The sequence below is a fragment of the Symphalangus syndactylus genome, chromosome 10 (genome assembly GCF_028878055.3).
Source record: "Symphalangus syndactylus isolate Jambi chromosome 10, NHGRI_mSymSyn1-v2.1_pri, whole genome shotgun sequence".
Lineage (NCBI taxonomy): Eukaryota > Metazoa > Chordata > Mammalia > Primates > Hylobatidae > Symphalangus > Symphalangus syndactylus.
The window spans coordinates 104,008,085-104,296,442 of NC_072432.2; the positions used below are offsets into that span (position 1 = coordinate 104,008,085).

The following is a 288,358-nucleotide window of genomic DNA, read 5'->3' on the forward strand; positions in this document are numbered from 1 at the left end:
TCAGAAGCAGAAGCAAGCTAAGCCAGGCCAGTCAAGAGGCCATGGGAAGCCTACACTGGCTGTGGAAAGGTTTCTGGGAAAGGTATCCAGTATCCCGTATAAGGATTCACTCATCTCAGGGGAGGCTGAGGGACTTAGGAGACTGGAACTTGGTCTGTTACTCTTCACCAACCCACACCACTCTCTGTGTGCCTCTTCTCCACATCATCAGTGGAGAAAATTCCCTGCCAAAAGCCTTTCTTGCATTGGCTTACTTACTCTGTCTCTACAGGAAAGAGAGATACTTGCCTCTTGGAATCCCAAGAGTGGTAAAAACAGCTATGACTGATGGTCCCTGCAAAACTACTACTTCTGAGAGAAAACAGTGAGGGTCCAAGCACACTCCTGTCTGGTGACAGCTTCAACTGCCAGGAGCAAGCCCTGCCTCTGGTGAACACTCCTCATCTCCAAGACAGCAGAACCAACTCAGGGCCCAGAACCATTCAGACAACTGACAAATCTCACCTTCTAGCAAAGGAGTGGATGCAGGGCTGCTGACAGCTAGATGTGTCTAAGTGTTGAATTTGACAAAGGTGACAATACAACTATTTTGACTGTTCTTTGTCTTTTTGTATCCTGGAATTTCCCACTCATTTTGATTAAAATAAAGTTTTGCTCAAGAATGGAGAAAGCCCCTGGTTTGTCAGATACTAAGACAAGGATGCAGATTAATTATTTAGGTCAGAATACAGAGGGCCTTGCATCTTTTTTATTCGAGATGGTGGCAGGATGGAGGGGCTAGTATGGTGTGTTTGGGGTATAGAGGACATGGTTTTTGCTGAAGCATGTGTGGGTTTGGTGGGGAAAAAGGAAGAGGTGGGTCTGGAGATTTGCAGGCTGAGGGTTCCCTCATTTGTCCCATTGATTGTGTGAGCAGCTGGAGGGAGGATTTGAGCAGAAGGGATAGAGCCTCTACTTGAATGATATCCCAGCCACCTCAGTCTTCTCTTGTCTCTCCTTCCCCTTTCCTGATACATCCAAATGCCTTCAGCCACATTACCTTCCCCATGGTGTCTCCCCCTCAGACCAAGAATGGATAGTGGGGAAGAGGGGAAGCAGCTAGGTCAACCCAGGCCAAGGATGGGAATAGAGTTGGCATTAAGAAGAGCATCTCATCTATGCTCCTGGCAGGCCCCAGAAGCTAGGCTGTTGGACTGATGGCCATGGGTAAACCTCTGGGAAGAGGGTCTAGGTGTCAGGCAGCATCAGGATCCAGAGGCAGCAGCATCTCCCAGAGCAGTCGAGGTGACTCCAATTTCAGGAGTTTGCACCAAAGTGGTGTTCACACTGCAATTCTTTCCAAAGGAAACATTGGTCAATGTCTGAAGACATTCTAAGTTGTCACAATAGGGAAGTGAATGTGATGGCATCTAATGGGTAGAAGCCAGGGATGCTGCTAAACATCCCACAGTGTACAGGAAAGCCCCACAACAGAGAATTATCTGGCTCAAAATGTCAGTAGCGCCAAGGATGAGAGGCCCTGCTCTGAAGCTGCCTTCAGACATAGCAGAGAGACAGGGGGCCTCTACACCATCTCCCCAGACCCCTGGCAGCACATTCCCAGGTCAGAATATCCTTCTCCAGAGGCAGTTCTGGGAAGGGGAACAGAGTTTGCAAGTTCCTAGCAATGACACTTTCCAGCAGGAGAGCAAGGCTTGGGAGGTGGGAATGCAAGTGTAAGGAAAGGGGACTTTACCTCCCCCCACCATCACCACCACTCAGATCCATCCAGCAACCAGAGGTGCTGCACATGGGTTTCTAGTTGATTTCAGCACTTCAGACAACCTGACACTTGAAGGAGTTAGGCAACACTGACTGGCCCAGGGTAGTTGGGGGGACTCTGGGACCTGAGATCTGCCTCAGCAATCTCCAACACCCCAAGAGCTTTGTGTAATGCACAGTTCTTACTTCCCCAGCCACATAGAGAGTGTTAGCCAGCCTCCCAGGTGTGCATGTGTGTGTGTGTGTGTGTGTGTGTGTGTGTGTGTACCTGCACATATACAGACAGGATAAGACTCACTTTAGCAGAAGGAAACCTGCCTTGGGAGTCAGCCATCTCCACTTGTCTGTCTATGGCTTCAGCTCTCTAGGGACTCCAGTTCAACATTACTGGAAGCCAACAACCTCTCCTTCCATCAGATGTCCAGTGGGTGAGTCAGGGGGAGGGTGGTGGGGGGAGCGCTGGTAATGCAATGAGACAACAGCCTTTACACGGGACCAAACTCTGAGCCACTGTTATTGGAGGAAGACCTTCAGAATCTCAGGGTGTGGCTGTGACATCTCTCCTGCTTCTCTGCTCCATCAGTCACTTGTCACTCCATCTGTCCCTTTCCTCGCCCTTAAAATGAAGTAAGACTGACAGCTACCATATGATGACCACTTTCTATACACCAGGCGCCTTACATTCATGCCATTCTCACAACAGCCATGTGAGAAATTTTTATCAACCCAGTGATAAGGGTAAGAAGGTGGAGGGAAAATGGCTGGTCCAAGGTCACACAGCCAGGAAGTGATGGAGCTGGTACTGGAATGCAGTCTGTGTGACACAGGCTGCTCCAAGGAGGATCTGGGAACTCTCAGGACCATGCTACAAGGTGGGGTCCATACACTCCAATGCGGGGAGGGCTCCCAGAGCAAAGGCCTCCATGTGGGGGGCATTTATTAACAGTAGAAACTCGAATTAGAGGAACGACCCCAGGAGGGTGGGCCCGTAGTGCCCAGGGGTACCAGGCAGAAGCCTCTGTAAACACTCCTGAGACCTACAGCTAAACCCCTGCTGCTGTTGGCTGGGCAGGCCAGGCCGGGCTAAAAATAGAAGGCTTCTCAGGTCCAGCTCCCTGTGCCCCAGCCTCCTCCTCTCCCCCTCCCTCCTTCCCCACAGGGCAGGAGCCAGACTTCTAGAAGGAACAGAGACTTTAAGACTTTCGTTTCAGATCAAAGAGGATCGTTAGCTTGATACTCAATGGGCATGTTCCAAGTTCTACAGGGGCCATAACTGGGGGGAGCTCCTGACTCCAACACCCCACCCAACTCCCTCCTAGGGAGAGAGAGCTGTCAACCTCCAAAACCAACCCAGGGAACGAGTGAGGTCCAGGCCAAAACTTGGCCAATTTCTGCACATCTTGCATTTCAATCTGGAGCCCCTTTGCTGTCTTTCCTTTTCCTGAACCTACTCTCAGCGTTCACAGCACTGTGCGATTTCTGTATTTGCCAGGGGCTTCTCGTGGGAGGTCGGCTCTGGCCCTCTCGAGAACCATCCGGAGACCGTGGGGATGAGGCAGCGCTCAGCCAGAGAAGTCCTGGAGCCCAGGACCAGCGCTTCAAGTGCACCGGGCGGGAAGCAGGGGCGCAGGGAGGGAGGCTCTGGACCGGCCGCCTCTGCTGACCATGGCCCCGGTGCAGGTCAAGGCTTGGGCCCGGGGATTTCCTTTCAAAGGTGACTTAGAGCCGCTTCATTAGGGTAGCGCCCTCCCAGGCGGGCCCTAATGGCGTGTTTGGCAGAGTCAGCGAAACGCAGCGCCCTGCGGCTCCAGCGGCGGGGGAGCGCCCTCTCCCGCGCCCTCGCCCTCTCCCGTGTGGGGCAGCTGCGCGCACGGGGCCATTTGCAGCGCAAGCAGCCTAGCGTGCGGCCGCGGAGCCCAGGTCGGAAAGGAGGCGGCATCATGGAGCTGAAGAAGGACATCAACGCCGTATCTATCGACATGCTGCTGATCGTGCACTCGGAGAAGCGGCGCGCCGCACAGGGTACGCACTCAGACCAGCAGGCGAACCCGAGCGCGCTGCTGCAGCGCCGAGGAGGTAACGCTCGCCCGACCAGGGTCCCCGGGTCCCCCGGCACCTCGGCCTCCTTGCCACAAGGGCCCGCCCGCCGGAGGGCGCCCATTGCTCCCCCGAACGAGGTCAGCGAGCCCGACCCTCTCCCCCATGGCTGCCGTCGTTTCCCCGCACTGGCGCCGGCGTCCCGTGGCAACGCGCAGTCCCGTGGCAACGCGCAGCCCCGTGATTGCCCCAGTTTGACTCCCTGTGCAGGCCTCTGGGTGCTTCCGTCACCCCTGGGAGTCTTTTTCCTCCCAGCCACTCCCTGACGGGTGTAGAGCAAGATTGGAAGATACCCTGGAGGAAGGCTGCCAGAGCCTCAGGGCTGACTCACGGGTAGCAGAGGCCTGCTGCCCCCCCGCCGCCCCCCGCCCCGCCACAGCACACTGCAGGGCACAGGGGACGCTGGGAAACCTTTGTGCTAAGTCAGACTTTTAGATGGGGAGCTCCCTGTGTGGCCTTGCACAATTTACAGCCTCAGTTTCTCCTTTCTTGAGACTTTCTCCCAGCCTCCTATAGATGGAAGGCATGAAAGGCGTAAAAGGAACGCAGGTTTGGATAGGGTAAGATTTGAAACCTGCTGTCTCCACTTGAACTTATCCATCAATTTTACTTGTCCTCCACACTTTCTGGGTAAATTTGTAAATTGTAGATTGGTAAAATAAAGTGACAGTTCATAGAGTCATTGTGGAAAGCAGGATCCGGGCCTCTCTGTTCTCCAGACGACAGAACACAATGTGAATGGAGTACAGATGGATGATAATGGAGGTTAAATAAGCCCCTGAAAAGCCAGAGAACCTCAGGGTCCTGGATGGCAAGCTGTCTCCAAGGCTGGTGTGAGGATGCACTAGGCGGACTGCGGGCCAGTTCTTTAGGAGTTAGGCCCGACAGCCCATGCAGGAGAATGACTTCTGCCTCACTCCTCCCCTCCAGCTCTGGAGCTCCTTGGGATTCCTGCTGCTGCTCTGCCCTTGGTTCTTCTGTCCCCAGAGCCTCTGTGCTCATTGAACATCCACCTTCCACCTGCCTTGCTAAAGTAATGCTGCTGTGGATGGCCTTGCCACTACCAGCCACACAGGCTGGAGCTGCCTCCAGAGCCCCGGGAACCTCTTGGGAAGGCAGGCAGACGAAAGAAACAGAATCTAGAGGGCTGAGTATGTTGACAGGCACTCTAGTCTCAGGGCTGATTCTTGACTGAAGCAGGAGTCGTTTGGATTTGTTGGCTCTTTAGTTCTCAGATCTGCTCTTGGGAGAAGGCGAAATGGCCAGGGTATTTGTAGTTAGAAAGTCAACAGAGGGCATCAACTTCTTGATAGAAATGAGACTGCTCTGAATACATGTACCACAGTCCAGAATGCCCTCTCCAGTGTGTGGTGAGGCCTAGTTCCAGGTCAGCCCACGAGTCCCCTGCTCCCAATCCTCTCTGATCACATCACTTCTAAAGGCTCTGACACTAGAAAGGGCAAAGAACACAGAGAAGCCCAGGAAATACCAGGCATCAGGACTGCCCTGAGAGGTGCCCAACACCTAGCACAAACTCGTCATGACTCCAGACTAATGTATGCACACTAGTGACTACGATAGAGAAAAAAAGACCCCTAATGGCTGGGCCCTTTCTGCTGATCTCTTTCTCCAAATATTTTTCTGATGGCCGTTTCTCACCGATGCTATGAATGACAGTGTAGAGATCTGTGTCACTTATTCATAATCAGAGCAGAGAAGAGGGAAAGTGCATGGCTTTTGATGCCTGGTGGGCAGCGATGATATTCAGAGACCCCAGGCTAAGCCAGCCTGCAGATCCTCTCCTCGAAAAACAGCCTAAGGGAGGAAAATGCCCAACAAGACCAGCTTGTTCTGAAGCCTCCCATGGGTGCAAAGATCTAAAACAAACTCTTGCTCACTTCCAGGTATCTCCTCCTTTCTCCTCCGCACTCCAGGTCCTCCACTGGAGAGTGGATCTTCCTTAGCTATGTAAAAGAGGGACTAGGCTCCATGTCAGAAAAGATCAAAGCTCAATTATTGTTGCAATGCAGAGGATGGAGTAATCCGTAACAAGTGGCCCTTCTGCTGGGGGCCTTGTGGAAGAAAAGAGTCAGGGGGACAAGAAGGCAAGGAGAGTGTGGACAGGCTAGGTCACTAGCAATTTGGGCTGCAGAGCCAGCAGATGTTCTCTCCCATTTCTGTAAGGCCCTAGCATCCTCCCAGTCATTTCCTTAGAGCAGTGCTTCTCCAAAACGTGCCTGAGAGCCCTCAGCTCCTATCAGAAAGTAGAGTGCATATACTCCTGAGGCAGTAGAAGATATAGCCTATAGCTGCCTGCGGCAAGACCCAATGAGCTTTGAAGTCTTAGGTCTTATCCCAAAAGTCTATGTGGTTTGTGTATTCTACTCCATAGGTGTGTCATGAGGGTTCCAAGTGGTAAGTCACTGGCACTGGCTATGGGGGACTCTGCAGAAAAGAAGAGTGTTAAGAAGGGAGTGGTGGCCCCTGAGTGGTTGAGAGGGCTGGAGAATAAGACTCAAGGCTGAGCTTCCAGGAACAGTGCCATAAGCCGCACCACAGAGCTGGTCTAGTGAGGAAACCTCCTCAGCCACCAAGGAGCATGAATACTCCTTCCGCGCCAGGATCTCAATTTTATTGCAGCAGCTCCCGCTGCCAGAACATATCGCCATGCTGTGCCAGGAACTCGACCTTGCGGCTACCACTTGCAGCCGCAGCCAGAGTGAGAGCTTTCCTTCCCTTCCCTGTTGCATCACCAGGTCCCAAGGCAGAGTGAAACACAGGTACATCAGATTGGCCATGGCTAGGCCATACGTGTTTACCCTCTAGCTGCAAGGGAGGCCAAGAGAACTGGCAACTGTCATTTTCCGTTCCCATTGGGATTGACGGTCTTAGCCCACTCCCCCCACTCTGAATCAAGACTCTAAAAGTGGGTGATTCACCACATACAGAAATAGGCAGGCAACGTGGATAGCAAATGACTTCTAAAATAATGCTTTCATATGTATGCCGTGGAGAGGTGGAAGTGGAAAATGGGCATCTGTACTACAAAAATTCTCCCTGAATGATCCTGATAACCAACCCCGCTGCCCTTGAAAACTGTTTTAACAGTTTTTAAATGTTTTTAATTTTGAGAGTTGCATTCATTCCCTCAAGGGCAACTTATTCATGGGCAGCCTCTCTCAGATTCCAAGAGAGCCAAGATCCACCTGCTCTACCATAACCCAGATGAGTCTGCAACTGGTACATCACTCTTTTGCCCTGTGTCTCCCACCTCAGAGAAACTTGTTATTTTGCAGGATTCCAAGGCGTTGGAAATGGAGTCCGAAGATGGCAGAAATTAGAAGGAAATGACTTTCACGGTAAATTCTCTTTTTCCTTTCAACCTATAGGATTTAATACATTGAACAATAACTGGAAGAACTGGGTTTCACTCATTTGAAGACTGGCCCTAGACATCTAACCACTGAACAGAAAGTGGCTGCTCCTGACCCAGCCAGGCCTCTAGGGCCACTGTGACTGTGGGAAGTGTTCCCTGGAGTCAGGTCCCCTGCTCTCCTGGAGGCTGTGGCTGAAGAGCAGCACCAGGAACTTGAGCACCCATTTGTTTGCTGGCTGAGCTGTAGGTGAGGATTTAACATCCCTTGGGAAGGTGAGGTTTGAGTGTGCTCCTATGAGAGGCAGCCATCTATCTTTTGAAAATGTTTCCCAACAGAGAGGATAGTGGTCTGCCTTGGGACAGTATGACTTGAAGCCTGAGAAGATGCCACTCAAGGGTTCTATAGCTCCCTGCTGGCCTGGGACCCAAAATACAAGAAGATGTCAGCTTCCAAAGCCTCTTTTTTCCAGTGCCAGGCATCTGCCGCCCCAGGCCCAGAATCTCTCTGGTAACACTAAGGGGCCAACTATGATGAGCTTTATTCTATTCCCTTTAGAGTTCATTAGCCCAGCCTCCAGGGACAAACATCAGGGACATTGCACAGTGGGCACGTGAAGGTTCTAATAGAGACCAAACCTCTACTCCCAGAGCCCTAGTAGAGAACTCCATCAGCCCGCAGCTATGTGAGCCCTGGGATCAGATGACTGGCTTATCAAATGCCAGTCTAAAGGAACCACCCTCCATGACACAAATGAGGAAATAGGATTGCAGATGAATAGGACTAAACTGCTATGTTCTACCATCCTTCTGACAATAATGAAAGGGAAAGATGAAGTTCTAAAAGTGAATTCATTCACTCATTCTGTTCACAAATGCCTATAGTGCTTACTTTGTGCCAGGCATGATTCTAAATATTGGAAATGAAACAGTGAAAAAGACAGCCAAGAACACTGCCCTCAGGGGAGCTACGTTAAAATGATTGGAATTATAATGCACTGCAGGTGAGTCTCAACACCCTGGAGGTGAAGAGTCTTCCTGTGTTCCCTGCCTTTGGTAGGAGTCCTCAAGAGACACTCCCCATCCCCACCCCACCACTGCCAGGGAGCCACCCTGACAGGCATGCATGGGTGCAATGGCTTCCCTGTAATCTTGCTACAGGGGCCATCAGCTGGTAGACATGCCAGCTTTAGCTCTACTGAAGTAGACGCCAAAGCTAACAAAACTCTGCTACGGGTTATTGAGAATTTTACTAAGAATCAGACCCCCAGAGACCTGTTAGCCACAGAAATGGCCATGCAGGGCATGGAAGGTATGCATGTTAGGCCCATGTGTGAGTGGGTGAGTGGGCAAGCAAGCCGCAGGTGGAAACAAAGAAGCACAGCATCCTTGTTGGTTGCAGCTGTCTCATACCTTGCCTGAGTTGTCTGACACTCATCTCAGGGCTTCTCAGGCATGTTATTACATCAGGAGAGGATTGAAATATACTGAATTCATTCTATTTTTACCATCTTCCGGGTTTCTGATTTGGGAGAAGTTTAGTAGAAAAATATCACAAAACACAAAGTGACACATTGACGATTGCAAGACCATTACAAGACTCTTGTAAAAGACATGAAGTGGGTCTTAGCGCCATGTGTCAGCTGATAGAAGATGATTAAAATAGTTCTTGCAAAACCGCCACGAGAACTGGGAGTTTCAGGTAAATGCAGGGCTGGAGAGAGGCTCTACAGAGGCCCTGAGCCCAGAAAAAATGATGCTTCTACCACTCCACCAACATGTGTAAAGCAAAATTTCATTTATTTTTCAAACGGTACATTTGCATGCATGCAGAAATTAAAATTAGTTTCTTTCTGTGTTTTCTGATGTCGAGATTCTGAGTGCAGGTATTGAAGCTGACCTTTTCTCACACCTGCCTTACTGGTGCCCAAGGCACCCAGCTCTGGTAACCAGCAGGCCTCCCAGCCCTGGTAACTGGATGGCTTCCATCTTAGAAGGAAGTGGCTGATGGCATGTGCTGGTGGAGTGCACACAGACGCTGCTGAGCATGGGGTGGATCCAGAAGGGCACATTTTCCCCCTCTTGCTACCCCGTGCACTGCTTGGGCTGGAGCATTGGCAGGGTGTTGAGACTAGAGAGCTCCAAACTTTTCGAAGCAGCAGGTGTTTGGGCCCAGCCTCCTCCTCACCCCCCTACCCCACCCCAATAGCTTGCCCAGCAACGGGCTTCCCCTGCTGTGATTGGCTACTTTCCTTGGTCCTGGACGAAGTCTGCCTAGTAGCACAGGGACAGACGCCCCACAGCTAAAGGGAAACCAATTGTGCAGCCTTGACTATAAATACCCCACAGCAGCTATGCCAGCCAATCACCCTCCTTGAGGATTCCCTTCCCGGATCTTGTTTCCTCCCTCAGCCAGCCGAGGCACTGCCAGCTGTGCCTGCAGGAGGCGGCCCTGGCCTCCCTGCCCTCGCCTGGTCTGGGGCTCCAGCCCCGCATGCCACATCACCCTGTATTGGAATACACAGTGGACCTGGCCCTTGGCTGACTAGTGTGGGGCTCAGGGACCTAGCTGGGCCTGTTCATAGGAGAAGGCTGGAGCAGGCAGGCTTTCCAGGGCAGGACCCTGTCAGGTGGATCACAAATCCAGCCTGGCTCAGTACCTCACCCCCCAACTTGATTGGCTTCTGCATGGGCCCAGGCATGGGAACCACTGAGTGGCTGATCTGCACAAGAAGAATCATCTAAACGGACCTGTTCAGGCCAATGCCCAAGAGGCATACTTGTTTCCAGACTGAGGCACTGGTCCTAGTGGTCACTTCCAGTGACAAGCCCACCGCAAGCCAGCAGGAAGCTATAGAGAGAAGATGGCAGGCCAGGGTGGTAGTGTGGGGGAACCTCCAGCTGCCACCATCCTCCACTTGCCCAGCCTTCCCCCTACCCCTCTGAAGCAGAGGTTCAAGGGCAGCTTCAGTAAGAGCAGGCCACAGCAGCAGCTGTAAAGAAGGGAGGAAAGGTCATGCTTCCCGTAGAAGGGCAAGTAAGCCTGTGAGCTCCCGCTTCTTGGCCTATGGCAGGAACTAGGCATCACTCCACGGCAGCCTCACCCCACTAGGCTCTGAGGACAACTCTGTGTCCCAGGGACAGAAATATCCCCCCGTGTGGAGAGAATGTGCATAGAGTCCGTGTCCTGCAAATGTTTGTGAAACAGAACCAAACTACACATCATCCAGTCTCCTAGGCTGGGGTAGGAGGCAGGCTGGCCCCCTGTTCTTCTCATCAAGAAGCAGGAGGCTCGGCCGGGCGCAGTGGCTCACGCCTGTAATCCCAGCACTTTGGGAGGCTGAGGTGGGTGAATCACAAGGTCAGGAGATTGAGACCATCCTGGCTGACATGGTGAAACCCCAACTCTACTAAAAATACAAAAAATTAGCCGGGCGTGGTGGCGGATGCCTGTAGTCCCAGCTACTCGGGAGGCTGAGGCAAGAGAATGGCCTGAACCCAGGAGGCGGAGCTTGCAGTGAGTGGAGATCAAGCCACTGCACTCCACCCTGGGTGACAGAGCAAGACTTCATCTCAAAAAAAAAAAAAAAAAAGAAGCAGGAGACTCAACTAGGAGTCAGAAGACCTGAGGTTCAAGTACCAGGTCAGAACCTCCCAGCATGCTCCACAGAAATGTGTGAAGATCAATGAGGCATCTGTGTATGCAGTGCTTTTGAAACTGTGCCTGGTGACACCAAAGTTGGGAGTTATGGCTACAAAGACCATGGAAGACTGGTAGCCTGTTCTAGAAGAAACGCAGCTTGTGCTGGCACCTGCTAAGAGGCACAAGGGGTGTGTGCACAGGGGCTTCCAGGCATTTGTCTCCATGCACAGTGTCGTTGTGCTGGTTTGCACATGTGCACACTGTGAGGGTGTACACACATTTAGGCCTGGGGACGTGCTTGGCCCCCGCCAGCCCACCTTTCCCGCAAACACATACAGCTCTTTGCTCTGCCTGGGGAAAATTCCCCAGTGGTCACTGCAGGCCTCTCTGTCTTCCTTAAATAGAAAACTTGGTGGAGAAGCAGCACCCTCAGCAGCCCCAGGTCATCACTTCCTACGACAGCCAAGGTAAGTGATTCGCCGCTAGCCGTGACCTCCCCTGCAGACGTGTGCCCAGACCTGATGCTCTGGCCAGGGACAGCCCAGGATATGGAGCTCAGACTATGGGGAGCAGGGTCCTTTCTGCTCCCATGGGTGTTGGAAACCCTTTTCCTCTCCCTGCGTCTCAAGGGAAGCAGCAAGAGGCTGCACAGTCTGAGTCTTCCCCTCACCATGAGATCAAGAAATAAAGCCCATGGGCCTCAGAGCGCGCTGCTGTCATCATCATCACTATTACTGTCATCTCTATTCAACATTTAACGTTTGTTGAATGCTAACCATGTGCCAGACACCCTGCCAAGCCACTTATGCACTTATTCTCATGTAAATTAAGCTTCACAGCAATCCTGTTTGACAGGTACTCCTCTGTACCATCCTCAAATTACAGATGAGTAAACTGAGGCTTGGAAAGGCTGTCATGTGTTCAAGATCACATGGCCAGCAAGAGTCAGAGCTGGGCAGTCTGAGCCCCAGCAAGGCCTCAGCTGTTAACCTTCACACATCTCTGCTTCCTCATCTCCCCTGGAAACCAGCCTCCCTCCTGCTGGCTCGTGGCATCCAAGCCCTCCCTTGTCCTGACCCATAGCAGTTCTTCAGCCTCTCCTGCTGAGACTGAGTCTTCCCAGGGCATCCCACCCAGTGAGTTTGCCACAGCAAGGCAGAGTGAGAGGCACCTTCCTTGGGGGGCCTCACTTTTTTGGGACAGGCTCTGGGAACTCAGGGAAGGCAGGCAAGGGCATCACTGACTCTACAGTTGACTGGATCTGAGCACATGACAACACAGAGACAGGAGGGCCCCACAGCAATGGTGATGGGATGCCAGGTTAGAGACTCTCACGCCCACCTTGGTTAACTGCTGTGCATTAAATACTGGGCCCTGGTGTCTGAGTGTTCTCACAGGCTCAGCCATAAGAGTTCATCACGCTTGCTCTGAGAGTTGATGTCCTAACCTATAAGGAAATTATCTGATCAAATTCAGAGGCAGTGACTTCCCCCATGCCCCACATGAAACAGGAGGACTCTGGAGGCCCTGGAGGATTGGAGCCTCTCAGGGAATTGCTCTCTGAAATACAGGTGGACCAGCTTCTCTATAGAAAGGCACTGGCAGGCAGTGATGAAAGGCCAGCCAACTGGGGTTACCAGCATGGGGGAGCTGGCTCTCCTCACAGTACAGGCCAGTGTCCCTTTAAGCCAGAATTCCTGAGAATGCAGCTCTAGGACAGCCTTAGAGACCTCTGTGGGCCCAGCAGGACCTGCCACCAGCCCTGAGAACCACAAGGACAAGCCCATGCCCTGTTGCTTCTCTAAAATGAACTCAACTGCACATGGCTCAACACAAAAAAAAGGACTCAGCGATATCTGGCTATAATGAGAGTGGATTAGCACCACTCACCTCACTTAGTGAAGAAGACAGACAAAGGCCCCTGTCCTTGTGGAGCTGACATCCTAGTGAGGAGACACAGACAATCCTGACAAGTCAAACACCCTGAGCCAGATAAGGCGTGAGGGGGAAGTAAAGCAGGAAGGATGATAAGGGGTGTGTGCGGGTATGGGGTCTGGGGCTGTGCAGGGTTGTATATTCATTTCCTATAGCAGCTATAGGAAATTTCCACAAATGAGGTGGCTTAAAATACCGCAGATTTATTCTCTTACGCTTCTGGAGCCCAGAAGTCCAAAATCTGTTTCACGGGGCTAAAGTCAAAGTGTCAGCAGGGCCAGCTTTTTTTAGAGGCTCTAGGGGTGCATTCATTCCTTGCCTCTTCCTGCTGCTAGAGGCTGCAGGCCCACCATGGCTTGTGGCTGCCTCACTCCAACCTCTGCTTCCATTGTCACATTGCCTTCCCTGCTTATAAATAGTTGAATCTCTCTGTGCTCCCTTGTATAAGGATATGTGTGGTTGCATTCATGGCCCAGCCAGATAATCAAGATGGTCTCCCTATCTCAAGATCCTTAATTTAATCACATCCACATAGTCCTCTTTACTATATAAGGTAACATTCACAGATTCCAGGGATTCTGTCATGGATATCTCTAAAGGCCATTCTTCAGCCTATCCCAGGGGACAATTTAAAGTGCAGTAGGTGAGAAAGGCCTCACTGAGAAAGTGACACCTAAGCAAGGAAAGAGGTAAGAGCTAACGATGTGGGTATCTGGGGAAGAGCTTCCAGCAGAGGGAGCAGTGAGCGTGAAGGCCCCCAGGCGGGAGCGTGTCTGCGTGTTCAAGGAGCAGGCAATTGTGCTGTGGAGAGGAAGGGAGGGGCATGGGCAAGGTGGGGGTAGCAGGAGAAGAGCCAGAGAGGACACAGGGCAGAGTTGGCAGGGTCTGGGAGGCTTCTAATCTGAGTGTGATTGGAAACCATTAGATGGTTGTAGACATGACAGCCTCCAATGCATAGAGAATAAACAGAGGGGGCAAGGTTGGAAGCAAGACAACCCTTAAGAGGCATCATGATAGTCCAGCAAGAGAGGTTCCCCCATGGTGTGGATCTGGGGTATACAAGAGAGGAGTCAATGCTTGGGACCTGAGCAATGGGGAGGATGAAGGTGAGGGAGATGCAGGAGGAGCAGATTGGGGAAGAAACATGAATTCAAATTTGGCTTTGTTGAGGTTGGTGCCAGCACCTGCCGTTTTGGAAAGCAGTGGCCAGGGAATCATTACTCCACGTGCCACTTTCTTATTTATCCCATGAGCCTTGACAACCTTTGGGCTCTGTTCTGCAAACCACACCGGCCCCCAGAGAAGCCTTCTTGGAAGCTCTATCACAGTAATAGCGGTGACCAGAGGTGAGACACTTGGTGTGTGCCAGATATTAAGCTAAGCCCCTCTCATGGCTCACCTCATTTAATCTCCACAACCACCTTCTGGGGAAGGTTATCATCCTCATTTTACAGATAGGGAAGCTCAGAGATATTTAAATAACTTGCCTGAAGTCGCACAGTTAGCACATACCAGACCCAGAAGTTGAATCCATGTCTATGGGCTCTCGAAACCGGTGGGCTTAACTACTCCACCATACTATCTCTTCCATACAGGACAGGGACCAATCTGGTGGTGTTGATTTGGGTGCAGTACCCCCACCCAATCCCCACCCTCAATGTGCAGTCTAAGATTTCAGTCTGAACTCATTGCTTGGAATGATTCAACATTTTCCCTCCTCCTCAGCCTGTCTTTCAATGGTAGACTTTATGCAACAGGTGGCAAAGGAACATTGGAATCTTGGGTCATGGCAAGGGGCTTTGGAGAGGGATCTGTAGTGGGTGTGTGGGTTGAATGAATGTAAGGAGAGTAATCATAAGGAGCCCCTGCGAAGGACATTCTTTCTTTCTTTTTTTTTTTTTTTTGAGACAGGGTGTCACTCTGTGGCCCAGGTTGGAGTGCAGAGGTGCAATCACAGCTCACTCCAGCCTCAAACTCCTGGGCTCGAGCAATCCTCCTTCCTCAGCCTCCTGAGTAGCTGGGACCACAGGTGAGTGCCACCACATGGCTGGTTTTTTTTTCGTTTTTTGTAGAGATGGGGTCTCACTATGTTGCTCAGAATGGTCTGAAACCCCTGGGCTCGAGTGATGCCCCTGTCTCAGCTTCCCAAAGTGCTGGGATTACAGGCATAAGCCACCATGCCTGACCCCAAAGGACATTCTTGAGGAGTCAGTTTTCTGTTGAGGCTTCTGTCCTCAAGGTCATCAGCCCTTAACCCCATGCAAACGCTTTGTAGAGTAGTCTTCTTTGATGTGTGCACTAGGGTCAAAGTGCCATGTTTCCAGACCTCGGACCTCCCTGTGGAGCTCCAACCCATAGACGGAATCATGAATGGTCCTTTGTTTTCCGTTCCTAATGGAAGCCAGGGGCAGGGCTGCCAGCGATGCCCTTCATCATGCACACCATCAGATGCCCGGTCACAGCCCTGAGCTCTGGAACACTGGGTTGTCATCTCATAATGAGAGTGGCTGAGTGGGGTTTTCATGCTGCGTTTGGCAATACCCCCTAAGGATGGTGTTCCATCATGTTCTGCAGAGCTGGACGGTCCCTGTCACCATCTAGCAGGCTCATTCCTGGGCTGTCACTGCTTTCCACTTCCTGACTACTGCATCCTGGGGAGAATCACAGCATGTCTCTGTTGAATATCTAACCAGGGACTATTTAAGGGTATTTTTTTTAAACTACCAATGCTTTAGCTGTTTTCCTGACTCTAAGCTACTGCAGGAAAAAAAAAAAAAAAACTCCAAGGCAGAGAAAAACAAAAGGCTGTAAATGTGCCAACCTGTTATAGAAAAAGTTAACAAACACCTTAAACCAATGACGGCAAGTATTTCATATGAATCCCATGACCCCTACACACACATATACACCCGTGTGCATGTGCACAGGCACACACACACACACCTGACAGTCTTTGTTAATTGATCCCTTCAGACAGCCACTTCCAACCAGTCAGAGTTAATGAAAAACATGAAACCTGTTTGCCATACTGCGTTAGGTGTCCTGAGCCAATTAGGCCTTTAGATAAATCCTGATTGAAACCTGAAGAGATCTGGAGAGCAGCTGTCAGGTGGAAGAAACCTGACTGGGTGAAAGGCAGGGCAGTAAGCATGTGGACATTCTTGTGCTTGTCTGTATGCTCTGTTTCTGAGAAGGCAGGGAAAAGCAAGGAGAGCTAGCAGAGCCCCTTCTCAGGATTAGCAGAAAATAATCTCTAACATGCTCTTAACTAACATGGTCAAAGCTGCAGCTTCAGAAATGTGATTTTGTTGACAACTGGTGGAGCTGGGGAGGGATGCATGAGAGAGGCCAGCCAGGCAGCCTGGAATCCCAGGAAGGGCCTCCTGTAGGTTTGGTTGTGATGGTTAATAGTCAAGATTAGAATAATGTACTGTACTTAGGCTGTACTTAGGGTTTAGATCTGACTGCGAGTTTTGCTCCACATGATCTACCCTCTGTTAGAGATTGGCCACATTAATATTTTTTCTTAAATTAAGAGTTTTATTTGATCCAGGGGCGTCATAGCCAGCAAACTCTCTCCACTCCATGCCTTAAGGAAGCATAAAGCTATATTGTGAATGCTTTTCCCCTTGAAACAGCATGTCCAGCCCAGGCCCAGTTCCTGGAGCCAGCAAAGCCTCCCAGTGGTGCTCTCACACAACAGTTAGTGAGAGCAGGAATCACACTCCCACACAGATCACGGAGGACGAGAAAGTGGCTGTTTTCCTTGAGGGAATGCTAAGCAGCAGCACAGCTTTTGGGGAGAACCGGGAAGTGGGATTCAGGAAAATATTGGACATCGACCCCTGTCCAAGATGGAAGAGGAATCGCAGAAAGGAGAGAAGGGATTAGGAATAGTGATGGCTGGAGCGTCTGGGCCAGGGCCGTGCTCCGCCCATCTCAACACCCTGCCCTGGAGGGGCTTTAACAGCAGTTTGTTTTTCAGCTTGATCGCTCTTTTACAAAGAGACATGGCTGAAGTGGGACATGGCTAATACCCCTAGAGACATGGCTCAGGACACGTAACGCAGGATGACAAACAAGTTTCATGTTTTTCATTAACTCTGACTGATGGGAAGTGGCTGCCTGAAGCGATTAACAAAGACTGTCAGTTGTGTGTGTGAAAGTACCTGGGCATTATGAGAAGTTTGGGGAAGAGATTTGTTGTTGAACCCTATGCCAATAAGTTGTTCACTTTTGCTGTTTCTCTAAGCTTATGGAGATTGTTCCAGTCCAGCATTTTCCAAATTGTGTTTGAGAAAATAGTACTGGGTCAAATAGAGTTCTTTACTACAGGACTACTCAGATCATTGTGTATTGTGACCTATGAGAGGGGAGAGAGTGAACATGTTTCTCAATTCATTTTTCACAAGGCATCTTGAAGTCAAGTACCACTTAGCACTCACTTTAAAAGACACCTCAGAGGGTTTGAGGTGGAGAAAGTGAAAAGGAGAAGAACAGGCCCATGCCTCACTCATGATGGGAAGACACACAGGAAGTATTTGCTGCTGATGGTCATAGCACCCAATCCTATGACCAATGCTTAATGTTTTAATTATAAAGTCACAAGGCTGATTTTCTCTCAACATTGAATATGCTAGAAACTACACTTCAAAATGAATGTTAACCCCTTCAAAGCTATGCTTTGCAGAGGCCACATTGTACCTTTTCAAATTGTTTGAGAATGACCCTCTTTGGCATGCACAACAAGTTTATGAGCTACACGAAAAAGACAGTATTGTTATTCTATGAAAAATAATTGCAACACATTTAGCAGGCAAAGGGTTAGTAAAAGAAGGTTTTACAAAATCAATGAGGAAAAAATAATACTTCAATAGGAAAACAGCCAATTCACAAAATAAGAATTTAAACTGGTAAATAAGTATATGCAAAGACTACTACAATAAAACTAAAGAAATATACAAAGCAACCAGTATTATTATTCACTGATAAAAATTTAAAGGGTTGATAAAACCAACCATCAGTGAGTGTATATGTGATCTGTTTTTGCACTGCAAACCACCAGACAACTTAGCAGCTTTAGACAATAAGCATTTACGAGCTCACCAATCTGCAGGTTGGCTAGAAATTCTCATTAGAGCCATACCCAGCTGATCTTGGGTCTTGGGTGGGCTTGCTCATGTCCTTGTTGTCAGCTGGTGGGTTGGCTGGAGACCAGCTGGTCTGGGATAGCCTCACCTGAGAGGCTATGCTCTGCTCCATGTGGGCTCTCATCTACAGCCTGCTCATTCACATGGCAGTTACGGCTGGGATCCCAAGAATGAGAATGGAAGCCTCAAAGTTTCTAGAAGCCTAGGCTCAGAATTTGTGCAGCATCACTTCTGCCATGTGCTAATTGGCAAAACCAAGTCAAAAGCCCAGCCCAAATTCAAGGGGTGGAACAAAAGACCTCTCATTGGGAGGAAGTGCGAAGTATTGCACTTTGTAACCAGTTTAGCAATCAAGCACAGCAAGAATGTGCACAATGGGCATTCTCTTGCATTACTGATAAGATCATAGATTGATAAAATCATTCATAAGAAAATTTTGCCAATATCTAACAAAAGCCTTTAAAATATCCATATTATTTTATTCATACTTAAGAATTTATTCAAAGGAACTGATTTGCAAAGTGTGCAAATCACTTTACATACATACAAAGATGTATTATCTGAGTGTTCATCGCATCATTTCTAATAGCAAAACTGTGAAAAGCTAAATATTCAACAAAAAGGGATTGCTTATATGGATTATAAACCATCTACAAAATAGAATACTATGTAGCCATTTGAAATGATAACATATGGCTATGCTCACTGACATGTAAAGATTTAAATGAAGAAAGCAGGTTATGAGAAATATGTTTACTATAATCTGCTTTGGATTTTTAAATGTAGAAATGAAGTCTTAAAGGAGTTTCACTTTCTACTTTATATCTTTCCATATCATCCAAGTTTTTGTTTTAATTCTGCTTGGGTTTTTTTGTGTGTGGTTGGTATTTTTGCTTTTACTTTTATTTTAAATTAACCTACAGTAAAATTGAATGTTTGTAGTGTGTAGTTCTGATTGCTAACACATGCATAGATTTGTGGACCCACCACTATGGTGGTTACCATCATCAGAATATACAGAATACACCACCATCGGAATATACAGCACTTCTATTTCCCTCTTTAAAATTATCTTGTGTGGACTCTAATCCTCCCATCACTCTTAAGAGTTCCTTTGTATTGTTGAGAAGTACTTTTTTTTTTTTTGACAGAGTCTCGCTCTGTTGTCCAGGCTGGAGTGCAATGGCATGATCTCGGCTCACTGCAACCTCTGCCTCCCAGGTCCAAGCGATTCTCCTGCCTCAGCCTCCTGAGTAGCTGGGGTTACAGGTGCCTGCCACCATGCCCAGCTAATCTTTGTATTCTTAGTAGAGATGGGGTTTCACCATATTGGCCAGGCTTGTCTCAAACTCCTGACCTCAAGTGATCCACCCACCTCAGCCTCCCAAAGTGCTGGGATTGCAGGCATGAGCCATCATGCCCAGCTGAGAACTATTTCTTGATATGGATGTACCACAGGTTGTTTATCCATTCACTCATTGAAGGACATTTAAGTTGTTTCCAGTTTGGGGTGATTATGAATAGAGCTGCTATATAAACATTTGTGTACAGGTTTTTATGTGAACATACGTTTTCATTTCTCTGGGATAAATGCCCAACAGGGCAATTTTTAGGTTGTATGGTAAGTACATGTTTTGTTTTATAAGAAACTGCCAAACTATTTTCCAGAGTGACTGTTCTATTTTACAATCCCACTAGCAATATATGAGATCCAATTTCTCTGCGTCCTTGTCAGCATATGATATTATCACTATTTTTAAATTACAGTCACCCCTCAGTATACATGGGAGATTGGTTCCAGGACCACCCACATATAACCAAATGTGGGCATACTCAAGTCCCACAGTCGTCCCTGCAGAAACCCCATATAGGAAGAGTTGGCCCTCTGTATGTGAGTTTTGCATTCCATGAACAGTACTCTCCATCCTCATTTGGTAGGAAAAAAGGACCAATGTGAGTGGACTCATGCAGTTCAAACCCATGTTGTTCAAGGGCCAGTTGTATATTATTGCTCTTCTAATAGATGTGATGTCTCATTTTGGTTTTAACTTGCCTTTTCCTAATGGCTGATGATGCTGAACATCTTTTCATGTGCTTATTTTCCATCCATAATCTCTTTTATAGTAAAATATCTGTTCTTTTGCCCTTTTTCCAATTGAATTGCCTTTGCACTTTTGTAAAAATTTATTTTGCTATGTTTGTGTGAATCTATTTTTTATTATTCTGTTTATTGATCTGTTTATCCTCTTACCAACATCACACTGTTGTGATTACAGCAGCTTCATTAATGCATCTTAAAATCAAAGAGTGGGAGTCCTCCCATCTTTTTTTTCAAAATTAGTTTAGTTATTCCAGTTCCTGTGCCTTGATGTCTGTATTTTATAATTATGTATTTGCACAATTCCCCCAAAGTGTTTGGTTGAACTTGCATTAAATCTATAAATCAATTTCGAGAGAATTGCCCACTTGACAATTTTAAGTCTTCCAATCCATAAACATGGTATGTCTCCCCATCTAGTCAAGTCATCTTTAATGTATTTAATCATATTTTGGAGTTTTCAGTATGTGATTATTGCACGTTTGGGATTTTTGTTTGTTTTAGATTTATAACTAATATTTTAATTTTGGAAATATGGGAAATGGTTATTTTTAAATTCCATCTCCAATTGCTTATGGCCAATATACAGAAATACAATTGATGTTTGTATGTTAACCTTGTATACTGTGACCATGCTAAACTAACTTGTTAGTTCTAGGAGCTTTTTCTTGTAGATTACTTGGGATTTTCTATGTAGACAGACATATCAACTGTGAATAAGGACAGTTTTATTTCTTTCTTGCCAATCTGTATGACTTTTATTTCTCTTTCTTGTCTTATTACACAGGGTGGGACTTCCAGTACAATATTATTAGGATCAGTGAGAGTGGACATCTATGACTTGTTCCCAATATTAGGAAGAAAGCATAACCGTGTTTCACCATTAAATATGCTGTTAGCTGTATGCCTTTCGTAGGTTTCCTTTTTCAGAGTAAGAAAGTTCCCTTTTATTCCTATGTTGAGAGGTTTTATCATGAACGGATGTTAAATTTTATCAAATGCGTTTTTCTACACAAATAGGTGTGATCCTGTAGTTTGTCTTCTTTAGCCTGTTAATATGGTGAATTACATTCATTGATTTCCAAATATTTAACCAGCTTTGCATTCCCAAAATAAACCATCCATGGTTGTAGTATATTTTTCTTTTACTATATTGTTGGATTTAATGTTGTAATATTTTGTTGAAGATTTTTGTGTTTACATTTATAAGGGGTATTTGTCTGTAGTGTTCTTTTCTTTTGCTGTCTTTGTGTTGATATCAGATTAATGCTAGCCTCATAAAATGAGTTACGAAGCATTCACTTCTCTTCTGTTTTGCAAAAGATCCTATGAAGAATTGATGTTATTTACTTTAAATGTTTGTTAGAATTTACCACTGAAGCTATCTGGGCCTGGCTTTTGGGGGGAAGGTTTTAAACTACAAGTTTGATTTAACAAATAGATATCGGGAATATTTAGGTTATCTGCTTCCTATATGAGTTTTGTGGTAGTTTGTGACTTTCAAGGAATTGGCCCATTTCATCTAAGTTGTAGAATTTATGTGCACAGAAGTTTTGTAAAATTCCTTTATTATTATTTTAATACATATGAGGGTCTGTAGCGATAGCCCTCATTTCATTCCTGATATTGGTGTATTTACCCCTGATTTGTGTCTTACCTCTTTTTTTTCTTGGTCATTCTAGCTAGAAGTTCGTCAATTTTACTGATCTTTAAAAAGAACCAGCATTTAGTTTCATTGATTATTCTCTGTTGTTGTTTTTAACTTCAGTGATTTATTCTCTTATTTTTATGATTTTCTTCCTTCTGCTTGCCTTGGATTTAGTCTTCATTTCTCTACTTTCTTAAAATGGAAGCTTAGATTGTTGATTTGAAACCTTCTTTTTTCTGTAATAAGAATTTAATGCTACAAATTTCCCCTTGAAGCACTGCTTTGGCTTCATCTCACACATTTTGATATGTTTTATTTTCATTTTCAATGAGTTCAAAATATTTTCTAATTTTCTTTGAGACTTCTTTGATCTATGTGTGATTTGAAAGTATGTTAATTTTTAATATTTGGACATTTTCCAGTTGCTGTGTTTTTTTACTTCTAGTTTAGTTCATTTTGGTCAGAGAAGAGTTTTGTATGATTTCAGTTCTCTTCGACTTTTTAAGCTTTGTTCTATGACAAAGGATATGGTCCATCTTGGTGATTATTCAATGGGCATTTGACATGAATGTGCGTTGTGCCATTATTAGATGGAATCTTTTATAAACATCAAATAAATTTTATTCATTGTGTAGTTCATTTCTTCTATATATTTGCTGATTTTCTTTCAATTAATTCTCTCAATGACTGAAAGATTAGTGCTAAAATCTCCAACTATAATTGTAGATTTGTCTATTCCTCCTTTTAGTCCTATTAGTTCTTGTTTCATGTATTTTAAAACTTTGTTGTTTGACATATGCATATTGAAGGTTGTTATGTCTTCTTGCTAATATTCCTCTATCCCTGATATTTTCCTTTCTCTGAAGTCTGCTTTGTCCAATATTAACATAGCAACTCCAGCTTTCTATTATCTTTTCACTTAACCAACCTGTATCATACTAGTTAAAGTTGGATCCTTGGAAACTGAATATAGTTTAATCTTATGCATTCACCCTTTCTGAAAATCTCTATTTTTTAATTAGTGTGTTTAGACCATTTACACTTAATGTAATTTTTGATACATTTGTATTTAGGTTTTCTACTTTATTATTTGTTTTCTGTTTGTGCCTCTGTTTCCCCTTTCCTGCTTTCCTTGCCTTTCAGAATTACATTTAAATTTGCCTATTAAGTTTTTTACTATATCTCCATATATAGCTATTTTTGTATGTATTATATGTACTTAACTTTTCATAATCTAATTATAATTAATATTAACATTTCAAGTAGAATAAGGAAGTCTTGCCTCCATATAGGTACATTCACTCTCCTACTCTACATTGTAGTTGTCATATATTTTACATCTAATGTATCAGAAACCTATCAGATGTTATAATTATTTCTTTCAATTATTATTCATATTGTCAACAACTTGAGAGGAGGGCAGACTAATATATTTATCTAGATATATACCATTTCTATCCCTCTTCCAAGTTTTCCTCTGGTATAATTTCTCTTCCATCTGAAGAACTTCATTAGCATTTCTTTTGGAGCAAGCCTGTTGATACCAAATTCTCTTGGCTTTACATGGCTTTTCACTGGCTACTTTCCATATTTTTTTCTTTAATAGTTTGGTTATGTGTCTGGACTTGGATTTTCTTACATTTATCCTATTTAGAATTCACTGAGTTTCTTGAATCAGTAAGGTTTTATGTCTTTTGCCAGATTTCAGAAGTTTTCATTATTTCCTCAAATATTTTTTCTGCATCATATTATTTCTCTTTGCCTTCTGAGACTTCAATGATGTGAATGTTAGACTTTTGGGTATTGACCTACAGATCTCTGAGGCACTACTCACATTTTCTGTTGTTCAAACTGGACAATATCTGTTGATCTATCATCAAGTTCTCTGACTGTGTTCTCTGTCATTTTCATTCTGCTATTGAGTATATCCAGAGAATTTTTAACTATATTTTTCAGTCTAAAATCTTCACTTACTTCTCCTTTATATCTTCTTTTTTATCGCTGATACTTTATATCTTTCCATTTATCTCAAAACTGTTTGCTATTACTTGTTAGAGCATGTTATTGTGGCTGGTTTTTTGTGTGTGGAGTTGGCATCTGTTGATTATCTTTTTCTTTTCAAATTAAGATTTTCCTGAGTCTTCCGAGCTGAGTAATTTTGAATTGTAGCCTTTGCAATGCTATACAGATCTGCCCTGCATGTGCACCACCCAGTGGCCAGTCTGGGACCTGGGCATTAATCTACCCCATAGTTTACTTCCTGAAGACTGTGGTATGATGTTTGGGATGAGATCTATGCATGCACAGTTCAGAGGTGACCACAGGAGTCCATCTACAACTTTATGGAATTGCCTTCTTGAGCTCCCTCCTATTCATGACCCATTTCTCATTCCTCTACCTAAAAAGCTGGAGCTTCAGTTTCCTCACTCTGCCATATAGGCCCCACAACTGTGTCTGCCTCTGGGGCAAATCAGCAGAAAACAGAGAGAAAAAAACAATAAATATTTGCCCTCATAATCTTGGGATTATAACTTCTCTGGTAGAAGAAAATAGTTATCCTTGCCCCAGAGTTGTAGGTGCCTGCATGGCCACCAACATCACTGCTGCCATTGCTACCAACAGAATTGCCTGGGGGCTGAGTTGGGAAATAACAGAATAAAGCGGGGGAAAAACAACAACAAAAGATTTCTTTCACTCTCTCTGACTCTTAGGGGTTCCCTTTCTCACTCTGCAGGCCAGAAAGAGAGGATTTCTCTTGTGTGCTCTTTTTCTGCATCCACTGTACCCTTCTGGGTTTGGGAATGCCTTTAAGTCCAGTCTAGATGATACCAGAGGGGAAAGAAGAATGGTAAATTCACTGCCAATTTGCTAATGTTTTAAAAATTCTTCCCACTCTTCCCCAGTTATTCTATTATTTACTTTGCAGAATCCTCTAATAGTTGTCCCTTGCATTCGGTACATTGTTTATAATTGCATTCAGTGGGAGAGACAGGGCTGAGTGTGCTTTACTCCATCTTGCCCAAATCTGGAAACTATCTGCTTGGCTTGTTGTTGTTTTGATTTAAAGAAAAAAAAAAAGGATGATTTGTACACACAAAAGAAAGCTCTAAAACTAATTGTTTTGTTATTCAATCATCAGACATGAGGCATTCACCCTTTCCTGGCAGCATCTGGTTGAAAATGTCATCTCCTTTTCCTTTGTAGGGACACAACTGACTGTGGAAGTCCACCCTCGAGATGCCATGCCCCAGCTGCTCAAGAAGTTCTCCTTGGCTAAACGTATGTATGACAGAGGTACTCATGGTGGAGGGCTGGCAGAGAGGATTGAAGGCAGCTGGTTGGGCCAGATCCCAGCCCAAGCATCTTCTGAGGGAAAGAGAAGAGTGTCATGGGCCTGCAAACTGGGAAAAGGCAGAAGCATGACAGCTTTATCCTGGGAGACTCTTTTCTCCACACCCAGCTACCACTGATTTTGCATCTCTGGAATTAGTCATAGGTAACACAGACATTTAGCTGAAGACACATTGCATCACAAGAGTGTTGTTGCTGTTGCTTTTAGATACCATTTGTTTACTGCCCAAAAAGTGGCATGCAAAATGCTAAGTACTTTAACATTTATTAACTTTTTGACCTTTTGATGTATACTAATATCATCCCCACTTTTTAGATCAGCAAAGTGAGGCTTAGATAGGTGAAGTAACTACCCAAGTCACCCAGCTAGGAAGTGGGTCAGAACCCAGGTATGACTCTGAAGCCTGTGGTCTTAACCACCATACTTTGCTGCCCTCAGTGCAGTGCACATAGGCCCAGGCCCAGGACCATGATGTCTCCCCAACTCCCTTCTCAGTCCTCTCCCTGTATCTGTCCACCTTATGGCTAAACAGGGACCTCAGGAAGAATGCAAGTTAAGTAACAGAGGCTGCAGAACAACTGAGGCTCAACTCCTCTTTAGGTCCATGCAGTGAGCCAAAGTCCTCCAAAACTGTCTGGTCCTGTAGTAATCAGCAGTCAGGATCTCAAGAGAGTAGTCTACTGTTAAGAGGGCAGGCTCTAGGGTCGACTGACTGGGTTCATGTTTCAGCTGTGGGACCTTGGGCCAGTGGCCTAACCCCTCTTTTGAACTCAGTTTTGTCAACTATAAAAGAAGGAAAATAAGCGAATCTGCCTCATAAGATTATTATGAGATTAAATGAGAGAGTAAATATAAAGCCCAAGCCAGGCATAGTAAGTGTGTAACAAATGCTAGCTATCATTTTGAACCTTTATCATTCTATCAAAAATGTAGGTGGGAAAAAAATGTAGGTGTGAAATACAAAATGCAGGTGTGAGAAATAAATGGAGCACTGTTTCTCCGAATGAGAAACTCCTTTTGCCCAGGGAGTCTAATAACTATTGACTACAATTCTGCCTTTACAGTCTTAGATTTATGGGATTCAGTTGGCCTTTAATTCTCCCAAAGAATAATTTAATTATGACCTGACCTTTCTAGGTTTTGACCTTCACATGAACTGCTTTCCCCTTCCTGCATCTTTGTTTCCATCCATGGTCAGTTCTTATCCCAGTGTTATCTGGCAGTGGATTCAAAAAAGCAGGAAAATCCAAAAGAGGGCAGGAACACCAGGTTCCAGGAGGACCCACTGAATCATCCAAAGTGTTAGGTCAGAGCAAATACTAACTCCAGTTGCAGAATGCAGCTGCCTTTCTTGTCAGCCACTTCTTGGTTCTTAGTCTTCCTTCTGCCACACCAGGAAGTTCCTGGCAATTCCAGCAGCAATTCAGTGGTCAGTGGGGTGGAAACAAGGAGACTATGAAAAGGAGAATAAAGAGGAGGGGTCAAAAGCAAGGACCACCAGAAGGTGAGTCATCAGTGCTTGCATTTCTGTTTCTTCTGAAGTATCTATACTTCTGATCTTTGGAATATTGTAGGTTTACAAGGTGATAAAAATGGAAACACAAGACCCCGACAACCTGGAGGAAAAGATGCCCATGGTAAGTTCCAGAGTCTTCCAGGACAATTCTCAAGAGAGCACATGGGTTTAGCCTCACAGACTAATCTCCAATTGACAGTTGCTTCCTGGGTCGCTATGCTGAGAGGCTGGGGCCACCTTTAGGTTCAGGAGGGGAACAGTGTCATGATTGATTAGCAATGTCTGCCATGGACACAGGTGATTGATTAGCAATGTCTGCCATGGACACAGGTGGAGAAGGAAAAAGCTCATGCACCAGATGTCATCCTAAAGCTAAAGTATAAACCCCACCAATAACAAGGCAGACCATTATAGGAAACATATTAAAATCATAATTCAGGATTATGTTAACTTTAAATGGAATGCCAAATGTCTGTAAGGTAGGAGGCAGGTGAATAAGCAGAGTGAGGCAGAGGAAGAAACACTGAGAGGGATGATAGACAGCCTGGGTTGGAATCCTGCTTTTGCCCCTCATTTGCCTTCCCTGTGCTTCAGTTTCCCCCTCAGTAGACCAGATGTTACCTAAGGCGGGGTGCAGCTCCATACTTCTTCCTATTGTTCTGCTTTAAAATCAGAATAATTTAGTTAATGACACTGATATTTTAAATGTATTTATGTAGAATCATATTTAGATCTTATATAATCTCCTCACAGGTAGATTTAATGAGGCATAAATCATGGACATTTTTAATGCTCAGATATTGGAAAATGGAACGAAGAAAGGGGAAAACTAGTAATAGGGTTTTCAATACCATTTTAGAAATGCCACCTTTATTCTAAATAGGAGTGCGGGGAGACCTCATTTGCAGAGCTATACTGAATGGAAATCTGTTCGATGTGTGAGTCCACTTTGAATGCACTTAGGTCACCCTGATGGCTCTTGTGAGAGAATGATAGGAACAGATTCTGCAGAGGGAGAGGGCACTGAGAAGAGGCAAGGCTCAGCAGCGGCCTGCCTGAGTATCCCCAGTCTTCTCTGGTTGCATTTGGACCACCCAGGGCAGGGGTTGATGACATAAGTCATGGTGGCCAGGCAAGAAACCCCTGGGCCCAAATATTGGTGAGCTCCCCAATAAGTGGGCATTGCCTCTCAAACCATGCCGGCCCAGAAGAGGGTCATGAAGGGGCTGGGGCCAGGCCTAGAGGTGACACACACCCCTCCCCACCTTCTCCCCACATCTCTCAGGTCTAATAGCACCAGATTAAGGGACTCTGACTGATGGTGGCAGCCCTGAGGATGTGTGGGCAAATGCACCTGCAGTGTCCCCCACCAGGCAGGGAGGCCACATGTCCCTCCCTGCAGAGGAGTCCCACACGCTGCACCCTCCCAGAGAGCAGTGTGACACTAACATCACAACATGATTTGCTCCCGGGAATCCCACAGATGTGTACCTGAGGCCAGGGGGCTGGGTCCAGTCCCTCCCAGCAAGGTGGAAGTCAGAACCAGACTGGAACCAAGGTAGAAGTGCAGGTCCATCAGGTGCTGTCTCACATGGCCCTACTCTTCCCAGACTTCCTACCATACCCTGGGGCCTCTCCAGCACACCTCACTTGCCCAGCACCCAGAGGCTCCCGACATGGAGGCTGAAGGTGGGTGGGTCCACCTGGGTCAGGGGATCAGTTCCTCTTTGGTCCCAACTCTTCCCACCCCCATCCTGTCTTCCCACCCAGCTTCCCTGATTTTGATCTGCCTGACTCAGGGACCCTTGGTTAAGAAAGACTCTGCCAGAGCCAAGGCTCTCTTCTGGGCTGGGAGAGGGATCTGCTGTCCATGCATCTGTTGGTCTAACCACTGGCCAGGCTGCCTCACAGCAACCTCCAGCAACAGCTGATTATGGCTGTCCTATGTCCAGTGGGAAGCTTGCATGATTGCTGGACCTGCATCAGCACTGGTCTTGAGTTTTCTCTCCTTCCTGTATCTCTGTCTCAGAGACCTGACTCGTGGCTTGGTCTCTGGTCAGCAGGCTCCCTGTGAGTAAGGCTAAGCATAGGTGAGTGATTTGGAAGCCCAGCCTTTCTCAGGGCCCTGTTACCAGAACGCCATCCCACATGGTTGAGATGCTCAAGTCTCCAGTTGACCAAGGGCAAAGGAGGAAGCCTGTCTGGGTGCCAAACGCAGTTCACCCTGCAGAACCCAGATGGCCCGGCCTTTCCATGTCCTCCTCCTCCACCCAGGTGTCCTTTGGCACCTCCACCCCTGGGCCATGGCTGGGGCACAGACCTCCCTCCTTGAGCTTGTGAGCATGAGCAGCACTGCCTGGACACTCCGCAAAGAGCATTCATTCCTGGGAAAAATAACAGGGAATCCATGGAAAACCAAATGGTGGGAAAAAGAAGATTCCATCATCAATACGTCTGGGAACTACTGGGTTAACTAAGGTTAAGCCCGTTTCCTACTTCTGACTTCTCAGAGTCTGCAACAGGAGTATTTTCCCTGTAGGCCTCTAAGAGGACTATGGGAGTTGCCATAGTTCCCAAACTAACTTGATCAGGGGACCCTTCTAGAAAAGTTCCCACATAGCTCTTAGGCTCAATGTTTCAGGCTTTGAGAATTGTGTTAAAGGTTGGACAGTCACAGCTCCTCAAAGAGACAGCAAGGCCTAGGCCAGGCAGCCCTCCTCAGTGGGTCTCAGCTGCTGACCAAGCTGCCCTGTGTTTCCAGCCTACCCCTGGGATCGATCCAGCCTGAAATCCATGTCCCTGGACCTGCAGCAGTTTGAGAAATTGGATATCTACGCCTCACAGGTAGGAGAGTTGGCCACTCCGACCATGGGCCCCTTCAAGGTGGCTTAGAATTCTAAGGTAGCAAAGCCTCTCCCCAGACACCTCCTGAACGTTTCCTGAGTGGCTTGGTTGGATGGCCCTGGAATGCCTTTTCATAGCATATGGGTGGGGACAGAAGGCACAAGGCAGCAGCCCCTGCCCAGGGCCAGAGGCCATTCCTTCCCCCACCCCACCCACAATCCTGTTGCTCCCACCCCATACCACACACACTGGAGCTCTTCATTGGCAGGCCCCTCTGGCCAGCCCTGACCTGCCTTCTCCATGCCCCTTTTGGCATTTCTGCTCCTAAGCTATGCCCGCCTCCAGTCCATGGAAGAAGAGAGGAGAGGATGGGAGGACCGTGGAGGATGCAGATGGCCAGGACCACTATAATCACAGCTGTGCTCACCTCTGAAGTGCATGAGCTGCCACGCTCTCGTGTCTCTAGCCCTGAGCATGTCTCAGGTGCAGGTGGGAGGGGCAGATGAAGAGCTGAAACACTAGGGACATATGGGAGGCATTGGAGCCAGGCAGGAGCTTCAGCACAGAGAGTCTGATAGGAGGAACAAGGTGCTGAACCCTTTTGTGAAGTCAGGACATTAAATGGCCTTAAAAAGGCCACCTTGTAGGTACTCAGGAACCTTGTTTGTTGAAATAATGAGTGGATGGTGGGTGCAAGGATCAAGAAAGCCAGATGAGAAGCAAGGACATGAGTTGAGGACATCCTCCTGTCCTGGCAGAAGACATGACCTGGATTAAGTGGAGACATTGAGGAAACAGAGGAGTGGAAAGGCCAATCCTGAGCAAGGGGCAGAACTCTATCACCAGTGGGTGTGGAGTGGGTAGGAGGTGGGGGAGAGGGGCTCCCAGATGGCTGGATTGACTCCTGGAGGGTGGATCAGTGCCTCCTCATGAGGAGCAAGGGAGAAGGAGCAAGTTTTAGGGGATGAGTGTGCTTGGGATATGAGGGGTTCTAGTGACTATGGCACATCCAGGGGAAATGCCCCCTGGGCAGCTGAATATACAAGCTTGGAAAGGTCTGGGCTGGAGACACTGATTGGTAGTCATCAGATTTCGTTAAGAGCTGAAGCCATAGGATGGGCATCTTATTGCGGGGGCAGAGGAAGCCCATAGGGCCTGGAGCCATCAGAGAGGCTGGGGCGAAGCCAGGAAGGGTCAGAGTTCTGGAAGGTCCAGGGAGGGGCTCCCTGGGGCAGACGTGGTCAACAGTGTGAGCTGTGCTATCTGCTCAAGTGAGATCAGGACAGACTCGTGTCGGCTACTGCAGCATCAAAGTGCACCTTACCTCCAGAGGGGCAGTGCACAGGGGCTGGAGGCCTCAGGCCTCAGGTCGGTGGAAGAGCAAGCAGGAGGTGAGTAGTGGGGAGTGAGGAGAAGATCCCACAGGAGCCTGCAGAGACGGGGAGGCTAGACATCAGCAGAACTGAGGAGAGTGGGAGGGTGTCCTAAGGTAGGGGAACAAGGGGGCATGGAGCAGCCAGGAAAGGAAGGGAGGAGGTGAGGACATAGGAGAAGGAGGCCATTGATTGAAGAGGGGAAGTCCCTGCAAAGGCAGAAGACCTGAGACATAGAGATGGCTGAAGCAGGAGGGGAGGATGAGACTCTTGGTGAGGAAGTGCCACCTGGCCTGCTGTGAACTGGAGGCCAGGCCATTACCTGTGAGTGAGGAAAGTGGGTGGGGTCGGGAGTCTGCAAAGGGCCCGGATTTTTGTAATGGCCATCAGAAGGGATGGGTCAGGCTGCTGGCCATACTCAGAAAACAGTGCCAGGAAGCCAGCGAAGGCCAGAGACGCAGCCACAGAGCAGGGAGTGGCCAGAGCAAGCCAGGCCCAGGTGGGGCCGGGAGGTGGGGACCAAAGGACCGGAAGCCATGGCGCTGAAGTAGAAGGCTAAGTCAGGACTCCAGGCTGCAGTGCAGGCCTGCAATGCTGAGTACCATTTGGGGCCCCGGGAGAGTGACAAGGGCAAAGTCTGTGGTGTTGGAGCTGGACGTAGAAGAAAATGAAACAGAACGCAGCTGAGAGAGTAGAACAGGGGCCCAGAGGTCTCCAGAGGTCAGAGTGCCAGTGTCCTGGGCCAGTGGTCAGCAGGTGAGTCCTGGAATCCCTTGTGAGCAGTGAGATGTTTCCAGCTAAAAACAAAGTCCTGGAGTACCCTCAAGCTGGGAGCTGAGGGGAGTGTGGGCACCATTGCAGGATCCAGTGCCCCAGCTTCTCTACAGAGATTAAACAGGGCCACCTTTCCAGCAACCTCAGCCCTGTTTCCCTGAGGGCCCCTAGGAAGAAAGCTAATTTGTTCTTTTTTTAATCATAAAATAACCTAAAATTTGCCATTTTAATAATTTGTAATTGTACAATTCACTAGCATTAATTATATTCACAATGTTGTATACTTATCACCCAAAACAGAAACTCTGTACCCATTAAGCAATGAAATTCCCATTTCTCCTCCCCCAGCCCCTGGTAATGTCTACTTACTGTCTATGAACTTTCCTATTCTAGATATTTCATGTAAGTGGAATCATATAATATTTGTCCTTTTATGTCTGGCTTATGTCACTTAGCATCTCAAGGTTCATCCATGTCGTAGCGTATACAGAACTTAATTCCTTCTTTTTATAGTTGAATAATATTCCCTTGTATATATTGTATATACTCTATTTTACTTATCCTTTCATTCATGGATGGATGTTTTTTAAACTTTTGGCTATTGCGGATAGTGCTGCAATGAATATTGGGGAAACAAATGTATGTTTGAGTCTCTGCCTTCAGTTTTTTTGGGTGTATACCTTGGACTGCAATTCCCAGATCATATGATAATTCTGCATTTAACTTTCTGAGAAACTGTCAAAATGTTGTCCACAGCAGCCGCACCATTTTGCATTCCCACCAGTATCGTACAAGGGTTGCAATTCCTCCATATTCTTGCCAACACATTATTTTCTGGTTTCATTTTTCAATAGCCATTTTAGTAGGTCTGAAGTGCTATCTCATTGTGGTTTTGATTTACATTCCTCTCATGACTAAAGATGTTGAGCATTTTTTTATGATGTGCTTTTTGGCCATTTGTATATCTTCTTTAGAGAAATATCTGTTCAAGTCCTTTGCCCCTTTGTGAATTGGGTTGGTTTTGTTTTTGTGGAGTTGTAGGAGTTCTTTTTTTACTGTGGATATTTGACATTGGATATATGATTTGCAATGTTTTCTCTCATTTTGTAAGTTATCTTTCTGCCTTCTAAATGATATCCTTTAATGCACAGAAATTTTTTATTTTCACGAATGCCCTTTTATCTGTTTTTTCCTTTGTTGCTTGTGCTTTTGGTGCCATATCTAAGAATTCGTTGCCAAATCCAAGGTCATGAAGATTAACCCCAGTGTTTTCTTCTGAGAGTTTTATGGTTTAAGCTCTTATATTTGAGTCACTGATCCATTTTGAGTTGTTTTTGTTTACGGCATGAGGTAGAGATCCAAGTTTATTCTTTCGTATGTGGAAGCCCAACTGTCCCAGCACCATTTATAAAAGAGACTATTCCTTCCCCACTGAATGGACTTGACACCCTTGTCAAAGATCCACTAACCGTAGATATGTGGGTCCATTTCTGGACTCTCAGTTATATTCCATTTGTCTATGTAATCTTTATGACAGTATCAAACTGTTTTGATTACTGTAGTTCCACCATAAGTTTTGAAAATGGGGAACTTGTGTCCTTCAAATGTGTTCTTTTTTCAAAATTGTTTTGGCTACTTGGAGACCCTTGGAATTTATAGAAATTTGAGAACTGACTTTTCCATTTCAGCACAAAAAGGTATTGGAATTTTGATAAGGATTTTGTTAAATCCTTAGTATTGACCATGACCAGGGGCTGCTATAGCTGTCCAGATGCCTGCCTGGCTAGCCCCCAGATCTGCAGAGAAAAGCTTTGGTGGCTCTAGGGCCTGTGATTGAGCTGGTCAGCACCACCTTCCCGGTCCAACTTCCTCCACCTCCTCCCAATTTGTCCTCAGCCAGCTTTTGCTTCTCAGGACCTCTCTTCCAGCTTCTCTACCTGGAGAAAGAGCAGCACTGGCTGTAGGTGCAAGATGCTGGGCCCCCAACAGCCCCTCCTCAAGGCCCTAATACAGCATACCCTTCCTGCTCCCCAGGTGACAGCCAAGAGTGGCCTAGACGAACTGATGAGTGACCTGCTCCAGGAGGCCCACACTGACCTGGAAAGGGTCCGCGCCATCTGGATCTGGATCTGCCATCACATAGGTAGGCCCACCTGTGGCACGGCTGGCTCTAGAATCCCTTGCTTTCATTCCCTGCAGGCCTCTACTCCTATCAGCTTATTCATATGTGCAGAATGACATGAAAGGTGGGGGAGAGGGACCCGGAAGACTGGACTGATGAACCAGAGAGTAACCAAGGAGGATAAAATTCACCATGTGCTATGAGTCTCCATGAAAGTTAGTTGGAGGAGAATCCCTTGCAGCCTTCTGCCCATAGCCAGTGCCCAGAGCTGGAAACTTCATCCAGCAGCAGCCTTCCCTCTGTCCCAGCCTTCCCTCTGTCTCATCTCCACAGAGATGAGAGCCCAGAGCAGCAGGTCATCTCCAAGAAGGATGACCATTGGTGGGGAGAAGTTGCAGCTGTTTGAAAAGTGATTGCAACACCAAAGGGTTCATTAAATACCAGGACCAGGAAAAGCGAGTTCTCCACTTCCTGCTCCCACACTAGCAACATTGGCCACTGGTCCCAGCCCAGTCTCCAAGGTTCTTGGAGCCACCTGGGGACCTGGGCCTATGCAGCTGCCCACAGCTCTCCACAGGATGGCCTTGGGAAGCTCCGGGGTCAAGCAGAGCTGCAGAGGTGGTGGCTAAGGGATGCTGCCCCTTGCTGCCTTGCAAACACAAATGAGAGTGGGCAGGGCCAGATCACGAGGTGGACTCCTAGTCCTTTGACATAAAGACCAGCCAGGTCTTTCTTGACCTGCTGCCACTGGGCTTTTCTTTTATTCTTCTGGAACAACAGTTTGGAATGCAGCTTAGAGAACGAGCTCACCTGGCACAGGTAGAAGGTCCAAAGTGAAGGCTTGAGAGACCCCCAGCTCCCATCCCAATTCCACCAGCTGTGCCTGTGCCTTAAAGGGGCAGGGTCAGAAATAGGGCATTTATAGGACTTCATTACTGCTCCTATCCCCATGCCAACACACACATACACAGTCTCAATGGGTCCTCAATAGCTACAGAGACTTCTGCCTTAGGGCCTCACCACAGGCCTCAGGCTTCTTCGCAATGTCTTCATCCCCTCCTTAGTGAAGTGACAGGCTGTGGGAGAGCAGCCTTCTCCACTTGGGGACGAGCTCTGTGTGCCCCATGGGTCAGCATGAGGCCTTCGGGCTGCAGGAAGACGGGATGAGTGATTTCACTGGAACTGTGTGCAGAGCTGTGTGGTGGGGATTAGCAGAGAAAGCCCCATGCCCCTGCACTGTCCTGGTCCCTTCTCCTCCTAGCCCCTCCTCAGAGGCTTGGGGAGTCAAGTGGCCCCCTCTGCCAAGGCCTGCTCCTCCTCTCACCACTTGCACAAAGAGGTGACAGTTCCCAGATCCCATTTGTGCTGGGGCTCTAGTTCCATTCAGCCCACTGTAGTTTCCTGGGGCTGGTGACGGCCAGAGCACAGCTGGGGGTTGGGGTGGAGTCTTCTCGCCTCCCAGGCTCAGGCTCCTCATGATCCCCTCACCTGCCCTGTAGAGTACGACATTGCAGCTGCTCAAGAGAAGGATCGCCAAGCCTTCAAACCCACTGACATCCTGCGGACCCAGAAGACCAACTGTGACGGCTATGCTGGCCTCTTTGAGAGAATGTGCAGGTACGAGAGACAGGAGTCCCCGTGCTGACCACCAGACCCATCCCTCTCCCTCTTCCACAGTGCCATGTGCCTTTGCCCACATGCCAGGCCTGAAACCTGAGTTTGCAAACTCTGCTCTGGAACCCAAGTAAGTCCTGAAAAGGTCAATTTCTCCCTTTTTAACACCAGCATAATTGACTTTGTACCATCTGCCGGGCTTCACGATGCATTAACATAATGGCAGATGAATGCACAGAGATAATTTGGTTATAAAAAGCCCTTTTTCTGCCTTCTCCCATCTCTATGCAGCTGAAGGTTAAAAGAATGGCAGGCCTGGGGGCGGGAGGACAGTGGCTGCAGATGCCAAGGGGACTGTGAAAGGCTGTCCTCAGGGCTGACACAGGGGGCCTCTTTTGGGGGAAACAAAAGATCTCCCACCTGAAAAGATTTGTCAGTTGGACAGCTGAATCACTAGGAAGCGGCTACTCTTGGAGTCGCTGGGCTCCATTTTCAGCACTCTGGGAGTGGGCATATGGCCAGGTTGCTGGGGTGGGTGACAGCTCTGGCCTGAGCAGGAGAACGGGCCATTGCCAGTTCCCAGTGACTCAAAACAGGCTCAAGATGTGGGGTGGGGGGAGGGGATGGCCACTGACCCCCACAGCTTCCTGAGCCTACCCTCTGAGGTCTGCTGGGTTCCTCCAGAAAACAGTCAGCTAGCCCTGGGGCCATCAAAGAACCCCTCCCCGGGGGGGGGATGAACAGCTGCCCACTGTCTTTCTAGGCTTCTGGGAGTGAGTCTTCTTAGGCATCCAGATGTCAGCCCACCAGAACTGCAGGTGGCAATTCATCAAACCAAGCGTAACATTAGTCCACAGGCCGCCAGTTGTGATGGCCCCAGTGTTGCAGAGGTGGCAGCTGCTGAGCACTGGGTGCATGCAACCTATTCCTGGCCCAAACCCCCTGTTGTGCTGCCTCCTGCTCCCCATCACCACTGCCAAGCACAGGTACCTACCCAGCTGCTGAGTTACTCTAAGCCTCCTGCTCTGCTTCCTGTTCTTCCCTTTTCTCACTTTCAAGGCCAATCCCTGAGACCACAGCCCCAGAGGCAGCCACGGCAGGTCAGGGTACAGAAGATGCCACCCTGGCTGCTTCCCACCCCCTACCCCAGACCCAAGCATACCTCCTGCTGCCTGTGGGCCTCTCCAGGAATCTGGATCTTCACTGGCCTCTCTGTCCAGGCTCCCCTGGTCCTGGGTTCCTAACACCACTAAAGGCTCACACTGTCTGGCAAAGTCCTCCAAAATCTGACCTCAGCCAAGTTCCCAGCCCTGCACTGTGTGACACCACCTTCCTGACCACCTCTGCATGCACACCTGCTCCCTCTCCCCAGTGCTCCTTCCAGGCCCCGCTCCAGGACAGCCCACAACCTTCCCCTTCCTTGGTACCCCCAGCCCAGCTGCACACCAAACTCATGTGTTGCCTTATGCTTTCAATTAATAACATTTTTAAATTTAAAAAATACCACTCATTGTAGATGGTTTACAAAATGCACTAAAGCAAAAAAGAAATTATTACTCTGAATCTTACCACTTAGAGCTAGCGCTGGTGACATTTGGTCATATTCCTTTCCAGACTGTGTTCTGTGCATACAGAATTACCCGTGCTCAGTTGTTGTCATACATCCTGTCGATTGTATACGTCTATATTTGCCTTTATCTCCTCTCTGCTTCTACCTCCCCTGCGAATACCCATCTCAGAATCCTACACCCAGTAGGCCCTCAATAGACACATATAGAAATGACAGGATATTCCTAGCAGACTTATGTGGAATGGAATGTGGAGTTCTCTAGTAACTGATGAAATAGCCACGAGTCTCTTAGCTCCATTTGTGCCTAGCATCTTTCAGAACATGATTATTTTCCTCTGATTTTACAAATTTGAAAATGCTTAGTATTTTTCCAGTTCCGGGATATATTCCTCTTTATCCAGTATAAGCTCTCTAGCATACTGTAGAAGGAATGCCAGATTCGAAGCTAGAAAGACCTGGGTCTACCACTTAGAGTGGTATCGCCTCCTTGATCCAGTATAAGCATCCTAGCATCCTTTAGAAGGAGTGCCAAAGTTAAAGCCAGAAAGACCTGGCTCCCAGTTTTTAATTTACCACCTATTAGTTTTGTTCCTTTTGGTAAGGCCCTTAACCTCTTGCAGCCTCAGTGCTCTCATCTATATGTTGGAGACTAGATTGCCTCCCTGGCAGGGCTATAGGACTCAATGAGACTGCAGTTCGGGGGTTACCAACCCGATTTTGGGGTGGCTGTTTTTTGACCTATCTTGTCTTTCTTGAGTATTGATTGGAGTCCTTTTGCTCTGTGGAACTTTCCTACAGATTCTGCCAGCCTACATAGATTCAGAAAATTGACACTTGCCTTGAGTGAAACTGTCAGCTTTTTGCCCTGGTCCAGATACTTAACAATGGCCCTATTCTGGCCTGCAGCTTATCATTAAAACTCTCCCTAACATTTTGCATCATTTAAAGTTAGTTCCAACATGGCGATTACCATGTGCAAAACTCCTCACACTGCCTGAGATGTGTAAAAATAGCTCACAGTCCCCTGAATTCCTTTAACTGTTTCTTTAAAGATCAGTAACCTATCTATGCATCCCTCTACTAACTCTCTTTACCTTTAAAATAACTGCCAAAAGTTTGGTAAATTAATTAGCTAATTCCTTAATAGCTGAGGACATGTAATCTGCACTTGCTGATTTATCCCTGCTTGGTTGTCAGGGCGGATATCATTACTTTTTGCCAGTCCATTCCACCTCCCTGAAATTGCCTCATTAAAGACTGATTTAATAAAGTAATTTGGGGAGGAATTCAGATATTTTCACAACATCATTCATTTCCTTCTGTCTTTCCCAAGTTACTGATGTGGGGTTTTTTGGTTAGTGCTATAGCTTGTAACTGCTGGTCCAGTTTCCTTCTGACGTTCTAACATCCAACATTAATGTCTCTCTTTTTGCCTCAATTGCCCGCATCCTTAATTGATTCTGCCTAATTTCCTCGCAGGAGCCAAGCTTAATTCCCCAGACTGCTGCCCTTGAGTCAGCCTCCAGTAAATTCTCTTCCCGTTAGCATGGCTTTAGCATCACCAGATAGCAGGTTTCAGAGACTTTGGATAAAGCCAGGCACTTATTACAAGTTTGAGCTCTGACACTGAGGGAGCTGGTTGTCACCAATCAGATGTCAGCTGGCTTTCCACTCATTCTCTAGCTGTCACCGAGAGTAGGAGCAGGAGTGTGTACAGATGGCTGCTTCTGGTTAGCAGTATGTCCCTTATAATCCTAAAACATCACTTGGTTCCAAAGGCCCCAAAAGATAGGCAGTGGCCATCTAAGCCTTCTGGGAGATGCAGATTCATTGGATAACCTTAAATTATCACCAAATCTGATGCTGGTGTATAAGGCCTCTGAAAGGGACATCTTAGCTCCCCCACCCTTATAGCTACACCAAAGGATGGCACTCACTAGGATGAGTTATGTCACTGGTGCAAACCATCTTTTCATTTCACTCTCTATACCACCTACAAGTGTATAGATCAAAACAAAATCTTGATTTACAAAAGAGCTGGTGCAACGTTGTGCACATGTATCCTAAAACTTAAAGTATAATAATAATAATAAAAAATAAAAGAAAAAGAAAAAGAAAAAAGAAAAAAAAATTAACTTACCATGTCAGGTATGAGGAATATGAGGTCAAATGTTTTTTCCGTTTGCCCAATAGATGTTTTCACATGTAAAAAAAAAACAAAAAACAAAAAAAAAAAGGTTCTTGAACTATGCATCAGGATCAGGACAACTGCATCCACTGCTGCTTCGGCCACTGGCTAGCTGTGTGTCCCCAGGCAAGGCAGCCTCTCTCTCTGAAAATCTGACGCCTCCCTCACCTGTCAGAGAGGAGGTCTCTGAAGTCACGTCTGATGAGGTTCTGCATGGGGCCCTGGAGAGAGAATTATTATCAAGATTACTAGTTATTGACCTAGCTGTAAGGGTAGTGTGTAAGAAAAGGGAAAAGAGAGAACATGGGAGAAATAGAAACACATTGTCAGATTATAAGAAATCAAGTGCATAAATTGTGAAAGATAAGTCATGGTTTGTTTGTCCTGCTGCAGTATAGAAACCACAGTATTTTCAACAAAATACCAAAAGAAAAGCATACTTCATGGTCTCTCCTACAGGCACACTCCCTCCCTTTTTCCCTCACTTGGCTCACACATCCTAGGAGAGGTGATCAGATTTCGGAAAGTCTACTGTGGTCAGAGCCCATTGGTGTAGGGTGCACCTGCCCACCCAGATATTTCAGCCACACTGCTGCTGGGGCCTGGCATTGGTGCTGACTGTAGGAGCATCACACAGTTCCTATGGCAGGGCCTGGACCATCTCAGTATAAAATAATACCAAATTAATACACTAGGATACACTGCACCAAACTGGAACACACAGATCTTTTTAAATAATAAGGATAATGCATTCACAGAAGACTCAGCAGCTTCAGGGTTCATCAAGGGTAACCCAGGTAATGACATTGCCTTCTGCTTGGCTGCCCCTCTGTTCAGTCTCTTCCCATCAGGCCACATTTGGTGGCCATGTTGTCCTTTGCAGCCCTTGGGGCTTCTCTGATTGAGTCCCTGAGCCCTGATATTGCTGGAGAAGGGGGGCTGCAGCTTTCTCCAAATCCTCCAGGGTGCTCGTTGGCAGCTTGTTCAGGGCATCTTACATCCATGTTTTCATTGTGGCTTGGGATACATATCAGCCATGAGCTATGGAGGCGGAATTGAGGTTGTCAATTCTGTAAAGTAGAAGCGAAGATTCTGCAGTCTGAGGTCATTAAATAAACCTCCTTGGGTGATATTTTAGGCTCTAGGATGGCTGATCGGAGCTCTTCAGGAGGTGGAAATGTTTCCGGTGCTCTGCCCCTCCTTCAGTGCCCTCTCAGCTCCTGCCTGCAAAGTGAATTCCTCCACCTTTGGGCTCTCCAGGGCTTTGCTTAGAGACTGGCATTTTATAAGCAAAGTTCTGGAGACAGTTCCAGTGACAGTTCCCATATCCACCCTTCTTCCACCTATCAGCACATCTAGGGCAGCCACTGAGCCTCATTTTTGGGATATTATGTTTTATTATGTTGTTACATTGTGTTGCATTGTATGGTGCCATGTCATGTTATAGTATTCCCTGCTACAGTGCTTTATACACAGTGTGTGTGGCCAGTGATCTTTTGGTGACATGAAAGAGCTGTGGTTCATCCTGGCTAGCAAGAGTTGCTGGAGACAAAACTCCTGTGAGTTCCACAATCATCGTCTTATACATACAGAGGATTTTGCAGGAGAATTATGGCGTATTAACAATAATGCTTTACATTATGACCTTCTTTGTCCAATTCATCTGGCACATTGCTGCCAGGTAATAAAATATCCTCATATCAGAGTCAAGTATGGCATAAGCTTTTAGCTGAGTTTATATTTTCATCTTTTTTCTGCCCCAGGCATTCCCCACAGCCTTCCCAGCTTCTCCTCAGCCTGTCAGAGAAGAATCAACCCCTGGAGATCATTTAATGCCAACCTTTCTCTCTGCCCATGATAAGCATGGCAAGGTCACCCTAGAGGTGACTATTAGACCTGGGAGATGACCTTATTTCCTGGCTCAGGGGCCACCACCCCCACTCAGAGCAGTACAGGTGGACATCCCTGCCCCTTGCTTCTTCCTCCTGCTTTCCTTTCCAGGGCTGGGGCAGGCTCTCACTGCTGCTCCCTGACTTGGTTTTTCCAATCTTGCCTCCACTTCACCCCCTTGAGGGCAGGATGTCCCCCTGGGCACATGGCCTAGGACATGGCTTCTCCCAGGAGGACATTCCATACCCATTCTGATTTACCCCACCACCTGGAGGCTGCACAAATGCTAAATTCCTCTCCGTCCTTCCTTGACTCCAGCTGGCTCTGAGCAGAGGACAAGCATCAGTGGGCAGCATGTCCAGAGGTCCACAGCTCCACTAAATCAGTTCACCTTAATGCAAAACGAGCCATTCTCCAAGCCCCATTGTTCCCAGGACTCCTCTTATCCCTCCACATCATCCTAGAAAGTGATATGCACAGACGTTGTAGGCAGCAATGGAAAGTAATTTCCTGAAGAATATAATTTTAAGTAGTATTTATGGCTTTTTTTCCAATTCTCAAAGTAACACATAATCATTATTAAAAATTTAGAAAATATAGAGAAGTTTCAAGAAAAACATTAAAATCACCTATAATCCCATTGCCAAGAGATCAGGTGCCTTTTGTGCCATCTCTCCCCCTCTCACTCCCTGCCCCTCCTTCTCTGTGCATGCAGGCAACACACACACACACACACACACACACACACACAGCATCGGCGTGACATCGTGCTGACTGGAGAGATTGACATGCTGTCGTCAGTTCACATTGTGTCAGGGGCACTGCTTAGCTCCTAAATATTTTTCACAACATTTCTTCTCCTCACCCAGTCTCTGAGTAGATGGGGCCCCACCTCCTATGGAATGTGTATCCCACCCCTACACCTCCACCTACTCCTCTGGCCTTGCTTTCCTCTGGTCCCTGTCTGCTAGCTGTTTCCTCTCAGACTATAAACACATCCAGACTTCCTCATCCCGAGAACAACCCCCTCAGCCCTGCATCCCCTCAGCACTCCCCACCACCCTCCGCTCTCTGCACTGCAGATAAATGAGGAGAGGGCACTCCAGGTATGCAGGCTGCCCCTTCTCCCCTTCCTTCCATGGTTTCCTCAGCTACTGCCTCCTTCTGCCCTGGAGTGGCTTATGGCCCTTGCCAGCAGAAAATCACAACACCAGGATCTAGTTTCTCTTGCAGTCTCTCCCCATGCCCCCAAGTGCTCCCAGAAGCCTTCCCACAGAGCCCAGCTGGTATGTTCTCATGGGATTCCTTAGAGGGCTTAGGAGGCCTGAACCTCCTTTTGTGAAGCAACAGGCAAAAGGTCCGGGGCTGGAAAACTTCCAAGCCCCTAAGGAACCTCAGCACTAGTGGCCCGGACTTTCCCAGGAGAGCAGAGGTTAAGGCAGACATGGTAACACGTCATCATTGCATGCATGTGAAGAAACACTGATGGCAGGGAAAGTAGAATCTGTTAACCCTCAGGACATCACATTTGATCCCAATGACTCTCTCAGCAAGTGATATATATTAGTAATATTTAATCCAATATTTTGCTAATTTTAAATTACATGTTCATTTTTACAGGGAAGATTCCCCCGATTCCTATAGTAGTTGCACGGCCATTTCACCCCATTACCCTGGGAGGCTCCGTGGCCCTCTTGTTTAGAGCAACTGAGGCTGCAGCCCTGGTCTGTGGAAGGGCCCAGCCCCATGGGCCCATCTCACTGAAACAGGCCCCACCAACACCCTGGACTGCAGACTCAGCTCAGCTGAGTAGAGCACAGGGTCAGCACTGAGTTGGGGACTGAGCAGCTTGTGTGGTGCTCAAAGGAGCCCCATCAAAGGGGCATCAAGCACATCCTCAGCTTCACAGGTTGTGTATCTATTACACCAATTTTCCATGAGTGCAAGGAAAATGTCTTGAGGAAGGGGCACCTTTTCTAATTTACACCAAGGCCCTAGGAGGGCTAGCATGGGATGTCCCTAGGTCAGACTAGCAGTGAAATTGTCTGCACAGTCCATCCCCTTGGCTGTCCTCAGGGGAGCAGGGGTGCTGAGGAGCAAGACCAGCTGGCCATGAAAGGACACCCAGGGGTCTTGCTTTGGCCTTGGGCTGGTGCCCACAGCCCAGGCTTGGACCTCAGGGTTTTAGCTCCAAATGTCTAGTTTTATGTCTTCCCCAGAGGTGACCCATGCCCATCTTCCCATCCAGGTTCCCAGAAAGCAGTGCCAGCTCTACTATGAGCAGTGGGGGAGCACAATGTCAAAAGGACCCCAAAGCTCAGGTTGACTGGTCAGCATTTCCATTCCCCTCAGGACAGCCACAGGAGACTCCAGAATTGTGGCCAGGGCAGGCAGTCAGCAAATGACCTTAATGCACCATGATGGCTCTTGCACCATGTTCACAAAGGACAGACCCGCCAGTCAGACCTGAGCAAACTGGCAGCTGGCCAGTCTTCCCTGGCCCACGGCTGGAGACACCCACTGCCTGCCCTGGGGTTCCCGTGCAGGCATCCTTGGGAGGAGTAGCAGGGGAGTAGGGCTTGGCTTCTGTACCCTCACAACCAGCAACCCCCCAACACCTCACCCATGTCACGAGACCCATCTCTTCAGTCGCATGTCCAGAAGCGCCCTGGTTCTCCCAGCAGCTGTTCTCACCCTTTACATGTAGGTTTCATGGCAGGAACATTGTCATTTCCCCGGCTCCTATTTTCTTGAAGCCAGCCTCACGCTTGCCTCCACTTTTTCCTCCTGAAGAGCTGCTTGAGGAGCGCATCAAGCAGGCTCTAGGGATGAACATTTCAGAAGTGATCTGAATGATGTTGGTCTCAGGGGAGGAGCAGACAGCAGAGACTGCAGCCAGTCTGTACTGACAGGACCAGCCAGCACTGTATCTCCCTGTCCCAGATGCCCAGAGATAAAAGCCCTCAAGACTGTTTATATGTGAGTACAAGAAGCAAGAAAAGGAATAGACAGGGAGGACTGATGGGCAGCAAATATGCCTGAAACCTGAGACCATGGACAGACTTGGAGGCAAGCCGCAGCGGGATCCCCTCTCAGACCCCCTGTCCTGCCCCCAGGCTCGCCGGAGTGCAGTGTATGACCGTGCCTGGCTACTCCAAGGGTTTCGGCTACCAGACAGGGCAGAGCTTCTCGGGGGAGTTTGACCATGCCTGGAATGCTGTGTACCTGGAGGGAAGATGGCACCTGGTGGACAGCACCTGGGGCAGCGGCCTAGTGGACACCACCACCTCCAAATTCACCTTCCTGTAAGTACTTGTCTCAGTTCTGCTGGGCGTCGGGCAGGTGGAAGTGGAGGAGGTGCCAGGTTGCATGAAGCAGCAGGGGGAGAAGGCCAAGCGGGAGGGGAAGGAGAGCCAGGAGGTCCCACTCCCACTCCTCCCCGGCTCTGAAGTGGGCTGGCTGCAGGCCAGTTGTGAGGGCTCAGACCCTTTTGTCACCTCACCCTCCACTGACAAACTCCCCCCTCTGGCTCCCTATAACTCCCTCCACCAAAGCACTGAAAGCCTGCAGTGTTTGCCCCCAGACCGCATGTGAGGAAAGGCGGGGCTAATAGCCTTCTTTAGTTGTTGGCAGGTTCCCTTCCAGACTTTGGCCATTAACCACACCACCAGGCACAAATGCCAGAATGTTCTCTTACTGCTTTGCCCAGACACCAACCTCCTTCTCCTCTCTGGTCTGAGTGAGACCATATCACGTTTCTGAGGAAAGGGCTGTGGTTTTGGGGGAAGGGGTGCTATTGGCAGTGCAGGGTCACTGTGAGGCACAGTGGGGCAGGGTGGCCGGGGTGCAGGGGACTGGAGCATTTCTGTCCTCTGGGGCTCTGGCCAATCCTGGCCTTAACCTGAGGCTACATACAATATTCTTCATGGATCATGATGTTATCAGCAGCTCAGATCCCTTTTTATTCAGAAACATGAGTGTGCTCTCTCTGATTTTTGCAGCTTAAATCTTGACACTCCCACACATGGGACAAATACAAGCCATGTGCACACACATCCTACACACAGGGCTCGTGTACTCACAGATACCCTCTTTACCTCTGTTATTCTCAACACTGCTCCTCTTAGGCAGAGCAAAGCCTCCCCCATCTCAGGAAGGGCCTCTCTGTTCTTCTCTTGATCCCCATTACTGACGTCCAGAGAGGCAGCACTCCAGTCGGCCCTGGAGAGCCACAAAAGGTCCCCACCAGCACAGCTGCACAGCACAGAAACAGGCGGGGGTAGATGGAGGCAGTGAATTCAAGCGCTGTCTCCCTGCCTTCCCATGACCCCACTGCGTGGTCCACAGGCTATGCCTTTCCCCCTTTGAACTTCTGATTGTCTTTGAGCATGAGGGAGTCAGTTTTCCCCTCGACAGCCTAGGGCACTGAGTGCAGACCACAGTTGCAGGCTGTGGCCTTCCCTTAGAAGGGACCTCAGACCCTGCCTTGACTACAATTTCTGGAAGCATCCACTGAGGGTGCCCACGGTAGGGTTGGAGATGGTGCCTCTTCCCATCCAGGGTGTCCACAGGACCACTCCGGTGGGTGTGTTGGGCCCTCGCCTCCCCTGCATGGAGCTGGCTGCTAACCAGCTTGTCTCTGCTCCAGCTACAATGAGTTCTACTTCCTCACCCACCCTGCACTGTTCATCGAGGACCACTTCCCAGACAACAAGAACTGGCAGCTGCTAAAACCTCCTCAATCTCTGAGGCAGTTTGAGAACAACATGTATCACAAGAGTGAATTCTACAACAAAGGGATGCTGAGTGCCCACCCGGAGACTTCCATGATCAGAACAGGTGAGCCCGGAGCAGGTGCCAGTGTGCTAGCAGCAGGAAAGGAGCGTTTCGCACTGTCCTCCAGGAGCCCGCCTGAGACTGCGCTTTCAGGGCATGCCCTTCCAGGGGCATGGCCTGTGAGCTTGGCACAAAGCTTGTGTGTGCATGTGGATGTGTGGAGGCTGCTGAGGCAGCCCCGGCCATCAGGGCAGGGAAGGGCCATAGGCCACATCAGCAGGGACAGAAGCTCGCTCACACTAGCATAAACCCAGAAAGGGATGTGTCTGAAGGCTGTAGGTTTCCTAGAACTTGAAGGCTGAACACACAGCCTGGCCTGTCACAGAAGCCAGGGCTGGGCAGTTCCTAGCTGGGTGAGTCTCTCTCAGTTCACATAGCAGGGAAAAGGACTGCGTCACCCTGGCTACACATAGCCTCTGGGCTCAGGTCCCCAACAGGAGCTACTGGCCTGCTGTGTTCTCTTCCCCAACTCCTGCTGGAGAGAATACATGGCCTCAGCAGAGCTGGAATCTGGGTGTTGGTGGTCCAACCAGCAAGGATGGGGAGCAGCATGGGTCTCCCAGGACAGGTTGGGGCAGTCTCACCCAAGACAGAGAGTTGGGGCAGACTTCCCTAGGAAAGTGGCCACTGAGCTGAGTCTTGGGAGAGGAGAACAGGCATAATAGCTAGACAGAGATGGACATGTTCTAGGCAGCAGAGGAGAGGCGGGGACACAGTAAGCCCCCAGCCTCCAAACTCAGGCACCCCTGGATGAGGGCCAGGCTCCAGCACCTCTGCCTGGCTGGCTCAGTACCCCTCCCTTCTGGAGGCGGGACCCAGCCGTTTCCAGCCCACTCCCCTGGGGCGGTATAGGATACCCAGCTTAGCCATCTCCCATGGCTGGCCTGGGCTGCCAAGTGCTCTCCCAACCCTCACCACGGAGCCATGGCAGCTGAGTATGTTTGCACACTTTGAGGCATACCGGGGCTACCCTGGAGGGCCAGAACTGGTCACAAAAAAGCACGGCCTTCTCTGGAAGATTGTCTCTTATGCCTCTCCAAGGCCTTGGCACCTGATCCAGTGCTGGGCACACAAGCCTGGGCACGCTGCAGAGCCCTGTAAGTCGGGTCAGCCCTGCCTCCCACACCTCAGCAAAGGACTGCCTGGTGGCACCGTCTCTGCCACTGGGGCCTCCATCTGCCCAGGACAGGAGGTGTGAGCTCACAATGACTATTAGCACAGGGTGCCTGTGGGTGGGCCCAGAGCCCCTGGGGAGCTCCAACCCACACTGCAGGGCAATGGGGCAGCGGGGAGCACAGGTGTCCCCAAGTTGGTTCCAACTGACTTGTCCCTTCCACCACACAATGGCTTCCTTTGCCAGCTTGCTGAGCTCTTGCATACCCTTCCAACTCCAAATACCTGGCAGCTTCTGCGGCTAAAATAACAGCGTGAAGTTGCTCAATTTGAGAATCCATTTCCTGCGCTTAAAACAGATGCAGGCCTTGTTCAATGTATCATAGGCCATTGAAATATCAGAAAGAACTGACCAGGTCAAAGCAACACCAAACTGATGTCATTGAGTGGAGTTTGCCTTTTTAAGAGACATAAAAATATAAACACCAGATTCCTTAATTTATAGAAATCTAAACCTAAATATGATTCCATATATCTGATACATATTTACAGAGTATTTCTTTGTGGTAGCTAGTTCTGTTAAGAGTGGGGAGGGGAAAGAAGCAAAATAAGGAAACTGAGGTGAGCAGAAAGGAAGGGAAGGAAGAGGGCACCTAGATAGGGGGGTGGAAAGCTGCCAGGCTCTAGGAGAGCACCGTGAAGGGGAAAGGGGAGGAGGAGGAGGCAGGGGGCACTGGAAGAGCCATGGACTCCCACAGAGGTCTGCGGGGGTGGCCAGTCCTTTATTTCAAGTCTTCCCAGTCATTCAACACACCTTTGGCAAGAACTCTCTGGGTGGGGCACCACAACCAGGCACTAAGACATGGCAGGAAATGAAACAGGCTAGCACCTTCACCACAGAGCCCACAGGCCAGCAAGGAGTTCGGACACTACACAAAAATGCTCACATGATGAATTACAGCAGTGGAACATTCCCTGAAGGACAGCCAGGGCTAGGAGAGAAGCTGCCAGGGAACTCAGCCTCAGCTGAGGGGTCCGGGTGGGCTGCTTTGCCATGGGGACATTACCATGAAGCCTTATCCAGGTTTGGGGGAAGTGGTGGGGATGGAGGAGAGGGTAGGAGGACCCTGAGGCATGAAGGGGTGTGGCCTTGGAGGATCTGAAAGAGTGCTTGATACTGGCTAGGCAGGAAGAGACAGGCTTCTCCATGGGTCTCCAGCTTGAGGGCTCTGCCGTGAGCCCAGGAGTAACCAGGTGGACGTTTTCAAAGGAGCCCTGGGGCTGCTGTGTGGGGTGCTGGGTGGTGCTCCAGAATCAAAGGTGAATCGCAGGGGGATCTGGGCCTCACTGTGCAGAAAAGATTCATGGCCATCTGTGAGATGGAACAGGACCAGGGGCCGTGAGCAGTGAGGAGCTGAGGTAGCTTCTGCCCACTGAGCTGGTTCAGAAGTGAGGGGAGAGGAGGGTTTTCACCAAGAGGGGATAGCAAGTCTATTGATCTTGGTCACTTTCCTTTGGAGGTTACCATGGGACAGATGTGGCATGCAGTGGCTGAAGGCAGTAGAGAAAGCATGTAGACAAATAAAATAGCACGAAAGCTCCAAGAGTCACACAATTTCAGTGTAACAGAAGGGGAAGCAATGGCATTGGAGTTAAGCAGTGCTCAGAGAGTGGGATGAGGGCCAGGCCTCATAGAGTGGTGGTCACAAAGAGGGGAGAGGACTCAGAGGAAGGCGTGGAGGTCAGCAGCCTAGGTCCTCCAAGGTCTGAGAGGCCTCATTATTAGGAAGTCACCGGAGGGTGGGGGCAGAGGGAAGTCACTGGAGTGCTAGAGAGCTGACGGGCAGAGGGGAAATGGAGGCAGTGGGGGGATGTGTGGGAGTGTCGGGCAGGTGCAGAGTGGGCAGTATCTGAGAGCGCTGGGACAGCTTTTAAGGTGGGACGGCCGTGAAGAAGGTAGAGGGGCTGTCTAAGCAGCCTCCCCGTCATGCTGGCCCATGTGGGCTTCTCCCATTCCTGAGGTGAGAATTGGCATGGAATGCAGATTCAATGAGAAGTCTATTCAGGCCTTTGTCCTAGAGCCCAGGCACAGTGTTCTGCCTCCCCCACCAAGAGTCCAAGCTAGGGGAAAGTTCCTAGGGACATGGATCAGACAGCCTCTCTCCTTCCTTTGCACTCAACTGTGAACAGGGCTGGTGAGGTTGCTGGGGCTGGGAGCAGATGACCAGCTTCTGAGAGAATTAAGGCCAGGCTCTGAGAGAAGCCACTGTCCCTCCCTGTGGCCCTGGGAGCCAGGAGGGACCAGGCAGGTGGGTCCTTATGGGCTACAAAGACTGGAGAACTGACCACCTGTCCCTGAAAATCAATGGCCAGGACAGATGAAGATGAAACTGCAGAGCAAGGGGGCAGATGGGGGGTGGCAGTGTGGGGGTTGCAAAAGACCCTCCTGTGCACACACTGACTCTTCAGGACCCAGTCCTGAAACATGGCTAAGATACACCTATGTGAGAAGCATGGGGTGGGGAAGGTGGGGATCAGGGAACTGCCCCACCCCAACCTCCTGTGCACAGTGTCGGGGAGTGAAGCCATTCTCACTAGTTTTAAGGACAATGTGTTGACATGACAGCATTGACACTTAGACAGATGCTGGAGGGAGCAAGGTGCAAGCTAGACCTGAGACTCGGGGGAGATGGTGCCCCTCCTGACCCATGACCCTCTCTGGACACAGGCAACCTTCCTCTAATGTGAATCAATTGGGCAGGATGCACACACACAGCTGGGGACAAATTTTTCTAGAGGCCCCTTAGCTTTCATTTGTCTCAAAGAAAACCACCCGAAGGGAGTAGGGAACCCTTCCAGCGGTGTGCTGCTGCTGGCTGATGCCATGCTCAGTGAAGTCATATTGGTTGCTTGAAATGGACTGTGGTGAAAGCATTGACACCGTGGAAACAGGCAAGCACTATAAGTCAGGACGTTTTTCTCCCAGGGAGACAGTTGTTAAACATTTACCAGCACATCAGCACATGCTGGACCCATCTCTGCTGACCCTGACTTTCTCTCCCCAGTGAACGGGAAGGCCACGGTCACCATTGAGAGCTGTGCCCCGACACTGTTCATGTTCATGCTCAACGGCAAGCAAGAGCATGGGCTGCTGAGCCTAAGGAAGAATGGGATGAAGTTGGAGGTGTACCCTCCAACCATGGGCACTCACAAGCTGCAGATCTTCGCCAAGGGCAACTCCGACATCTACAGCTCAGTGCTGGAGTACACGCTCAAGTGCAATTATGTGGACATGGGTGTCCAGCTGCCTGCTGAGCTTCACCAGCCCGTGGGCCCCAGCTGGTTCTCGGAGCAGATGGGCATCATGAAGCCCTCCCACCCTGACCCTATCATCCATACCAGCGACGGGCGCTGCTCCATCAGCTTCAGCGTGGAGGAGGGCATTAACGTCCTGGCTTCCCTCCATGGGGATGATGGCCCCATCACTGAGGAGACACAGCGGCGCTACATCTTCCAGCTGCACCGGGAGAAGCAGACAGAGCTGAAAGTCCAGCTTCCCCATGCAGGCAAGTTTGCCCTCAAGATCTTTGTCAAGAAGAGGCAGGAACCAGGAAACTACATCTTTGTCTTTAATTACCTCCTATGCTGTGCCAACACCAAGGTGAACTGGCCCATGTTCCCTGAGAGCTTTGGCAACTGGGGGGAGGACAATGAGCTGCTGGAGCCTCTGTCAGGTGTGCTTCCTGCCAACCGGAACGTCCCATTCAAATTGAAGCTGCATGGTATTGCCAAAGTCCTGGTAAAGGGGCAGGACACATGGCCCCTGACCCTGAACCACGAGGGCTACTGGGAGGGAAGCTGCAGCACTGCTGGCTGCCAGGAAGTCTATGTCATGGTGCTGGAGAATGCCAACCACAATTTCTACTCCTACATCCTGAAATACAAAGTGAATGCCCAGTGAGGGCTGTGGCCCGGTCTTACCCTCCCAAAGGGCCAAGGCCAGACCTCCCAGGGAGGGCTCAAGGGAAGTGCAGGGAGCCCTGGACACCACTGAGTCTGCATGAAATCCCTTCTAGGCCTCTGCCTCAGTGTCCCACCTCTGCCACAGGAGCTGTGATCTTTGTGTTCCGAAGGCCTCACTCAGGTGTGGCTGTGACTGAGGGGGCAGAGGCAGTGGCTCTTTAGAAGGAAAAGGTGCTATGTAAATCTAAAGTATTGTAAACTGTACACCTGCATCCAGATGCCCCTTCTTGTATTAGTGCTGCTGCTGTTGTTGTTGTTGTAGGGTTGATGTGGGAAAGCAGGGATATTGCCCAGGTTCACAGCTTTTCACATGATGCTTAGAGAATTCTCTTCCGTGCCCAAGGGGACATAATTTGCAAGGCTGGGTTGTCCTTGAATCACAGAGCCCCTTTCAAGCAATATCACCGCGCTTCTCAACAGATCCGGGCCCCCAGGGAATCTTGGACTATCTTCTCCTCCCAGACCTGAACTTCTTCCGCATCCTGCTGCCTCTTCATTAGCTACTTCTTGTTCTTTAAGAGCCCAAGAAAAAGAGTGTGGTGAGGAAGCTAGCTGACCCACAACTGGCTGGAAGCTGATCATCTCCAACGTCCCTAAGTATAGTCAGGAATGTGACAACCAGAAAGTTGTGAGGAGACTGCAAAGCAAAGAGCAGCCCATGCCCGCTGTGGCTGTCCAGGTGGGAGGGACACTGTCGGCAGAGCTGCAGCCTGGGTCTGAGGGTGTAAGACCTCCAGCTCTGCTCTGAGAGGAGTACGCAGGGCAGATAGTTCAGTCTAAGGCCTGGAGTGCCCTCCAGGCCCTCGCAGAGCCTGGGCCTCAGGCCCCTGCCCCGCCTCCACAGGGAGCCTCCAGAGGCTGGCCAGGCCCTTGGGGAGTCTTGCGGATAGCCCTGAATAAGGACCTGGGCACAGATCAGGTGAGTAGTGCAATGCAGCAATGCCGAGGGGACTCACACTTTAACAGGGCTCTGCCCGCCCCCAGTGTCTCTACCAGCAAAGCCAAGGCTGGGAAGACTTCTAGCTGCACGGGAGCAGCTTTTGTGCCTGTCTCAGAGAAAACATCCTATCCCGTCTCCTTTCCTCCCTTCTCTGAGAAGACACCCCCCTCCAGTCTCACCTTGCATGGGGACAGCTCAGGGTCCCTTGCTTGCTCAGTCAGGCCCAGACTGAGAGGCCTCGGCTGCCCAGCTGGCCCTCAGCAGCGCCTCAGGCTGCCGTTGCCATGGCAACGGAGGAAAGGCTGGCTTCAGCGAGGGCAGATGAGAGGGAAAGGCGAGAGAGGCCCCACATGGCCACTGCAGAACCATCCTGGCACACAGACATGCTCCCTGCTGAACTCCCGGCTTCTCCAGCTCCGTGGCCCCTGGCTGTCTCAGTGCCCCCCACCCCTGAGAGCCAGCACTGCCTGGCACCTCTCCCCACAACCCCTCCACAGGCCTCCAGGCTCAGCCACAGCCAGGGCCAGCTGGGACCCTCATAGCTTCCTCCGTGGCACTCACCCTCACATCCCTGTATCCAACAAATGCTCACAGAGTGCCTTGGTAAGTGCCAGATGCTTGGGCTACAGAGGCTAAACAAGGGGGCCTGGCCTCTGCCATTCAGAGCACAGGGTGAGGAAACTGCCAGGCAGCAGCAGCCTCCCTGCCCAGGCCTGACTGAAGATCCAGGCTCCAGACACTTCTGCTCATTATCCCCCGGGATCCCTCCCCTAAATGTCTCCACTGCCACCCAGCAGGGTGGCCTAGCCCAGAACCAGTTCACAAGGGTGCCCATCATCCAACAGGCTGGGGGCCTCGAGCACAAGGGGTGTCTCCCCTGGGGGGCTGAACTGTCCTGGGCAGGTCCTGCGCGCTCCGCAGTCTCTGCCACCGAGGCCACCCAGCCAGCCTCGTGTCACTCACACCTGAAAAATGCACAAAGGCCCCGGAGGCATAACAGCTATGCACCACCACAGGTAAACAAAGGGAGTTTTACACCCTGAAAACAGCCTTCTTGCACACTTCTGATTTTATGGGCTGAAAGAAATGTGTTTGTTTCATCAAAACAATAAGTGCCTTCGATGACGCATGTCACTCACTGGATCCCGCGCTGGCTGCCTCGCTTAGTCCTGCTGGAGACCCCCATACCTTTTCGATATGCAATATAATTAATCAGTACATCCTGGAGCATGCAGAGAATGCCACCCAGCAAAATAGGAGCTGTCCGCAGCACCAGAGAGGGAGGCCCCGCCCCTCAAAGCACCGCAGGGCATCGGCAAGCCCCACCCTCTCATTTAACCAGGCACCCCCTTTCTAAAGACAGCTGTAGGCGCAGTCAGAAAATCTCCTGCATTTCTTTCCACTGAAGTAAAAATACATGAAATGAAATCTAATCTTCATGAATTTTTACACGCATGCTGCTCAGGGTAGACATTCGGAGTTGCATTTTGAAGGCTTTTCTTTAAATCCCCATCTTTGTTTCCCGGGGGAGGAGTCCCAGTCGCCGGCGGAATGGCACGGGCGCCCCCAGGTGTCCGAAGTGCGGAGCTGCCGGCGCTGCACATCGCGAGGCTGATGTATCACCGGGCTTTTTACGCAGAACTTGAAAATGCTGTGGAAATATTTATGTTAAAATCACTGGGTGCTTTCTCGTGGCTTCTCAGCGCTTCCTTATGTGTACACGGAGGACATCTTTGTCACGCACAAGCTGTGAGGGCATCCTGGGGGACAGCCTGGTGTGTTGAAAAGACAAGGGATGCGATGGGACTGATTTGCCTGGAAATCATTACTTGAAACAGAAGCACTGGACATAGGACTGGATGGAACAGCTGTGACTACATTCATTACTATACCATTGAAGGATTGGAACCGATCAAACTCAGAGAGTATCTGCCTGCAATTCTCAGGATGGCAGCCCCCAGGCCACAGGGCGGAAGGGAACCAAGGGTGGAGGAGTGGTGGGCAGAGGCACTACAACCACAACTGCAGTTCACTTCTTTCCAGCTTGTTTCAGAAGTGCCACCAGCTCAGCTGGACTCCATTTTCAATCTGATTATGATCATTGTGAGTTCCCCATATGTTACATTGTCCTACCAGGACAGCCTCCTCACTGCCTGCTGAGATTAAAAGGAAATAAATAGACTAACTGAAGCATGAAGGATTTCAGCTAGACATAAAGAACTATTTCCTGTTGTTAAGCAGGAGGGACAAGTTGCCAAGAAAGTTTGTGAAATCCTCTTCTCAAAGGACTTGAAAAGGAGAAAAGTTTTCCCAGTGGTCTGAGGTTTTAGATGCCATGTTCACTAGAAGGAGTGGGTTTTCTCCTCTCCAAATCAATTAATTCCTGAGATATCCTGGTCTGCCTGCAGCAAACAGAGGGTTAACAGCATCACTACATCATTTGCTATTGGCAAAATTTTCAGAGATGGTGTGCCTCTATAGCCCACCTCGGTTTATCTTAGGTCTATAATTTCTTTTCATTTGGAGAAAGTAGTCGACAATTGAAAGAGGTGATTACTTCTCATAATGTGTGCATTGAGTTGTGTGGGCCGGTGGCTGTTGAGTATGCTTTCCCCACGTTGTTGCTGGTGTTGTTTTTCAATAAAATTTATATTCATTTTTATCCAACAGTGTAATTATCGATTCATTCTTATCATGTATCTCACAAGGTGGGGAATGGAAACAGGAAAAACGCTTTCATGTTCAAAGGAAGCCCTAGAAAAAAATCAATGTCCCAGCCAGTTGAATGCGACGGTGAGACGCAAATGGAACGTCAGGCAAATAGCTATTTCACATTAAAGAAAACATAATTAGGTTAGCTGCAGCCACTCTATGGCTCACATGCCTTTGAAGAACATGAAGGCACTGTTTCTTTCATTGAATCTTGTTTAACTTGAAAATTTTAAAGTCAATCCTAATTTATTTTTATAGTGGGAGAAAAAGAATTTACCAAAAATGCCTATCAGCTTACTTTTTCTTTATTTTGAATGTATATAAATATGTACTTCTTGATATTCATATACATGCAGAAACTTTCCAGCGGGTCACCTAAGCAGATTATTCATAAACTAGACATTTAGAGAAATACAGAAAATGAAAAATCCAGACATTTCTGAGAAGCTGCTGTAACCATGGAGACCATTCTCGTAGCTGTAGTGTGAAGGACAAAAAGAACTTGTGTTCCCAAGTCTGGCTTCGTCATGTCTCTCGCTGCTAGATCCACGAAAACGAGGCCCAGCATGCTTCTCCTTAGGAAGGAGACCCGGCAGCATATTAAGAGGAAGTCAGAAGAAACAGGCTTCCACACAAAAGAAGGAGTAACTCTTGAGTTATTAGAACAGTCTGAAAATGCCATCCCCAAAGCTGGAGTGGATGACCTCCAACGTCCCTTCCAGTCCGGAGAGTTTGTGATGCCGTGTCTCTGTGAACAGATGCTGGCAGGCAGTGGGCCTGGGGTTGTCAGTTACAGAACATCTGAAGGGCCCTGCTGTGGAACATCTGAAGGGCCCCGCTGTGTTAAGAGCCTGCCCCTGGAGCCCCTGGCAGACTGCACTGCTGGCTCCTCTCTTGCCCGAGGGCAAGGGGCCAGAGAAAGCCCAGCAGAGGGACCAAAGGGGAAGAAGAGCCTCTGACAAGATGCTGGTTCTGTCTAATTTTGCAAGCAGAACTAAAGGAAACTGAAAGTTAACTGGGATGTCCTCTTTGGGGTGTCCCACAGGCATCTCCGAGTCAAAAGATGCTAAACTGGAGTTACTTCTCTCCCTCAAATTACTCCCAACTCCTCCTGGGTCCCCAGTTCAGTAAATGCATCCCTATCCAACCAGATAACTAAGTTAGACTCATGGCAGTCACTGATGATGAAACCCAGTCCCTTCTGGATGTGTCTCACCTCCCACCTGCTCTCCCAACTCCACCTTCTCTCCTTTCCCATGACCCGCTACAAACCAGGTCTTCATGATCTCAGCTATACTGTTTGTGTCTTATACTTTTTATGGGGAGATGAAGCCTCCTGGCCCTATTACTGTCCACACTGGCCTCCCATTCATATATTCTTATTGCACCAGGATGATCGGGTTGTTAAGACAAGGTTTCCAAGGAATCCTTTCAGAAGAAGCTCACCATCTCTGGAAAGACATAATTGGTATTAGGCACTAGCAGGAAAGGCAAGTCTTCAAACAAAAATTGGTTTTTATAGGGAATCGGGAAGAAGCCCTGTCCCCTTTTTCTCTAAAGAGACAAGGTACCAAGGCCACCCAGTCAGCCTCGTGTCACTCACACCTGAAAAACGCACAAAGGCCCCAGAGGCATAATAGCTATGCACCACCACAGGGAAACGAGGGGTGTTTTCCACCCTGAACACAGCCTTTTTGCACACCTTTGATTTTACAGGCTGAAAGAAATGTGTTGTGTTTCATCAAAATAATAAGCACCTTTGATGATGTATGTCACTCGCTGGGCCCCACACTGGCTGTGTCGGCCTACTCCACTACCGGGTGAGGGTATGCAGGCTGGTTCTTCGTACCACAGCCAGGCAGGGGACTCAACAGGGTGCAGGGGTGGAGTTCTACCTGCAGGTAAACAAGCTCCATCTTGAAGCCAGACTCTCCACATCCATGGCTTCCAGCTTATTTCCCTCCTGTCCTCTTGCACCAACAGCAGCACAGATCATATGTTCAGGTGGGCCAGTTGTATTCCCAGGAAAACAGACGCGGAGACACAGTAGGAATGTAAACAGTGTGCTGGAGGCAATACCTGTGGAAGGTAAAAGGGAGGGGGGAGGCAGGATGAGGCAGAGAGAAGCTCAGACAATGGTGCAAGTCTGACCAAGTCCCAGCCAACCCAACAGGAAGTTCCAAAACAAAGATTTGTATTAGAAGAGTCTGGAGCTGTACGGAAATGGCCAGGCCCCAGAGAAACCATCATGCTCAGCCACTTGCTGGGGCTGCCTGGCAAGAGCTTGGCCTCAGTTCAAAAGCTCAGGCAGACCCTGAAGGTGCTAACACCTGGAGTCTCTCCGCGACCTACACTCCTTGCAGAGAATCAGCAACTTCTTCCAGAAGGGAGACCTGTGCAGCACACACAAGTTAGCTTGCCTATGCTATGGAGGGTTCAGGAAAGACTGGGTGAACCTTCTGTGTGTGGAGTCAGCATACTCAAAGCTATCTGGGATCCAGAAATCACTGAAAAGGCTTCACAAGATGGTTTGTGGAAGGGACAGGGGCCTCTACATAGGAGAAATATGTACTCCAAGGGCCCACCTTCAAGGTGTCGTGGACTAATTTGATGAAAGGCAGCTTCTTTCTTATTTCTGCTTCTCTCCCTCTTGCCCCTGCCATCCAGTGAAGCCTCAACACAACGGCCAAGAGGATCGCCCCATGCTCCACTCTTACTTAAAACCGACCAATGGTTCCCCATTGCTCAGGGATGAGACTAGACCCCCACTCTGGCCTCACACTGCTTTCTTCACTTTGTCTCCCATCACTCTCCCTGAGAGCCCCTTAGAATCATCAACCATGTGACACCAGGCAGTCCATGTACCTCCAGCAGAGTGCTTTATACGTGCTGTCCCTTCTAGCCAGGACACCTTTTCCTGCCTGAGGAAGCCCTGCCTGGCCTTCGTGGATCAGGCCAGCCCACCACTCTGTCAGACCTTCCTAGTCCTCCCACTGCCTAAGCCATGGGGAATTATCTGCCCATCTTCCATGTTCATGTCACACTTTATTGCTCATCTGTTAACCCAGAACCTTCTACAAGATTCTGGGATTGAGGAAGTACTTGGAGGTTCTGCCCCTAGGATGTGAATTCCTTGAATATACATGCTTTGGTTCTGCTTCTTGGCACACAGTAGGTGTTTGGTAAATGCTTGGCAAGTGTTTCACTGGGAAAACTAAGAGAGACTAGGAAGACAGGGCCAGGGAAGTACTATTGCCCAGCAGTCCACAACCATCCACTGAGCATTTGTCAAAGCGTGTTCCCATTTCACCAGGGCTGGCCCTTGTGCTTTTTGCCCAACTCTGGATGCCACATCCTGGACATTGAGGAGGGGAACCCAAGATTGTCTCAGAGGAGGGCCACATCCTGGGGAGGGTTGGGAATGTGGGGTGAAGTAACCACCCTAGAGGAGGCTGAGGATGCAGCTAACGGTGGTCTTCAAAGGAAGAGGCCCTTTACCAAGTCCAATATCTATAAGAGGACACATACTGACTACTTGGAAGATAGAACAAGTCCTGAAGGTAGGACTTGGTCTTGACTAGAGAAGGATGGCCACCCTGCCTGTAAAGGTGGGTAGCAGAGGGTTGTCAGGGATTCTTTGGCTGTGAACAGTTTTAATGGAATTTTCTTTCCTTTATCTAGATTTGTTCCTGCTCCAAATTTTCCCCATGGCCCTGTTTGAAGATTATATAACCTAAGCTTGATGCTTCTGTTTAACCCAGGGTGACATAAAAATTTAGCTGAGGGCACCTGCTGATCCCATTCCCACCCACCCAAACAGAGACCAACAAACAAACATTTCCACGGGAAAGCTTCTAAAGCCCCAGAAGAACCTGTTCTCTCGGGAAAGAGCTGCAAAATGACAAATACAGCTATTTAGGATCTAAAGGCATAAACATTTTCTACAGCAAAGCCTGAGTATGTGGGGCTGTCTTGAAGACCATTGATATATTGGAAAGTAATGCTCCAGGGAACACTCAAACTCGTGGTTTCTTTGAGCACAGTTGTCCTCAAGGCTGATCCTTTGAAGAGGAGCCCCTGCAGGATGAAGTATAAAAAAGACAAAGCACCACGAAGTGGTATCCAGTGGTATCCAGTGTATCCAGTGGTAAAGCCAAGCCATGAAGGTTTGAGAATGAGAAGGCCACCTAGACAGGGCCCACCAAGAGATTCCCTCTCTCCAATTAAACCAGCACTCTAGATGTTTAGTCATCATTGCCTGGGGTACAGGGTTTAGACAGATTCCGAGGCCACATCTGGGTTCAGTAGGAAACAGAGTCATGACTAGCTAGTGGTCCGTAGACAACGGATTGAAGGGTGAGGTGTGCCATGTATTTGCCAATCCCAGCTTAAAGGTAGCCAAATCAGGGCTCAGACCAAAATAATGAAGGAGACTGTTTAGTCTGTTCTCGCACTGCTAATAAAGACATACCTGAGACTGGGTAATTTATAAAGGAAAAAGGTTTAATTGACTCACAGTTCAGCATGGCTGGGGAGGCCTCAGGAAACTTACAATCATGGCAGAAGGGGAAGCAAACACATACTTCTTCTCATGGCGGCAGCAAGGAAAAGTGCTGAGCAAAAGGGGGAAACGCCCCTTATAAAATCATCAGATCTGTGAGAACTCACTCACTATCACGAGAACAGCAAGAGGGTAACCACCCCCATGACTAAATTACCTCCCACTGGGTCCCTCCCATGACACGTGGAGATTATGGAAACTACAATTCAAGATCACATTTGGTTGGGGACACAGCCAAACCATATCAGAGGCTATTCAGACCGGTGGGGAGCACTGGCTTCCCATAAGCTGGCCTATGGACTGACAACCAGTCAGCTTTCAAACCAAAGGTCCCAGGATGTGCTGGGGGCCTCCTAACCTCCCCTGAGCTCCAGGAGGATTCCACCCAACATGCATACCACCCAGCTCAGAGGACACAAATGCACACAGGCATATCAACTCCAGGGAGAAGGAGCCCAGGCTGAGTGTGTTTGCACTTTTATCTCCATGATTAAACAGTGCCTTGCATTTAGAATAAGTGATCGGTAAATTTTTGAAGTGAACATTGCCTTGTCATTTCAAAAACAAAATGATAGATCTCTGGGTTGTTTACATGGCTGTTGACCAAAACAGCTGTTGAGTTACAACATCCTAAATAGTCATTTCCTTCTTTTGCTCAACTAGGAAAGCATATGCACAGCAGTGCACTCCTTTGCCCCTGTGGGAAATGTATATTTACAGGAAGAGAAAAATTGCCACCTGGCTGGGAGTGCTCATGGTGTTTGCCTCTGGGAAACAATCAGGGCATGGGCAACCAATCGATGGGAGGAGTGCCATTCTTCTCGGGGGAATCCACCAGCCCTGAGCATGTGCCGAGATTGCTTTGTTTCTATCAGGGGGAATGGCTGACTGCCTCTGTGACACACAGAATCAGCAATCATTTCGCCTTGGCTGTGCAGGGACCAAGGCAGTGACGTCCCCCTTTATGGTGGCAGGGGCAGCTATGGAGAGGCTGGTGGCATGAGGGCAGAGGGGCAGCCACGACCGTGAGTACACAAGAACAGCTGGGCTTCATGACTGATGAAGTGCAGATATTAGGAGTGGGGAGCCCCTGGCAGCTGCCATCTGGGTAAAGGATGGTAGTGAGGAAAAATGAGGAAGCGTTTATTTAAAACAAAATGATGGTGGGAATACAGATTGCCTAGTGAACATTTTGCTCATATTTATATTTGTATTTGAATGTATGTGAACACCAAGGAGATCTGGAAATTAACATCCACCATTTTATTATATTTAAAAAGTTAAATGAAGCCAAGATACTGGCAGCACTTGAAGGCTGTCCTCTCCTCCTATGCCCTTTGGGATAGCCCCACCCTAGGGACTGGGCAAGCGTGGGCACCATGAACCTTTTGGCACTCATTTCATGAGTATCAGATCCCCTTCTCCATCTCCCAGGGGCAACACAGTGGAGAGAACACGTTAACCTGATTGTGGGAGGGCATCCACTCTGGCAGTAAAAACTTCACTTGACATTTTTAAAGCTCAACAAGAGTGTTAAAGTCTATCTTTAAAAGAAGTGAATAGGCTTCTTTCTGGAAAGATGGACTCTTAGCCACTGGTCCCCTGTTAGACTGAAATCTGTCTTGTGTGGTCAGGAGCCATTAATGTATGATTGAAGCCTCGAGTTTTCCTCTATACACATTGATTTCACTTGGAGAAGCCCTGTGGACCCCTCCTCCTCCTCAGCGTTGGCGGTCGTGAGGCTGGGGGGGCCTGTGGCTCAGCCCCTGTTTGACAGCATGTAGGAGAGTGTGCCAGCTAAGAGCACACACCTGGAGCTGACCGCCTGATTCCTAACCCCAGTTCTGCCAGCTCCCAACTGATTTGTGCAAGTTACTGAACCTCCCTGTTTCTGTTTCCTCATCAGTAAAATAGGGATACTCATAGCACCTACTGTGTACACTTCTTATGGGGATTAAATGAGCTAACATATGGTGCAATGACTAGAAAAGTCCCTGGCACATAGTAAGTACTCAGTAACTATTGGCTACCGTCACGATACATCAGTTATCGTCAGCATGATGAGGATGACACTGATGTATTGTTCCCTAAGGAATCCAAAAGTCTCAAGCCCCTCATAAAATTGTGGCAATCACTGATTTCAACGCAGAAATCCCATATCCAAGATGCAATCACCCAGTCTTTCCTAGAATCCTTCCAGGGACCAGGAGCTCTCCACTCCATGAGGCAGCTGTCCATTACTGGACACCTATGTTAAGGCCTTACCTATACAAAACTGCCTTAAATTAGGGCAGCTGAGCCAATCCACCCACTGGGCTCAGTGAGTTGTCTATTATATGATGGGACAACCATGTAGTGGGAGCCCCGAGTCACCAGTACAAAGCCTGGCTCTAGTCTGAGGGTTCCAGGGACTAAGTAGGAGCAACTGCAATATACTCAGACACAGAAGGGAGCCCAAAGAGCAGACGAAAAGAAAAAGAAAACCTCCCACTCGAGATAGCTGTTAATCAACATATGAAACCACATGAAGAAAATTAATAGTTAAAAAAATTAATGAATGGTTTTCAAAAATACAATCTGCATACTGAATGGTGAGACCACCTCAAACCCTGATGTTACTTAACTCCCCAAACCTGGCTGTCTGACTTTTGTCCTCAAAGCAAAAACTGGAGGGTATCACTGAGAAAATGGATCAACCCAAGAAAAAAGGCCTACAGGTACCATCTGTAACCACCACCCCAGTGAAAAGACCAGCACCCCATTTGCCCATCTTTGGGAAGCCAGTCAGTCAATTCCTCCATACACACACACACACACACACACACACACACACCACAGTTTGCAGATGGCATTTGTGGTTGTTTGAAAAAATGTCCATGAATTCTTTGGTGCTCCTACATTCAAAAGGAAGAGCCTAATTCCCATCCTCTTATGTGGAGACCATACTTAGTGACTCTCTTCTGACAAATAGAATGTGGCATAAATAATGGTGTGTGACACTCAAGACTAGGATATAAAAGGCATTATAGCCTCCTCCTTATTCTCTCCAGATCACTTGCTCTCAGCAAAGCCAGCTGCTAGTTGTAAAGATGCTCAAGCAGCCTCTGGAGAGGCCCACATTTTGAGGAACTGAGTCCTCCTGCCAACAGCCATGTGAGTGAGCTATCTCGGAAGCAGCTCCTGTGAGGATTTTGCAGCCCTGGCCAGCTTCTTGACTGGAACCTCATGAAAGACCCAGAGCCAGAACCACCCACTTTAGCCATTCCTAAATTCCTGACCCCGAAAAATCGTAAGGTCATAGAAAACTTATTATTCGAAGCTGCTAAGTCTGGGGGTAATTTGTTACACAGCCATAGATAGCTAATAGAGCATTTTAGTATCTCAGTCTGGTTTTATTTTTTTGAGACAGGGTCTGGCTCTGGCTCTGTTGCCCAGGCTAGAGTGTAGTGGCACGATCTCAGCTCACTGCAACCTCTGCCTCCCAGGCTTAAGCCACCTTCCCACCTCAGTCTCACAAGTAGCTGGAACTATAAGCATGTACCACCACACCCGACTAATGTTTTTTCGGTTTTTTTGTTTGTTTTGTAGAGGTGGTGTCTCACTTTGTTGCCCAGGCTGGTCTTGAACTCCTGAGCTCAAGCACTCCGCCCACCTCAGCCTCCCAAAGTGCTGAGATTACAGGCATGAGCCATTGTGCCTGTCCTGTATCTCAATATTAAAAAGGACTTTGAGAGGACTTCCAAAGATCCCCAGACCTGAGGAAAATGTCTGACCTACAGGAGCTCCACAAAGAGAATGATAATACCAGCAAACACTGTCACCATGCCTAGCTTGTACCAGAATCTGCTGAGGATTAAATTATTAAAGACGTAATTCAATGAGTTTCCCAGGATTGTGGGACACTCACAGAGCAGTGAATGAAAACAGACCCACTCTAAGGCTTGTGATTATGAATTTCAGATCACTAGAGACAAACAGGTCCTCCAGAGAAGAAATAAAGCAAGTCACTTGCAACAGATCAGGAATCAGAATGGCTTCACACTAGCAATGCTGGAAGTGAGGAAACAGTGGTGCCATACCTTCAACATTCTGCAGAATAATTTCCAACCTAGAGTTCTATCCTCCGTTAAAATCTCAATCAAGGGTGAGAGTAGAATAAGAACATTTAGAAACATTCAAGGTCTCAGAGAAAATCTGCCTCTCATGAGCCATTTCTCTGGTGGAGTGCTCCACCCAGTGAGGGAGAAAGACCAAGAAAGAGGTCTGCTTGGAACCAGGAAGCTCCTTCACAAAGAAGAGACAAAGGGAATTCCTAAGAGGATAGTAATGGGATGTGTCTGGAGAACAGCTGTGCAGTGAGCAGGATGAACACAGTCCAGACAGGAGGAGGGCAGACCCGTCCAGGAGGCATGTCATAAGGAAAAATAAAATGGGACTGATAAAGTGGTTACCTGATGTAGTTGACATTATTGAGGGAATCGTATACTGCCATTAAGTACTTCAGAGGACCATTTGGTGAAAGGTATGCAGAAAACTAAGCAAATGCTAGCTCCATAAGGAAAAGTTGTACAAAGAAAGTAAATGTAATTGTAGTGTACTGTATGTTGACATTTACATGGCCATAATAATGTAAATGCCAAGTATTGATGTGTTAGGCACTGTGTTTCGACATCTGAGAGCCATTCCAGCCCCATTCTCCCTTTCCCATCTTCCACTCTAGAGTGAGCAAATTCCTGCTTTCTCTTAGTAATGCTTGGTAGATTTTTGTGGAGTCTTGAACATCTTTTATTAGATATGTTTCTGGGTATTTGCAAGTATATTTTTGATAACGTGGTAAACGGTATAAATTTTTAAGTTCATTTTCTAATTGCTTATTTCTAATGAGTAGAAATAGAACTATTGTCATGCATTGACCTAGTATCCAATTATCTTACTAAATTTACTATTAATTCTAATCATTTATAGGGAGGTCCTTTTGGATTTTCTACATACAGAATCATGTTGCCTGTGAATAATTATTTTTTTCAACTTTTGTTTTAGGTTAAGGGGTATATGTACAGGTTTTTTATATAGGTAAATTGAGTGTCATGGTGGTTTGGTGTACAGATTATTTTGTCACCCGGGTAATAAGCATAGTATCCAATAGGTATTTCGATCCTCACCCTCCTCCCACCCTCCATCGTCAAGTAGGCCCCAGTGTCTGTTCCCTTCTTTGTGCTCAGTCTTTAGCTCCCACATATAAGTGATAACATGTGATATTTGGTTTTCTGTTCCTATGTTAGTTCACTTAGGATAATAACCTCCAGCTCCATCCATGTTTCTGAAAAGACATGATTTGATGCTTTTTTATGGCTTCATAGTATTCCATGGTGTATATGTACCACATTTTCTTTATTCAGTCTACCATTGATGAGTATTTAAGTTGATTCCATGCCTTTGCTATTGTGAATAGTGCTATGATGAACATATGCATGCATGTGTCTTTATGGTAGAAAAGTTAATATCCCTTTGGGGATATACCCAACAATGAGATTGCTGGGTCAAATGGTATTTCTGTTTTAAGTTCTTTGAGAAATCATCAAATTGCTTTCCATAATAGCTGAAATAATTTACATTCCCACCAGCAGTGCATAAGCATTCCCTTTCCTCCACACCCTTGCCAATATCTGTTATTTTTTTGACATTTTAATAATAGCCATTCTGACTGGTATGAGGTGATGAATAAGTATTTTTTTTCTTCTCTGTCATTCTACCTTGTATTTCTTTTCCTGATCTGATTGTGCTGGGTAGAAGTAATGATGGTAGTAGGTATTATTTTCTTGTTCCCAATCTCAGGGAGAAAGTGCTCAATATTTCACTATTCCAGATGATGTTAAACAAAACTTGCATGCTTGCAATAAACTCAGCTTGGTCATAATAGATTATTCTTTTTATATATCACTTCTTATATATCATTTGATTTGGTCATAATTTGTTTAGGGCTTTAACATCTATATTCATAAGAGAGTCTGTACTTTTCTTTTTTTGAAATGTCCTTGTCAGATTTTGTTTCAAGGTTATGCTGGTCTTATAAAATGAGAAGAGAATTATTTCCCCTTTTGTCATTCTCTGAAAGAGTTTGTTGTGTAGGCTTATTTCTTCCTTAAATATTTGGAAACATTCACTGATGAAGCCATCTGAGCCTGATATTTTCGTTGTAGGAAGTTTTTCAATTGAGATCAGTTTTAAAATTATATATGACTCTTCAGATTTTCTAATTCTTCTTGTGTCCATTTTGGTATGATGAGTTTTTAAAAGAATGTATCCATTGTGTTTAAATGTTTACAGTTGTTGGCAAAGAGTTGCTGATGCCTTTTTGTTAGTGTCTGTAAGATCTGCACTTGTTTGCTTTTTATTATTTTATTCCTGATATTTGTAATTTGTGTCTTTACATTTTTTTCTTGATAAGTCTAGTCAGAGGTTCAATCAATCTTATTAGTCTTTTTAAAGAACTAACTTTTGATTTTGTTGTTTTCTCTATTGTACATTCATTTTCTAATTCACTAATTGCTACTCTTTATGTCTCCCTTCCTTCTATTTTCTTGAGGTTTAGTTTGCTCTTTCTTACCTTTTTAAAATAAGTATTTAGATCATTTACTTTCTCAATGCTGTTCTTTTTTAAAACATAAATTTAAGGCTACCAGTTTCCCTGCAAGCACAACTTCAATTGCACACCAAGAGTGTAGTCATTTCATGATCATTCAGTTCAAAATATTCTCTACTTTCAGTTGTGATTTATTTCTTTAACCCAAGTGTATTTACAACTGTATTGCCTAATTTCCAAACACTTAGATATTTTTTAAAATACCACCTAAAATTTATTTCTAGTTTAATTCTACCCAGTCAAGGATTATATTATTTTAATCATTTGAATTTGTTGAGCATTTCTTTGTGTCTCAACATATGTTTAATATTAGTTTTATTTTCATTTATTTATTTATTTTTGAGATAGAGTCTTGTTCTGTCACCTAGCCTGAAGTGCAGCCGTGCTGTCTCAGCTCACTGCAACCTCTACCTCCCTCAAGCGATTCTCCTGCCTCAGCCTCCCGAGTAGCTGGGATTACAGGTGTGCACCACCACATCCAGCTGATTTCTGTATTTTTAGTAGAGACGGGGTTTTGCCATGTTGGCCAGGCTGGTCTCGAACTCCTGGCCTCAAGTGATCACCCACATCGGCCTCCCAAAGTGCTGGAATTACAGACGTGATCACCACGCTCAGCCAATATTAGTTTTAATTTTGTTTGAAGAGGGACATATTCTGACATTTTGGGATGGAATCTTATTCATATGTCCATTAATTCAAGTTTGTTAATCTTGTTTCTCAAATCTCTTACATCTTTACTTAGGTTTACTGAGAGAGATGTATTAAAAACATCCATTTCCTTTTTTTTTATAGGGGATCTGTTCCAAGATGGCCGAATAGGAACAGTTCCGGTCTGTAGCTCCCAGTGTGATTGACGGAGAAGACAGGTGATTTCTGCATTTCCAACTGAGCTCTGAAGAGAGCAGTGGTTCTCCTAGCATGGTGTTTGAGCTCTGAGAATGGACAGACTGTCTTCTCAAGTGGGTCCCTGACCCCTGTGTAGCTTAACAGAGAGACACCTCCCAGTAGGGGCCAACAGACACCTCATACAGGCAGGTGCCCCTCTGGGATGAAGCTTCCGGAGGAAGGATCAGGCAGCAATATTTGCTGTTCTGCAGCCTCTGCTGGTGATACCCAGGAAAACAGGGTCTGGAGTGGACCTCCAGCAAACTCCAACAGACCTGCAGCTGAGAGACCTGACTGTTAGAAGGAAAACTAATAAACAGGAAGGAATAGCATCAACATCAACAAAAAGGACATCCACACCAAAACCCCGTCTGTAGGTCACCAACATCAAAGACCAAAGGTAGATAAAACCACAAAGTTGGGGAGAAACCAGAGCAGAAAAGCTGAAAATTCTAAAAACTAGAGCACCTCTTCTCCTCTAAAGGATCGCAGCTCCTCACCAGCGATGGAACAAAGCTGGATGGAGAATGACTTTGACGAGTTGACAGAAGTAAGCTTCAGAAGGTCAGTAATAAGAGACTTCTCTGAGCTAAAGGAGCATGTTCTAACCCATCACAAGGAAGCTAAAAACCTTGAGAAAAAGGTTAGACGAATGGCTAACTAGAATAAACAGCATAGAGAAGACCTTAAATGACCTGATGGAGCTGAAAACCATGGCACGAGAACTTCGTGACACGTGCACAGCCTTCAATAGCCAATTTGATCAAGTGGAAGAAAGGATATCAGTGATTGAAGATCGAATTAATGAAATAAAGCAAGAAGACAAGATTAGAGAAAAAAGAGTAAAAAGAAACAAACAAAGCCTCCAAGAAATATGGGACTATTTGAAAAGACCAAATCTATGTTTGATTGGTGTATCTGAAAGTGACGAGGAGAATGGAACCAAGTTGGAAAACACTCTTCAGGATATTATACAGGAGAACTTCCCCAACCTAGCAAGGCAGGTTGACATTCAAATTCAGGAAATACAGAGAACACCACAAAGATACTCCTCGAGGAGAGCAACCCCAAGACCAATAATTGTCAGATTCACCAAGGTTGAAATGAAGGAAAAAATGTTAAAGACAGCCAGAGAGAAAAGTTGGGTTACCCACAAAGGAAGCCCATCAGACTAACAGCAGATCTCTCGGCAAAAACCCTACAAGCCAGAAGAGAGTGGGGGCCAATATCCAACATTCTTAAAGAAAAGAATTTTCAACCCAGAATTTCATATCCAGCCAAACTAAGCTTCATAAATGAAGGAGAAATAAAATCCTTTACAGACAAGCAAATGCTGAGAGATTTTGTCACCACCAGGCCTGCCTTATAAGAGCTCCTGAAGGAGCTCTTCTAATTTTATAAGACCAGCATAACCTTGAAACAAAAATACAGTTGTCAAGTTAACACCATCACCAGGATAGCAGTTGTTTCGGCTAAAGAAATGGTGTGGGGGCCAGGTGCAGTGGCTCACGCCTGTAATCCAGCACTTTGGGAGGCCAAGGCAGGTGGATCACTTGAGGTCAGGAGTTCGAGACCTAGCCAACATGGTGAAACCATGTCTCTACTAAAAATACAAAAATTAGCCAGGTGTTAAACTAAAGGGCTTCTCCACAGCAAAAGAAACTATCATCAGAGTGAACAGGCAACCTGCAGAATGTGAGAAAATTTTTGCAATCTACCTATCTAACAAAGGTCTAATATCCAGAATCTACAAGGAACTTAAACAAATTTACAAGAAAAAAACAACCCCATCAAAAAGTGGGGAAAGAATATGAACAGACACTTCTCAAAAGAAGACATTTATGCAGCCAGCAAACATGAAAAAAAGCTCAACATCACTGATCATTAAAGAAATGCAAATCAATCACAATGAGGGCAGGGCACAGTGGCTCATGCCTGTAACCCCAGTACGTTGGGAGGCCAAGGTGGGCAGATCACTTGAGGTCAGGAATTCAAGACCAACCTGGTCAACACGGTGAAACTCCATCTCTACAAAAATACAAAAATTAGCCAGGCATGGTGGTGCGTGCCTGTAGGTCCAGCTACTCAAGAGGCTGAGGCAGGAGAATCATTTGAACCCTGGAGGCAGAGGTTGCAGTGAGCTGAGATTGCACCCCTGCACTCCAGCCTGGGTGACAGAGCAAGACTCCATCTCAAAAAACAAAAAAAAAAAAAAAGAAAAAAGAAAAACAACAACAACGACAAAAAAACACAGTCAGAGTCAGAATGACAATTATTAAAAAGTCAAGAAACATAGATGCTAGTGAGGCTGTGGAGAAATGGGAAACGGTGGTAATGTAAATTAGTTCAACCATTGTGGAAGACAGCATGGTGATTCCTCAAGGATCTAGAACCAGAAATACCATTTGACCTAGCAATCCCATTACTAGTATATGCTCAAAGGAATTTAAATCATTCTACTATAAAGACACATGCACACATGTTTATTGCAGCACTATTTACAATAGCAAACACATGGAACCAACCCAAATGCCCATCAATGATAGACTGGATAAAGAAAATGTGGCACATATACACCATGGAATACTATGCAGCCATAAAAAAGAATGAGATCACGTTCTTTGCAGGGACATAGATGAAGCCGGAAGCCATCATCCTCAGCAAACTAACACAGGAACAGAAACCAAACACTGCATGTTCTCACTCATATGTGGGAGTTGAACAATGAGAACACATGGACACAGGGAGGGGAACAACATACACTGAGGCCTGTCGCAGGGGTGGACGGAAAGACGAGGGAGAGCATTAGGACAAACAGCTAATGCATTTGGGGCTTAAAACCTAGATGATGGGTTGATAGGTGCGGCAAACCACCATGGCACATGTATACCTGTGTAACAAACCTGCACATTCTGCACATGTATTCCAGAACTCAAAGTAAGAAAAAAAAAGTTAAAAATACAAAATTAGCCAGGCATGGTGGCACACACCTGTAGTCTGAACTACTCAGGGAGGCTGAGGCATGAGAATTGCTTGAACCCGAGAGGTAGAGCTTGCAGTGAGCCAAGATTGCACCAGCCTGGGTGACAGAGCCAGACTCCATCTCAAAAAAAAAAGTGGATTAGAAAAGGTCACGGCTGGGCGCGGTGGCTCACGCCTGTAATCCCAGCACTTTGGGAGGCCGAGGCAGGCGGATCACGAGGTCAGGAGATCAAGAACATCCTGGTTAACACCGTGAAACCCCGTCTCTACTAAAAATACAAAAACAAAATTAGCCGGGCGAGGTGGCGGGCGCCTGTAGTCCCAGCTACTCGGGAGGCTGAGGCAGGAGAATGGCGTGAACCCAGGGGGCGGAGCCTGCAATGAGCCGAGATCGCGCCACTGCACTCCAGCCTGGGCGATAGCGAGACTCTGTCTCAAAAAAAAAAAAAGAAAAGGTCACAAAAAAGTTTTTGGTAAGCTTTTCTTCCATACAAGTGTGAAGCATATATGATGAAATGTTGACATTTGTTAAATCCAAGAGAAAAAATCATCCATGCTACTATTTTTTAAAAAGAAGCTTTGCCTAACCCAGGGTCAAAATTTTCTCCTGTTTTTTTTTTCCTAGAAGTTTTTTGGCTTTGGTTCTTTATAGATGGCACTCAATTGCAAAAACAGCCCCATTCCGGTTGAAGGGACATATGGGTGGCCAGTTTCTGTGGCTCCAGTCTTGTCTGGAGCCCTGCAGACAAGGAAGATGGCTCTCCTGCTGGGCCCCCACTCCCTTCCCTGGGAATCTTAACTGCAGTAATGCGTCATGGTCCCAGGTCATCTTTATTACCCCAACACTAGTGTGAGCAGAGGTTACAAACTTTACTGTTTGGCCTGCGCAGTGTTGTTTTTTGTTTTTGTTTGTTTCAAGTTAATTGGTGCTAACATTTGAAAACCAGGAAAAGGGCATTAAAAAATTGAGCAGCCAGCTTTTCCTGAGAAGCCTGTGAACACAGAGAGCCAAGTTTTAGTTCCTCCCTTTGGATAGGCTGACTCTCCAAGTCACCCCACATGTGCCCCTCTATTGTCTCCCAGACCCCGAGGCCAGGGTCAACTTTCTGCCCTGATGCCTTCCTACAGCTGCCCTCTTGGGTGGCTGATGTTACATGCGGAGTCCCATCTACAGCACTTTTATTGTCTTCCCTTTTCAGTATCTCACCTGGCCTTGTGACAGCCTTGATGAATTAGGATCATAGTCCACATTCTGCATATGAAGAAACTGCCCAAGGGTATACAGCTGCTAAGTGGCAAGCTGGCTTTGAGGCCCTACCTCTCCGCTCTCAGTCTCATTTCACTGGGCCTCATTGCCCTGGGCACGGGGGCTTCAAGCATTGATGATGCAAATCGCTAAGGGCACAGGTGTGTTACTAGTCCTGCCATGCGCACTTGTCAGAGGTTCTTGGAGCAGGAAGGGAGCTGGCATCTGTGTCTTCTGTGCTGGCATCTTCAGGGAATAGCAGGAACTCAGTCTTCTAAGATAAGGGGTTTGCTTGATTAATGTTTGATGAATGAATTAATAAATGGATAAACTGTCATTCTGAGTAGCCCATGTATGTTTAAGCATTAATCGAAATAAATTTTAACTGCAGAAATATTTCAGTGGAAGCATAAAAGAAGAGGAGAAAGGGCTGGCCTGCAATGTCCCAGAAACCATACCAGGGCTTCACCACCAAGGCTCTTTCATCCAAAGGCCCAACATTCAAGAGAAGACCTCTCGTGAAAAGCATAAACAATTATATTTACACCTGTGGGGTAAACTGGAGGGAATTTAAGGGGGTCTACATGTAAAAGTCATTGAATTTCTCTGCAATATGTAATTATGATGATGAAAATAAAATGCAAGTATTAAGAAATATTGAATTTATATGAAACTTCTAATACAATCTTTGCAAAAATATTTGATGAAAATCCTATGGCTCAGCACAGTGGCTGAAGCCTGTAATCCTAGCACTTTGGGAGGCCTAGGGTGGATTGCTTGAGCCCAGGAGTTCGAGACCAGCCTGGGCAACATAGGGAAACCCCATCTCTACAGAAAACTTAAAAAATTAGCCAGATATGGTGGCAGACGGCTGTAATCACAGCTACTTAGCAGGCTAAGGTGAGAGGATCACCTGTGGCCAGGATGCCTAAGCTGCAGTGAGCCGTGATTATGCCAATGCACTCCAACCTGGGCCACAGAGTGAGACCCTGTCTCCAAAGAAAGAAAGAAACAAGGAAAGAAAGGAAGGAAGAAAGGGAGGGAGGGAGGGAGAAAGAGGGCCACAGAGTGAGCCCATGTCTCCAAAGAAAGAAAGAAAAAAGCAAAGAAAGAAAGAAAGGGAGGGAGGGAGGGAGGGAGGGAGAAAGACAGCCACAGAGTGAGCCCATGTCTCCAAAGAAAGAAAAAAGGAAAGAAAGGAAGAAAGGGAGGGAGGGAGGGAGGGAGGGAGAAAGAGGGCCACAGAGTGAGACCCTGTCTCCAAAGAAAGAAAGAAAAAAGGAAAGAAAGGAAGAAAGGAAAGAAAGGAAGAAAGGGAGGAAAGGAGGGAGTGGGAAAGAGGGAAGCAAGGAAGGAAGGGAGGAAGGAAGGAAGGAAGGATAGAAGGGAGGGAGGGAGGGAAAGAGGGAAGAGAGAGAGGGAGGGAGGGGAAGGCGGAGGGAGGAAGGAAGGAAGGAAGGAAGGAAGGAAGGAAGGAAGGAAAGAAAGAATATCTTAAGCTTTCTAGCATGAAAATTCCTGATGTTTTTAGTGACAGTCTTTAAATTCTTCATAGTCCGTACTGATGAGAAGCTTTGGCAAAATAGTGTTAATTTTCTTTACAATATTTATTTGAAAATTACAACAGTACAGATTGTATATAAAGACTCGAATTGAGATTCTTCTTTCATTGACAAATTGTTAAAATTCTTAACTGCCAATGGTGGTAGCTCACACCTGTAATCCCAGCACTTTGGGAGGCTGAGGCTGGCGTATTGCTTGAAGCCCGAAGTTCAAAACCAGACTGAGCAACATGGTAAAACCCCACCTCTGAAAAAAAAGTACAAAAAATTAGCCAGGTGTGGTGGCATGTGCCTGAAGTCCCAGCTACTCAGGAGGCTGAGGTGGATCACTTGAGCCCAGGAGGTGGAGGTTGCAGTGAGCCATGACTGCGTCACTGAACTCCAGCCTGGGGGACAGAGTGGGGCTCTATAACCAAAAAAAAAAAAAAATCTTAGCAATATTTTGGATAAATTTTGAATCTAATAAAATATTTTTAGATCCAGTGTTAAAAAATGATGAGAAACCCTAATTTGAAGAATTATATTTCTTGTTGGAGCAGGCACCCTGTAGCTTGGCATGACAGGCAGCAGAGCATGCCAGCAGCAGACAGACATAATTGTCTGACACATCACTAGATAATACTTTTGGCCTTGTTTGTAGTGTTTAAGTTTAGGCCAAGGATCCAAAATGCATCTTGAGATTTCAGAAAGATTACGAAACTGTTGGATTGTTTTGTAAAAACAGATTTGGGACTGTTGTCTAGAGTTATGCCCACCTAAGCTCTGTCTGGTCTCCCTGCAGAAGCCCCTCCTCCATCTCTCTTCTCACCCCAGTTCTAAGGAGCTGCACTTTGGCAGTGAGCAATTATCTTGGAGCACACAGAGCACCAGCTCCTCCAATAGTGCTATAGGCCCCTTGTCCAGAGAGGACAGTAGCATACTCTGCAACTCTGCAGACGAAATGGCTGAGTGGTCCAGCTTCTCCCTGATCATATGCAGCCAAACCACGAGGTTGCATGTCAAGCACTGGGATTGTGACCTACAGAGACTGTAGTGTGCTTGTTCAAACCTGGTCTTCTTCCAAGAAGCCCCAGGAGAAGAGCACTCACCACCCCAGGCTTGCCCTAAATGCTGCCCTAAATGCTGAGGGCTTCCAAAACCTCAGGGCCTAACTCTAACACAGGTAGAATGCTCTGATCTGTCAGATGCAGAACAATAGTTCTTCAAAATTCCAAAAAGTATGTCATGAATAAAAAAATTAATATTACTTTGCTTGGGTAAGTTGATTTATTATCTTAGCCCATTTAAAGGCTAAGCTCTTACTTAGCCAGAATACCCAAAGCAATCCTAAGCAAAAAGAACAAAGCCAGAGGCATCACACTATCCAACTTCAAACTATACTACAAGGCTACAGTAACCAAAACAGCATGGTACAGGTGCAAAAACAGATACACAGACCAATGGAATAGAATAGAAAACTCAGAAATAAAGCTACATGCCTACAGCCATCTGATCTTCAACAAAGTCAACAAAAATAAACCATGGGGAAAGGACTTCCTATTCAACAAACGGTGCTGGGATAGCTGGCTAACCACATGCAGAAGACTGAAACTGGACCCTTACCTTTCACCATATACAAAAATTAACTCAAGAGTGAAATAAAATTTCAAATTATAAGAATCCTAGAAGAAAGCCTAGGAAACACCATTGTGGACATCAGCCTAGGCAAAAAATTTGTCTAAGTCCCCAAAAGCAACAGCAAGAAAAACAAAAATTGACAAGTGGGACCTAATTAAACTAAAGAGCTTCTGCACAGCAAAAGAAACTATCAACAGAGTAAACAAAATGGGAGAACATATCCTCAAACTAAACAATCTGACAAAGATTTAATATCCAGAATCTATAAGGAACTTAAGCAACTCAACAAGCAAAAAACAAACAACCCCATTAAAAAGTGAGCAAAAGCGATGAACAGACACTTCTCAAAAGAAGATATACAAGCAGTCAACAAACACATGAAAAAATGCTCAACATCAGTAATTATCAGAGAAATGCAAATCAAAACCATACTGAGATACCATCTCACATCAGTCAGAATGGCTATTATCAAAAAGTCAAAAAAATAACAGAGGCTGGCGAGGTTGCAGAGAAAAGGGAATGCTTTATACACTGTTGGTGAGAATGTAAATTAGTACAGCCACTGTGGAAAACAGTTTGGAGATTTCTCAATGAACTTAAAATAGAACTACCATTTGACCCAGCAATTCCATTACTGGGTATATATACAAAAGAAAATAAATCATTCCACCAAAAAGACACATACACCCATAAGTTCAGCATTACACCATTCACAATAACAAAGATATAGAATCAACCCAGGTGCCCATCAATAGTGGATTAGATAAAGAAACTGTGGTACATATACACCATGGAATACTACACAGCCATAGAAAAGGACGAAATCATGTCCTTTGCAGCAACATGGATGTAGCTAGAGGCCGTTATCCTAAGCAAGATAAGGCAGGAACAGAAAACCAAATACTGTATGTTCTCTCTTACAAGTGAGAGCTAGACATTAGGTAGTAATGGACATAAATATGGCAACAATAGACACTGGGGATAGAAAGAGGAAGAAGGGAAGGGAGCAAGGGTTGAAAAACTATCTATTGGATACTATGCTCACTTCCTGGGTATTGGGATCATTCATATCCCAAACCTGAGCATCATGCAGTACACCCATGTAACAAACCTGCACGTGCACCCCCTGAATTTAAAATAAAAGTTGAAATTATTTTTTAAAAAAAGTATAAGTTCTTAGAGTCATGATTGACATTAAGCACAAATACTGCCTCCTGTAAACAAGTGAATGTTCACAGAGAACCAACATGACCAGGCATGAGACAAAACATAAGTAAGCCTCTAAATTCTTAACCTGGAGTCCACAGACACTTCCCAAGGGATCCAAGGATACAATTTAGGGTTCCACGAACTTGGGTGGGAAAAACTGACATCCTTATTTTCAATAACCTCTGACTGAAATGTACTTTTCTTCCATTATGAGTATAGACCACACTGGTAGCAGTACCTGTAGCTTTATTCCAATAGAAATCACAGATATTTTCATAGCTATTACAATTGTGATGGACATCTTAAAACATTACTTTCATGTGTCCCCACTTCAAAAGCATGGTGGGTGATAGACCTTCCACTCAGTCTTGTTATTTAATGAGTTAACAAAGAAGTGCATATAATACGACATCACAAATTTGTTTTTTCTTAGGTTTTCATAACTGAATGATGATATAATTTATTTTCCTTTTAGTGCTGTGTATCCTATTTTTTTTTTTTTTGAGACAGAGTCTCGCTCTGTCACCCAGGCTGGAGTACAGTGGCACGATCTCAGCTCACTGCAAGCTCCGCCTCCCAGGTCCATGCCATTCTCCTGCCTCAGCCTCCCAAGTAGCTGGGACTACAGGTGCCCACCACCACACCCAGCTAATTTTTTGTATTTTTAGTAAAGATGGGGTTTCACCATGTTAGCCAGGATGGTCTCGATCTCCTGACCTTGTGACCCACCCGCCTCAGCCTCCCAAAGTGCTAGGATTACAGGCGTGAGCCACCACACCCGGCCTTTGTATCTTATTTTATGCACTTAGTCATTATTCTAAGGGGTCCATAGGCTCCTCAACTATGCCAGAGGCATCCCTGACACACAGAAGGTAAAGAACCTCTAAGTACCTAAGCCACCAGCTCCCATTCTATTTGGGAAGCAACAGAGGAGGCTGAGGCAAGATGCTTACCAGTGGGAGGGAGAGAGGGCACTCCTAATCCCATTCAGAGGCTGACCTGGCTCTGGGGAATTTGACTTGCTGTGTTTTCCATTGTTTTGGCATATTCCTAAAAAAATACTTGATGTGATTTTGTTGTGTCTCTGTCCAAATCTCATCTTAAATTCCCATATGTTGTGGGAGGGACCCAGTGGGAGGTGGTTGAATCATGGGGGCAGGTCTTTCTCGTGCTGTTCTCATGATGGTGAATAAGTCTGATGAGATCTGATGATTTTAACAACGGGAGTTTCTCTGCACAGGCTCTCTTTTTGCCTGCTGCCCTCCATGTAAGATGTGACTTGCTCCTTCTTGCCTTCTGCCATGATTGTGAGGCTTCCCCAGCCACATGGAACTGTAAGTCCATACACCTCTTCTGTAAATCGCCCAGTCTCAGGCATGTCTTTATCAGCAGCAGGAAAACAGACGAATACAGTAAATTGGTACCAGTAGAGTTGGGTGTTGCTGAAAAGATACCTGAAAATGTGGAAGCGACTTTGGAACTGGGTAGCAGGCAGAGGTTGGAACAGCTTGGAGGGCTCAGAAGAAGACAGGAAAATGTGGGAAAGTTTGGAACTTCCTAGAGACTTGTTGAAAGGCTTTGACCAAAATGCTGATAACTATATGGACAATGAAATCCAGGCTGATCTGGTTTCAGATGGAGGTGAGGAACTTGTTGGGAACTGGAGCAAGGGTGACTCTTGCTATGTTTTAGCAGAGACTGGCAGCATTTTGCCCCTACTCCAGAGATTTGTGGAACTTTCAACTTGAGGGAGATGATTTAGGGTATCTGGCAGAAGAAATTTCTAAGCAGCAAAGCATTCAACAGGTGACTTGGGTGCTGTTAAAAGCATTCAGTTTTAAATGAGAAACAGAGCATAAAAGTTTGGAAAATCTGCAGCCTGACAATGCAATAGAACAGCAAATCCCACTTTCTGAGAAATTCAAGCCAGCTGCAGAAATTTGCATAAGTAATGAGGAGCTGAATGTTAATCCCCAAGACAATGGGGAAAATATCTCCAGGGCATATCAGAGGTCTTTACAGCAGCCTCTCCCATCACGAGGCCTAGGAAGAAAAAATGGTTTCATGGGCTGGGCCCAGGGTCCCCATGCTGTGTGCAGCCTAGGAACTTGGTGCCCTGTGGCCCAGCCACTCCAGCTGTGGCTGAAAGTGGGCAATGTAGAGCTCAGGCCATAGCTTCAGAGGGTGCAAGTCCCAAACCTTGGCAGATTCCAAGTGGTATTGCTCCTGCAGGTGTGCAGAAGACAAGAATTGAGGTTTGGGAACCTCCACCTAGATTTCAGAGGCTGTATAGAAACGCTTGGATGCCCAGGCAGAAGTTTGCTGCAGAGGTGGGGTCTTCATGCAGAACCTCTGCTAGGGCAGTATGAAAGGGAAATGTGGAGTCAGAGCCCCCACACAGAGTCCCCACTAGGGTACTGCCTGGTGGAACTGTGAGAAGAGGGCCATTGTCCTCCAGACCCCAGAATGGTAGATCCACTGACAGCTTGCACTGTGCACCTGGAAAAGCCACAGACTCTCAATGCCAGCTCAGGAAAGCAGCTGAGAGAGAGGCTGTACTGTGCAAAGCCACAGGAGTGGAGCTGTGCAAGACCATGGGAAGCCACCTTTTGCATCAGTGTGACCTGGATATGAGACAAGGGGTCAAAAGAGATCATTTTGGAGCTTTAAGATTTGACTGCCCAATGGATTTTGGACTTGCATGGGGCCTGTAGCCCCTCTGTTTTGGCCAATTTCTCCCATTTGGAATGGGTGTATTTACCCAATGCCTGTATCCCTATTGTATCTGAGAAGTAATTAACTCACTTTCGATTTTACAGGCTCATAGGCTCAGATTTGCCTTGTCTCAGATGAGACTTTAGACTATGGACTTTTGAGTTAATGCTGAAATAAGTTAAGACTTTGGGAGACTGTTGGGAAGGCATGATTGGTTTTGAAATGTGAGGACACAAGATATGTGAGAGTCCAGGGGTGGAATGATGTGGTTTGGCTGGGTCTCCACCCAAATTTCACCTGAATTCCCATGTGTTGTGGGAGGAATCTGGTGGCAGGTGGTTGAATCATGGGGGCAGGTCTTTTTCATGCTGTTCTCGTGATGGTGAATAAGTCTCACAAGATCTGATGGTTTAAAAAGGGGAGTTTCTCTGCACAGGATCTCTTTATGCCTGCTGCCCTCCATGTAAGATGTGACTTGCTCCTCCTTGCCTTCCACCATGATTGTGAGGTTTCAGCCACATGGAACTGTAAGTCTATTATACCTCTTTCTTTTGTAAATCACCCAGTCTCAGGTATGTCTTTATCAGCAGCATGAAAATGGACTAATAAAACACTTAATACTTCAAATATTTTGGATCTCTGGAAAATAGCTTGAGACATGTGGATTTAAAGAATGACTTTGCATGGGGAAGAGTCTGGAATTGCTTGGTGTTGTTAAACAATGGGTTAATGTTAAACCTTTTTGGAGCAAAATAAACAGATCAGGTGATGCCTTCTTAGTCTACAAGTCATAGCTCATGCAGGAGCCTTTCCTGTCCTTTGCTCATGGTCCAGAATTTATTAATATGAACAGGCTACTGCTGGGGTTCCATGCTGGGCTGAGGCACCTGTCTTCCAGAAAAGGGGATCCTTGGGGAAGCACTGAGCTCCTGCCCCAGCCACTGCCCTGTTGGGTTACACAGGGACCTGCAGGGTTGCAGTGCATGCTCCTGTTGGGACCAAGGGCTATGCTTGCCTGTGGCTGAAGAAACTAACTGGGAGGTAACACTTCCGGTCTTGTTCGTTGTATTTCATTTAAGTTGGGGATCTGAAACACATGTCCTAGATCACAGAAAAGTCAGGGACTGGTGGGCTGTTTGGGTTTATGCTATACATCAATGGCAAGACAAATCCAAGAGCTGGCCCACTGAGAGGCCCCCATTACCTCCCAAAGCCGGTGCCACAGAAATCAGGACAGCTCTGGGAACTGGTGATTAGCCCATCCACACTGGATGCCTGTCAAAGGGATAGCCACTCCAGAAAAGGACTGGGAAGACTAGTTTCAAAGAGTCTCTTAGCTGATCTGTTTCTCATAGCCAAAGAAATAAAGCAGGTTTAGGTAAGGTACTTGGCTTTTCTTTCTCTACTTTGCCCAGTCATGCTTGTAGAGATACTGAGGGACTTGCTAAGCAGTTTTAGGGCAGAACTTCAATATGCTCATATTTCCACATCAGTGGTCTGCAACCCTCTCTAAAGTGTTCTGTCAACAGTCCTCCTCTAAGCACTGAGGTTAGTGCCAAGCATTCCTGCAGTTTCTCCTTAGAATACACTTAGCCAAGACACTGCCTGGCTGATGAGTGGCCTTTGCTGCCTGCACCCTCACCTAGCAGGCAGCAGCACCAAGACTGAACTCCCATCCGGAAGTGCAGGAACCCCTGCGGTGTGCAGGCCCCCGGCCCTCCGCCCCACAACATCGCACAGTGCAGAGCCGCCCCACACCACAAGCAATGATTGACAGAGCTTGATCATCCACTCTCTCCAAGAAAGGTACCACTGTTACCCCTGAATGTGAACTGAGAGTTGAAAATAGAAAACTTTAGAATAGCTTGTGCTATATGTGTTGTGATATTTCCTTAATATAAACTTGATATTTTTAAGGAGCTGCCATGCATCAGAGGCTTTTTTTTTTTTTTTTGGTAAGAGTGATTAAGATATAATTTACATACTATATACTTCACCCACTTAAAGTACACAATTCAGTTGTTTTTAGTTGTTATATTCAGAGTTGTGCAACCATCACAATCAATTTTAGAACATTTTCATCTCAAAAAGAAACCCCATACCCTTTAGTCTTCACCTCCCAATCCTATCCCCATTCCCCACCCCAACCTTCCGCCAATCCCTAGCAACTACCAATCTACTTTCTATCTCTATAGATTTGTCTATTCTGGGCAATTCACATAAATGGAGTCATACAATATGTGATTTTTTTTTTTTGGCTTTCTTCCTGTTTTCAAGGTTCATCCATGCTGTGGCATCAGTAGTATAATACTTCATTCCTTTTTATTCCCAAATAACATTCCATTACATGGATATACATTTTGTTTATCCATTCATCAATGATGGACATTTAGGTTGCTTCCACTTTGGTGCTATTGGGAATAATGTTGCTAAGATCGTTTGTGTACAAATTTTTGTGTGGATATGTTTTCATTTTTCTTGGGTATATATTTAGGATTGGTATTGCTGGGTAATATAGTAACTCTTTTTGAGGAACTGCCAAACTGTCTTCCAGAGTGACTGCACTATTTTACATTCCCATCAGCAACATGAGTATTCCAATTTCTCCACATCATCTTCAACACTTGTGATTGTCGATTTTTTTTATTATAGTGGATGTGTAACGGTATCTCATTTTGATTTTGATTTGCATTTCTCTGATGACTAATGATGTTGAACATCTTTTCATTTGCTTATTAGCCATCTGTACATCTTTGGAGAAATGTCTATTCCAATCTTTTGTCCATTTTTGAACTGAATTGTCTTTTTATTATTTAAAACCTTAAATTTTGAATGACTATTCAACTGCACTTAAAATTCAGCCCCAGAAGGGAGAGGTTGGACTCCTCCAATTTTATGTCTCTCCCCAGGAAACGGGATACCATTCTGGGAGAACTCTAGTCCCTAAAGCTATGGTTTTTAATCTCTTTTTGATTCACAGACACCTTCAAGATTCTAATGAAAATTATGAACCTTCTCCCCAGAAAAATGCACACATGCACATTTTTTGCACTTAATATTATTATATTACTATTATTAACATTAATAAATGTTTTGCTTTTAACATCAAGGAGTTCTAGATGTTCCCCTATCAACTACTGCCTTACGTTCTTTTCGTAAGAGGAGTGCAAAAGTTCTTCTGATTGGATGATTGTCAAATAATTGAACCTGGCCTTAATGGGCAACATAAAATTCCCAAATTCTAGTTCCTCACAGAGAGGGAAAAAAAAAAGTGAACTGTATTCTCTGAATTATCAAAACTGCACTGTGGAGAAATAGCTTTTACAAAAGATGGGTTTAAAGCAGTCTATCATCCCTCTAAATTTTCCCTTTTCAGGCCATGAGAGCTTTATGCAATCATGTTTGGGGCCCTCTCAGAACAGTTTCCTCTGAATTTGGATGTCAGCCTAATGCCATCAACCCACAGTGAAGCATACTGTGGGGGGAGCTGTGCAGATTATTATTACCAGTTATGAAAATGTTGGACTTATCTTCTGGATACTCACATACTTTACAAAATGCTTATTCAAACACACAGAAAAAATCTGTGCTTTTCTTAAGCCTATTTTTTTTTTGTTTTGTTTTTTTATCTTATGGGCACCATAAAACTTTTAGGTAAATGTTTTCTCCTCTGCTTTTCCCCCTCTGAAGCTCAGAGGTAACTTGGCTGCCTTCCTCTAGCAACTGGACTGGACAACTAGATTCATTAGTGAATCAATGTTTACGGTCCTCATTTTCCCTCTGCCCTGAATCTGTTTGTTAGTTTTTGATGCATTTATACTATTCCAAACTGCTTTGGGACAAGCTGACACATTTCCAACTTTTTCTACATTTCAATGCTGTTCATGACAACTGTTTGCTTAACCTATGTTCTCATGCCACAGAGCTTATTTTATAATTATCTTTGTTATCTGTAACTTTTAGGTACTGGACTCGAGTGTTTTGCAAACAGAAAATCATCACCCACAGTTTACCAGGTGTTATGTGTATGTAACAGAGAGAAGGTGAGAATTGTTTGGGTTTAAGCAGATGTCATAGAAACACAGAGTGCTGTAGTATTTTTTCTACACTTGTTGAGATCAAATGAGGCTGCAAGGGAAGGGAAGGTCCAGCCCACAGTGGGAAGTCAACTTTGCCCTCTTCAGCTAAAATCTGCGCAGGAATCCAGATGAAAATTCATTGGGAATCCAGGACAAGAGGAATGAGATGACTTGCCCAATGAAACATTATCTGTAAATACCAAAAGTACACGACCGATCTCTAATCTTCTCATCTCATTTGGGTACCCTGATCACTGAGAGATGTTGGAAAATGTGTGCTAAGACACTAACTCAGATTTAGTCTTGACACATTTTAGTATTTGCTATTAATGTATCTTTTTGAAAAATGGTGAGACATTAAATTACAGTCAAATGCTCTGACAAATTTGGACAACCCATTAACTATTAGATACTTCAGCTTTAAAAACAGTATAATTTAAGGAAATACATAGTATCTCATGATTCCTTAAGTATTTCCGATGACTACAGAGTCTGTCATTGTTCCTCCTTGTCAACACGTAGTACAAACATTTCAGAGACGGGTTGCAGTCTACAGATTTTAAGCTGAAGCTTGGGACTGTCTACAACTCAGAAATCTCCTGAATATAATAGCAATGCACATAGGTACAGTACTTTTAAAATCTGCAAAGCCCTTTCAAATATATATTTTCAGTAAATCTTCTCAACCCCATTAGATATTATTTCAGTTTTACTGATAAATACAATGAAGCCTTGAATGGTAGCGATTTTCATCCACCCAGTATTTGCTTACGATCTGTTATGTGTTAGGCAGCATGCTGACTGAGCATGTAGGCAAGACTTAGCCCCTGAAAGATAGAAATCAAAGCGGATAGCACAGTCTAGTCAGGGCCACACACAGGGTGCCGTGAGAGCAATGAGGAGAAACGTTCCCTGATGTGGGTCAGGGGATATGGGAAAGCTTTGCCAAGCCAGATAAAGTAGCCAAGTAAAGGGGGAGTTTTAGGAGCACATGACAGGGTGTGGGAAGAGGAGGCAAACTGAGGGACAGCATGCATATCAACACGAAAGAAATGATGTGGTGCACCTCAGGAATGGCATTTTCCATTGGTTCAAACTAGCTGAGCCTCTCCTAAGTGTTGGGCTTGTGCTGGGTGATGAGGATCCCCCCATGAACCAGAGATGTAAAGTCCTTGCCCTCAAGGAGTTTTAATTCTAAAGGCAGAAATAGACAATACAAACATAAATCAAGTAATGAAATGATTTCAGATAGTGGTGAGCACTATGAAGCAACTAACAAAGGCCAATGAGCTAGAGAAATGGGGAGAAGCAGATTTGGGAGGCAGCAATCAAAGAAGGCTTGCTTAGGAGAGGATGCCAGAGTGCAGGTCTGCAAGAGGGAAAATGCCAATCACAGGTGAGGTAAGAGAAAGGGAATATTCAGGGTAAACTGCAAATGAAAGACCCTAACAGGTTAAAGCTTGCTGCACTCAATAAACAGAAAGGAGGCCAGCATGGGTGGAGCACAGTAAAGGATGATGCAATGGGTGATCAGGCCCAGATTATTGAGACTCTGTAGGCTATACTAATTCATTTGGATTTTATTCTGAGTGCAGTAAGAAGCCTTGGGGCTGGGCACAGTGGCTGACACCTGTAACCCAGCACTTTGGGAAGCTGAGGCAGGTGGATCACTTGAGGTCAGCAGTTAGAGACCGGCCTGACCAACATGGTGAAACCCTGTTCCTACTAGAGCAGAGCCCTCAGAAATAATGCCACATATCTACAACTATCTGATCTTTGACAAACCTGACAAAAACAAGCAATGGGAAACGCATTCCCTATTTAATAAATGGTGCTGGGAAAACTGGCTAGCCATATGTAGAAAGCTGAAACTGGATCCCTTCCTTACACCTTATACAAAAATTAATTCAAGATGGATTAAAGACTTACGTGTTAGACCTAAAACCATAAAAACCCTAGAAGAAAACCTAGGCAATACCATTCAGGACATAGGCATGGGCAAGGACTTCATGTCTAAAACACCAAAAGCAATGGCAACAAAAGCCAAAATTGACAAATGGGATCTAATTAAACTAAAGAGCTTCTGCACAGCAAAAGAAACTACCATCAGAGTGAACAGGCAACCTACAGAATGGGAGAAAATTTTCACAGCCTTCTCATCTGACAAAAGGCTAATATCCAGAATCTACAATGAACTCAAACAAATTTACAAGAAAAAAACAAACAACCCCATCAAAAAGTGGGCGAAGGACATGAACAGACACTTCTCAAAAGAAGACATTTATAAGCAGCCAAAAAACACATGGAAAAATGCTCATCATCACTGGTCATCAGAGAAATGCAAATCAAAACCACAATGAGATACCATCTCACACCAGTTAGAATGGCCATCATTAAAAAGTCAGGAAACAACAGGTGCTGGAGAGGATGTGGAGAAACAGGAACACTTTTACACTGTTGGTGGGACTGTAAACTAGTTCAACCATTGTGGAAGTTAGTGTGGTGATTCCTCAGGGATCTAGAACTAGAAATACCATTTGACCCAGCCATCCCATTACTGGGTATATACCCAAAGGACTACAAATCATGCTGCTATAAAGACACATGCACACGTATGTTTATTGCGGCACTATTCACAATAGCAAAGACTTGGAACCAACCCAAATGTCCAACAACGATAGACTGGATTAAGAAAATGTGGCACATATACACCATGGAATACTATGCAGCCATAAAAAAGGATGAGTTCAAGTCCTTTGTAGGGACATGGATGAAACTGGAAACCATCATTCTCAGTAAACTATCGCAAGGACAAAAAACCAAACACCACATGTTCTCACTCATGGGTGGGAATTGAACAATCAGAACACATGCACACAGGACGGGGAACATCACACTCCGGGGACTGTTGTGGGGTGGGAGGAGGGGAGAGGGACAGCATTAGGAGATATACCTAATGCTAAATGACGAGTTAATGGGTGCAGCACACCAACATGGCACATGGATACATATGTAACAAACCTGCACATTGTGCACATGTACCCTAAAACTTAAAGTAAAATAATAATAATAATTTTAAAAAGAAATATAATAGCCTTTTATGCATTAATGATAAGCCTCTATAAAATGGTTTCCTTAATGAGATGTATTGACCCAACCATCTGCTTGAATTTGAGCTTCTAATCTGGGTCTCCAATGTTGGAAGGCCATGTGAAAACTATTTTAAATAGCAATTGCAAAACTGCAGCAAGAGCAGAAAAATACGCTTCTTTAATAACAAAAATTATTTAAAATTATTAACCTAATTAACATTTTCACCTGGTCTTCATTTGATGTGCAAACAGGCAGTTGATGACAATAATTACTCAACTACAAACTAAGTGGTCAATTACATACACAATTACCCAATTTGCATGCACAGAAGTGAATTTTATCACTAAAAAGTTGTTTCTAAGCATTTAGATATAATATAGACATAAAATTTAACTTATAATCAAATTATGTAAACTTTACTTATCTAACTTTTTTTTTCTAAAATGCTTACCTGGAGGTATTCTATCACCCTCACTATTTACATGGCTCACTAAATATTAAAAACAAGATGTAGATTTTTTAGTAATTAAGATTATTACTTTTATATTATCACTATTACAGCATATCATAATCGTTCTATTCATTCATAGTTATCCATTCACTCTTTTATAATTAACACTTTAAACACTGAGTTCTTTGTACTGTAAGACAGTATTCTGTGTATAATGCAAAGATTAAATCCCATAGGAGCATTATGCTTAATATCAAGGGTGCAATATATTACATATATGTGTCTAACGAGACAATGAAAAGTGCTAAAAGCCAAAATAACATCAAAGTTAAAGTTTACAAATAACTTCTTGTATACAAAACAAAATCTACTTTAAAAAGAATTTAAAATGTTGAATGTGTATGGTGGCACCATGAGAATAATCTATTATTAATTCATCCTGTAATTCATACATATTTATCAACCAACTACTGTGTAGCACCATTTTCTTAAGCAATGGGAATTTAAAAAAGCCTTGTTCACAGAAAAAAAAAAAAAAGAAACCCTGTTCCTACTAAAAATACAAAAATTAGCTGGGCCTGGTGGCATGCGCCTGTAATCCCAGCTACTCGGGAAGCTAAGGCAGGAGAATCACTTGAGCCCGGGAGGTGGAGGTTGCAGAGAGCTGGGATCCTGCCACTGTACTGTAGCCTGGGCGACAGAGTGAGACTCTGCCTCAATCAAAAAAAAAAAAGAGAAGCCTTGGAAGAGTCTGAAGGGAAGCAGTGGTGACACCGTTTTATTTACATTTCTAAAGGATAACTCCAGAAGCTCGCTGAATTACTGGTGTGAGTAGTATCAGTTAGGAGGCTACTGCCAGAATCAGGGTGAGAGAGTAGTAGTCTGGATCAGGTGGTAGAAGTGCAGGAGGGAAACGGTTGGGTCTGAGATAAGATTCTGGGGGAAGAAATGACAGGACCTCCCAAATGACTGGATATGGGGATGTGGGTAAGGAAGAAATTATAAGTAACTCCTAGGAACTGGCAAACATAATGCTATGTCCTGATATGGAATCTCAGCAAGAGGGAGAATAAAGAGTTCTCTCTTGGAAACAAGATGTTTGTCAGACATCCAAGTGAAGACACCGCATAAACAGCTAGGTATCTAAGACAGCAGCTCTGGGGAGAGGTCAAGATTAGTAATAAATGTAAGGGTCACTGGCCTATAGGTGGTATTAAGAGCTTGAGAATGGAATGGAAACTTCTAGGGAAGAGAATGCTGAGGGAGAAAACCCATGACAGAGCTCTAGGGGGTCCTCTGACTTAGAGGTTAGAAGAGGAAAAGCCATGAGATGCAGTGGAGGATGAGGTAGAGAGGAAACCAGAAGTTCCAGGTCACAGAAGCCAAGAGAGAGTCCAACTGTGCTGAATGATGCTCAGACACTGATTAGGTCACTGGTGAACTCAAGAGCAAGAAAGCAGTCTGGGGATGGAAGTGGTGTTGGAGAGGGTTAGGAAGAGAACTGCGGTGGGGTGGGGTGAGGAACTGGAAAGAGTCACTGCAGACAACTCTTTCCAGAAGTGTTTGGGTGAAGGGAAGCAAATAAACATACAGAGCAGTAAATAGAGAGGCATTAAAAAAAAAACTGAGGTTTTTTTAAAAAAGGGGAAATAACAGGATGTTTTACGCTGATGGGAAAGATCCACTACAGAAGAGGATTCACAGGGGCCACACCCTTGAGCTGGCAAGTACACTACACTGACCTTTCTCATCTGTAACTGCACATTCTGGTTCCTTTGCTAGATCTATTTCCCGTGATCCTCAGATGCTGGCATCTTTCATGGCCCGAAACCCAGCCTCCTGCTCCTCTCTCTCTCCACAGCCTCCCTGGTGGATCTTATCAACTCCCATGGTTTCAAATGCCTCCGGCACATCAACATCCAGATCTTTGTCTCCCATCTAAACCTGTCCTCAGCAGTGCCGATGATGAACATTTATTTCCAATGGATATTCCGTGGGCACCGTGCATGAAAGCCAGTCCCTTGCCCTCCCTGCCTCTCTCCTCTGCATGAGTGTAGAGCAAGAGAGGACTGCTTGCTAAAGTTCCTTAGCACACCCCCCTTATTCACTACCAGCCTGACTTTACATACTACCAGCCCCTTGGCTAGGAGGGGCTACCAGCCCAGTAAATAACCAGCCCCGTTGGCTGGTAAGTGGCAAAACCAGTCTATCAATCCAGGTAAGTCTGACCCCTAAATCCATGCTTCTACACATTTCCCTTAAAGAAAGTTCCTGCAGTTACTTTATTTTCAACATGTATCATAAAATCCTTATTTCAATTAGTACATAGCTATTCACATTTAAGTCAGCAAGATAAGTATCACTTTATGATAATAAATATTCGTATGAGAAAAAAGTCTAGCAAAGTGGTTTATTCTCTCAGGTTATTGCTGGAAGAAGTCCTTCAAACAAACCAATGCAGAGAAACTGCCTATCAAAAGTATCAGTTTTTCAGCTTTCTTCACCACTGCTTTAGATGTATCATTTTTATAATTTTATCTCTTCATGTTTTTAAAGAGCTGCTACTTCAGATGACAGTAACTCTTTGGTGTTTATTTTTATTTCCAAGATTGTGATTTTTTTTAAGAGGCTACTTTAAGGCTGTGAATTGTCTCACTGTCTTTTCACTCTCTCTTTTTAGTTCTTCAATATGGGCATCCAAGCGCTCTAGAATGTGATGAGACCTCAGTTCCTCCTCTTCCAAAAATCTGGTAGCTATTGAACCAAGGGGAGATACAGGCAAGGAACACTGGAAGAGACACAAATTTTGACATGTGTAAATAAGTAGAATATTATATTTCTAAGACACACTGTTCATGACATTTTCTGACTAGCAATATTAAAAGGTGATTTTTTTCCTCTGAAGATACTTTTTTGGTTTTCATCCTAATGACAAGAGCAATAAAAGAACAAAAATCAGTAAGTTCTGCAAAAATTAACACAGATCTCTCCGCTTCTGACCCAAGTTGTAACAAGGTAAAGTATCATATATTAGTTATTGGTCTGAAGAATGTTTCAATTTAGACTTGTATATGCTTCCATAGTTAATGCCTATTATTTCAAACTCACTTTAAAAACCTAAGTATGTCACTTTTATTTTAAAGCACAGAAAATTTAACAAAAATAAATTAGATGCCAGCTAAAATCAATTATTTTCTCTCCTCCAAATTTTCAGTCCACAGTCCCTTATCTGAAACCCTTGAGGCTAGTGATGTTTCAGAATTCTGATTTTAGAAAGGTAACATAGAACATATGCCATATGCAGTCAATACTCATTCACAATAGCAATAGTTGTGTTCTATAAAGTCACCCAAAACACTGAATTAGCAAACACAGAATTTTTGGCCCAGGGGAAATATACACATACAACAAATACACACATACACACACATACACACATACCCCACACGGAGAGTATAATCCTAAATCCTAGAACAAATCATTCTGGTAGATTCTGTATTTTTTATTTCACATGAGAGACATGAGTTTCAGAAGTGGTAACTCTCCTGGGGCCGCCCCACTAACCGGTGCTGAAGCTGGGATTCAGACTCTATCCAACTGGCATAGGGCTGAGCTTCTTTCCCTACACTGCGCCACCCCATCCATCTCCACCCTCTGGTCACCTCCACATAAGCAGGGACAACAAGGCAGAGTGCTGCCTACTTCGACCTTGGCTGGGATTGTGCAAGTCGGTCACTCAAATTTTTTGCCACTCTGCATATGTCCACGAATGACTGTGGAAGTGCTGCACATACTGATTTGGGAGTTACAGATAAAGTTTAGGGAGTAGACAAATTCGTAAATACAAAATCTGTGAATAATGAGGATCAACTGTATTATCCCAGTGGAGTCTGAGGGAACATCCCATCACCAAACACACTGATATTTCTGAAGCAAAACACATGAATACTCACACTAAGTGGAATAGAGAAAGTCTATACATACTAACACATCAGTTCAGGCCAGGGAAAGTTTTGGTGCCAAAAAAATTTTGCTGCTAAACATAGGAAGAAAGTGAAGTGAGCACTTACTTTGAAAAAAAAAAAAGAAAACCTTTCCATGGACTTGGTGGCACATTAATAAGTCAGAAATACTGCACTTTCACAGCTATACGGCCACAGCTGGTGACAGGAAATGAAGGACCCATGGCAAGTGCTTTGGTGCAGAAGGCAAAACGATGGTGCAGCCTGCATGGCAATGGAAGGAGCAAGGGACTGGCATGGTGTCCAAGGCACATTCTGCCCTGAGGGCCACCATCTGTGACCTCCAAGCCATGCTCTGCACACATCAGAGGCACAGCCTTCCTCCCTCTCCACACTCCCTTTCTCCTTTCCAGCAGTTCCTCTTTTCCTCCTTCACTGCCTGTGCCTCAGGACTATCTTGGCACCCAGAGACAGTTCTTGAGCTAATCATTCCAGAAGAAAATTGAGCATCTCTGAAAAGGGCAGGAAGGGAATTTCCAATAAGGGTTAAAGACAAATGAATACCTATAACATATTTCAGAACATTTTGAAAAGTAGTCTTGGCCGAAAGTGTCTTCACAAGCAAAAACTGTATGACAGGGATACCTGAGAATAATGAAGAGTACTTATGATAAAAGAATCAGTAAGGAAAAAAAAAAATCACCTTCTTCACCCTTAAAATAGAAAATAAAATCAAACTAAAAAAACTAACAAATTAATAAGATCAGAAAGTTTCCATACCGAAGATATAAACTCTTCTTGGTCATTCATACTCTCAGAGATAGTGTCAGAAAAATTGGCTTCATTTGTTTCTAGCGCTGAAGGCAAAGAATGAGTTTTACACAGAGAGTAGGAAGTCAAAGACCTGGTGGAGCTGCAAGGGCTGATTTGAGGACTCAGGGGGCTTAGCACCCTAGACATGGGGTTTATACTATCCGATGCTTGTCCTCTTGGAGAATGAAGACCTGTTTTGCAGTGCTCAGTCTTTATTCCATCATGTCTGTGCTGGCCATGGGTTGGCCTGAATGGTAGATTAGAAAACAAAACAAATAAAAAATTGTAGCAACTTTTCCCTTTCCAACAGAAACGTAGGAAATTTGCTTAATAGCCTAACTAATAAGGCTAGAATTTACAAAATGGGCAACCTACTCAGATTAGGTGTTCTTTCATTCATTCAGGCCCCAAATATCCAATTCCCACTACCAGGTCCCTGCCCTCACACACTTACGGTATAGCAAGAAAGACAAACAAGCTGCCAGAGTAATCTAGTGTGGTTAGTGCTGGGATAGGAGAAGTGCTGTGCACATAAGAAGGCACCTAACCTAACTAGAGGATTGGGTTGGTGTAGGAGTGGAGCTGAGGGTGTCAGCAAAGGCTTTGGGTAGGAAAACATGTAAGCCATATAGTATGAGCTGAAGCCAAGTGGCTTTTCACTGAATGCTTATTTTTTATGGTAACAGCCTATAACGGATTGACTAAAAACACAAAGGAAGCTGTTTATAAAAAGCCAAATTCTACTTCTTATGGGCAAATGGGGTTGAAGAGGTGGAAGGCAGCATGAAAAGCCTCAGGTAATACACATGTTGTTTACACTGACATCCAGCGCGTACAAAACTAAAGCTTTAATGAAAATGCTATACACCTCCCTCGTCCATTTTTTAACATGATCATATAGCTTTACTTGTGCACACTATACTTCAGAATTAAACATAGAGTCCTTTGATGAAGATTTAATTTCTGTAAGTCAGAAATTATTCTCAAAGAAATGAGAGTTATATTGTACCAATATACATTTTAAATAAACTTTTAAGAAATTTTACTTGAACTCTGTATTCTTGAACTCAGTTGTTCTGCTGTGTGTTGGTTTAAAGATTCTGTCATTTTGTTTTTTGCACATCTGAGAAGAAATCTCCAGCTGAGATTTGGTATTCATCAAATCTTTCTCTAGTTGTTGATTTTCAGACACTAATTTATTTAATGTCACAATATAATTCTCCTGGAGGTCTGCTAGTGAAATCTCTTTTGCCTAATAAAAAAGAATACTACAGTCACTTAATCTGTACAAGAATACTTGTGATCTGTGATACTGCTGGTTGGAAAATTAAGTATTTTTTAGTTGTAAGTAGTTAATCTATGGCTTTAATGAAGCTTTGTTTTTAGGCCTCCTAAGACTAACAGAGATAAAGAATTCCTCAAGTAAATGGTAGTGGAACACAAGAAGCACAATGGGCTTCCTTGTGTGGCAAGGAATTCCAAGAAGGTGGAGGAAGGATGGAACCAGGATGGAGGAAAGCTGTAAGAGGGAATCAGAAACAGGGAAAAAGAAGGAAAATAGCAGCCATGTTTCCTCTGCAAGAAGGTGAAGGTTGAATAGCCCCAGAATACCAATGGAAGAAAACAGAGACCTAGTTCAAGGAAAGAAATTTGAACAAAAAGTTCTGAGAAAAATTTTCTGGCTGGCAGGGACAACTTTTAAATAAATACTCTCTAATCTTAAACACTTTTCTACAACTTTGGTATCTACTCATATATAAATTTGGACATGATAAAGCAGGATTCAAGTATATAGTGGGAATTACTATTCTGATCTGGTATCATAAATTTTATTGCTTGAATCTTCAATTCTAGGTGTTTCCTGGTAAGACACTACTTGAAAAAATGGTAGTCTGGGTGATTTTTTTTCTAATGACAAAATATTTTAATTAGTATTATGCAAAGTTATGGTAATCTTTGGAGTTTAATACCATGGTTAGCTTGGTCTTTTCGGTAAAAAGAAAAAAAAAATTCTAAAAGTAAGCTGGTCAAGAGTGGTCTGACAAACATAATTTTCCTAACAAAAACATAAACTTTAAAATATACCTGTGAACTATCTGTGTACAAGTAGTGACTATGAGCTACAAAATCTTTCAACAAGTTGTCAATGCCAGATAAAATATCAGAGAACATCTGCAGGACATATGAGTTAAAATGAAACTAGTATCAGTTTTTAAAACATGGTAAGTAATTTATTTTATCAGAGCTGTTGCTTTCATTATTAAGATAATTAGGTAATTTATTAAAATAGACATTTAGTCCAAACATTCATTTGTACAAGTAACTTCAGCTTCCTACATGGTAAAATGCAAAAGGGCATTTTCTAATAATTATTCTTCATAATATGTACAACATATTCACACTGTATTTAATTTCAAAACCAGAGAAAGCTTAAACTGCTGACAAGGTTTTCACCAGTTTGATGTCTGATGTCATTAAACATACTTATCAAAAAATGATAATGCTTACCTTTGTTCAGGTATGTTTTAAAAATTTCTCTAAGTTATTATTTTATAAACAATTACAGATAAATGAATATGAAAGGTAACATGAAAACTGAGTAGCAAGCACACATCTAGCTGTGTAAAGAAAGAACAGTATTACCACTATTATTGATAGCTGGAAGTTTCAGGAGAAATTAAGCTGAACAGCATCTCTGGTCATGGTCTGGCTTAAGTTCCCCTGAGAGTTCTCAATTCTTTTTTTTTTTTATTATTATTATACTTTAGGTTTTAGGGTACATGTGCACAATGTGCAGGTTTGTTACATATGTATCCATGTGCCATGTTGATTTCCTGCACCCACTAACTCATCATTTAGCATTAGGTGTATCTCCTAATGCTGTCCCTCCCCCCTCCCCCAACCCCACAACAGTCCCCGGAGTGTGATGTTCCCCTTCTTGTGTCCATGATTTCTCATTGTTCAATTCCCACCTATGAGTGAGAACATGTGGTGTTTGGTTTTTTGTCCTTGCGATAGTTTACTGAGAATGATGTTTTCCAGTTTCATCCATGTCCCTACAAAGGACATGAACTCATCATTTTTTATGGCTGCATAGTATTCCATGGTGTATATGTGCCACATTTTCTTAATCCAGTCTATCGTTGTGGGACATTTGGGTTGGTTCCAAGTCTTTGCTATTGTGAATAGTGCCACAATAAACATACGTGTGCATGTGTCTTTATAGCAGCATGATTTATAGTCCTTTGGGTATATACCCAGTAATGGGATGGCTGGGTCAAATGGTATTTCTAGTTCTAGAAAACCCCACTGTCTCAGCCCAAAATCTCCTTAAGCTGATTAGCAACTTCAGCAAAGTCTCAGGATACAAAATCAATGTACAAAAATCACAAGCATTCTTGTACACCAATCACAGACAAACAGAGAGCCAAATCATGAGTGAACTCCCATTCACAATTGCTTCAAAGAGAATAAAATACCTAGGAATCCAACTTACAAGGGATGTGAAGGACCTCTTCAAGGAGAACTACAAACCACTGCTCAATGAAATAAAAGAGGATACAAACAAATGGAAGAACATTCCATGCTCATGGGTTGGAAGAATCAATATTGTGAAAATGGCCATACTGCCCAAGGTAATTTATAGATTCAACGCCATCCCCATCAAGCTACCAATGACTTTCTTCACAGAATTGGAAAAAACTACTTTAAAGTTCATATGGAACCAAAAAAGAGCCCGCATCGCCAAGTCAATCCTAAGCCAAAAGAACAAAGCTGGAGGCATCACGCTACCTGACTTCAAACTATACTACGAGAGTTCTCAATTCTTAAATATGAACAGATAATCACTGCATAAGATAAGAGTCTCTCAATCAAGTACTGCTGAATCCTAAGCCTTTACAGAATTCTGTGGTGTAAATCAGTTTAGTTCTTAGAGTTCTCCACTACTAGCTTAGTATTGACTTTATTAAGGGATATCAAGTTCCCTCCCTCCCTTCCTTCCTTCCCTCCTTCCCATCTTCCCCCTTACAAAATGTTTAGCTATTGTCTCCTATCCTATTATTCCCAACCTCGTGGGTTTGTGCTTTAAAAATAAATCCTTTCATGATAAGTTTTAGAGGGATTTGAGGATAGAGCAAGATCAGATGAGTGTTTTCATCTGCCACCTTCAATGACAGCATAATATTCATAAAATCACAAATTAACCATTGAAATAAATATTTAGTTTATTTCAAAATTTTGGATATTGCAAACAATACTGCAATGACCATTTTATGCACATTTGCTCCTAGAAAATGGTTTCTATGGGAATGTAAAAAGGTAAGACCATTCTGAAAACAATTCAGCAAGGACTATCAAAATCAGAAACACACATGACCCAGGAATTTAGAGGCTATATGTATTTACGCATTTGATGGATATTGCTAAGCTGTCCTCTAGAAAGGCCATATCAATCCACTTTCTCATTGACAGTGCAATAAGTCTGTTTCCTTACATCTTTCTAACACTGGCTATATATTAGTTTTTGAAGGTTATTATCAAACCAATTAGTAAAAGAATGTCTATTTATTTTGCTTTATTAGAGAGGTTGAACAGTTTTCTTTGTTTACTAGATATTTATATTAATTCTGTGAGGTATCTATCTACATCCTTTGCCTATTTTTCTACTGGATTATCTTTTCTTTATTATCTTTGTAGGGAATTTTTATATATTAATAATTTACATTAACCTTTTGTCTGATTATAAACTGTTTTCTCCCTATTAATCTTTTTTAATGGGGCCTTTTACCATCCAGAAACTTCACATTTTTATGTTGTAAAATCCTCTATGGCTTCATGATGTTTGGAGAATCTTACCCTTCTGAAAGATTACAAAAATAGTCTCCCATTTTTCCAGTTGAAATAAGGTACTCTATAATAGTCTTTTGCATGTTCTTCCACCCCAGTATCCACAATCCTGGATTGTGAAATTAGAACTTTTCAGAGCAAACAGGGAGCACGTTGGAACTATATATCTTTTTGGAGGAATACTCTCTGGAAAGGCAGGAAAAAAGCATTTATACAATTTTCAGACATCTGACCTATACCAAAAAAAGATGGGTCAGAATAGATGAGTCATTTTGCATATTATAGGAATTTTGTAACAAAACAGTTAAAAGAGCATCTATACTGTAATTCACTGTTGGCTAATCATGTTCTCTCTGGTTTCACAGAAGCTTGTATGCATTTCTTACCCTTGCTACTAGATTACTCTAGTCTCTTAAAGGCTAGAGTAATTTGAGTGATTGCAGCTGATCCAAAATCTCTCTTAAAGGCAAGAATGCTATCTTATTCATCCTGTGTTGATTATAGCACCTACTAAAAGTCCTTGAATATAAAAGATTCTAAAATATTTTATTATGTGAATATCTTGTAGAAATAAAATTAAAACTAAATTATTTTAAAGACAATATACTTTCTAAAAAGATAACATAAACATAATAATCATTAACAATAATAATAATAATAATACCACCATCTAGGATGTACTGCATACTTACTAAGTGCCAGGTACTACGTACTATATGCTAAGTCCTTCATATACATTCTTCCAACTAAGAACACAGACTGTAGGTAAATTTTATCACATACATAATATAAAAAAATACCTTCCTGGCCAAGCACAGTGGCTCATGCCTGTAATCCCAGCACTTTGGGAGGCTGAGGCGGGCAGATCACCTGAGGTTGGGAGTTCGAGACCAGCCTGACCAACATGGAGAAACCCGTCCCTACTGAAAATACAAAATCAGCCAGGTGTGGTGGCACATGCCTGTGATCCCAGTTACTCAGGAGGCTGATGCAGGAGCATCGCTTGAACCCAGGAGGTGGAGGTTGCGGTGAGCCAAGATCACGCCATTGCACTCCAGCCTGGGTAACAAGAGTGAAACCCCATCTGAAATAAACAAACAAACAAACAAAAACCCCTCCTGCTACTGGAGTGGAGAGACATATTTTGCTCACTTCCAGCTTTGTTTTGCCTTCATTTTCTTTGAGAAAATTTCTGCAAAAGGATCTAAGTTGATCTTAACTCTCTTTATAATGTAAATATTTACAAAGTAATTTTTTTGAAGACTTGGATAGTAGAAAAACTTAAGTTTCTATTTATGTACCTCATGTAAACCCAATTCCAATTTCATCACCATTTCAGAAAGATGACGATTTTCTAATTTGAGTGACTCCAGCTGATCTAAAATCTCCTGAAAAGGGGAAAGCAGAAAAAAATAAATATAACATGTAAATCAAATGCATCTTACAAAATTTTTCCATATGGAATTTTCATTAGGCTAAGTCATATTCTTCATTTATATATATACATATACATATTTTTATATATACATATACATATATATGTATGTGTGTGTGTGTACATATATATATATGGACTTTCTAAAAAGATTTTTAAGGTGCTATTAAGGTGAATGAACATGAATGGGATGAAGATATCATTCTAATAGGATGAATCAAGTGACAAAGCAGCAAAGTTTCAATCCACTGAATCCCTTAAATCCCTACCCATTCTCCTGTGCTGGCCTCCTCCAATTTGGCTTCTACCTGCAACGTCACATGGAATTGCACTTTATTCACAAAATAATAACTTATATTCAGTTCTCATTCCCCTTAGCTTTTGTGCTTGACCATTCCCATTTGAAAACATTCCTTCTTTCCTTGGCTTGGCAAAAACTGATTTCCCTCCTCACTGCTCATTTTTTTAGGCTTCATTCCAATATCTTTTTTACGCTAAATGAGAAGTATCCTAAGTTTGGTTTGAGTCACTTCTCTTCTTACGCTATGCTTTCTCACTACAATCATTAAGTCTCTCAGGGGGTTTCAAATGTCACCATGAAGAAAGTACAGCCACAGCTAAAAGCCCAATCCTGATTTTAATCTTCAACTCCAGGCCTTCTGTGGAATTGACTATTACTCATACAAAATTCCAGCCTTTATTCCAAACAAATGTGTCAAACCAACGTCCTCTTCACCAGTTTCCCCAGTCTGTGTACTTTTCACACAAATTCATCATCCTTCACCAAACTTGCTCCCTGTCTTTTCTCTATTTCATTAAAGAGCATCACTTTCCATCAGTTGCCTAAGTTTAAATTCTGTGGAACACCCTTCCTTAACTCTGCCTACCTCACCCTCCCTGCCAATCAAATACAATGCCCAGTCATTTTTACCAGCCCAGTATCTCCAGAATGCATCCATTTTCCTCTCCCTCCCTTGCCCACTGCACAGGCCACCATCTTACCACTGTACCAGCATCTGGGTGCTCTGTCTCCCTGTTTATTCTCCATTTAAGGACCACTGAATTTTACTCCTGCTTGCGGCCATTCCCTACTGACCTCAAGATCACAGTATAACTCCTTTATGTGGCGAACAGAGCCCTTCAGCAGCCAGTCCCTGCTTTCCAGTCTCATACCTTCCACTTATCCCACTTGTACTCTAGTTTCAACCACAGTGAGCGTGTTCTACTCTCTCTTAGAGACCTCTGTATTTTCCTGTGCCTGAAACACTTTTCCTCCCCATCACCCAGCTCGCTCCTAACTTAGCTTTGCTATCACACCTTCTGGAAGGCCTTTGCAGCGAGTGGTCTAGATTCAGGCTGCTTGTGATCTCTAGTGACTCTCACCATACACCACTGATACAGTCACTTTACTTGTCTGTGTCTACTCTCACCTCCCCACCATCCTCACTAAACTCTTTGCTAACCAGCATACTCTCAGCTCAAAGCAGGTATCTAATAAAAATTCACTGAATTAAATATTATGAAAATTATGTCTTTAATCATCTTTAAAACAATCCATCTTTAAAACAAATTTCAAATTTAAAAAAGGTTTTGTTCAGGCTTCACCTTATGCTCTACTGCTTTGTCTTCTGCCTTTTGCATCTCTGCTCTGAGTCGCTTTTCCATGTCTGAGGAAGAACCTTTGGTGGAAGCAATAGTGATATCTCGCTGATGTAACTCCTGAGTTAGATGGGAGATTTCCATCTTCATTCCTTCTAGTGCAGAACTGTAACTTTGTTCACCCTGTAAAATCTGTTCTTTCAACTATAAAGAAGCAGAAAAGAAAGCACCAAAAGTTAAGAGAAAGCATTTAGATAGACTAATATGTTACTAGCTAATAAAATAAAAGTTCACCTTATCTCAAGACATTAAATTTCTCCTAAATTAAATCTGCAGAAAAATTAGCAATTTACCAAGTTGCATATCTGTACTGAAGTTCAGGTGGTTATACCTACAATCATTTATTATACCTCAAAACAGGGAGACATGGGTTATTCAAGTGCTGAGGACCAGAATCAAGGTCCATGCACACAATTTAGAGAACAGTACTTGTGACCTTCATTCTTTTTTTTAGTTGTGAATCTAAAAGTTTTGCTCATATGGTATCTTGGTCCACAGGATAACAAATAGAACAAGAGGAAGAAAGGAGCTAGAAGTAATCTTAAAGAAGTAACAAAAAACACAAATCAACAAATAGGACAGTTAGGGCCCATTCATATAGATACAAACGGCTCTGCATACCTCAATAGCTGACAAGGATACTAACTACATCATAGCACAGGAGACAATACATAAATACTACCTTTAGGCAATAAGAAAATATTAAGTGACAGTTCATATTTTTTTGCAAGCAACAAAGTGTACGTCTTTTAGAAAACTTTTCATCAAAACATGTTTAAAATAAAGTTTTTGAGTTCAAAGGGGACAGCCTTCAATTATCTTAAAAATATTTATTGATCATCGGGGCGATGCCAGAGAAAGAAGGCACTTTCCCTATGCACATTCCACGAACTCTTCCACTCCTAAATATCAAGTGGTCCCTTGAACTACATTTTTCTCTCATTAAAAATAACCCCTATAATCTCCCAACCCACAGCTTAGTCCATAAACACATACAATTTTGCAATCCTAGGTATGCAGATTCTTACCTTCTTAATCTCTGCTTTGTATTCATTGTTATGTGTTGCCATCCTCTTCAATTCTTCATATTTTTCCATTAGTTCTTGGCTCAGCTGTTTACACGCTGCACTCACAGATTCCAAACTGTATGACAAAAATAAGATCCCATACTTAAAACCAAAATCCTGAAACCTATAAATTGGACTGTCTAATTTACATTCTTGATGTCCAAAAAATATCCAGCCAATATCTTAAACATCACCTCACTCATTTAAAATATTACTAAAAAGCCAATCAATTAAAAAAACTGTGATGAAAATGTAAATTGTTATCCCAATGTCAAAAATAATAAACTTACTTTTAGTCAAATGGAAGAGTACACATATACTTCAATGATAACAAAGACTATCTCAAGTACTCCAAGTATTCCAAAAGGAATAAAGCAGAAAGTATGTGTGTGTATGCATGTTTGTGTATTTAACATGTGGATAAAAGTAAGAAAATACTTACTGGTTTCCAAAACCAGAAAATAAATGTAAAAACAAAAAATATATTACTTAAAGATAACCTAAAAAGTGTAAAATGATATTTCTCTTGTTGTTTGCCTAAAGGTTAACAGTTCATGTTAAAAGCAATTTTATCTTTTACATACAGAAAATGTCAGTGTACAAATGATCATGATTCATGTGTTTGAAACAAAATATCACACTCTTCCCAATCAAAAAGTTGTGAGGTATGAAAAACCAAAAAAAATTTATAAGTACGACAATGACAAGAGTTTAGGTGGGTATGGTATAGCATTAGTCAGGATTCAATTAACACCCAAGGAAGTAACAACACCACAGTAGAACAAAAAGGAGGATCACCACGTGTCAACTGTTACCCCTTCCTACCCTGCTTCTGAGGTGGCAGGGAGGAAAACCTAAGTGAAGGGCTGCTAAACAGGTGAAAGGTAAAGAAGTAGAGTTAGTACGGACAACTCTTTCGAAGAATTTGGTCTTAAAGAGAAATACAGAAATGTGGAAATAACTTAATGGAGACATAGGATTAAGGGATGGTTTCTCCCCCAGATGGGTGATGTTATAGCATATTTTATACCAGTGGATATGATTCAGCAGACAGAAAGAACTTGATGATGTAGAAGAGAAAGGATATAACTACAGAAAAAGGACACAAGTGGAGTGGTTGGTCTTAGCAGTGCAGAAAGGCACAGGTGTGGGCAGACTGGTAGATTTGATGACAGAAAGATTAAGAGGTTCTCCTTTAATAGCTTCTGTCTTCTCAATGAAATAAGAACTTAGGGCAGGGTGCGGTGACTCATGTCTGTAAGCTTTGGGAAGCCAAGGCAGGTGGATCACCTGAGGTCAGGAGTTCAAGACCAGCCTGGCCAACATGGTGAAACCCCGTCTCTACAAAAATACAAAAATTAGCCAGGCATGGTGGTGCACGCCTGTAATCTCAGCTACTCGGGAGGCTGGGGCGGAAGAATCAGTTGAACTGGGAGGCAGAGGTTGCAGTGAGCTGAGATCGTGCCATTGCACTCCAGCCTGGGTGACAGAGTGGGACTCCGTCTCAAAAAAAAAAAAAAAGAAAAGAAATAAGAACTTAGGCCATTTGTGGATGCTAGAAAAAAATCTTATCTTTTTTACTATGACTACTATGCTCATTTACAATATGATGATCAAAAATTCATTTTAACAACTTGAAATCTTTGAAATGTGTGTATAATTATGTACCTGCCTTCAAGACGAGTCACCTCTGCCTGCAGAAGTTCCTCACTAGTATGGGTAAAATTCAACTGGGAGAGCACACTGTCTAAGTCCCCCTGCCCTTGAGAGGTGTACTTCTTTTCTGCCGGAGATTCTTCCTGTGGCCTATGGAAAGACATAGGATGATTGTTAAGGCCTTTATCTCTGCAAACAAAAATAATGCATATCTAGTTTGTGTTTCCCAATCATTTTTGGTAAACTCTTTGGAACTCTTCAGTTTGTCTCCTGCTTTATAAAAAGAATACTGGGAGAGGAAAGAAAGAGTCAAGAGATGCTGATACTTAAAAAAGCAGCAATTTACTCTCTTCTTAACTGGGATTTGGCCTATTTTTCAAGGGAAAAAGACAAAATGGCAAAATCACTTCAGTGACACTTGAAACCCTGTACCAAAAAAACTGAAAAATTACAGGAGAATTCTGGCAAAAATACAAGTGTGCACCAGACTTAAATCAAGCAAGAGGGCTAGCCCAATGGCTGGCTGCTATTAATGATAAGCAGCTACTAATCACGACCTATTCCACCAAGAAAGTGAGGCCTCCAGGAGACGTGGATGACAATTCCCTGCACGTTCGGATTTTCACCAAGCATGCAAACTGACCTTGGTTTCTAACTTTCTAAACATGAGAGTCTCTGTCAGGGACCCTAACTGGCGGCAGAAGAAAATTAACCACACAAAATTTTATAACACTTTAAAAACCTAACTCAGAAGTTAAAGCCAATTAAGAAAATCCACAATATGATCAAACATAAAATTATGAATATGCAATATGAAAGAAAACTAGTGCTTGGACGGGTGCGGTGGCTCACACCTGTAATCCCAGCACTTTGGGAGGCCAAGGTGGGCAGATCACCTGAGGTTAGAATTCAAGACCAGCCTAGCCAACATGATGAATGCCCATCTCTAAAAATACAAAAAACTAGCCAGGTGTGGTAGCATGCACCTGTAGTCCCAGCTACTTGGGAGGCTGAGGCTGGAGAATCGCTTGAACCTGGGAGGTTGAGGTTGCAGTGAGCTGAGATTGCACCACTGCGCTCCAGTCTGGGCAACAGAAGACTATCTGAAAATAAAATAAAAATAAGCCTAGTGCTTAATACCTAGCCATTAAGTGGCTAAGATGAATAATATTTAAGATTAGATTTACCTTATAGCTTCTACAGCATGTTGAGTGTCAGTTGCCTTTACTTTTTCTTGTGACTTCTCCTTTTGTATTCTTGCCTCACGTATGAGATTTTCTTGAGACTGAAGAGCTGCCCTCAATTCTCTCTTTTCTTCCTGCAGAGCCTGCAAAAAAGTCAAATATAATTTTCCTTCAGTTCTTTTTTCTTCCTGCAGAACCTGCAAAATACTCAGAAATTTCTAAGCCAGCTATTATTACAATTTTTCTATTTCATGAGAAGCCAGGAAGTCAGACTATAAGTTAACAGTCACAATATTAATAAAACTATCAATATCTGATCCATCATTTATAAAGTACGGAAAAAAGTATGGATTGTAGAACCTAGTTCTAGCTTAACAACACTCTCTTTAAAACACTCATACACACACTTCCCCCAATTACAGTGATTTTAAAACAGACCTCTAATAGCTTTTCAGATTCCCTCAATTTTTCTTCTTTTTGCTGCTGCTCCTGCAGGACAGTCATACTGGTTCCAACCAAGTCATTGACCCTCATGGTGAGGCGCTCTATTTCCAACTCATTGGCACAGATAGTGTCATTAGCCCGCTCCAGTTTACTGCTTAAGTGTTGAATTTCTGATTGGCTAGAAAGTTCCACAGACTCTAATTTCTGTTTCCGATTGGCAAGCTGAGCCTAGAAACACAGACTATCAATCAACAGCTAAAAGGGAAATGATAAAATAATCAATGAATAAGACTAAAATGAAACTATTATTTCCATAAAAGCATAAAGCACTGGCTCACTAAAATAAATATATATATATATATATACAGAGAGAGAGAGAAGGGGCAAGAAAGAATTGAGAGGCTAGGAGTGGTGGCTCATGCCTGTAATCCTAACACTATGGGAGGCTGAGGCGGGCAGATTGCTTGAGCTCAGGAGTTCGAGATCAGCCTGGAAACATGGCGAAACCCTGTCTTTATAAAAAAATACAAAAATTGACCAGGTGCAGTGGATCACGCCTGTAATCCCAGCACTTTGGGAGGCTGAGGTGGGCGGATCATGAGGTCAGGAGATCGAGACCATCCTGGCCAACAAGGTGAATCCCGTCTCTACTAAAAATACAAAAATTAGCTGGGCGTGGTGGCGCGTGCCTGTAATCCCAGCTACTTGGGAGGCTGAGGCAGGAGAACCACCTGAACCAGGGAGTCGGAGGTTGCAGTGAGCCAAGATTGCGCCACTGCACTGCAGCCTGGTGACAGAATGAGACTCTGTCTCAAAACAAACAAACAAACAAAATACAAAAATTACCCAAGCATGGTGGCATGGGAGGATCACTCAAACCCAGGAAGCGGAAGTTGCAGTGAGCCGAGATCGCGCCACTGCACTCCAGCCTGTGTGACAAAGTAAGAACCTGTCTCAGATAAATAAATAAATAGAAAAGAATGGATAAAGGGATTCCTCAGGAGAAGAGATGCTAGAGTATTCTACCTACTCACACAGAAATTCAACTGCAATCTGGCTGGAATTATTTCCTATTTAAAACACAGGAAATAGGAACTATAATGCATTATTATATTTCTGATGGAAGTTTAGAAATCAGAATTTCAAAATCACTAAATTTGTAGTTTAAATTCCACCCCCCCTCCACCTAGAGCATGCTGTAATTATTCTGTTTTAACATTATAAACATTCATATTTAGATTAGTCAAAGTGACCATAAAATGCTCTCTAAATTCAGAGAAATGGAGAAATTGTGGACTTTTGTTTATTGGAGGAAAAGGTGCTTCTAAGGGAGGAGAGATTGGTTCTGTCATCAGTTTTTGGACACTTCCTGAGTTAAAAGAGGTAAACAAATATAATGCATCTCAAATTAGTTTCTCTCAATGATATATTTACTGACTACTATGTTTTAGGCTACGCATCCCAGCAATATTGGGTTTTAGCTCCAAACTTTTTAGTTTTTACAAGTTTTAATCCAGCGTCCTGGCTGGTACTTCATCTATACATTGAAGACGAATATAAATAATCTGTAGAGGTAAACTTCCCTTATTCTAAATATTTCTAAAGGTAAAAGCACACAATTTTACTTTAGAAATACAAGTAGAAATATCTCTGGGAAATCTATCTATTGCAGATTTAAAGATTTTATTATTTACAGTACAGGTCCAAATCCTGTACTGTATACTGTAGTCAAATAAAGTAGATGCTAAAAACTTCTCATAAGCCAGAGAGAGGGTAGAAGAGAGGTGAAGAGATAGACAAATACTGTTTGTATAAATTACCGATCAAGATTTCAGTGCAAAGAGCCTTTTTTTTTTTTTTAACCAGATCCCTACAATGGTATAAAGGAAGAACATCAACATTTAGGTTTAGATTCACTAGAACAATTGCTAAGCATGGAACTGTCTCCAAACTTTTAAATATAATATAAACTTTTTTTTTCAAAGAGGAAAGGTTTCCTGTGCAGAATAAATAAATGCAGAGATTGGGTGAGGGTGAGAAGGAGAAAAGGGTTAGAGCCCAGCTTGCTGAAATGTCCCTTATTCCTACCCTTCATCTGTACAGCAGCCCTGGGTCTCAGCAAAACACAACTAGAAACCCACTGCCCAAATGGGCACTCAGATAATACATAATTGCAAAACACTATCTTCTTAATACTGCAAAAGCTACCTAACACTATCAACTCAAATCTGTGATCTTAAACTCAGTATTGATATAATAAACTAATAGTTAAACCAAGGTATACTTTAACCAGTGAGTCTGGATTTGCTAAATACTAATAAACTTCTCAGTTTTGAAGAATGAAGAACATAACCTTCTTTCACTGATTTACTATTTTGGTCACACAAAAATACAGTGTTTTTTAAGCATAGTGAAAAGTACATAATCAACTCAAGTACAAATTCTAAATTTTCATTGCCTAGAATGCACTAGGGCTGCACTACCATTGCAGTCACCCACACGCGGCTATTGCACAACTGAACTGTGGCTAATCTGAATTGAGATGTGCTCTTAACAGTAAAATACAAATTCAGTTAAAGATTTCAAAGACTCAGTTAAAAAAATGTAAAGTAAATGCGGTAATATTTCTGACATATTGAGTTGAATATATTATTAAAATTAATTTCACCTTTTTACTTTTTAATGTGACTAGTAAAAATTTTAAATTACATGTGACTCACCAATATCTATTAGCACTACACTAATCTCAAGAATACCTCATCAATACTAAGAAAGTCAGAAATAATTATTTTAAAACTTCTAAAATAATGATTACTTCTGATAATTATCTGGCTTTAGAGGTATTTTAAGGCTGGCATATTTTTAAACTTTTTTTTTTTTGCACTAACCACTAATTCTTTGAGCCAGAAACAGGCATTCCCCTTATTAATCTAACATTTAGCATTCTATTGGAGTGGGTAGAGTTATTTCAACAATACAAATCACAGCAGAGGTGGTTAAAAGAAGGCAATTTACATCAGGGAGACTGAAACTGAAACAAAAGGCCAGTGTGGGCAGCTAAAGTGTGAAGGAGAGTGGAGAAGAAATTGGGGACTGGGGGTTGAATTCAAATCCTCTTCTGGATTTGTGATAGGTACTTCCTGGTGCTTCAAGAAAATGACTCTCCCAGAGAGTGAGATTACTATGAACAATGTGATATGAAGCAACAGGGCTTTTTATTTTCCAAAGAATCCCAGTGTGAAGGTACGGCCATTGTAAGCATCAATCCCTTACCAAGCTCCCCATCACTGTCAACTCCAAATGCGCCAGTGCAGGCCACAGCCTTGCAGCATTTCCACTAGAGAGCAGCCTAAAGAGCCTATTAACAACACAGCTCCTAGTAAGATCCTCTTACCACTGTTGTGTCTATGCTACCACGAACTTTTAAACAGTAGGTCTAAAACAATTCAATTAACTCTGATAATTCTACCAAGACAACAGATTAACATTTGAGTTAGGGTCATTTTTTTCTTCAAAAGTTGCGACAGGAAAAGGATGCTTTTAAAAATATAACATATATATGTATAAATATATTTATATACATATAATTAACAGTGGATTTAAAATTAACTTGAATATTTTACAGCTCATCTAAGTATTTCAAAAGGAAAACATACAGAGCAACCTCTACTTTTTTCACATACTGTTTATCAGTTAAATATTTTACATTTTATGTTGGCTTAATATTTTAATTTTTTCAAATGTTCTTAATGTTCTCTAAGATTTCCTTGAACATTTCCTTTGCATTATGTAGGCAAGAGAAAAAATAGCCTTCTAAACAGAAATGACCTTGGTTTCAGACTGTACTGATCCTTTTCCTATACTATATAACCACCATTCTGTTGTTACATCTAGCATTACAGTTTAACAACTGTACTTTTTAGTAAAATACATTTTAATATTTGATAGAACAAACATCCCCCCATTACTCCTTTTTAAAAAATGTTGGCGGCCAGGCGCAGTGGCTCACACCTGTAATCCCAGCACTCTGGGAGGCTGAGGCAGGTGGATCACTTGAGGTCAGGAGTTCGAGACAAGCCTGACCAGGATAGTAAAACCCCGTCTCTACTAAAAACACAAATTCAGTTGGGCATGGTGGTGCACGCCTGTAATCCTAGCTACTTGGGATGCTGAGGAGGAGGATCGTTTGATCTGGAAGGCGGAGGTTGCAGCGAGCCAAGATCGTACCACTGCACTCCAGCCTGGGCAACAAGAGCAAAAATCCGTCTCACAAAAAAAAAAAAAAAAAAAAAAAAAAGTTGGCTAGTATCATTCATTTATCATTCCATATGAATTTTAAAGTCATTTTGTCCAATCCTGAAAATGTAATAGTCAGTAAATTATATAACCATTTAAAAAACAAATTTAGATTCCTATCAAATACCTTACACTAAAGTAATTTTTAGATAAAATGTATTAAAAAGAAATGATAAAGCATTAGAAGAAATTTGACTTAGGTAAGACTTTATAGTACGATAACAAAGATAGAAACACTGAAGAAAAAATTGACAGAATTAAGCAATTCTAATTAACTGTTTATAAAACAATCGTATTTCCATAAAAAATACTGAGCAAAAATTAAGGTAAATTGAGTACACACACACAACTGTAACATAATAGCAAAGGGCTTATACTTCATATTTAAGTGTATGAAAAGCTCTTTCAGAATAGTAAAATATAAACATCCGGCTGGGTGCGATGGTTCACGCCTGTAATCCTAGCACTTTGGGAGGCCAAGGTGGGCAGATCACTTGAGGTCTGGAGTTCAAGACCAACATGGCCAACATGGTGAAACCCCGTCTCTACTGAAAATACAAAAATTAGCTGAGTGTGGTGGCGAGCACCTGTAATCACAGCTACTCAGGAGGCTGAGGCAGGAGAACTGCTTGAAGGGAGGCAGAGGTTGCAGTCAGCCGAGATCAGGCCACCGTACTCCAGGCTGGGCAACAGAGGCTCCGTCTCAAAAAAGAAAATAAAATAAGATAAAAATAAAAATAAAAAAATAAACATCCTAAAAGAAAGGTGAATAAAGGACGCAAATAATTTAGGAAAAATGAAGATGGCCACAAACAGATGAAAAAAGTGCTCAACCTCACTCATATTAAAACAATGTATATTAAAACAATGATTTTTTTTCACCTATAAGATTGGCAAAGACAAGCCTAGAAGTGGGGAAAGTCAAAAGAAATAATAGTGCTCAATGTGGGGAAAGTATGAGGAAATGGATATTCTCACATACTGCTAGAGAAAGTCTACCAATCCATCGTTGGACAAAACTTTGGCAATATATATTAAAATATTTGAAGGTACTCTGATACAGTAAATCCAATTCTAAGGCCATTTCCTAAGAAAATAAACACTCCTAAATGTTTATATAAGGATGTTAATCTAAGCACTATTTACAAAAGTGAAAAGTGAAAAGCTAAATGTTCTATAATAAGGGACTGGTTACAAATGTCATTATACATTTAACGATAGGGTGGACTTCTATGCAATCATTATGACTACAAATTTGTTGACATGTCATATTTAAAAAGGAAAAATTTTAAAGCTGTGATGTACTTAGCATAGTACCTGTCAGTAAGCATTCTATTTATTTTAAAGTTATTGTTTCATGGAAAATTTCAAGCATACACAAATATAGAGAGAGTAAGATGATGAACCCCTATCACACAGCTTCAAAAATTATCAACACTTTGCTACTTTCAGGACTTTTTAAAGTTTGCAACTACCCCTCCTTTCCCATTCACAGTGCATACAGGTTTTTCCTACCAAAAGTACATGAATGTACTGCACACTGTATGTAAGCATACACAAAGTCAGAAGAAATTTACACCAAAATTTTATTCATGGTAAATCTCTTAACGGTAGAATTATGGGTGATTTATTTATTTCTCATTTTATCCGCATTTTCTCATTTTTCTAAAACAAGCATTATGTAATTTTAATAGCTGATTAAAAGAAATGAAATCAAGCAAACATATGTCAAAGAATGAGAAGTTGTTTCTGAATTATACTTTTAGATGTTAAAAACATATAAGAAAAAAATTATACAAAGATTTTTTTTAATGGAGGGTAGATTAATATCCACTTACTCAGCCTCCCAGGTTTTCTACTGTTATTGTTCAATGGTGACCCACCTTTCAACCAAACGCAATACATCAACCTTGACTGGAATCTGACTCAAACATTCAATTGTAAAAAGATAGTTTTCTGGACAACTGGGGAAATGTGAACAGACTGGATATTAAATTATATTAAGAAGTTATTATTCTATTAATGTGATACTGATATATTGTAGTTATTTTTTAAGTCCTTACCTGTTGGGAAATAAGATGATATCTATGATTTGCTCTGTAATATTCCACCCAAAAATAAGAAGTAGGGAATGGTATAGAGTTTCAGTTTGACAAGATAAAGTTCTAGAGATCTGTTGCACAATAATGTACATATAGTTAACATTACTATACTATACATTTAAAAATGGTTAAGGTGGAACATTTTATGTGTATTTTACCACAATTAAAATAAAAATTGACAAGATGATGACAACTATTAATGCTACTTAATGGATATAGATAAGTTTATTTAGATGTTTAAAAAAATGATGATCATACAGCACTGGTATATACTGAATCACTGAAAGATTAAATTTTATTTAGTTTGCTAAGGGAGAAGGATAAATACATTTATATGTAACATTTTTATTAAACAATCAGACAGTTTTAGGTTAAACAAAACTATCAGAAGAATAATTCAAACACCCTTAGTAGGAAAAACAAATGTTGGCTGTAAAAGCAAGGCTTCTTACTCTAGCCCTAGCTGAATTACAGTAAGTAAAAATCTCATTTTTACTAACAATGAAGTTTTAATTACATAGTCAATAATCACAACAGTAATATGAAATAGGATAACAGTAATTTGAAAAGAGAATCTATAATCAATAATACTCCATGGATAAATAATTGAGAACTGTAAAAATTAAGACTCAATTTGTTTTTTTGTCAATCTGAAGGCTACAACTAGAATATAACAATATCTTGGTCAAGTGTGGTGGCTCACACCTATAATCCCAGCACTTTAGGAGGCCAAGGTGGAAGGATTGCTGGAGCCCAGGAATTCAAGATCAGCCTGAGCAATGCAGCGAGACCCCATCTCAAGAAAACCCAAAAAAATTTTTGTAAAAAAAAAAAAAAAAAAAAAAAAAAAAAAATATATATATATATATATATATATATATATAAACAGTATCTTATAGTTATTAGGTCTCTATGGTGCTTTGGCATTCAAGTCAAAAAACTGGTCTAGACATCTCAGGATTTCACTGGTCTGTCTGGCTGCATAGCTTGCTGTGGCCTAGAAAATAAATTTCTTCCTTGCAGTTGTTGTGGACTTTTCCTATCATTTTGAATGAAGTCACTCACAGCAGAGCCACTGTTGGTAGTTTATCAGACAGCTGATATTTCAGGGAGAGGAACAAAAAGTTAATGCATTATTGAGACTTAAAACAGCAAATAAATGCAGATTTTTCTAAAAACCCAAAAAGCCAAAAAAAAACCAAAAACCCTCCCTTCTAGCTATTTCAACTTACCCAGTCTGTTCCCTCATTCTATAAAACTAAGATGACTACCAACCTTGACAGATTATCATAATATTAAACAGAGAACACATACAAGATGCACTGGGTCAATGTCTAGCACATAACAGATGATCACAAATTTTTTTAGTTTCTTTTAATGTTCTTGATTCTAACTGAAAAAGGAATGAGCTGAATATGTTCTTACAAGACATATTCCTAAAGTAGGTGTCTATTTTTTGGTTTTGCTTAAGCCATTACAAGAAAAGTTTCTATCGGTGTTCTAAAATAAGTTTTTGTTACCACAAAGACACCACTTTCAGTTAGTGTGCACACCATTTCTACGTGACTCTCTCCACATCTGTCCGCACAGGCAGACTAACTGAAGCTCCCTGGCTGAGACACTTCAGTCAAGACACCCCAGTGACCCTAGGGATGGAGCAAGGCAGACTATGGTAGAGCTGAGAGACCCAACAAGAGACAGAAAGACATGGAAAAGGAGACAGAGGGAGGAATGGGATTGTGGTAGGGAAGAAAGAGAGGGGAAGAAGAGAGGGCGACAAAGCTAGGGACCAAGATGAGGAGAGTGAACACGGATGCAAGCATAGAGTGAGCCTGAGTAAGCAAGACAATGACAGAGAGTGGATGAGCAAGTCAGAAACGAGCAAGGAGGCAAAGCAGCAAGCTGGCACAAGGACATGAGCCTGGACAGGAGAGTGGATGCACGCATGTGTGAGGGCAGGAGGGAAGGAGGAGCTGAGTCTAGATGCTGAGGAGAGGCTTCCTAAACAAGAGAGCAGGGTTCGTGGAGAGAAGCTGAAAGAGGCTAAATGGTACCAGGACGCTGCATTAAGGTAGTTCAAACCTGATCAAAACCTATCTGCTTCTCATTATTTTAAAAAGTCTTAGGCCTACCTGAATTATCTCTGATTGTTCAGCCACAGCCTTCCTTTGTGCCTCCAGTGAAGATACCTGTTGCTGATAAATCAAGCGTTGCTTCTCCCAGTCCAGCGATTTCTGACGGAATTCCTGAGGAAGCAATTAGAGTACTTAATTTCTGAGTGCTTCTCCTCACTGTCACTACTTCCCAGACTCCCTTTTACTTTATTCTCCCCATGTCCCTGGGTACGCTCGCACCTTTCTCCACAGCGGGAGCCCCATTACTCACTTAGCTAACAGAGCTGGAGAGTAATACTAAATTCATCACATACTGTGCCCTCTGGATATCTGTCTTTCTAAATTTAACACCCTAATGGTGAGGAGTATGAAACACAGATGCTATGAACTGGATTCAGATGTTTTTCATTGATTTGCTGCCACCTAAGGGTTGTCATAATTTTCTAGTGAATTTTCAGAAAACTGATGCTAAGATAACTAAAATTTTAAAGTATGATTACAGATATCCCTCGCTATCCAAATTCTTGATATCCAGACCCAGGAATTGAACAGATTACGTTTTCAGATAAGTCCCTTGGTAATCTAAATCTTACTTCTAAGTATCTAGAACTCAAGAACCAAGTAGATTCAGATAACACAATATCCTTTGATATCCAAATTTGTATTATCTCAACAGAGGAACTGCAAAGGCTTGAATAACAAAGAAAATCTGTCCTAATTTTAACAAATATTTGTAACCCAAAGCCAAACAGTTCCAAATTAATGATGGATCAATGGTAACATCAAATTGCATGATCAAGAAAATGATTTCAATATTTATGAAAATGGGGCAAATCAAAGGGAAAGGAAACTCAATCTTTCTATCACTGTCTTCCAGGACCCTCAACTCCAGAAGTCTCAGGCTCCTTAAGTGTTGTTAACCAAATTTCTGATATTCATTCATTCATTCATTCATTCAATCATTCTACTATATATGCCGGGTACTGCTTTAGGTGTCAGGGATACAATACTTAACAAAACAAACAACAACCCTAGTCCCACTCAACTGGGGGCAACAGATGACACATTTCTTACATGGTATAGCAGATGGTAATACATGTTTTGGAGAAAACAGAGCATGAAGTCTTCAGAGTTGGAGTTGTAGTTTTTAAAAGGGATGGCCAGACTGAGTGAAAAACATTTAAGTAAACACCTAGGGAGATGAGGGTGAAGTTACAATATTCTGGGTGGAAAGAACAGCCTTGAAATAAGAGCATCCTGGTGTGTTTAAGGGTGAGAAAGGAGACTGGTGTGGCTGGAATAAAGTGAATGAAAGGGAAAGTAGGAGAAGACAAGGTAAGAGAGTTAACTGGGAATGAGACCACGTAGGCCATTAGGATAACAGGTTTTTAAGAGAAGCTGCTGGAAGGTTTTTGTATAGGAAGTGATATAATTTGACTTACATTACAGCAGAATCATTCTGGCTACCATGCTGAGGAAAGAGAAGTCTAGGATGACTCCGAGGTTTTAGGCTGAGCAAACTGAGTTGCTATCAACTAAAACATGAATCAGTGTTGGGGAGATGAGGGAGAGAAAGACAGGACCTTTAGCTTGGACATGTTGAGTTTGACACGTTTATTTTAGACATCATAGTGGAGATACAAAACAGGCAGTTGAAAGTTATTCTGTCATGAAGAGGCGAGGTATTGGCTAGATATATAAATTTGGGAATTGTCAGCATATACAGTGTTAAAGCTATGAAATTCAACGGGATCAATAGGAGAGTCAGCGTAGATAGGAAAAAAAAAAAAAAAGGAAAGGTCCATTGACATGACCCTAGGTTAAGGAATAACGGAGACTAAGGAGTGATGAACAAGGAAAAAATGAGAGAAATGTGGTTTTTCTCAAGCCAAGTCAAGAAAGTGGTTAAGGAGGTGGGAGAGACCAGCTCTCCTACAAAGCTGTAGGTAGGATGAGGAAGGTAAGGACCAGCCCACACGCTTTGGGAATGTGGAAGTCACTGGTGACCTCTATGTGAACAGCTTCTGCAGTGTGAGGGGACAAAAGCCTTATTGAGTGGGTACAAGAAAAATGAGACAAGAGGAACTGGAGACAAGTACAGATGACTGAAGTAATTTTTTAGTTATAAAATGAAAGAAATAAAATGGGGCAGAGGAGGAAGAGGCAGGTCAAGAGAGGATATTTAAGAGGAGAGAAATTTGGATGCTGGTAAAAAAATATCCAGTAGAGAAAAAAAATTAAGGGTGCAGAAAAGAGAAGGTGAACTACTAGGGTAATGCCTTGGGTAGAAAAGGGGGAGGGCATGGGTAGTTCCTCCAGGAAGGAAGTCAGGGTACATGGGCACAGATGCAGATAGGTGGGTGGACACAAGAGTTGGAAGTCTATAAACAGAAATGAAGATACAACCCAAAGGTGAGGATGTAGGGAAAGGTGCTGAGAGTTTGAGGAGAAAAGCAGAAGTCTGAAATAATCATTGTGGAAAGTAGGAGATGAGAGGAAATACAGTACGATTCCAGGTAGCATTAGGACCCATTTGAGGTTAGTGACCATGAATTTAAAGTGAGAACAGACAGTATGATTAGGTTTTTCTCCAGCCACATTCAGTGATACATGACAGGTAGAGAGTGGGCAGAAAGGTGGACTTAAGCAGAACTGTCATTCTGCCAAGCAAATATGAGGAAGCAAGAGAGGAGCACAGGAGATGAAGGGGAAAGTAAAAAATGTAATCACAGAATTTAAAAGCTGGCTAAGGACCGATAAGTGAGAACACTAAGTAGATAATGGAGCAGTAAAAAGGCGGCAGAATTTAATCATTTTAAGGGATGGTTAATGATTACTGAGAGTCAAAGGACTAGAAAGAGTTAGCTGAAAAGATAGGGACTGGTAGTCTGATAATTAAATGCTTGAAAATGAGATTCTAGAGGAGTGGCATATATTGGTAATGACAAGAGCTAAGGAATGGCAATGGGAATAAGTAGATGAGACACAGAGATAATCAAACTATCTATGGAGGAAAGAAAGCCAAGAAACTGTTAAGGTCAGAGTATTGTAAGCATCATCCCTCCAGATCCTAAGATCCTCAAAGTTATGATAAGAGTAATGTTAGAGAGAATTGACAGTGAGCTGGGTGCTGAAATCAATGAGCCAAGGAAATAAACCAGAGGTCAGATGATGACTACTTTGGTTGTTATGTACATTGGCTGGCAGTATAGGCTGGTAACATGAAAATCAAAGATGGGGTTTTTGAGGTAGAAAGAAAAGAGAATAGTCAGGAAGTGGCAATGAGAAGCAAGAAGGATATAGGGTTTGGGGGGAAAAGGTATTGCCAAAAAGGGTGGAAGGGAAGCAGTATCTGCAGTCTTCTGATTCTAAGCTCTTCAAATGTAAAAAAAAATTGAGATATAAAGGAATATTAAACACAGAAATTATAATTTTAAGTAATAATAATATACTGGCATTTGTGGGTGACAGGTCACCCAGAGTAAAAACTTGTAAGTGATCACACAAAGATGTTAAACAATGTTTCTCAAATCAGAATAAGCTAGGGGAGCTGGATACAATGCAGATCCCTAGGTCCTATGCCATACTGCTGGATCAGCATTTCTGAGAGCCTAAAAGCTCCCTGGGAATTCTTATGTCCAGTGAAGAACTAATGGCAAGGACAGAAGAAGAGAGTGACAGCCTTGTGCTGTTCCTTCATCCACTCTTGGTACTATTAGCTCACCACCTCCCCTTAAGTTCTCAATATATACAATAATCATGGAGTTATTCGGTCTTAATAAAAACAAAGTCAGCAGAGAAGGAAGTGAATGCCTTATTACATCTAAATGGGAATTGAGAATAATCTGATATAGAGATTACTTTGCACAAAAAGTGCCATGTACTTTCCACATTTACTAAGCCCCCATTTTATTAGGTGCTTGAGATACAATGATATATAAGACAAGAACAATGTCCACAGAGGACTGCCTGTAACTAGTGGTCAATGTTTCCCAATGGGAGAGTTACTGGCATTTGAGGTACAATAATTCTTCCTGTGTGGAACACTCTTAGGCATGTTTAGTATCCCTGGTCCCTGTCCCCTAAATGCCAGTTTTATTATGCTCAGTCATTTTGACAACCAAAAAAAACATGCCTCCGTACATTTGCAAATGCTCCCTAAGGGTGGTACTGCCCTGTTGAGAACTGATGGCCAGTAACCCCGTTAACCCAGGGAACCAGATGATGATCGGATATATGGTGGATCACCCTCTCACCTTTGAAACAGCTTAGTGGCAGTCCTAAAGATAGTAGAAAATTGGTTTCAGAAAATAGTGCCATTAGAAACAGCATTTTCCTATGTGAAGGCTGACAATCACTATGAACAAATTATTACTATGAACATACCTCTATTTTTGCAGTTAACCTCTCAATTTCAGACCGATCTTCCCTGTGATTTTTGGTATTTCCTCTGAATTCCCTCATTTGCTTTTTCTGAAGCTTTTCATAGCTTCTCTTCAGTATGCGTAACTGTAGAAACAGTTATTTCTATATTTAAAGTTTAAGAATTTGTAAAGAGTAGTGGTGAGACAAATTGGTATTATGAAAACAAGAGCAGTGCTAACCAGTACTACTGAGAACATGTTAGATTTACAAACTAAAACACAAAAGGAAACTAAAAATTAAATATGTAAAACAAACACTAGTAAAGAAATATATTCAAAGAAAAAATTTTTTTAAAAAATTTTAACAAAAGTTTTGTATTACAATAGCCCTGCATTTAAAGACCCTACCACCCAGCCCCACGATAAAGCAGCAAATAAAAACTCTTTTTCTTTCCTCTAGGTCTGTGATTCTCAAGCCATGCTCTTGCAGGGCACTGATATTCAGGATGCAGGAGAAGAGTACTTTGCAATTAAATCAGAATAAAAGCAGTTTTTTCCAAATCTGAAGAATAAAATTGAGTTAATGGACAGAATTTTCTTACTTTTCTTATTTATCCCAAAATGTTTCTTAAATCTTTGGATCTTCCATTATTTATAATCTAGTAACTGATAAAATTAAAATATTAAATGTAATTTTTGGTATCAAGTATTTCACAGTATTACACAAAAACAGCTCTATTTCTTTCAGGTACTCAACCAAGAAACATATTTTAGCATCTCTTCTAGGTAGTATCAAACCTACAGTTAGGCAAACCTCTTTACCTGGATTAAAGAACAGAGAAATGGATTGCCACTCCTGTATCTTTCATGGAATATGTATTTCCCACTTTACAAAGTAGAAACTGGCTTTCATTAACAAAGTTCTCAAGGGTGAAAGAGAGAGAACTACACACACAACATTTAACAAAACTAAAATCTCACTTCTTCATGTAGTTTCTTCAACTCCTGCTTATACTCCATGGTCATCTCTTGCTTGATTTTTTCATATTCTTCTACCTGCTGATGCAACATTCCAACCTAAAAGCAGAAAGGTGGTAGTATTTTTCACTATTAGCATTGAAACAACATCCCTGAGATATAAAAATATAAAATAATCTCTGTATTTATTTGTAAATTCAAGTCCTCAAATGCATATATATGGTGATACCCCACTTCTTAGGAAGTCAAATACCTAGTTATTTAATAATTCTTAACACTGCCAAAAAATAGTGAACAAACAACTAGTTTTTAGAATTTCTAGGTTTAGATGAAAACTCTCTCTTTTTTTTTTTTCGAGTTGGAGTCTCACTCTGTCGCCCAGGCTGGAGACCAGTGGCGCAATCTGGGCTCACTGCAACCTCTGCCTCCCAAGTTTAAACAATTGTCTGCCTCAGTCTCCCGAGTAGCTGGGATTACAGGTGCATGCCACCACACTTGGCAAATTTTTATATTTTTAGTAGAGACAGGGTTTCCCCATCTTGGCCAGGCTGGTCTTGAACTCCTGACCTCATGATCCACCTGCCTTGGCCTCCCAAAGTGCTGGGATTACAGGCGTGAGCCATCGCGCCCGGCCGAAACTGTCTCTCTCTGTCTGATTATCCTACCCAACCCTTTTCATCAAAAAAACCTCATGAAAATAAGAAATACAAAGTTTTGAGAGCCCTGGAAACCAACAATACTTCATAAAAAATCTAGAAGACCTTAGGAATAATTTCTTTACAATAAAGTACAGAATAGTAATGTCAGACAGGAAAACAAAAGGAGGCTTGTGCCTGCTTTACCATTTACCCAACTTCGGAGAAACGAGTTCCACCAACCATGGTAAGGAAGTTATCCTAACCCACTTTTCAATGACTTGATACCAGTGACATCTATTTTCTGCCAAGCCTTCACCTCCACGAGTATCCAGCAGTATTTCTTTTAATAACCAGCTAGAATTTCATCTACTGATAAGTAGGGAAGGAGAGGGAAAACAGGGAATGGAAGGGAGTAAACAATCACTATCTAGAACAGTAAAGTTTTTTAAAGTACTAGAAATAAACTACTTATAAGAATGAGGAGTGAATGCAATTCCAATAAAAAATTATAGTGGAATTTATTTTTGTAAGAAACTTGAAAAAGTCATTCTAAAGTTCAAACTGAAAGAATGGGTAAATACAGCCAATAAAATGGAAAAGTCTAGTTTTAAAAAAAGATGTAAGTGAATGATGTAACTGAATTTCTGGATGAAAGGAAATTTTCTGAGCTTAAAACTAACGAAAAAGTAATTTTAAAATGATAAATTTAACCATGTAAAACTTCTGTTTTTAAAAAATCCAATTAACAAAATTAAAAGGTAAATAAACTGAGAAAAATATTTACAAAAAAATCAAATGGCTTTTAACTTTCAGTATACAAAAAACTTACAAATTTGTAACAAGTATTAAGCTCTCAACAGAAAAATAACTCAAGGACAAGAATGATTCCCACAAAAATATAAATGTCCAATAAACATGAAAAAAGGCTTAACTTCACTAGTAATCAGAGGAAAACATCCAATGGCATTTTATATCTATCAAACTAGCAAAGATCTTATAAAACGAGACGTGTGTGGGTAAGTTATTGGAATCAAAGACCCATAAAGTGCTGAAATACAAAGCACATGACTTTTCCAGAAAGCAATGTGGGAGTCGGTATTAAAACACTTATAAATATTCTTAACCTTGTGGGGCACTGTGGCTCACGCCTGTAATCCCAGCACTTTCAGAGGCCGAGGCAGGCGGATCACGAGGTCAGGAGCTCAAGACCATCCTGGCTCACACGGTGAAACCCCATCTCTACTAAAAATACAAAAAATTAGCCAGGTGTGGTGGCAGGTGCCTGTAGTCCCAGCTACTCGGGAGGCCGAGGCAGGAGAATAGTGTGAACCCGGGGGGCGGAGCTTGCAGTGAGCCCAGATCGTGCCACTGCACTCCAACCTGGGCGACAGAGTGAGACTCCATCTCAAAAAAAAAAAAAAAAAAAAAAAAAAATCTTAATCTTGACTTGGTAAACACTACTTTTAGAAATCCACGTAAAAAAAATAAATGTAGAGCCAGGTAGAGTGACTCACACCTGTAATCTCAGCACTTTGGGAGGCAGAGGCAGGAGGATGGCTTGAGCCCAGGAGTTTAAGACCAGCCTGGGCAACATGGTGAGACCCTTTCTCTACAAAAAAGGAAAAGAAGAAAATAAATGTAGATGTTAAGAATTTGTTGGGGCCAGGTGCGGTGGCTCACGCCTGTAGTCACAGCACTTTGGGAGGCCAAGGCAGGTGGATCACTTGAGGTCAGGAGTTTGAGACCAGCCTGGCAAACACGACAAAACCCCATCTCTATCAAAAATACAAACATTAGTTAGACCTGGTGGCAGGTGCCTGTAATCCCAGCCACTCGGGAGGCTGTGGCACAAGAATCGCTTGAACCCTGGAGGTGGAGGTTGCAGTGAGCCGAGATGGCACCACTGCACTCCAGCCTGGGCAACAGAGTGAGACTCACCCTCAAAAAAAAAAAAAAAAAAAAAAATTGTCAATGGGGATTTGTTCTTTTACAAAAACTGGACAAATTGGAAAAAATCTGAATGTTTATAAATAAACTGTGAATGAATATAATGAATGAATGTACATAATAAAATATGCAAACATTAAGCTGTATTAAAATAGTTAACATGAAAAATGCTTACCATTTAAAAGACATATGGACATAAAAAGTATACTATACTAAAATCCCAATTTTGTGAAGGATTTTTACTGAAGTCTACTTACATAGCTTAAAGGAAATACACCAAATGTTAATACAGATTAACTCTGATTCACGATATTATGATTATTTTTTGCTTCATAGTTTGTCTTTTCTAAATTTTCTCCAATGGCTACTGCTTTTATTAGCAAGAAAAGAATATTTTTAAAAAGAAAAGAGGCTAACCCTAAGCCCACCTACTTTGCTTTGATAAAGATCATGAGGACTCATCTGTTTGATTAAAACAAGTTGAAGAGTCTTAACTATTCATATTTCCTAGCCCACAATCCACCAGAAGATCCAAAATTAGAAAGTGTGGTAGGCAGAAGGGGTAACTACAATGCTCAGCAGAAATGAGCAATAGCTTTTAGCAAAGACAGAAGAAAAAAGGGAAACAGATTACCCCAAAAGTAGACTTGTGTCTACACTGCTATAACCCGTAAAGACAAAGCACATCAAGCACATCAGTATGTAACAGCCATTACTCCTAACATACCACAACCAAGAGAAAAGGCAACCCTCAAAACACCACACACACACACACACACACACACACACACACACACACACACACACACACACACACCCCTCCTTAAACTTTCAGTAGTGTGGCCTTTTGGCCCTCTATCACGTTAGACAAGACCCACCTGCAGAATTATAAGAACTTTAAATGATTTCATAAGATCTGCTAACAGCATGGGAGCTGACTAGGGAGTTCTCAAACTTAGCCTAAAGAGTTCTTTGACCAAGGTTTTTAAAAATTGAAGACAAAGAAGGGGGAAAAAAAAAAAACGGGGACGGCAAGATGGCTGACTAGACACAGCCAGGAGGAAAAGCTGCCAATGAGAGACTGAGACAACTGGTGTGCTCCTAACAGATCTTCAAAGGGGGTCACTGAGAGTGGATGGAGGGAAGACACAGAAGCTGGGCTGAAGGGGGAGGAAGCTGGGAACCATACATGACGCGACTATGCACCTGGACTCATTCCTGGCCCAAACAGCTCTGGAAAAACAAGCGAGCTGAAATAGAAAGGAGCAACCCACTCTTGCCACGGGCCTCTGGAACCCCTCGACCACCATGAACACTCAAGTTGACAGGGTGAGCCACTTAGAGAAGTGATAGGGGCAGCAAGCCAGCTGACATGGAGCCCAAAGGGTTTGGTGTGGGAGTATCTGTGGTGGGGCATGGCCAGGGATAGCCATCCCCCTAGGCTTAACTGGCACCCATAGGAGACTTCAGCTCTAAGGCAACTGTTGGACCCGAACTCTGCAGGGTGGTCTTGCCCATCATATGGGGCCGGTCTCACCTGACCACCCCTTGGCCTGCTGGCCTCTCCCAGGGCCCCAGCCTGGCCACACATGCTTACAGGGCAGCCTTGGATGGCCTGGGGGACTGCATCATAGCTTCTGTGCTGGCAGACTATGCCTGACCAGCAGAAAGCTCCAGTGGAGTGGCCGCCATGGCTATGCACCAGCCTGTACATTCAGTCCCCATACTGCAGCTTCCCTGGGCCCACAGCAACTCCCCACATGGCTTTGCTGGCATATGCCTATGCCGGCAGGTTTTGCTTTTCTTGCCCCACCAGCAGGCAAGTGTACATGTATCCACCTTGCCACTGCTGTGGCAGGAGTGCAGTTCATCTCCCATGTCCCCACTGACCAACACTGCAGACAGAACCTTGGTGGGCACCAAACCAGCCAGCCCCGCCTCCACCAGTGCCCCTTCCTTGCACCAACACTGCTGTAGGAGTGAAACTAGGCACAGAGAATAGCAGATCCTCCCGTGCATGGAACAACCATTCCTGTTTGCAGTACACAGAGAAGGCACACAGACCTGCAACCACCAGCTCCCTGCCCCCAAGCCAACACCACTACCAGTGCCACTGCGCACAGTTGCCAGCAGGGGCCCCCGCTCACCTCCCAGCTGTGTTGCCTCCTCCACTGTGGTGAATGCTCTCAGGGAGGCAGGCACCCTGGCACCCACCAGCACCCTGCCACAGCTGACAAGTGTGTCCCCCACTGCACTGCTGCTACCACTGCTGCTGGCACATGCAAACAAGGATGAATCCCACTGTCACCACACTATGAAACGCTTTGGCTGCCACCACCCATTGGGGTGTAGTGACTAGTGGTCCGGGAGCACTCTGACCCCCCAATGCAGTGGATTCCTAACTTCAAGGAGCCAGAGAAAAAAGTTAGGGCCCAATACAAGCCCCCCAGAGTTAGAGAACACAGTCTAGGAGTTGGGAGCTGAGCAATGGCCACCTAAAATCTTCCAGAAACAAAGCCAGTTGGCTGAATCCACCTTATACTACAATCAAACTCTCAAGGTCATCAAGTATGATAAAAGGAAAAAAAAAAACCTCATCCAAGGGTCAGCAACTTCAAAGATTGAAGGAACGTAAGCCCACAAAGATGAGAAAGAAATAGTGCAAGAACTCCAAGAACTCAAAAAGCCAGAGTATCTTCCTTCCTCCAAACAACCATATCACTTCTCCAGTAAGGGTTCAGAACTGGGCTAAGATGGCTGAAATGACAGAAATATAATTCAGAGCATGGATAGGAACAAAGAACATTGAGCTACAGGAGTATATTGAAACCCAGTCCAAGGAAGCTAAGAATCATGATAAAACAATGCAGGAACCGACAGACAAAATTAGCAGTATAGAAAGGAATGTAAGCAACCTGATAGAGCTGAAAAGCACACTACAAGAATTTCATAATGCAATCACAAGTATTAATAGCAAAACAGACCAAGCAGGGGAAAGAAATCTCAGAGCCTGAAGACTGGCTTTCTGAAATAAGACAGTCACTGACAGACAAAATAGACAGTATAGAAAGGAATATAACCAACCTGATAGAGCTGAAAAACACACTACAAGAATTTTATAATGCAATCACAAGTATTAATAGCAAAACAGACCAAGCAGAGGAAAGAATCTCAGAGCTTGAAGACTGGCTTTCTGAAATAAGACAGGCAAGAATAGAGAAAAAAAGAATGAAAAGGAATGAATAAAACCCCCAAGATATATGGGATTATGTAAAGATGCCACATCTACAACTCATTGGTGTCCCTGAAAGAGATGGGGAGAATGGAACCAATCTGGAAAACATATTTCAGAATATCATCCATGAGAACTTTCCCAACCTAGCTAGAGAGGCCAACATTAAAATTCAGGAAATGCAGAGAACCCCAGTAAGATACTCCACAAGATCATTCCCAGGACACACAATCATCAAATTCTCCAAGGTCGAAACTAAGGAAAAAAATGTTAAGGGCAGCCAGAGAGAAAGGGCAAAGGATATGAACAGACACTTTTCAAAAGAAGGCATACAGGCAGCCAGCAATCATACAAAAAAATGCTCAACATCATTGATCATAAGAGAAACACAAATCAAAACCACAATGAAATACCATCTCACATTGGTCAGAATGGCTATTATTTAAAAGTCAAAAAATAACAGATGCTGGCAAGGTTGCAGAGAAAAGAGAACGCTTATACACTGTTGGTGGGAGTGTAAATTAGTTTAACCACTAAGGAAGATGATGGTGATCACTTAAAGATATAAAAACAGAAATATCATTGGACCCAGCAATCCCATTACTAGGTATATACCCCAAAAAATCTAAATTGTTCCATCAGAAAGACACATACACATGTATGTTCACCGCAGCACTGTTCACAAGAGCAAAAACACAGTATCAACCTAAATGTCCATCAATGGTAGACTAAACAAACTGAGGTACATTGGAATACTATGCAACCATAAAAAAGAATGAGATCACGTCCTTTGCAGGAACAGAAAACCAAATACCGCATATTCTCACTTATAAATGGGAGCTAAGTGATGAGAATGCATGAGACACACAGAGGGGAACAACACATACTGAGGCTTACTGGAGGGTAAAGGGAGAGAATCAGGAAAAAAATAACTAAGGGGTACTAGGCTTAATACCTGGGTGATGAAATAATCTGTACAACAAACCCCCACGACACAAGTTTACCTATATAACAAACCTACACATGTACCCCTGAATTTAAAATAAAATTTAAATTTTAAAAAAAGAAAAACCATCACCTTTCTGACTACAACGCTTCACAATCACTCTCATTCGGCTCTCTTCTTTCACTAGAATCACCTATATCCCTTGTGAACCCACATCCAGAAAAAAACACTTTGCCAATATGACCCTGTGACCCTCTTAAAGATCCCTGTCCTTGAGAGTCACACCTAATGATTCCTCCTTCCTGGATTGATCTGAATTTTCCTGATCTCTTGGCACTTTGAGTCTTTTCATCCATCACTAACAGATTAGATCAATCCCAAATTGATCTAATTACAAATATCCTGTTTATTGACAAGGAGAAAAGTAGGAAGTAAAATGTTTTTAAGACAAGGAGCAGTAAAAATTACCTCTAGGCAAATTTGTTAATTAATAAAGAAATGCAGATGACAGTACCAGATCCAAAAGAAAAAAGGAGAAGAAATACAATGAAAAGAGACTAAAAGAGAGTGCATGTTTGATTTGCAAACCAAAATGCCGGAACAGCTCCTCCAAGTCTGGCTGAAATGTCATTTGCACACTCTATATAGTTAAAGTGCACTGCAAAAAGTCCATCCTCAAAAAGGTAAAAAGTATTCTGGAAAAATGATTCCGAAAAAAACACTAAAAACAATAATGTGGAATTCAACATCCCCCTCCCAGAAAATAAAACTTCAGTAACACTGAAAGGGAGAAATGAGAGCTTCAATTTAGTTAATTGGACTATTGATTCTTATGCAATACTAAGTCACTCACTGATCATTAAACAGAAGTGAGAATATTAGCTGTTAATGAAGGTAACAAGACTAAGATATTCACAGATCTTCTAGTACTTCCTACTACAAGAGTTCTAGAATAAAACAAAGTGGGGAAAATTATGCATGTAAACAGAATATATTAATATAAAAGAAATAAGCAAGCAGAAAAATGTACTTTGTGTAAATGTAAAAAGATAAATGTGAAAAGACAAGGACTTTTAGTGTTTAAAGCAGAAAGCAAACATGCTAAGTCATGTTCAACCATTTCCAAACTTTCAGGCCCAAAGGGGAACAATCCAGAATACCCATGGGAAAAAATACACAAAATGTATATTTTCTACTACTGAAAATGGGAATTGACTGTTGCTTTTTAAAATAAACTTAAATTGAAAGTAAATATTTGCACAGAAAAGTACAACTCTCTTTTTGATAAAACATTGAGCTGTTTCATACCCCTATAGTAACTTAATATTGTTAGTCTTTTAACTTTTAGCCATTCTGGTGTATGTTTAGGGTTATCTTGTGATTGTAATTTGCATTTTCCTAGTAACCTGTGAAACCAAGCACCTTTTCACATGCTCGCTGGTCATTTTGATATCTTCCTTTGTGAAATGACTATTTGTCTTTTGCCCATTTTTCTACTCAGTTAACTTATTAATTTATAGATGTTCTTTATCTTTTGTTGGTCGTATGTTGTAAATATATGAAATGTTCATTATTTTAATATAGTCTAAATTAGTAACCTTTTATCATTATTTTTTAAGAAATCTTTCCCTACTCCAAAGCACTAAGATTTTCTCTTATGTCATCTTCTAGAAAATTTTCAGCATTTCACATTTAAATTTGTAATCCATCTAGAAGTGAATTTGGTGTATGGTATAAAACTAGGAGTCAAAATCTTTCTTTTTCCCCCATATTGTTAATCAGTTGATCCAGTGACATGTATTGAAAAGACTCCCCACCACCTTGCAGTGCCATCTTATCATGAATCAAATGTTCACATATGTGGGATCTCTGTTATGGGACTCTTTATTCTGTTCCATTGGTCTGTTTTTCTATCCTTGCGATATCACACTGTCTTAATATAGTTTTTAATAAATCTTGTTTTCTAGTACCCTAAGCACTCCACCTTAATTTCTCTTCATCAAGATTGTTTTGGCTACTGCCATATAAATTTCAGAATCAACCTTGTCGATTTTCACCTTAAAATATACTGGAGTTTTAATTAGAATAATACTGAATTAATAGATCAAAATTGGAGAAACCAATACCTTTAAAATATTGAGTCTTTCTATCCATGAACACAATCTATTCTTCCATTTATATCAGTTTTAATTTCTCTCCATAATTTAGAGCTTTCTGTGCAGAGGTCTTGTACCTCTTTCATTGGATTTACTGTATTTGGTGCTTTTTTGATACTCTTGTCAAGGGTATCTTTTTTAACTTCATTTTTAATTGCTTTTTGCTGGTATAAAGAATCAATAAATTTTTGTAAATTAACCTTTAATTCAGCAAACCTACTATTTCATTTGTTAATTCTAAGTCTGTCTACATAGATTTTTTGGGTTTTCTGTGTACACCAACAAAGCATGTGCTAATTACTGCAGTGGTATTTCTTCCTCTCTAATCCTGTTATCTTTATTTTTCTTGCTTTATTGCACTAGCTACACCTCCACCACAATAACAACAAAAAAAGTGGTGATACTGGGCATCCTTGTCTCATTCACAATCTCTGAAGGAAAGCTTCTAACAATGGGTTACATTAATTGCTACTTGCTATGTTTCTTATATACCATTTTACTAGATTAAGGAAATTCCCTTACATTTCTAATTTTCTAAGGGATTTTAATATTTTTATCACAAATGGATAACTGAATTTCATTAAATTCTTTTCCTGGATTGAAATAACTATGGTGTTTTTTCCTCTGATAATGTGATGAATTATATTGATTTATGAATGTTGAAACAACCTAGAATGCCTAGAATAAACCTAAGTTAGTATGTAATATCTTTTCTAAATATTGCTGGATTTAATTTGTTAATATTTTGACTAACAGTTTTATATTAACATTCACATAAGACTGGCCTGTAATTTTCCTTAACTGCTACGTCCTTGTTAAGTTTTGAAATAAAGATTATGATGCTTCATAAAAGGAGTTAAGAAAATCTTATCTTTTCTTCTGTTCTCTGGAATATTTTATATAAAATCGGTGTTACTTATTTCTTAAAATGTCTGGTAGAATTCACCAATGAAGTCTACTGGGCGCAAGAGATTTATCTATGAGCAGGTTTTTCAATAACAGATTCAATTTAGCCAGGCGTGGTGGCTCACGCCTGTAATCCCAGCACTTTGGGTGGCTGAGGCAGGCAGATCACCTGAGGTCAGGAGTTTGAGACCAGCCTGACCAACATGGTGAAACCCCATTTCTACTTAAAAAAAAAAAAAAAAAAGCAAAAATTAGCCGGGCATGGTGGTGCACACCTGCAGACCCAGCTACTCGAGAGGCTGAGGCAGGAGAATCACCTGAACCCAGGAGGCAGAGGTTGCAGTGAGCTGAGATCACGCAACTGCACACCTGCCTGGGCGACAGAGTGAGACTCCATCTCAAAAAAAAAAAATCAATTTAATAGGGTACTGTTCACGTGTTTCAACCTTTCTTGTATGCTGTGCTTTCCCAGGGATTTTTCTATTATATCTAAACGTTTTACTGTGGGGCGGGGGGGTGGGTACATGGTCATTCATAGTATCTTTTTATAACTCCTTTACTATTCAGAGGCTCTATTATGGTTTCTCTTTTTAATTGCTAATATTAGTTATTTCCCCCCTTTTTTCTTAATTAGTCTTGCCAAGGTTATCAATTTAATTAATTTTTTTCAAAGAGGATAGCTTTGTTCATCCTCTTATACATTTGTTTCCTATTTTATTAGTTCCGTTCTTATCTTTATTACATCTTTTCTTTCTCTTTTCTTTGGTTTTAATTTGCTGGGGTTTTTTTTGTTTTTTTTGAAATGGCTACTTAGATCACTTTCAGCCTTTCTAATATACATAATTTTAGCTGTATATAAAATGTAGCTATATGTATACACACATAGATAACATTCTAGGCACCACATTAGCTGCATTCCACAAGTTTTGATACGTACCATATTCATTATCACTCAGTCCAAAATATTTTCTAATTTTTCATTGTGATTTCTTTTGATTCATGGGTTACTTAGAAGTGTATTGATTAATTTCCAAGCTTTTGAGGATTTTTCTGGTTGTCTTTCATTGTTCTGAGCTCTAGATTAAATCCACCTTGGTCAAAAAACATGATTCTAATCCTCTGAAATATGTTGAGACATGCTTTATGGCAGTAGTGGTAAATGGTCCATATTCACTTGGATGTGTATTCAGCAGTAATTGGGTACAATGTTCTATTTAGGTTAATTAAGTCAAGTTTGTTAACTAGGTTAAGTTTGTTAATCTTGATCAAATCTTCACCTTAACTGAGGTTTTCTCTGCTTGTTGTATCAATTGAGAGCTACTTGTTAAGTCTTCCATGATTACCATGTACTTAATTTTTCCCTTAATTCTGCCCATTTTTCTTTGTATATTTTAAGGCTATATTATTAAGTATTTATAGAATTGAATTATTAAAGCAACCTAACTGATCCATTCATAATTTTTAAGTGTCCCTAGATCTTCAGTATTGCTTCTGGCTTTGATGTTTACTTTGTCTCATGCCAATACAGTTACATCAGTTTTCTTTTGGAAGTTTTCTCATGTCATATCACTTCCAAGCTTCTACTTTCATTTTTTAAAAATGTCCTTCTTTTTACATTCTTCAAATTTAGCAAGTTCTTTTCCCAACCTCTTGAGATGAATCAATACCTCAATGATTTTCAGCCCTTCCTCTTTTCTAATATATGCTCTTATGGCTATAAATGTCCCTCTGACATATTTTATCTGCATTCTGTATGTCTGATGTTGTATTTTCATTTTGAATTCAAAGTATTTTCTAATTTCCATTGTGATTTCCTCACTGACCCATAAATTATTCAGAACTTCATGTCCTAATTTCCAAATGTATGCAGATTTTCAAGTTATCTTTTTCTAACTTATTTCCACTATGTTCAGAGACCATACCTGTGACATCAAGCTTTTGAATTGTATCAAGATTTACTTTATGGCCCAGCATATGGTCAATTTTGGTAAGGGTATTTTTTGTGCTAATAAGAATGTGTACTCTGAAATTCTGTTGTATAACATTCTATATATAAAAATTAAGTTTGCTGATCTTCTGTTTAAATCTGTATTCTTTCTTACGTTTGTCTCTTATTCCATCAGTTACTATGAAAAATGTGTTAAAATTCTCCCCTATGATTGTGGCTTCATCTGTTTTTTCCTAGTTCTGTCACTTTTCACATACAGGTAAGAGGGAAAGAGGATTTTCTTTTAAAACTATTTAACTAGACACTTACATTACATACACAGATATTTTCATCTTGGTTTGAGTCCCCCCAGCAAAGTGTAGGCTGAGACATGGACTTCAGGGCAACTGGAGGTGACCCCAGAAAGCACAGTGAGGACACAGGGAGAGCAAGGCAGAGAAGGAAGGAAAGCTAATAAAGGATGTGCTATTGAGCATATTACTGAAGTAAGCAGCTGGTGATGAATTCCACTGGGAACCCACTAAGGAACCAGATGGAATCTTTCAGAATCATCCCTCTGAGGAATGGGAAGTTGGAGAATTCACCTAGTCCCTCCACCACTAGAACCTTGACCTAAGACCTAAGAGCGTTAACTCCCCAACACTTCCAGATTTCACCTAAGCAGCTTTCCAAGGCCCCAGAGAGAGAAACAAAGTGTGGGGAAAAGAAAGAGAGATCAGATTGTTACTGTGTCTGTGTAGAAAGAAGTAGACATAGGAGACTCCATTTTGTTCTGTACTAAGAAAAATTCTCCTGCCTTGAGATGCTGTTAATCTATAACCTTACCCCCAACCCTGTGCTCCCTGAAACATGTGCTGTGTCAACTCAGGGTTAAATGGATTAAGGGCTGTGCAAGATGTGCTTTGTTAAACAAATGCTTGAAAGCAGCATGCTCATTAAGAGTCATCACCACTCCCTAATCTCAAGTACCCAGGGACACAAAGGATGCAACGCCAGGGGGACCTCTGCCTAGGAAAGCCAGGTATTGTCCAAGGTTTCTCCCCATGTGATAGTCTGAAATACGGCCTCGTGGGAAGGGAAAGACCTGACCGTCCCCCAGCCCGACACCCATAAAGGGTCTGAGCTGAGGAGGATTAGTAAAAGAGGAAGGAACGCCTCTTTGCAGTTGAGACAAGAGGAAGGCATCTGGGCAATGGAACGTCTCCTTCTCCGTGTAAAACCCGACTGTAGGTTCCATCTACTGAGATAGGGGAAAACCACCTTAGGGCTGGAGGTGGGGCATGCAGGCAGCAATACTGCTCTTTAATAAGGCATTCAGATGTTTATGTCTATGCATATCTAAAGCACAGCACTTAATTCTTTACCTTGTTCATGATGCAGAGACCTTTGTTCACGTTCACGTGTTTATCCGCTGATCTTCTCTCCACCATTATCCTATGACCCTGCCACATCCCCCTCTCCGAGAAACACCCAAGAATGATCAATAAATACTAAGGGAACTCGGAGGCCAGCGGGATCCTCCACATGCTGAACGCCGGTCCCCTGGGCCCCCTTTTTTCTTTCTCTGTGCTTTGTCTCTGTGTCTCTTTCTTTTCCAAGTCTCTTGTTCCACCTAACGAGAAACACCCACAGGCGTGGAGGGGCAACCCACCTCTTTAAACAAAGTATACTACAAGCTTGTCCAACTTGTAGGCCACAGGCCATATGTGGCCCAATACAGCTTTGAAGGTAGCCCTACACAAATTTGTGAACTTTCTTAAAACATTACAAGATTTTTTTTTTAAGCTTATCAGCCAGCATTAGTGTTAGTGTATTTTATGTGTGGCCCAAAACAATTCTTCTTCTTCAAGTCTGGCCCAGGGAAGCCAAAAGATTGGAAACCCCTGTTATGGTAGATGTTGACAGCGCACAAGGACCTATATGTAATAGCTAAAAGGAAATCAGGAGGCAAAGAGGACATACTACAGGGCACAAAGAATGTCTACTAAAGTTACATATCCTGAAATTTCACATTTTCTCATTATGAAGTATTTTTCTTCACCTTGAGTAATGCTTTTGGCTTCTGCTCCAATTATACTTTTTCTGATAAGAATATAGTTATACCATCTTTCTATTCAAACTGTTTGCATGTTATATATTTTACCTTTTAATTTCAATGTTTTTATATTTCTATAAACATTAAATAATAATTGCATGTTTATCTGATCCAGTTCGACAGTTTTTCTTTTAATTAAGCCAGTTACTGCATTTACATTTAACAAACCTATTTTGATTTAAAGCTGTCATCTTGTTACATAATATTAGTACTTAATAAGCTCTGTTCCTTTTTCTCTTCTTTTTTGCCTTCTTTGGGACTGATTACTTTTTTTATCATTCCATTTTTCTCTATTAGCATGGAAGATATTCTCTACTAATATATACTTTAATTGGTTCCCTCAAGATAAAAACATGGATTTGTGACTTAACAAGGTCTAATGTTAGTTATAAATGCTTTAATTCCATTTATCCCAACCTGACTTAAATATAACACCATTGCCACCATAATTTTATATATACATTAAACTTAAAAGGCAATTACCGTTAGCTGGGCACAGTGACATGCACCTGTAGTCCCAGGTACTTGGGAGGCTAAGCTAGGATTGCTTAAGCCCAGGAGTTCGAGTCCAGCCTGGGCAACATAGCAAAACTCCATCTACTATTGTTGTTTTATACAATCAATATTCATTTAGATTTACCCATAAATTTACTACTGCTTTTCATTTCTTCCTGCAGCTCTGAGGGTAAATCTGGGATCACTGTCTTTCTACCTAAAGAACATTTTTTAATATTTCCTTAGTGCAGGTCTGCTTGTAACCAGTTCTCTCAATTTTTGTTCATCTGAAAATGTCTTTATTTTACCTTTATTCTGGATACAGAATTCTCGTTTGGTAGAGGAAAAAGTCATGTTCTTTCTTTGTAGATATTTTATTGTTTCTGGCTTTCATTTTTTTGGCTGACAAGTCAACTGTTAAGAGCTATTTGTAGATAATCTTTTTTTTCTTTGATTGCTTTTCAGATTTTTCCCTTTGTCTTTAGTTTTCAACCATGGTAACTGTTTCTTTTTACTTATCTTGCTTGAGATTCTTGGACTTCTTAAATACATGGCCTTTCTCACTTTTGGCAAAATCTCAGCCAGTATCTCTTCAAATATTGTTTGTGCCCATTCTCATTCTTTTTTCTCCTTCAGGGATTCCAAAAACACTTACATTAGACTTTCTTGTTGTCTTCTCTTTCTCATATCCTTTCATCCATATTTTCTATCACTTTGCCTGTGCTTTATTCTAGACATTTTCTTCTGTCACATCATCTAGTTCACTAATTATCCCTTAATCTTTAAGACCTTAATTTCAGTCATTCTATTTTTCAATTCTAAAATTTCCACTCATTTTTTTTTACAGTTTTTAATTCTTTTTCGAAATTCTGAATCTTATCTTTTAGTGCTCTGAATGCAATAAACATTGTTGTTGTAAACTGTGTGCATGATAATGACAAACATCTAGATTTATCATGGGTCTACTTCTATCGTCTGCTGCTTCTACTATTTTTCATTTGTGTTGTCTTGTCTCTTGGTCATTATTGTCTGAGGTTATTTTCTGAGCAAGTATCAAGCATTATATTTGCAAAATTATTTGAATAATCTGAAACCCAGAATGGTAATTTTTCCTTTGAAGAAAATTTACATTTGCTACTTCCAGGTTCCTGGAAGCCCTAGCACTTTGGAGATGCCTGGGGACAGTAGCACTCTTAAGTTTAACTTAAACTGATTTCAGGGATTCAGATGTTTGAAGCTGAGTGGTTTTTTCAAGACGGCCTGTTCTGGTCCATCCTTACTCCTAGGGTGCAGCCTTTCAGAGTCTTTAGCCAAACTGAGGAGGTGTTCAGAGCCATCATGGACCCCTAGCCCCTTAAAGTCATCAAAAACACCACTCAACCTTTTATCCTCTCGGCTGCCTTCTATACTTTCAGTTAATAATGGCCCCAAACCCTGGACACACCTCCCTGAACCTCTCGCCCAGCCCAGATCCCAGCCTGGTAATTGTTCACCATCCTGATAGCATTTTACTTCAAGCAAAATTTTTTTTAAATCTAACTTACCTATTTGTCCTCAGTGAGTGGACTGGCCCAAATTACCTAATTTGCCATTATCAAACATTAAAGTCTGAAATAATTCATATTTAACTGTAAACATCCTGAGGGAAATTTACTTCTAAAGCTGATTTCTACAGCCAGTCAAACTTTCAATCAGGCCTGAAAATAGAATAAAGATTATTTTCAGATATACAAGATCTCAAAACTATGCTCTATCAAAATGGAAACATAAACATATAAATATGGTGAGAGAGAATGCAAAGCAGCACAAATAGAGGAGCACAGAAAACCTCCAGAATAATGGTGAAGGGAGTTCTCATGATGACAGCTATACAGCTATCCTTGAAAGCAACCTATCCACATTGGAGAATGGCAAGCTCCAGGAGAGATGTCTTCACAGGGAAAAGAAATGAAAGAAAAGAAAATGGACAGATTACTTGCCTTGTTTAAACACAATGACGAAGATTTACACCTGTGTCAGAGATTTCAGAAAGAATCAATGGTAGGTATGTTCAAAAAACCAGATGAAAGTGAGACAATTAGTAATTTCCAGGAAAACAAAAAAGCAGTACAAAAAACAAGTCTGCTTATAATTACACTACCTGACTCAACTGTGAATAATATTTACCATTTTAATGATGTAAATACTGAATATTAATCTAACAAAAAATTAAGATACACATTCCTGGAAGGATGAGGGGATGATAATTGTAGTAAGAGAGCAAAACCCCTTATCTTTCATAGTACCAAGTCATTAAACAGCTAAAACTATAAATGAAAATACAGCAGTAAAAAAGGTTCCTTGGAAACATAGGGAAAATGCCAAAAGGAATTAAAGGCTTGAAATTACTCCTCACAGAAGTAAGAATCCTAGGTTCAGAGGGGTGGGGAAGAATACTATTTTTTCTTATGAGCCTTGTAGAATCATTTTTCTTTTTATTTACTGTGACAAGTATAAATATTAAAGGTGAAGAAAAGTTTAGGAACATTAAATGCTAATAATGATGGAAGTTACTTGTCCAAGGCCATTCAGCTGAAAAGAGGCAGGGCCAGGACTCCAAATTTCTTACTCATTTCATAAAGTCAACCTGCCCTGTAGGGAGCTAGAAGATAATAACAGCAGGAATGTCCATTAAAAGCAACCCAGTGCCAACACTGTAACCAGAAACACAGAAAGCCTTAACTTACAAAATAAGTTGCTTATATTAGTGATCCACCAAGTATGATTTGCAGGTGGGCTGAAGTTATTCACAGACAGCAATCCAGCATAAGAAGCCTGAGGCAGAGTGTAAATCAAGTATGTCATGAAACATACCGTTCAGTGTAACTGACATTCTTACAAGCAAAATTTTCTCAGCAAAAGATGGATACACACTGATTTTAGCTGTTAACAGTTCTAGCTGTTTAATGACTTGGTACTATGAAAGATGAGGGGTTTTGCTCTCTACAGTGATTTACATTCTGGTGCAAGCTTTTAATCTCATCATGGACCTGTCATTTGATTAGCAGTGGTTTACACAGTAGGACTAACTACTTCTAGGTCTGTACCTTTCAAACAAGTAAGAATGACTGATGTGGTTTGGCTGTGTCCCTACCCAAATCTCATGTTGAACTGTAGTCTTCAATGTTGGAGAAGGGGCCTGGTAGGAGGTGATTGGCTCATGGGGGCAGACTTCCCCCTTGCTGTTCTTGTGATAGTGAATTCTCATGAGATCTGGTTGTTTAAAGGTATGTAGCACTTCCCCCTTTGCTCCGTCTTCTTCTCCGCCATGTGAAAATGTGCCTGCTTCCTCTTCACTTTCTGCCATGATTAAGTTTCCTGAGGCCTCACCAGCCATGCTTCCTGAACAGCCTGTGGAACTGTGAGTCAATTAAACCTCTTTTCTTCATAACTTATCCAATCTCAGGTAGTTCCTTATTGCAATGACAGAATGAACTAATACAATGACAAAAACATAAAGCCCTATTTTCTAGTTCTTGTATCATATACTGCTCAAATTGGATTATGAATGTGTTATAACACATACTTGAAAGATGTGTTTTGATTCTGGAAAAATTTTGTCAACCTCCACTTCTTTTCCGAGTATGGAGAAGTCAAAAAGGCAAAGAGTGGAAATCCACAGAGAAGTCAAGGGAAGAGGATCAGCAAGCTTCTAATTAACCAAGCACAATTGCTTTGCCAGGAACATCAGCAAAGGGAACCAAATGAAAAGGTGACAAAGTGCTCTGCCCAAAGAGGAAGGCAGAGTTCAGTGACAACAACCTAAAACCTCAGAAGAAGATACCAATCCCTCCATTATCCTCTAAACTGCTACCCGTTAACCTGATTCGCCAAGACATTCTGTGTGCCAACAATTAAGGCTGAGCACCAAAGGCCAGAAATTAGATGCACATGAGCACCCGTGTGCCTTCACCTACCCAAAACAAAAGGACATTCCTAGCACAGCAAAAGAGGCCAGAACTAGGAAATCATTACCAAAAAAAAAAACAAAAAACAAAAAACAAAAGTAGACAAGGGGTAAACGTCCCGGAAAAGTTCTGAGGAGACATCCTCCTGAGGTGGCTCTTCCCTCTCGGGGGGTGCTGCCTGCTTTGGAAGAGTCTGCTGCTCCCCTTGAAGGAGTTAATATGGCTGTAAGACAACTTCTACCCCAGGTGCTTTGCTGGCCTCCAGGGCCAGAACTGCAGCCACGGTGGGACACCAGAGGGCAGAGGAATCTCCACAAGAGAAGACCATGGGAGAAGTCTTCCTGCAGATACAGATGGTTGGGTTCACCTCCAGTTTCATGCTAGAGAAGCCTGGGCTCCAGAAATGCAAGAAAGGAAAGTGAGTGCACTCTTCTTGCCTCCTGCCTCCCAATTTTCCACCCCTGCACCTTGAAGACAGTAAGTTGTGCCCCAAATGTGTTCACAGGTACAAGGTCTTAATAAAAAGCATCCAGTGGGAATAAAATACCAGAAAAAAGGCATATATATGGTAATTAATAGCAGAAAGGCTCAACAGTCGATTCCGTGGTGGTGTTGCTGACAGGTGAACTCCGGTTCTCTCCACAACTGCTTACAGTCCATGCAGACTGGTGGATTGCAGGTGTTAGACTATGACACGCAGCAGTGCCTGCTGCTTCACTGGCTGAGATATAGACTCTAATTTTAAAAATGATAAAACATTTCACAAATTACCATTAATTCTAGTTAATACATAGAAAAAGTCATTTATAGTACGCTTCTAAAATAGAAATGACTTCAACAGCTACAGCTCTTTTAAGTGAAAATTTCTTCAGCTGAGCACTAAGAAAACTGTAGTTTGCTCCTGTGCTCAATTTCCCTCCCTAGCATACTGACAACTTTAGGAGACGCTCCATTCCTATTGTAAATTTCACAAAATGTAAAGTATTTTAAGGCAGAGAAAGGCTGTTAATTCTCTCCCTCCCCAAAAAACATGATTTTTAATATTCAAAACAATATTTGTTTTCTTAATAACCTGAGACTTCCATAGTTTGATTCTAGGATAGAAACGCAAGGCACTTTGTATTATTTCCACCTATAATTGCTTTGTGTATTTCTGTTGTTTAAAATATTTAAGGTTGCTCCCCGCTCATAAATACATATTAAATTTATATATACTCAAAACCTGTTGGTGGTACAGGTTGGATCATTTGTTTTTAAAATGACTTTATTTAGGTATGACTGACATACAAAAAGCTGCACATATTTAACGTATCCAATTGAGTTTAACTTTTAATTTTCTGTGTATTTCCTAAATTTATAGTCCTGTGTGTCTTGGAACAGTTCTGTTTTTTACTTCTCCTGTGTTTTAATGGCAGTCTCCAATATTGTCTTATTATTACAAGTAGGGGATTTGCTTTGCCCCTTTAATGAAGATACAAAAAAAAATGCACTGGAAAGAGTGGTAGAATTGGAAAATTTGTAACCATCATGATTACTTAATAGGTTTGGGAAAGAACCCTCAACAATGTTAAAGCAAGAGAAGAAAGTTTGTTGACAAGTGATATGGTTTGGGTCTGTGTCCCTGCTCAAATCTCATGTGGAACTATAATCCTCAATGTTAGAAGTGGGGCCTAGTGGGAGGTGACTGGATCATGGGGGCAGATTTCCCCACTGGTGCTGTTCTCGTGATAGTGAGTTTTCCTGAGATCTGGTTGTTTAGAAGTGTGTAGCACCTCCCCCTTCACTCTCTCTCTCCTGCTCCACCATGTAAAGACAGGCCTGCTTCCCCTTTACCTTCTGCCATAATTGAAAGTTTCCTGGGGCCTCCCCAGAAGCAACTATGTTTCTACAGAACTGTGAGCCAATTAAACCTCTTTCCTTTATAAATTACCCAGCCTCAGATTTCTTTATCACAATGTGAGAACAGACTTATACAAGAAGCAAAATATTTTCATGATCTCATAGTGTTGTTCCTTCCTGCCCTTCATTGGTTGTTGGTGGTCATAATTTTTCAGCACAATAATAAACACATTTGTTCCTTAAAAAAAAAAAAAGCAAGAAAGAAGTGTTGTAATACAACACAATCTCACACACGAATTCTACGGAATAGATTCCCATTACTAGATTATCTTCAGAAATCTACTTCTAGAAACTTAATCAACTTTCAGCAGCCCAATCAATGAAGTAGCAAATTGACCAGAGAGCTGCAATTCTAAACCTCTTGTATGTCCCCAGGCCAAACTTAAAATCTTCATATCCTTACCATGGAATCTATCCATTTAATCCCTTAAATCTCTCTTAATTTCTCTTTGAGAGAAATTTTGATGTCAAGGGCATTAAGTAACAGCAATAATGCCTGTGACATCAAAACTAAGCCACAGGAGTAAGTTCAAATTTAGCATCGCAGTGACTAAATATTATCATAATCATACATAATTCTTTAATGAGTTTCTAACAAAATAAACAATCTATTTATCAACCAGAAAACCACTTTCATTTCAACTTGCTAAACAGAATTTTGTTTTGCCCTAGGAGAAACAAAGTGCTAGCTAAGTAGCCTACCATAAAAGGAACATTAACCCTGCCTAAATTATGATTTTTTAAAAATCAAACAAGATTACCATTCACTGTACTTTTGCATCACCTTCTGTATTTTTGCATGGTGTGTAATTTTAAAATATATTCTCAAAGGCTTACTCAAATTTTAAATTAATCGCAATTTAGCAAACAGCATTAACAGAAAACTTTGATACAGCCAGTGTTACCATGTACTACTTTGACCCAAGTTGCAAATGGCCAACCAAAGAGAAATTTTCTGGGTAGGCATAATAACATTTTTAACAAGTCAAACTCTTTCCTTTTTACGAGAAACATTTCTAAACTATTCTTAATAAGTTTTCTCCAAAAAATCACAATCTCAGTGTGTACCACCCGCAGAAGTGTGCCTGAATAAGCTGATGACAGCTTAATGAATGGTGACCCTACTGGTAGGAAAGGTCTTCAGAGTGAGAAATGGGACCAGTGCTCCCCTATAACTCTAACTCTTCCAATCCTTCTGAGATTGACATCCATACCAAAAATTAACAGGCAACTCTCACACATAAATGCTTTCTACTTCCCTTCCAATATTCTGTGTACTTCCTCCTAATTTACCAGCTAAATTTATGAGAAGGCAACCAGCAAATATTATTAAACTTTTCCCCCAAATTACCAATATCAATGAGTAGTGGGACTGCAAGTAATTTTTATTTTCTTCTTTTCTTTCTTCTCCCCTAATTTTCAACATGGTAAACATGGTTTGTTTTTTTTTTTTAAAGATTCTCTTAATTTTGTTTTAAATCTAACCAAAAGAGGCAAATTCTTTAATCTGGAACTTGTTTTGTAATACCAGCCATACAGTGAAGCCAAAAGCAATTTCCATGAAACTCAGTGAATGTTAATATGAACATGTAATATGATGAAGGTTAAACAAACAATGTGTGGTACCCTTTTACATTTTCTTAAAGAAGTTATGTATATATTATATGTAACCAAGGTAAAATTATCCTTGAAATAAATGGTAATATTCTTATACATTTTCACAATGAATTTTTCTTCTAAAATAAAACAGCAGAATTATAATAAAAAAAAGATAAAGAAACTAACTTGGTATACAAATTCTTTCTTCAACAAATATTTAAGAAACACATTTAATATAAAAGACAAGATAAAAATATCAAAAAGAAGAACAAATAAATTGCTTTACCTCTTTATGTGTCACATCCAACTGACTCCTAAGGGTCTTAAGTTCCTGTTCACGGATTTTCAAGCAAGTTTCTAGAGCATGTGTCCGTCCTTCCCATTCAGATTTTTTATGAGCCACCATTATGTCAATCTGTTTCATGAGCTCCTGTAGTTCTGCTTCACAAGATGTCAAAAATCCCCTATAAAGAACAGATCATTAAAAAAACAGAAGATATGTTCAAGTGACTTTTCATCTTTTTCATGTAAAAATATAGCAGATGTAAATCTACCTGAAGTAAATAATTAAATGACATTAATGTCAATTAATAAATTATCAGAAGCAAAGAATAGGATTGCTGAGCTTTTCCTTTTTTTTTTTTTTTTTTTTTTGAGATGGAGTTTCATTCTTGTTGCCCAGGCTGGAGTGCAGTGGCACGATCATGGCTCACTGCAACCTCCACCTCTTGGGTTCAAACAATTCTCCTGCTTCAGCCTCCTGAGTTGCTGGGATTACAGGCATGCGCCACCATGCCCGGCTAATTTTTATTTTTAGTAGAGATGGGGTTTCGCCATGTAGGCCAGGCTGGTTTTGAACTCCTGACCTCAGGTGATCTGCCCAGCCTCAGCCTCCCAAAGTGCTGGGATTACAGGTGTGAGCCACCATGCCCGGCCTGAGCTTTTACTTTTAATGCTCATATTAAGATGATTACTTATTCCACAGAATATCTTATCTTCCTCTCATAGCCAAGCTAAAGCCCAAGTTGTTTGGTTAAGCACAAGATTGATGTTTTAAGTCTGGTTTGTGGAGCCAGGCTGCCACAGCCAACAAGCACCTCTGTAATATATTAGGGAAGCTTTCAGGAAGGATCCAGACAAGCCTATACATCACATTTTCATCTAGCTAAAGGAAAAAGCCTTGGAAGAAAGCAGACTATCATGCAGGAAAGTGATAATACAATTGTAAGAGCTGCTTCAAGAAATTCATCCTTCAGCCAGATTTATTTCAACTATTTCTGCCCACCTTTCTGTCAGAAACTTACTGTAGTCTACCTTACTACTGTAAACTTACTGATGTCCTGGCATTTCAGGAGATGCCAGATATTGCTGAGAAACAGAAGTGGACACAGATATATTAGATTCAAAGAGGTTTCCAGAAATGGCCACAGACAGATATCAGTAAGGCTTAAATACTTTCAAAAAGCACCTGTTCGTAGTGTGCCAGAACCTTTGTACTTTTGCTTCTTAAGAGTAGAAAACTCAAGATAGGATGTAGGCAAACATCTAGCTTCACACTGCTGTGATGAGGCAAACAACCAAAAAAAAGTCCCCCCAAAATGCTGTGACCATGACATGGATCAACTTAGCTTTTGCTCAACACTTTTGCTTCTGTACCCAAAGCACAATATGGTCAGAGGCATAACTCAGATAAGCTTTTTAAACTGCAGTGAGAAGCTTAAGGTCAAAAGAAAACTTACCGCTGGGAGTCCACACACACCACTTAGGGACCTGAGGACAGGCCTGCTGTGCCCACCACTACTACCAGACACATTGTCTGAGGCACTGGTGATCAGCCTGGTCCCTCCTGCCACCACTAGGTGACTTGGAATCAACCCACCTTGAACATTGCCAGCACTTATGCACATCATCCAGGGACCTTGGAGAGGCCTGCCTCACCCACTACTGCCACCACTGGTGCCTGTGCATGTCAACCAGGGGCCTGGGGATTGATCTGCCCTGCCTGCTACTATCAATGCCTGTGCATGCCATCTGGGAGCCTGAGGACAAGCCCATCCTGCCTGCCACTGCCATCACTGTCTGGTATGTGATGACCAGTCTGCCTGGTGTCCCTAACCCAGCAGAGCCTTGCTATATCCTCCACTGACAATCACAGTCCAAGTCACTGAAGAACTCACAGAAACCACTGATACTGATTATGGCTGGAAAAATCATAGAAACTACACTCTTGCACCCACTGAGAATCAAATCAAAAGCACCCTACCCAACCAACACTATAGATAACACCTATAGGAAAAAAATTTTCCCTATGAAAGCCAATCCACATAATTGGAAGAAGTGACTACTATACTACATACACAGAAATCAACATAAAGACACAAGAAAAATGAAAAAGGAAAGAAAAATGACACCTCAAAGGAACACAATTATTCTCCGGTAACAGATCCCAAAGAAAAGGAAATGTATAAAATGCCTATAAAAGAATTCAAAATAATGTTATTAAATAAACTCAATGAGATACAAGAAAACACAGATAATAAAAACAAATCAGGAAAACAATTTATGTTCTGAAAGAGAAATTCAACAGAGATGGATATCATTAAAAAGAAATCAGAATTATTATCAACAGAAATCCTGAAACTGAAGAATTCAATAAATGAAATTTAAAAATGCAACTGAGTTTCAACAACAGAGTAGAACAAGTAGAAGAATTTCTGAACTTGAAGATGGAGCTTTTGAAATAACCCCATCAGACAACAACAAAAACAACAAAAAAAAAAGGATAAAAAAGATAAAAGAAAGCCTACATGGCATATGAGAGACCATAAAGTGACCAAATATCCAAATTCTTGCAATTCCAGAAAGAGAAAAGATGGGCATAGGCAGAGAAAACCAACTTAACAAAATAATAGCTGAAAATTTCCCAATTCTTGCAAAGATATAGATATCCAAATAAAGGAAGCTCAAACATCCCCAAATAGATTCAACCTAAAAAGGTCTTCTCTAAGGCACATTATAGTCAAACTGTCAAAAGTCAAAGACAAAGAACTCTAAAACAGCAAGAGAAAAATGTCAAATATTCTAAGTTCCTCACATATAAGGATATTGCCATCAGACTAACAGCAGATTTCTCAGCAGAAACCTTACAGACCAGGAGAGAATGGGGTGATATATTCAAAGTGTTAAAAGAAAAGAAAACAAAACTGGCAGCTAAGAATACTATATCCAACAGAGCCATCCTTCAAAAATGAAGGAGAAATAAAGTTTTTCCCAGACAAGCAAAAACTGAGATAATTCATCATCACTAGACCAGCCCTACAAAAAATGCATATGGGACTCCTACATCATGAGGCAAAAGGATGATATCTACTATCGTGAAAACACACAAAAAGTATAAGACTCACTGGTGGAGCAGAAACACAAATGAGAAAGAGAAAGGCATCAAACATTATCACTAAAAAAAAAAGAGAGAGACCAAATTACACAGGTAAACAATAAAGGAAGAAGAAAGGAACAAAGGATATATAAGACCACCAGAAAGCAATTAACAAAATGACAGGAGTTAAGTCCTCACCTATCTATAACAACCCTGAATGTAAATGGTTTAAATTCCCCAGTCAAAAGATATAGAATGGCTGAATATCTACAAAAAGCAAGACCTAACTATGTGCTACCTAAAAGAAACTCACTTCATCCGTAAAGACGCACATAAACTGAAAATAAAGAGATGGGAAAAAATATCCTACACAAATGGAAACCAAAAGCATGCAGGAGTAGTTATTCCCGTATCAGACAAAATAGACTTTAAGTCATATAAACATAAAAACTGACAAAGAAGGTCATTATATAATGAAAAGGGATCAATTCAGAAACAAAATATTACAGCTGTAAATATACATACATCCAACACCAGAGCACAGAGACATATGAAGCAAATATTATTAGAGCTAAAGAGTGAGAGACAGACTCCAATACAATAATAACTGGGGGACAGACTCCAATACAATAATAATTGGGGACTTTGGTACCCCACTTTGAGCACTGGACAAGTGATTTAGACAGAAAATCAACAAAGAAACATCCAGGGCTGGGCACGGTGGCTCACACTTGTAATCCCAGCACTTTGGGAGGCCAAGGTGGGCGGAACACGAGGTCAGGAGATCGAGACCACAGTGAAACCCCATCTCTACTAAAAATACAAAAAAAAATTAGCTGGGCGTGGTGGCGGGCACCTGTAGTCCCAGCTATTCGGAGAGGCTGAGGCAGGAGAATGGCGTGAACCCGGGAGGCGGAGCTTGCAGTGAGCCGAGATTGCGCCACTGCACTCCAGCCTGGGCGACAGAGCGAGACTCCGTCTCAAAAAAAAAAAAAAAAAAAAGAAACATCCAGTTTGTTCTACACTATAGACCAAATAGACCTAAAGACATTTATAGAACATTTCATCTAACAGCTGCAGAATACACATTCTTTGGCACACAGAACATTCTCCAGGAGAGACCATATGTTAGGCCACAAAACAAGTTTCAACAAATTTTTTAAAATCAAAATCATATCAAGTATCTTAGACCACAATGGAAAAAAGCTAAAAATCAAGATTAAGAGAAACTTTGGAAACTGTACAAATACATGGAAATTAAGCAACATGCTCATGAATGACCACCGGGTCAGTGAAGAAATTAAAAAACAAATGCAAAAATGTCTTGAAACAAATGAAAATGAAAATACAACATACCAAAACCCATGGGATACAGCAAAGGCAGTGCTAAGAGGGGTGTTTATAGCAAATAGATGTCTACATCAAAACAGTACAAAGACAAAAAAAAAAGAAAAAAAGATTGAAATCACACCAAGCATCTTCTCAGACCACAGAGGAATAAAAATAAGAATACCAGGAGGAATTCTCAAAACCACAAAAATACATGGAAACTAAACAACTTGCTCTTGAATGGCTTTTGGGAAAACAAAGGCAGATATCAAAAAATTCTTTGCTGTGTTAAGAGGAAAGTTTACAGCTCTAAACACTTACATTAAGATCTCAAGTTAACAACCTAAAACAATGTAATGTCACACCTAAAGGAACTAGAAAAATAAGAACTAAACCCAAAGCCAGCAGAAAAAAACAAAATCAGAGCAGAAATGAACAAAATTGAGACCAAAACAAATGAAATAAACAGTTAATAACAAGATTGATAGACTGTTAGCTAAATTAGCAAAAAAAAGGAAGATCCAAATAAGTACAATCAGAAATGATAAAGGTGACATTACAACCAATCCCACAGAAGTACAAAAGATCCTCACAGACTACTATGAACATCTGTATGCACACAGGCTAGAAAATCTAGAGGAAATGGAAAAATTCCTGGAAACACACAACCTCCCAGAATTGAACCAGGAAGAAAGAGAAATCCTCAACAGATTAATGAGTTACAAAATTAAATCAGTAATAAAAAGCCTACCAACCAAAGAAGCCCCAGACCAGATGGATTCACAGCCAAATTCTACCAGACATTTAATAAATAAGAGGTAGTACCACTGCTACTGAAACTATTCCAAAACATTGAGGAGGAGGGATCCCTCTCTAACTCATTCTATGAAACCAACATCACCCTGATACCAAAATCTGGCAAAGATAAAACAAACAAAAAAGAAAACTACAGACCAATATCCCTAATGAATATAGATGCAAAAATCCTCAACAAAATACAAACTGAATCCAGCAGCACATCAAAAAGATAATCCATCACAATCAAGTGGGCTTTATTCCTGGGATGCAAGGATGGTTCAACATAGGCAAAAATCAATAAATGTGATTCGTCACATAAACAGAATTAAAAACAAAAACCATATGATCATCTCAATAGACGCAGAAAAAGCATTCAATAAAATCTAATATCCCTTCATGTTAAAAGCCCTCAACAAACTAGGCATCGAAGGAACCAACCTCAAAATAGTAAGAGCCATCTATGACAAACCCACAGCCAATATCATACTGAATAGGCAAAAGTTAAAAGCATTCCCTCTGACACCTGGAACATGACAAGGATGTCCTCTCTTGCCACTCCTACTCAACCTAGTACGTGATGTCATAGCCAGAGCAACCAAGCAAGAGAAAGAAATAAAACGTATTCAAATAGGAAAAGAAAAAGTCAAATTATCTATCTTTGCTGATGATATGATTCTTCACCTAGAAAACCCTAAAGATTCTACCAAAATGTTCCTAGACCTGATAAACAAGCTTCGGTAAAGTTTCAGAATGCAAAATCAATGTACAAAAATTAGTAGCATTTCTATACATCAATAATGTCCAAGCTGGGTACTGAATCAAGAACACAATCCCATTTACAATAGCCACACATAAAAAAAAAAAAATCAAAGAATACATCTAACTATAGAGGTGAAAGACCTCTACAAAAAGAATTACAAAACACTGCTGAAAGAAATCACAGATGACATAAACAAATGGAAAAACATTCCATGCTCATGGATTGGAAGAATTTATACAGTTAAAATGGCCATCCTGCCGAAAGCAACCTACAGATTCAATGCAATTCCTATCAAATTATTGTCATTCTTCACAGAATTAGAAAAAAACTACTTTAAAATTCATATGGAACCAAAAAAGAGCCCAAATAGCCAAAGCAACCCTATGCAAGAAGAACAAAGCTAGAGGCATCATATTACCTTACTTTACACTACAATGCTACAGTAACCAAAACAGCATGATACTAGTACAAAAATGGACACATAGACCAATGGAACAAAACAGAGAACCAGAAATAAAGCTACACACCTACAACGAACTGATCTTCAACAAAGCTGACAAAAATAAACAATGGAGAAAGGATACTCTGTTCAATAAATGGTGCTGGGAAAACTGGCTAATTGTATGAAGAATGAAACTCAACCCCTACACTTCCTCACCATATGCAAAAATTAATTCAAGATGGATTAGATTTAAATGTAAGATCTCAAACTGTAAGAATCCTAGGAGAAAAATCTAGGAAATACTCTTCTGGACACTGGCCTAGGCAAATAATTTATGACTCAAAAAATTATGTCCTCAAAAGCAAATGCAACAAAAACAAAAATGGACAATTGGGACCTAATTAAAGAGCTTCTGCACAGAAAAGAAAAAAACTACCGACAGAGTGAACTGACAACTTACAGAATGAGAGAACATAATTGCAAACTATGCATCCAACAAAGGGCTAATATCCATAAACTACAAGGAACTTGAAAAATGTTCAACATCACTAATCATCAGAGAAATGCAAATCAAAACCAAAATGAGATACCACCTCATACCAGTCAGAATGGCTATTATTAAAAAGTCAAAAAATAACAGATGTTGGTGAGGCGGTGGAGAAAAGGCAACACTGTTGGTGGGAATGTAAATTGGTTCAACCCCTGTGGAAAGTAGTTTGGAGATTTCTCAAATAACTAAAAATACAATGAGAACTACCAATCGATTTAGCGATCCCATTACTAAGTATATACTCAAAGGAAAATAAATAATTCTACCAAAAAGACACATGTGCTCACATGTTCATCGCAACACCAATCACAATAGCAGACATGGAACCAACCTATGTACCCATTGATGGTGGATTGGATAAAGAAAATGTGGTACATATACACCACGGAATACTACACAGCCATAAAAGAAAAACAGAATGTTCTTTGCAGCAATGTGGATGCAGCTGCAGGCTATTATCCTAAGCAAATTAACACAGAAGCAGAGAACCAAATACTGCATGTTTTCATTTACAAGTGAGTACACACAGACATAAAGATGGGAATAATAAGCCAGGATGGTGGCTCACACCTGTAATCTCAGCAATTTGGGAGGCTGAGGCGGGGGGGGGGGGGGTGGGCAGGGATCACTTGAGATCAGGAGTTCGAGACCAGCCTGGCCAACATGGCGAAATCCCATCTCTACCAAAAATACAAAAAAAATTAGCTGGGCATGGTGGTGTGTGCCTGTAATCCCAGCTACTTGCAAGGCTGAGACAGGAGACTCACTTGAACCCAGGGGACAGAGGCTGCAGTGAGCCAAGAGCACGCTACTGCACTCCAGCCTGGGCAAGAGAGCGAGACTCCATCTCAAAAAAAAAAAAAAAAAAAGATGAAGATGGGAACAACACACACTGGAGACTCCAAAAGAAGACAAGGGCAGAGGGTGGGTAAAGGCTGAAAAACTATCTATTGTGTACTACGTTCATTATTTGGGTGATAGGATACATACAAGCCCAAGCTTCAGCATCACACAATACACCCATGTAACAAACCAGCACATGTACCCCTGAATCTAAAAAATAAAAACAGTACAAAGACTTCAAATAAACAACCTAACTGATGCACTTCGAGTAGCAAAGCAAGAACAAACAAAACCCAATTAGTAGAAGGAAAAAAATAACAAAGAGATCAGAAATAAACAAAATAGAGACTAAAAAACAATACAAAGAATCAATGAAACAAAAAGTTGGTTCTTTAAAAAGACAAAATAGATAAACCATTAGCTAGACTAACCAAGAAAAAAGAGAAGACCCAAATAAATAAAATCAGAAAAAGAAAAGGCAATACTACAACTGATACCACAGAAATACAAAGGGTCATTAGAGATTATTACAAACAACTATATGCTAACAAATAGGAACACCTAGAGGAAATAAATTCCTGGACACACATAACCTACCAAGATCGAACTAGGAAGAATTAGAAAAGCTCAAAAGACCAATAATGAGTAACATGACTGAACCAGGAATAAAAAGTCTCCCAAGAGAGAAAAGCCCAGGACCTGATGGCATTACTGCTGAATTCTACCAACTTCATAAAGAACATCAATTCTTCTCAAAGTATTCCAAAAAATTGAAGATGAGAAAAATTTTCCTAACTCATTCTACAAGGCCGCCTTTACTCTGATGACAAAAGCAGACAAGGACACAACAAAAGAAGACAACTACAGGCCAATATCCCTGATGAACACAGATGCAAAAATCCTCAACAAAATACTAGCCAACCAAATCCAACAATAGAACAAAAAGATAATACAGCATGATCAAGTGGGATTTATCCCAGGTATGCAACATATACAAATCAATAAAAGTGAAACAAATCACATCAACAGAATGAAAGACAAAAACCATATGATCATCTCAACAGATACAGGAAAAGCACTTGATAAAATTCAACCTCTCCATGATAAAAACTCTCAAGCATAGAAGGAACATACCTCAACATAATAAAGGCCATATAAGACAACCCCCCAGGTATCATTATACTGGATGGGGAAAAGCTGAAAGCCCTTCCTCTAAGAACCTGAACACAACAAGGATGCCCACTTCCACCACTTCCATTCAACACACAACTGAAAGTCCTAGTCAGAGCAATCAGGCAAGAAAAAGAAATACAGGCATCCAAATTGGAAAGGAGGAAGTCAAATTGTTGCTCTTTGTGTACAACATAATCTGACATACAGAAAAACCTAAAGACTCCACCAAAAAAGTCTTAGAACTGATAAAGAAATTCAGGAAAGTTGCAGAATACAAAATCCACATACAAAAATCAGTAATGTTTCTATACATCAATAATGAACTAGCTGAAAGAGAAATCAAAAAAGAAATCCCATTTACAATAGCTACCAGAAAAAAAAAAAATAATACCTAGGATTAAATTTAACCAATGACATAAAAGACCTCTACAAAGAAAACTATGAAACACTAATGAAAGAAATTGAAGATACAAACAAATGAAAAGACATTCATGCCCATGGGTCAGAAGAATTAATATATTCAAATGATTATATCTAAATCTATCTACAGATTCAATGCAATCTCTATCAAAATACCTATGACATGCTTCACAGAAATAGAAAAAAAATCGTAAAATTCACACCGAACCATAAAAGGCCCTGAATAGCCAAAGGAATCTTAATCAAAAGGAACAAAACTGGAGGTATCACACTACCTGACTTCAAAATATACTACCAAGCTATAATAACCAAAATAGCATGGTATTGGTATAAAAGCAGACACATACACCAATGGAACAGAATAGACAACCCAGAAATAAATCCACGTATTTACAGCCAACTGATTTTCAACAAAGGTACCAATAACATACAATGGGAAAAGGATGCCCTATTCAATAAATGGTGCTGGAAAAAACTGATATTCACAGGCAGAAAAATGAAACTAGACCCCATCTCTCACCATATTAAAAAAAAATCAACTCAAAATGGACTAAAGATTTAAATGTAAGACCCAAAACTATAAAACTACTAGAAGAAAACATAGGGATTAGGTACAGTGGCTGATGCCTGTGATCCCAACTACTCAGGAGGCTGAGGCAGGAGGATTGCTTGAGGCCAGGAGTTCAAGAACAGCTTGAGCAATACAACGAGATCTCATCTCTTAAAAAAAAAAAAAAAACTTTTTAAATTAGCCAGATGACATGTCTATGGTCCCAGATACTTGGGACACTGAAGCAGGCGGATCACTTGAACCCAGGAGTCTGAGGCTACAGTGAGCTACGACTGTGCTGCTGTACTCCAGCCTGCACAACAGAATGAGACGCCTGTCTCTAAAAAAACAGAAAGAAAATATAGAGGAAATGCTTCAGGACACTGGTCAAGGCAAAGATTTTATGGCTAAGACTTCAAAAGCACAGGCAACAAAAACAAAAACTGACAATTGGGACCTAATTAAACTAAAAAGTTTTTGCACAGCAAAGGAAACAATAGAGTCAAAGACAACTTGTAGAATGGGAGAAAATATTTGCAAACTATTCATTCAACAAGGGACTAAACATCCAGAATATACAAGAAAAACAACTCAACAGCAAAAAAACAAAAAACCCTATTAAAATGTGGGCAAAGGATTTGAATAGACATTTCTCAAAAGAAGACATACAAATGGCCAAAAGGTGTATGAAAAAATGGTCGACACCACTAAATCACCAGGGAAATACAAGTGAAAACCACAATGATATCATCTCACCCCAGTTAGAATGATTATCAAAAAGACAAACTATAACAAATGCTGGAGAGGATGTGGACAAAAGGGAACTCTCATATGCTGTTGGTAAGAATGTAAAATTAGTATGGCCATTATGGAAAACTAAATGGAGTTTTCTAAAAACTAAAAATAGAACTACCATATTGTATATCGCACCCTTAACATAAGTAACTCCATTTTAGAAAGAGACTGCATCTCACATTTCAAAAGTCATCATGCCCACAGGGACCCGATGTTCACCTAATCAGTAAAGGCTGCACCCAATCAGATAATGACATAAACAGGCACAATATTTCACTATCAGTTCTCACCAGAAGACTCTGTGGCCACAAAAAGAGCAAGACTTTACCAGCTCAAAACAGCTGTCTTGATAACAGCCTGTCTTGCTGTCACTTGTGATCAGCACCTGGCATCTGTCGCCAAAGGCTCTTCCTTGCAAGATGTTGACAACCATCCAGATCAGGCCAGAATATTCTCTTTGTCCAGTTGCTCTCTTTGGACTAGTTCTTTAGCCACCCCCCCCCCTTTTTTTCTATCCTTTTCTCTTGTTAAATGTTACTTTGTTTGATGTGGAATGTTTACGCTGTAACATTTACATATATTAATTTAATACACTATTATGTATGGTTTGCAATATTGACTGACTTGTGGAAAGGCTTGAGCCTGTATGCCCATGGCTCTGACTATTGGGTGAACTGGTAGTACTAGGGGGAAATGCCTCCTTGGGAACTCCATGTAGCTTGTGGCTTTTATGACTGAAATAGCATCAATAAAAGTTTGCTCTTGTAGAAAAGACACAAACATGTATGGACCTGGTTATGTCTGACTTTGCACCACTCACAACACATATGATCCAGAAGGCACACTATCGGGTAACGTATCCAAAGGAAAGGAAATCAGTATGTGAAAGGGATACTTGTACCCCCATGTTTATTGCAGCATTATTCACAATAACCAAGATATGGAATTGACTTAAGTGTCCAACAGCAGATTAATGGATAAAGAAAATGTCAGAAATATATCCATCATGGAATACTATTCAGCCATAAAAAAGAATGAAGCCCTGTTATCTGCAGCAACATGGATAAAACTGGAGGTCATTAAGTGAAATAATAGGCACAGAAAGACAAATATCTCACGTTCTCATTCATTATGTGGGGTCTAAAAAAGTTTACCTCATGGAGGTAGAGAGTAGAACGACGGTTACCAGAGGCTGGGAAGGGGTTGGGGGTGAAGAATGTTTGGTTAATGGGTACAAACCATACAGTTAGGTAGAAGAGTAAGCTCTAGTGTTAAATAGCACAGTAAGGTGACTAATAAGTAATTAGTATGTGACTAGTTAAGTAACTAGCACAGTAGGGTGACTAGCACAGTAAGGTTCCTTAAACTTTAACAATTTACTATATATTTCAAAGTAGCTAGAAGAATTGAAATGTTCCCAACACAAAAAATGATAAAATGCTTAAGCTGATGGGTATACTAAATACCCTTATTTGATCATTACACATTATATGTATGTATCAAGGTATCATGTGAATCCTATAAATATGTATAATTATTATGCATTAACCAAAAAAAATTTTTAAAAAAGCGAACTTACCCACCATGCCCTCGATTTTGTATTCCTTCTAACAAAGCCTCCATCACCAAATCCCCTTTCTTTTGGCAACTGAAAAGAAAAAAATATCAGTCATGAGACAATTCATTTCTTCAGTTCTAACATTCTAACTTACAGCTTAAGAATGTGAATGAAAGCATACATAAGAATGAAAAAATGCAGCACTTCTTAAGAAGACTGTAGAAGCAGTCAAAGAACATCACTTCAGGAATACTAGGAACAAACTATTTCAGACTAAAACAGAATAACTTAAAAATATCTGAATTGCGGTTGACACTCTCTCCGTGTAACTATCAAATATTTCATTGTTCTTTGCCTAATTACTAATGTCGGATGGGCAGGGGTGGAGGTGGGATCTCTCTAGCAGAGAGATAGTACACAAACTCCCTTAACAAAATGAGAAAGAAATTGGGTTCACATATGTCAGAGGGAAAGTATAGCTTTTTAAAAATTAAAGAGATAGTATAAAAAATGTGAAGTGCACTGAGATTAAACTCTTTGGTCTATCATGGGAAAGCCTACTCACCCCTGAAGACAGGCTCATAGAGCTTCCTGCATGCAACATCCTCTCTCCACCAAAAGGCAGCCACAGGGCCCTCCCACTTCTGCACTTCATTTGCTCCCAGTGCTTAATAGGTTCTTTCATAGGAGTTACACCACACTGGAAGTGAGTTTTTTACATACTATTTTTCCTTACTAGACTATTCATCCCTCCAGGGCAGAAACCCAATTTTATTCATCTCTGCAGCTGCAGAGCTCAATGTAGCATTTCAACACGGCACGCGGCAGATTCTTTTGGCTGAACTTAACTCCCCTCCCTCTTTTACCTACCCTCTCCCCCATGCAAACTGGTCATAGCTGGGGAACTACATGAAGGGTCTAGCAGAGAAAGAGGGAAAGGGAGATAGAAGACTGCCATATAAACAGCAAGATACAGTTGGGTGCGGTGGCTCACGCCTGTAATCCTAGAACTTGGGAGGCCGAGGCAGGCGGATCACTTGAGGTCAGGAGTTTGAGACCAGCCTGGCCAACATGGTAAAACTCCACCTCTACCAAAAAAAAAAAAAAAAAAATTAGCTGGGCATGGTGGCATGCACCTGTAGTTCCAGCTATTGGGAGGCTGAGGCAGGAAAATCGCTTGATGCCGGGAGGCAGAGGTTGCAGTGATCTGAGATCACACCATTGCACTACAGCCTGGGCGGCAGAGAGAGACTCCATCTCAAATAAATAAATAAAATAAAATAAAGGGTAAGATACACCACGAAGAAAGGTGACAGTGAGAAAGGAAAGACGACCCTTAAACTCAGAAAGGTTGATTAATATGTGCTGTATGCTTCTCGCCTTTTATAATAAATCTTCAAAATGTTCAATGTCAAACCACTTTTCATTCCAAAATGCTTTTTCCTTAAACCCTTAGACAATAACCAAAGACTGTGGTGTAGAGGTTCTGCCCCTGGGCTAATCCTCATCTAAAAATTATACTGCTGTAAGAAGTAGATTATTTTACTCAACACGTAATTCAGTGTTGTACTAACAACTAGATATATAGTGATGAAAGATAGGGCCCTTTTGAAGGTATTAATAGTCTAGTATGGGACAGAAAAAAATGAGCCAAAAAGGCTTTCCCAGTGTGATAAATATAGTGAGAGGCATGCCCAGGGTGTTCCAGAGACACAGAGGAGAATGAGAAGACTGGAAAATAGAAACACTGCACCCTATTTGCAACTATTTTTAAAGATACTAACAAACTGAATATTATATTTTTTGTGCACAAACGTGACAGGGAGGATTTTTTTTCTAGTTGGTTTATCCTACATATTACACCAAAATTGCAAAAATAAAAACCTAAAGAAAAAGGTTCCCATGTTTTACTCCACTTTCAAATCACAATTCAGTCAAACTACAATGCAACCAAGATTCCATGTTTTGGTCCACTCTAGGAGAACTGGGAGGCAGTACATGGTCCACACCACACTAGATGGAGACCCAGGATACAGTCCTACTCTGCAACTAACTAGCTTTATATTCTTGGACTTGTTTTAACATCTGCAAAATGAGGGGCATGAACAATATTCTCTAAGGTTTCTTCCAGCTTTTTCATGGGTTCTAATAGCCAATTAAATGTCCACTGTAAATAGCATGCTCCTGACAACCATACATGGATACTTACTAACATGTAGGAAAGTGCTATTCTTATTGACAGTGCTATCACAGTTATTCAAAATTATCGTTAGTAAACTGATACTTATTTAGGTCATGTTATTCTTAAACATTAATATATTTAGTAATATACATTAATATATTTTCTATGACTATTATTTAATAATATACTTACAACAGAAGTTAAGTTACTGAATGTTCAACAGCTGCCTAGTACACATTGTCTAAATCAATCTTCACAATACTCATAAAAGACAGATACTATTACTTTGAGAAAACTGAGGCTTAGAGAATTAAGTAACTTGACTATGATAAACTACAAATTATAGTCCTGGATTCAACCTAAACAGTGTGGCCATCAATCGAGTCACAATCAATGTGCAACCTTTATATATTTTACAGTATTCTATATCTTAAAATAGATCAGCCTATCTTTTGACTTAATAGTATCTTTGCAATAAAAAAAGAAATTAAACTGAAGTATGACATCACTACCGTGGCCACCAGGTGGCAGCAGCACAATAATGAAATAGTCATGTAAGAAACATTGCCATTTTAGAAATCAAAATGGTCTAAGATAGAGATTCCTGTTTAAAAAAAAAAAGGAGGGAAGTGGACCAGTAATATCCTCTGTGAGAAATAAAGTAAACTTACTAATGTGCAATGTGTTTCTGTAATACCTTCACCATCTGCCTGAGTAGTGCCAAACACCATCAATTCTGAGGATCAGGCAAAGAGTAAGGGCTGATTTTCTGTGGATGTTTGTCATCTGAGTTGCTCATAGTTATATCACTGATTCTTTTCCTAACCAACCTGACCATCATTCAACTCTATGCACTACGTCACTTTGATTTCTTCTTTGCATATGCCATATAATTACATAAAATTAGATATTCTTTGTAATATTTTAAATACAAATTAAAACACTGATAATTTGCTACTCCTTGCCACTAACATGCAAGCTAATGTGATTAAACGGAAAATGTATACCTCTACCATTGGTACAATCTTATTCATTTCTGCAGTTAGAACAAAACTCAACAACCAAAACTTATTAATTATAACTTTCCTTTGGAATGAAGGCTGTTTCAAATCAATGAAACCTGGAATTGGATAGTGAAAGGAAATACAAGCTTTTACATCAAGTGTGGGGAGCAAGGAAAACACACTTTAAATTTAAGGGAAAAAGAATACAAATAAAATGTCTTATAATAGGCAAATCTTTGAAATTCATTAACATAGACTTTATGAGCTAGAAAGCACTTCAGGCCTCTAATTTAACTTTAACATTTTACAGATCAGGAAAAATATCATAGTATATGCCCAAGACCAAATTATTCACAAAATGGGACACAGGAAGAAAATTAAAACTCCAGACAGAATTATGAATAAATGTGTACATACTAAGAGAAGGGATATGCCTAACCTTCAAGTCTAAAGGAGGATAACAATGCTCTCTGTCCCTTTACCTGCCTTGGTGTCGTTTTCATTACAAAGCTCTATGGTTGTGTCAGATATACCATGGGCAGTAAACTATGGCTGTTCCAATGAACAATCAGTATTACTAAGCATTTCCCAGAAAGGCTCCTAATTAAACTGATACCAGTAAATAAGGTATTAGAGAAACTTTTTAAAATATTAAAGTTTTTAAAAAATTGTCCAAACTATAGTTCAAAATCCAGGAGGAACAATGAGAAAGTCTGAGAAATAGGAGTACATAAAAACAAACTTTCATATGAAAAAATGTCACAAGCAAAGTTAATGGACAAATGACAACAGTACCTGAAAGTTTTACCACAAACGGTTAATTACCCAAATATATAAGGAGCTTATAAAAGATTAGGCAAAAAATCTATAGAAACATGGCGAGAGGTATAAACAAGCAATGCACAGAAAAATTCAAATGACAGTAAAAATATGAAAAGATGCTCAACCTTGCTCATAAGAGAAATACAAATTAAAACTACACTAAGTTACCCTTTCTTCTGTACCAGATTAACCAAAAATTAAATGTTTGATAATATACTCTGATGACAAGGCTGTGGGACAACAGGCACTCATATACATAATAGGTAGGAATGCAAAATGAACACAACTGCTATAGAGGAGACTTTGGTAATACCTAACAACTGATATACGCATTTACCCTTTTATCCAACAATGCTACTTTTAAGAATCTATCCCACAGGCTCATTGGCAAAAATGCAAAACAACATATCCACAAAGATATTCACTGCAGGACTATTTATAATAGCAGAAAATAACACAAGTGTCTATCAAGAGGGGACAAGTTAAATATTCATCCACCAATGGAGTACTACGAAACTGTTAAAAGGAATAACAATCTCTACGTACTCCTAAAGAGGGGATTTACAGGACATATATCACTAGGTGAAAAACCCAAGATGGAAAACAGTATATATAATAGCATATTTTACCTAAGAAAGAAAGGTATGTTTGTCCATGTAGATTTGCTTTTAGGTACGTGTTTTTTTAATGGAAGGATAGACCCAAAACTAGTAAAAACAGTATCAGCAAGGAAGGAAAATAAGCAGAGTGGAAGAAACAGAGATGAAAGCTAAATTGTTTTATGGGTACTTGTTTTATGGGAATTATGCTAAGGTTTTGCATATAATAAAACAAATCAAAATGGGGAAAAAAGCATTACTGAAAAATTGGAAACAAAATAAATCAACTACCAACTAGATATCAATTTGACAGGCTAACTATACAATAAATTACTTCATATGCCTTTAAAATACAATAATTTTACTATACACTTCCCTAGAGACATATAAAATAAGGATAAAAGACAATTGCAAAGAAATCCTAAGCACTAACCAGGAATCATATTGATAATAAAATAGGCTGTTAACTTGAAACCATCATATATAACATAGGATGAGGAAAAAAACTAATTCTATTAATGGTACTAGGTACCAAGACTCAGCAAAAAAGATACAAACATAAAACCAACGTGTGAAAAAACTGTAAAATTAAGTTTAAATTTTGGAAATTTAAATGTTAAATGTTGGAAACAATGTGAACTTTGCATATTTGTGTTTTTTTTAATGTATAATATTTCCTAACTCTGGCCACTATAAATCCTAGAACCAATGACTAACATAGTAGCAAGAACGCCTCTCCCACCTAGGTAGACTGTGGTCTCCAAATACTATCTCAGACTCAAAAGAACCACGGCTCTTTGGAGACCAGAAATCTATAAATGAGCCAGGAAAATTATTTATCAGAAAGCAAGGAAATTACCGAAGCTATTGGTCATATCAAATGGAATAGGAGCCAACTTTAAGGAGCTCCTACTGGCCAAAGATGAAACAATTTGAGTATTAAAAACACAACTGCCATATGTTGAAACAGTTTAAATAGAAAGTCTATAAGTTCATGACGATAGGTTTACAAAAAGGCAAAAATCCTCATGGTTACCTTTGGAGGTTGCTAGGCCACCAACTCATTACTGTGGTCTGAAAATAGAGGGAAAGAATTAAGCATTTTTCTTGCCTTTCCTGTACAAATTGTATTACTGGGTAGTCAAACAGCTGGTAAGGGAAAGTTCTTCATAAAAGACTCTCAGCTGATAAATACTGAAGAAATAATAGAATTAGATAATCACCACTTTGCAACCCCTAATGCAATAATGGATACAGGCAATATAACCCCACAAAAGGACTTCACCATTAAGTGTAAGAGTCTTGGAGAATTTCACTATGGGTGGATGGAGCTAACTATACCTAAACCCAATATAATGTTTAATGTTATCATCATAAAAAAAGAAAACAACTCAGACACTGCTTCCCTGATAATTAATGAAATAGGAAGTATATTGCATTACCTATGAAATTTTCTGCCCAACCCCCCCCCAAATATCCCACCAAAAAACAAAACAAAAACAAATACAAGGGTGAAATCTGATCAGGCTTCTAGAGCAGTGCTGTTCAACAGAACTTTCTGCAATTATGAAAATATTTTATAACTGCACTGTTCAAAAAGTAGCCACTAGGCAATCTGTAGCTACTGAGCACTTGAAATGTAGCTAATGCAAGTTAGGAACTGAATTTTTTTTTTTTTTTTTTTTTTTTGAGACAGAGTCTCATTCCGTCGCCCAGGCTGGAGTGCAGTGGCGTGATCTCGGCTCACTGCAACCTCCACCTCCCGGGTTCAAGCGATTCTCCTTCTCCTGCCTCAGCTTCCTCAGTAGCTGAGATTACAGGCGCATGCCACCACGCCCGGCTAATTTTATTGCATTTTTAGTAGAGACGGGGTTTCACTATGTTGGCCACACTGGTCTCGAACTCCTGACCTCATGCCCACCTCGGCCTCCCAAAATGCTGGGATTACAGGCATGAGTCACTGCGCCCGGCCAACCACTTCTTCAGTAATATGAATAATATACATGGACAGGGTTAGGGGCATGGTTTCAGGATGAAACTATCATCAGGCATTAGTCAGATTCTCATAAGTGTGCAACCTAGATCCCTTGCATGCGCAGTTTACAATAGGGTTCGTGCTCCTAGCAGAATCTAACCTCACGGCTGATCTGACAGGAGGCAGAGCTCAGGTGGTAGGTAATGCTCACTCGCCTGTCACTCACCTCCTGCTCTGTAGCCTGGTTCCTAACAGGCCACGGACTGGTACTGCTCTGCAGCCCTGAGGTTGGGGGCCCCTGGTTTAGAGGACATAAAGGCAACAGAGATACATGTTAAAGGATATTGTGCAATGCAATCTGCTAAATTTAGAACTGTAAGGAAAAATACGGGCTAATCCCATAGCTATAGCTATGAGGGAACAAATAAAAATTAAAAGATGTCAAATGTGCATCACCCAAACACAACAGGCAGATTCCTGTGGGATTTTGATTCAAACAAGCTAATTGTAAAAAGGCATTTAAGAGAGAGTTGAAGAAATCGTAATCTGACTGGATATTGACATTAGAGAATTTTTATTAATCTGTGTATGTGTAATGACAGTACTGTGGCTCTGTAAAACTGAAAAACCTAGCTCCTGACAGGGACAGGGAGGCGGACTAAAATAACATAAAGATCGGAGATTCAGTTCCTGAAACCTTATGTCAATGTTGGCTTTAGCTGCATTTCAAGTCAAGTTGACATTTTTTGAAAGCAGGAAGCAATGACAGAGTGGACTACTGATGCTGTCACCATCTGCCAGCACAACATAAATTAGAACAGAAAGGACTAAGCAAAGGTCTTCCACCTTTTAACGAGAGGAAATGGCATCAGTACAATCAACATATACAATTTTTACAAACAACTTTTAGATTTGCATCTACATACATTTTAAAAGGCAGTGTGCCTGTTTATAAATCTCTACTCCATTTTAGTTTCGGAGCATTTTACTACCCTGATCACTGATAATGCCATAGTCAAAAGGTAAACTCAAAATAAAAATTAATCTAAAAATGGTACTGCATGCCAAATTAAGAAAATATATACACTTTATCATTAAGCTACAGCTAACAGAAATCTAATCAACGATCCTTATGATTTCCTCGTATCTAAAAAATAAACGCAAGCACTTGAGGAACTGTATAAATACAGGGCATCTACCCTACAATACTGCTTTATTAAAATAATAAATTATTTTAATACGTTTAACCGGACATAAGGCTCAGGGAAAACTACTTTGTGCGTATCAGCGTACGGTGCTGAAACTACAAAAGATGACTAGTCTCTGACATCATACTCATCTTTACTCTCCTGATGTCGTAAGGGACATAAGAAAAACCACATTATAAACCTAAAGGTACTGTCTTCAAGTATCTCCATGATTAAAGTGTTCCTAAGAAACGGTCCTTATTTCTTTCTATCCCTGATTTGTGTTCATGGAGCAGTTAGTTCAGGGTACTCCAATTTCAGTCCACGATTTCTGCCACATTTCCGCACCTCTTGTACTAACATAACCGTTTAAACCAACTCACTATTTTAAAAGCTGCCAAACTTAACACGCCACCCTAAATGAGCGGGCCCCCTTGGGCAGTGAATGAAGTAGTCCCAACAGCACTAGCTAGACAGCAGCCCTGGCAGGGAGGCCGCACTGGGGTCTCTCCGCTGAAAAGGAGGGCGGGTCCGCCGGTGAAGGTGAGTACTGGGCGCAGCTCGCTCGCCCACCTGGCCACTCTCTGAAGCGCCCCCAGCACCCCGGCCTCCGAGGAAGGGCTGACCACCTGGCGAGGCCGAACCGCACGCCGGGCTGCGCCATGCTGGACTCCGCCGGTGTGCAGGGCATAGCGGGCCAGGCCGAGGGACGGGGCTCCGGGGCGGACCCGAGCCGGCGGGGACGCGCCTGGTGGTTCGCAGGCCGTTGCGCGAACCCGCCGCAAGCCCTGAAGCCGCGAAGCCAGAGTCACCAAGGCAGCCTGGGCCGCCTCCAGACCAGGACACGCCCGCCCTTTTCCCTTCCGACTTGCGCACAGGCGGTTACAGAGTTGCCGCAAGCACGCCCCTGAGCCTTCCCGCCTTTACCTCGGGCCGGCGCTGCGCACGCGCGCCACCGCTAAGCTTACGTCCAGCCTCTGTAGTCGGCGCGTTTGTTCCGCCCACTGCCCCCACACTTTTAATAATTGAAACAATGTCTTCTCCAGACTTCCCCTGCACGAGAGCAAATGAACTGACCCACATCCGGGAATCCGAGGAAAGAGTGTAGACACGTGATGCGGGGGGGCGTGGCAGGAGGAAGCGTCTGCGGCGGTGGCCGGGTGCCGGTAAGGGGTTCCAGCGCCCCCGGCCTAGGTTTTGGAGGCGCGGGAATGCGTTCGTTGCTCAGTGTCGGACTTCCCCCATTCCCATCGGCCGAGGCTGTCACTTTACGTTCATAACCGTTTTCTTTTCTGCACTCTGTGTCGGGAGGAAAGGGACTTGCGTGGCACCGCCAGACCTCCCCGTCTCCGCTTCCACGTTTGGTACATCCTGCCTCAGGCCGGAAGCCGCAGCTGAGGGGCGGCCTGACGTACGGTGCGGACGGTGGTGGCCTGCGAGGCTCATTTCTAGCAAGGAACAAGGCTTTACCGCTTTGACCTTATAAATACATGTTTACAAAACTATAATATATAGAAATTGATAAGACGTGTCCCTGTCCCAGGAAACGCAGGTACCGCGTATTTGGAAAGACATTCATCTGGGCTGTTTGGCAGGCTCCCCAGTTGGTGCCATGCTTTGTGCTTAGGGAACTGTGAGACTCCTGGAGGGGTGGGTACCGGGACCGCGCTCAGCCTGGGGTTTGGAGGCGGCCTCCTACAGGAAGCGACCTGGGACCTAAGATTTTTAGACTGACTGTGGGTTCACTGGAATAAAAGGAAGAAACAAAGAGCATTGCAGGCATCGGGACTGTCACGTGTGTAAGAAGAGTTTGTTCAGGAAACAGTGGTCGTACTGGGTGACGAGTACTTGGGACGGTGGCTTTAGTGCACAAGATAATCAATGTGCCCTGGGCATTGATTATCTTGATGCTTCCCATCCTTACAGCCCCTTATGAGGGAAGGCAGCTTCGCGCCTAATCCCGGAAATGGGATGTTGACCTTCAAGAGCTGACGCCTGCGTTGATCTTGAAAGGAAGAGTGGCGTTAGTGATGTGGGGTTTTAACTGTCAAGGCTGGAAAATGTGACAGGGTTGGAGGTGTTTGGAGAAGGGACAGGTGAAAAAGATTGAGGCCAAATGTGGAGAGATCTACTAAGGAATCATGGGTACAAAATGTACACATAACAGTTGGAGACAATACCTGAGCAATTGACCACAAAGCTGACCTAGCTTGTTTAGTAGATTAAGTTAGGAGAAGAAGCAAGAGTTCAAGGATAGAGGGCCTACTGAAGCTCGAGTGATTTGAGAAAACTTTACAAAGGTGGAAAATCTATGTGGGCCTGGGAAAGTCAGGTTTGGATCAGCTGAGGAAAGTGAGAAGGGTATCCCAGGAGACAGAGCAGCAAGGACAAAGGAGTAGCAGCAGGAAAGTGGGGAGCTCTTGTAAGACAGGGACTTCAAAAGTATAACCAAAACTTCGTCTTGCTTTGAGTTATCCACTGAATAGTACTCGGTTAATTATTGAGTACTGGATTAATTAAGCCCTCACCTGGCTCACAGGTGACAGAAGTAGCAGGGCGCATTTTGCTTAACTTTTGCCCAGATCCTTGTCATGGGGGTAAAAACCCTTTCCCACATCCCAGCACTTTTGGAGGCCGAGGCGGGCGGATCACAAGGTCTGGAGATCGAGACCATCCTGGCTAATGCGGTGAAACCCTGTCTCTACTAAAAATACAAAACATTAGCCGGGCATAGTGGCGGGCGCCTGTAGTCCCAGCTACTCGGGAGGCTGAGGCAGGAGAATTGCGTGAACCCGGGAGGCGGAGCTTGCAGTGAGCAGAGATCGTGCCACTGCACTCCAGCCCGGGTGACAAAGCAAGACTCCGTCTCAAAAAAAACCCTTTCCCATACCAATCTGTGTATAACTTTTGCCAAGGTGTTAGGGATATGTTGCAGTTATCCTATGGGGGACAGCTGTGAGCCTTTTTTTTTTTTTTTTTTGAGACGAAGTCTTGCTCTGTCGCCCAGGCTGGAGTGCAGTGGTGCTATCTCGGCTCACTGCAAGCTCCGCCTCCCAGGGTCATGCCATTCTCCTGCCTCAGCCTCCCGAGTAGCTGGGACTACAGGCGCCTGCCACCACGCCTGGCTAATTTTTTGTATTTTTAGTAGAGACGAGGTTTCACCCTGTTAGGCAGGACGGTCTTGATCTCCTGACCTCGTGACCCGCCCACCTCGGCCTCCCAAAGTGCTGAGATTACAGGCGTGAGCCACCGCGCCCGGCCCTGTGAGCCATTTTTACAAAAACTTCCACCTGCCTTGGCCGAAACCTCAGCATTCTTAGGCATAGGAACTCATGAACATACTGAGATAACAGTAAACTGGACTATGCGAAGGGACCAACTACAGACCTAACACAAATCTTCGAGGCAAGACGATGTCTGACGTTGAGCTTGTAAAGGAAATGGCTTCCTTCCTTAAAATATCACCCAGGCTGAGCTCTGAAAAAAGCACCTCCAGATGGTGGGTTCCACCCCCCCCCCCAAAATTGCTTGTTGTGTGAGTCTCCATAGTCTCAGAAACTGAGAATAACTGAGAGTACCTTTGATGCCAGTGGCTTCCAGGCTTTTTGGATTGTCACTTGGTAGCAGGGAGCACCCATAGGATGATGCCTATAATGAGTCAGGGCCCAACCTTGGAAACAGGGAATCCAGAAGTATCCTCCAAGCTAGCCAGCCTTTTGAATTAGATTATAGCAGTTTCAGAGAAAAATGGGGAATCAGCCATGGTCAAGGAGCTAAATAAGCATCCTGACCATTTGGGCCAGAAATTAAAGGGAGTGTAGCGTTAAGAATTAGAGGAAGGAACCTCCAAGGAAGGAGCTACCCCAAAGGGAATCAGAAACTGGAGAAACTTTTGCAGTATGAGGTTCTACCACTGGTGTTCACCTAGAAGTGCTTTGTTCGGATCTCAGCCTGGGTACTATTTTAGGGAAGGAAGCCGTTTCCTTTACAGTATGTTCATGTGACACCTATGCCTAAGAATGCTGAAGTTTGAGCCAGGGGCTAGAAAGGAAACTTAGCTGGCCATTATGAGTCAGGGACTCATCAAAGGCATCACAAACAGGAAAAGGTGAATGTTCAAGTTAGAAGAGAAGAGCTACATTGAGATGCAACGTATTAATATTTGAGGGCCTCATTTAAGAACGTGTTGCTCTCCTGTCACACTCTATGACACTGGTCTGTCAACTGGGCTATGCCTGTCCAGTATACACTATAAAATATGTATCAGTTGGGGTTGGAGAGAGGAACTGTGATCAAAGTAGTCACCTGGCCCATATGAGAAAATGAACCTTGGCCGGGCGTGGTGGCTCACACCTGTAATCCCAGCACTTTGGGAGGCCGAGGCGGGCGGATCACAAGGTCAGAAGATCGAGACCATCCTAGCTAACACGGTGAAACCCCATCTCTACTAAACATACAAAAAATTAGCCGGGCGTGGTGGCAGGCGCCTGTAGTCCCAGCTACTAGGGAGGCTGAGGCAGGAGAATGGCATGAACCTGGGAGGCGGAGCTTGCAGTGAGCCGAGATCGCGCCACTACACTCCAGCCTGGGCGACGGAGCAAGACTCTGTCTCAAAAAAAAAAGAGAAAATGAACCTTTTCCCAAAAGGTGGCCCCAGACTAAAAAGCCTGGAGAATCCTAATAGTGGATTGTACCATCTCTTCAGTCTTTGTGTTTAAGAAATAACCTCTTTGGCTTACAGATTTGACAAGATCAAAGCTGCAGGAAAATGGACAGTGAGGTTCAGAGAGATGGAAGGATCTTGGATTTGATTGATGATGCTTGGCGAGAAGACAAGCTGCCTTATGAGGATGTCGCAATACCACTGGTAGGTTATGATTTGAGCTGAGGATGGGTTAAAGGTATTGATCTGGCAGTAACTAGTGGAGGAGGGATATCAATGGAAGATAAACTAGTGTGGCAAAGAAATCAAAGCTGTGGAATTCTCTAACTCTAGAAGCCTCTGGAGAGCATCCAGTTGTATGTTTTATTTGAAGAAAAATGTGGTTCAGGGAGCTAACATGGCCAGGTCAGTTAGGAGTCATGCCAGGACTAGAGCCCAAATTTTCTGAGCCATGTTCTATCCACCACACAAAAACCAGAGAAACCAAATAATGAGAGTTGAATGTGCAAGATGGGGAGGAACAAGAAGCAGCAGCATTTGAGCTCTGTTTCTTACTTCCCTGCCTGTGGCTCATCAGTCTTTTGGCATTTTTAGAAACTCACATTCTTGGAGCATACACCTGTCTTAGGTTCCCTGGAAAATACTCAGAAGATACCTCGATATTCTTTTGCGTTTAGGCCAGTGGCTTTCTGGAATATTCTTTTCTTCCCTATCTTTGGAAAACTCTGCTGCAGGGAGTTTGTTAAACCTCATGTAATAAGTGATCCAAAAGTTTTGCTTATATAAATGTTTGTTTAAAATCCTATTTGTGTCATAGAGGCCTAAAAAAGGGAAAACGGGACTGTTTTTCTTTAAAGCATGCCAGCTGCCCTGAGAAGAGTAGTTAGTATTAAATAAAATAAATTTATAGTTAGAATATCTGCTGCTGCTGTTTACAAAGAAATAAAATAGTTCATCTGTATTTTCATTTACGAATAAGGGATAGTAATATGTTCAGTGAACAATGTACGTATCAAATAACAAGTCATAGCTTAGTTCAAGCTTAGGAAAATAGTCAAAAAAGAGAGCATAATAAGAATTATAGATGTCATTTATTGAATACCAGTTTTATGCCATGGACTGAGGTTGGAAATATACATTATCTCTAATTCTTAAACAACCCTGTGAGGGAGGTGCTGTTATTCCCATTTTATAGGAAAAGAATAGGATCAGAAAGGGCAACTTGCCCAAACTCTGGTAGCAGGTAAGTAGGGCTTCATATAACATATACCTAGGTCTGTGAAGTTCCAAATCCTGTCTTGTGAACTTTTGTTCATTCATTCATTTGACAAGCATTTTTTGAAGCCTACTGTATGCCATAAGACTATATGAACATAAGATACAGTTCCTGCTCCTGAGGGGTCTAGAAAGGCAACACTTACAGATAAGTAATTGTGATAATAAATATTCTAGGTGGAGGCATAAACATCCACACCATATAGGAAGTGGCTGATTGCCTGGTGGGCATCAGAAAGGCTTCTGAGAGAATGTCATGTTTAAGCTGGGTCATAAGGAAGGACCAGAAGTTTAGTGGAGGTAGACAAGGGTATTGCAGCAGAGGGGACAGATAGATAAAGGTCTAGAGTTTTGAAAGACTTTGGGACATGGTGAGTCATTCAGTGTGGATGAAGAATACGTTTGTCACATAAGTAGGCTGAAACGTTGGGCTTGGATCAGATTGAGAGTGGTATTTGATACCACACTTAGACCTCATCCTCAGGAGATCCAGGAATGAATGGTCTTAAAAGCAAGACTGCTATGCTCAGATTTGGCTTTTGGAAAATCAGTTTAGCAGCATTGTTAGAGATTGTGTGACATGGAGAAAGGGGCAAGTGAGACCAATTGGCCAGCTGTTGCTCTGGTCTGGACAAGGGAGGAGGGCCTAAACAAAGTCAAGAAAATAAAGGAGATGTCCACTTCTGGAGAAGTTTATGGCTCAGATTGGAGAACATTTGTGTGGCAGGGGATGAAGGAGAGGGAAGTTTCCCTGCTGACTTCCAGGCGAAGTTGGCTTGGCCCTGCTGCTAATCCACACCTTTCACTTGTCTTGTGATTCTAAGGCAATGTGTCTGCCAGTTAGGTTTTGCTGCATAACAAATCACCCCAAAGCTTAGTGACTTAAAAGAGCAACTGTTTATTTCATGATTTTGTAGCTCAGCTGGGAGGGACTTCTAGTCTGCACCAGCTCAGCTGATCCCTGCCAAGCTTGCTTGTGTTGTGCAGTCAGCCAACAGACTGTCTGGAGGCTGGGTAATCTAGGACTGTCTCACATGTCTGGCAGTTAACAAGCTGTCTGCTGGGTGATGGGGTGACTATGCCATGGTCTCTGGTATCCAGAAGCTAGCCCAGACTTCTCAGTTTCAGGGTTCCAAGAGCAACCTGAGGAAACCGCAGAGCTTCGTGGAGCTTAGGCCAAGAACTGGCCCACTGGCAAGACAGCTTCATTCTGTTGGCCAAAGCAACTCACAGGGCCAGTCCAAATCCAAGATTGGGGAAATCAATTTCACCTTTTGATAAGAGTAGCTGCAAAGAACTAAGGGCGTTTTACAGTACCCTATAATGGATGGCTGGGTTTATGATACTTTTGTTTTTGTTTTCCAGGCATATATGTGATTTTATGTGTTGGCATGTATTGCAAGGGACAGTAGATACCAAATGAAAGACACATTATTTTAGAAAGCATACCACAGGTAGGATGAAATTAAGCAAAGTTGTCTGCTTCTGAATTAAAGAGTTCATTAACCAAGGACCTATTTATTCTTTGTCATCTATAAGTAATTATTAGGACTGAACTTTCTTTTTAAGTTTAAGATAATATATTATTGTGTTACAATAAATGATAGCTCTTTTCAATCTGTTCAAGTATGTTTGAATCTGTCTTGTAGAACAAGATGTATGTGATTTGAATATAGATAAGTAAATATCATTTAATATATACTGAGCATAATTTTAGAGGGGAAAACATATTCACATACTACAAATTAGAATCCAGTGGAAAATTTTAAGTCTGAATATTGCATAACAGTTTGCTAACCATAAAACAAAACATAGATAATTGAAAAGAAATATATTGGTATCTGTGAACTGTAGTACAAAGCAGAGTTTTCAGTAGTAATACATTTAAACTTAAAATTCAGGGAAATGATCCCAGATCCTACAGTAAGTGTGGCCCATGACTTACCATTTTAAGAAAATTGCTGGTAGGGTGTGAATTGGTCATTTGTTGTGTTTTTTTGTTGCCCTGCTCCACCACTAGGGGGAGGTCTCATCTATTAATTACATTTTGAGTGTTTCCTTCCCTACTTCCATTTTTATTATAATATAGACATGTTGGGCCAGGCGCGGTGGCTCGCGCCTGTAATCCCAGCACTTTGGGAGGCTGAGGCGGGTGGATCACCTGAGGTCGGGAGTTTGAGACCGGCCTGACCAACATGGAGAAACCCCATCTCTACTAAAAAAATAATAATAATAATAATACAAAATTAGCCGGGCATGGTGGTGCATGCCTGTAATCCCAGCTACTCGGGAGGCTGAGGCAGGAGAATCGCTTGAACCCGGGAGGCAGAGGTTGTGGTGAGCCGAGATCATGCCATTACACTCCAACCTGGGCAACAAAAGCGAAACTCCATCTCAAAAAAAAAAAAAGACATGTTGGGTCCAAGATAATTTTTTGGATACATTTCTTGTGTCTAAGGAATATGCCAGCAAACTAGTATTCTTTTAAAGCACGCTCCCCCTAAAGAAGATTTAGGATTGGCTCACCTCAGTGTTCCTAGCCACTAATAATAATAGCAAATATTCCTTGAGCAATGGATACCCCACACAGTGCTCAGCACTTGATCTAAATTACCTCACCTAATCCTTACAGTAGTCTTGTGAGGTGATAGCTCTTTAGTTCTCCCATTTGCCAAGGAAGAAACAAAGGCCCCAAGGGTTTGCATACCTTGCCCAAGTAACCCAGCAAATGGGAGAGTTGTGGTCTTGGATCCTAGTTGGCTTCCAAAAGCCTCTGCCCTTAACCCTTCTGCTACAGTGCCTCCTTCACAAATGTCAGAGTCAAAATGCCCATCACTCCCTACTGAAGAAGGCCCAGGCCATGTTTGAATGATACTTCTGACAGTTTCCTCACGTGTATGATTTTAGCTTTTTTAGAATACACATATCAATTATGTTGCCTGTTCCTAGGAACTCACAAGCTTTAATTCTAAGTGTTCTTGAGTTCCAAGAAGATGCAGAATATATTACTGTTCTGAATTTCTATTGTATCTTTTCAGAATGAGCTTCCTGAACCTGAACAAGACAATGGTGGCACCACAGAATCTGTCAAAGAACAAGAAATGAAGTGGACAGACTTAGCCTTACAGTACCTCCATGAGAATGTTCCCCCCATTGGAAACTGACACTTGGCTCCTTTCTTGTGGATGGATTTTCTAAAAGTACACAGATAAAGCATGTTTTGTTTCAGTCTCCTAATTCAAATCTTTGAGTAATAAATCAGCACTCAAAAATGTACACCCATTTAGTTTGTAGTAGCAAAGTGCGATGTGAAAATGTTCACCAGAATGAGAAACTGAGATTTCTCAGTAATAGTGAATATTTGGCGCTTTAAGCCTAAAACTCTTCATTGAGTAGCTTGCATTATGAACATGATTGGTTAAACATTTGCCTCCACCTCTGATTTTGCTTTACTGTCAAATTTTAACACCTTCCAACTACTTATGTGTGTCCTGTAACACAGGTGATTGAACGTATGAGAGGGAAAGGCAAAGAAAAAGGAAAACAGACACTAGGAGAATTATTAACTTCTCATACTTCCCCACACTGAGAAGCATTCGGAGTGTATTTAGCCTGTAGATGTTGTGATATGCAAATATCCCATTCCCTGGTTACTGGCATTCCTAAGATTCTTCATGGTATTTTCAAACTTTGGATAAATTTACAGATTAGAAAGATATCTGACAGTTACCTCTGTTCTCCTTACAAATTCCTTTTGTGCTGCTGAAAAGGATCTTTGGCTAGGTGGATGACTAGTTTTATTTAGTAATGGCATTTCTTATTTTCTCAAAGCCCTTTCAGTTATAACCACCCCACTATGGAATCAGTATTTAGTTATACACTTGTATAAGAACCTGTATTTTGAAAAGCACATTCATGTATATTTATTCCTGGAATTATCTGCCTGTTAAACAGTGTCTTTGATGTTCTCTCCCCAGATTGTAAACTCTGTAAGAAGCAGCCCCAGCTGCTTGTATCTGTATCCCTTGTTGAAACTCTGAAAACACTGAATAACTAAAATGTCTTCTCATCCTTTTTATGCTGGGTCTTTTTGTTTATTTAGCTTTTAGGAGGAAGAGGTACATGAAAAAACAAATTAGCTTATTTTAGGTTTTCAATCACAAACATGATTTTAGCAGCTATCCTATAATCCAAATACATCCAGGCTGATTTCTTCTCTTTGCATCAGTAGTTCTGCCTAGAAATCTTTTGTCTTCAGAATAAAGACCCGAAGGCACCAGTCCCTTCAACAAGCAAAGAAAGACAACCTAATAGAAAAGAGACTTACAATATTAAAAAAAAAAATCATACAAGAGAAAAAGCTTTTCAAAAAATTAAAGTACCTAGAATGCCACAGTTCTTTCACATTCTTGTTAAATGAGGATTTTACAGCCTACTTGTGATATGTAATCTCTGAGACACTGACATCTAAGAACTTGACAAATGTTCGTGTGAATCCTGCCTAGCCTTTCCCTGGAATATGAGTAGACCAGTAAAATATGAAAGCTATTCTTGATTTCTGCTGAACCAGAATATGATATGTGTAAGACAGCTGTTGGTTTGTGTCTATGACAATCATCTGAGAACTGCCCCCACCCCCAGGAATAGCCTCTGGGCAAGTTCGTAACTTGTGTTATGGTGCCAGAACTGTAATTCATTGTATCAGGAATTAGGTGACCTTATCTGGGCTAGTCAGATTTTGTCAACCAGGGCTTCAAAATCTCTGTCTAGGACTGGCTTGAGGATGATGGGCACAAGAAATGCTAAGTTGCTGTTACAGGGTAGCTTTCTTCAATTGTCTGTACCGAAACACCCAAAAAGAAAAGTATCTGGAGAGGGAGGCCGAGAGGCTTTGTGGCCTATTGGTTCCTGCCAGCTTTCCAGTTTAGAGCCTGCATATTGCTTTTCTCTGTGGGAGGCACCATGCCTGGCACTGGGAATATAGCAGTGAACGAAGTAAGTATGGCCTCTCCCTTCATGGAGCCTTTAGTTGGGGAGGCAGGCATTAAACCATTAGCCATACAAATACATGATTTCAATTTGGGGCGTATGCTAGGAAGGAAAAATAAAAGATGTGACTTAGGGTGGGTTCCCAGAAGCCAAGCCTGAGGCAGAGATTTCTTGTGCAAGTGATTTATTGCGGTGCTTTCAGAAGAGTCCTGTAAGGTAAACAGGATAGGGCAGGGAAAGAAGCTGAGCCAAGATGTGGTTTGAGCTGAAGTCTAGCTTCAGTCTGATCCAATGGGATTTCTGGGCCGTGATGATGCCAAGAGTTCTCTCACTTTGAGGCAAGGGGTTAGGCCTTTGCGCTGAGTATTAATTGGTCAGTCATTGGCTTGGCCCCTCCCACAATCCCCCAGTGAGAGCGTAACCTCCCAGGCATTGCCAGGTGACACATCTCTCCAGAGGACACTGTAAGAAGCAGCCTCGGCTGCTTGTATCTGTATCCCTTGTTGAAACTGAAAACACTGAATAACTAAAATCTCTTCTCACAGCTGTGAGCCTTTGACAGCCAATACACAGTAGCTGGGGGAATGGGTACCAACAGTACTACTGCAGTATAGGAGAATGTGACTGGAGGCGATCTGATTTATATTGAATAATCCAAGGGAGACCTTGTGATTAGCAGCTTTTATAGCACATAATTTGAAATACTAATTTTGTCTCTGAATTTTTTTCCGATCTCCAAGGAAGTAATCAGGTCCTGTGTGCTTCCTGTGCACAGCAGAAAGTGGACATGCTTAATAATAACCCTAGCCCTTGTTTGGGAAGCAGGGGAGGGTGGGAGAGAAGAGGGTCTGCAGACAGGAGCCTCTTAGGAGTAGTGGAAAGCTGGTACAACTCAGTACCACAGTGAGATGGTGAACTTCAGAGTTTCATGGTTTGTTGGGTGCTCCAGAGGAAACCTGCACCTCAACACTGAGTCTTCAGACGAGGCAAAGACCTCCAACCTTGGAACCCCCTCCTACAAGGGCCCCCTCAGACTTGGCAGTGAAGATAATAGCAACGACCCAGATGGACTGAAGAGTAGAGGTCTTAACCCATTTTTCCAGGTCATTCATGAGTGTCCTAAATGCTTGCAAGACCCTAAGAAGGGGAAAGGACACCCAGTGACCACAGAATTAATGTCTGCTTGCAGTGCATCAGAGTGAGGCCAAATGGACTTAATTTGCTTTGAAGAAAAGAAATGTGCTATCTCTTGTACCCTCCTTGAGCTTGTGAGCCAACACCCAAAGGATGAGTAGTAGTAATAAGGGGAAGAATTGGGAGATGAGGATTGCTTACAGAGAGAGCTAACTGCATAAAGCCAGGAGGTATGACCGGCATTATAAGCAAGGTGGGTAGGCAGGTGTCTGATTTTAAAAAGTTTTTCTAAGTCATTGAAAGGTTCTGACTAGAGAGAGTGGCCTGATCAGATTGGATTTAAATTTATATATTGTATATCACTTTGGAGGTAAGAATAGAAGTGGAAAGACAAATTAGAAGAGCTTTGCATTGGCTCAAGTGAGAGATGATGGTAGTTTGGATTGGCAAGCTACAGGCAGAAGTAGAAGGACTTGAAATATTTGTTCGAGGTGGAATTGTCCAGACTTGCCCAGTGTGAGCACCGCCCTCATGACCCAGGGGTTAGATCTCTGAGCTAGACACAAGACTAAAGTTACAGCCCCTACTCTCTGGAAACAAGGTCTGAGTCCGGGGGCTGCCCATCCTTTGAAGCCCAACTTAGACTCACGTCGTAATAGTATCGTAACAATGACACAATGGTTAATCAGGCACTTCTATGCACTTTAAACACATGAGTTCCAGCCCTGACATTCACCTTTGAGGTGGACAGCATTGTCCTTATTGATCAGGAGATGGTGACTTAAATGATTTGTTCCAAGTTAACGTTGAAAGACTTATTCCAGGCTGGACGCGGTGGCTCACGCCTGTAATCCCAGCGCTTTGGGAGGCTGAGGCGGGCAGATCATCTGAGGTCAGGAGTTTGAGACCAGCCTTGCCAACATGATGAAACCCTGTCTCTACTAAGAATATATTAAAAACAAAAACAAACAAACAAAAAACTAGCCGGGCATGGTAGTCGGCACCTGTAATCCCAGCTACTTGGGAAGCTGAGGCAGGAGAATTGCTTGAACCCAGGAAACAGAGGTTGTAGTGAGCTGACACGGTGCCACTGCACTCCAGCCTGGGCAACAGAGTGAGACTCCATCAAAAAAAAAAAAAAAACACAAAAGACTTATTCCAAGTCATTCAAATAGTAAATGGATTCCTACCTAGGTTGTCTGATCCCAAAATTCATGTCCTCTCCCTGGACCATGTTACCTTTCCTGTAAAACTTTCTGTGACATGGGAAGAAAATCCTACCAGAATAGTTAGAACTTTAAACTATGTACCTTGTTTCTAAAATTGAGACAAAGAATTAGAAGCATTTTTAATAGGAGCATGGGAGTCATGAAACATTTAAAGATTCAACCTTTTATCATACTCATATATAATGTTGTCACCATGAGTCCTGTTGTCACCGGATTTTATACGAGATTAAATCTCTGTAGTTTCAGATTTTGGTGCATTTGAGAGGATAGTTTAATGTCAATGCTACAATACCCAGCAGGGGGCGCTCAATTCCTTTAGAAAATTTGAATCACTGGCTGATTGTTAGCTCTGAACACTGAAGATTCTCAATACATGTGATCTTTCGCTGGAAAGTGATTCTGTATACCTGGGCTGCCCAAAGTGCTAGGTAGCGGTTATGTGAAGAAAGCACAGCCTTCCTGGGATTCTGGCCAGCCAGGCTTGCACTGAGCAGCTCACCTAGTGGGCTCCTCACTCATGCTTTGTCAGGGGCAAAGTGAGGGCACCCAAAAGGTGAGGGCAGTTCAGAACTTTTGGTTAAAGAAAAAGAGGTCTGGAACCAGGAATTTTGCCCACCTGTGTCCCCAACTTATAGTCAGGCCTGGGGCTCTTTCATTAAGCTATTTCCCAGATCTTTGCATGAAATCGTTTGGATAATTTAGGCATCACCCAGGAATAATCCATTAGGCTCTAGAAAGACTGTTTTTCTTTTTTTAAAACAAAACAAAACAAAACAACTCTTATTCATGTGCAGATTTGTTAATACAGGGACACTGTTGTCACAGGAGTTTGGTATACAAATCATTTCATCACTCAGGTACTAAGCCTAGTACCCAATAGTTATTTCTCCTGCTCCCCTCCCTCCTTCACCCTCCTCCCTCAAGTAGGCCCCAGTGTCTGCTTTTCCCCTTTTTGTGCCTATTGGTTCTCATTATTTAGCCCCCACTTATGAAAACATGCGGTGTTTGGCTTTCTGTTTCTGCGTTAGTTTGCTAAAGATAACGGCCTTCAGCTCCATCCACGTTCCTTCAAAGGACCTGATCTCCTTTTTAATGGCTACATAGCATTGCGTGGTGTATATGTACCACATTTTCTTTATTCAGTCTACCATTGGTGGGCATTTAGGTTGATTCCATGAAAAGACTGTTTTTCAAAGCTTTCTTTCTTGATTTGGCCCCGCTTTACCCACAGTTATATTTGTTCCCCAGTTTCTCACTCTCACTGTGCCATACCCCATCAGTGAGCTCTCGAGGAAAGACTGGGTAGTGGCAGGCCTGAAAAGGCATCTGGGTGGTCTCCTAAAGGGACATCATATCTTGTGGCCTTCCTGGCCCGGATGATGGATGGTCCTGGCCTCTGCACCCGAACCAGCCTGGACCAGCTGCTCAGGCGTGCGAGCAAGGCAGTTACCCAGGGCCTGCACTCAAAAGGGCCCACATTTGGTATAATGCTCTGCTTTTGCTGTCTTGAAAGTGTTAATAATTTTTAACAAGGAATGCACATTTTCATTTTGCACTGGGCCCCATAAATTAGGTAGCTGATCCTTGAATCTATGGTATCTCTCAGGGTTCCATGCTGGACAGTGACTAAACCCAGCAAACGCCCTCACCTTAGAAGTGAGAATTCAAGGGACTGGGTGTCGGCCTTTGGGATGACAGAAAAGCAACCAAGGCCAGGAGGAGTGACAGGGAAAATGCTGGGTCAGACCCCCAGGCTTGCCAGAGTCCTGACAGGGGTTCAGGTCCTCGAATGATCTCCTAGGCAGTTGCTGAAATTGGTTCCTCAGCTCAACTGAACCCTCTGTCTTTTTTGCTTCCTGAAAACTAACCTCACTGACCATGGGAGGAAGGAGAGGTACAGAACTTGAAGTGAGGTTATCACTCAATCTCAGAGCATGTCCCTGCCTAAATTTCATCTGGCTCTTAGCCAACTACTGTATGAACTTGCACTCTGTCACCCTGGTCCCAGCAATGCAGCTGTTGCAGAATCGAGCCTCTTGAGTGCTGTAGGTGTGAGAAACACAACTACAGAGCTGGGACCAATGGTTACCCCATTCCTGCATTAGTTCTGCTCATTACTGTAAGGATTTCCACCTAGATTTTTATTTTAGTTTACCAACTGGGTTGAACCATATGAAAAAACTGATTTTATATATCAAAAATTGTCAGATAATTGCAATTTCCTGTTTTCAGCTAATATTATTCTTACCAAGAGCCAATTGTGTGTGTATACAAACACACGCACACCACACACGAACCGGATTTGATGGAGGTGGGTGGGGGGGGACAGGCAAAGGGTGGAGAATTTGAAAACAACCAAATGACTCCAAAGGAAGTGGGGGAGAGGTTGACGTACAGACCCATCCCAGTTATTCCACGCCTTCCCTGTGACTCAGATCCCCTTTATCATGCTGCCATCACCCAAAGGCAAAAGGAGCTTTCCTCTGCCCATGCATGATCTCCTGTACCTTCTTGGCATCTGTGCCCGTGCTTCCTCCCCACCTGTCATCTTAGTCTCCAGCAGTTCCCCTGTTCCCCTCCACCATGCCCACAGAGTGGTACTCACTTGAAGTGGTACACAGTCTAATGGCACAGGGCTTCTGGAGAGACAGTGAGGTGGATGCATCCCTGCCTCTTGGCCAGTGAGGATGCCTGACACCTGTCGATGACTAAGAGCTGATGCATCCTCCCTTTACTCAGCCCAGAGAGACAGGAGGCATGGGTCTGCCTGATGATGCCCTTCTTCCTGGCCTCATTGTCACCACTCTTGCCTCCCAGCCCCTACTCTCAGGGATGGGCAGATGTTACGGATATTCTCCCCACTTACCCTACTGCTCCCCTCTGGGCCTGGAGATTAGGTGCCTATTTTTTAGTCTGAGATCTTAGTCCAGACATACACGCATCATACAGCAAGGACTCCAGGAGTGCAAGAAAAATGAGTCCCGGGCTGGCTTATAGAGTCTCAGATGGACTCGAGGCAGAAGTGGAGAGGGCTGGAGCTCTAGTCCCCCTCCCTTGCATTGATTCTGCTGCCTGCCTCTTTCATCCGGGCTCTCTCTTTCAATCAATCAATCTCCGTGTTTGTTCCTATTTCTCTCTTGCTTACTGTGTTTTCTCCCTTGCTCATTTATTTATTTATTTATTTATTTATTTATTTTATTTATTTATTTATTTTTTTGAGACGGAGTCTCTCTCTGTCCCCAGGCTGGAGTGTGCAGTGGCACAATCTCGGCTCACTGCAAGCTCCACCTCCCAGTTTCACGCCATTCTCCTGCCTCAGCCTCCGGAGTAGCTGGGACGACAGGCGCCCGCCACCATGCCTGGCTAATTTTTTTTTTTTTTCCTATTTTTAGTAGAGATGGGGTTTCACTGTGTTAGCCAGGATGGTCTCCTGATCTCATGATCCACCCGCCTCGGCCTCCCAAAGTGCTGGGATTACAGGCATGAGCCACCGTGCCCGGCCCTCTCCCTTGCTCTTATTCAAGCGTTTATCTAGACATCCTAGTCTATACATTGGACTTGTTTTCTTATGTCATTCAAATTGCAATTATCTCTAAAGTAGAACTTACATCAAATTCATATCTCATTCTGTTGTACATAGTAGTTATTTACTTAAAATTATATGTAAGTAAAATGTATATAGGCTGCCTCAAAGTACAGTGGCTAAGAGGACACGCCTTTGAGGCAAGAAAGACCTAGGTTCAAAACCCAGCCAAGCAACACACCAGTCCATCCCCAAGCAGGTAATTTGCCATTCTGAACCTCAGTTTCCTCATTGAAAATGGGGTTGATAATACTTCTTACATGAAACGCTTCTGGAAGGAGTACATGAGACAACGCAAGTAAAGTGCTTAGAAAAGTTTCTGGCACATGGTAGCACTTGGTAAATATTAGCCATTGTTTTCAATGTAATACAATAAGTATTTCAAAAAAGTTTACATTGATACTCCGAAGTCAAGCAAAGAATAATTTTATTATATAAAAAATAACTTGCAGGTAATCCTTAGGAATTATTTTACACAGTAGAAACAGCAATGAATTAGGAGACAGAAGACCCGGGTTCAGGTTCTGGCTCCACCATTTGCTGACTGTGTGACCAGGAGCCTGATTGTTAACTTCACTGAGCCTACTTCCTAGGGCTGGAGAGTAAAAACATATTTAAAACTGTTTTGTAGTTATAAAGAACTATACACATTTAAGTTAAACATGATTTGTTTACTTCATAATTGTGTAATTTCATTCTTAAATTCATGTTTCATGTAGCGTTTTAATATATGTGCTAATTTAAACCTAATAAATGTACATATGGGCATATCTGTATGTGAATATGCATAAACATCTTTTGTAAAGTCTGGAAGAAAAGAAACTATAGGCAGTAGTTACTTCTAGGGACAAGATTAAACTGGTGAGGAAGGAAATTGTCCCAGCTTACTTTGTATCCTCCTGAAAAGGCAATGAGGTTGTGGATAATCTTTTCAAGTAATAATGTTGATATTGTGAGTCAGAAAAGCATTTTTCTTTTTTGAGACAGAGTCTTGCTCTGTAGCCCAGGCTGGTGCAGTGGCACGATCTCAGCTTACTGCAACCTCCGACCCCCAGGTTCAAGCAATTCTCCTGTCTCAGCCTCCTGAGTAGCTGGGATTACAGGCACGTGCCATCATGCCCAGCTAATTTTTGTACTTTTAGTAGAGACAGGGTTTTGCCATGTTGGCCAGGCTGGTCTCAAACTCCTGACCTCAGGTGATCCACCTGCCTCAGCCTCCCAAAGTGCTGAGATTACAGGAGTGAGCCACCACGCCCAGCCAGAAAAGTGTTATTTAAAAAAATAAATGAATAAAAATAAAAATAAATAAAACTACTCTCACTGCCTTTGAATAAATATTTGAAATGTATGTTAAAACTTATGTCTGCAATCAGTAACTTTTCATTCCTCTAATACTCAGCAGTGAGCATCAGCTCTGTGCAAAGCACCCTGAGAGAAGCATACGCAAGTCAGACGTGAATTGCACCTGAGATTACACTGTGTTAGACCAGATAAGACACTTATCATATAAAAAGCCAAAATATAAAAAGAAAGTGGTCAGTGTGCCCAGTGCACAATAAATGCTAAAGAAATACTTACTAGATAAATAGTGCAGTGGTGCAAGTAGGCAAAGAGATGGATGAATTAATGGATGGATGGATGGATGGATGGATGGATGGATGGATGGATGGATGGATGGTGGTAGTACCATGGAAGAGGGGAGTCAGAGAAGAAATAGATCTCCTACAGTTGAGGGAATTTAGGAAAGCTTTGTGGAGAAGGTAGCCTTTTGAAACAAAGGCCAGATTTGAACATCTGGGGATTAGAAGACGAGTTAGGACAGTACCTTATGGTGATGACATTCTGTCATTTCGATTTTCTTTTTCCTTCTCTCTCTTCTTTTCAACTAAGGGTAGGGCTGGTGTGTTTGGAAACATTTGGGAACTTTTTATCTTTTTTTTTTTGGTTGTCACAATGTCTGGGATGGTGGGGGAGGTACCAGAGAATACCGCTACATATAGTGAGATGTTGGCAGGGTTAGTAAATATACGGCAAAGAAGAATTGTTCTATCCAAAACTCTGATAGTGACCACATTGAGAAATACCAGTAAGTGAGAGAAGCATCATAAATAGATCATTACAATGTCATTTAAAAAAATTGCTGACATAGATATCTTTACAAGTTTTCTGCTTTTGTCAGCCAGTTCAGTTGATGTGATCTCCCTTCTAGGCAAAGGAGCAGGGAAGTAAGATTGCAAAGGCCCATGATGGGGCGGGGAGCAGTGCTGAGCAGACAGAGGACTAGTCTACGGAGATTGAACTTTGGTCTTCAGGAAAAGGGGGCCCAATCGAGGCTTGTAATTAGGGGAATAATCTTGTCATATCTGTTCTTTAGGGAATATCAAACCTCTAATTTTTGAGCCTGTTATGAAGCCAAAATGTGAAGTGGTAACAAGTTTATTTTTTAGAGCTTCATCCTGGCTTTGCTTCAGAAAGCAGAAAGAGTTCATTGTATATTTTTTAAACATTCTCCTTTAAATTTTTTAAATTTAATTTATAAAATATTTAATAATTTGAAAGACAAATTATTCAACAAATTATGCTGAGACAATGGTTTTCCATTTAGGAAAAAACAACAACCCAAGTTAGGGTTTCAAGAATTAAACATGAAAAAATTGTCAAAGGTGTTAGAAGGAAATGTAGTTGAATACTTTAGGATATTTGAGGTAGAAGAAGCCTTCTTAAGTAGTTACAAAAGCCAAGAAGCAGAAAGTACAAAAATAGATCAACAAAATTTCTACATGACAAAAATATAAATTTAAAAGAATAGAAGGTATTCATAACACGTATAAAAGACAAAAAAATGTTCCAGATAACCCATAAAACCTCTATAAATTAATAAGACAATATAACCCCAATAGAAAAATAGGCAGTGAGTACCATCAGGCGATTCATAGAAAAAAGATGGAAGACCTGAAAACATGATGATGGCGGATATTTCAGGCTGACTTTCCCTACTTCCCATGCTGCCGCCTTGCAGCTTGCCTCACCGCATGCTGGAGCCTAGAAAGCCACAGCCTGCAGCGTCCTGGCTCCCTAAGAGCTGAGCTTCTGCCTGTGACCTGGTTTCTCTTGATTGGATGTACCCTCAAGAGACCTACTAACTCCACTGGCAGACAGAGTTGAGAAGGTCCTTGTTTTTAGTGTTTTGATTGGGGTTATTTTGGGTTTTTTGTTTGTTTGGTTTTGGTTTTTTCCCTGCATTAACAACAGCAAAGACCTCAGTGTCTAGCTCCGGTCTCCAGCTTCTTGGGCGTTGTGGCCAGGACGTAGAGCATCTACCACACAGCTGAGGCAGTATGGTTCTGGAGACCAGGTATGGCTGAGGCTTCCTGGTTTCCGATTGCCGAGCCAGCAGTTGGGGCGCAGCTTCCCGAATCCCCAGCTTCCCGGTCATGAGGGAAGGGAAAGCTCCCTTGGTGGGTCCGTTCTGAGCTGGAGTTCTGGGAGTCAGTCCTCGAAGCTCATCCTGAACTTGCTATTCTACCTTATCTGACAAAATGTTAAACACTCAATTCCCTATATTAAATCACTTTCTACATAAACTAAGGGAGTGGCTTCTGTCATTTCTAGCTGAACTCTGACACCTAACTAATAAAGAAATTCAAACTAAACCAGCAATGCTATATTATTTCTCATTCATTACAAAGTCAACACTTAAAAAGACTGACAAAATTCAACATTGGTGAGGATGTGGGGAAATGGGAAATGGGTTGTCTCGGAAAGCCTTTTTTTTTTTTTTTTTTTTTTTTGAGACAGGGTCTTGCTCTGTCACCCAGGCTGGAATGCAGTGGTGCAATCACAGCTCACTGCACCCTTGACTACCCGGGTTCAAGCGATCCTCCCACCTCAGCCTTCCAAGTAGCTGGGACTACAGGCACAAGCCACCAAGCCGGCCTAACCTTTTTTTTGTATTTTTAGTAAAGGAAGAGTTTCCCTATGTTGCCCAGACTGGTCTCAAACTCCTGGGCTCAAGTGACCCACCTGCCTCGACCTCCCAAAGTGCTGGGATTACAGGCATGAGCCACCGTGCTCAGCCTGGAGAACCATTTTGAAGGCAGTTTAGCAGTATCTATCCAAGTGTAAAATGTGCATCTCATCCAACCCAGCAATCCCACCTCTAGGTATCTGTCAAAGAGACATATTGGTACATGTCCTTAAGGCAACATTTCTCAAGGATATTAAATGCATCATTGTGAGTAATGGAAAAATACTACTAAGTAGCTGAAATGCCCATCAAGAGGGAATATTTAAGAAATTATTATACAACCATGCTTTGGCATGTTCTGCAGTAGTCAAAGAATGAGGCAGAGCTCCAAATACTAATATGGAAAGATCCCAGACACATTTCCAAGTGAAAAATAAGCTGTAAAACAGCACGCATAGTATTATATCATTTATGTTTAAAAACACATGTCACAAAAATATATATTTCTGTCTAAACACACGTATGTCTAAATAAACTCAGTTCAGGAGAGACACAAGCCAAGCAATGCTGGGGAGTGGGGAAGGTGAGATGAGGAGGGGCTCATGCCTGGGTTTTGCTTGTACTCTATGTGTCTGTACTATTCATATGTTTGAATATTTTACAATAAGAATATATTCGTATACAGTCATGTGTCACTTAATCACAGGGATATGCTCTGAGAAATGTATTTGCATTACTAGGTGATTTTGTTGTTGTGCAAACATCACACAGCACAGTTACATAAACCCAGGTGCTGGAGCCTACTACACACCTAGGCTCTATGGGATAGCCTCTTACTCCCAGGCTACAAACCTGCACAGCATGTTACTGTACTGAATACTGTAGGCAATAGTAGCACAATGGTAATTACTTGTGTACCTAAATATATCTAAACATAAAAAGGTACAGTAAAAATATGGTATTATAATTTTTTTTTTTTTTTTTTTTTTTTTTTTTTTTTGAGACTTAGTCTCACTCTGTCGCCCAGGCTGGAGTGCAGTGGCGCGATCTCAGCTCATTACAACCTCCACCTCCCGGGTTCAAGCGATTCTTGTGCCTCAGCCTCCCGACTAGCTGGGATTACAGGCGCAAAATACATTTTTGTATTTTTTTTTTAGTTGAGACGGGGTTTCACCATGTTGGCCAGGCTGGTCTCAAACTCCTGACCTCAGGTGATCAGCCCACCTTGGCCTCCCAAAGTGCTGGGATTACAGGCTTGAGCCACCACGCCTGGCCTCGTATTATAATCTTATGGGATCACCATTGTATATGCAGTCTATTGTTTACCAAAACATTGTCATGCAGTGCATGACTGCAGTATATGATTGCATTAATGCATAGATTACTAGGTTGTAAAATGCTATAGGGACAAGATCCTAACTTTCAAATGTCTAAGCAAAGGATATGTATTTATCTCTCTGTGTATCGGGCAAGAGAGAGAGGGAAAGGAAAAATGACAAAATGGAACATTTGTTGGATCTAGGTGGAGTGATATGGCTGTTCATTGTATCATTCTTACAACTCTTCTGTATTTTTTACTTTTTTCATAACATAAAGTTGAAAACAAAAACATATCAAATACACATCATTGGACACACACATACTTTTCCTGTGCATGCAGATTTTTCCAGATGTGAGAGCAAAGCCTGTGACTTGCTCAGCTGCAATTATGGCCAAAAGGCATTGGCAATCTCTCCTTGTCCGCTTCTTAGAGTAAGCATCACCTCGCTCCTGTGGCCAGTGTCTTTAGAAATCTGCAGAGGCCTCACTGTATACTAAAGAAGGAGGACAGCCGCTCCGCAAGGCATGGTCTGGGCCCAGCCTGCTGGGGAACAGAGGCCTAGCTGGCCTTCTGCCCCTCTTCCTGCAGAGGCAGCAGAGCCCATGGCCCCCTTAGGGCACCTTTGCCATCAAATATGCCCCCCAACGTGTGTTTGGATGCTCCCTGGTGACAGTGCACGGGGCTGTTGCACTCGGCATCCCTATGTGTTCGTGTTCATCCCTATGAACATGCCCCCCATGTGTGTTTGGACTCTCCCTGGTGACGATGCCATGGGTCTGCTACCCCTGGTGTCCCTATGAAGGGCCAGGTGACCCTTGGCAAGAAGAGAAGCTGCAGGCCCCTTCAGGGCCACACCAGGGATCTCTGAAAGATTCCATTCACTGGAGCTGCTATTCACAGACCCCTCACTTGCTCCTCAGCCTGGTGTTTATTTTTGAGATAGTAGTTTGAGGAAAATGGGGGAAAATAAATTGCAAAAAAAGGAATTGGAATTTTAATGAGAACCATCTGGAGTGTTTTCCAAGGGTGTAATGTTTGGTACAAGACAGTAATTCCTTAGCTCAAATGAGGAGAAGAGAAATGAAGGAAACTGTTATATTGTGCTTACTCACCCCCCAACTCAAAAAACGACGCTGAGCAGAACCACCTAAATGCACGAATCACACATGAATGAGGGTGTAGTGGGGGCTTTGGAGCAGGAGAACCCGAGATTCTGGCTCTGACTTTCCGCAGCAAGGAGAAATGTTTTTCCTCTGCCAAAGAGACTTTGAGGGATGCGTTGTGGTGGGCCTGGGGCCAGTGCCTGGAATTTGGGTAACCATGGAAACAGACCTGCGGGTGACAACAAACACAAGATGGAATTTCAGCATTAGCAGCCAGGGCAGAGGAATGGGAAAGTTCGGGGAAAGTTCTTTTTTTTTTTTTTTTTTAAACCCTGGGGAATAGGGGAATGAGGGAATGAGGGGAGGTACAAGGAAAGTCTCCGTGCTCTGAAAAAGCGCTCCCGCCCAGCACCCCAGTGGAGTCACAGTAAGCTAGATTCTCCAGAAGTCCCTATTTTCACTCTACCTATTTTCTTCATGTATTTATAGCCCATCGCATTCCACCAAGGATTCCATAGGGATCTAAAAGCACTTCCCAAGGGGTCTTAGGACACAATTAGATCCCTGTCCTTGGGCCAGCTGGTGACAGGATGCAACATAATCACATATTGTGAAGACAGCCACTCTTCCGGTACATCTCAGTTCATCCTCACAACAGCCCTGCGGCCCAGGAGGGCAGGTCCCCCCCACCTTACCTCTGGGAAAAAGGAAACTCAGAGAGCCAAGATCACCCTGAAAGCGAGGAGCCGGCTGCCCCAGCTGAAGCCCAGCCTCCTTGCACCATGCCATTATACCTATAATCTTTATTCTGGGAAAATATGAATAATTATGGTAGCCAAAAGAGGTGCAAAACCCTACATCAACCAGTGTGCAAAGGCCAACTATCTGTGTGGCTGAAGAAGTAGGCATGTGTTTCTGCTTCAAGGACATTTGATTGAATGGGAAAGGATTTATGCGATGGGAGAAAGAAATTTTTACAGAGTTATTAAGAATAAAAATTAAAGAAAAGAAACCATGGACTCTAGAATTTTCTTCTCTGAGGTTTTTGGAAGTGGAATAGCTGACATCCATTTAGATGACAGAACAAATCAGAGCCTGAGATTGAAAGAAGCATAAAAACATCCACTACAGAATCCTTCCTTTGCAGATGGGGAAACCAAAACAGAATTGGGACTGGAGGCTGGGTACGGTGGCTCACGCCTGCAATCCCAGCACTTTGGGAGGCCAAGGTAGGGTGATTGCCTGAGGCCAGGGATTCGGGACCAGCTTGAGCAACACAGCAAGACCCTACCTCTACTTTAAAAAACTAAGAAGAAAATAAAATTAGTGGGGTGTGGTGGCATTGGCCTGTAGTCCCAGCTACCCAGAAGCTGAGGGAAAATGATTGTTTGAGCCTAGGAGTTCGAGGTTCATGCCACTGCACTCCAGCCCGGGTGACAGAGCACAAACTTGTCTCAAAAAGAAAAAGAAAAGAAAAAATCTTGGGACCGGAACCTGCAGTCCTGGCTAGAGGCACGAGGTACTTTTCTTAACAGGATGTCCCAGGAGGGAGCCCAGAAACAAGCCCATGGGTCTATGTCTTGGAGTCTGATTGGCAGGGTTAAAGTAGGAGGCCGAAACAGCCATTTTAGAGAAGAAGATAGTTTTGTCTGAGATCAGAAAAGGAAAAAAAAAAAATTGCATAATGCACCGACATTCTTCAAAACTGAGATTTAGTTTCACTGTTATGACCATCGGTAGTTAAGAAGAAGCCTCTGTTCTAAACAGAGAGACTCAACAGTTAAGAATTTAGCAAAAAAGATGGTTTGAAATCAGCAAAGTTACATAACTTTGTTTCAAGAAATCCTCTCGAAACTTCATTAGCAAAAAATGCCCCTAAATAAGCCAACAGGAAATAAGAAGTCCAGGAATTTCTGGAAATGGGAGGGGTTTTTTTTTTTTTTTTTTAAAGAGAAAAAAAAGTTTTTAAGGAAGACAGAAGCCCTGACCCACATAAAGATAGGGTTTCAGCAAAACTAATTTGAGACCAAGAGGGAAAGTGTAAGACTCTCAGCAATAAAGTGAGTGCCCAGGCCCTGAGGGCTTTGTGTGTGCTGCTGAAAACAAACAGCAGCCCCCTAACACAGGCTCAAGCAAGGGAGCCGATTTTACACCAAAGACAAAACTTCATTCACTGAAACACAGCAAATCTGCATGAAATTTTCCATAGCCCTATTGGAGTTTAACTGCAGAGAAATTTAAAAATTGTTTCACAGAAAACCAAATATCACATGTCCTTACTTATAAGCGGAAGCTAAATATTGGGTACACACGAACATAAAGATGAGAACAAGACACCAGGGACTGTAAAAGGAGGGAGGGAGAGACAGGGGCAAGGGCTGAAAAACTTCCTATTGGGTACCATGTTCACTGTCTGGTGTGATGGGATCAACAGAAGCTGAAACCTCAGCATCATGCAATATGCCCTTGTAACAAACCTGCACATGCACCTCCCAAATCTGAAATAAAAATGGACTTTTTATTTGTTTGTTTTTGAGACAGAGTCTCGCTCTGTCACCAGGCTGGAGTGCAGTGGCGTGATCTTGGCTCACTGCAAGCTCCACCTCCCGGGTTCAAGCGCTTCTCCTGCCTCAGCCTCCTGAGTAGCTGGGATTACAGTTGCGCACAACCACGCCTGGCTAATTTTTGTATTTTCAGTAGAGATGGGGTTTCACCATGTTGACCAGGCTGGTCTCGAACTCTTGACCTCATGATCCACCCGCTTCAGCCTCCCAAAGTGCTGGGATTATAGGCGTGGGCCATTGTGCCTAGCCAAAAATTGACTTTTTAAAAAGAGAAATAAAAATAAAATTTGTTTCAGCTTTTAGCATTCCAGGAATACTTGCTATTTATCCTGAAGTAATTGATTTTCCCTAAAGCTCTGTTTTGTAAACTTTTATCTTGAAAACCTAAGGGGTGAGGGAAGGAGGAGAGTGTAATTCACTTTCTCAATAAATGTTTTTGACAAATTACTAGATGCCAGGCCCTGAACAAAGTGCTGCCATCATTTCTGATTATTGCCCCTTGGACTTAATACAATATCTGAGTTTTTAATATTAAAATGCAACGTCTGCTGTGACCCTATAAGCCTCCCATAAAATGTTGAGTTTTCTACCTTCTAATACTGTTAAGCACTATGCAAGCCTAAAGAGGCCACTGCCCATTCCTAATGAGAATCTTCTGTCTATGATTCATGGATTAACCCCTATAAATGGCTTCATGTACATGCCCAAAATATGTGGATTCACAAGAGGTCTGAGAGTTTCATGTAAGTATGTATCTGCTCGTGAGAAAGTGTGTGTGGGAGGGAAGGAAGGAGTAGAAACTGTTTTCATTTTAAAAAGCCAGAGGGGCAAACAGAAAAGTATTCGTAGACATCACTAAAGGGGTGAGTTTATAGGGCAGAAAGAGGAAAGGAGCCAACACATTTCCAAATCATAACCCCTTTAATAACCCCATGGAGAAGCCATGGGCTGATCATTATGCTGAGAGAAAGGTCCCCATTGCTGTTGTTCTCCACACCTGTACATCCAGCAATACCAGCCTGAGTTGAAAAGGGCCTTGGAAGACAGCATCTCAATCCAGGGTGCCCAGAGGTTTGTCACGAGAAGTGTCCTCCAGGCAGAAGTGTTTCTTTCTGACCGATTCCAGATCATACCCACTGGATGAGCAAAAGCCTGAGTCCAGACATGTTCTGGGTGAGGAGCACCCTGCAGACCTCTCCTGTCCCGTCACTGGCCTGCCCCATGGTTTTCTTCTGGCTTTCATGAGAAGAAACATCGGAGCTATTGCTCTAACATTCAATATTGTGTGAAATTAAAGAGTATCACTTCTGGCCAGGCGTGGTGGCTCACGCCTGTAATCCTAGCACTTTGGGAGGCCGAGATGGGTGGATCACCAGACTGGTTCGAGACCAGTCTGGCCAACACGGCGAAACCCCGTCTCTACTAAAAACACAAAAATTAGCCAGGCATGGTGGTGGGCGTCTGTAGTCCCAGCTACTCAAGAGGCTGAGGCAGGAGAATCACTTGAACCTGGGAGGCGGAGGTTGCAGTGAGCTGAGATCGCGCCATTGCACTCCAGCCTGGGCGACAGAGCAACATTCGGGTCTCAATTTAAAAAAAAAAAAAAAGTATCACTTCTGTTTTGCCAAAATGCCTGTGTGCAGCTGGAGTTTTCAACAATAATTCTGATGAATACTGTGAACCAGAATACATCGAACTCCACTTTTTATTGTGCAATCAACTACAGATGTCCGATAAAGAAACCTGTATCAAGGAAATAGGTACGATGTAATATCATTGTATCATTAAGACGCTTTTGGTTGCAAGTAATCTGAAACCCAACTAAAAGAAGCTCAAACAATAGGGAGGTTTCTTATTTCATATGAGCAACCCAGCTGCAGGGTTGGTGAATTCACCAGCTAAACGACATCACCCAGATCTCAGGTTCTTGTCCCTGTTTAAGATTGTGTATTCCGCAGCTCTCAGCTTGCTCCCCACATGATTATGAGATGGTGACCACATCTTTGGGCAATATATCCTCATATCAGAGCAGAAATGGGATTATCTTTTCCCTCTGGCTCAGGGATAAGCAGATGGCCAAATCCGAGCCAAAGATAGCTTAGTGGGGAAAGTGAAACAGAGGCAAGCATCCCACCCCCACCACATGCACACGCATGCTCACTTACACAACACACACACACACACACCCCTGGATGGATATAGCCATGAAGGCTGCCAGTAGCCATCTTGGAACTGTGTGGTGAGTGCATACTTGAGAATGACCCAACCATTCAAAGGAGAGAAGAACCAAACCAAGGGACAAGATGGAACTGGATATGAATGTCCTATTGAACCCACATATGCCCTTGGACTTTTTAGTTACATGGGCCAAGAAATTATTTGACCAGACTTTCTGTCACTTGCAACTCTGAGAATTTATTCATACAACTTGTATGTCAAAATTAAAAATTGCCAACCCTAGACTCCAATTTTTTTTTCTTTTTAAAAATTACTGTCTGGGACATTCTGTAATATATCTGACCAGTACTCTTTAAAACTATTGAGGTCATACTAAAGGAAGACTGAGAAATGGCCACAAAATGAAGGAGACCCAGAAGCCATGATAACTAAATGCAATCCTGGATTGGATCCTGGAACAGAAAAAGAATTTCAATGAAAAAACTTGGAAAATCCAAATAAAGTCTGTAATTTAGTTAATAGTATTGCACCTGCGTTAATTTTTTAGTTTTTTTTTTAGCAAATGCACTATTGTCACTTAAGATGTTAACATTGAGGAAATCTGGGTGAAGGATAACATTAGGGGAAGTTATCTATCTTTGTAACTTTCCTGTGAACCTAAAATTATTCCAAAATTTTAAATATCTTACTGGTCACTGATACTCCAAAGTCCGGTAACCATGCAACTAGTCTGACTTCAATTCACAGATAAAAATGCTAAGTCTCAAAGAGGTTAAGGGACTTGTCTGTGGCACCTGGTGTTTCATGTCAGAGCTGAACTTGGGATCCAGGTCTTATCACCTGGATGCACAGCTCACAGTGAAGCCCAGAGATCCAGGAGTCTTTCTCAAAAGATTTAGTGCCCATGGAAACAGCTCCTCGCTAAACACACTGCATTCCCTTACTGCTCACCATATTAGCTCTGGACTACTACATCTCAAAGTCCACTTTTCACATTGATAAATTACATAATTATAGCAGTTCGAGAATGTGCTTTAACATCACGCAAATGGAATTTGCATGAGAAATTTACACTACCATATGGTGAACGGATTAACATTAACAAATAGAAACCATCACATTCCCTGGTCCCTGCTTCATATGAATTAAGCATTTTCTGAAAAGCAATACATGAAAAATATCCGTGCAGAATAAACTCAAGCCACAATATTTTTAAAGAGAGATTTTGAAGAGGTTATAAGTCAAATAACATAGGTGGGAGCGAACATTAGAGTCTGGAAAAAACTATACTAGATGACTCAAGAATTGGTTCTAGTAATGACAGACACTGATGTCAAAGACTCATTTGTAAAGTTTGGATAAAATGTGTTTCATAAAATTTGAAGGAAAAAAATCAGAATAAGCCTCAGGTCTCTAAGAATAATCTTCTTTATCACCATGAATTCCTTCATGTCTGATTAGAGTTTAATAATACAACTTTGGGGTGGGACAGTATTCCTTAATTTGAGGAAATGGGAGATTCTTCTGATCTACTTGCTTTCCCCAAAACCATACCAGTCCTATCCTGCAGGATCCCCTCCCTGTAATGCTTCTGTCATCTTTGCCAGGCCACCCTGTGCTGGGCACAGTGTCAGCCTCAGATGTTAGTTCCCTCCTCTCCTTCTTTTCCCCACCCAATAATTATTCCTCTTCCATCCTGTGAGCACCAGCCCCTCGGGCAGAGCCCAGGCATCCTGCCGGAATGCTGATTACAGAATGTCAGAACCCAGGGGATCCCTGAGAAACACAGCCTGAGATCTGCTAATTAGCACCCTTCCCTATAATTGCTGGTGACTATTGGAATTATCTGATCAGAGCTATGACAGTATTTCCCCTTCCTTGGCATAGAGATGATTTAGGAAGCACATCTTGATAGAGGAAAAAGCCATAATTTCTGATGTTGGCTATACTGTCCCTCATTAGCTAATGGTTCTATGACAGAAGATAAAAAATGATCTTGACAGGCAGGAATAATGTGTCCCAAATTGCAAAATGCAATTTAGAAAGAATGTAGGCAGTGCCCTACAGTTAGATTTCAGAAGTGCCCTGCAGCAGCTCAGGAGGTGGCCTGTGATGGCAGCAAGAGTTGAGGCCCAGGCTTCAGGAGTGCCAGATCCCATCCCAGCAAGTCTCAGATCGACTGGCCATGCTTGCACAAATGACTAGCTTCACTGGACTACAGTTTTCTCATCTGGAAAGTGAGAATCTCAAATGGGTGATTTTTCATGTACTTCCCAAATTAAAAACAATTCTTTGCCAACAGTAGGAGGATAATGCAATAAATCCTCATGATAGAATATCAGGCAACTATTATAAGTCCTATGTTTCCCAAGAATAACTGATAACCTGAGAAAGTGCTTGCTACATCATGTTAAATTAAAATAAAAAGTAGGGGGGGAATTAAATATGGATTATGGTTCAAAGGTTGCTAAGAGAAATATATGCCTGAGAGAGAAAAAAGACTAGAAGGAGGTGCAAAAAGTATTAGCAATGTTAACCATGGGTGACTTATTTTTTATTATTCAAAGCACTTAAAATTGTATGTATGATTACAAAGGCAGTAAGTGTTGGATTAGAAATTCCAATCATGCATGAGTATAAAAAGTAAAAATTAAAGTTTCTCCTCTCACTTCCGTGGCCGTTCCCTAGTTGTAACCTCTATTAACATTGTGAAATAAATAACATTTCAACAGGTATGAAGCTGAATTTCCTAAAAACCTCCTTTGTTTCAGGCAGTCTGCAAAGAGAAGCTAGAGACATAGCTAATTCTTCTTAGTAGTAGTAGTAGTAGTTTTTTTTTTTTTTTTTTTTTTTGAGACAGGGTCCGGCTCCATCACCCAGGCTAGAGTGCAGTGGCGCCATCACGGCTCACCACAACCTCCACCTCCCAAGCTCAAACCATCCTCCCACCTCAGCCTCCCACACAGCTGGGACCACAGGGGTGCACCACCACAGCTGGCTAATTTTTTTGTATTTTTAGAAGAGATGGGGTTTCTCCATGTTGCCCATGCTGGTCTCAAACTCGTGAGCCCAAAGCAATTTGCCTGCCTCAGCCTCCTAAAGTGTTGGGATTACATACATGAGCCACCAGACCCAGCCTAATTCTTATTTTTTTCACTGTAACTTAATGACTTTCCTAAACTACCTTCAATAAATACATTGTTTTTCTAACAATAAATAAAGGATGATATTTCTATAAGGCGGGTTTCTAATGAAGCAGAATTGAGAGATATAGTGAACTTCCCAAAACAAAACTGCCACAAGTGTAGGTAGGTAGGGATGGGACCTCTGGCCGGGATGCTGTGCTGAGTTAAATGACCAAAGAGGAAAAGGGTTAGAGGTTTATGGTATAAGAGGTGCTGGAGCACGTCCCGGCCCAGCCTTTCTAGGTGGTGGAGAGGCTGGCAGAGTGAATCGGAGGAACTATATCTTGTGAAGGTAGGAAAAGCTGGAGTGGCTCCTGAGACCAGACTATGAAAGAGAACACCAACCGTGAAAAGCAGGTACCGTGACTTGTTACACTGGGAAAGCCAGGACAAACACATTCCTACAAAATAAATTAATTTCCTTTTCCAAAAATGAAACAACAGACATGATTTTGTTCTCCCCCGACTCCCCTGTGCATTCAGAGTGCCTAGATTTTGGTCCCTAATAATAAGGAAATAATGGGGAGGGTTTGGAACATCCTCTAGTTGTTGCCAGAAGGTAAGGATGTTTTCTGGGATGTTTGAGGCAGTGCTGATAGAACAAGAAGCTGGCTTGTAGGGCCTCCCACAGGCTGAGCTGGGACTCTGAGCATCAAATGGGGAATCATAAATGTAACTGGTTCAAACAGTTCGGGCTTGTGAAAAGCCAGAGGACAATAATACTCAAGAAAAAGTTAATATCGAGACTACAAAAGACCTGGTTAAAATTAAAAAAAAAAAACAATGAATATGATACAATAGATTATTTTTAAAGTAATTTTAATAGAAATGAAAGAGAGAGACTTTGTGTGCATACCTATATACACACATACACATATCCACACACCTATGTACACATACATAGGGTTATTTTATTTCTCCTGTTAAGCAGATATTTATAAAGTAAAAATAAGTTCTTCAAGTGTAAATTTTTTTAAAAAACAGAAATTGTGACTAAGCCAAGGAAAGCCGGAAAAGTAAGTTGCTGTTCCAAGAAAAAGACCCACTGACTGGGACCAGAGGCCACAGAGAGAGCCTCGTGGGAAGAGGCCCAAAATTGGCCAGCCAGGGTGGTCACTCACAGTAACCAGTTACAAAGAAGTCAAGTGTGGGTTCCAAGATAACAAAGGAATCAAATGTCCTGAAGATGACGCTGACTGGCCCAACTCGACCTCAAGCTACTCATAAAGTTACACCTGCAGGGATCCTAACCAAGCCCAGGAACCACAGTGGCAGGGCAGAGGGTCAGGGAACCAGTGTGCCAACCTTAGGGGTCAATCATTTCTGGAAAGACACCTCCCTTCTGAAAATTAAAATCTACACCAATTCCAGGGAACTAAAAATTAAGCTAAATTATCAAAGGGCTTCAGCCTCAGCCTGACCCCCAGAGACTGGGATTTAAGGTACAAGTTCCTGGTCCTGCTCAAGAATTAATAGCTCACATCCCACAATCTTGGCTACTCTAAATGATCGATTGTTTTTTTCCTTTGGGGGTGGAAATCTTAGGAAAAGAACTTAAATGAGAAATTAGAATAAAAGAAAGAATAAGGATACAAGCAGATAAAATAAATAAATCTAGGTACTAGCACTTTAATAAATGGTTTCAACATAAGTTTAATAATTAGTTTTATAATCACTGTGATATTTGGGTTGTTTTTAAAAGTATTTGAAGCTTTTAAGAAAATCTGATATAATGGATTTATAATTTTAGAATACAATAAATATCTAGAAGATTAATAATTTGCAATCAATTGGAAGCTTTTAATAAAATAAAGAAGTTTCGATTTATAATTGTGTGAATATTGTGCGAACATGTTGAGAAATATTTAAAGCTAATGGAATGCTAATTATTTGATAAATTTGGAACATTAATGAATCATTAAACGAGTGCAAGCGTAGTAATTCTTCATCATCCTCAAAAGCCTTCAAACATTAAAGACTTGTTTATGCACATGCTTGGAAGCCAGATATAGCCATACTTTGTTAAGGACACCATTGGCTGAATTACACCAGGATGTGGGGAAGGAGAGGAGTGGAAAATCCACCTCCATCCTAACCAGAGGAACCCCTGCCACTGCCATAGGCAGCCCCCTGAACAGAAGGCTCAGTCTCAACTGGTCAAGTTTTTAAATGTGACCAGTGGTGTGACACCCTTCTGTGGTGAGGGTGGCAGCAGAAGCAGCAACAGCAACAGCATGGAAACTTCATACATCTCAGAAGCATCGGATGTGATGCCTGATCTCTGGCTTCTGGAATAGGTCTGAGTTCTACTTTCACCCCAAACACCACGCAGTGTTTCTACCCAAGACGAAACACAGTAAACATAATTTAACAGCTTGGATACTTCTTGGTGTCCCAGCAGGGTAGACCCCAGGAAGGAGGAAAAGATGAGTTGGGATTGGATACTTGAAGTCTTCCACTGGAATACTGCATGAAGAAATATGATCTTAATTGTACCCAAGCTGCTGAAGTGGGAAATATTGGTTACTTTTAAATCTGTGGCTCTGTTGAAGTGCTGTTGTTTTATCCCCAAGGTGTCTATTCACTTTTATCTCCAGCTAGCTATACCCCATTTCTCCTCCAGGGGACCCCCTCTCCTTCATGCTCAGTACCACTCTGTTCCTGAAGCAGTTGTTCCCTTCCCCCTGCTCTACCACAGGAATGTAGTCTGGACTGGCCAATCAGAGCATCGCATTTAAACTCTGATGTGAGCCTCGTGCTCTGGGGACAACCAAGTGGGAGGCTAGAATGAACCCAACACAAAGGAAGGCTGAGCCAAAGACTGGGAGAACCAGCCTCTGAACTTTGACTGTCCTGGCGCATGGACTTTTCAGTTAGGTGAGCCCTTAAGTTCCCCTGTTGACTTAAACCAATTTGATTTGGATTTTCAGTCATTTCTTAATGAAAAAATCCTAAGGGATATAAGTGTATCTGAGGGCTTCTAAGGATCTGGAAAGTTCACCAGGGAGAACAGCTGAGGTGATGTTATCCTGGGGAAGAGAAGACTCTAAGACTACAAGCTAACTCTCCTCAAATATCATGCTAATGAATGTTACTGGAAGATAAACTCAATAGGTAGATGAGTTTTCTAATAACTAAAGTTGTCCAACAAAGTAACCACCTTCTTCAGAAGGAGATGAACTCCCCAGCCAAGGATGGACAACCAGCTGACAAGGACATTGGCACTGAGATTCATTCACTGGGTGGGAAGCCTGAATTTCAAATGACTCTTTTGACACAAACAGTTAACAAAAAGTAGGAGGAGAAAAACATCACTAGGGAAAATAAGTGGAGGTGCTACAAAACTCTGCAAAACCCTAGTTTAACCAATGAGAATCTTTGGTGTAGTTTTTTGAATCAGACTTGATCTATAGCCCCCTGCTGTTTAGCAAGAGAGTTAACGTGGAAGTCAGAGATATCACTGGGAAGAGAAAAGGCCTAAACACTTCTCTCTCACATAACATGAACTGTTTAAATGGGGATTCTGTAGCTGTGGTGGAATGCCAAGTTTGCAAAACCACTCAGCCACCATGATAATGAAATATTATAGAAGGGACCGCCAGAAGCTTGGCGGGCATGAAGAATTCTAGATACACCTGCATATATGTGTGATTGTGGAAGTAACCAACACTGTCTCAGATCCCACAGCCTACAGTCAATCAGCAATTTCTACACAAACAGGCCCCTGGTGTTAAGTGCCTAGAGATTGAAAGAGGCATAGAATTGCTGATGTTTTCATTGGTTTGTGAGTTTGCTTATCATCATGTAATCTGGCCCCTTCTACTTCTCTGTCCTGTCCTCTCCCCAAGTCCATTGCACTTCAATCACTTAGACCTTCCTTTGATTCCTCAAACACGTGTAGCTCATTTCTACCTCAGCTCTTGCTCTTCCCTCTACAGGGAGAGTGCTACCCCTACATCTTTGTGTGGCTAGCTTTTTGGGGTTGTTCAGGTATTAGCTCAAATGGCACCTGTTTGGTGAAGAAGTGCAAGAAGTTAGTGCCTTCTTGCACTACTTCCTGACTACCAATCCAAATTAGCAAACCCCTCCCTAACCCATGTCTCCAGCCAAAGAGAACCCATCCTCTCCATCACATTATCTTGTCTTAATGTCTTCCTGGAACTCACTACTATCAGAAATTGCTTTTTCCTTTTATTTGCTGCTAGTTTATTTCCTTGTCTTTTCTCTACATTAAAGCACAAGCTCTATAAGAACAAGGGTCATGTGTTTTTTTACTGCTGCATCCTCAGCTCTTAGAGCAATTCCTGGCACATGGAACACATGTCATGTATGTTTGTTGAATGAATATACTATTTCCTGCCTTGATCTTGGAGAACTTTTCCTTCTATATAATGTTTTCTGGAAGACAGACAGAGTACACAAGTGAGTGAGACTCAGATAGAGAGACTCTTTTGTTGAAAAGGCTCATCCCTGGTCTGGTAACTTGCCCTTTAGTTGTCTCAGTGTCCTGAGGTAACCAGGTGGGAAAGAAACACAGGACTTTATCCAGAGCCCGGCCCCCTCTGTGAGCACATATAATACATTCCGCATGAGCCAACTAACCCTATTTTTCGAAGGAGCCATGGCTCAGCAACAGCCATCTCCCAGCTTACTGCCTTTTCAGCAAACAGTTTCTGTTTTGTTCCTTGGTGAAGATATAAGAGTAGAAAAGTCCTCCCTTCTCACTCTGTGAAAGCCCAGTGTGTTAGTGCCTTCTTGCACTACTATAAAGACATGCCTGAGACCAGGTAATTTATAAAGAAAATTTAATTGGCTTAAGGTTCTGTGGGCTGTACAGGCTTCTGCTTCTGGGGAGGCCTCAGGAAACTTACAATCATGGCAGAAGGCAAAAAGGAAGCAAGCACATCTTCACATGGCTGGCAAAAGAGAGAGAGTGAAGTGAGAAGTGCTACACACTTTCAAACAATGAGATCTCGTGAGAACTCACTCACTGTAATGAGAACAGCAAGGGGGATATCCGCCCCATGATCCAAACACCTCCCACCAGGTCCCTCCTCCAACACTGGGGATTACAATTCAACATGAGATTTGGGTGGGTATGTAAACCTAAATCATATCACCCAGCAAGTCTTGAATGGACTTAACTCTTGAGTTTGACCATTGTTTTTCTTCTCAGTATTGACAAATGGTTACCTGTGGGTTTGCCCTGTGCCTGTGAAAAGTGATAGAGGATGGTTTTTATGTGTGACTGTACCTCACTGACACTGGCCTTGGACCACTTTCCAAGGGACTCTGGCCCATGGGGAAGTTTTTTCAGAACCTTGGGAAGAAAAGCCTGTGATTATTTATATGAAAGAAGACAGTGGGGGAGTGTTCTTTGGAATGTCATCTCACAGGCTTTCCTGGAGTTAGGAGTAATCTCAGACACCCTAAATAAGTTACCCAACACAGATAGAGCTGGCTTTAGCCTCTTGGGGAAGTCTGGATGCAGGGGATGTGGAAACAGGTTTCACATGGGGAAAATAGAAAACGATCTTGAAGACAAGATGACAGCTCTAAAACAGGAACCAAAGGGAATGTGCCCATTACATTTACAAAAATATATGTGGGACATATATTTTTTGGCTAGGATACTCAACTGTTGGGATAATCAGCATCCCAACTGTTGGGATAAACCAAAATATAATTCTTAGTTTGTTTTCACAGCGGCTGGAAGAATAAGAATATGGTCTACCCTGCATTCACTCACTCATTTATTCATCAAGCAGTATTTTTGAGTACCTGTTATGTTTTAGACACCCTTTTGGTTCTAGGGAATCAACTCTGAATAGGACAGTCAGGGTTCCCCTAATCATGGGGCTTATATTCTGAGGGTAAAGATGGACATTGACAAGATATTTGCACAAATAAGTAGCAACAGATATGAATTTAGTGTAGGAAAGTTAGCCAAATGAAAATAGGGCCTCACTGCCAGTGTCTTCCCAGTTGCACTCCACCTGTTGCAAGATCTTGTAAAAGTAGTGGAGCTTGGGGGTGAATAATGGCCAAAGGAGGAGATAAGCACCAGACCTTGATCCCAGGCTCTTTATATTCTTTACAGAAAAGGCGGTAGACCTAAGGGAATATAGCAAGCAAGGGGCCCCATTACACTTTGCCCCATTTCACTTCCTGCTCAAGCTGTGCTTTTACAGGAAAGTGGCTCTGGACGGGCCACTGCTGATCCACCCTACCCTCAAACCACTCTTTCCCTCTCTGCCAGCAATTGAAAAGCCACACATGGCTCTTCTAACACAGACTGCCTCACAAGTCGGGTCAACTGAGGTCCTCCGGGAAGCAGATGGCAGGATGGAGTTAGAAATGCAAAGAGATTTATTAGGGGAAAAGACTGTGAAGACTGAAAGGGAAGAAGGAGCAGGAGGAGGCAGGAAGAGCCTTCAGACTGCAATGCAGTCCTGATTCTTGCAAAAGGAGATGGGGAAGGAAGGAGGTGTTTGTGGGTACGGAGAGCCTCAGAGCAGTACAGCCCCCGAAAAATCTCAGCCCAAGAGGGAGCTCTAGAACCAAGATCACCCATTAGAGAAATCCTGCATTGCACAGAAATTGTCAAGGCCCTAGTGCCTCTGCTGTGCACAGTCATTGGCCATTGCTGCCCAGGAGAGTGTGGCCTCTGCTCAAACACAGCAGCAGACCCTGAAGGTGCCACAGCTGGTGGCCATCAGCTCACTACACTCTCATCAAAAGGTTCCCTCAGAGGGAGAACTGAGTGGCACCTTCCACTGGCTGCCAACATGGCAGGCTTATGCGGGTGTGCTCACTCCCAGTGTTCCATTCCGTGATTGATAACCAAGGTGAGGGTCTCTATAAGCACAGCCTTTAGCTCCAGGGGGTACAGTAGGGGTGAGATAAAGGCATAGGCACAACAGAGCACAGGCAGGCCCCTGGGGTTGCAAGAGACACCAGAAACATTGTTGAGGCTCCAGCAGTGCCAGCTGAATGGACAGCAGGCGGCAGGAAACACAGAGATTGGAAGGCCAGCAAGCCTAACTCAGAGAATCCTGGCCAGGAAGAAGAGAAGTGGCTGACTGCTGGGGAAGGCCACAGTGGATAAGCCAGTGATGGGGACATAAGACAAGCTATAACACCTGTTTCTCACATATAGGCAGCCAGCCTGCAAGCTTGGCACCCCTTCTTTGCTTCCCTGTATCCTCCTCCCATGAAATCCAACCACTCGCCTCTATAAATATTTATTTATGTCCAATGCGGTTGGTCCTTCTGATCCTTGATAGATTATTAACTGATATTGAGGAAAAACCTCAAAATTGTTTTTGATCAAAAATTCAAGAGTTAAGCTGAACTATCTTAAATTCATTTTAAGTTGTATTTCTCAAAATAGAGGAGAATCATCATCTTAGCAATTCATTTAGCCTAATGTGATAGTTCCCTTCATCTCTTGAAAAACTCAACCTGAAGTTTATGTCTGATGTTAAGAGGCCCTTGGACACACCAAAGATTATATTGTGACATGCACTGAGGAGTACACTCAACTGAAATATCTATTTCTAAGGTCCAAAGCTAAAATTAGATGAAATAAAACAATGCTGACCCAACAAGAAGATCCCCATGCTTTCAAGCACCCCACATATTATAAACACAAAACCTTACATTCATTTTCTCAATTAGCACCAGTTACGGACCAGGAAAACTCATCTCTGGAGGTTTTGCTCTGTGTCCTCAAAACAAAGCCAACTGTCTGAATGCTGTGAAGGTGTAGCATTGGAGAGGAACCGTGTGCGTAGTTGGAGTTGGAAGTGCTTAGATCAAGAAAAGACAAATTAACTTGCCCAGTCCTTCCTGTCAGCATGAATGCAATAGGTGGCCTGGCATGACATTAACAGAATGTACTTTCCCAGTCACGCTGAGCATTCATTTCTTAACTTCTCTTCATGTTCCAGTGTGTGCCTCCAGAGGCTCTCATTATATAGTGCTGTATTCATAACCGTTGTATATGGTATGAGGAAGATTTTCAAATTAAATAATTCACATTGCTCCTAAAGTTGGTTGTGGGCTGAATTTATGACGTTAAAGTATGTGGGCCTCTATTTGCATTCTTGATGTAGGCCCCACAAATGTTAGGGATAGGCCTGGACAGTGGCACTCTGGTAACCAAGCAGAAGTCAACAAAAAGTTCGATGTTAATTGGGCCACAGTTCATGAAAACATTCCCATGATAGCTCACTAACAGTGACGATAATCACAGCAGCAGTTCCGTAAACACACCTGTGGACAATGGGCACTACATATTTTGCTCTCATAATCAGCCTTTGCCTTGTCCTGTGTGGTGCCTCAGTGAGCTGTGGGCCAAGCGCTGTGAGTCCTTGCCTTCCCAATGCAGAGACTTTGGGCTCTCTGATGGTCTGCTCTCCGGATGTTTCTAGGGGTTCCCAGGTGCCACCCCATATGGGCTCTGAAGCAAGGCCGCAGACATGCTTCCAGTCTCCCTGCTCACCATTGGCCCCAGCACTGCTGCCCCTTCTGCCCAATGTCCTTGTGAGGTCATCTCTGCTGCCTGCCGTGGCTGATCCCCACCAGAGCATTGCTGAGTGGCCTAGGTTGGGGCCCTGGTTCCCGCTTTGTCCCCTTCTTCCATGCTCAGAAATCCCTCCCACAATGCTGCTCCAAGCACATCCTGAGACAGCCCCAGGCCCAACCTTGTCTTGAGAGTTCCTGTTGCACTGGCTTCCACCCAGCTCCCAGACATCCTCCAAGGACAGGGCCCTCTCCCCACACCCTCCATCTGGCTGTCTACCCTCACCCCACCCTATCTCCAGGAATCTCCATGGCACACCCTCAGCCCAGACAGCAGGTATTTCCTTTCCCATATCATCAGTGGGAGTGCTGAGTGGTCCTTTTCAAAACAAACATGTTGTCTGCCCCAACATGACCCTTTTGAAATGTCATTTTTCTCAGCTTTAAAGGAAAAGAAAAGGCCATGCTAAGACCCAGTTTCACTTAATGACCCATTACACATCCAACAATCCACCTGCTGTCTTCTCAGCTACTAAAACCATCTTTATTTCCAGCCTGTCCCTCAGAGTTGGGCACACTCCAGGAGCGGAGGCCAGAGCCAACACTCACCATACCTCACACACCTCTGGGGAGAAAAGGGTCCTTAAAGTCAACTTCTGGAGCCTTCCCAAAGGAATACAGGCTGCCTGCACACATTCAAACATAGATGGAGGATCAAGGAAACCATGCAGTTGGATCTTCTAACTTTAGAAGTGGGGAAACTGAGGTGCAGAGAGGAGAAGCAACTGATCCAGGGTCATTCTGCAAGTCAGTGGCAGGGCATGAGCTCTGACCCATGGCACTTTCCATCACAGAAAGTCTACGGCTTCTGTTCCCAGGAGACAAGCCCACGCTTCCTCAGTAAATAGCAAGGGACTTCCAGGGCCTTTTCATCACCCCGAAGGAGGATTGTGGTCAGGAAGTGTGGGCAGAAGATCTTGGACAGTCACCAACTGAGCTGGCTAGCTCCAGACTTGTTTGGGCCTGGAGCAGGGGAAGGAAGTGTGACAGCAGAAAGAAGGGAAGGGGAAATGGGGACCCCCACACACCCTGGCTTCTGCAGCATCTGCTCTCTGCCTCCTCCTTCCTGGGTCCCTTCCTGGGTCCTTTCCTGTACCCCCTTCTGGGTCCACACTTCCCTCCTCCCCACTGCAACACCGCCTGCCTGGCCTTCCCCACTGTCTCATCACCTGGATCTTCTTCTGAGTAGAACAAGAGCAGCTGAGAAAATGCTCAGGAAAGGAAAGGAAGGGGATAGTAAAGAGATAAGATATGCAGAACACCTAATAGAGCTCCCCAGAGTGAAACCCTAATACTAACTCTAACCCTCACCCTCCATGCTGGCAGTGGAGCGCCTTTGAGCAGTGATCCCCAGCTTTGGCAGCACACTGAAATTACCCAAGGAGCTTTAAAAGGTACACATGCCTAGACTCATCCCACAGACTGATTTATTTTTTCAGTACAACTTGAGAACCAGGATTTGTAAAAGCTCCCTCGATGATTCGAGTATGTAGCCAAGGTTGCAATCCAATTATCAGAAGAAGAGTCCCTTGTCTATCTCATATTGGGTCCTCTGCTTCAATAAGAGGCAAATAACTTTTAGATAGAAAGTACTGAAATCTATTCTATTCCGAGCCTACACATCAGAAATCCTGATTGTTCTAGGCTGGCTGTCAGATTTTCTGCTAAGCTACCTTCCCTGGCATCTTGGACTTCTGCTACCACTGTCAAATCTCGAGATCTCTGATTCTCCATAGTCCTTTTCAGTTCCCAAACTCCTTCATGTGAGGCTGTATAAAAAAAGCTTATAGTCACCACTGCTGTGAATGTGGTCTTTTTAAAAGCTCATCTCTATCTTATAGTTATGACAGAGTAACTGGTACCAGAGTTGTCCTCCCACTGAAAACAATAAGAAAGTTGGACAAATTTATGAAACAGCTATTTCCAAATCCTAGACAACAAGAAGTGCAGAACTATGATCAACGAGAGTCATGAAACAAACAAGCAAGCCCTACAATTTCCCTGGCTTTCTGCCAAGAGTCACTTTTCCAGACAGTGGTGCAGGGGAAGGAACACAAGCATAACACTGCAGTCTTGCCAAGTTAAGCAAGCAGAGATCAGGGTTAAGGGAGGCTAAATCAGCTGGAATTTATGGGGCAGAGCACTGGAACAGAGAGAACTATGCGGAGAACGAGCCTAGAATCTGCATAGGGGTCTCCTTGAATCTATTCCTGAAAACTAAGCTGTGAATGCTTAGGGTAAAACTCCACAAAGCTATGCAAAGAAGTACTGAGAATCTGTGTGCTGAACAATTCCTAGAGCTTACACAGGCTATGAGATAGTAGAGATCCATCCAGAGGGAAGAGATCTCATTTAATACCCAGGGAACTCAGTGGAGATCCTAGAAGAGTTGTATCTTGGTAGTAAAACTAAATAAAAGAGACCTAAAATAAAGGCTACTCTAGAACTGCCTTAGAAAAACTTAACACAAACTTTGAAAAAAAAATGAGCTGATTCTAAGTTCCCTAAGTGCATGCCACAATAAAATTTAATATTCTTTACAAGAAACAGAAGTCATCCACTCAAAAAGTAACTATGACAGTGCCTAGCATCCAGTAAAAATTACTAGACATCCAAAAATGCAGGAAAACGTGACCCATACTTAGGGGAAACATCAGTCAATATAAACATACCCAGAATGAGAGAGACTTTGGAGTTAACAAAACAGGATATTAAAACAACTATTACAAATATGCTCATGTAAACAGACATAATGCGAAAAGAAATGGGAGCTATAAAAAAGAACAAATAAAAACTGTAGGGATAAAAAAAGAGGTATTAAATTAAAACTTTATTGGATGAAATTACCAGCTAATTAAACACTGCAGAAGAAAAGGCAAGTGAATTTGAAGACATAACAATAAAAACCCTCCAAAATGACACATGCAAGAGAAAAAAAAGACTAAAATAAATTAACAGAGCCTATTAACTACGGAAACATATCAAATAGTTGAACATATGTGTGAAGAAGTAAAGGCCAGAAAAATACTCGATGAAATAATACCTGAAATTCTTCCAAATTTGATAACATTTCTAAAACCACAGATTTAGTAAACTCACTTAATCCCAAGAAAGGTATGCACAAATAAAACCACATGACAGAGTATTGCTGAAAACCAAGGGTAAGGAGAAAATCGTAAAAGCAGACAGATTTTTAAAAGACAAATAACACACAGAAAACAAAATGAGAATTTCCATGATTTATCATTAGAAAACAGTGCAAGTCAGAAGACAATGGAATGACACCCAGCTGTGGTGGCTATGGGAAGAGACTTCTTTTACTTGAGAAAAGTGGAAGGAAAAGTAGTGCAGACTTTGTCTTGCACCTTAGGTGAGGCTTGCAAATACTATCTTATAACCCATTGTTTTAAGCTGATAACAAGTTAATACTGCATAAACAAACAAATGAGCAAAAAGAAAACCAATAAAAACTCTGTTCCTTAAAAAAAAAAAAGAAAAAATTCTGAAAGAAATGAGGTCAGGAGTTTGAGACCAGCTTGGTCAATATGGTGAAACCCCGTCTCTACTAAAAGATACAAAAATTAGCCAGGCATGGTAGCACGCGCCTGTAGTCCCAGCTACTCAGGAGGCTGAGGCAGGAGAATCACTTGAACCCGGGAGGCGGAGATTGCAGTAAGCCGAGATTACGCCACTGCATTCCAGCATGGGTGACAGAGTGAGACTCTGTCTCAAAAAAAAAACAACAACAAAAAAAAAAAACAAAAACAAAAATTCTGAAAGGAAAACAAATCGATAAGAAGTAAAAATATCTTTCAAAACTAAAGATGAAGTAAAGTTCTTTTAAGACAGACACAAGCTGAGAGAATTCATTGTCAACAAATTTGTTCTACAACAAAAATTGCTTTTATTTTATATTTATACTTTTTAACTATAAACAGAAATTTTTAATAAATATAAATAGAAGTTTTTCAGGTGGAAGAAAAATCATACTGATGGAAACTTGGATCTATACAAAGGAATGAAAAACACCAGAAATAATAAATAAGTGGGCAAATATGAAAGTTTTTTTATTTTAAAACTTATTTAAAACATAACTGGTTATTCAAAGAAAAATAATAACATGTTGTGGGATTTATAACAGAAATAAAATGTATAATAACAAGAGTACAAAAGATCGAATAATTAAATAGTATTGTTGTAAGTTTCTGTATTATATCCTGAAGTGGCATTATATTATTTAAGGGTAGAGTGTGATAAGTTAAAGATACATTGTGAATCCTATGTAACCACTAAAAAAAAAAAAGTCAACCAGATTTTTAAAAAGACTGAAGTATTAACATATGCTGTCTATAGGAACCCCACTTTAATTGTAGACACAGGAAAATTAAAGATGAAAAATTTTATAGAAAAAGATATACCAAGGACTATAAATCATGCTGCTATAAAGACACATGCACACGTATGTTTATTGCGGCACTATTCACAATAGCAAAGAGTTGGAACCAACCCAAATGTCCAACAACGATAGACTGGATTAAGAAAATGTGGCACATATACAGCATGGAATACTATGCAGCCATAAAAAATGATGAGTTCGTGTCCTTTGTAGGGACATGGATGAAACTGGAAAACATCATTCTCAGTAAACTATCGCAAGGACAAAAAACCAAACACCGCATGTTCTCACTCATAGGTGGGAATTGAACAGTGAGAACTCATGGACACAGGAAGGGGAACATCACGCTCCGGGGACTGTTGTGGGGTGGGGGGAAGGGGGGGAGGGATAGCATTAGGAGATACACCTAATGCTAAATGACGAGTTAATGGGCGCAGGAAATCAACATGGCACATGGATACATATGTAACAAACCTGCACATTGTGCACATGTACCCTAAAACCCTAAAGTATAATAAAAAAAAAAAAAAGAAAAAGATATACCATGGCCAGGTGCAGTGGCTCATGCCTGTAATCCCAGCACTTTGGGAGGCCGAGGCGGGTGGATCACGAGGTCAAGAGATCGTGACCATCCTGGCCAACATGGTGAAACCCCGCCTCCACTTAAAAATACAAAAAAAAAAAAAAAAAAAATTACAAAAAGGCGTGGTGGTGGGGCGTGCCTGTAGTCCCAGCTACTTGGGAGGTTGAGGCAGGAGAATTGCTTGAAGCCGGGAGGCGGAGGTTGCAGTGAGCCGAGATCATGCCACTGCACTCCAGCCTGGCAACAGAGCGAGACTCCGTCTCAAAAAAAAAAAAAAAGATATACCACGTGAGCACTAAGTATAAGAAAGCTAAGATAGCTATATTAATATTAGATGAAGTAGACTTCAGATCAAAGAACATTACCAAAGATATAAAGGCATATTTCATAATAATAAAATGGTGAATATGCCAAGAAAACATAACAATCCTAGATGCTTAACATCTAGGATTAACAAACAAACTTCAAAATACATTGAACAAAAATAACTGACAGGAGAAATATACTTTATCTATAATTATATTTAGATATTTCAATATTTCTCTCTTATTAATGAGTCGAGAGAAAACCAGCTATTATGTAGAAGATTTGAACAATACTATCAATCAATTTGATCTCACTAACATTTACAGAACACCCCATCCCAAAACAGCAGCACACACATTTTTCTCAAGCGCACATAAAACATTTGCCAAGATAGATCATATTCTGGGCCATAAAATAAGTCTCAATAAATAAAGATTGAATTATACATTCTCTGCCCACTCATAATTACATTAGAAATCAAGAACAAGAAGATATTTAGGAATAAAATCCCCAAATACTTGGAAATTTTTAAAAATTGTCTTAAAAACCCATGTGTGGTATTATCACACACACACACACACACACACACACACACACACACACATTGGTTTCCTCTACCTCATGCTGTAAAACAGAAAGCATGTAAACCTGTCCTTCGAGCAATATTATTTGGACCTGCTAAATGGAAACAAGTACAATTGCCAGGGCCCAAACAGATATCCCTGTGTCCTCCCTGGAGGTGGCCACCTGGGTCCATGAAATTAATTGATATAGGATAGTGGGTACTGCAGCAGTGGAGAGATAGGTTGAGTCAAGACAGTTTCTTTTGCACCCTCTCAGGCACATAATGCCAGTAAGAACTGTTCTGTGTGTCATAAAAGGAGACAGAGACTGCCGATGGCTATGCGGCAGACTCCCTGGTGAAAAGGCCCTGAACACAGCTGGCAAGGGAGGCTGGTGCTGGGAGCCCTGGAGGCTGCAAATGGGTCTTGACAAGAATAGACACTGACTCTGGACTGGGCTTTTGCCTGCCTGGTGGGAAATGAAAATGCTCAGAGTGCCAGAAAAATTAAAAAAACAAACAAACAAAAAAAAAACAGAACAGAACAGAAGATATTGCATAAATTTGGATGGCTGACTGCCATTTCTTCAGACCAAGGAACACGTACAGCCCATAATGTCTAACAATGGGCAGAGAGATATCCTCCCTCAAGTAATAGTTTGATAGAGAAGAACAGGCAATTGAAACGTTGGTTGCCTAAAGCAGGGAGAAACAAAAGCTTGCAGGGCTGGCTTGCACACCTTCGCAATTTTGTGCTCACAGTCAACATGAGTGGGACTATAGTATCCCCACTAGATTTTTTTCTTGGTTTTTCTGGTTGATCTGGGGAAGGGGAGGTGGGGAGGACACTGGTATGAGTACGCACCTCTTGCCAGGGGAGGAGTATATTGGTATAATGGCTACAATTTTTTTTTCTTCCCCAAATCACCTCAAGAAAATTTTTTTTTCTCCTCTCAGAATTCCTAAGGGCCTGATGCAGGTGGCTTGTGAGTTCACCCTCTGGCAAAACTGGGACCAAGGATAAATACAGCTATAATGCCTGGTGGTGAAAATGGCTCACTAGTTTGGAATCTATATAACCCTACCCTACATGAATGGGAACAGGCTGAGTGGGAGGCACTCGCCAGACTAGTACTAGTGCTGCTGCCTGCAATCTAGACCAGCACAGTGGCAATTCTAATGTCCCGTCCAAAGGTGAAAAATTTGGATATTAATGGAGAGCAGGAGAAATAGTAGATGAGTGTAAATGAATAAATAAATGAGTTATTCATTGAGGAAAGCTCAATATTACATGAACAACTCAAGAGTCTCAGAGCAATAGATGATACTGTCTCTTAGCTCAATTAGTCTGTATGCCTGAAAGGGTGAAGCTATATATTTGTCGGGACCACTCCTGTTTTGGGAACCTGACAAGATTGAAAGGAAGACTGCAAACCTGAGTGGCCTCACCCTAGGACATGTGTACAATATGATGGACTGGACTAATTATTAATGATTCTGTATACTCCTTTGATGTAAGGGATCTGTGGTCAAAACCAGGAGGTGGTCTATGGTGGCAATGGAAACCAAGATGATTAAAGGGAGGCTCTATGGAGGGCATACATATGTTTTGGCTTTCGTCCCTGATTACTGGCTCAGGACTCCTAAAATCCTTGGGATCTCCAAAGTGTTGTCTTTTGTGTGCGTGTTTTGTCTGATAGATTCAACGGTGGGGCTGGTCACTGGAAAGACCAAGGCAGGATTAGAGAGTTGGGACTTTGAGTTTCACCCCCCAACCTACAGGGAGGGGAAAGGAGTTGATGTCAAGCTGATTACCAATGGCCAGTGGTTTAATCAATCATGTCTATGTAATAAAGCCGCCATAAAATCCCAAGAGGATAGGGTTCAGAGGGGTTCCAAATAGCTTATCATGTGGAGGTTGCTAGAGGGTGGTGTGACTAGGGAGGGCGTGGAAGCTCCACGCCCCTTCTCCCATACCTTGCCCTACACTTCTTTTCGTTTGTATGCTTTGCAATGTTCTTTAAAATAAACCAATAAATGTGTTTCCTTGAGTTCTATGAGCCACTCCAGGAAATGAATCAAACCCAAAGAGGGGGTAGTGGGAACCCCAACTTGAAGCCAGTCAGTCAGAAGTTCTGGAGGCCCAGACTTGTGACTGCAACAGGAGATGTCAGGGGCAGTCTTGGGAACTGAGCCCCCAGCTTGTGGGCTCTGACACTGTCTCCAGGTAGATGGTGTTGGAATTGAATTGAACACCTGGCTGGTGTCTGTGGCTTGGTGTGTGGGGGAAAGCCCCACACATTTGGTCAAGAAGTCTTCCCCTGTGTTGATCGTTGTGGTGGTGTGTGGTGTGGTGTGAGGGCAGAGGAAAACTCAGTTGGAGAGAGTTTTTCCCTGTACAGTACGGGTCAAAGAAGAAATCATGAAGGAAATATTTTGAAGTAGATGAAAATAAACACACAACATACCATTTGTGCAAGGCAGCTAGAGTAGTACATAGGGAAAAATTAATAGCGTTAAATGTTTATATTAGAAAGGAAAAAATGTCTAAAATCAATTATCTAAGCTTCCACCTTAAGAAGCTAAAAAATAAAGATCAAATTAAGTCCGAAATAGAAAGAAGGAAATAATAAAGATCAGAGTTGAACCCAGGGAAAATGGACACAAATAGTAAGAATATCAATTTTTTTAATTCTAGGGTTTTTTTAAAAAAATAATAAAATTGATAAACCATTAGCTAGATGGATCAGGAAGAAAAGAGAGAAAACACAAATAACTGATATCAAGAATGAAAGACAGGCTGGGCACGGTGGCTCACGCCTGTAATCCTAGCACTTTGGGAGGCCGAGGCGGCGGATCACGAGGTCAGGAGATAGAGACCATCCTGGCTAACACGGTGAAACCCTGTCTCTACTAAAAATACAAAAAATTAGCTGGGCGTGGTGGTTGGTGCCTGTAGTCCCAGCTACTCGGGAGACTGAGGCAGGAAAATGGCGTGAACCCAGGGGGTAGAGCTTGCAGTGAGCCGAGATCGCGCCACTACACTCCAGCCTGGGCAACAGAGTGAGACTCCATCTCAAAAAAAAAAAAAAAAAAAAAAAAAGAAGAATGAAAGAAGCATAAATAAAACAGAATATTATGAAGAACTTTATGCCAATAAATTTGACAACTTAGATAAAATAGACAAATTATTTGAAAAATATGATTTGCCAAAACTGGAAAAGAAGTTAAAAATCTGGAGTGCCATACACTTATTAAAGAAATTGAATTTGTGAATAAACCGCCTCCTACAAGAAAACTCCAGGTCTAGATGGCATCACTGACGAATTCCTTACAACATTTCAGAAAGAAATAATACAAATTCCGCATAAATATTTTCATAAAATAGAGGAAGTAACATTTCCCAATTTGTTTAACTAAGATAACATTATCCTGATACAAAAACCAGACCAAGATATTGTAAGAAAAGAACACTAAAGACTAATGTCCCTCATGAATATAACATAAAAATCTCTAACAAAATATTAGCAGTCTACCCATTTTATTTTTATTTTTAAAATTGTAATATTGTTTATTTAACTTCAAAAGCATTTTAGCATTCTAAACATACAAAAAAAAAACATTGCATAGTGTGTTTAAGTACAGAAAGCTTTTGAACTTTCATTGATGCAGTGGCTCTTCCCTTTGCTGACACTGAAGAATTCTACAGTTTGTTTAAGAAACAGTTTAAAAGCTATGACACTTAACTAAAACAAACAAACAAAAAAACACTTCTCATGCCAGCTGACCCACCTTTGTCTACAGCTAAGAATGGAGGCAGAATGCTATGTCATTATGTACAGAAACATGACAACCTGAAGTTAAATGGATGCCTGCTGCAGTCACCAGGTCCAACCTCACAGTGCATGAGCTACGACCCCTCCAAAAGGCATCTTCCCCTGCAGCCTCAATGCCAAGCAAGGAGTGTCAAGAGTTTGTCTCAATTGTTTTGTTCTTTTTACAAACTAGAGATAGATACATACAGTTGATAACTCAGGATTTTTAGCCAATAACTATATGTTAACACCACTTTACAAGTTAAAAAAAAAGGGGCGGAGGAGAAACGTCTTTAAATGCCTTGTCACACCAACAGCAAAGTGCGCAGAGTGAGGAGAATACGAGATTATTTTTTCATTTTAAAGATGTTTGGAAATATGTACAATTTTGATAAGCTTCAGGGTGCTCTGGACACCGATGGCCATTTCATGTAAACCACTGACAATTTCTAGAGCACTTTGAGAGACTACAATCTGATTGTGATCAAATTTTGTAATTAAACCTAATGAGGGCAACAGACACTTGATGTATTAATTAAGGTGCTCACCTACTCTAACGTATTCACAAGGAGACAGATAAACAGTTTTTAAAATTCATTCTTCTCATCCTCTTCTTCCTACTCGTCATCTTTGTCTTCCTCTTCCACCTTTTTCCAGGCAACTTTAGCAGGACCCTTTGGACCATCAAACCTTCTTTTAGTCAGCAACATCTTTCTCCTACTTCTTCAGCTTTGCCGCCTTGGTGATGTAAGGCAGCTTTTCACTGTTACATGTTCATCCACATCTCACCCAGCCTTTTTGCGACATTTCCAATAGAGATACCAGGGTTTGTGGATTTGATATTGGGGCAGAATTCGGAACAGAGCAGGAAGAATCCAGATGGCGGGATCCAAACGAAGGATTAGAGACCAACTAAGGGAGGCAAGAAAAAGGATCCTAATGCCTCCCTTAGCTGATCCGTAATCCTTCATTTCCCGATCATAACACACTTTATCCGCCTTTGCCATTTCATCAAATTTAGACTTCTCTTTCCCAGACATTATCTTCCGCTTCTCAGGGCACTTCCTGGAAAATTCTGCAAAATTGACAGGGACCTCTGGGATTTTCTTCTTATGTTCTTCTCTGCACATCTGCACAAAAAAGGCATAAGCAGACATCTTGCCCTTTGCTTTCTTGGGGTCACCTTTAGCCACCCTGACTGTATTGTTCACTAGTCTGGGCAAGCACAGGGCATGACACGCCGCTCAGCACTCCCCAGCCTCAAGTTAGCTGCCTCCACGAGAGTCGCCTTGAGATTTTTAGAAGGAATAACATATTGTAAACAAATAGAGTTTATCCCAGGAATGCAAAGGTTATTCAACATTTAAAACTTCGTCAACACAACTCACCATGTTAACAGAATAAAAGAGAACAACTATATGATCATCTCAAGAGATAAAAAACAAATGAAAAATGCAAACAAAACCATTTGACAAAATTCCACATCTATTCACTGTAAAAACTCTCAACAAACCAGGAGCAGAGAATTTTCTCAACTGATGAATGGCATCTGTAACAAACCTAAACTAGCTTTATACTCAATGGTAAAAGATGGAATGAGTTCTAATCTAAAGTTATGGACAAAGCAAGAATACCTGTTCTTACCAATTCTAGCCAACATTATACAGGAGATTCTAGCCAGTGAAAGAGAAAAGAAATAAGTGTCATGTAGATTTGAAAATAAGAAGTAAAACTATCTTTTTCTCATGTGACATGACTGTGTACATAGAAAATCCTGAGTCTACAAAAATGCCACTAGAAATAAGAAGTTTGAGATCATAGAATACTAGCTCAACATACAAAAATCAAATGTATTTCTACATAATGTCAAAAACAATGGAAAAGAAATTTTATACCATTCTCAATACCATTAAAAAATTATATATTTAGGGATAACTTAACGAAAAAAAGTACAATGCTTGTGCACTGAAAACTACAAAACATTGCTGAGAAAAATTAAAGATCTAAATAAATAGACGTGAATTGGAAGACCATATTGTCAAAAATCAGTTCTCCCCAAATTGATCTATAGATGTAATGCAATCTTGACAAGTTGAGTCTAAAATTTATATAAAGCTGCAAAACACCTAGAATGGTTAAAACAATTTTTATAAACAACAAATTTGGGATACTTGCCCTGTCTGATTTCAAGACTTATTATAATTCTGTAGTTATTAAGACAAGGTGGCATTAACATAAAGATAGACATACAAATCAATGAAACAGAGTCCAGAAATGGAGCCAAACATATGTGATCAATTATTTTTTAATGAAAAAGCAAAGGTAATTCCACAGAGGAAGGGAAGTTTTTCTAATGGTGCTAGAACAATTGAATATATGTATGGGAAAAAAGTGAAACTTTACTCTTATCTCATACCATACATAAAAACTCAAAATAGATCATAGACCTAAAGATAAAAAACAAACTATAAAACTTCTAAAAGAAAAACTTAAGAGTACATTTTTGTGACCTTAGGGTAGGCAAAATTTCTTAGATAGGACATCAAAAGGCACAAACCATGAAATACAAAACATTAAATTGAATTTCATAAAAGTTAAAAATACATCTATTTTTGAAAGATGTCATTAAAAAAATGACAAGGCTGACCAGAAGCAGTGACTCACGCCTTCAATCCCAGCATGTTAGCAGGCTGGGATGGGGGGAACACTTAAGCCCAGGCATGCAAGACCAGCCTGGGAAACATAGTGACACTCCATCTCTACAAAACAATAAGAATAAATTATCCAGGTGTGGTGGCACACACCTGTGGTCCCAGCTACTCAGGATGCCAAGGTAGGAGGATCACTCGAGATCAGGAGGTCAAGGCTGCAGTGAGCTGTGATTGTGCCACTGCACTCCAGGCTGGGTGACAGAGGGAGACCCTGTCTCAAAAAATGATAATAATTAAATAAATAAATAAATAAATAAAGACAAGTCAAGCCACAGAATGGAAGAAAATTTATCATATTAATACACACACACACACACACACAATCTAACAGAGAACTTGTATCCAAAATATATAAATAACTCAATAATAAGAAAACAAACAAATAACAGCAAAAGATTTGACCAGACCTCACAAAAGAAGATACATAAAATGATGCCCGAAATCTTCAGTCACAGGAAAACACAAAGTAAGACCATAATAAAATACACAGCTTAGCCACTAGAATGGCTAAACTTTAAGACTGACAATACAATGTGCTGACAAAAATGTAAAGCAACTGGAACTCTCATACATTGCTGGTAGGAATATTAAGTGGTACAAAAACCTTGGAAAATAATTTGGCAGCTTCTGAAAAGTTGAAAATATGTTATCCTACTGTCAGCAATTCCATCCCCAGGTATTTGCCCAAGAGAAATGAAAACATTGTCCACACAAAGACTTATAAACAAAAGCTTGTAACAGCTTAATTTATAACAGACAACTAATGTAAACAACCCAACTGTCCATCACAAATGAATGAATAAACTCATCATGGTGTATCCACATAATAGAATACTACTGAGCAATAAAAAAGGAGCAAACTATTTCTAACCACAAAAAAGGACAACTCTCAAGAGCAATGTTATGAGTAAAAGAAACCAGACACAAAGAATTACAAACTTTATGACTCCATTTACATGAAACTCTGATAAAGACAAGGGCCGGTGGTGGTTCACACCTGTAATCCCAACACAACGGGAGGCCAAGGAAGGAGGAATGTTCAAGACAAGGAGTTCAAGACCATCCTGAGCAACAAAATGAGATCCTATCTCTACAAAAAAAAAAAAAAAAAAAAAAAAACCCTGAAATTAGCCAGACGTGGTGGCGCATGCTGTAGTCCCAGCTACCCAGGAGGCTGAGGCAGGAGGATCACGTGAGCCCAGGAGTTCAAGACTGCAGTGAGCCATGATTGCACCACTGCACTCCAGTCTGGATGACAGAGCAAGACCCTGTCTTTAAAAATAAATTAAAATTCTAAAAAGACAAATTTAACCAATAGTGACAAAAGCAGATCAGTGCTTGCCTGAGGCTGGTGTGGTGGGAGGGGATCGACTGCAAAGGGATACAGGTAGTACCAGCCGCATAATTTGCAGGGCACAATGCAAAATGAACATGCAGGGCCCCTTGTTAAAAAAAAATTATTAAGAATTTCAAGGCAGGAACAGCAGAGCAGTAAATCAAGCATGGGGCCTTTCTGAGCACATGTCCTTGTGTGACTGCACAGGTTGTGCATACCCATGAAACCAACCCTGGACACAAGCGAACTTTTTATGGTATGAAAATGTCCTGTATCTTGATGGTGATATTCTATACCTACATGTGTGCACATTTACCAAAATGCATCAAGCTATGGTTAAAATGGCAGGAAAGTCCTAGATCATTGAGGAGAACAAAACTGCAGACAAACCAGCCAACACTCTAGTGATTTGAAGTCTTCATTAATCTAGTAAAAACAGCCCTTTTGCCTTCAGATTTCAACCATGCCCTCTCCAAAAACCTCCTAGAACATCGTCATCTTCTTTCGTTGTTTATTTATCAAATATCTACTCATGGGCATTATACAAGGAGCCAGAGATACAAAGACTTTTTAAAAATGCAATCCCCGCTATCAAAGAATAAATGTTCCAGCACTGCACTGTCCAATACAATAGCTATTAGCTACAAGTGGCTATTTAAATTTAAATTAATGAAAATTAAATGAAGTTTAAAATGTATTTATGTGTTCATGCTACATTACAATTGCCCAATAGCCACATGTGGCTCACAGAGACCAAACTGGACAACAATCTCTTGGCAGAAAATTCCACTGGACAGAGACATGGAGGCAGGCAACGGGAGATACACATTATCTAGGTAGTTCTACATCTGTTAAATACTTGCTGAAACCACATCTTTTGCATTCCATCACCTACAAACCAGAAGCAGCAAGGCAAGGGGGATGCAGTGGGTGTGGGGTCCTGCTTGCATGGGGAAAAACAGCCAACCCCTGGAAAGCTTGCCTTTTGTCAAATGTGAGCTCACCTTGTCTTTCTGGGCTAAAATATTCTTAAGAAGCTCTCAATGAGTATTTCTCTAGTCCATTACAGTTATCCAAGTATTACTTGTTGCTCCAAGTACCCCAGGTGAGAGCATCAGCCCAGAGGTCTTCAACTCCTCCTCCCCAGTAGCCTAAGGGACCTGATGCTTGACCACCAGCTGCACTGACGCTCTGTCTGAAATTTGGGGAGGGGCATATCAGTGGCTGCAAAGACAGTAGTAATTTGTTGCCCACCTCCACCCCGAGATTTGGAAACACTCCCTCCTGTCTTTCCTGATGAAAATAACTTTTGCACCAATGTAATATTTTAATCCCCCAGCTGATTCATGAAACCTTTCTTCAGTGTATCTGTCAAGGAGTTACCAGCCTCTGCTTAAACACCTCCAGCGATGAAGAGCTCTACTTCCCACCCCAGCTCATCCATCACTGGTAGCAGTCTTCCTTTGATGCAATCAGACAGAAGGTGGCTATGGAGACTCCTCCCATTTGTCCTGGTTCCCTGAGGGCTCCAGGTTCCCAATCCAGAACCTTATCCTCTCCTACCTAGAAGTCTCTCCTCATCAGCATCTCTTCATGAGCCCTGTGTAGGAGGAGGCCCTAGCATGTTCTGCTCCTGCATCCTCTGTCATAGAGAATGTGTAGAAATGGTGACCCTCTCAGCATCACTGGTCCAGAACCTCATTTAAGGTCTTCTACTAAGCTCTTCTATTAACAAAAATATCATCAAAAAAATTACCTTTACATCTATGACAAAACCATTGTTAAAATTGCAAGTCACTCAGGCTTCTCTGTATAAGATCCATGTGAGACGTTTCCTTTTAGAATGAAGATCTGTTTTTAAAAAAATTTCCAAGAAATTGTTACATTTTCTCTTTTATTATGAGACCTCTGTGGGTATTTATTTATTTACTTTCTCATAAGGCTGCCCTGAAGCTCAGCACCAACACAGCCCCTCAGACTTTGCCCCTCTGCAGCCATGCCCCTTCTCGTACCTGAGGCTGTGTCCTGGTGACACCAACACTTCTGTGGCTGTTGAAGTGGCAGCTGCTGCTGCTGCAGTTGTTTTGGAAAGCTCAGAAGTGGCTCAGTGAGAAGAATGGAGAAGGTGGACTCTATTTGTAGTGATCCTCCTGGCTCCCTGCCCTCCCACCTCAGCCGTCCTCCTCGCTGGCCCTCCTGAGGAGGCCATAAGCAGGGCTAGGGATGGGGGACCCACCTGATGAAGACAAGAAAGGCAGATCAAGGGACAGCAACATTTCTGAAATGTATGTTACAAGGAGTTGTGAGTAGCTTCACATGTAGGCCTAATTGATGTTTCTTTAAATGCCATAAAAAATGTTTTAATTATTAGCACCATCTCGAAGTGAATTACCATTTCACTTAGGAGGATGCCTTTCCTAAGGGCTTCTCTTCCTCTTTGTCAATTTCACATCCCCCAGCCTAGTGGAGCATTTACACACTGCTCCCCTCCCTGGCAAATGTACCCATACAAAGAGCTGTATCCTTTCTTTGAAGCCTTTTCCACTTGCTCACACCTGAGCATCCCATGCTGAGGCCAGCACCGGGCAGCCTGCTGAGCATACATTCTCAGTTGTCCTTGGAGGTAAGTGGGATCTGTGAACAAACCCCGGGGACCAGGTGTGTTTCAAAATCTTGAACTTTTTGGACTTTAGAAAGGTAATATAGAGCATATTACCCACATTACGTAAAACCCTAGTGGGGTCTGGGCAGTACTCAATAGTCAAACGCATCAACATTTCTGCATCAAATGTTCACACTACATGGAATAAAGATGACAAAGAGGTCAGTTGAAGTCAGGTTATGCTGTCAAATCCGTTTTTTTAAATTTAATTTTCAGAACTGTTTTACATTTTAGAATTGCAAATAAGGGATGGTAGGTCAACCTTGCCTCTCCTCTCTGTTCTTTTTATTGCTTGAGTTGTTTTCCAAATTAATCTGCTATAAAGAGATTTCCACTTTGTTTGTAGGCAAAGTTTGAAAGCCAGTTAATAAATAGTGATGAAATCCTTGTGCTTGACCCAAATTTAAATAGAAAAAAAAAATCTTTGTTTCACTTGGGCAAATCCCTTTCACAATGACCCAACACCTGCCCATCTGTCATCTTGTGTGTTCCCTAATTCGCCTTCACAGAACCAAGCCATCTGCCACCTTTCAGCCTCCACCATCATGCACCTGCACCTTCCAGATGGCCACCTTCTCTTCAAAAGCGTCTGATTCCTCCTTTAATCTCCCCTGACGTCCAGAGTCAGTGTGTGTTAATCACAGAGTTATGCGGCAGCTTCATCCTGGAAGGAAAGATGATAGCTACTCATTCTCTGAGTGTCACTCACAGTCTCCTCTTAAATAGAATTGGCGTGGGATCACAGAAAATCCTCTTGATGAATTGCAGAGAAATCTCCTAGAGGGCCACCTCCAAGGTATAACCCTCATCACTTTCAGGTTGACCAGATGCAAACACCGCATTTTTTTCTAACCCACACCCACTTTCCACAAAGCCCTCTCTGGCCAAATCCACACCATCCTTGACTAGCCCTCCAGCCTCCCTTAGCAAGTGGACATAATGCTTTAGAAAGGGCTGAACATATGTGCTCATGTTTCTGCTCTTTTTATAACCCAGAAGTTGGGTTATAAAGTTGGATGTCAGAGGATAGTTCTGCATCCTCCAGACATCCCCATTTCTTGACAATCCTGGAGTGCTTCAAGGCCCTTTGCTTTCTGGTGCTTGCTCTACTTTCCTGATCCCACTGAATTCCGCATCTCTTGCCTCTTGACTCTGAGCACGACTGATGGTGCATAAGCTCATATTTGGAACACAGTCTCCTCTCTTTGACCATCTCTAGACTCTTGCATGGCAGGCACTCAGGGCAGTACACTTTTCACTGAAGGTGTATTAGGTGGTGTGGGGCCTGGCTACCTCACAGGTCCGGCCATTAAGCAGCTTAAAAGTGACTATCTGACCCCTTAAAAAACAGGCTTTGAACTTAGGCTCGGTCCTCTATCTCTCTCCCTGGCATCTCTCCATGTGGCATCTCAAAAATCTGCTCATTTGAATTTGCAGAGCAATTTTACTTTCTTTGCTGCAGTCTGGCTGAAATGAACCAGGCCTAATTGGACCAAGACCAAACTATGTGAGCTCTGCCACACTGTCCACCAGCAGGGTGCTTGACGCAGCTTCTCTTTGATGAGCACCTGTATCTGTGGTCAGATTCAGGGTATGTGTGTGCCTGTGAATCTGATTGTGCTGGGTCTGGGTGTATTTGTGTTTGCATCTGTATCTCTAGATTTCTGTGTCCTGAGAGAATGTCCGGCTGTAATAATAATCATAGTAGCAAAAACGGGAGCCCACGCTGGGCTAGGTACTGTCCAAGTACCTAACATGTAATCGTTATGACATTCCTGTGTTATTAGCATTCCTGTCTTACAGACAAGAGACCTGAGGTATAAAAAAGTTAAACAACCTCACCATCTCCTCAAGTGGCTGGTGATCTCTGGGTGTGGGGTCCCCTTAAACATCTTTCTCTGTGTATTTTACACAGTTATGTGCTCTTATGTGTGTCCACATTCGTGTATGTATGTGTGTGTGTGTTCACGGACCCAGAAACCCCATATTCTCATCCTGGACCCTTGCTTACCTTAGAGTTCATCTCTCCTGTCCTGGTCCTGGGAAGGTTTGTGTCTAAAGTGATAGGTCTTGGTGTGCGGACCGTGGACAGTGATGAGAGAAGGTGATGTCTGTGCCTGCATTCCTGACATGATTGTATTCCCCCAGCTTGCCTGCTTTTTCAGTAGGACCAATATTCCATGTCTTCTGTGAGCCTCTCTGTACAAACTAGTGGGAGAGGCCCTCTGGGTGACCAGGGCTTGGCACTTTTCTTTGGTGATGCACAGGTGTTGTCAGGCTCCACTTGTTAGGGCAGATCAAGACCAGGTAGGTTCCAGCTGCCATGTGAAGAGACGCATGCAGATTAGACATGAGGCAGGACTTCCTAGCAGTGAAGGAAAATGGATAAAAGACTATTAAAGGGCAATGGTGGCAGACAGCGTTCACCTTGTTCTGAGCACAGGTGAAAACCCACTTCTCTAATGGTTTGAATGTTTACCTACTTCTACCAAATATTGAGGAGCTATTATTGCCTCACGTTGTGCTGAACATTTTATAAATGCCATCTCTAGCCCTTAAAACAACTGAATAAGCACAGCTTGTTGCAATTGTCCTCTTGTTATTGATGAGGAAATGAGGCTCAGAGAGTGATTTATCCAAGGTCACACAGCTAGTGACAGATCCAGGGTACAAATTCAAGTCTTTCTGGCTCCAAAGCCCAGGCTCCTTCTACTACATAAAATTATCTGCAGGCTATTTGCTGAATTCCTTGGGATATTTCTGTTTCCTTGGGTAAGTTGCCACCTCATGCTGGAGGGGCTGCTGTGTTTCTGTAATCCCAGGGTTTGCTGGCTTGGAGGGAGGCAGTCAGCAGTCTCCTTCTAAGCCATGCTAGCCATTAAAAGGGCACAAGGCTTTCCTCCAGCTACTACTTTGTCCATCCTCAGAAACTCTCAACACACTGATCCAAGGCTGATTCTACCCACTTTACAGTAAGGGAAACTGAAGCACCCGCCCACTGTCACCACCCAGGTCCACCGTGGGACTTCCTGGTCCTGAGCCTCCCCTGCATCGACAGCTTTCACTGTGTGGGCGGTGGCTGATATTTGGGGGATCAGAGCCCAAATGCTCCACAAGCAGAAACTCATACCTTCCCTGCTGGAGCTCGGGGGACCCAGTTCTCCACGCTCCCTTTCCTAAGAATTGCTCTCAGGGGAAAGCTCTGAATCCTCACAGTGGCTTCCCAGGCCCTGCCTGACCTGAATCCTGCCTCTTGCTTTACTCACCTCTCCTGGACCACACCAACCACGCTGTCTGTCAATGTCCCAGAGCTCTCAGCCTCTTCTGCTTCTTCTGCTTGAAATACTCCTCCCTGGTGAACTTTCTACCCTCTCAATCTCCTCTTACATGGACTTTTTATTTATTTATTTATTTATTTATTTATTTATTTATTTATTTATTTATTTTGAGATGAATTTTCACTCTTGTTGCCCAGGCTGGAGTCTAATGGTGCGATTTTGGCTCACTGCAACTTCCATTTCCCAGGTTCAAGTGATTCTCCTGCCTCAGCCTCCTGAGTAGCTGGGATTAGAGGCATGCACCACCATACCTGGCTAATTTTTTGTATTTTTAGTAGAGATGGGATTTCACCATGTTAGTCAGGCTGGTCTTGAACTCCTGACCTCAGGCGATCCACCCACCTCAGCCTCCCAAAGTGCTGGGATTACAGGCGTGAACCACCGTGTCCAGCCCTTCTTATGGGGACTTTCCTCAGGGAAGTCCTCCCTGGCCCTCCAGGTCCTGCCAGGACCCCCGATAGATACATTCAGAGCCCCCTGAACTATTCATTCATCGTTCACAGCAAATTGCAGGAAATTATTTGTGTGATCGTTTAGTGTCCCCCTGCCTGAGACTACAGGGTGTGTGAAGACAGGGACTGGAAGGAAGGCACAGGCATGTGTCTTGTCCATCACCATGACGCCAGTCCACACACCTGGCGTGGAGTGGCTGCTCAATAAATATTTGAAAGGTGAGTATTGACATGCTGGAAAGGAGGGAGGGAGGGAAGGGAGGGTAATCAGCCTCTGAAATCCCACGAGAATTTGGTTTGAAAGTTGCGCCATGTCCTTTGAACTCCAGTGCTCACTAGCTCATTTTGCTGTAGAAATGTCAATGGCAAAGCCAGCATCCCTTTGAGGCCACTTAGGGGAGAAAACATATCACAGCAGGACAGTCAGAGGAAGCTGTTCCCAAGAATGTTGAGACTCCTACTCTGTGGGTCCCTGACTCACTTCCCAGACACGTCCGTGACGTTGGCCTCAGTCAAGGTGCTCATCACTCACAGGCGTGACTCCGTTGGACCCCGCGGTCCCAGATGACTCAGACTCCACTCCAGCCAGACCTCCCACTGTCTCCTGCAGCCTGTGAGCTGGGCTCCGAGGCCCTGACACTGCACGTGTGGAGGGCTGAGGTCGCCATCTCCACCACCACTGTCTCAGCCCTGCCCTCAGACCTCAGTCACTGTGGACTTTCTCTCCTTCCCCAAGAATGCTTCATTTGTCACCTCTTTCTTGAGGGAAGACAGGGAGGGACCAGGAAGGCTAACTCTACTCCTCTGATCATCCTGCCCCTCCTTCATTTCTAGGAGCCAGCCAAGGAGATGTGTTTGCCCTCTGACCTCCTTGTGACCCCTTCAGGGAGGCCCCCAGGTGAAGCAGGCCTGCCCTCCATGGTAGAGTCTGAGCTTTACCATGAGTCTCACTCACCCCGGGGAATCTTGGAAACACTGAGGGAGGCTGTGAGAAAGGTTGGGATGAAGCACGGTGTCAGAGGCAGCCACAGTGAAACTCCGCTTGCTCATCGCTGTGGATGACCAGCAGTGGCTGTGCATCCAGACCCGTCTACCCACTTAACCACCAGCCTGCGAAGTCAGGCCTGATGCAGCTGGAGCAGCTCAGTGGAGGCAGGGATGCGACCACAGGTCTCGGGTCAGAGAGGGTACTCCATCCCTCACCATCCTGTTTTTCTCTTATCCCAGGCATCTTTGCCTGGGAAAGTCCTTTAGAAATCCACAGCTGGCTTTTCCCAGAAGGCTGTCTGCAGGCACTTGGCAGTAAAGGGCTCTGTGTTCCAGCTAGAGTGGGCAGCCCCAGCTTTGACCTGGGTGCAGTGCAGCCTGTGGGCTTCCCAGGTGCTCCCACAGGCGTCAGTGACTTGCGAAACTGCTGACCAAAGTATGGTCCCTGGAGCATCATATGGGACTGCTGTATATGACTGACACCTGGGGCAAGGCTAATGTAGGCCAGCCCCCTCATTTCACAAATGGGTAAACTGAGGCCTAGGTCACACTATCGGTGAAAGTGTGAGCTGGATCTGAAAGAAGGCCTTCTGTTTCCAAGGTAGGAGGTCTCCCTGTGAACTTACTGAGGGAGGAGTCTCTGTCTTATCACCCCTATGTAGTCTCCAGTGCCAGCACCCAGCCTTGCTCAGAGATGAGTTGTAAGGGCCTGCCTCAGAGAGAGCTTAGAGGGGGCCCCAGAAAGAAGAAAAAGGTAAAAGGGAGGCTTTGCCATAGAAGGAAGGCTGCTTTAGGATCTTCTCAGACAAAGTAAGCTATTCCTCTGAAACCCCAAGCAGGAGCTAATCAAGGACATTCCTTAACTTGAACTATTGTTTGTTTGTTTTTGGGACAGGGTTTCACTCTGTCACCCAGGCTGGAGTGCAGTGGCACTATCATGGCTCACTGTAGCCTTGACCTCCCAGGCTCAAATGATCCTCCCACCTCAGCCTCCTGAGCAACAGGGACTACAGGCACATGCCACCATGCCTCGCTAAATTTTTTATTATTTTTTGTAGCGATGGGGCCTCACTATGTAGCCCAGGCTGGTCTCAAACTCCTGGGCTCAAACGATCCGTCCACCTCATCCTCCCAAAGTGCTGGGATTATAGGCGTGAGCCACTGCACCTGGCTTTAACCTGAACTCTGAACAGACTAGACAAGCAACTCACACTGAGAGCTATCCATACTTAAGCAAGAGAGTAAAATGGGACAGGGCACATATTTATACAAATATGATGAGCCAGGTGTGGTGGCTCACGCCTGTAAGCCCAGCACTTTGGGAGGGCAAGGTGGACAGATCACCTGAGGCCAGGAGTTTGAAACTAGCCTGACCAATATGGTGAAACACCGTCTGTACTAAAAATACAAAAATTAGCTGGGCGTGGTGGTGTACGCCTGTAATCTCAGCTACTCAGGAGGCTGAGGCAGGAGAATCTCTTGAACCTGGGAGACGGAGGTTGCAGTGAGCCGAGATCGTGCCATTGCACTCCAGCCTCGGCAACAAGAGTGAAACTCTTTCTCAAAAAAAAAAAAAAAAAAAAAAAAAAATGATGTACAGCTTAAATTTTCTTTCCTTGTCTTTAAAATACACACACACACACACACACACACACACACACACACACACACACACAGAGGTTTCTTTGTATCTGGGAAATTTTTTATACTCTCTGGTGGGAAAACAAATTCATGATGTTATATTTCATTATTGCAAATAAATTTGGAAGAGAGGATTAATCCTTGATCGCTGGTGTGGTGTTTTCAGAAAATCTTTCCATTTTAACTGAAAGCTGCCTCTCTCCCTAGAAGGCAGGGAATGGGCAAGGCCCCAGGAAGGAAGCACCTGCCCTCACACCGAAAGGAATGTCTCAGGGCTGCCTGGTGTGCATCAGCTTCCTTGCCATCCCTCCCACCATTACTAAACTTCTTACTATGGCAGAGGGCCTACTATCCCTGAGTGCTCAGTGCTAGGCCCAGGATCTGCAAGAGACAGCGTGAGAAGGCATGCAGCATAGCAGGGTGGATTGCCGGGTGGAACTGTGAGGCCCTCAGAGGGGATGTGGGAAGCCTGGGAGTAGCAATGGGCATTGAGTTACCTAGGGAAGATGGAAATAAGAAATATAGGCAAGAAGAGAAAGAAATTAGCATTTTTTGAGCACCTACTAAGTGCCAGGCAACATACAACAAGAGGAATCAATTACATGGGGCCCGGTAATTTACCAGGCACTTTCCTACAATCTCTCTCCCTCTCTTTCTCCCATTTTCCATATGTTTTTCACCTCTGAGTGTCAGATTATATATGCATCTACTCATTTACTTGCTAACTGTCTGCTCCAATGGAATGTAAATTTACAATGATACTTCTGTAGGTCTAATGTACTGCTGAGCCTAGCACATAGCAGTTTAGAGTTTAGTCAACATTCATTCAGTGAATAGATAAATAAAATATCATAACTTTTTTTGAGAAGTATCTTCTTCCACTTCTTCCCTCCATGTCATCTGCCTTATCCATGAACATTATTTCATCGGTCTTTACCAAACTATTGTAAAGGTAAGTTCTCTTTTTTAGAGTGAGGAGGTTTGGGCTCCGAGAGGGCAAGTGACTTGCTCAAGGTCACTCAGTAAGTAACTGTCAGAGATCAGATTTGAACGCAGGACTCTCTGCCATCTTTCCCCACAGAGAGAGCAGTTCAAGGACACACTGAGAAGCAAGGGCAGACGATACCCACTGTTACAGCTGCCCCCAGACAGATCCCAATGCTCTGCAGTGGTAAGGAAGAGTGTGCCATCAGGACCTAAGGATCTGGGGCAGTCCCTGAGCCCTTGAGCTCCAGCCTTCTCATCTGTAAAATGAAGGCTTCAACTGGGTGATGCCCGAAATCTCTTGTAACTCTGAGATGCTAAAACATGATCTCCTTTGTGATCGTGGCCCTGAGCCAGAGGACTTGTGCACTGAATTCCATCTTTCCCTTATGTCTGTATATAGTGCCCAAAGTCCAGCTAGTTCATATGGACCTTTGTCACACTGGGGCATAGTGGAACTGGGGTGGGCTAAATCGGGGGCAGAGAGGCCTGACCACAGTGGAGACAAAGATGAACATTGAGCCAAGGGCAAAGGGGGATTGTACGGGGAAGGAAGACGCAACAGAGAGGGGAGCGGGGGCCAGGCCAGAGGCACGCTGGGTGGCCTCCCTCAAGCTGTCCCCATGTCCCTGCAGGTAGCTCTTGCCTCCTCTTCCCTTTCCTGTCAGTCTCTCTTTATCACTCTACTGCACTGGACAGAAGACAGAACTGAGTGTATTCCCTTGCTTTTTTCCCCATGCTGGATAGTCCTTGCTCTCCATTTCAGAAGTGAGTTGGCTCTACATTTTTTCTTTCAAGCCCACTTTTCTTCCATATGGCTTATGTTTCTGCCAATGAACCTGACTGACACCTTTTCCCGTGGATCAGTATCCTCAGCAGGGTCTCTGGTGTCTAGGGCCCTGTCAGCAGCTCCCTGCATAGTGTGAAGAGGCTGTCCCCATGAGAGTGCTTAGCATGAGGCAACTTCCTCGGGGAACACACCTCTCGCCCACACCTGATGGGTGCACCCTTGAATAGTGCCCTGCACTGCCCACCCTTGCCATCTGCTCCACCTTTGCTTTGCATGGCAGACTAGGGATTAGGTGACTTGCACTGTGGGCTGGGGGTCCCTTGGAGCTGAGCCAATGCCATCTGTTGTGGCTGTAATCTGACACCCAACACATTTGCCTCGGGGGGGGCCCGATGCTGCTCTGAGCCTGGCTTGTGGACATCCCTCTTCCACCAAGCAACACAGAACACTCTCCATAGGGGCAAACCCCAGCCAGGCAGATGGGACAGAGCCAGAAGTGACACCCTACATCACAGTTGACATACTGCCAGCTCCATCCTTGCCCCAGAGTGAGTGGCCTTCTGGAGATGACCAGATGTTTGGGCTCCCAGGGATAACCCCAATTCAGTGGCAGTCCTGAGCCTCCCAAGAACTGGACCCTGAAGGTCAGGACAGTTCAGGGCTGCAGAGACTTGCCAGGGAGACGTCCACTGTCTGGGAAGAGGAAACAGCTTCCTGGATGCAGGCTGAGAGGAGAGGGGCCCAGACACACCTGGGAAGGGGCTTCACACAGAGGCAGAGGTAGCGGCAGTGAGGCCCAGGAGACAGTAGTCCTGAGAGCAGAGGTGTCCACAGGCAGAAGTGAGGTTAATTAGTACAGGGAAAGTGGCCAGGGCTGGAAAGGATGGCTTTTCTGGGAGAGAAAGGGCCTTGAATTTAGGATCAAGGGACACAGGCTTTTTCTTGCAGGAAGTGGGACACAACCTCATGATTTCCACCCCACCCTCCAGCTTTTCTATTCATCTTCTTAAGAACCCAGGTGTATTTGGCCATTCTTATGTTGCTATAAAGAAACATCTGAGGCTAGGTAATTTATACAGAAAGAGGTTTAATTGGCTCATGGTTCTGCATGCTTTACAGGAAGCATGGTGCTGGCATCTGCTCAGCTTCTAGGGGGACCTCAGGAAGCTTCCAATAATGGCAGAAGGGGAAGGGGGAGCAGGTGTCTCATATGGAGAGAGCAGAAACAAGAGAGGGAGAGGGTGAGAGTGCCACACGCTTTTAAACAACCTGATCTTGCTAGAAATCATTCACTATTGTGAGGACAACACCAGGGGGATGGTGCTAGCCCATTGATGAGAAATCCACCCGCATGATCCAATCACCTCCCACCAGGTCCCTCCTCCAACATTGGGTATTACATTACAACATGAGATTTGGTGGGGACAAATATCCAAACTATATCACCAGGTATAGCAAGAACTTATTTGACAACAAAAGAAGTATAGCAAAGGCTTTGTGCCCATGGGATTCACTGGTCTTACCACATGCCCCATCACCCAGAAGCAGCAGGCCAGATAAAATAGTGGAAGGTCCTGCTGAAAACCCAGTTACAGCTCCAGCTGGGAGAAAACACCCAGCATAGGCTTTGACTCAACAACGAGTATATGATGCTGCTTTCTCCATAGCCAAGATACTGAAGTCTGGGAATCAAGGGCAGAAGTATGAGTGACTCCTCTCATTACATCCATTACATCTCATTACATCCCATTACAGCCAATAATCCATCGGCAATGTTGCTTCCCATCCCAACTTAGAGCCCTGCTGGTTTGGAGGTCTTAGTCCCCAAAGGGAGGGCACCCTACCAGGAGACACAAACACTGATTCCATTAGAAGGGAAGATGGGACTGCCATGTGGCCATTTGGGGATCCTTGTGCTACCGAGCCAGCAGGCAGAAAAAGGGGTTACTCTACAGGCTAGGATGACTGATCCTGATTACCAAAGGGAAACTGGGTTATTGCTACACATGGTGAGGGGCACTATGCCTGGAACTCAGAGGATGTCCTAGGGTGCTTCTTGGTATATCTATGTCCATGTCCTATGACTACTGCCCAGAGATGGACACCAGAAAGGTAGGATGTTTCCTACCCTGATTTTGATGGAGGTTGGGTGCATCTTCGTTTTTCTGAAGGATAATTGCATCTTACTATACGGAAGCATAAGATGGTAAAAGTTAATGAAAAATTTCAACAACCAAAAACATGTCAGGGCCACTGAGGACTCAGACCATCTAGGCACAAAGGTTTGGGTCAGCCCATCAGGTCAAGAACCCCAGCCATCTGAGAACATGGAATAGGTCAAAGAAGAAAGAAGTAGTACATATCAACTACAGCCTCATGATCAGAAAGAAGTAGTACATATCAACTACAGCCTCACGATCAGCTACAGAAACGAGGACTGTAGCAGCTGTGCTTGTGTGTTTGTGCGTGTGTGTATTCCTCCGTTCTTCCTCTCATTTTTATTTCACGTGAGGATTGCCATTGGTAGTTACCAGTAAAATTTGGTCTTAGGTTATGAAGTAATTGGGTAGGACTATGACAGAATTAGAGAAATAATTAACATCTCCCAGAGGTAGTTTCTATGACTACTGCCCAGAGATGGATACAACAATGGTGGGATGTTTTATATCCTGATTTTGATAGAGGTTGAGAGCATCTTTGTTCTTATGAAGAACAGAGAGTTGTATCTTATTTTATGGAAGCATACAGTTGTAATTGTTATATGGAAGTTGAAGTATTAACAAAAGGGTGTGTATATCAGTGTTCCGTAGCTAAAAAGGTAGACTCTGTTGGTCATTATGTCATTATCTCTCTGCCCTACATCCATCCCTTATGCTCTTTTTGATGCTGGGAGTAGGACTCCACACACTGCATCTTCCTTTAGCTAACTCGGTCCCTGTTGGGCTCCACTAACAGGAGGTGCTAGATAAAGGCACCTTTTGCTTTCTGTCTTAGAAATGGGCCTTCCCCTGTGCAGCAGCATTGTGTTCCAGCCCCCAAGTTCTTTATAAATTCCTAGAACCAGCTTCATCTAGGTTCTGATAACCACACCTTCTCTTTGTTCTCCATTAAACTTTTATATCAATGGTGTGTGTGTGTGTATGTGTGTGTGTGTGTGTGGTGTGTGTCTGACAGAGAGAGAGAGAGAGAGAGAGATTGAGGGAGAGAGAGAGGTTATACTTCCTGGGTTGCAATATTAAATGTTTTTTTTTTTTTTTAATTATAAGTTGTGGTCAAAGAGTTTGGAGAAACCACTGGTCTAGGGATCTTTCTTTGTTTCTTTGCTTTGATTTTCAGAGATGGGGAAAGTCCTAACAACATCAGTATATTTTATTTTATCAATCAAATGAGTACTCACTGAGCAGCTATATACCTGCTGGAGATTCAGAGGAAGCATTGCATGCCTCTAAGGAGTTTACGCCATGTTGACACAGCAGGCAATATGAGAGAGGGGGTGGTGTGTGAGAGGGCAGGTGTAGGCTGGATGAGAAGCTGGATGTTTGGATGTGCCCACTCAGATGCTACCTTCTTGACATTTTGACAGGTTATGTCAAAGCATAAAACACTGTTACTTAAAATAATCAGTCAACATACAAAACAGACTCTCATAACCCTTACTCCAGTCCTGACTCTCACCCTACCTGGGGGTGAGGCTCAGGAAAGAATGTCTATGTACTTGGTCTTTTTTTTTCAGCCTAAAGTTTAATGGTTGGATTTTAGGCTGAGTCGAAAGGTCCTCACATCAAAACAACTTGCAGTCAAAATGGATGCAGGAAAATTCCATGGGCCTTCCCCGTGGTGGCCCCTCACACAAACTCTTACTTTTCCACTCTGCCAACTTGAGGTCAATATGGCTTTAAAAGTGTGTCATCTGTGTCAGCCAGCTCTGGCCTCCCAGGCAAGAGCTAAGTAAACAGGAGTCCTGGGGATGGCAATTTCTTCACGAGAGGGCCACGGTGGGTTTTTCCAAGGGAATGAAAGGTTGCCTTTGTGCAGAGGGGAGGGGAAGGAGAATCTGCTCTTTCAGGCTGCCTGCTCTCCATGACCTCATCGGTGTTGACTTTCCCACCATTTCATCTTGGAGCCAGAGAGAAGGCAGTCAAGGGACTGGTGAATAGTGTCACCTCACTATAGAGTCAGGGAGGCAGGGCAAGTCATGGATGGCCACTTCTCAGGTCAGGTGACAGAGTGCTGAAGGAGGGAGAAGGGCAGCCATGAGACCCTGAAACAAATCTGTCTTCACCCCGGACAAGGCACCCAGGTGTGCCCAGATGCCAAATGCCTGTATTATTTTTCTCAGGAGGATCTAACATGAAAATGACACTTTGCCCTGTAATTTTGGCACTTCCTGGAAAACCATAATTACCCATCCCATTATAATTACCCTGCCATCACTCTTCTATTTGGAACCCTTGCTTCCGTGAGTTCTATTCTTACATTCCTTCCCGGCCTTGAGAAACAAGACAAAGCACTTTAAATGGTTTCTTGATGGACATTTTTCTCCTCGAAGGACCTTTATATATTCCATGCTACCACTTGAACATCTATTTTAACTTTCATATAAATAAGAGTATTTTTCTAAGTGAGTGAAAGGAGAGGAATAAGGAGTTATTTTTCATGACCAGCCAAGAATAGAACCAAATGTTCTGTTCTCATCTATGTCATCTCCTGATTTTGCTTCTTCTTTAAAATGTCTACTAAGAATTCAGCCTTTTCAGGAAGAACCAGCCTGATGTGGCAGAAAGAACACACCATCATCCAGATGTTTGCCTTTGCGGGAAGAACCACACCCTTCTGGGGTTGGTTTATTAATTGAAGAAATAAGGATTAGACAAAATCAACATTTGATTTCTCAGCATTTTCCTGAGTGCTAAAGCTATGCCACCAGGGATTTCAGGTGGCATATGAGCAGGGCATCAAATGACAGTGAAGTAGACACAGAAAGAATTACTTCCTTTGCAACTCTCTTTCCGTCCTTTGATACTATAGGGGAGAAATTCTCAATTTGGTGCTGGTGGGCCTCTCATACGTTTCTAATGCTTTCTAATCTCCTTTTGTGACAGATAGAGCAGGTTTTAGGTCCTAGCCTCTGCTAGCAGTAGGAGTTGGGATTGAATAACATCATCTTGATTTTATTATTTTAATTTTTTCTTCTACCTTCTATTTATTTTTGGTACTACTGGTTTTCTACTTACAGTGAAAATATAGCTTCCTTTTTAGTTTTTATTTTTTCATTAAAAAGGGTGTTCATTTTTTCACTGGGAGAGAAGAGCAAGAATTGGGTGGAAAGTGTGTTTTAAGTAAACATCTCTGGATTAACCTTCCCAGATATTGGAAGAGTCAAACCAAAGAAACATATGGCACCTGCAAATGTTGTATTAAAGGTGATCAATTTGGGCACGTGCTCTGCAAATGAACTCTGACTTAAATGGCAGAAATAAACTGAGTACAGATAAACACCTCTGACTATTAGCAGAGAATTAGAGGGGTTTCTTTTCTTTATATAAAAAATTACGATGGTTTTCTTTTGCTTAAAAAATTTATACATATAAGCTTTGGCACTCTTTGCTCTCACAAAAAAATGAAATCATGTTATAAACACTGTTCTGCATTTTGCTTTATTCATTCAAAAAAACTCTCAGAAATCTCTCCAAGTCCACTGCTATGGCTCTTATTCATCTTTAGAAGCCATATATACCATGTATATACTATGGTGTAGATGTATCACAATTACTTCAACCGTCCTTCCTATGTATCATGCATTCACACTGATTCTGATTCTTGCCCTTCATAAACAATGCTCCTAGAAACATTCTCACATGTATGCCTTGACACACTCATTGTTCAATTTCTAAGTGATAGATCCTCAGGAATGGGATTTCTGGTCAAAGGGGAACTGTATTTTTATTTTAATAGATGTTCATAGATTATATTCCCAAAAACCTATAGCAAGTCACATTTCCACCAGGTCCGTAGGATAGTGCTTCTTTCCTCAACCTCCTCCAGCAATCCATGCTATACCTTCTTAATTTTTGCTAGTCAAATGAGCAAAAAGTGAGATTTTATTTTTTAGTTTAGTTTGCATTACCTTGATGATTGGTGTTTTTGAACATTTTCTCTTCTGTTTCTTGGTCCTTCTAAACTTCCTCTTCATATCCTTTGCCCATTTTTTTTCTTTTGGGTGATCTTTTACTTATCAATTTGTAAAAGTGCTTAGTATATTGTAGATATTACTCTTTGGCAATTATGTTAATTTTTTTTTTTTTTTTTTTTTTTTGGAGACGGAATTTAGCTCTTGTTGCCCAGGTTGGAGTGCAATGGCACTATATTTCGGCTCACCACAACCTCTGCCTCCTGGGTTCAAGCTATTCTCCTGCCTCAGCCTCCCGAGTAGCTGGGATTACAGGCATGCACCACCACACCCAGCTAATTTTGTATTTTTAGTAGAGACGGGGTTTCTCCATGTTGGTCAGGCTGTTCTCGAACTCCTGACCTCAGGTGATCCGCCTGCCTCTGCCTCCCAATGTATTGGGATTACAGGTGTGAGCCACCGCACCTGGCCATTTTTTTGTTGTTGTTGTTTTGTTTTTTTGTCACCCAGGCTGGAGTACAGTGGCACAATCTTGGCTCACTGCAACCTCCACCTCCCAGGTTCAAGCAATTCTTCTGCCTCAGCCTCCCTAGTAGCTGGGGTTACAGGTGCCTGCCACCACACCCAGCTAATTTTTGTATTTTAGTAGAGACAGGGTTTCCCCATGTTGGCCAGGCTGGTCTTGAACTCCTGGCCTTGTGATCCACCTTCCTCGGCCTCCCAAAGTATTGGGATTACAGGTGTGAGCTACCATGCCCAGCCTATGTTAAATTTTTTTAAGAATATATTGGAATAATTTGTTATTCGAAGTACTTTAGCCATGCAAAAGCTTTACATTCTATGCACAGTCAAATATGTCTATCTTTTCTAGCTAGTGCTGGTTAAGGACTATCCTAGATTGTATGAAGAGTGTTCTAGATTTTCTTGCAGGAATTTCTTTGCTTTGTATGATCAATCTAAATTTATTTTTTTGATACGATAGAAGAAGTACTGTACAACTTTTATTTTTTCCAGATACATAGCCTGTAGTGCCAATAACCTATTTCATATTCCACTGAATAAATAATAAATATATTCATAATAAATTCTCGTATAATCTGGAATCTATTCACAGATTGTCTAATCTGGTCCACTTTTCTATGTGTCTGTTGCTATGCCAATACCATAGTAATTTGACTACACTGACTTTGTATTACATTTTGATACCTGCTAAAGATCCCTCACCTATTTATTTATATACAGTTTAATCTTTATAATCATTAACTGCATTTATCCTTTTCAAATATTCCTATGAAAAATTAACCATTAAATTTATATTTTAATGATGGAGAATTAATAGTTTACGATATTGCCATCCCAAACAAGAATATGTTATGTTTTTCTTTTTTTTTTTTTTGTTAGTAGAATCTTTTTTATTCAGAAAAAAAAAGAAACCGCAAAAAACAAAAGTTTTCCAACCACACACAGGAGGGGTATGGGTAGGGGGAGGTGTCTGTCCATCCAGCCCTGGCCCCCAGCCCATGTGGTTTTGGCAGCAATAAGGGGTACGGGGTAAAGGCCCAAAAAATAAAATGGTGTATGTGTGTATGGGGAGGAAAGGGGTGCAAAGCTGTGGGGAGCGGTGAAGGGGAAGGGACAGACGAGGTCAGTACTGGGAACGCCGAAGGTGGGAGGCCATTTCATAACATTTCTTGTTAATCAAACCACCGTGGACACCTTCTTTGCCCATCAGCAGGACTAGCGTCTTGTCAGTCTTGGTGACAGTGACATTGAAGGTGGGGGCCCCACCGGTGCTCTTGGTACTAAGATCCATGCTAAATTCCCCATCCTGCAGCAGTGAGTCCCGGATCACCGAACATTTCTGGCCCCCAAGTGTCAGACCATTCACGTAAAAACTTGACTGGTCTTTGCCAACCAGGACACCCACCTCAGCTGGCGTGATGTTGACGAAGGTTTTCGCGGGGACGGCGGCCCAGACGAAGGGCGAGTCCTTGTAGCCCAAGATGGCCGCGTCCTGACAGGTCCTGTCCGCCATGAGGTTGTCGATGTAGGCGTTCCACCGGCCACGGCGCTGCTACGGGGGCTGCTCTCGGCGCTGCTGCTGGGGCCGCGGACTGGGCTCGAGCTGCCTCGGCTGGCGGGCGGGAGGAGGCGGAGAGCTCGGGGCACGCGCTGCCGTACGGACCGCGGCTCTGCTCTGAATATGTTATGTTTTTCAATAAGATTTTATAGTTTTCTACAAATAGACTGTGTGTGTTGTTTTGTTTTGCTTGCTTTTTTTTTTTTTTTTTTTTTTTTTGAGATGGAGTTTCGCTCTTGTTGCCCAGGCTGGAGTGCAATGGCGCGATCTCGGCTCACCGCAACCTCCGCCTCCCGAGTTCAAGCAATTCTCCTGCCTCAGCCTCCCAAGTAGCAGGGATTACAGGCATGCGCCACCATGCCCGGCTGATTTTGCATTTTTAGTAGAAATGGGGTTTCTCTATGTTGGTCAGGCTGGTCTCGAACTCCCGACCTCAGGTGATCTGGCTGCCTTGGCCTCCCAAAGTGCTGGGATTACAGGCATAAGCCACCGCTCCTGGCAGAGTAAGTGTTTTTTACGCTAAATTTATTCTAGGCACCATATAACATTTGCCACCCTTGTAATGAAAAACATTTTCTGCTTCTATATCTACATGCTTATTGTGGAAATAAGGGAAAACTATTTTGACAGATATATTATCTGTCAAGCTGTCTTCTAAATTATCTTACTAATTCCAGCAGATTTTTTTCTTTAAAGTCTTTTGGATTTTCTGCGTGAACTGTAACATAACCAGAAAAAGATACATAGTTTTAATTTTGTTTATAACAATTATTTAATGTTTTCCTATTATTGCATCTGTTAGAACCTCCAAATTGATGTTGGACAGTAGTGGTGAGAGCAGACATCTCTGTCAATTTCCTAACTTTAATTGAAATTATTTCAGTGTTTCCCTATTTAATAACATTTCCCATTGGATTTTGACAAATAGTCTTTTTAAATATTTAGTTTTCTTTCTACTTCTATTTTAGTATGATTTTTTTAGGATGTCTATTGAATTTTACCAAGTCTTTGCAGTATCTGTTAATATGATCATATGATCTTTTGCCTTTAACATGCTAATGTAATAAATTATGTTGAATGGAGTTCCTGACATTTGTGCTTAGAAAAAAATCTGTTTGGTCAAAATACTTTTTAAAATATATTGCTAGTATTTATTTGCTACTTTCTTTGCTGGTGACAAATATTTGTGGACAGCTTACTATATTGTAGGCATTGTTTATAGCCACAACAGTGAACAAAATATAAAATTTCTGACCTCATGAAGCTTACTCTTTAGCAAGCTGTTGTTAAAAAATTCAGTGACTTTCAACAACAAACCATTTATTTCTTACTCACAGGTCTGTGGGTCACCTGTAAGTTGTCTGGGCTTAGATTTAATTTTCTAGTGTACTTTTTAGACTTTTTGTTGAATATCAAACTTACAGAAAAGGCACAAATCGTAAGTGAGCAAACAATTATGTAACCACTACTCAGGTCGAGATAGAGAACATTTCTATTATTTGATAACATTTTTATTTAGAGTTTTTGCAATTACATTAAAAAGTAAAGTTTGGTCTTCTGGTTAGACAGGCTACTAAATAGGATTGTTGTACATAGTTACAATTATTTCATTCCCCCAGCCTCCAACTCCCACCTTTGCTGCGGCTTCATTAAGGATGGAGTATACACCCCCAGTCCACTGATAGTTTGTGAGTTGCTTTGGCTAGTGTAATGTCAGCAAACACAACACATGTCACATTCAGCCTTGGTTTGGCTTGACTTCTTACAGTGTTATCCCTCTCCTTGAGAAGACCATTTCTATGGAGACAGCATGTGGAGCAGAAGTAACCCCAACCTGTAGCCTGAAGCCAAGCCTAACCAAGCCCAGCCAAGCTTTGGGTGATGGACAGACCTGTAGCCTGTGTGAAAAGCCACTGAGATTTTGTTTGTTTGTTTAAAATTGTTATGTAGCATTCTTGCAGCAGGACCTCACTAATACAGCCAGCTTTATTAAATGAATTGGAAACATTCTCTCTTTTTCAATGGGCTGATTTTCTTTAAAGATCAAAAAGAAAAACACAAAAACTCAGCCATTAACCCATCTGATACTAGTACGTTCTTCAGTAGTAGATCTTTTATCACATTTCCTATCATGGTAATTGGTCTTTTCAAATTTTATATTTTTTCTAGGACCAATTTTGGAAATTTGTTTCCAGAAAATTATCCATTTTCTCTAAGTTTTTAAATTTGTTAGTGAAAACTTATGTGTAATATTTTTTATAATTATTTCATTTTATTCAATTTTTTTTGAGATAGAGTCTCATTCTATTGTCCAGGCTGGGGTGAAGTGACATACTGTTCTTTCTACTGTTTCCTGCAACTGTTTATCTTGAGAGGAACAGAAATTCATTTGAAAGTAGAGAGAAAGGAAACCATATTCCAGTTACCATGTCCCCAGAATCACCTCTAAAGTGACTTTTTAAAAATGAAATTTATGTATAAAATTGGATTTATGGAAAAGTATTAATAATATTACAGGTGGTACCTGATATTACAGAACTCATAAAGGTGATGTTTGAATGACAAAGTCTGAGAACACTGCCCCAGAAAAATGTGAAATTTCCCTTCCAACTCTGGTGTTCTATTACTCTTCACAGCAGAGTTACCAGAATCTTCTCCTAACAGGGTGTGATGCGTTGCTTTAAAGAAAAAAAGGAGGAATGATAATCATGACTAAACTAGTTAGATGACTGGTTTTAATGACTTCTTCATGGTTATTCAAGCCATTCATCTATATCATATATATAGCATAGGCATGGAGAGACCTCAGAATAGAGACAGATAATTTGAAAAAAGCAAGGAGGCAGGAGTTACCGTATAATGTTTTAGAAACAGTTCGGCTGAGCAATTGCAAGGACGCAAAGCGATGGGGCTATTAGAGAAAGGCAGGACAGGAATTGCAGCCATGATAAGGAATTCCTCTAACGAGGCAACCCCTCCATAAAGGCATCTGGGTGAGCGAGGGTCTGGAGCCCAATTTGCCTTTACTAGAGGGAATTACTCCCCAAATAAGAGCCCCTCGTGTTTGTTTCTTTTGTTGTGTAGTATTTACACAACAAAGTGTGGGTGAGGGGAGGAAGGTCACTGTGGCACTTCTTAAAGGCCCATCTAGCACACCTATTCTTCTCAAAGCCACAGACACACACAGACCTTCCACATTCACAGCCCTGGTCACTCGGGCTGCCATTGGCTCTTCAGCAACACGCAGTCTGGCACTTTGTGCCGGGAGGTCTTGCCTCCATCTGCAGTGGACTCGCCCAGTTGCTCAACGTCTCCAGAAGAGGCAGATGATTTCCCTAAGGGCCCAACACTACACTTAGCTGAGGACTCCCAAGAATGCCTTCCTGGCCTCAGGAAAGCTTCAGGCCCGAGGGATGATCAGAAAGGGCTTGCTTTCATGCCACCGGCCTTACCAGTTCTGACTCATTTCGTTTAAAATAGAACATAAGCACAGGCAGGGGATACAGCCCATCACAGTAGTTGTAAAAGCCTGACAACCAGAGGGACGTGGTGAAGGTGAGCCCTCTCCAGAGCAGCTCAGGGAGCCCGCCGATTGCCCCCCACCCCACCCCTCCTGCCAAGTGGCAGGGCATGGCCGGGCTGCAGCTCTCGCTTCCTGCCCCGCTTGGATCTCCCAGACCTGGGTGGCTTATGATATTGAGCTCATCAGTCAACACCAGACGCCACTTCTTTCTAAAGTCTGCTGTGTACCCGATCGCACACTCGGCTTTGGCCCCCGACACGGGCCCCGGGCCCTTGGGGGCTCCGCGCGCAACTGGATGGGCCAGCTTCAGCCTGCGCAGCACAATGGTCGGCCCTCCCCGGCTGGCGCGTGGCCCAGCCCGGGGGGTTTCAGTCGCTTCGGAGAATTCACTTATTGTTTGCAGGGCTCGGCGGCCGCCGCCTGCAGCCGCCGGGCTGCAAATCTATTCACCCTGCAGCCTGGCGTCCGGCGCTGCCGCGGCGCGTCTCCCCCGCGCACCTGCCCGGCGCCCCCTCCCTTCCCGCCCGCCATCTGTCGTCTGAGAGCCATTGTAAGCAGCCGCGCCTGGCGTCCTGGACGACACCCAAGGGGACCCGGGGCTTAGGCCTGGCGAGAGGCAAACAAGGAGGGTTTATTCCAGTCCCGTTTGGAGGTGACCTTAAGCAAAATAGTCAAGTCTGGGGGCATCCGCCTGCTCCCCGGACCTCTGGCTTTTAGCGCAGGGTTTAGGGGCCCCTCCTGGATGCAGAGTCCCAGGGTTCACAATCTGAGCCGGAGCGTCCTGCCTGGGCGTTCTGGGATGTAATCTGGCCTGGAGGAGCCCTGCAGCGGCCGCTCGCCTCCTTGAAGAGCCCCGTGAGCCCGTTTCAAATGCACATGTTGGTTTTGTCTGCCTGCACGTCTGATCCTCCGAATTTATACCCATTGTCCGGGCCTCTTGGGATGCTGGGTTGAAAGAAGAGTTTCTCTTTTCTGAAATGGCAAATGCAGCCCGTTCAAGTCCCACCAGCCAGCCTGCTGCCCACAGAAGTCTGTACCCGTATTTGTTGAATATCACACACCCTCCTTCCATGTCATGGAAAGTTCGAAATGTTTTAATATATCCCTACCGAAAAGAAAATAAAACAAAGCTATGGTCGTTGTGGAGCTTGCCTTTCAAACTACAACCTTGATCCTCAGATTCGAATCTACCCTCCTTCCTAGGTATCTATCTCCCCAGCCTGTTTGAGAACCTTTCCTTCCTCTCACTGTGCACTCCCCCTCCACACACACAAACAACAAGCACATCACATCTTTTTATAGATAGGAAAGCCAAGACCAAAAGATGGGAGGAGCTATGGACAGCTTGAACTTTATCTCTCTGTGGATTTAAAACAAAAGAGACCCACACTCAATTTGAGCTATTACTAGCAGCCATTTCCATGCAAAGAGATGTGTCAGGGCTCAACGGGGGAGATTTGGGGCTGGTCTCTCAGACCTTTTCCAGAGGGACAGCTCAGTGGGGTTACCTGGGGCAGTAGCCCCAAATCCTGCTCAGTCTCTTGACCCTGCCACCAAGAACATGAGTGCCAGCACCCCAGAGGCTCCAGATCCAAGAAGCACACTCAAACAAGGCTGGGCAGAGTTCCGTGCAGACTGGGGCTCTCCTCCTTAGAACTCTTGGTGCTTCCAGCCCATAATTCTCTATCCAAAGGAAGGCCCAGTGAGGATGAAATCACAACTGGAAATCAGAACTGGAAATGTGGGTAGTGTATTGTACCTCAGATCTCCACTCTTGGACAGAACTGGGAAAATGTGCTTCTCTGCTTCCCTTTCACCATCCCCTTCAGTTCGCAGATGGGTTCTTTCTCTCTATTTGTAAATATCACATATTATTCCTTCTCTCTCTCTCTCTCTCTCCCCCCTCTTTTTCTGTGTGTGTGTGTGTGTGTGTGTGTGTGTTTGTGCGTAACACATATACCTGTTACAGAATTTAAAAGGAACAAATAGCTATTCAGTGGAAAACAAGTCTCCCTTCCACCCTGTTCCCAGATAGCAGTATTTGCTTTTCTGTTCCTGCTTGGCCCCAAGAAGGCCTAGGCTTCCATCTCCTGCCAGCTGTGGGACCTGGTGCAAGACTCTCTTTCTCTTTGAACCTTGGTTGCCTTCTCAGTAAAACTAGTGTAAGACTACAGTAAAACATGCTGTAAGACTACAGCATGAGCTCATTAGGACCAAATGAGAAAAGTGTCCCAGGCCCGCTGAAATGCTGTGCACCCCTGTTATCACTATTTGACACAAAGCACTATTCTCATCCCCTCATCTTGTCTAGCAAGGGCTGAGGGACAGAATTTGAAGACCTTGAATAAGAAAAGGAAAGATTTGTCAGGTGGCAGGAAATAGGCTGTTACAATGTGGAGGAGAGCTGGAGTTAAGGGGAAAAAATGGCACAAGAAGCCGAAGGGAGGTATGTCTATCAGGTTGTGCTGCACAGCAAACAACCACAAAGTATATACAACTATAAGCATTTCTTTCTTGCTCAGCATCTGCAGGCCAGCTGCAGATCTGCTTGAGACTGTGGATTTGTGGGGTGTCTGGGACAGTTCTGTTGATGTGTCTTATTCAGTGACTGTGCTGAGCTCCCTCAGGTGTGTTCTGACAATGGCAGAGGCATGAACTGCCAAGCCAAACTACACAAGTGTCACATCTGCTAACATCCTATTGGCTGAATAAGTCACGTGGCCCAACCCAAAGTCAAAGAGGGTAACGTTCACTCCATCCACCATGAAATAGTGGCAAATGTATGTATTTTCAGGGAGCAAAGAATTGGGAGCAATATTTTAGTCTGTCTTCTCTACATTCCCCATCCCCTTAGCCTTAAATACCATGCATTTTCTAAGGATTCCCTAACTTACATTCCAGTCCACAGCTGTCCCTTAAGTTCCAAGCAGTCCCGAGTTCCCATAGCACTCTCTTCCTCCGATATCTCCACTTGCACATCTCACACACTTCTTCAAATAGAAGTCTTGGTTCCCTACCCCTAACCCAAGCCTGATCTCATCACTGGCCCCTCCTTCTACCCACTTGCTCAAACCAGAGGCAAAGGATCACCTTTCACCCACCATCTCCCTCACCATCCACACCACATTCAACCCACACAGATGATGCTGCCTTCAGAATGTGCTTCTCCCTGGCCAAGTCCCCAGCACCTCTCCCACCTACAGGTGGCTACTGTAGCTTCTTGACTGCTCCCTCTGCTTCTGCACTTGCTTCCTTCATGCTTTTCTCAACACAGCCAGAACAATACTCATGAGTGAAAGGTCAAGCCATGTCACTCCTCTGCTCCAAACCTCTGACGGCTACCATCTCAGAAAAAAGTTGAAGTCCTTATGGTGCTCTGCAAGGCCCTGCATAACCTGCCTTTGGTCCCCTAACTCTCTGACTTCCCTCCCTAATACTCTGGCCCTCACATGGTCTGCTCCAGCCATACTGCCCTCCTTACGGCTCTGCAAACACCAGCACGTACACACTGGCCCCAGAGCCTTTGCATTGACTGTTCCCTCTCCCAGAAATGCTCTTTCCCCAAATATTTGTACTGCTAGTGCTCTTTCTGAGGAAAACTTCCCCTAGTCACCTTATCTAAAACGTCACCCCTTACTCAAACTTTCAGATCCCCATACTTATCACTGTCAAACATATGATACAATTTACTTGTTTATTTTGCTTATTTTTTGTGTCTAGTAGAGATAATGTATGCTCCGTGTTGGGTGACCACCCCAGTTTGCCCACGGCTGTCCCTGTTTTAGCACTGAAATTACTATGTCCCAGGAAATTCCTGGAAAACTGGGATGGTTGATCACTCACAAGGGCAGAGATTTTTCTGTTTTGCTCACTATCTTATTTCTCTTCCTGGTGCTTAGCACATTGCCTGGCACTCATTAAATGTGGTTGAATGAACGAATTAGCAGTAAAAATGACCATCTCAAAATTTAAATCAGCTCATATCCGTCCTATGCTAAAAATTAATTGATGGCTCCATGTTGCACTTGAAACACAATCTAAACTCCTTACCATGGTGTATTAGTTCATTTTCATGCTGCTGATAAAGACATACCCAAGACTGGGCAATTTACAAAAGAAAAAGGTTTAATGGACTCACAGTTCCATGTGGCTGAGGAGGCCTCACAATCACGGCAGAAAGTAAAAGACACATCTCACATGATGGCAGACAAGATAAGACAGCTTGTGCAGGGAAACTCCCCTTTATAAAACCATCAGATCTCATGAGGTTTATTTACTGTCATGAGAATAGCACAGGAAAGACCCGCCCCCGTGATTCAATTATCTCCCACTTGGTCCTTCCCACAACACGTGGGAATTATGGGAGCTACAATTCAAGATGAGATTTGGGTGGGGACACAGCCAAACCATATCATGTGGCCTCCAAAACTGCATCTCCTAGTCCTTTTCTGCAACATTTCATACCTCCTCTTCCTCCACTCTTGTTAGGCTCTGGGCCATCTGACCCCCTTCTAGCCTCTTCATGAACACCCACCCTCATAACAGCTCTAGGTCTTTGCTGTTGCTGTTTTCTTGGCTTCCCTTGGAGGCATCTGCTTATCCTTCAAGATTCAGTTCAATCAGTGTGTCCTCAGAGAGGCCTTCCCAGGATTTCTCGTCAGAGAGGCTTCCTCCAGTGGCTACAGCTGCTCACCCAGTGTATTTCCTGCACAGCCTCATCACTAATTATATACACCCCTGTTTATCTGTATGCATATGTATTTATTACCTGTTGCCCACAAGGACGGGAGCCTTGTCTACCCTGTTCTCTACCACAGCATCACCCCCTAGAACACAATGAGTTCTCTCCTACATCTGCTGGAGCAATGCCTTGTGGTCAGGGATGGAGGAGGGTGTTGGAAGGATTTCATGCACAGAGTGAGGAGCTAATTTCGCTGAGGACCAAATGGACTCTTTGGACAGTGAAGGAATTTCTTGTGCATTTTCAAGGAAGATATCTGTCATAAAAATTATATTTTCCATTTATTCAGTACTTAACATGGGCCAGGCATAGTGCTAAGCACCTTCTATACATCACCTCATTTAATCCCCACAATAATCTCATTATTATCACCACTTTCAGCTATGAAAACTAAATATAAAATACACTGTCCACTAACTACCTAATATCCATTCTTCACATCTTCTTTGTTAATTGAGTCCTGGCTTTGTGTAGGGTGACAATGTGTCCAGCCCTGAGTGATAGATTACAATAATCCCATTCCCTGCATTCCCAGACTCCCTTGCAGCTAGGAGTGGCCATGTGAGCCTATTCTGTACAATGTGAAAGAAGTGGAGTCTGTTGAGGGACAAGGTGTTCTAAGAAAGCTTCCACTTCTCTGACATCTTTCTTCGTAACTTAAGGTGTTGTGTTGTCTGGAGCCCTGGCAGCCATCTTCTAACCATGAGAAAACAAGCTCCATGGTGAAAATCATCAGACTAAATATTGCAAACCAGGAAAAGACAAGTTCTTTTCTATTCTGATCACATTGCTAACCAGCTGAACCAACACCAGAAACCACCTCCAATCTTTTTGTTGCATGAATGAAATAAGTCCCTATTTGTCTAATCTACCATTAGCCAAATTTTCTGTCACTTGCAAGTGAAAACATTCCTAACTAATAGATTGGGTTTCAGATAACTTTGGAAAGAATCAAACCTAGAGAGGAAGAATTCTGTCTGGAGATTGTGACTCGTGGAAGTCCAGCAGTATAATGACTGGAATTTATGCCCACATTTTGTTATGGTGATTGATACTGAAGACAGATGCTGAAGCCATTACTTTTGAGACTCCTTTAAAGAGAGAAGAGGATAAAGGTCATATTCACTGCTGACCAGGATGCTATGGTGGATTTCCAAAAGTGACAGAGGGAAATCTATGGGAAATGTTCGGTTTAAAATGCAAGGTTTTGCATCCTGACAAGGTATAAAAGAACCAACATTTTTCAGCATTTACTGTGCTCAAGCACTATGTCAGAATTTTTACAGTATCAGCCCATTTGAACTTCCCAATTGCCTTGCAATGTGGAAATTAACATCTCCACATTGCAGAGGAGTGAACTGAGGCCTGGGAAAGCAGTAAAGTAAAATAGCTAAGAGCTACAGAATCAAAGCAATTCTACCTAAAAGCCCAGCAGGATTTTTTTTTTAAATAAATTGACAAGTTGATCCTAAAATCCATATGGAAATAGGAAGGACCTAGAATACCCAAAACAACCCTGAAGAAGGGTTAAAAGTTAGAGGACTAACATCTGATTTCAAAAATTATTATAAGGCTACCATAATCAAAACAGCATGGCATTGGTGCAAAGATAAACAAATAAATCAGTGGAACAGATATATTCAATATGTAGCGATTTTCTTTCTTTTGGATATATACCCAATAGTGGAATTGCTGGGTCACATGGTAGCTCTATTTTCAGTTTTTTGAGAAACCTCCCTACTGCTCTTCATAGTGGCTATACTAATTTACATTCCCACCAATAATGTATGAGGGTTCCCCCTTTCTCCACATCCTGGCCAGTGTCTGTTATTCCTTGTCTTTTTGATAAAAGCCATTCTAACTGGAGTGAGATGGTATCTTATTATGGTTTTGATTTGCATTTCTCTGATGATTAGTTATGTTGTGCATCTTTAAATATTCTTGTTAGCCATTTGTATGTCTTCTTTTGGGAAATATCTATTTGGATATCACCTATTTTTTATTCAGATTATTTGTGGTTTTTTACTAGGATGTTTGAGCTCCTTATATATTCTGGTTATTAATCCCTTGTCAGGTGGAGGGTTTGCAAATAGCTTCTACCATTCTTTGAGTTATCTCTTCACTTTATTAATTATTTCCCATGCTGTGCAAAAGCTTTTTAGGTTGACGTACTATTATTTGTCTATTTTTGCTTTTGTTGCTTGTGCTTTTGATGTCTTGCACAAAAAATATTTGCCCAGACCAATATCATGGAGCTTTTTCCCCAACGTTTTCTTCTAGTAGTTTCATACTTTCAGGTCTTAGATTTAAGTCTTTAATCCATTTTTATTTGATTTTTGCATATGGTGAGAGTTAGGGGTCTACTTTCATTCTTCTGCATATAGTTATCCAGTTTACCCAGCACCATTTCTTGAAAAGACTGTCCCTTCTCCATTCTATGTTCTTGGTGCCTTTGTGAAAAATGAGTTGGCTGTAAATGCGTGGATTTATATCTGGGTTCTCTACTCTGTTCCATTTACCTATGTGTCTGCTTTTATTCCAATACCATACTGATGTAGTTGCTATAGCTTCATAGCATATTTTGAAGTCAAGTAGTTTGATTTCTCAGCTTTGTTCTTTTTGCTCAGGATTGCTTCGGCTATTCAAGGTCTTTTGTGGTTCCATGTACATTTTAGGGTTGTTATTTTTTTTTGGTGAACATTGTCATTGGTATTTTGATAGGGATTGCATTGAATTTGCAAATCCCTTCGTGTAGTATTGTCATTTTAACAATATTATTTCTTCCAATCCATGAGTGTGGAATATTTTTCCATTTTTCCATTTTTTAATGTCTTCTTTAATTTCTTTCATCAGTGTTTTATAGTTTTCCCTAAAGAGTTAATTCTTTCACATCTTCGGTTAAGTTGATTCCTAGATTTTTTAATTTTTTGTAGCTATTGTAAATAAGATTACTTTCTTGATTTCTTTTTCAGATTGTTGTCAGCATATATAAATGCTACTAATTTCTGTATGTTGATTTTATATCCTGCAATTGTATTGAGTTCTTTTATCAGTTTTTTGGTGGAGTCTTTATGTTTTTCTATATATAAAATCACATTGTCTGCATACAAGGCTAATTTGACTTCTTCCTTTCCAATTTGGATACCCTTTATTCCTTTCTCTTGCATAATTGTTTGGGCATGAACAACTGATTTTTTTGACAAAGGCTCAAAAGTAATGCCGTAGAGAAAGAATAGCCTTTTCAACAAACAGTGCTGGAATAATTGGAAAAGCATATGCAAAATAGAGACTACAACAAAGAAGAAGAGGAGGAGAAGGAGGAGGAAGAAAAAAGAACTTGGGCCGGGTGCGGTGGCTCACACCTGTAATCCCAGCACTTTGGGAGGCCGAGGTAGGCGGATCACCTGAGGTCTGGAGTTTGAGACCAGCCTGGCCAACACAGAGAAACCCCATCTCTACTAAAAATACGAAAATTAGCCTGGTGTGGTGGCAGGCACTTGTAATCCCAGCTACTCTGGAGAGTGAGGCAGGAGAATCACTTGAACCCAGGAGGTGAAGGTTGCAGTGAGCCAAGATAGCACCACTGCACTCCAGCCTGGGCGACAGAGTGAGACTCAGTCAAAAAAACAAGGAAAGAAAGAAAGAGGAAGGAAGGAAGGAAGGAAGGAAGGAAGGAAGGAAGGAGAAAGAAAGAAAGAGGGAGGAAGGAAGGAAGGAAGGAAGGAAGGAAGGAAGGAAGGGGAAAGAAAGAAAGAAGGAAGGACTTGGAGTCACTCTTTTTGCCATTAATAAAAATTAACTCAAAATGGATCATAGACCTTAATGTAAGAGCTAAAGCTATGCAACTCTTAGAAGAAAACATAGGAGTAAATATTCACGACCTTGTGTTGGTGATTGGTTTCTTAGACACAACACCAAAAGCATAGTCCGTAAAAGAATAAGTGGATATATTGGACTTCATCAAAATTTAAAACTTTCGCTCTTCAAAATACACTATTAAGAGTATAAAAAAGACAAGCCACAGCTGAAAGAATACATTTGCAAGGTATATGTCTGATAAAGGACTTCTGTCCAGAATACAGAAAGAATTCTTAAACTCAACAATAAGAAAACAAAGAACCCAATTTTAAAGGGGGACAGGGACAAAATATTTGAACAGATACTTTGCCAAGAAGATATAAGGTTGGCAAACAGGCACATGAAAAGATGCCCAACAGCGTGAGCCACTAGAGAAATTCAAATTAAAACCACAATGAAATACGACTACACATCATTTAGAATGGCTGAAATTAAGACTTACTATATCAAGCACTGGTGAGTAGGCAGAGGCAGTGATACTCTCATATGTTGTGGGTGAAAATGTAAAATAGTACAACCAGTTCAGAAAGCTGTTTGGCAGTTTCTTTAAACATTGACATATGCCTATCATATTAACTAGTCATTTCTTTCCTGGGTGACTATTCAAGAAAAAAGGAACTATATATCCATACAAATATTTGAACATGAATGTTCCTAGGAGCTTCATTTGTAATAGTAATGATTCTGGAAAAAGAGCCAAATGTCCATTAAAAGAGAAATGAGTAAACAAACTGTGCTCCATCCATACAATGCCATACTACCCAGCAATAGAAAGCGATGAACTGCTGATACACACGACATGGATGACTCATCAAGGGAGTTATGCTAAGTGAAAAAAAAAAAAAAAAAGACCAAAAAAAGAGGCTACTGAATGATTCCACTTCTATAAACGTTTAAACAAGATAAACTAATCTGTAAGGACAGAAAGCAGATCAGCAATTTCCCTGGGATGGGGTTGGGGAGAGGGGTGGAAAGGAAGGACTGAAATGCTGAAATTAACAAATTGTTACATGTAGTTTATTATATGTCCATAACAGTAAATAAGACTTGGGTTTTTTTTTTGTTTTTTGTTTGTTTGTTTTGAGACGGAGTTTCACTCTTGTTGCCCAGGCTGGAGTGCAATGGCATGATCTCAGCTCACTGCAATCTCCGCCTCCTGGGTTCAAGTGATTCTCCTGCCTCAGCCTCCCGAGTAGCTGGGATTACAGGCATGTGGCACCACACCCAGCTAATCTCTACAAACGGGGTTTCACCATGTTGACTAAGCTGGTCTTAAACTCCTGACCTCAAGTGATCTGCCCGCCTGGGCCTCCCAAAGTGCTGTGGTTACAGGCGTGAGCCACCGCGCCCGGCCAAGACTGTTTGTTTTGTTTTGTTTTGGAGACGAAGTCTCGCTCTGTCGCCCAGGCTGGAGTGCAGTGGCGCAATCTCGGCTCACTGCAAGCTCTGCCTCCTGTGTTCATGCCATTCTCATGCCTCAGTCTCCAGGGTAGCTGGGACTACAGGTGCCCGCAACCAAGCCCGACTGATTTTTGTATTTTTAGTAGAGACGGAGTTTCACCGTGTTAACCAGGATGGTCTCGATCTCCTAACCATGTGATCCGACTGCATTTAAAAAATACCCAAGAGCACACAAGGGGTCAGTGGGGAAGCCAGGGTCCTTACCAGATCTCCAGAGCTCAGGAGCCCAAGCTCAGGCCATGGTCATGGGCTGCCTCTCAGATGGCCAAAGTCTGTTGGCAGGGGCTGTGTGTGAAAACTATGGATGGAATAGCTGGAATTCTTTACATAAATGCCAGGAAATCCAGGGGCTTCTGGGTACCATATGAAAATATAGGAGAGAAAAAGAGGCTCATTTTGTGAGAAAAATGAAGGATACTTTATGGGGTCATGGAACCATGGAAACAACTCTGCCAGCCCTTCTTCTTGGTGCTTGTTGGGGCTGGGTGGGTTTTGGGAAGAACAAACCCCAGTTCTGCCTGCCCTTTCCAGACAGGGTCTCACACAGAAGCAGTCCATGGTGCCCACTGAGGCTGGCAGGAGGGCTGCAGGGGGGAGGGGCCATCCATGGGCATCCAGGGAGATGAGGCTCAGGCTGCACAGAGGTGCAGGGCAGCAGAAGCCCCAAACTCAGAGATGTGGGAAGTTACACAGTTGGGCGGAGTCAGAGCAGGAGTACAGAGGTTCCCCTGAAGGAGGCCAGTGTCACCTGCAGCTTTCCCTAGTGCCCAAGCTGGGGTGAGGGTGTTCTTCACAAAAGCAAGCTATTCTTGGCAGGTAAAGACACACTCATACCTCACACAGCTACCCTGGCTGTGGGCATGGTAGCAAATTGACTGCTGATTCTGCTAACCAGTTCAAACTCTGTCAGCAGAGCTCGTCACTTTGTAACCCGGCCTGGACCATATTATCTACTCCTTCCATTCAATGGATATTTATTGTGCCAGGCATTCTTGTAGTCTCTGGAAATCCTGGCCCCCGGAGCTAACATTCCAGCGAGGAGAACAGACCATGTGCAAGACAAATAAGTGAACATACAGTGTCTCAGGTGTCGGTAAAGTGTGGTGGAGAAAAATAGAGTTGGGACAGGAGACAAAGAGAAAGGAAGGGGTATGGACAGAGCTGGGAGGGACAGGGAAGGAAGTTGCACAGAAGTTCTAGTGTGACACTGCTCTTCTTTTGTCTCCTATGATGGTTTTCCCCTAATCTTGTAGCCGGCAACAAAGAATCAGGGTGCACTTTGTTGCTCCTCTGTGGTATCCAAGAGCCCAGAGATGAGCTAATACCACCAGAAATGAGCACGTTCCTCATCTCCCTTCCAAAAGCCAGTCCTGCTAATCCTACCTCCTAACCTTAGAAAGGTCCTATCCAGAAGTCTGTCATTATTCTACCTTCTGTGTATTCAGCTCTGCTTCTCCACACATGATCATGCTTCAAAAATTCCCATGGCCCTGCTTCTTCTCCTGTGTTCCTCACCTATCATGCCCTCCTCCTACTCAAACACTTCACACTCAAAGGTGAAACTCTAACCCAACCATTTCCAGAATCCCTCCTTGCCCACATCAGCCCTGTGGACCTCTCTTCCTGATCTCTGATAGCACAGTATGTCTGAGCCCCATGATTGAGGCAGTGGTCTCCCGACTGTTGATTTGGTGCCTCCAGCCATCCTGGTTGTGCCTCTTGCGTTTTTATCTCTTCTGTGTCCCTGAAATGCAAGTTCATCTGAGCAAACAAAAGGTACACCACAGATATAGCTCATTTCTCCCCTAAAAACAAGGCTTTGCTTTGTCTAAATGTTCTCCTCTCCATCTGAGAAATGAAAAAGGTTTGGAAAATTCCAGCATGGGAGTGTTCAGCCTTATTTGAGTTGTGCAAGTGGGAAAAAATGTGCTTTTCCCAAAATTAAAAAAATTTCCCCAGCCTTTCCTCTGAAAGCAATTCACAAACCTCTGAGCCCAGTGTGTAAGCTTGCCAGTTTCTTCACCTCTCTGAGGAATGAATTGTCCTCCCACTTGTATGTCATGGGCACGCATGCATTTGTGGGCAAAAGAGGAGAATGGTGTCAGAGTGGAAGTTAACCAATCTTGAAAATGAAGCATGTGACAAGTGGAAAAGGCAAGCTCTTTGATGCCCAAGTCCCCTGGCTTTCCAGTGTACAAAAGAACCCACCACTCAACAGCAGTAACCTCTGACTGTTTCTATTCTTCCTCTCCATCTTTCCCAATGTTTCTTCTTTCTGATGAAGGCAGCTGCCATGTTGTGAGTTGCCCTGTGGAGAAGCCCATGTGTCAAGAAACTGAGAGTGGGCTGGGCATGATGGCTCACACCTATAATCCCGGCACTTTGGGAGGCCGTGGCGGGTGGATCACTTGAGGTCAGGAGTCCAAAACCAGCCTGGCCAACATGATGAAACCCTGTCTCTACAAAAAAAAATAATAATAATAATACAAAAATTAGCTGGGTATGGTGGTGCGTGCCTGTAATCCCAGCTACTCGAGAGGCTGAGGCACGAGAATCACTTGAACCTGGGAGACGGAGTTGCAGTGAGCCAAGATCACACTACACTCCAGCCTGGGTGACAGAGCAAGAATCCATCTCAAAAAAAAAAAAAAAAAAAAGAAAAGGAAAAGAAAAGAAAAGAAAAGAAAAGAAAAGAAAAGAAACAGAGGGTGGCTTCTGGCCATTCAGTGAGGACCTGAGGCCCTCGGTCCAACAGCCTGCAAGAAACTGAATCCTGTCAACAACCATGTGAGCTTGGAAGCAGATACTCCCACATTTGAGTCTCCAGATGAGACTGTGGCTGCAGCCAGTGCTTTGCTGGTAACCTTGTGAGCGATGCTGAGCCGCAGGACCTAGCTAAGTGGCGTCCACATTTCAGATCCATGGTAACTGTAAGTTAGTGAACATTGTTGTTTTAAGCCATTAAGGTTTGGGGTAATTTGTTATGAAGCAATAAGTAACTCATATGCCAACTATGTGCCAGGCACTATTCTTGGCTCTGGGGACACAGCAGAGGACAAAATATACAGCATCTTTGTGCTCACATAGCCGACATCTAATGAAGGAAGGCAGATGATAAATACAGCATGTTGACCACTTTAGTGTCCCCCAGAATTCATGTATTGGAAACTTAGTCTCCAATACAACAGTACAGGGAGGTGGGGTCTAATGGGAGGTGTGTAAATCATGAGGGCTCCACCCTATGAGTGAATTATTGCTTGTAGGCTGGGCGCGGTGGCTCACGCCTGTAATCCCAGCACTTCGGGAGGCCGAGGCTGGCCGATCTCGAGACCATCCTGGCTAACATGGTGAAACCCCATCTCTACTAAAAATACAAAAAAATTAGCTGGGCGCGGTGGCATGGGCCTGTAGTCCCGGCCACTAGGGAGGCTGAGGCAGGAGAATTGCTTGAACCCAGGAGGCAGAGGTTGCAGTGAGCCGAGATCACACCATTGCACTCCAGCCTGGGCTACAGAGTGAGACTTCGTTGCAAAAAAAAAAAAAAAAAGGCTTGCTGATGTGGATTCACTCTCTCTCTTGCCCTTCTACCTTCCACCATATGAAGACATAGTAAGAAGGCCCACACCGGAAGCCAGAGCCTTGATCTTGGACATCCCAGACACCAGAACTGTGAGATAGTAAATTTCTGTTCTTCATAAATTACCTAGTCTAAGGTATTCTGTTATAGCAGCACAAATAGAGTAAGATAGTGACAGAGAAAAATAAAGCAGTGAAGGGACCTGGGGAATTGCCAGGGTTTAAGGGTGAGTGGTGAGGTGGGGGTGATAGTGGTTGTAGCTTTAAATAGGGTGAAGAGGGAAGACCTCTCTGAGAAGGTAGCATTGAGCAGAGACCTGCAAGTGAAGGAGTGAGCCACGAGCTATCTAGGGAAAGAGTGTTACAGAGAGAAGAAACAGTCTAGAATGAGTTTTTGTTTTACTTAGCAAAAAAAAATTTAGAGAAGGAAACTGTCTTGGCTCCTCTGTTGAGCCTGTAGCAAAAAAATAACTAAGCACTAGCAGTTCACCAAAGATGCATTCTAACTTCCCTCCTGCCCACAGAAAGAGTCAGAAGTCAGACAGAGATAAGCTATGTTTCTGTTTTCTTTCTTTCCTACATCCTCAATATAGGCAGTTACACACCTTGGCAGGCGGGACCTCTGTGATTTTGAGGTGGGGAAAGAAGCGTCTAATGCCTTCTTGTCCTAATATTTACCTTGGTGCGGTTTTCCTGCTTGAGTTGGAGTAGAGAATGTAGTGATCAGGGAGCTGGGGCCACAAGCTACAGGAATACCGGCAGGAGAAGCCTTGCATGGCGAGCTCACTCTGGGATCCTTGGGTCCACCCATTCACATTGGGCCAGACCCCAAGAGGGGTCTAAGAAATCCAGCCAGGACCGCTCTGGCTGCCCAGACATGGTCAGAGCCAGGGACACTGATGACCACTCACTTCTATCCACACAGGCCTGAGGCTTATCTGAGGAATTCAAGGAGAGAACAGTTTCCAAATGAGTTGCCCTTTGAAAAACATAGGCCTAAGAAAGTTATTCTGTTGTGTAAGTGAGAAGGGAGAGTTTGGGTTGGCCCACTGATCCTCCTTCTCCACACCACTGTGCTCAGAGTGAGGCTGGACATTGAGATTCTGACACCACAGCTGCCTAGGGGAAAATCTGATTTGTGAGAGCAACAGCCAAGAGCAGCTCCCCTTCAGAAACTGGACCAGAGCCAGATCTGACTCTCTGGCCTAAGTCAGAATCAAATAGCTGCCTGTGACTTCTGCCAAACACTGGCTTGACTTGACGCCTCTCACGCCCAAGAAAAAAGGGATGTGAACATTCCATCCAGCTCACTTCCTCCAGCTCTTCACAGTGTCCTACCTTGGAACCCAGGGTACTCTGCTTCTTTGCAAACAGCAGAGAAGGTTGCAATAAAGACCTTTCCCAGCCAACAAAAATGGGAAGCTTTTGTTACCATCTAGATACAGGAAACACTCACAGAGCAAAAGGGAAATGACCCCAAATGGAAGCACGGAGATGTAGGAAGGAATAGAAAGCAATAAAAAGGGTCAATAGATGAGAAATTCCAAATGATTTACTCATTATAATATGTAAAAGAACGGTAATAATATTTTGTGAGGTTTAAAATATATATAGAACTAGGCCGTGCGCTGTGGCTCACACCTGTTATCCCAGCACTTTGGGAGGCCAAGGCTGGTGGATCACTTGAGGTCAGGATTTCAAGGCCAGCCTGGCCAACATAGCAAAACTGCATCTCCACTAAAAATACAAAAATTAGCCAGGCATGGTGGCGCACTTGTAATCCCAGCTACTTGGGAGGCTGAGGCAGAAGAATCGCTTGAACCTGGAAGGCAGAGGTTGCAGTAAGTCAAGATCATACCACTGCACTCCAGCCTGGGTAACAGAGAGCAAAACTCAGTCTCAAAATAAAATAAAATAAAATATATATGGAATTAAAATACATGACAAGAACAGAAAAGATGGGAGGGGAGTGAGTTAAAGGGTTCTCAAGTCTTTACATTGCCCTGGAATTGGCAAAAGTGTTAATTTACATTAGACTTTTTGTTGTTGTTGAGACAGGCTCTCTGTCTGTTGCCCTGGCTGGAGTGAAGTGGTACAATCACAGCTCGCTGCAGCCTCCACATCCGGAGCTCAAGCAATCCTCCCAATTAGCCTCCTGAGTAACTGGGACTATAGGCATGCACCACCACACCCAACTCATTCTTTATTTTTTGTAGAGACGAGGTCTCCCCATATTGCCCAAGCTGGTCTCAAACTCCTAGGCTCAAGCAATCCTCCCTCTGTGGCCGCTCAAAGTGCTGGGATTATGGGCTAAGACTTTAGTAAGTCAAAGCTACATGTTGTAATCTCTAGAGTGACCATGGAAAAAAACAGGAAAACTATAACTAATAATCTAAATGGGTTGGAATAGTAAAAATACTTAATCCACAAGAAAGCAAGAAAGAAGGAAAACAAAATATGTAAAATCAATAAAAGACAAACGGTAAGGTAGCGGATTTGAACCCTAGTATATTAATAATTCACTAAATATAAATGGGCTAAAAGTCCCAATTAAAATCAAAGATTGTCAGACTAGATCTTTTTTAAAGGAAACTAACTCAGGACACCCTTTTGCCTGCTCCACTTAACCTTAGCCCTCTTACTGCTTGAAGGCTGATTTGATAGCTGGAAGTGCAGTGGTTATCTTACAACCATCAGGCTAAGTCTAGAAGCTGTGGGCGAAGAAAGGAGGAACAGAAAGACAAAAAGAGCCTGGGACACTAAAGATGCCGTGGAGCTGCCACACCAGTCCCAGTACCCACCTGCAGCCTTCATGCATTATGGAAGAAAAATGAATCCCCCACTTAAGTTTAGGCCACTCTTAGTGCGGTATCCAATACTCATGGCCAAACATGATTCCTACTATACAAGGCTTAGGACATTAGATCTGCAAAACCCACTGATTGTTTGATACTAACCTTACTCCAATTAAATCAACCAGGTTGCGTTCCACCTACAACTGATAATAATCACAGTGTGACCACACTGCAAGAGATGAGACCACTGGACCAATCAGACCACAGAAGAGTTTAGCAGACTGGGACCAGCCGCACGCATATCCTGTGAGTGCCCACTTCTCAGATTCAGAGGGATATTGCTAGGGTACTTTATAAGCACCTTAAATGAGTTAGGGGGGAAAAGTGGCTTCCTGTAGGCAGCCACCAATCAAAAAGTTATATGGATCATCCCATGACAAAAACATCCAAGAGTTAATTTTACTCCTTCAGCAAATTTTTATAGAGCACTTACCATATGTCAAACATTGTTCTAGCCATCGGGGACACAGACACAAACAAAACAGGAAAAACTACTGTTTTTTTGTGTGTGCTGTTTACATTACAGTGGGGAAGACAAACAATAAAAACAACAATAAATAAGTGAGATAAATAATATGTAGAATGGAAGTAAGTCAGTGGAGGAAAAAAAAATGGGAAAAAAGGACAGGGACTAGAGTATGTTATAATTTAAATAAGGTGATCAGGGAAGGTTGTGCTAAAGGATGATGTTGATAAAAGACCAAAGGGAGTGAATAATAGACAAAGACAGGGACAGAAAGCTTCAATCTTCTCATCCCAAAGCAAGAGGAGAGATTCCCAGAGAACATGACTCATCCTCATGAACACCTTTGGCAGAGGGTGCTGCTGGCTCAGAACTGCCCTTGAGTCTTAGTGAGGGAAACCTGGCACATGGGAGGTCCCACTGCAGTGGACAGAGGTGAGAATTTAAAGAACTGCTCCATGAGAAGGTAATTATTGAGCATGTGCTGGACACCATTAGATATACAACAACCTTATCTATGAGCTAAGTTCTACTACAATGCTTATTTTGCACAAGATGAGAGTGAGGCTCATCTTTTTGTTCTAGGTGGCAAAGCCAGTTAGAGAGGAGACAAGTTTTCCTGAGTTGTTGTTCTCAGCACCTTACAATCCCCCACCCTAGCCCTATCCCACCATCTCCAAGTGACTGCTTATCAGCCTAACATGCAGGCAATAGTAGGAATAGAAGAGAGTACCTTCAGCTCAGAAATGAAAAGAAAGGACCCTAAGAAGAGTTGGTTCCTCTTGGGAGCCCTGGGCTGAGCATTCCTCCTCTTCTGACTATGCCATTGAGAGGGGCTGTGTGGGCCCGGAGGTGGGTGGCAGCTGCAAGTGTCGGGGGAAATCAGCTGGCCAGGTCTCCAGCATTAAAGGCTTTGCAGCTGCAGACACCAAGGGCTCTCTCCCCTTCCCCCATCCCATTCTACCCCTCCAACTCACTCTCCATCCCAGGACCTTCCTTCCTTAGCCATTGTTCCTCATGGAAACGAGGCGGCAAGGAAGATGCTGTCTTGGCACCACCTCCCAAGGGAGCAAGTCTGGAATGTGCTGGGGACTTTAGATCTCCCAGGGAACCCCAGCTGGAGTCTGACTGCTCAGCCACTCCAGTTTGCTGGCTATAAACAGGACAGCCACCAGTATGGGGTGGAGACTGGACCCCAGCATGTGTCAGGACATGAAAACATATGACTAGGGACTATCCTGGGTTTCAGATGCTCCCCAGGGCTCCAATCCCCTGAATGGAGGGGAGGGAGGGAGAGCAAACGAATTCCTCAGTAAGTGTGCAGGGAAGAGACTGTGTTCTCTCTCTCTTTCTCTTTCCCCATTAAACATGTGCTTTTTTAGTGCCTGGCACCAGGATAGTATTTACATATGTTATGTTGTTTCATCTTCCTAACAGCCCTGTGAGGGAAAATCCATCTCACAAAGGAGGGGCTGAGGCACAGAGAAGTGAGTGATCACACGCTCTAGATGACACACCACCAGGGTTGACTGAGGCAATGACCCTGGCTCTTAACTACTGTGGTGGAGTCTTTCTCTCTCGCCTCTCCCTCCATTTGCCCCTTCCTGATCTGTTATTCTTCCCTCCATCTTCTTCCTTTCTTCCCTTTCTTCTCTTTCTGCCTCCCTTTCTTCTTTGTATTCATTGATCCAATAAATATTTATGTCAATGTTACATGCCTGGCACTGTGCCTGGCACTGGGAATAAAGCAAAGTCCCTCCTGATCAAGTTGACATTCAGTTGAGGGTAGATTGACCATAAAGAAACAATCCCACACATAAATAATTAGTTGCTGATGAAATGACTTGTTTCTATGCAGAGAACAGGAAGAGTGGTGTGCCAGAGAGTGCCTGAGGCTGGGGATGTTTTAAGCTGGGTGGTCATGGGGACCTCTCTGAGGAGGCAATGTGTGAGATCACACATGAAGGAAAAGAAGGCACCAACCACGAGAAGATGTGGAGCCCGAGTTCTAAGGGTGGGAACAGCAGGTGCAAAAACCCTGGAGTGGGCAGGATCTTGGCAGGTTTGGGGTCCAAAAGGCCAGTGTGGCTGGAGCCCAGTGACCAGGCAAGAGAGCTGTAGGAGCGGTGCAGAAAAGGGTGGATTCTGGATGTGATTCCAAGAGGCTTGGGAAGTTTTTAGGAAGAGGAGCAGTATAATCTAAGTCATGTTTCTGAAAGAGCACTCCAGCTACAATGCAAAGAACAGGCTGAAGGGTGGCAATAGTGGAAGCAGGGAAATGAGCGAGGACACTATTGCAGTGGCCAGGAGGGAGAAAGTGGCGGTTTGGACCAGGGTGGGGACGGTAGGGGTGAAGAAAAATGATCATTTACTGACAGCTACTAAGTGCCGGGTGCCAAGAGATGAGAAAGGTCCAACCCCCTGTCTTTGCAAGGCATCTAGTAACAAGTTGTTCAAGGAAACAAGATCACTGAAGTCCTGTCCTGGGTGTGAAGATAGAGGTCTGCAAGGGCACAGGGGACCCAGTCGGGAAGGATTAGCTCCATTTCAGGAGGGAAGGGAGATTGTGGAGAGAGCTTAGTCTCTTCTGAGCCTCCAACTACTACAGATGCAGATGACATTCCTGCGGGTAGCTTCAGGGCCACGCTGGTGGATCGTACCCATGAGATCAGTGGGGTCCTACAGAATGAAAGTTAGTGTGTGCCAAGGGCTCCGACATTTCCTAAGTCAACCTGAAAGCTGGCATTGAAGCTATTTAAGAACTCAGCAAATGGAATTACTCCCAATAAGCAGCTGGCTTTTCCAAAAGTTCAGTAGACTTCCTTCCAGTGATCACCAAGCTGAGACTTTAAGGATACACTGAGCTTCCCAGGCAAAGAAAGGGGCGACTCAGGGCATTCCCAAAAGTTGCATGTTCAAAAAGGAGAAAGGACCGGGGCTTCAAGTCGACAGCCAGCAGCGCCAACTTGCTAACAATGTGAGTGAGCCACCTAGGAAGTGGGTCCTCTAACCTCAGTCAATACTTCAGATAACTGCAGCTCCAACCAACACCTCAACTGCAAACCCCTGAAAGACCCCACGTCAGAACCCCCACCAGCCAAGCCACTCTCAAATTCCTCATCCAGAGAGTCTGTGAGCTATAATAACTATTTATTGCTGTTTTAGCCGCTAAGTTTTGGGATAGTTCGTTACACAGCAGTAGATAACTAATATAGAAAGAAGGTGAGTGTTGAGACAGTACAGAAGAGAAGTTAGAGAGGAAACCAAACCAAGAACAAGTTGCTAAGGGTATCCTTACCACATTTGCAGGCTGTATGCCCAGGGGTCTCTGCTCTGTCTGTGGTCCCTGATGAGTCCAGTGGCACATTCTTTCCACCCACAGCCACATCCCCATATGGCTGCTTCTTATGGCTGCTTACGCACATAAGGACACTTCTAAAACTAGCTTATTAACACACAGTGCCTACTATGCACCAGCTCTAAGCTAAGGGCTCTCACATATAAGTTTTTGTTAAATTCTCACAACAAAACTTGGAGGTGAACATTATCATCCCCAGTGCCCAGGACATTATCTAGCATAGAGTAAATATATGTATTAGCACGTAGTAAGATCACCAATAAACAGACCCCAAAATTTCAGGGCCTTAAAGACAAGAAATGTATTCCTTTTTCACCAAAATCCTGGGGGAGAGTTGCCTGTAATGTGAAAAAACAGTTAATATAATCTTGGCCACTGGATTAATCAGGGTTCTCTGGAGAAAGAAAACCAATAAAATGGGGAGAGAGAGATTTTAAGGAATTGGCTCGTGTACTCGTCAGGATTGACCGGTCTGAAATCTGTAGGGCAGGCTGGCAATTATATGTATGTATACATACACGTATATATTTCATTTATTTATATATACATAATATTATATATAAAGAGTATATATAATATTATGAGTAATAATACTATAATAAAAATAATAAACGAGTAATATATTATATATATTATAAAGAGTAAAAAATTATATATATTTTTATATATAAAGAGTAAAAAATGTTGTGGGGGAAGAGAATAGAAATACAACTTCAAGGAGAAAAAGAACTAAGTAGAATTTCTGATTCTTATTTAAAAAGAACTCCTTCATGTATTGTTTTTCTAAAGCATATGGATGGGTATTAAATTGGGATGATATTCAGATTCCCATGATACATTTAAAAGAGCAATTGAACAGCCTTATTTTTAAATGATTTTACTAAATATTATATCATTTGCAATGATTTAAACTTCTGAAATTTACTTATTCCAGTGACTTTCCAGCTTAAAATTTAGAGGCAAATATTCCTTAAGAGGATATCAACTATCAATATTTTCAAATGTTGATAAGCTATTACCTCATAATTTCTGCCAATTTATAATTTAATATTATACCACATACTCAAATTGTCAACTTTTCACGGCACATTACCAAAGTTATCAGGAAAACTGGACTACCATGACCAAAGATGTTACCGAGCGCACACTATTCTGACAGGGAGCGCCACCATCAAGGAGCGGTTTTCTTTAACAATTCTACTTATAAACAACATGGGAATAGAAGTAATTTAAAATGTTTAAAAAGCATTAAATGCACGAATGTGACTGCAAATTGCATTTTGGATGCTTTGTATTATAGGGTATAAACGACGCATCCCCAACTATGGAATGTTAAGCTGACAACCAAGACAGTCAAAGCCCTCTGTAATCAATATGCCACTATTATCTGGCCATACCAAAAAATAAACAATCAGCAAATTACCTTAAAAAACAAAAAAAAAAAGCATTTACACTTAGAAGTTGAATGAGAAGGGATTCCCTCCTTCTTAAAAATGTTTCTGGAGCTGCTAAAAAACTTGCATTTATAAACAATAGTTGATAAAAATATTCCTCTGGATTGTACAAGAAGAGGGACGGAGACCACTGCTAGGACAGGGAAGATATCAGAGTCAGCTTCTTTCTCCGGGCTTCATCAGAGCCTGGACTCTCCTCATTTTTTTAGTTCTTCATTTTCTGCAGGTAAAGCTTCTTTGGCTTCCTGGTTAGCCACCTCATCCTGTTTTCCCTTTTGTTTGTTCTTTTTTGTCTGAAGATTTATCCTTTCCTGCTGCCTTTTTGGGCTTCTTTTCCACTTTAGGGTTAGCTGACAACCTTGCAGGTCTTCTCTTGGGCTCTTCCTTCAACACCCTTTGGCTAAGCTGAGCTGACCTTCCTCTTGGGTGTCTTGGTGGTGGAAAGGGTGCGTGCCAGGTGCCTGCAGCGAGCGGTGCCGGGAGCCTTGGTGACGCAGTGCTGCCTGGCTGCTGAAGCTCCTCTGGCTGCCTGAGCTGCTGGGACCCGTAAGAAACATTTTAAATTCTTATTTTACACATGAGGAAAACAAGGCTTAGAGAAGCTAAGTTGCAGTCACTTGTCCAACATCGCCCAGAGAGTAAGTGGCCCGTCTCCAACCCAAAGGAATAGGCAAGCCACAGACTGGGAGAAAATACTTGCAAAACATACATCTGATAAAGAGCTTACATCCAGAATATAGAAAGAACTCTCACAATTCACTAAAAACAAACAAACAACTCAATTTTTTTAAAATGGGTAAAACATTTAGACAGATACTTTTTTTGGTTTTTGGGTTCTTTTGAGACAAAGTCATACTCTGTCCTCTAGGTTGGAGTACAGTAGCACGATCTTGGCTGACTGCAACCTTCACCTCCCAGGTTCAAGCGATTCTCCTGCCTCAGCCTCCTGAGACTACAGATGCACCGCACCACACCCTGCAAATTTTTGTATTTTTTTTAGTAGGGACAGGGTTTCACCATGTTGGCCAGGCTACTCTTGAACTCCTGACCTCAAGTGATCCGTCCATCTTGGTCTCCCAAAGTGCTGGGATTACAGGTGTAAGCCACCACACCCGGCCTGGACAGATACTTTATAAAAGAAGATGTGTGAGTGGCCAATAACCACATGAAAAGATGTTCAGTATCACTAGTTATCAGACAGTTGCAAACTAAAACCATAATGAAACACCATTACTTACCCACTAGAATGGGTAAAATTTAAAAGGCTGACAATATCAAGTGTTGACAGATGGGGAGCAACTGAAACTCTCACACATTATTGATGGGAATGTATAACAGCACAGCACTTTGAAAAGCCATGTGGTATCTTACAAAGTTAAGCATACACTTTCCACATACCCAGCAATTCTATTCCAAACTATTCACAAAAATAAATGAAAACATAGTCTGGGCCGGGTGCAGTAGCTCATGCCTGTAATCCCAGCACTTTGGAAGGCCGAGGTGGGCGGATTAGTTGAGGTCAGGAATTCAAGACCAGCCTGATCAACATGGTGAAACCCTGTCTCTACTAAAAATACAAAAATTAGCTAGGCATGGTGGCACGCACCTGTAGTCCCAGGTACTCGGGAGGCTGAGGCAGGAGAATCGCTTGAACCTGGGAGGCAGGGCCGGAGGTCGAGGGAGGAGCTTGCCTGCAAGCATAACGAGGAAACTTTTAAATAGATGGAGAAGCTGGGCGCAGTGGCGTACGCCTGTAATCCCAGCACCTTGAGAGGTGGAGGCAGGTGGATCACTTGAGGTCAGGAGTTCAAGACCAGCCTGGCCAACATGGTGAAACCCCATCTCTATTAAAAATACAAAAAAATCAGCTGGGCATGGTGGTGCATACCTGTAATCCCAGCTACTTGGGAGGCTGAGGCAAGGGAATTGCTTGAACTTGGGAGATGGAGGTTGTTGCAGTGAGCCGAGATCACGCCACTGCACTCCAGCCTGGGTGTCAGACTGAGACCCTGTCTCAAAAAATAAAAATAAAAAAATAAATAAATAGATGGAAATGATCTAAGTCTTGATTATGGTTGTGGTTATACAATTGCATACAATTACCAAAATTTCTCAAACTATACACCCAAATGGTTGAATTTTATTATATCCTCTTATGTTGTTATATCTTACTAAAAATGCAGGTACACCACCATCCAAAAATATTGATAATTGCGGCCGGGCGTGGTGGCTCACACCTGTAATCCCAGCACTTTGGGAGGTCAAGGCTGGTAGATCACAAGGTCAGGAGTTTGAGACCAGCCTGACCAACGTGGTGAAACCCCGTCTGTACTAAAAATACAAAAATTAGCTGGGCGTGGTGGCAAGTGCCTGTAGTCCCGGGTACTCGGGAGGCCGAGGCAGGAGAATTGCTTGAACCCAGGAGGCAAAGGTTGCAGTGACCCGAGATCGCGCCACTGCACTCCAGCCTGGGCAACAGAGCGAGACTCAGTCTTGAAAAGAAAAAAAAAATACTAATAATTGCTGTGACTCCATGGTCCCTGCCTTTCCCACCTTCCTGTGCTCTCATCCCTGCCTAGCCTATGTATCTCTGGCACTTCCCTCTGACTACTAGGAGAAAACTCTCTGAGCCTCTCCAAGGCCAACCCCTTTGTACAAGTGCTGCTGGATTCCATTTCTCCTCCTGCACCAGTCACTTTGGATTTGTGCTGGGGTGAGCAAGAAGGGTCCTGCCAAAAATGTCTGAGAGAGCAAACTGGGGAACCAGGAAACACCAGACCCTCAACAGAGTTTAGCCAATGACTGTCTTAACTAAGACTGCACTATTCATGGTCTTCAATGCCGGAGCCATCTTATTCTCCACTAGGATGTTAGGCTCCATACTCCAATTTGTCCCTTGCCTGATACCCTTTAAGATCAGTCTAATTTCTTTCAGCCTGTCTTCACTTATGTGGGTGCCTTAAACAAAGTATATGGTTTCTTTCCTGCAGGAATTTTCAGGCTCTTCATAGAAATCGATGCCATTGTGAATCTCTAAGGAAGAACACTGATTATGGAATCTCCCTGGCATTTTAAACCAGTGCCCACACAATACACCATGAGGGCTTCTGCACAAAATAAGCAGACATTATCATATCTCCCAAGAGACACTCCAGCCCCAACCCTGCCAGATCAAACAACATAACTTTCCAAAGGGGCTGAAGGGCAGCTGTGCCCTCAGGAGGCAGCAAAAGGTGGGCCTGGAGGAGGCAGAGTTCTCTCCCACCGCCTTCTCCTATGAATACAAAGAGGAAGGGTTACCCGTTTAGACCCAAAGGCAGCTCTGGGTCAGTCTTTTCCTGGATAAGCATCCCCCTGGGGTCCTAGGATCTAGGATTAGCCCTGGGCCTCTGCAACCCAGGACCTCAAGTTTTTCTTTGGAAGGTCTTGGCTTTGGCCCTGGAGTGCTGGAGCACAGAGTCCTCACACCATCCAGAGTACTGCCTTCACAGAAGCATCCCCACCCCTCGGTTTATCCTTGGTGGATGTAGGGGAGCCCAGCCCACAGCATGGAAAGCAAGCCCTGAAGTGGTAGAACCAGATGAACAACCCTGAGCCTGCCAGCTTCCTGGCCCAAGTGCCCATACCAGTCCTGACAAGGCCTGGAATGAGCCGCCACAGTGGGAAAAAGGAAGAGGAAGCTAAATGGAGGAGTGAATATCTTCACCCTGGCTCCGCCCCAAACCCTGACTGCTGGATGGCAAGAGATGAAAGAAAAAGCCAAACCCTTTAGCGAAAGAAGGCAGGAGAGGAGAAGCAGGAGAGGGATGTCAACAAAATTCTAGAAAGGGGAAAACAGAAAAATGAGATTCTTTCCTTTCTCCCTGCTGAGCGTTTGGGGAAGAATCTCCAACAAGCTTAGGAGGCACCAGACACCTCTATGAAGTGAGCCAGGGTGAGATCCAAAACAGGACTGTGGGTAAGAACCTGAAGAAGGGGAAGGGGAGCACTCTCCAAGATCCCCTCCCTCACTTCATAAAGGGAAGATCAACCCCCTTACCCCGTATCCCTCCTCACTGCCAAATTGTAGAGTTATCATCTGGAGAACCTAAAGGCAGGGATGGCAGTGGTGGGGTCCTGGTCATGCTTATTCCTTCCAACCCCCTTCATCGCCCCCTCCTCATTCTGCTCTCCCAATGCTGGCTGCCAGCCTCCAGGCAGGAGGCTCAGAGGATCCTTCACTGGAAGTCTTGCTGGCCTAAGGGAAATGACCTACATATTCTGCTACTTTGGGGTCCCCAATATTAGGACCAGAATCCTATCCCACCCTTTTTCTGTGAAACCTTCCAAGAATCCAGCTCTCCTCCCACACAGGGCTTCCATTAGCTGTTAACTGCCTCACTCTTAAATAGGATCAGACAGGCAAGAATCAAAGTCATTTGAGGGAAGCCTTAACTACGAAAAACAGAAACCAAAACAAACAAACAGAAAAAAATGAACTTTAAGGAAACAGAGAAAATGTGAAGATCGGAATAAGAAAACAATTTTCATTATAATTACTACCCCTAAAGGGATAAGAGAAGATAATTAATTCATGAAACAAGAAGACGATGTTATAAAGAGGAACCCTGGACAAGAAACAGCTCTTGAAAATTAAAAATGACAGCAAAAATATAGAAGGGTTAAAATTGAAAAGGGAAGAAATTTCCCAGAAAAGAAAAGATAATAGGAAAAAAATTAAAAGTTGGAGAATCATTTGGGGAGTTCTAACATCCAAATAATTGAAGTTCCAAAAGAGAGAACAGATAAATTGGAGAAAACTAACAACTAAATCATCTGAGAAAATTTCCCAGAGCTTAGGGACATGAGATGCCAGACTGAAGAGCTCACCAAAGACTCAGAATAAAAGACAAAAACATATCAAGGCACATTACTGGGAAACTTCAGAACATCGGGCATGCAGAGAAAATCCTGCAAGCTTCCAGAGAAAGAGAAAACAATTTATATCCAGAGATCATCAGTCAGAAGTATGTTATTTTTCTCAACAGCAACACCAAAAGCAAGAAGACAATGAAGCAACTCTTTCAAAATACAGAGGGAGAATTCTTTTTCACCTAGAGTTTTATACCCAGGCAACTATCAACAGTGTATGAGTGGTTTTTTAAAAATTTGCCTCTTGCAAATCCATTCTCACAAAGTGACTAGACAAGTAAACCCAGAAAGAGGAAGAAAAAGAACCCAGGAAATGAGGGACCTCACAAAAGAGAATTGAGAGGAAGGGCCACAGTGAAGATGGAGGGCGATCTCAAGATGAAAGCTGTTTGGTAGGACCAAAGAGTGTATCATCCCAATTCTCCAGGTGGGATGACCAGAGATAGACCTGATACAACACCACTGAGTCTACAGTCATTTAGGGAAACTTAGAGTTATGCATGTCCATTTTGGCACAACTTAATGCTAAATACGTAGAACGCCAAGCAGATGAAAAATGAGGCAAAGTTTAACTTCAATCAAAACAAAAGTTGTATAAGAAAGAAAATTTAATCACAGCACAGTATATGATTCTATTCTTAACAATATTTACATAGTCACAATAATATAAACATTGGATAGTAATTTAACCAAAAATGCCATGTAGCCATGTCAAGAGGATGAAGGAAAGAACTGTGTGTGGTGTACAATCCTAATCTTTCATAGTAGGGATGAGGTAGATAACACCTAAAGCAGAAGCATAATAAGAGAAGAAAAATAAGAATATTATATAGAAATTCAAGGGTAAACATGGAACATCTTAAAAAGTTTAGGCCAGGCATGCTGGCTCACACCTGTAATCCCAGCTCTTTGGTAGGTAGAGGTGGGCAGATCACCTGAGGTCAGGAGTTCGAGACCAGCCTGGCCAACATGGCAAAACCCCATCTCTACTAAAAATACAAAAATTAGCCGGGCGTGGTGGTAGGCACCAGTAATCCCAGCTACTCAGGAGGCTGAGGCAGGATAATAGCTTGAACCAGGGAGGCGGAGGTTGCAGTGAGCTGAGATCACGCCATTGCACTCCAACCTGGGTGACAGAGTGAGACTCCATCTCAAAAAAAAAGGTAATAAAAATAAAATTTAAAAAAGTTTAAAGCTATTGTCTCTTTGAATGGAATTTGGTGGGGGGAAGAGTAAAACAGGGGACTGCTTTCTTACATTGTAGAACTATTTGACTTTTTTTCCCCTTTTTCTTTTGAGGTATACTTAATATATAATAAACCCACCTATTTAAAATGCACAGTTTGATAAGTTTTGTCATAAGTACACCACAGTCAAGAGAGTAAATAATCCAACACCCTCCACTCAAGTTTCCATGTGCCTTTGTAGTCCTCCTTCCCTCCAGGATTACTCCTAGGGAGGGACATATGGATGGCTGGAGATCAATGGCCACCCAAGAATGGTTCAACAGTTCCTGCCACTGTTTTAGTGAACCAGGGGGTCTGTGCTTCTAGTGCAGGTTCTCCAGATGCCAGCCTGGGGAAGACATCTCACTGTTCAACTTGGCCTTCAGCACTCAGCTTGAGAAATATCTCCTCCAGGAAGCCCGTCATGACTGCCTCCCTGTGCCCATGCTCCCTCCCTTCAAGGTGTAACTCTCCACTTTGTAGTGTACTTGCTTCTTTTTCCCCTGTACCCAGTGGCCTGAGAGCCCTGCAAGAATGGAAGCCCCCTTTGACTCATAGGGGCTGGCTCAGAGCAGGTGCACGGGGAATGTTTGTTGATTGAAGGTATGAAATACATGACAGAATAGATATGTGGAAGGGTGAATGGGTGAGTGAATGCAAGGTGTTTTCCCAACGCCAGTGATATGAGGCTGTTTATGTTAAAGATGGTATCTCTTTAAAGACCACGTGAAAGCCCAGCAGAGGCTGAAATGGGAGGAAAGCACAGAAACACAACTGGAGCCATGAGTCCATTCTTGGAGAGGTCTGAGAGACACCTGTCCCAGGATGAAATCCTGTCCCAAACATCTCTTCCCCTCCCCCTCCCCTCACCCCCAACCTCAGACCCAAGACCCACCTAGGGAGCCCTGGGCTGCGCTGACCCCAGCAACTGGAGATGTGACTCACTAGGGGGCACTCTTCCATCACACTGGCCCTGCCCCAGCAGGCACAAACCCTGCCCTAGGCCCTTTCGTGCAAACTCAGGGGCCTCTTCACATTCCCTGCTGCCTCTTGCCAAGAGCAGAGGATCTTTCCAGGCAGCAATGGCACATCCACCAAATCAGTATTCACTCAGTATAAGGTAGCCTTGCAGAAAAGGCAGGTGTCTGGGGTTACGTTGATATTTCAAAATGGTCTTCCTTTATTCACTGGCCAGAATGTGCCCATTCTTAGATCCCCACCCCATTCTTTCCCAGTCTGAGGGCTACCCACACAAAAATAAACTCAAGTGCGCGCTCCTACAGTTCATCTATGTATTCACCAATATCCAGACACGTCTTGCATGCAGGACTGGAAATTCTGAAGGCTCTGGGTAGTTACACACCCTAGAAAAAGGGGAGGAAATGGGAGCATTGTTCAGAGCTCTCTGCCCATTGTGTAACCTCACCATTCACAGGAACCCTCTTAGCCCTGGGCTGGCAGGGGCACCAGAAAGAAGCAAAGGGCCACAGAGGAAGGCCAGGGGCTCAAGGAATGTGTGCAGTCTGGAGAGGCAGGGCTTCTTCTTCTTGTTTTTTTTTTTTTAAACAGAGTCTCACCTGTCACCTAGGCTGGAGTGCAATGGCGCTATCTGAACTCACTGCAACCTCCGCCTTCTGGATTCAAGCTATTCTGCCTCAGCCTCCTGAGCTAGGATTGCAGGCGTCCGCCATCATGCCTGGCTGATGTTTGTATTTTTAGTAGAAACAGTGTTTCGCCATGTCAGCCAGGCTGGTCTCGATCTCCTGACCTCAGGTGAGCCACCTGCCTTGGCCTCCCAAAGTGCTGGGATTACAGGCGTGAGCCATTGCACCTGGCTGCTTCTTCATTTTTTTAGGACAACACCCTCTTACCTAAATCATTGTGGGGCTAATTTCATAAATCTCCAACTCTGGAGGATTTAACCTCCAAAGACACAGACCCCGTAGGCCCTTTGTGCTTAACGGAGATTCCAGACCTGAAGCATGAGAGTGAAAGGGAGAGGGGGCAGCAGTGGAAGGAGAAGACTCGGGGGAGAAAACCTAGAGGCAGTGATGAAGGGAGGGGAGGAGAAGGGGGTGAAGGGGGGACAGGGGTTTGCAGAAGGACAAAGAGAAGAAAGTCCCCCACTTGGGTCTTCTGCTCTTGGAACTGGAGCACTGCAACTTCCATCCTAATGTTCAGATTCTTCCTATGAATTTGCTTCATGCTCCAGATTCCGGTAGGCTTCCTGTTCCCACAACCTATCAGAGGGAGTGTTCAGGGGAAGCTGGAAAAGTGAATTTCACAACTAACAGTCATCCTTTGATCTTGCCACCTGCACCCTGGAGCTCTCCTCCACTAAGCAACCATTTGGGAAGTCAGGGGAACATTTCCTTCCCAGCTCCATGGGAGGAGGCTGCTAGGGTCCCACCAAGAACTCACTTTCATATTCTGGTTGGGTGCAGTGGGATGCAGCTGCAGGTCCAGACTGAGGCCATAAAATAGGCACAGACCCAGACCTGGGCTAAGGAGAGGCGATGGTGTAGGTGCCTGGATCCCTTGCTAAGCCCTGTACACACCTATGATGCAGCCACACCCCAAGGAGCCACACTTCCCAGAGCAAAGGCCTCCAGCCTGGCTTACTCTGAGAATTAGGTCACCTCTGCATCTTTCCTGGGTAGGATTCCTGACCCAGCCAGCCACATTGTCATCTGGGAAGAATCATAACCTGCAGGAGGAAGAGAGGAGGTAAAGGAGAATGGGAAAAAGTAGACTGAGACAAAGGTGGAAGAAGAAAGTACTGGCTCACTAAGAGAGCCTCTCTCCCCTCTGCTGTAAGCGAAGATTCATATGCAAGCAGGCTGGCTGGCCCAGTGTCACCTGTGCACATCTGCCTCTGGCACATCTGAACGGTGGTCACCTTCTCCACCAACCACCCTGCAGAGCTGGGGTGGCCGCCAGCTTAGGCAGGCTCCACCGCAGGCCGTGCCTGACAGATCTTGCCCTCTGTGCTTTCTGCAGAGAGAAAGGGAAAGGAAAAATAGGAGTGCATGCACATTTCTCATTTAGGTTTTGGGATCCCTCTCCTCCTTCTGTCCCTTTGGGGACAGAAATTAGCAATCATGGGGGCCTGTGTGGCTCTGCAGTAGGCTTGTCCACTCCAAGATGTACCTCCTTCACTCTAGCTGCCTTGAACTGACGCCTTTCTGCAACCATCTCAAGAATATTTGTCAAACATTTTGTCAGGTATCCTCCCAAATGGCTGAAAGACAGGACCGTACCATGTGGTCTCTCTCCCGATTTTACAACCCCAGAGTGCACATGTCCACAACCACTCCCCTGCCTCTACCAATTATGCTGTCCATAAGGTAAGGCCACTCAGAGACCTCTTTCCTTTCACTTCGAAAATTCCTACCTACAGTGGTATACTGATCACAGCTTCTCTTTGTAAGGGGATCCTTGGAAAGACAAATATCCTGTAGCTTGGCACAAATGATCCATTTTCCCAATCATCTCAGATCCAATCACTATTTGAAACACAGTATTTGGCTTCCAAGTAAAACACACATGCGCGCACACACACTTTTTGTGAGTTTTATTAAAAATTAACAATGTCCCTGGCAATTAAGCTTGCAGGGTTTCCTTGTCCTTGTTTCCCTCCAGTGAATTTGGGACTTGCAAACTCCATGCTGATGGGAGGACCCAGCCAGGGGTAGAAATCAGCCCTGACTCTCCGGGTGGACAGGGGCCTGACTGCCCCCACCTCACCCCAACTGACTTGTAGAGAGGCCTTGTGTGGTGGGGAACGGGGACAGCATGTGTCAGAGCAGACTTTCTGAAGAAGGGGTTTCCATTTAGCAGTGGAAGTGTCCTGGGGGCAGAGGAGAGGATTCCATGCAGGAGCCACAGAAGTGGGTACAGGGGAAAGCTCCTGGCTGGCAGGGGTGTAGGGGGAGGTAAAGAAGAGATTAAAACAAGGACAGGGCAAGTGGAGAGAGGAGGGCTCCCAGCGTCTGCCCTGTCCATCTAGGGAGCCTGGATTCTGATAGCCAGGGAGGGGTTTTGAGAATGAGAAACCAAGCAGCCCAGTGGTTGATTACCTGGTTCTCACTGTGTGTGACTCTGGGCACGCTGCTTAAGCTCTCTGAGCCCTGGTGTCCTCATTTACAACACGGGGATGATAACAGGACTCCGTTGGAGGGTGCTTGGCAGGGCTGAATCGGATGACTGGGCGAAAAGCCAGCGGTGGCACACCTTGCACTCTGCGTAAAGGGGCGCCTATTATCACCTTGCGGAAGAATTGGACAGAGCGCCTGGCGGCGGGTGATTCAGTTGGGTAAGTGGGTCAAATTGACCGGATTTTCCAACCCAGATTCACACTTCCCGTGGAGACGGGTCGTAAAATAGCTGGCGAAGGTGTTTGTAAACAAAAGTGCATTCAAAGGTTGCCGCTGGGGGTGAAAGCAGGGGGGTATAGGGGAAAGAGGCTCGGTGGCTGGAAGCATTCACTTTGCCCGGGGCACTGTCCCAGCCCAGAGGATATGGATATCTTTGCAGTCCCTCCTCCCCTTCCCCCCTCCCCCGGTACACACACACACACACACACACACACAGCCGGAGCCCCCTCCCGCAGCAACCCCAGGACACGCGTGGTACAGCCCTTGCTGTCGTCCGGTCGATGGGTTTAGGGATGAAGGGTTAGAGTGGGTCGGCGACTGGGAGTGGAGGCGATGATGGGCAGAGTTGGATTAAATTGTCTCCAGCAGCTCCGAAGGCAAAGCAGGGGGCAGGGACGGACACACCGCGGCTTGGAGGGCGCTGGGCGCGGAGGAACGGAGCTCGGAGGCCGGCCCGGCGCTCAGCCAGCAGCGCCGCCTCCCCGGAGGAAGGCGGGGGCCGGGAGGAGGGAGCGGGAGAAGGCGGAGGCCGGAGGAGGGCGGTGCGCTGAGAGGTTATTTGTGGTTCGCTTTGATCCCGAGGGGGAACCTGAAACTCTCACATTCCTGGCATAGCAGCCGCCTCCGGCGCGGGCCGACCCTGGGGCTGCGCGCTGGGGCGCGAACAGCCAGAGCGTCGGCGCCACGGCTGAGAACACATCTTCGCCGCCGAGCTGAGCTGGGCCGAGCCGGAGGTTGTGGTGTCTGACTGCGCCGGGCACCCTCGGGCCGCAGCGGTAAGGAAGGCCGCTCGGCGCTCGGGAGAGCGCGCGAGGCCACAGAAACGTGCCCCAGCCAAAGCTGGAGTCTCGGCTCAACCCGGCCTTTTCCGGGAGTCGGAGCCTCGAGGATCTAGCGTCCTTGGGGCGCAGTGCGCCCTTTCGAGGCAGCCGCAGTGCCGGGCAAGGGCCGCTCCGCCCAGGGAGCCCAGTGCCCTGGGCTTTGCGGGGCTCTAGAAGCGCGCGGGTCTCTTGGGGCTGGGGGAGAGGGGAGAGGGCCGACTCCGGAGACAACAGCCACGGTGTTTCGGGTTGCAGGTCGGCGGGAGTGGGGGTGGCGGGGGACAGGGATGGAGGCGCCGCTTGGAGCTCAAGTTGCAGGGTCCTGCGGGCTGATTTGGTTAGGTGGGGGGTTACAGGTGCCTTTGCCCCCAACTAGTCCAAGAATTCCTCTTTGTCTTCCTTGGAAAATCCTCTCTGGAGCCACGAATTGGCTCTCACTTAGAAAGAATGCAGCCTGCTGTCCAGCCCGGTGACGTCAGCGTTAGAGTATTTGGAAAACAAAGAGGGCTCGAGAGGGAGGGAGGTGGACCCGCGATGCTTAAAGACCTCTCCGGGCCTCGGGCTACCCTCACCGGCTCGCCCCAGGCGTACCAGCGGCCACCGGTGCTCCAGGTCCGTCCGGGCTTGTGGTGGGGCGGGAGCCCTGGCTGGGGTGCCAAAGTCTCCTAGCTTGGAGACTGTCTTTGGTTCCTTAGGCGGGCAGGAGCCCAGGCCAAGGCTGGAGACGCGCGCTGGCTTAGAAAGGTGGCCTTCAGAGAGCGCAGCGGGCGAGTGCAGCAGAGGTGCGCGGCCGGGGGCGCCCAAGTAGGTTTTTGTAAAGGCCCAGGCGTTTGATGTCTGAAAGGACGTGAAATCTGAGGGGCTTGGCCGGGACAAATTCGCGATGAGAGGCCTTGGAGGTATTCCTTGCTCCCAGTCCGGGCACACTATGGAGCGCCTGGAATCTGTCAGGAAGGCTCCGCATTCCTTCCTGCCGCTCCCCTGCCTTCTCTGTGGGAGTCGGCCCAGAGAGTGATTATCTTAGGAAATGCCCGCAGATAAAACTCCAGGGCGAACTGAATCCCATACGAATCGAATCCCATTTGCTTGCTTTGCCTCGGGTAGCTCTGGAGTCTTGCACATCTACCCCTCGTTGTGTGTGGGGGTGCATGACTGGGTGCCAGGAAGGATGGGTACAGAGGTGCCCTCCAGACTCATCCCCCAGTCCCCAGCTCTGGGCAGCTGGAGTCCTGGGGTGGGGAGAGGGAAAGGATTGGGAATGGCTGCTCTGCCAACATGCCATAGCCCAAACTGAAGCAGGACACTAGGGCTAGTTTAGTGGCAGAGGAGGGGCCACATTCCTCCCACCCGCCCCCCAACCCCTGCCCATACACACAGGACCTGTGGCAGTGTGGATTCTGTTTAGTTTTCCCTGGATCCCAGTTTGGAGATTTGTATTGGAGGAGGCTGTGGAAAGGAAGCTGGGTGAGAGAGGCTGGCAGATTTCCAGTCCATGAACCACTGGGAGCCCAGGCTGAGAAGGGAACTCCTTTCTCCGATATTATCTCCCAGCACTTTAGGCTCACAGTCCCCTCTCCCCTGCCCCAGGTCTCTCAACCAACAACCTCCCCTTACTTCTCCAGTTGGCCCAAGTCAAGATGGGCTTCCTTGACACTGATGTCAAGAAAGATGCTGAGCGCCCATCCCTTATGTGCCTAGAGGACCAGTGGGGGCTTTTCCAAGTAGCAAGTGTGTATGTGTGTGTATGTGTGTGTGTGTGTGTGTGTGTGTGTTGGGGAGGATAATCATAAAATCAAAGACATCATGCCATCCTTTCTTTTTCCTGGAGCTCTCTCGCAGTTACTGTCAGCACAAAGACTGACCCACTAACCTTAATGGGTGGCACCTTTTTGCCTCATCTTACAAAACCATTGTCCTCTTGGAGCATCTTTATTCATCCCTTATTCACCAGTTCAGGTGCAATTCCTCCTTCTTCCTGTTCACCTTGCGGTATGACTGCCAAGGTCATCCCATGACAGGGAGCCCCAGATTCATTCTGTCAGCAGCACTTGATGAAGCAGAGCCCAAGCCCATCCTCCAGGAGCTCTCTTGTTCAGGGAGAGTGGGAAAAGTGGCCAGGGGTTCAGCGGGCTAGAGGGTGGTAGGTTGACTGTGCCAAGGCTGGGCTCTGGCATGCCTCAGTCTAGAGGGTCCTGGGGGCCTTTTGCCCAGGGCTTCTACTGGACTGCATGCATTCTTTATCACCTGCCAATAAATTAGGGCCCCATCCACCCCTAGACTGAATAGCTAAGTGGTTAGATCTGAACTAGGCCTGCCTTAGAATTGCCCATCAGGCTGTTCGATGTGTAGCTGGCTGTACGCGTGGTGGTTCCTGGTGGGTTATCTTCTGGTTTCCTGTTGTCTCTCTCCAGGAATAGTAAGTCTCCACGAATGTTATCATAGTAATCATTTACCAGGATTTTCACTGTGCCAGGAGCTCGTAGGCCACTGCCTCTTTTTTTTCTCATCTCCATGAGTCAAGCAGAATTCTTTGCATTTTTCTGATGGAGAAACTGAGGCTCAGAGGTTAGGTAACTTGTCTTAATCAGTAGATGGCAGCACTGGTACTTGAACCCAGGCTTGTGTGAACCGCCCCACCCCTGCTCTTCACTTTTATGCTTTCCACTAGAGTAATAATGGAAATCCTGGAAAGCCTTCTCCTTTCCCATGGGTTCCCACTGATTGCTTTTCTCTCTCTCTCTCCCCACCCCCCTCCAGGTGCTCTGGGGCCAGGTGCCACCGGCCATTGTCCAGGCAGCTGTGTGCAAGCCAAAGAAGCATGAGGACACTGGAAGACTCCTCGGGGACAGTCCTGCACCGCCTCATCCAGGAGCAGCTGCGCTACGGCAACCTGACTGAGACGCGCACGCTGCTAGCCATCCAGCAGCAGGCCCTGAGGGGTGGGGCTGGAACTGGGGGTACAGGGAGCCCCCAGGCCTCCCTGGAGATCCTGGCCCCAGAGGACAGTCAGGTGCTGCAGCAGGCCACCAGGCAGGAGCCCCAGGGCCAGGAGCACCAGGTCGGTGAGAACCACCTGGCAGAGAACACCCTCTACCGGCTATGCCCACAGCCCAGCAAGGGAGAGGAGCTGCCCACCTATGAGGAGGCCAAAGCCCACTCGCAGTACTATGCGGCCCAGCAGGCGGGGCCCCGGCCACATGCCGGGGACCGAGATCCCCGTGGGGCCCCCGGAGGCAGTCGGAGGCAGGATGAGGCCCTGCGGGAGCTGAGGCATGGGCACGTGCGCTCGTTGAGTGAACGGCTCCTTCAATTGTCCCTGGAGAGGAACGGCGCCCGGGCCCCCAGCCACATGAGTTCCTCCCACAGCTTCCCACAGCTGGCCCGCAACCAGCAGGGACCCCCATTGAGGGGCCCCCCTGCTGAGGGCCCAGAGTCCCGAGGACCCCCACCTCAGTACCCTCACGTTGTACTAGCTCATGAGACCACCACTGCTGTCACTGACCCACGGTACCGTGCCCGCGGCAGCCCGCACTTCCAGCATGCTGAAGTCAGGTAACTCTCCCCACCTTGGGCTTTCCAACTCCTGGCTTTCTTCCAGCACAGGTCTCTCAGGGAGGAGAGCCTCAAGATCACAGCTTGTGTCAGAGCTAGCAAGATCCACCCCACCTCCAACCTTTCTGAGAAGGGAGAGCTAATGCCTGGCAGAGAAGAGGGACTTAGCTGAGGTCCCCTAAGAAGTTAGTGGTGTCCCTTGCCTTAACTCAGAGATAGGCACCATTGTCTGCTTAGCTGTAGCATTCAAGTAACTAGAGTCCCCAGAGGACACAGATTGCAGCAGGGGGTTAAAGGTTAGATTTCAGAAAGAACTTCCTAAAGGCAAGGTTGGGAATGATGGCCAAACTGTTTCCAAGTTAAGTAGGAAGAAGGTGGGACCCCCTTCTCTGGAGGTTTTTTAAGAAAATGTGAGCAGCTTGCTTTCTATGATTATTGGGAGGCATTCCTAACTAGAGGCTGGAAAGGCCCAGTGGCCTCATTAGAGACCTCTCAGCATCTTACACCAGGGCGGGAGCTTACTTGTCTCTCCTCTTCATTTCCTGCCATAGGCTCCCTGCGTCTGCAGCCTGCAGTGGGAAAGGATTCTGGGTCCAGGTGGGCCCCTTTCTGAGGAGGCTCAGGAGAGGCTGCTGGGCCAGGGTAGGGACTTAGAGTTTGATTCTGAGTGTGCTGGGAGGCCCTCAGGGGATGTGATTTGGTTTACCTTTTCTAAATGCTCTCTCTGGCTACATGCAGGGCATGGTTTGTAAGGGGCCAGAATGGAAGCAGGAAGACCGGGGGAGGCAAGAAGTCTAGAGAGTCTGGATAAATGAGTGTTCCTAGAAACAAGGCCTCGCCTCACGCTTCTCATCTGGCCCAGCATCTTTTCCAGAGAAGCAGACACAGCCATCACTGCTGCATCTCCCACTATGGGCATCCAAGAAACCCCAGCAAGGGACCCCAAGGATTTCAGACTCTTCTTCTGGTGGCCCAAGGTCAAAGTCTGGTTCTGTTCATGCCTGCTGAGTGTTCCTTTAGTAAACACCCACTTTCCCACCGTCCGGCTTTCCTTGCTCTCGAGAAATGAGTGACATGATGGGGTTGGTATGGCAGAACCAGAGGATGGAGCCTCATAGTTTTTCTCCAGCCTCCACCCCCTCCAGACTCGCACCTTATCGCCCCTCTCAGGGCTCGGTCAGGAAGAGTTTCAGAGGCTGAGTGGTGATTTCTTCTTTTGGACCAGCCTTATTGAACTCTGTCAGGAAAAGATAGTAATCACAGCAAGGAAGTAGACTGTTTGCAGGAGAACAAAAAGCGGGGGAGGGAGAGGACGAGGAGAAAGGAAAGCAAGTGTGAAGGGAAAGGAGTTGCTATTCTTTCTCAGAGCTAAGTCATCCCCAAAGAATGCCAGTTGTGTCTGCCTGGCCCAGTGCAGGGGGGAACAAGTTCTTGAAGCAGCCTTGAGAATGGCCATTTTAGCAGGGGAATGGAGAGTTTGAGCACTCCGGTGGGGACCCTCTTCCCAGCTCTTACTGGAAGCCCCACCTTAGGTAGTAGGAGAAATATATCTGCCCAATATCTCCTTTCAGATGATCCAATGAAGATTATTTGTTAGGAAATAGGGGCTAGACTCCTAGCCTAGGGTCCTGAGAAGAGCAGGGGGGCCATAGGCTGTATGGCAGCAAGAGTCAGGGACAGGCTGGGTGTGCATTAGTGCTGAGATGATGCACCCAGAAGGGGAATGCGGTTTTTGCGGGGCTTCTGGGACTTGGAAGATTCTTTGGGAAACTTATGCAGTTGTGACACTGGGAATCACAAGGCCCCAGAAAGGCCCTTGGACTCCCCATGCCTCTTGCCCTTTGCTCCTTCCCTCAACATGGAGCCCTGGGGGTGATGTTACACCAGTGCCAGAGGCCAATAAAACATTGTCCCCCGAACTCAGTGACCACAGTAGTCCAGAGGCAGCCCCTACTCCCAAGGAAACCAAGAGTTTGGGCCACATTTATTCTCTAAACTGAGGGTAAACTGAGGCTCCTACTGGAAGAGATGGAGGATGGGCCACCACTACAGGAGCACCTGCCACCCGCCCAGCACTGGCCCAGCACTCTGCCAGGCCTTACATAGCATCATCCTCAACGAATCCCGGCGAGGCTGGAGACCCTCATGATGCAACAGAGCAATGCCCAGTCTGTGGGGCTGAGGCACTCCCCCAAAGGTTAAACAGCTAGAGCAGGGATTTGAACCCCTATTTGTCAGACTCTTACCCTGACATTTGTCTCACTGCTCTAACCTTAACTGGAGTCTTCTAAAAATGACTCTGGGTGAGTGGGGGGTGGGGGGTGGCAGGACTTGAAATAGGAAGGAGAAAATGAGTGCTGCTTTGGCAGTCTTGAAACTGGCGACTTGTGTAACAGACACAAGGTTGCTGCTGGGGCCCAGCCACCAAGTTGTCCTGGGGCCTGGAAGGTTGTACGTTCAGTCATGATTGACATGGCCTCCAGCCCCAAAAAGAACCTTCCATTGATTAGAAGTGTCAGGGTGCATTTTTTAAGATGACGTATCTAAGCATTAGTCGCTTAGGAGGCCCAGGATTGCTCAGGCTGATCCCCAAGGCCCCAGCCACTGTGAGGCGGGTATGAAACAAGCATCCTGACATTAATCCCCTCTAGCCCTGCAGTCTGACTCTTGAGAGCCTCAGACAGAAACATTTGGGAAAGGCCTTCCCCACTGGTCCCTGCCTAACACTAGAGGGTTGAATAATTATCTGCAGTAATTTTAATAATACATTGATTATTGATAATAATTAACCATCTTCCCAGTATGCCTAGGAGTGGGGTGACTCCGGGCTGCTCTGGGTGGGAGCCATGAGGGTCTGTGCTGTCTCTGAGCACCGTCTCTTCTGTTCCCCAGGATCCTGCAGGCCCAGGTGCCCCCTGTGTTCCTCCAACAGCAGCAGCAGTACCAGTACCTGCAGCAATCTCAGGAGCACCCCCCTCCCCCACATCCAGCTGCTCTCGGCCATGGCCCCCTGAGCTCCCTCAGTCCACCTGCTGTGGAGGGGCCAGTGAGTGCCCAGGCCTCCTCAGCCACCTCAGGCAGTGCCCACCTGGCCCAGATGGAGGCCGTGCTGAGGGAGAATGCCAGGCTGCAGAGGGACAATGAGCGGCTGCAGAGGGAGCTGGAGAGCTCTGCGGAGAAGGCTGGCCGCATTGAGAAGGTAGGCCCCGCTGGGGCTTCAGAAGGGCAGACCAGGAAGAGACCCCGAGGGGCTACGTGGGGAGTGGGTAGTCCAAGGAGAGGCAGAGGAGCCTGAAAACTGTTTGGCTGGATTTCTCCCTATCCCTCTGTTTTCCACCTCCCTCACCCCTCATGCACCCTACTGAGCTGACTCCAGACAGCTGGGGAACAGCCGAGAGGCCGGCAGAGCAGGCCTGGAGCATGAGCAGTTGCTGGCCAGTGGTGATTAGAAAGAGCCCATTCACCAGCTCCTTGCACACTCGCACCCTTGCCCTGCACACACCCCCTCCCATGGACACCTCCCACAGAGAGCCCTTTGTGTCCCCCACACAACAGCAAGTCTGTTCCAGGCCAGCTCTGACCAAAAAGAAAACTTCTCGTCTTGGAAAAAAAACGAGCGACTTGTTGGAATCACAGGCCAGCTAAGAGCACGTGCGGAACCTGCCAGCAGCCAAGTGGGAGGGGCAGCCGGGGCCCAGCTGGCCCTCTGGGTGGATGGTGATGCCTGGGACACCAGGCAGAGGCGGCTCAGGCTTAGGCCTGGTGCTTGCTCCTTTAGTGAAGGGTTACCAGTTTTCCGCTGAGGCTGTTTTAGCAGATGGCCTCAGGCCTCCCTTGACTGTCCTGTGGTGTCCAAGTTAGGTCAAACCACCCCAACATGGCTGGAGTCTTTTGGTGCCCACTTCTGGCCAACTGTACTCAGTTTCTTGGTGGAAGCCAGCCGAGAGTAGAATGTTTCCTTCTGGACATTGGGCACAGGGAATCTGTGTTCAGTCACCCTGCAGGCATTTACTTCCAAAGTACCTGGCCCTGGGTTCACTCAGCATCTGGTCCTTGGGGCAGCTGATGGGACCGTTGCTTGCTGGTCCCAGCAGTCTATTCTACTTCCGGAGGCTACAAGCTTCTGACCATCCCACCAGTCACCTGGAGGTTTTGCTCCTGTTTGGTGGCCTCTCATCTGTCACCTTTTCTGCTGGAGAGTAGTGGGTCAGCCTCGAATCACTCCCTGGGAGCTCTCGCCTTCCTTCAGCTCTGCTGTCTGCCTCTTGCAGCTGGAAAGCGAAATCCAGCGGCTCTCTGAGGCCCATGAGAGCCTGACCAGAGCCTCCGCCAAGCGTGAGGCCCTGGAGAAGACCATGCGGAACAAGATGGACAGTGAAATGAGGAGGCTGCAAGACTTCAACCGGGATCTTAGAGGTTAGAGCCAGTCACACAGGTGGAGGTTGGAGAACCTCTGCAGAGGGCTTACTTCTTCTGTTCTAGAGAAAAATTGGGAATCTATTCTCTGTCAAAAGTGCAGATGAACTCAGAGAGCCAGGCTGAGACCCCTTTGGAGCTGCCCTGATAGACAGATGCTTGTCTCTATGTACTGGGCCTAGGATCCCTTCAGGGAGCTCCCATCGTGTGGCCCAGATGATGGCTCTTGACAGAGGAGGGGCTCCCACCCATCGGGCCCTGAGCTGAGCCGGGGTTTCCTTATGAGCCCATCCCCAATATGGAGGATGCAGCCCCATCCTGATAGGACGTCAGGAAAAATCCCAAGCTGGCAGCTTCACCTGACACTAAAACATCTTTCCTTCCCTTGAAACAGAGAGATTGGAATCTGCAAACCGCCGCCTGGCAAGCAAGACACAGGAGGCCCAGGCCGGCAGTCAGGACATGGTGGCCAAGCTGCTTGCTCAGAGTGAGTAGGGACCCCACTAAGAAGCCTGGCCTGTGTGCAGGCAATGGGACTGCTGCACACCCTCTGGACCAGGAAGATTGGCCTTCCCCCTTGCAAAGTAGTACTTTGGGAGCAGGTTTACTGCCTACTGTAGGCCCAACACTGGACTGGATCTGGGGATAGTGGGGATAAGTGGCTTCCAAAGAAGAGCGGGATCTAGTTCTGTATCTTTTAAGAAGATCAGTTGACACAAGAGAGAAAGCCAGGGAGCAGTGATTTGCTGAGCTTCGGTGCTGACTATCAGTGCAGTGCATTGGGCATTGCGGGAGGCAAGGTAACCCTGAAGACAGGTGAGGTGAAGGAGAAGGAAAGGTCTGAGAGCTTCCCAGGGAGTTCCAGGCAACAGAAAGTTTGGGAGTGTGCAATAGGAACGTGAGAGGCAGGGCGGCATGGTGGACCTAGGCCATAGCAAGCCAAGTGGAGGCACCTAAGACAGCCAAAAATGGAATCCCAGACCTTAACCAACAGATGCGTTCTAAACGGGGCGGTCTAAGCATCCTTGAAGAATGGGCAAGTTCACTGACTAGTCCATTTATTCATTCATTAGCAGATGGGTTTTAAGCAACTGGCAGATGTTCGAGAGAGGGCAGCAGGCCCAGGAAGTTACCATGGCAGGGAGGTCAGGAAAGAAGTGGTAAGCTTAAGAAAGGAGCAGGTTCCCACAGATGCAAAATAACAAGGGGAGTGGTCCTAGAAACTGGCGATTAGGAGCCCCGGTGGCCTGAGAGAGAGGCTCTGTGGGGACGGCAGGGGTGGAGAGCCAGCCAGAGGTGAAGGAGCTATTGGGTGGTTCAAGAGGTACATGCGGTGGGTGGCAAAGGGAGCCCTGAGCTCAGCAGCAGGAGGCTCTAGCAATCAGAAGACTAAGAACAGTTATTTATTGAGCCCCTACTGGGAGCTTTAGTGCAGTTCAAGGTGTTTGCAGAGAAGTGGAATGGGAGTGGTTGGTAGCTGGGTAAACATGGCTTTGAGGCTTCACAGGAACCCTACTGTGAATGGCACAAAGAGTAGTGTGGGGTGCAGAAATGGAGGAGCAGCTTGAGGACTTAGCTCTGGCTGGCAGCACCCCTATCTTCCTTCAAACAGGGTTCAAAGACTAGGGCAGGGAATGGAGGAACACAGCACTGAAGGAATTGACAGGGTGCGGCAGGAGGTAGGCTGATCTCTACTGGCTGGGTGGGGTGAGATGGCAGCGGCTTAAGGTCTCTGGGAAGGAGTCAAAGGGAATGAGGGAGAAAGGGGAGGGGGCAGCCCTGGGGTTTCCCTGAGGAGTCGGGGGAGGAGAAGCTGCAAGGGCAAGGCAGATTAGGGTGCCTGTGGAGGAAGGCGGACTTCTGGGGCCTGACTCTGCCAAAGAAAGGAAGCCATGGGGCGGGTTTCTGGGAGCTTGCTAGGGCATGAGAAGAGGGGGGCCGGCCGGGAGGCGTTTCCGCTCCCCGGGGAGCGAGTGAGCGCCGAGCTGTTCTTGGCTCCTCGCTGGAGCCATTAATCTCGCAGCCGCGGGTGACCTGGATGCCTGGCATTCCAGAGCCGCAAGCTGTTCCGCTCCCGGCCCGCCCCCCGCCGCTCCCTCCCGTGCGCGCTGCCTGGCGCCCTTCGCCCGGCTTTGGGAGGAAGGAGGGTGAGCACAAAGGGAGCCTGGAACGTGGAGGTGGGGGCTCGCTCGCTGCCCAAGGCGCATCCCGGGTCCCGTCGGCGCCTCGCCTGCCTTCCTGCCCGCCTCCGCTGGCCTCCGGGCGTCTTCTTCCCACCTGCACCCGGGCCACTTATTTCTTATTGAGAGCTCTTCTTCCCGAGATCCCGCAGGCCCAAGGTTTTATCAGGGTCCTGTTGGCAGAGGATGGCCAGAGCCCAAAGCCTCCCAGCCCCCACCAGGGCCTTAGAGGTTGGACAAGGCTGCAGGAAGTTTCTGGAAGCCGTCCGGCCCCTCCTCCCCCAGGGCTGAGGAAACCCAAGCAGCTCTTCCTTGCTCCGTAGTAGCTATTGCAAAGGCAGGAAAGATGTGTCTGATTGACCTCCCTTTTATCTGGGGTCAGTCAACACTAAGAAAGTGTGGCCATTATCACCAATGCCATCTGCTTTTCCTCCTAGGCAAGCCACGCAGCCCCCCAGCACTGCCCTTCTGGCCCCTCAAGGCCAGCAGTGCCCCCTGGAGACCTGGCCTTGAGGCCTGAGGCCTGCCTGTTAGCTGCACCCCTTTGGGGATGTTTCTTCTCTCCCTGCACCTCAGATTCTCCAGCTATAAGATGAGACAGAGTCCTTCCCCACAGAGTCATGCTAAGGCTGAAATGAGATGCAGGCCCTGGGCAAACTGAACGCACAGGTGGACTAGGGGAGGGTCCTTCCTGCCCGAGTCCAAACCTGGCTGCCTCTCCTCAATGGATGTTAACACCCCACTCAATGGATGTTAAGCCGGCGAAATATGAACACATCTGTTTCAATATTATTGGACTTCCCCATGTTTTCCTCCATGCCACAGAATGATACCATCCTGGGCTCAGCCTTCAAAAATCCAAAATGAGCCAAGAGCTAACCTGAGTTGCCTCTGTGTCCTCCCTGCCTTGCCCCAGGGCCCTGAGTAAATGAATCCTCCCTTCCACATGCCAAGGTCTCAAGCCTTCACTCTTCTGTTCCAGAACTTGCACTCTCCTATATGATAGGTACTTAGCTACATGTGACCCAAAGATTGAAATTAATGAAAATAAATTAAATTTAAAATTCAGTTCTTCCATCTTACTAGCCACATTTCCAGTCCTCAGTAGCACGTGTATCTAGTAGCCACTGCATTGGAGGGTGCGGTATAGAACAATTCCACTCTGGCAGAAAATTCCACTGAATCAGAATGCTGTTCTAGAGACAGCGCCTTTAGGTTCGTTATCAGGGGCCCACAGCCCTGCCCGCCTCGTGCTCTCCAGCAAGGCAGGCAGCTGACCCACTCCTCAGGGGGCAGCCTGGGACTCTCAAGGAGCAGGTGCCTGGGAGGTGGATTCAAGGTTAGAGCATCAGATGGAGGGCTCTGTGGTCTGGTTTGGGCCTCTCCTGGCGGTATGGAGAGGGCCTCTGAGCAGAGTTTCTTTGGGCAATTAACAAAATGATTTAAAAGTCAGGATAGCTGGACCCTTACACACTAATCTTTGGGCCATAGTCATTTTCATTGTGCTGCAGACTTTGCATTTCTTTCTGAGCCTGGTTGCTCACATCTCAGTGGTCTTTTCAGACCATGGAAGGAAATGTAGCCCTCAACGGACCTCTCGGCCTGGGTCTGCAGAAGGAGCCCCAGAGCTCTGGGTGGCCTATAAGTACAAACGCCTCACCATGTAGCCAGAGGCAGCCTGGGCCTTTGTAGTATGGCCAACTGGAGTTTCCATTTAGCGGCACCATTCACCTCCTATGTTTCTCCCCTATAAGCTGGGGATCCCAAATCCTCCCTGGAGGGGCTGGAGGGTTCGTGGAATAAGATGTGTACGTGCCTGGTGTGCGGACAGCAGATGGTGGTTCTGTTCCCCCTTCCTTCATTCTCCCACTGGAAGGAGGACCATGTCACAGCCTACCTGAGTCTCTATTTTCTCATCTGTACATGGGCATCACAGTTCCTACCTCAACAGTCTCTAGCCGTCACAAGGTTCAAAGGATATTGTGGATGTGTTTTAGACATGGTGGCCCCTGGCACAAGTGGATGGTGTTTGGGGCTGTCCCATGGCAGTATGTCCCAGTAGAAAGGCAGGGTAGCCCAGTTGTTACTGCAAGGGTCCTGGAATTGGGCTCTGTCATTTACTCCAGACTTAACATGAGCCTTGGTTTCTTCTTCCATGAAACAGGGTTAATAGTGGTACCTTATTCCTGTTATTTTTGAGAGAATGAGAAGCAACTGTGCTCATCCGGTGGTCAGCACAGAGCCCAGGAGGCAATGGGGCCAGCCAACGTGGTCACTGTCACTGATCAAGCCTCTCTCTCCCTACAGGCTACGAGCAGCAGCAGGAGCAAGAGAAGCTGGAGCGAGAGATGGCACTGCTGCGCGGCGCCATCGAGGACCAGCGGCGGCGTGCCGAGCTGCTGGAGCAGGCTCTGGGCAACGCGCAGGGCCGGGCAGCTCGAGCCGAAGAGGAGCTGCGCAAGAAGCAGGCCTATGTGGAGAAAGTGGAGCGGCTGCAGCAGGCGCTCGGACAGCTACAGGCAGCCTGCGAGAAGAGAGAGCAGCTGGAGCTACGTCTGCGGACTCGCCTGGAGCAGGAACTCAAGGCCCTGCGTGCACAGCAGGTGAGCTGAGAAAGCATCCAGGCTAGGGCAGCATCGGAGGATGTGGGCTTCCCTTCCTCCTTGGGGACTGTAGGTTTGGAGGCCAGGGCTGAGGCCCTGGGAGCCCCTGCTTAGATCTAGGCTGCAGGCCCGTTGGAAGGCGGCAAGGATGATTGCTGTCTGCTCCACCTTTGCTGCATGCTCCCTTCTACTCGTTGTCTTAGCAGAGGCCCTGCCACCTGGCCCACATCCAGCCTCGGGGACTCCTGTCCTCAGCAGCAGCAGGGCATATTGTCCTTTACCTCTAGAGAAAGTAAGTCAGGCACCTGAATATAGAAGAAGGCCAGCGAGCCATTTTTTTTTTTTTAATTGAGATGGAGTCTCATTCTGTCGCCCAGGCTGGAGCGCAGTGGCGTCATCGCTCACTGCAACCTCCACCTCCCAGGTTCAAGCGATTCTCTTGCCTCAGCCTCCCGAGTAGCTGAGACTACAGGCGTGCACCACCACGCCCAGCTAATTTTTGTATCTTTAGTAGAGATGGGGTTTCACCATATTGGCCAGGCTGGTCTCGAACCCCTGACCTCACATGATCCGCCAACCTTGGCCTCCGGAAGTGCTGGGATTACAGGCGTGAGCCACTGCGCCCAGTCACCAACCAGCTTTTATATGCCTCCCCGGGATTGGGAGGAAAGATGGTTGTCCAGATCCATAGTGCTTAGCCTCACTTTGGACTTCTGTGTAAACAACTCTTGGTGTTTACAAACCAAATAGAGTTATTTCTCCACTCCCAAACCTACCCCTGCCACAGAGGTAGTGTGACTGAACCCCCTGGTTTACCCAGTTCTGTTCTAATTTACACCAGTTTTCCCAGTATAATTATTGATAGCACCCCCTTTGCCAGTTTGGAGGATTATCTGTCTGGTCTCTGTGCCCTTGGCCATAGGATTCAGGGCAGGGGTATGGGGACCTGTGCTGTACCCCCATTTCGGTAGAGGAAGGATGGGGAAATGTATGCTGTGTATGGCTGAACACGGACATGTACAAGTGACAGTCCTTGTGTGGAGGCGAAGACAAGTGGCTGCCACACCCCAACCTGCACCCTTGACCACGGTCTCCACTCCTTGCTCTGCAGAGACAGGCAGGTGGTAGCAGTGGCAGTGGTGGGTCCCCAGAGCTCAGCGCCCTGCGGCTGTCAGAACAACTGCGAGAGAAGGAGGAACAGATCCTGGCGCTGGAGGCCGACATGACCAAGTGGGAGCAGAAGTATTTGGAGGAACGAGCCATGAGGCAGTTTGCCATGGATGCTGCTGCCACAGCCGCCGCCCAGCGTGACACCACTCTCATCCGACATTCCCCCCAGCCCTCACCCAGCAGCAGCTTCAATGAGGGTCTGCTCACTGGTGGCCACAGGCATCAGGAGATGGAAAGCAGGTTCGGCATTGCAGGCCAGGCACCTGAGCTTGGGGGGGCGGGTGGCAATGTCCAGTCACTGCCCCGCCCTTGATCCCTGATAAACAGGCCCCTTTCCCCACACAGCTCAGCAGTCCCTCCTGCTTCTGAGCTGAACCTGCATGCTTGGCACACCAGGCACTGTAAACATGCATTTGCCCAGAAATACCGAGTGCTTGGTCTGCCCAGGAGACTCTTACTGTGGAGGTGTTGGGTGCCCTCCAGGGCTTGGGCCCTGCCTCCCCTCTCCGGAGTGCAGGATGAGGGCTGTGCCGCCACTATCATCTGATGAATCTGGAACCCACCCTTAATGGCCTGCCTTTGCTGGTGTGAGAAGGGCCCAGGGCCTTATGCACTGGTGGTTTTCAGAGCCTGAGCTCTAAGAGCATCAAATTCCAGAGTTGTGGTGCCATTTCTAAGCCCTGTCTAGGTCGCTGCTACAAGCACAGAGGATCCAGCCTGGCAGGGTTGGGGGAGTGGGGGGGGCGTTTCCTCTAACTCCTATAAGGCAGGAAGGGTGGAGGCTGTTGGATCTGTGGGTCTGACAATGTGGGCATGGCCTCTCACCCCTCAGGTTAAAGGTGCTCCATGCCCAGATCCTGGAGAAGGATGCAGTGATCAAGGTCCTTCAGCAGCGCTCCAGGAGAGACCCTGGCAAGGCCACCCAGGGCTCCCTGCGGCCTGCCAAGTCGGTGCCATCTGTTTTCGCGGCTGCGGCTGCAGGAACCCAGGGCTGGCAAGGGCTCTCTTCTAGTGAGCGCCAAACAGCAGACGCCCCTGCTCGGCTGACTACAGGTAAGAGGAGGCTGCTGCTGTGACAGATTGAGAGGTAGTTTCTCCTGGGCCTGAACACAGATTGCCAGACCTTTCCACCCAGAACTGAGGCTCATAGGAGCCAGGGCTTCCTGACCCTCTCCCAGGGGAGCTGGCTTATTCTCTGCCTCTAGTGACTCTACAGCACACGGCTCCCCTGCCAGTGTGAAGAGGGGTACTTAGTCCCCATCACCATAAATTCCATCATGCTTCAGCCCCAGCCACTGAACTAAGAAAAATAGAGCTTCCTGTGCAGATACACCTTCTATGCAAGCCCCCTCCACTCTTCCTTCTAAACAGATGCCACAGAAACTCTAGAAGATTTAATCTATAAGGAAGGGTCCCACCACCCAAAACATTTGGAAGCCAATCCAATCTGGTAGTTAATCTCATTTGAAAATAGGAACATTTTTAGTCTTAAAGTTCTTGCAAATCAAGAGCAGCCCACTCCACCTTGAATCCCCAGCAGGGACAGTTAACTTAGACTGTCCTTCACCAGGGCCACATCTTACAGGCACGGCAATAACCATCCACCTACCTTTCCAGCAGACAGAGCACCCACAGAGGAGCCAGTGGTCACATCTCCCCCTGCTGCCCATGCCAAACACGGGAGCAGAGATGGGAGCACCCAGACTGACAGCCCCCCAGACAGCACCTCCACCTGCCTGCCTCCGGAGCCTGACAGCCTTCTGGGGTGCAGCAGTAGCCAGAGAGCAGCCTCTCTGGGTAAGTCCTCCTGACCGCACTTCTGTGCTAGGTAGGGCCGAGGGGGCACTGGTGTGTGAACTGTAACACCAAGGCCTTTTCTTCCCAGCCCCCCTCCGGGTCGTTGCCCGCATTCCATGGGGAGCCGTGCATAGCCAGAGGTGAGCAGGGTGCCTGGCCCACCTCAATGTGAACATGAGGGATAGCTGGTTGCATGAATAGGGAAATTGGAAACCCTGATTAGAGGCAGATCCAGAATTCAGAAGGAAAGCAATCAGATGGGAGGCACTTTAACTCCTCTTTCATGGTCTTCCCTACATAGTTAATTTCCAATTTGATTATCCAAGAGAATGGAGCTCGCAAGTCATGCCGATGGCACTCTGGAAGCCTATTTAAAGAGTCCGGGAAGGAGAAATCTGAGAAGATGCCATTTCTTTTTCCACTCCCCTTTCACATTGGCCTTTGCATATTTGCCTGTGCCTCATGATCTCAGAAAACCACAGGCATGAAAAGAATGCTGCAGCCTCCCTCCCTCAGGGCTCTCCATTGCTCTCTCTAAGCCTTCCAACCAGTTCAAAGTTAGAAACAAATGCATCCTACACATCGGAGGTTGATGGGCTGGGCTGAGCACTGAAAGGGAGCAGAGCATTGTGCTTGGTTGGCCGACTTCTGGGAACCTGGGCAGCAGAGGTGGGAAAAGTTGGTGAAGAATGATCTTTGTCTTTCAAATGTGCCAGGATTTTAAAAGCAATCTAGTAACACTCATTGGCATGTGCCTGTGTTCTTGTCTGTCTCCAGACTCTGTAGCTACATCCAGAGTCCAGGACTTGTCGGACATGGTGGAGATACTGATCTGAAGGAGGTGGTGCTTCAGGACTCTGAGCCATTCTCTCCCCTCCTCTGCCCTGTGCCACTCTCAGCCATTTCAGCAGCCCCGTCAACTGCTGCTCCGTCCCTTTCCCCAGCCAGACACTCATTCCCATTGACCACCTGGTCCCAGGAGCTCAGGAGGAGGACCCCAGGGGAGAGGAGAGCTGTGAGAGCACCGGCACCCCCAGAAGACTCTGCTTCTTAGCCCACATTCCTCCGGGCCTTATGGAGAATGAGGATTCAGCCTTGACTTCTTGCCCAAGGCCTGCTACTGGGGTAGCAACTGACAGCTCAGAAAGGAGCTGAGCTCCCTCTGCCCTGCCAGTTGTCAGTCAGGCAGGGAGGGAGGGGCTGTGTTGGTTTGGGGAACGAATTTCCAAGGACGGCTGCCCGTGGACACCAGGTGAACTGGTTCACTAATCAAGTCAGCCATATTGTTCTCTGGTTAAGTTTGGTTCCAGCCAACCTCATCTGCTCTTCAGTTCCTCACTGCCTTCTTGGGATACTAAGACTTGAATCTTTTGGGGACTATTAAGGGTGTTAGTCTTGGAGAAGCCACAGCCTCACCTCACTTGCTGTGGGTTAGGGGCCATTTAAGTGGACTGGGAGACAGTGCGCAGTTTGTATATAATTCCCTTTCTTGTGGAACAGAAGACTGAGGCCTGCAGGTTCCGATGTGTCTCCATGGGCTGTGCTCCCCTCTTCCTACTGTCAGTTGCTGAAACTTCTGACTGGCCTCCCAGTTATGCCTCCTCCTCAAGTTCCTGACCCGTGGATGTTAAAGCTGCTCGATTCCCAGGATCTCGGCTGCCTTTTCCTCCATCTTGAGCCCTATAAACGCCCACGGGACCCCCACTACCAGCCTCTTGAAGTGGCTCCACAGCTCCTGTCCCTGGAACATCCTGTCAGTTTGGTCATAAACCCTGAGCCAGACGAAATGAGCCACCATGAACAGACATCTGCCATGCATGCCTCCAGGGGGGCTTCGGTGGGCCTACCCGTACCAGTTCTCTCTGAGAAACTGGAGAAGTCTTGTTAGCATGATTGTCTTTGTTCCCACCTGGAGGGTTTGGGAGCGGAGCAAAGCGGTTGAAAACTAGTTAATGAGCTAGAAGAGTCAAATAGTCCTCTGAATGGAGCCCCCATCACAAAACAGTGCCCAGGAGGCTGGCTCCTCAAGCTACCCATGCCCAGCGCCCTAAAGCAGGACCAGATGCTTTGGAATTGGGGTGAAACACCCACATGGCAGCCTGCTAGCAGCAGTGACTTTGACTTCTGGTCTTAAAGAGTCCCTCACTTCAGCCCCAGGAGCTATTGGTGGGTTTTAGCAGTTTTGTCTTTACCGTTTTTAGTTCTCCTTGATTCTTTGTTTTCTTCCTTTGTCGTTTTTAGGTTTGGTATGTGTTGTTTTATTTCCATGGTTCCTCAAGTTTCCTTTTTAAGCATTTGCATTTGCTGGACAATTGCAATTTTTAAAAAAATTCCCCTACCCCTGTTTAAAGCTGAAAAATACATTTGGTTCATGTGCATTGTTTACAAAGCAAAAAGAAAAAAGAGAAAAAAAAAGGCAAAAAATATTGTGAAAGGAAAAAAACAACTTAATATATTTTGGATTAATATTTGGTATTTCTTTTAAAGTATTTTTTGTGCTGTGAACATTTTCTGCCAAAGACCATGATGTGTGTCTGTATGTTTAAGTTATCGTAAATATTTAAAATGTAAACATGGCTGTTTTGTTATGCCACCCTGTACCAGGATTGCTGCCGCATTCCACTGGGTATAACAGTATTTTAATTAAAAAATAATAATTAAAAGTGATGTCTTTGCACAGGTGACACTTTGCACTGAGGGAAGGGAAAGGGTGAGGCTTTTGGGGGGCCACCCAAGTCATAGTCCAATCTCTTCAAAGACCCGAGATAGAATCTAGGAATTTTGTGAAGCTGCATTAAGGACAGAGTTGGAATGAGGATGTGGCTGGCATTTTTCCCTTTTCATAGATAACATGTCTTGAAGGCTGGGAGGGGAAGGAGGGCCTGGCAGATGGCAGCCTCCCCAGGTAGCTCTGCTCTAATCAGCTTTGTTTGGCCACACGCTGTGGTTATCCACAGTGAGAGTAGGTGTCCAAAGATGACTTTATCCTTCCCCCGCTCCTTTTCCCACTCCCACCTAGCACATAAAGTTTTGTCCGAAGCCATCCAGAAGGCCAGGCACCATGCAGAGGACATTCAGGGATGTGCGTGTTCTTAGCCACCGCCTCCCTCCTTTGCTGTGGCATCACCACTCTTTCCTGATGCTCAGGAAAGCGTATTGCTCCAATTCAAAAATAGAGAAAGCCATTCTCAGTCTTGCTTGTTCTTGTATCAGAAACAAAATACCTGCCTTGTGCTTCTATAAGTGCGTTAGGACCCTGAGGTTCCCAGTCAGCATGTGGCCAGCAGTCAGCTGGCCATGAGGCAGCAGCAGGCTACCAGACAGCCTACATGACCTGTGACGGGAACGTTCCCCACCATGGCCGTGAATGAAGTGTCTTCAGGGCCAATGTGGGAACTCGGGAGCCATGTTGATGAGTAACTAAGTTGAGATCCTAGAGAAGGTGTCTTCCCGAGCCGGCCTACCAGCCCACAAGTATGGAGACAAGCAGGTGGAAGAATTGGAAACATCCAAAAACTTTTCTAGCAACTTTGCAGATGGTGATGGGCCCCACTGGATGAGGAGCTCTCCATGCAGAGGCATCAAACCCACCCCATGGCCACACCTCCACCCAACCCTCCAGCCTGCCTCCTGCCACTGGGGCACTATCTATGCCAGCCTTCCTCCCATTGAGCCCTGAACTAGAGGCAGCTTTGCAAATAGGTTACTCACCTGACATGCAGGCCTAGTGCATGGAGGCGGCCTGAACAATAGGGCTCCTTCTCACCCTCCCACAACTGCTCCTTCCTGGGCCACAGCAGCCCATGGCTACATTTGCTGACTTGCTGTCCAAAACAAAATGCCAGTCCCTGTGGCAGGGAGTTCCAAAGGACAGCTTGGCAACTCAGACCTGTGAACAATAAGCCCTGACAACAGTGCCATCTCACCCCAGTACCTTTGGCCAGGGGCTTCCAAAGCATCTGCACCTTCTGTGAGATCCAGTCTGTGGAAAGTCACTTTAATGTTTCCTTGGCACAGACGAGGAGGAATAAGAAATCGGTCCCAGTGTACCCAGCACATGTACGCGCATGTGCATTTGTGTGCACGTGTGCACATGCATGCCTGACCATGTGTCCCAGAGAAAGGTGTGAGGGGCACCAATATCTTCTGGCTAGTGTCCCTGCAGGGCATGGGTGCTCTCCAGCCACATGGTGACCAGTGCATCTGAGTGACATTTCCTCTCGGGAAAGGGGGTGAGTGAGCTGCTCGATGCCCTGTGAAATGCAGTCTAATGAAGTTCCAGAACTAGTGGAGCTGCAGGCTGTGGCAGGGATGGTGAGGACCTGTGGGGGGAGGTGTTTGCCTTCTGTGTCTAACACCTGTGAAGGGGTGGAGCCTGGGCCAGAGCCCAGGTGGCTCAGCGGGGCCCTTTGGAGGCCAATTTCCTCTTTGAGGGGCAGCCCTAACCTGCCTGCCCTGCCTCCACCCAGTGCCTCCACCAACAGGGCTGGGGATGTGGCTCAGGGGCGGGAGGGCAGCCTGTGAGTGGCTGCCCCAGCCTCTCTCCCTTCTCTCACCTCCTGGTTAATTGTTAACTCTTCCCCTGGCATAAGTATGTGCCAGGCTCAGCAAGCTTGGTGAAAATATGCCAAGACAAGGGCAGCAAATCGGGGCCCAGTCACCCAGAGATAGCCAAAGCCACTTTACTGCCCCTGAAGAACTCCAGCTGGACAGGAAAGTTGTTTGCAGTACCACTCTGCCATCTCCTAGCACAAGTAAG

At 43.9% G+C, this 288,358-nt stretch overlaps 5 protein-coding genes and 2 pseudogenes across 64 annotated transcripts; 4 read left to right on the forward strand and 3 right to left on the reverse strand.

The window, feature by feature from the left end:
* The first annotated feature begins 3,240 nt into the window (after window positions 1-3,240).
* KY (kyphoscoliosis peptidase) lies at window positions 3,241-54,527 on the forward strand. Of its 5 annotated transcripts, none has more exons than XM_055295346.2 (11): window positions 3,241-3,837; window positions 7,155-7,217; window positions 11,279-11,341; window positions 24,910-24,984; window positions 26,632-26,694; window positions 29,335-29,417; window positions 33,599-33,707; window positions 35,186-35,303; window positions 44,065-44,253; window positions 45,597-45,787; window positions 49,963-54,527. In XM_055295346.2, the coding sequence occupies exons 1-11, from the start codon at window positions 3,525-3,527 to the stop codon at window positions 50,856-50,858; spliced, it is 2,163 nt and encodes a 720-aa protein (XP_055151321.1). In that variant the 5' UTR covers window positions 3,241-3,524; the 3' UTR covers window positions 50,859-54,527. The 5 variants fall into 5 exon arrangements, with proteins under 5 accessions (XP_055151321.1, XP_055151323.1, XP_055151322.1 ...); XM_055295348.2 differs by having other exon boundaries at window positions 3,241-3,783; XM_055295347.2 differs by lacking the exon at window positions 11,279-11,341 and having other exon boundaries at window positions 24,910-24,999.
* Window positions 54,528-54,855: 328 nt separating this feature from the next.
* Window positions 54,856-159,926, reverse strand: CEP63 (centrosomal protein 63). 50 transcript variants are annotated; one of them, XM_063611340.1, is made up of 17 exons: window positions 159,282-159,583; window positions 157,748-157,819; window positions 156,583-156,620; window positions 150,961-151,029; window positions 138,632-138,809; window positions 116,541-116,636; window positions 115,582-115,704; window positions 111,214-111,327; window positions 102,678-102,911; window positions 102,243-102,382; window positions 101,068-101,205; window positions 99,361-99,475; window positions 98,279-98,476; window positions 96,540-96,626; window positions 91,437-91,642; window positions 90,358-90,637; window positions 87,868-88,403 (listed from the first exon to the last, which is right to left on the reverse strand). In XM_063611340.1, the coding sequence occupies exons 3-17, from the start codon at window positions 156,609-156,611 to the stop codon at window positions 88,245-88,247; spliced, it is 2,166 nt and encodes a 721-aa protein (XP_063467410.1). In that variant the 5' UTR covers window positions 156,612-156,620; window positions 157,748-157,819; window positions 159,282-159,583; the 3' UTR covers window positions 87,868-88,244. The 50 variants fall into 50 exon arrangements, with proteins under 50 accessions (XP_063467439.1, XP_063467420.1, XP_055151340.1 ...); XM_063611333.1 differs by lacking the exons at window positions 157,748-157,819; window positions 159,282-159,583 and adding an exon at window positions 159,636-159,759; XM_055295355.2 differs by lacking the exon at window positions 156,583-156,620 and having other exon boundaries at window positions 159,282-159,628.
* On the forward strand, window positions 117,338-135,389 carry LOC134731679 (developmental pluripotency-associated protein 4-like; annotated as a pseudogene).
* On the forward strand, window positions 159,755-168,722 carry ANAPC13 (anaphase promoting complex subunit 13). Of its 4 annotated transcripts, none has more exons than XM_055295374.2 (3): window positions 159,755-159,874; window positions 163,450-163,575; window positions 167,685-168,722. In XM_055295374.2, exons 2-3 carry the CDS (start codon window positions 163,477-163,479, stop codon window positions 167,808-167,810), a joined length of 225 nt encoding a protein of 74 aa, XP_055151349.1. In that variant the 5' UTR covers window positions 159,755-159,874; window positions 163,450-163,476; the 3' UTR covers window positions 167,811-168,722. The 4 variants fall into 4 exon arrangements, with proteins under 4 accessions (XP_055151349.1, XP_055151350.1, XP_055151348.1 ...); XM_055295375.2 differs by lacking the exon at window positions 159,755-159,874 and adding an exon at window positions 160,116-160,260; XM_055295373.2 differs by lacking the exon at window positions 159,755-159,874 and adding an exon at window positions 160,349-160,507.
* Window positions 168,723-208,734: 40,012 nt separating this feature from the next.
* LOC129491652 (high mobility group protein B3-like) lies at window positions 208,735-214,192 on the reverse strand (annotated as a pseudogene).
* A 16,459-nt stretch (window positions 214,193-230,651) lies between these two features.
* LOC129491777 (profilin-1-like) lies at window positions 230,652-234,484 on the reverse strand. The gene is made up of 3 exons (XM_055296280.2): window positions 234,448-234,484; window positions 233,231-233,292; window positions 230,652-231,252 (listed from the first exon to the last, which is right to left on the reverse strand). The coding sequence occupies exons 1-3, from the start codon at window positions 234,482-234,484 to the stop codon at window positions 230,824-230,826; spliced, it is 528 nt and encodes a 175-aa protein (XP_055152255.2). The 3' UTR covers window positions 230,652-230,823.
* A 32,252-nt stretch (window positions 234,485-266,736) lies between these two features.
* Window positions 266,737-286,266, forward strand: AMOTL2 (angiomotin like 2). 4 transcript variants are annotated; one of them, XM_055295377.2, is made up of 10 exons: window positions 266,737-266,999; window positions 270,639-271,433; window positions 274,326-274,632; window positions 275,705-275,849; window positions 276,244-276,336; window positions 280,337-280,632; window positions 281,744-282,042; window positions 282,635-282,855; window positions 283,423-283,599; window positions 284,377-286,266. In XM_055295377.2, the coding sequence occupies exons 1-10, from the start codon at window positions 266,887-266,889 to the stop codon at window positions 284,433-284,435; spliced, it is 2,505 nt and encodes an 834-aa protein (XP_055151352.2). In that variant the 5' UTR covers window positions 266,737-266,886; the 3' UTR covers window positions 284,436-286,266. The 4 variants fall into 4 exon arrangements, with proteins under 4 accessions (XP_055151352.2, XP_055151353.2, XP_055151356.2 ...); XM_055295378.2 differs by lacking the exon at window positions 266,737-266,999 and adding an exon at window positions 267,708-267,836 and having other exon boundaries at window positions 283,420-283,599; XM_055295381.2 differs by lacking the exon at window positions 266,737-266,999 and adding an exon at window positions 267,708-267,836 and having other exon boundaries at window positions 281,750-282,042.
* The last annotated feature ends 2,092 nt before the right edge of the window (window positions 286,267-288,358 follow it).

Coding starts and splice junctions, on each gene's coding strand:
- KY (XM_055295346.2), top strand. CDS start 3,525: ATGGCGTGTTTGGCAGAGTCAGCGAAACGCAGCGCCCTGCGGCTCCAG. Junction 29,418..33,598: donor TGGATATCTACGCCTCACAG/GTAGGAGAGTTG, acceptor CCTGCTCCCCAG/GTGACAGCCAAGAGTGGCCT. Junction 45,788..49,962: donor GACTTCCATGATCAGAACAG/GTGAGCCCGGAG, acceptor TTCTCTCCCCAG/TGAACGGGAAGGCCACGGTC.
- CEP63 (XM_055295364.2), bottom strand. CDS start 159,791: ATGTGGGTCAGTTCATTTGCTCTCGTGCAGGGGAAGTCTGGAGAAGAC. Junction 151,030..159,635: donor GTGCGCAGCGCCGGCCCGAG/GTAAAGGCGGGA, acceptor TTTTCTTTTCAG/TTGCCAAAAGAAAGGGGATT. Junction 99,476..101,067: donor GTGACTCGTCTTGAAGGCAG/GTACATAATTAT, acceptor TTTGTCATACAG/TTTGGAATCTGTGAGTGCAG.
- ANAPC13 (XM_055295374.2), top strand. CDS start 163,477: ATGGACAGTGAGGTTCAGAGAGATGGAAGGATCTTGGATTTGATTGAT. Junction 163,576..167,684: donor AGGATGTCGCAATACCACTG/GTAGGTTATGAT, acceptor GTATCTTTTCAG/AATGAGCTTCCTGAACCTGA.
- LOC129491777 (XM_055296280.2), bottom strand. CDS start 234,484: ATGGCAGCCCGAGTGACCAGGGCTGTGAATGTGGAAG. Junction 233,293..234,447: donor CAGGGCTGTGAATGTGGAAG/GTCTGTGTGTGT, acceptor TGATCTTTAAAG/AAAATCAGCCCATTGAAAAA. Junction 231,253..233,230: donor TAATAAAGCTGGCTGTATTA/GTGAGGTCCTGC, acceptor CAGCCCCCGTAG/CAGCGCCGTGGCCGGTGGAA.
- AMOTL2 (XM_055295377.2), top strand. CDS start 266,887: ATGACTGGGCGAAAAGCCAGCGGTGGCACACCTTGCACTCTGCGTAAA. Junction 271,434..274,325: donor TTCCAGCATGCTGAAGTCAG/GTAACTCTCCCC, acceptor TCTGTTCCCCAG/GATCCTGCAGGCCCAGGTGC. Junction 276,337..280,336: donor GGCCAAGCTGCTTGCTCAGA/GTGAGTAGGGAC, acceptor CTCTCCCTACAG/GCTACGAGCAGCAGCAGGAG.